At 34.9% G+C, this 288358-nt stretch overlaps 3 protein-coding genes, 1 long non-coding RNA gene and 1 other non-coding gene across 7 annotated transcripts; 3 read left to right on the top strand and 2 right to left on the bottom strand.

The window, feature by feature from the left end:
* Positions 1-30807: 30807 nt before the first annotated feature.
* Positions 30808-30909, top strand: LOC127546006 (U6 spliceosomal RNA). The gene has a single exon (XR_007949879.1). It is a non-coding gene; the product is annotated as a U6 spliceosomal RNA (small nuclear RNA).
* A 49179-nt stretch (positions 30910-80088) lies between these two features.
* SLC1A1 (solute carrier family 1 member 1) lies at positions 80089-180138 on the top strand. 2 transcript variants are annotated; one of them, XM_051987866.1, is made up of 12 exons: positions 80089-80884; positions 125087-125227; positions 153034-153126; positions 155491-155605; positions 156415-156457; positions 158650-158748; positions 160502-160686; positions 165192-165299; positions 166854-166976; positions 167395-167589; positions 172663-172797; positions 178227-180138. In XM_051987866.1, the coding sequence occupies exons 1-12, from the start codon at positions 80794-80796 to the stop codon at positions 178471-178473; spliced, it is 1575 nt and encodes a 524-aa protein (XP_051843826.1). In that variant the 5' UTR covers positions 80089-80793; the 3' UTR covers positions 178474-180138. The 2 variants fall into 2 exon arrangements, with proteins under 2 accessions (XP_051843826.1, XP_051843834.1); XM_051987874.1 differs by lacking the exons at positions 80089-80884; positions 125087-125227 and adding an exon at positions 132845-135444.
* LOC127555530 (uncharacterized) lies at positions 112948-129373 on the bottom strand. Its single transcript, XR_007952233.1, has 3 exons — positions 128979-129373; positions 114307-114408; positions 112948-113543 (listed from the first exon to the last, which is right to left on the bottom strand). It is a non-coding gene; the product is annotated as an uncharacterized LOC127555530 (long non-coding RNA).
* Positions 180139-201842: 21704 nt separating the features above from the next.
* On the bottom strand, positions 201843-283177 carry SPATA6L (spermatogenesis associated 6 like). Of its 2 annotated transcripts, none has more exons than XM_051987834.1 (13): positions 281945-283177; positions 274020-274157; positions 268249-268297; positions 263541-263582; positions 247607-247731; positions 239480-239551; positions 236499-236765; positions 229253-229358; positions 224168-224202; positions 216863-217050; positions 213604-213697; positions 210480-210597; positions 201843-204435 (listed from the first exon to the last, which is right to left on the bottom strand). In XM_051987834.1, exons 1-12 carry the CDS (start codon positions 281981-281983, stop codon positions 210499-210501), a joined length of 1254 nt encoding a protein of 417 aa, XP_051843794.1. In that variant the 5' UTR covers positions 281984-283177; the 3' UTR covers positions 201843-204435; positions 210480-210498. The 2 variants fall into 2 exon arrangements, with proteins under 2 accessions (XP_051843794.1, XP_051843803.1); XM_051987843.1 differs by having other exon boundaries at positions 213652-213697; positions 281945-283176.
* Positions 277161-280798, top strand: PLPP6 (phospholipid phosphatase 6). The gene has a single exon (XM_051987855.1). The coding sequence runs from the start codon at positions 277462-277464 to the stop codon at positions 278386-278388; it is 927 nt and encodes a 308-aa protein (XP_051843815.1). The 5' UTR covers positions 277161-277461; the 3' UTR covers positions 278389-280798.
* Positions 283178-288358: the final 5181 nt, after the last annotated feature.

Raw genomic sequence — 288358 nt, 5'->3', positions numbered from 1 at the left:
GGAATTTTTGCACTGCAGTCAGTGCCACAAATTGTGCCTCATTAGATGAATAAAAAAGTAGTAAGTTTTGGGGGACAAGGGAACCAAGGCAGGGCAGGAGCATACCCTTAGTCATCTTCTTATAGCGTCATACTTGATTATCATTGCTATCTGAGAGTGAAGCTCTGTTGTTTCCAACTAATGACTGATGGAGCAGCGCGATTGTACTGGGCCTGGAATTACTAAGAAAACTCACTTTCCTGAGTTGAAATCCAGCCACTTACTAGCTATGTGACCCTGAGCAAGTCACTTAACCCTCTTTGCCTCAGTTTCCTCACCCATAAAAGGAACTGGAGAAATCAATGGCAACTTACATCAGTATTTTGTTAGAAAACCCCTAATAAAATTACAAAAAACTGGACACAACCAAAACAATGTACAACATATATATGTGTGTATGTATGTATATGCACAATAATTAATTAAATAATATTTGGCTAAAAGACTTTTATGAAGATGTCATACAAGGCAGGTGTCCACATGCTGGTCAGAAGAAGGAATACAAGGCTACTATCAAGGTCTCTCTGAAGAACTTTGGTATAGATTGTGAGACAAGAGAAACACTGGCACAGGATTGTCCAACATGGCATATCTGCATCAAAAAAGGTTCTGTGCTTGTGTTAGGAACAAAGCAGAATTGTGGTAGCGTAAGAGAAATTTAAAGGCATCTCCCTCGCAAATGATCGTATAGATACATATTAGAGCTCAGATTGGTATAGTTGAAATGGTCAGAAGCAGAGATGATTGAAGACTGTAAATTTTTAAGAACAAACCGGGATTGATTGACAGGATCATGCTTCAAAGTGCATTCATTTTTTGTGTGGAGATGTGAGTGCTCTATTGCTTATAATATTTGTATAAAGTACTGTGTGAATAAACTTTTTACCTGCATTTTTGTTTGTCTCATTAGAATATAGAAATAAGCAAAAAAGATAATTACATTAAACGTGCCTTTAACATAAAAAAAAAAGCTCTGACCACTTGAGAGCTCATCTTGTATGATCAGCCACAGCTAGACACATTGTACATTGAACTTGACATCATGGTGTCATTCAGATCCCTTCAAGCATGAAGAACAAACAACAACATTATACAGTTAGTACAAGGTAATTTGGGAGGGAGGGAACTAGTAATTAGGGAGATCAGGAAAGGTTTCAGTTAAAAGGTAATACTTAAGCGGAGATCTTCACCTCCTTCTATATTTATCAGTAATTGCACTCTATTCAATTAGTAATCTCCCTCCTTTTCCTCTATATCCTTCCAAATTTCTCAAAGAACAACAAAGAAATGACTACAATCTACCCTCCACAATTGCCCATTCACTGGTCTATGAGGTCTGACATTCCCATCATATGCTGGTCAAGGTTCTACTTTGTAGCTCCCACTTTATCCTCTTACTAAAAGCTGACATTCCATTAAAACATTAGAAATCCTTGCCTTTATGTCTTTCCAAGAGACAGGTCCCCATGGGTGTCAAATATGAGACCAGCTATACCACATCAAACTATAATCATTTTAGAGAATCTCTACAAAAACAAATAATCTCTTTAGGTGCCAATACGTTTAGAACAGAACTCCTTAAACTTTTTCCATTCACTATGCCTTTTCACCCAAAAAACTTTTAAATAGGGATACAAATCAAACACTGACAATGTCATAAAGAAATTTATTTTAAAACAATTCTTTGGTTTACATATAATATAACCATTCGTTAAAGATGAAAGCAAATTTGCATACTAATGAGATGGATGTGTTTGTTTGCTTTTAAATAAATAATTAAATTTTGGTGGAATATTTGCTATCTTGTTGGATTTTTCTCCACCCCCACATTCAGTTACATGACCTATCAGAGATCACGATCAGCAGTTTAAGAAGCTTTGATTTAAAGGACCTCTAGACTACCCCTCATTTTTAAAATAAAGAAAACTTAAATTGTATAGATAGATACCATCAATTAATAAAACCTCAGTGCAATCCTTTGTAAGGATCCTGTATCAGTTTCATAGGAATAAAAGCTGGAAAGGCCTTTAGTAATTCTTTAACTTAAAATTATGGAATTTTCAGAATCCCAAGGGTTCTTAGAGCAGATCTATTCCATTCCATTCCATACCTGAAAAATAATTTCCTCTTTTGTTGTTGTTGTTGTTCAGTCATGTTTGATTCTTCATGATCTTATTTGAGGTTTTCTTACCAGGGATTCTGAAGTGATTTGCCATTTCCTTCTCCAAATCATTTTACAGGTAAGAAAACAAACAAATAGGATTAAGTGACTTGCTCAGGGTCACACAACTAGTGTCTGAATCTTGATGTGAATTCAAGTCTTCCTGACTTTAAATCCAGTACCCTATCTAACATGTCTCCTAGCTACCCCTCTACAACATACTCAATGAGCAGTCATATTTTGTTTGAATACCTAAAATGATGGGAGCTCACTATCTTTCAGACAGACCGTTGTTCTTTCCTGAAATGATAATAGAAAGATTTTTCCTTATATGATGCTTAAATTTACTTCTTCATTACTGACCTATTGCTCAAGTTTTGCCATTTTGATCTAAGCAAAACCAATATAATCCTTCTTCAAAAATAGAACCTTTCAAATATTTGAAGGCAGCTGCCATGCCCCTGCTAATTCTTTTGTTATTGTTGTTAAACATCCCCACATCCCTCAAAGCAGGATGTTTATTGGAATCAGAATATTCAAGTTCAAATTATAGCTTTGTAATTTTCTCACCTGTGTGACTTTAATTTTGGACAAATCACAAAACTTCTCTGGGACTCAATTTCCTCAACTAGAAAATGAAGGAGGATAATTTCATAAATTTTAAGGTCTCCCTCAGCTCTAAATCTATAAATTTTTAATTCTCTCATTGTATAGATTTGAAAGATAGGATCCAGAAAAAATGAAATATCTTGACTAATATTGCAAAAATTTACAGATTTGAATTTAGGTTCCCCTCCAAATCCAATGTTCTTTCTAAATGAATTATAGCCTCTAAAGCAGCTATATGTATGCCAAAAATGCATCTCTACGATTTCAGTTTGCCCTTCCCTTAAAGTCAACAATAAGCTGAGTTGTAAAGTATTTGAAACCCTCAGTGTTTCATGTCTTAGTTTTCTCCCCCCTAACCCTTCCCTTGTTATCACCAAAAATATTTATCAATTCACTTTATGTGTGCAAGACCTTAGCTTAAAAAGGCCAAGATCTCCCACTATATCCAGAGCCATCTCCAATCATCCTAATCTATATCTGGCCACTAGACCCTGATGGCTCTAGAGGGAAAAGTGAGGCAGGTATCCTTGCACAGATCTTCCTTTACTTAAATGCAATTCACTTGCATGTCATGGTATCATCTCTATGATGTCATGGTCCTCTTCAAGAATAAAGGACAAACAATAACAACCACTAAGCCATTGAAAGAGACAAAGAGGTTAAAGAAGTTAGCTATCTTAATTTATGGACACTAGCCATCTAACCTATCCATACAACCATACAAGAGGAATGAGTTCACTTGTAGGCTAATAAATTCCTCCTAATAAAACAAATAAGGACTAAAAACAGTCATTTATTTTTGTTTACTAATTGGTTAATTAGACTTGAGCATCTCATTTTTTATTATGTATCCCCAGTGTCTAACAGAGGGCCTAGCACACAGAAAGCACATCATAAATGCTTGTTCATTTATTATGTGAATGTGTTTCTATGTACCACCTTCCCCACGCCAATTTCCATTTTAAACCCAATCTCTACATGTAGAGTGAAACACTGCTGTTTACGGAATTTTAGGCATCATAAAGCAAATGGATTAATTTTGAAGGGACAGAGGTATCTCTAAAATTGAATGTGAGAATGTGAGAATTTAAATTATTCATGGAACTAGATTCAGAGTTTAAGCCCGCAGGGTTTAGAAAAGACACTACTGGATTGTATAGATGTGTTGTTTAGTTGTTTCAATTGTGTCCAACTCTTCACGACACATTTAGGGCTTTGTTGGCAAAGATACTGGACTGGTCATTTTATAGATGAGGAACTGAAGTTGTGACTTGCTTTTTAGATTGTAAGTATCTATATATTTTAACTCAGGAAGATGTCTTCCTAAATCCAGATGTGGCACTCTGTCCACTGAGTCCCCTCGGTACTCATCTGGAAGATAGAAGAGTACTTTAAAAAATGTCTATCAATGGCAGTCCCAACTGGGGCCCCAACTGAGCTTCTATAATACTAAATTGAATATGGTGTAGTAAAAAAAAAAATCATTCGATGGCATCTTTATGTTTTCTATATGTTCCTACTTTACTACAAAGAGTTTGCTACTGGTATTCATCTTTTTATGAGAAGTGTTAAAATCACAGGCTATTGGCTAAAAGGAAATAGAACTAATTTATTCTAACCCTTTTATTTCACAGAGAAATAAATTTAAGCTTCAAAAAGTTGTGACTTGTCCAAAGTCTTACAGGTTTAAATATAGATCAGCTAATTTCAAACCCAGTGCTCTTTCTTCTTAGCAGAATGCTTTGTGTTAGATGAGAGAATGCACAACCTAAAGTGTATTTAAATACAGTCCCCATACCAAAAAAAAAAAAAAAATGTACAAGAGAAATATTACCTTTGTTATATAAATGGAGTGCTATAGAGAGAATTTTGCAAATACAACTAGTAGGCTCCAACACAACTTATATCCACATTAGCACGGGCTAGGGATATCAGTCAGGTTATTCAAATCACCTTGTTACATGGAATAACATTTTATAATAATACTCATTAAAACAGACTTTAACCTTATATCATTGTGTCAAGTCTCATTTATTCACCACCCTGACAGGGTACACTTGGATAGATATTAGAAAACCATTGCTCTTCCTTGCCTGCTAGGAGAGAAGTAAGTGTGAATAGATATTTTTTTCCTTACCATATCATCCTCTTCAAAGAGCTATACTGTAGCCTTCACTTAAATTGTACAGCAAGGAAGAGCTTCTGGAACATTCACAGATGAGCCACATATGTGGATGATGGGAGGTTGCCTGGAGAAACATATATAAGTTCGATTCATAAAACAAGGGAACTTTGTATAAACTCGAGATTTTTTGCATATAGTTATCCATCTATTTAGCTTAATTTTATAAATTGCAAAACAAAATCATAAATTAAACATTATATGCCCTTTGACAAAGAGATCAAAGAAAAAGAAAATGTCCTATGCATTTGTAATTGTAACAAGTATTTGTAAGGCCAAAAAATGGAAACTAATGGGAATTTTATTAATTGAAAATTATTGAATAAGCTATGGTATGAGAATTAGAGACAAATTAGAAAATAGATTATTTTTAAAAGACACAGAAAGACAAAAGAGCATTTCATACTTATTTCATCTTATACATACAGTATAATTTTAAAAATGAAAACTTTTGAGGGCTTTTATAAATTGTTGAAGAATGCAATTAATAAAACTGGGACAATGATTTGTATAGCAACAACACCAAAAAGACAAATAACTTTGAAAGCTATAAGAAGTATGATAAATTCAATGACCAATCATGATTCCAAAAGATCAATAATAAAATATGCTTTGCATTACAGAGAAACGATGACTTTAGGGTACAGAATTAGACATGTATATGTATATTATATATGCAAATTGTATATTTGTATTCAGCCTTTGAGGGAATTTGTTTTGCAGGATTATGAATATTTTCTTTTTTCCCAATAGAATAGAAAGGTACAAAAAAAAAGAAAATAGATTTCTATTTGTTTTGTTTGTTTTTAGAAATGGGGAAACTGCAATATATGTTAATGTTTCATGTACTTTCAAATGAGGTGACTATTATTACTTTTACTGTATTACTATACTATAATATATACTCTATTGTTAATATACTATATTATTGTACAATGATATTATATATGCTAAAATTTTACTGTATTATTAATTTTACTTATTTTTAATTTTGTTACAGAACACCTTTTACAAAATATATATATACATATATATGCTTCATATATATATATATCCAACTAAACAAGAGGTTCAGACTTTCTTCTCTCTCCATGCCAAAATTCTATAAGCATTTGTTAAGAACCTATATGACATACTGGGCTTATATCTCAAAGAGATCATAAAGAAGGGAAAGGGACCTGTATGTGCATGAATGTTTGTGGCAGCCTTGTTTGTAGTGGCCAGAAACTGGAAACTGAGTGGATGCCCATCAATTGGAGAATGACTGAATAAATTGTGGTATATGAATATTATGGAATATTATTGTTCAATAAGAAATGACCAACAGGATGATTTCAGAAAGTCCTGGAGAGACACTAACTGATGCTGAGTGAAGCGGGCAGGGCCAGAAGATCATTATATACTTCAATAACAATATTATATGATGATCAATTCTGATGGACCTGACCATCTTCAGCAATGAAATGAACCAAATCAGATCCAATGAAGCAGTAATGAACACCCAGCGAAAGAACTCTGGGAGATGACTAAGATCCATTACATTGAATTCCCAATTCCTAAATTTTTGCCTGCCTGCATTTTGGATTTCCTTCATAGTCTAATTGTACAATATTTCAGAGTCTGATTCTTTTTGTACAGCAAAATAACAATTTGGTCATGTACACTTATTGTGTATCTAATTTATACTTTAATATATTTAACATCTACTGGTCATCCTGCCATTTAGGGGAGGGGGTGGGGGGAAAGAGGGGAAAAATTGGAACAAAAGGTTTGGCAATTGTCAATGCTGTAAAATTACCCATACATATAACTTGTAAATAAAAAGCTATTTTAAAAAAAGAAGAACCTATATGACAATGATAAAAGCCAAAAAAAAAAAAAAAATCCTAGTGGAATGGTCTGGGTTAAATTGGGAGGAGTGAACTTTCAGATTTAATTTGATAGGGGAATGAAGAAGGGCTGGAATTAAGCCTTTCACGCCTATTTATTCTTAAAGGGTGAACCGAATCTTAGGATTTGTTGTTTAATGCAGAGCTTCTTAAACTTTTTTCCACTTTTTTGCCTGATAAATTTTTCTAATATAGGTATATAAGTATACAAATATATAGGTATATAAAATAAGACTACAAATTAAACATTTACTGATAATAAGTCATAAAGACATTTATTTTAAAACAACTCTTTGGTATATGTGTAATTTTACCATTTATTAAAGATAAAAGCAAATGTACATATTAATAAAATGGATATACTTGTTTATTTTTTCAAAAGTATTAAATCTTATGGAATATTTGATAGCTTTTAATGTTGTCAAATTTTTTGAGATTCCTAAATTCAATAATATGACTCCATATGAGATCATAATCCACAATTTAAGAAACTTTTCATACAACATTAAAATCTATGTATATTCCACTTCTGCTAAAGCAGTTCCAAGTTACAGATACTGCAACAATCTGGTGACAAGGGACAGAGAGCCTCCAGAAGTTCCCCCAGAAAAGTCTGACAGCAGACCAGCTTGTAAGCCTCCCCAAAGGAACAAAAAAAAAAAAAATGAATATGCAGGAAATACTGTCAACTCCCAATTATCTTTCAGAATTTTCCCATGACTACCTCCTCTTGACACATCTTGCTCTCAAGATCTTCACAACATTGTCACCTGCTCTAGTTAATTAAGACATTCATTGATACAAACAGCATTTTATAAACAGACACAGCAGGAGCTAGAAAAAAGGTAGTTTTAACAAATAAATTACTTCCCATTGCTGGAAAAGTGTGAAACTAGCATACTTAAAAGAGACAGAGACAGAAAGTATTGAGCTTAGGTTTGTGCATTCATCATATTAATCCAAGAGATGATGTCCCTTCCTAGTTTAGAAAGGAAAGAAAGGTGGGAAAAGTGAGGAATTGATTAAGGGAACATGATGGAAAAAGGTGAATATATTTCCCAGTCAGCATTCTGATGGTTCTTTATAACTGAAATGATTTTGGGATCTAGAAACCAAAACTGGTTTCTTCTCTGATTTGCCTCATTTCCACTGTATTTGATTGGTTTTCAGTGGACCTTGAAATAATCAAGATTGTTTTCTCCACTTCAGCATAGACCGTGACTTTCCATTAGTTATCAAGACTACTATGGGAATAGAGCAGCTTAGCTCACTTAATGGCCATCACTCCAATGGAGTCTTCAATACTTTCCCAAACAGCCATATACTACCACCCTACCACACACCTACCCCCAGAGAGACACAGAGAGAGACAGAGAGACAGATAGAGAGAGACAAAGAGACAGAGACAGAGAGAAACAGAGAGAGACAGAGACAGAAAAAAAAAAGAGAGACAGACACAGAGAGCAAGAGCGAGAGTGAACGAGAATGAGAAAGTGAGAGAGAAAGAGAGAAAGAGAGAAAGAGAGAGAGAGAGAGAGAGAGTGAGAGTGCACCAAATGGCCTGTACCATTAGTGTCAAAGTCAAATAGAAATAGATCCCAATGGGCTGTATATTGACTTAGAAAACCACAAAATAACAACTATGTATTATTGCATTTTTATTTTGTTAAAAATTTCCCAATTATAAATTAATCTGATTAGAGCTGCCCTGGGAGTTTTGCAGGGTGCATGTGGCAGAGAATGCTTAGGAGCTCTAAAACACTTTCAGAAAGTCTACAAATTCAAAATTAGTCTTTATTTCTAATATGTTAAGTATCTATAAATATAGCTCACATAAACAAAGATTCTTTGGGCAGATCCTTAATAATTTTAATACTATAAAGACACTGAAAATAAAAGTTTGAGAACCACTGCTCCATTAAAGCCTCTATTAAAGAGACTCCATCAAAGAGGTTACAGATCTCTATTTTGGACTGAACAACTTAACCCGAGTCCCTGTATCTCACCTTTGTCATTCTTCCCATAGTCACAGGATCCTTCTGGTACCTTAACCCAGTTTGTTAACATTGGAATGGAGTAGATTTCTTTTGCTGCTACAATGTGCTTTGCCAGAGGAAGGGGAAGAAGAGAAGGAGAAAGTCAATGATTACTATGATTATTGTGGCTGGTGCTGCAATTAACACTAACAACTACTTCTAACAATAACAGTAAAACACTTCTATGGTTTGCAAAGTACTTTACAAATGCTATCTCCTTTTTGGAAGCCAGGTAGCACAGTGGATGGAGAGCCAGGCCTGGAGTTCAAAATTGGCCTTGAACGCTAACTGGATGACCTTGGGCAAGTCCATTTGTCTTAGTTCTTCATATGTAAAATGACATGGAGGAGGAAATGGCAAACCACTAGAGTATCTCTGTTAAGAAAACCCCAGATGAGGTCATAAAAAGTTGGACATGAATGAACAACAATGACAATCTGCTTTTTATCTTCACAATAAACCTTGGAAGCAATTGCTAACATTATCCTCAATTTAAAGACCAGGAAACTTAGACAGATAGAGGTTAAGTGTCTTGTTAAGACTCATACAACTAGTAAGGTCAGATTTGTCTTTGAGGTCAAGTTTTAAAATGACATTCCCTCCTATACTGTACAATATTCCTATATTGGACTTCCTCTGTGGTGATCCAGCTCTTCATCCTGAAGCTTCACTCCAAGCGTGAGAATGGCACCCCTTGGAATTATCCTTTAGTACTATCTCCTCTATATCAGATGACAACTGGTGGAAATGCTGTTAGAAGAAAGAGGACTTTCTCATGTGCAAGAATGTTTGTGGCAGCCCTTTTTGTAGTGGCAAGAAACTGGAAACTGAGTGGATGCCCATCAACTGGAGAATGGCTGATAAATTGTGGTATATGAATGTTATGGAATATTATTGTTCGGTAAGAAATGACCAGCAGGATGATTTCAGAAAGGCCTGGAGAGACTTACATGAACTGATGCTGAGTGAAATGAGCAGGACCAGGAGATCATTATACACATCAACAACAAGATTATACGATGATTGATTCTGATGGATGTGGTTCTCTTTAACAAAGAAATGATTCAGACCAGTTCCAATGACCTTGGGATGATGAGAGCTATCTATACCCAGAGAAAGAACTGTGGGAATTGAGTATGAATCACAACAGAGTATTTTCACTCTTTTTTGTTGTTCCCTTGCATTTTGTTTTCTTACTTACTTTTTTTCCTTTTTGACTGGATTTTTCTTTTGCAGCAAGATAATTGTATAAATATGTTTACACATATTGGATTTAACATATATTTTAACATTTATAATATTTTTGGATTACTTGTCATAGGGGGAGGAGTTGGGAGAAGGAGGGAAAAATTTGAAACACAAGGTTTTGCAAGGGTCAATGTTGAAAAAATATCATCCATATGTTTTGAAAATAAAAAGCTTTAATAAAAAATAAATAAAAGAAGGAAGAGGACTGGGATTTATGATTGTAATGATACTAATACTAAATAGTAGCATTTATATAGGACTTACTATATGACAGAAACTGTGTTAAATGTTTTACAAATATTATCTCACTTAATCCTCATGGCAACCCTTGGAGATAGAGACTATTAATATTCCCATTTTGAAGTTGAGGTAGACAGTTATTTGCTCAAGATTACACAGATAGTATCTGAGACCACATTTAATTTCAGAATTTCCTAACTCCAGGACCAATTTTCTGTCCACTGTGCCATCTATTGAGCAATAAAATTAACAGTTTAATAATTTCGTGTTTAATCACTAAAATGACAAAATATGATAACCAAAGGTAAGTTTCAAATTCCACTTGCCAATGTTGAAAGATTGTTTGAAAGGAAGTATGTTAATCAAGAAAAGAGATTTTTAAAAATATAATAAAAGGTGGTGAAGAAAACATTAGAGTGAAATATAAAGATCCAGGACTTTAAAGGAAATTTCAATTCTTTACGAAATTCTGAAGTGTCTCATTAGATAATCAACAGCTATAAAAAGAAAAGATGATTACAAAGGTCCCAGCTAGCATGACTTCATCAAAAACAATTCATGCCAGACTAACCTTCTTTGCATTTTTTTTTAGTGTTGCTAGAATAGGAGATCAAGGGGCTGCAATATATATAAACTAAATCTCAGCAAAGTGTCAGAAAGAGTATGTAATGTTATACTAAAAGAAAAATGTAGATGTTTATAGATTGATTAGATAGCAGTACAAGTAGACAGATTTAGAACTGGTAGAATAGCCAAACTCAAAGTATATTCATTAATGATTGAATGTCACCTTGGAAGCAAGTCTTCATTGAAGTGCCCCAAGGATTTGTGGTTGATCCTATGTTGTTTGACATTCTTACCAGTGATGTGGATGAAGGAATTTGATGGTCTTATCAAATTTTCAGAAGTTGAAGGAATAATTAACATAGAAAATAACAGGGTCAACAGATCCAAAAAGCTCTTGGTGAGGTAGAACACTGAGTTGAACACAAAAAGATGGAATTTAATAGAGATAAATGTAAAATCATACATGGTTCAAAGTATAATTTTCACAAAAATAAAATAGGCAGGAATTAGTTTTAAAGGATCTGGACATTTTAATGGATTGCAATCTCAACATAAGTGAACAAGTTGATAGCAAAAAGAAAAATCTACCAAACAAACAAAAGAAAATGTCTAAGACAATCTTGAGCTGCATTTAGAAAGCCATTTCTTTCAAATAGGCAATAGTCCCTCTGGGACCTGAACTGTTCATACTTCATACATGAAGTACTTTATTGAATTCTGGGTGTCAGTTGTAGGAATGATCATGGTAGTTTGGAAAGATGCCATGTAGTGTGTCCTTTTCATTTTACACAAGGAAACAGAAGCCTAGTGAAGCTAAGTCCCACCCAAGGTCCCACCACTAATAAAGGTTAGATGTAAGATTTGAACTAATCATTTTTTTTCACTTTATCATGTTGCCTTATAGTAATAGCTCCTGCTAATGATGATGATGATAACTAATATTCGTATGTCATTTAGAAGTTGTAAAATACTTTATATATTCATTGTGGACCATCTTATCTCCCTTCTGTCTTCTGTTCAGTGAAAGAACAGGCTCAGATACATTTAACTGATTCTAAGGAAAACATATAGAGGATATCATAACCGTCCTGCAGTTTTAAAATGTTCCCTCTTCCCCCTCCAATGTGTAGATCCAGTCCACTCTACCAATACTTCAACATTCAGTAATAACTTCAACAATTCAATAATAGAAATCTGACCATTTTTTCCTTTCCAGACCTGACCTGTCCCTCCCCACATTTGTTATTGCACTTTCCATCCTAAAATAACTTGGTTTTGACTTCCCTACTAAGTATTAATTTTTGCATGTTAATATCATACTCTTCTTTCCAGTAAGAAGAACACTATTAGAGAACTAAAATTTTTTGATTCTGTCTTTATGCCCACAGTTCCTAGAACAGTACCTTGCACCTAATCGATCCCTAATATAGGAGAAATCTCAAATTATTCTGTGTCAAAATGCCTGCAATTCTCATGTAGCTTCAAGCAATTCATTTATTTCTCTTGTCTGCATTTTTTCTTAATAACAAGGTTATAAGTGACAGAATGGGGACAATCACACACACCCTCCCCCCCCCCCCACTTATCATTGTTCTTGGATTTCTTGTTCCGACAAATATTCTCAAATAGCTCCTAATTGGATTCTTAGATGTGCTTGTTGAACTAATTGGATAAGTAAGATAGATGCTTGAGGAGGCCAGAAGGTGTCACTAGCAAACAATTAATGTCTTTGGTCCAGTTTTAAGATTTGAAGTAGGAAAATCTTATTGCTTTTCCAGTAGTAAATCTTATACTATATACTCTAATTTACATCCCATTTACTTTCTTTCAGTGTTAGCAGGTCCCATAAGAGTAGTTAGGAGATAGAGAGTTATATTCTATATCAGGAAGATCTATGTTTAAATAGTATGATAGTCCCTTACTAGCTATGTGACCTTGGAAAAATTATTTAATGTTGCTGGGCTTCCTCATCAGTGAAATGAGGATGTTGGATTTAATGACTTCCAAGTTTTCTTATAGCTGTAAATCTATGATCTTATTATCTCTGAATGCAAAAAAAATAGAAATCCAGAACTAAAGAAAACTAATTGTTTTCTCAGCAACTTAATTATAGAAGTCACCAAATAATACCCTTTCAAGGGAAAACTTTTTTTTAAGGACAATACTTTTCCTTCTTCCATGTTTTGAGATTCAGTTCTATTCATTGAACATATGTTAGACAATTTACTGTACAGAAAACACTCTATTTGTTTTGAGAAAGGATAAAGAATTATAAAGATTCTAGTCAATCAACAAGCATTTATTAAGGGCCTATTGTATCCTAAAGGGCAGCCAGGCAGTAAAATGGATAGAATACCAGATCTGGAGTCTGAAAGACTCATCTTCCTGGGTTTAAATCTGGCCTCAGACACTTAGTAGTTGTGTGACCCTTGATAAGTCACTTAATCCTATTTGCCAGTTTCCTCATCTGTAACAAGAACTGGTGGAGGAAATGGCAAACCATTCCAGTGTCTTTGCCAAAAAAAAAAAAAAAAAAAATGAGGTCATGAAGAGTCAGACACAATTTTAAAATAACTGAATACCACCAAATTTATGTACTAAGCTATATGATATGTGCTGGAGACATAAAGACAAAAAAAAAATGAATTAATCTCTGTTCCCAAGAAGCTTATATTCTATGGTGAAGATATCAAATATATATATATGTATGTATGTATGTATGAGGGACTGTAACATATACATAATTAAAATACACAATAAATTGGATAAGTGAAGTAGCTTGACTTGAAAGTCATTCAGTCTCTGAGTCAGCAAGATGTACATTCAAGCCTTTTGAGGAAATGAGCCTGTGAAACACTAGACAAGTCCCTTAATCTCTCAATGTCCTCCATAGTACCCCTACCCCAAAATATTCTTAGAGTCTCTAAATTACAGAGAAGCTAATGATCTGCAAGATCTTCAGCAGTCCCTCTGTTGATTATCTCCACTGTAACTTTCATATGAATGTACATTTTATTTATTTATTCATTTATTTTTGTGTGTACATGCGTACATATATACATCTATATATATAAAGAATACATGCATATATGTATATGTCACATATACAAATATCTCATATATAGTCATTAAAATATATGCACATGTATATGTATATCTTGTCTGTAAATAGTTGTTTATGTTGCTTTCCCCATTAGATTGCGAACTCTTAAAGGACAAGGCTCATTTTTTTTTTTATCTTTCTTTAGGTCTCCAATGCTTAGCACAAAGCCTGGCACATAATAGGTGCTAAATAAATGTTTGTTGATTGACTAAACAGATGAAATCCAAGATCCCATTTTTAAAAAGTGAGACCCAAATACCATGAGGTAGGGAGCCTAAAGGGAGAAGTAAAATTAATTTCAGTTACTCAGTCTTGAGGCTGTTAACATGCTAAAGACCAAGCTAATTGTTACCTTAAGGAACAAATGCTTAACTAGATGTGAACTAAGACATTATTAACTAAGGGCTTGCCAACTTTTCCACTGCATTCTCCTAAACACCTTATTCAAAAGCTCTCTATAACATACTTGTCCAAAAAAAAAAAAAAAAAAAAAAAACTGTTTCTTCCTTTCCTCTTATTATTAACCTTTAAAAAAAAAAAAAAAAGAAGAAGTGGTACAGGAGTTACTTACTCCTGATTCTTCTGGGGGATCAACTCTCTCTAGAAAAACATTATCCTTATATTTCCTCCTTCAAGTCCATAGGGCACCTTTATGACCTCCAGAGAAGAATCTGGTTATAAATTACTTGCTGCACCCCCCCCCCCACTTTCTTAATAACAGAACTGCCTCTGGCTTGAGTTCAGCCCATACATGTTCAAAGAGCAATTTGTACAAGTACTGCAACTTCAGGCACAGAGATTAACATTTGCACATTCCATTTCTCCTGATGCCTTTAAAATAAAATAAAAATTTTCCTAACTGGCAGATAAATCATGTAGTAGATAGTCAAATTCAAATTTGACCTCAGAGATGTGCTAGTTGTGTGATCCTGGGAAAGTCACTTAACTAAGAGCTAATTGATTCAATTTCCTCATCTGTAAAATGGGGATAAGAATAATCCTTCCCAAGTTGGCTATGAGGGTAAAATGCAATAATGTTATAAAGTCCCTTAGAAATCTGAATTAAAACATGAGATAAATGCTTTCTGCTGCTACTACTATTGGAAAAATTCTTCAGATGAACTGAGTAACAAGTCTGTAAGTCTTCAACAACCAGAAAGTTCTCTTTTCTATTTAATGTGGTTTTGCAGGGGCTTATGTTTCAATTTTGAAAAGTAAAAAATAAAAATTAAAAGGGCTTTCTTCCAGCTCTGTAAATTGCATGAGAAATAGATCAGAGGCTCATGAATTAAAGGGAATTTAAGATATCATTTTGTCCAACTACTTCATTTTACAGACGAGTAAACTGAGACTGGAGAGATCAAATGACTTGCCCAAAGTCACATAGATAGCAAGTAATAGCCAAATGACCTGCCCAAAGTCACATAGTTAGCAACTGGGATCAAATCCAGATTTAATGATTCCAGATTAATCTAACATGTTCAAAAAACTGGCTTTCTGAAGAGGAAAAAATGCATGTATTCTGTGCTTTTATTTTAAACTACATTATTAATATTTTCCATTGCTGTCTTAAATCCAGACGTTCAACAAAACAATAAGTAAGCCATGATTTGTTTGATAATTTCTTAGGTATAAATGTTCAAGTAAAAAATCAGTTCTAGGTAACCACTAAGAGCAAGCTCTAGCATAACTGTGAAAGTCTTCCAATGTAGGACTTTTTCTATTATATCAGATTACCTTTTCAGGATAGAAAAACTTCCTCCTTTCCTGAGAAGGGAAAATTTCACTTTTTACCTCACTCATGGATTTTCCATATTTTATTTGATATTCCAGTAACTGGTATATCTGCTTTGGCACTCATATATAAAGCTGGCCAGGATTCTACTGACTTTCATTGAGAAATATTAGAATACAGGAAACATTCTTTATTTGTCAGCTTGGGGAATTCCCCATTTAGGAGCTAAGCCTTAAGTCTATGACTAAGTAGTTAAGTCTTAGGGAGCCGTCTAATCTCTAATTACATAGAGATTGCCCAAGTCCTGCAGATACTAGGTATCAGAGGCAAGATTAAATCCAAGGCTTCCTGATGAAGAATGTTCAGCATTCTTTCCACTGTTGTGATGCTTCTATTCTGCTTACTTTTATCTTTTTATTTTAAAATGTTATTTTTTTTGATGAACAGAAATCTCTCTCCTACCTGTCATATCAAACAAATTCCTTGTAAAAAAAAAATATATATATATATATATATATGGTCAAGAATAAAATCCATCATTGACTGTATATATATTTTTTCATGTATTTTGTTCTGTCCCATAAATCCATTCAATTTTTTGTCAATATGTTTTGTTATTGGTCCTCTGATATCATGAATGGTCATTATATTGATCACAGTTACTAAAGCTTTCAAAAATTGTTTGTCTTTATTAAGTTGTCATTGTATAAATTGTTCTACTTCCACTCTTCGATTCTTCATAAATTTATACAAGTCTTCAAAATAGTTCATTTTTATAACATTGATGTCAATACATCGCAATATTATAATTGCTGATTAATTACAAAATTATACCTCATTGTATTCTAGCCATTTGGAATGCTGGCCTTAACAATATATTTCTCTACCATTCAGTATCAGCCAGAGAAAACAGGTCTTGAGAAAGAAGGCAATCATGGGTTATACAACTAGGTCAAGGTAGCAACTTTGACTTGTTAATAAGACAGTTGGCCCTTTTCAATTCAAAACTGTTCCCTCTTTATAAATGGGCAACATTCCCAAAGATTCTTAAAATTGGCAGAGAGCTTGGTAAAATTTTGCATCTAACCTTGAAACTGAACTGAATTTAAATCTCTGCTTGGTAACTAACCTACATGAAACAAGCAAATCACTTCACTTGTCTGAACCTAAGGTTGCTGTAAAATGGGGATTGGAAATAAACTGACTCTTAAGGTCCCTTATATCTCTAGATCTTATGATCATATATGTGATCCTATGAAGAGTAAGCTTTAGGAACTCTAAGAAGAAGAAAGGTATTGAAAGAAGAAACAAAAAATATTCCTGATTTAGAGATGACAAGATGGTTTACTTAGAAAATCTCAGAAAATCAAAAAAACTAGTTAGATGGCAAGGAAAAAAATAAATCCAAACAAATTATCAACATTTCTATAAAGTATTAACCAAAAAGAAAGTATGAAATAATAGAAAGGGAAATTTTACAAAAAAAAAATACAAAATGAATAAATATCTGAGAGTTAGCTTACCCTGACATTATGAAATGCTCTTTACAGAAATTATTTGGAAAGCTATTCACTGTTCATATTTAGGTTGAGCCAATGCTATAACAATGAAAATACTGCTTAAACCACATAAATTTTTTATTTTTATTAGCTGTTTGACTCTGGGCAAGATACTTACTCTCTGTTTGCCTCAGTTTCCTCAACTGCAAAATGTGAAGAATAACAGCATCTGCCTTCCAGGGTTATTGTGAGGACCAAGTGAGATAATTTTTGGAAAACACTTAGCACAGAGCCTTTGCTTTTATTGAAAGCTTGGGAATAGTAAAAATGTTTTGTGATTTCCTGAAAGCAATTCATCCTGTTCTCCTTCCATTCTACTCAAGGCCCAGATATTCATCCACTTGAATTGTTTATCCCAGACATGCATTATGTTGGACAAGCGCTCTAAGTGTCCATTTAGATATATGTTGAAATCTCATGTTGACAATTTTTCAACAATTTCATCTTTCCTATGAATGTGGATAAGCCAGTTTTCTTTGAGGGATCCCAAACCTCCTCTAGAAGCCTTCGAAATATCTTGAAGTTTGATTCATTTGATATAGTGTGGTCCTTGAAGTACTGGAATAGTTACATATTAAATACCTGCTATGTCTAAGATAATAGGGCAGCTAAGTAGCACAGTAGATAGAGTATCAGACCAGGAATCAGGAAGATTCATCTTCCCAAGTTCAAATGTGGCCTCAGACACTTCTAGCTTTGTGACTCCAGGCAGTTATTTAACCCTGTATACCACAGTTTCTTCATCTGTAAAATGAGCTGGATAAAGAAATGGCAACTTATTACAGTATCTTTGTTAAGAAAACCTCAAGAAGGATCCAAAGCCCTGATATAAAACAACTAAACAAAAAACACTGAACTGATCCACAAAACTAGAATATAGACAATATTTCACCATATTACTACAATCCCTATTAGAACTGGGCTTTGCCTTCTCAACCACAGTTATGAATATTTTTGTTGAAAATGTGTCTTGTTATTTAATGCCTCACCTCCTTATGAGAGTCATAGAGTAGAGCTATTTGTATTATTTCATCTTCCATGAAAAGTTGAATGGTTATGATGAAAATATTAGTGACATCTTGATGTTAAAGACCCTCTAAAGTCCTTTTTGTTTGTTTGTTTTGTTTTTTGTCTACAGAGAATAATACTCTTCCTAATCAACAAAAAGTATAAGACCTAATATTCTTTATTCTTCACTTGTCAGATAATAAAGAACCAGTCCATTGCTGAATATTTTTTTTGCAAAAGACTGTTATTCTTACTTATATCTAAGCTGACAATGTTCTCAATTCATATAGAATTGAACATCATAAAGATTTTGATTAGAATAGAGAATAGTTATGAAGGTTAGTAATCATACTCTCTCAGTCACCTTTTTTTTGATATTGATAATGTATGAGATTTTCCCAAACTGTTGGTATTTTTCCTTTCTTGTAAATTGGTTCTTCAATTCCTTAATAATTGTATCACCTCAAATACATAACTCCTCTTTATAAACACACTGCAATTCAGTCAATTTTTCCATTGTGCTCCCTTTATTGTCATTTTTACATTCTCTGTAAGTACCACAGGGACTGAGATATAATCCTTAGGAAAAAAACACTTAATTTTTACAAATATTTCCCAGTTTTCTTATTTTGTGATCTTTTGATTGTTTTCATTCTGGAATGTTCTTAGAATGAATTTGCTCAGTTGGATATCTTTCCAAATTTTCTTTAGACTTATTTTTAACTTTCACTGATGTTCTTTGCTTTATCACACATTACAGCTCATAATTGTCCATCATCTTTCTTGGTAAAATTTTACAGATGAGTATTCTAATTTTTTGTTGCCTTTTCAGTCATCTCTTTTTGCTTGGCAAGTAACTAAAAGGCTTTTTTAGTCCTATTGTTCTTCTTGATGAGTTTTAATATGCATTAGTGCAGTTTCTAGACAAAATTATTATAATTACTCTTTATGTCATTTTGGTTGTCTATTTCCCATTTTTAAATTTTCAATAGTAGGTTTAAATAACTAAGGACTAATTTTGTAGTCTTAATTTAAAAAATAATACAAGGATGTTCCAGAATTCATTAATTCTCCTTCCTTCCTAGTCCTTCCTTTACAGATGAGGAAATCAAAACTCAGTTACATAAAATGACTTGTTATTCTCATCCTCAAAGGCAGCAATTGTATTTCTTCATTTTGTTTTTTTGGTTTCCCCCTCCTCCAATTAAAATGCCTTTTGTCAAAATCTCTGATTGTTTTTAAGTCATTTCCGTTATGTACCATACTTTGTGACCCTTTTTGGGGTTTTCTTATCAAAAATTCTGGAATGGTTTGTCACTTCCTTCTCCACCTCATTTTATAGAGGAAGAAACAGAGGCAAACTGGGTTAAGTGATATGCCTAGAATCACATACCTAATAAAAATCTGAGGCCAGATTTGAACTCAGGATCACTGAGTCTTCCTGACTCCAGGCCCAGTGCTTTATTCCCTGTATCACCCAGCTACCTCTGCATAAAGAATTCTTCAGAAAACTAGTTGGTAAATATTCAAGAAGTTTGACTTTTTTTTAAATCCAAAATTGCCAGAGAAAAGTCTTTTGAAATTCAAATGGGAGCCTGATGCCCTGGATTTCTGGCTTTTTTTCAGACAGCAGACTATAAGGGCTAGTTTGTGTGGCAGCCCACTTAACTAATAGCAGCTCACATTCATTAATTTTTCAGTCTTACTGTGGAGGAGAGTGGAAACCGATGACAGATGCCTCAGATCTTTGATGGTTTTTAAAATGAAAACAGGGTAAAAGTTTTGAACTGTGTTGTACATCTTTAAATAAAGTTGATCTCCCCTTGGATATTGATAAAAAAGTTATAGTGTTCTGTGAGTTATTATCAACTCTTCTATTATCTGTTATAATCTGACTATAGACTATTTTTGAGGTTCTTAAGTTTTGTTATACCATCTATTTCTCTTCACACCTTCACTTTACAAATCTAACATCTCAGATTCTCTTTTTGAAGGTAAAAGTTGATGTTCTCAAACCCATTAGCAGGTTCAGCACCGAGTCAAACTAAATAAGTGTTTGGCTCCTTCCTGGACTGAGGGTTAGGATCAGGAATAATAGCAAATGTTCAGAGCCTTGTTTTCTAGCTCATCTGATAAATAACCACTTCCAACAATCTTCTTCAACTTTTCTAGCTCTAGACGACTTCTCTCCCCTGAATTCTGATAACAATTATCTGGACTTCTTATTAAACACCTTCCTTTATATTTCTTTTTTTAATGTATATATTTTATCTTCTAATTAGACAGTAAGCTCTGTGAGAGAAAGGAATATGTCTTAATTTCCTTGTTTTTCAGGACCTAGTGTACTATCCTAAGCATAGAGATCACTCAATAATATTTTTAAAATGTGGTGATAATATGTATTTTGTAACAGGCATTTAGGGTTAGGGTTAGCAGCAAGAGAATAGAGCAGACAGACTATAACCATGCTTTATTTAATTTCCCTTCTCACCATTCTCCCTAGTCTTCTGGACCACAGACCATGCCCTAAAGGAAAAGATTTAATCTTTTTAGCTCATTCCCATCCCCATCCTGATTGTGAATGCCTCATAAAGCTCACTGTTGCTGGGTGAACTCCAGCTTATCTTCTCTTCCTGGCCTTTCCTTTATTCTTTTCTAGTGCTGAAGCTTAATCAAATCAATACTTTGCTACTACATTGCTACTACAAAGGATTTATCAGTCTTCTTCCCAATCTCTACTCACTAACCCTATACTTTCTAAACTAAAATATCCATCTCAGGTCACCACTCTCCTACATGTGTGTTTCCTTACATTAGAATGTGCACAGAACATTGTCTCTCCATGGTGGTCATTATTGTTCATGTTTCATTTTCAAAAAGGACCAATGACATCACAGAGTAAATGTAAATAACAATCATTTCTGGTTTGGGCCAAAAACTCTGAGGTCTTCCTCTCCCCTCCAAGATTGATTTTTTTTTTTTTAAACTAGGTAAGAAAAGCCATTTTCTCTCTTCTTTCTTACCTAGCCTTAATCATCCATTGGATATTGCCTCAGTCAAACTGAAACCTGCTAAAACAAAACAAAACAAAACAGAACAGAACAAAACAAAACAAAACAAAACAAAACAAAAACCCCACACACATTATCTTAAAAAGGCCAAGGTCTCCCACTGCATCCAGAACCATCTCCAGTCATCCTGATCTATATCTTGTCATTGAACCAAGATGGCTCCAGAGGAGAAATTGAGGAAGGGGACTTTAAACAGCTCACCTTCACTTAAATCCAATTCATTTGTATGTCATGACATTACTTCCCTGAGATCATAGTCCTCTTCAAGAAGGAAGAACAAACAACATCAACAATAACTTCATTGGTACAGATACTTATTACAACAATTACAGACAGTAATCCATGTCTGCCTAAACTACATGACTCATCCATATCTTTCTCAAACCCACTGAACATTTTGAAAGGTTTCTCTGACCTTTCTGACAATGCATGAAGGTTAGTGGGACATGAGGGCTGTTCATTAATTATCCTATGCTCTCTTTGGTGGTCAGATTATTTTCTTTTTTCATCTTTTTAGTAGGGAGGGGGACAAGACCTGGAATTTTATCAATATAGGGTAATCTTGCAGATTTTGTTTATAGCTTAGAGTCTTGGAGAATTGCTAGGGAACAGATGAAAAATTAAATGATTTACCTAAGGTCACATCATCACTATATGTCAGAGACAGGACTTTAACCCAGGTCTTCCTTCCTTACTCCAAATATGGTCCTCTGTCCATTTCTCCATCTTGCCTCTCTTTCCTGATCATACAATCTGTATATTAGATGACATTCTAAACTATTTCATTTGTTCATCAAATTATTCAGTGAGCATCTATGTAGAAGGTCCTATGTGAAGAATATATACATATATATACACACATATTTATGAGAGAATGTATATATAAACATGCACATATACACACATATGAGAGAATGATGAGGGCCCTAAAAATAAGACTTTACAATTTAGTAAGTGAAATCAGGCATGTGCAGAAAACTATGTTATAAAGCTCATGCTATGCTCAATAAGAACAATAAAAATAGTATTTATAGGGGTGCTGAGGCATGGGGGAGGGATGAATTCCTAATAAGGAGTTTTTAAAAGTACCCTGGGAGTGGGCAGGGAGATTATCATGTCAACTGGACCAATATGAGTCAACTTCCATTGAAGAATGGAAAGGATTTCAATGGCAAGAGCATCCATTTATTCAATAAACATTTAATGAATTCCTTTTCTATAATGATCTATACTGAGTAGCCTTCAAGAATGTAGGACCAAGCCAAGGAAACATACATGGAAGAACCTACCTACAGAGAGTTCAAATTCAGACCTACCTATAAAGATCAAGATGCTATAACAACACTCTTCAGAGAGTTGGCCATGAGATGATTATTTCTTTTACAGTAAAAAGAGGGTGATAACAGTGGAGTTAAAAATAGATTTCAAGTCAGAAGTCCTGTGTTCAAATGCTGCCTCTACTAATTACACCTGTGATTTTAAACCAGTGACTAATTGTTATGACCTTGTTGTTCAGTCATTTTGTCTTACTTTTTGAGAACCCATTTGTGATTTTCTTGGCAAAGGTACAAGAGCGGTTTGCCATTTCCTTCTCCAGCTCATTTTACAAATGAGCAAACTGAGGCAAAGTTATGTGACTTGCTCAGAGTCACACAGCTACTAAGTATTGGAAATTAGAGTTGAACTGGTATGCAATCTTGAGTAAGTTATCTGACTTCTATCAGTTTCTTGCAAAAGGAAAGGGCTGGAAAATATAAGTTTGAAGATCTTTATATCTGTATATAATCCTATCAATGAGCCTTTGAGCTAATGGAACAGAATAAATAGATTCATGATCAAAAGATGGCTTAGGTCAAGGTTGGTAAAGGTGGTCAAAAAGCCAAAAATAATAAGGTTTTTCTATATGTAAGATTGGCCAATTAAATTACAAAGAACAAGCTTAGCCCCAGAAAAGATACATAAGATGAGACTTCCCTCTTTTTTGGCAGAATTTGAGGATAAGGAATTCATCTGTATGGAACATTGCATGGATTGTTAGCTTTCTCCCCAATTATTAATTAGTTTCACCAGATTTTTTTTTCTCTCTCTCTCTCCTCCCTTTTTTACTTTATTCATTAAATATATATATATATTGTTATCTAAGTTAGGTCTCTGGAAGAGAGAGGAGATAAAATTCGGGAGGGAATTTAGATGATGCAAAGGCAAAAGATAAGAAAAGAAACTCTTATTTTAAAAAATTCCTATTAAAGGATAAAGAAACCTGGGGCTGACTATAGAAAACAACTTATTTAGCCTTTAGTTCCATTTTTCTCTATATTTTCTCTTCCAAGGCTACCTCTAATATTTATTTTCAATTGCCTTCACTCATTTTTTTTTTTTTTAGCAAACACTCAAGGGCATGTAGTGGACCTCATACAGACAAAGTTTTGCACAGAATAAAAATTTAAGAGGGAGAGTTAACATAGTATAAATAGGTTAGAGCATAATCAAGTCCCAGAAAATAGTTTCTAGAGTTTAGGGGAAGAAGAAACAGCATAGTGTTTGAATCACAGTCCTCAAAGAACTAAAGCAAATTTTCTCTTCTTCCCCACTACTCCCTTTGGCACTTAAGAGATCTTTATTTCTGACAGTCCTCTAAGATCTTGGTCTAATAGAGATATTAGCAGGTCACAGAGAGTCATAAACCTGATAATAGACTAAAGGAGTGTGCCCCCTTCTTGTTATTTTCCTCTTCCCAGGAAAAAGGTTAAGTCCTTTTTTTATAAGGTGTCATTTTCTCTTTAATTATTTCTTATTGCTTCCTAGTCTTGGTCCAATGTTCAAAGTACAATAGTTGCTCCAGTTAAAGACTGCCTCTGTGTCTTCACAAGGTTATTATTGGTCCTGGGACAAAATACCATTTCATTTCCACTGAAGGCAAGAAAACAAGAGAAGAATCAAAATTTAATAGCAGGTTTTTAGGTTAGCTCTTAAGAGTGGTTCTGAAAGAAGTGGAAAATGATTTCCCTGGATGACATTAAAAATACAATAAAATCTCAGTTCCTAGAATCAAAAATTTTCAGTTAAAGAGGTTCCAAGGGTCATCCTTGATCAACACATGAATAATAATCCTTTCTACAACACATTCTATAAGTGGTCATCTGGCCTTTGTAGCTCTCCAAAGAAAGTACATATTATATTGTGAGACATCCCATTCCACTGAGCTGCAGCAATAAATGTTGGGGAATTTTTTATTATATCAAATCTAAATTAGTTTGTTTGCTACTTCCAACCCTTATTCCTAATTCTGTCCTCTGAAGTCAAATAAAATGAGTCTTTTTTCCATATACAAATTTTTTACGACAACTATTATGGCCCTTTGAATCTTTGCTTAATCCCCATATGGCATGAACTCAAAACTCTTCACCATTCTGGGTACCCTACTCTGGACACATTCTACCTTGTCAATGTCTTCTTCAAGTATCATAGGCTTCTTGAGATTTAGGGATTGCTTTTTGCTTCCTTTTGTACTGCTAGAACTTAGCACAGTACCTGGCACATAGTGGGTGCTTAATAAAAGTTTATTGATTGATTGATTGAAATGGGACATAGAACTGAATAGAATTATCCATATTATGTATGATCTTTCCTGGGAGAAGGGAAAGTTGATCATTGAAAGGTCAGGGCTTAATGATAGACAAGAAACCAATAGTAATGAGTGGAAAAATTAACTATAACAAGAATTTAAATAGATTATTTAACCTGACAGCCAGGTGATTTTTTTTCTGAAATGTAGATAGTTCTCTAAATAAACCAGAAAAGGAACTTGATTATTGGCCAAGCAAACAAACTGGCCAGGCCTTTTAAAGATTTATGTACCTAAGCCTTGGAGATAGGGAAGCAGTTGAAGTAGTTAAAGAGAATGCCAGCAATCAAGGAGGAAAAAAGATTTCCACCCTTTGGTGAGAAGGAAATATCTAGCAGCAGATTTACTAACTCAGAAAGAGATACCTTCTGCAAGTTTGAACTGAAATAATCATTTCAAAAGAGACCAAGAATCATTTGGGAGAAGCAGAGACTTCTAGATAGTCATATATTCAAAAAGAGCATCACTGATGATAAGAAACAGTTTCAAGACTGTGACTACTGACAAAAGAGAAAACTGGATGTGAAATCAAGGGAAAACTAGCCCCAATAATTGAAGATTGGGTCATAGAGAGGATGGCACAAGGAGAGTGTAGATTTCTAAGGTTTTACAAGTGTTGCTTTCACCTACATATTCCCTACACATGTATTTTATTACCCTTATACTTGAAAATTGTGTTCATTATTTGCATGGATTCCATAAGAATTTGTGGAAGACTTTAACATGACTTTTTTGTTATTATTGGAAAGGGCAGAGAAATGTTTTCTAACTACTTTTATTTTAACCAAGTCATTTTAATAAATATCTTTACAAAGAGCTATTTTTAACCAATCAACTGATTATCACTGATGGAGGCTCACTGACTACTGTTTTAACAGTAGCAACCCATAACATTACTCATAGAATTTGAGGTAGTAGCTGCTCTGGTGGAGCATAAATAGCAAATAATTCCAATCCTATTTGTACAGAATTTAAATTTAGTCTGAATGACTAAATGTAATATGAAGAAAAAAAATCACTAAATTTAGAGTCAGAAGAACCCTGATCTACTATTCAGTAGCTATGTAACCTAAGATATGTACTCTCTTCCTTCTGAGTCTTCATTTCCATACTTATAAAATAAGAAAGATGCACTAGAAAATCTCTAAATTCTATTCCCAAACTATGGTAGCTGGATTTTTTTAAAAGTTCTTTCTTAAGATAAACCAGATCTAGAATCCAGTCTCCCTCTACAAATGATTATTCACTATCTAATTCACCTGGTCATCCTACAGTTATCCCATACATCAGAAGGGGCAAGAGTCAACATCCAGCATCATGTTTTTTCTTCACTTTGTTTTTGTTTGAGTTGTTACTTCAATTTGCTTATAAATAAGGATTAATTCTCCTCATTCATACCTCAGGAAAGCAGTTTTAGTCACTGATTTTGTTCTTAGCCAAGGTAGATTGGATCATTTGTTCATAAATAAAAACTAATGGATGGCCAACTTTATACAAATCACTCTGTTACCAAGAAAAAATTATAAATGAGCCCTGTCCTTGTGAAGCCTGTAGCTAACAAGGTATATAAGACTGGTGTATGAATAATTGTAGCATACTGTATAATATAACAATAAGAATAATGTAAGCTATAAGACATCTAGAAACAGAATATTTGGAGAACTTTGGATCCTAAGAATCAGAGATCATGGAGACTATTCTAACCCCCTCATTTTGCATATGAGGAAACTGAGGACCAGAGCGAGGAAATGCTTTATTTAAATTCTCAAATCATCACCTTCATTCTGCTTATGAATTACAGGGCTAGGACTTTGTCTTCTGACTCCAAAGACAATGTTTTACACTATATTCTACTGACCCCCTCTAACCTTCCTGCCTTCAAGGGAAAGAGATGGTTATTCTTAGGATGAGTTAAAAATAGCAGCAATTTTAAGCTTGAGTGAAATCCCAGATAACGAGGGTAGCAGTCTGTTCTTGGGCCTGAGTTTTGTTGCTTGCAATAATTCTAAATATCTTTACTGGACCACACTTATTGGACTTTAAAGATTACAAAACTCTTTCATTATGACAATTCCTCCCCAGGCATAGTCGTTGCCTTGTCCAGCTCAATTCCTCCAAGGACTATTGATTTCAATGATACAGAGAACTCTCAGGTGAAGGAACTCTCTCTGATCAATGCAGTTTATCACCTTTTTTGAAATGGTCTTAGAGAGTTGCATAAAGAAGTCAGAGATTAAAAAAATTTTCTTAGGGTAGCATAGCTGATGTGTGTCAGAAACAGGACCTAAATTAAGGTCTACCTATCTTTAAGATCATCTCTCATTTATTTTTCAATGCTGTTACCCATGCAGACCCTTTGAAAGTGGGTCCTACCTCTTTGATAAAGAGAGCCTTAATTGATCAAAGATGGACAGAAGCAGCTACACCCAGAGAAAGAACACTGGAAATGAATATAAACTGCTTGCGTTTATGTTTTTCCTCCCGGGTTATTTATACCTTCTGAATTCAATTCTCCCTGTGCAACAAGAAAACTGTTTGGTTCTGCACACATATATTGTATCTAGGATATACTGCAACCCATTGAGCATGTAAAGGACTCTTGCCATCTGGGGGGAAGGGGTGGAGGGAGGGAGGGGAAAAATCGGAATAGAAATGAATGCAAGGGATAATGCTGTAAAAAATTACCCTGGCATGCGTTCTATCAATAAAAAATTATTTTAAAAAAAAAGTGGGTCCTAAGCTAAGGTCTAACCATTTCTTGGATGGTAGATGGCATTAGCCACAGACTGTCTTATCTGTCACTCACTTCTTGATCTCTTGTAATCTGATTTCCTTCCCACTGCTATACTAAAATTACTCTAAGGTCACCAATGATCTGTTTATTGCTCAATCTAATATTTTTGCTCAGTCCTTATCTTTCTTGATTTCTCTAAATGAAGTGTTGACCAATTCTTCTTTCTAAACACTCTTGCCTTCCTGGGATTTCATGATGTCTTTCTCTTGGTTTTCCTTCTATCTGTTTGGCCTTTCTTCTTTGCAATCTCCTTTGCAAAATCACCATCCATGACCTACTAGTGCTTGGTCCTTTGTTTTCTTTTTTTTCTACACTCTCTCCTGATGATCCTATCCTCTCCCAATTATCACCTCCATGCAGATGATCCCCAGATCTATATATCCCGCACACATTTCTCCACCAATCTTCCATACTACATCTATGATTGCCTGTTTGACATCTTTACCTTGTTATTCCATAGGGATTTCAAATGTAACAAGTACATTAAATTAATCATCTCTTCCACTAAACCTTTTCTTCTTATAATTATTGTCGATTTGTATTGTCAATACAAAGATATTTTACTTTTAACCTAGGCAACAGACTTGAGATCTGTCAACCTACAAAACTCCTCATTGTGGACTGTATCAGATTAAAATGTAATTAGAAAAAAATTTTAATGAATAAAAATACACAATAGAAAATGTTGTTTTGTGTTTTTTAAATCAATATGTTTTCTAAAGGGATCCATTTCTATTTGAGTTTGATATCTAGGTCTAGAGCCTGACCATTCTTTCAATTACCCAGGTTTGTAGCCTAGGGGTCATCCTCAATTCTTCAGTCTCTCTCACCTTTATCCAATTATTCTCCAAGTTTTATTGATTCTGGTTTCATAACATGTCTCACGTCCATTTCCTTCTCTATACTAACAAAATCACTCAGTTCAGGCCCTTATGGCCTCTCACCTATACTATTGTAACAGTCTCTAATTGGCTCTCTGCACCCAGGCTCTCCCTCACTAATCAAAGTATCCTCTCCATAGAGAGCAAATTGTTATGCCCAAAAGACTGAGCTGACCAGTCACTCCTCTTTCAAGAGTAAGTAGCTCTCTAAAGCTGTTAAGATGAAATTAAAGACTCACATATTTGCTATTTAAAGTCCTTCACAAAATATCTCCAACCCTTCCTTCAAAGCTGATTGCCTATTATTCGTCTCATGCATTTTACACTCAAGTTAGACAGGACTACATGCCATTTTCTGTACACAATTGCGAATCTTCCATTTCTACACTTTTGCACTAAACCTGGGATGCTCTTCCCCTTAACCTCTGTCTCTCTTGAAACCCATAGCCCTTTTTTTGTAATCATAGATATCATTCTTTATTTAGTATTTTATTTTCCTCCAGTTACATATAAAACAAATTTGAACATTCATTTTTAAAACTCTGAGTTCCAAATTCTGTCTTTCTTCCTCCCTGTATCTCTTCCTTAGAAGTCAAGCAATTCAATATAGTTTATATGTGTACTCATACAAAATATTTCCACTATAGTCATGTTGTTAAAAAAAATTTTAAAACTCAAGAAAAATAAGGTTTAAAAAAGTATGCCTCAATTTGTATTCATATAGAGTTCTTTTACTGGTAATATGTAGCATTTCCTGTCATAAGTCTTTCAGAGTTGTCTTAGATAATTGTATTACTGAGAATAGCTAAACTGTTCACAGCTAATTATCTTACTATATTGCTGTTACTTTATACACAGTACATTTAACTTTGTATCAGCTCACTTAAGTCTGTACAGGTATTTCTGAGATTATCCTGTAAATCATTTCTTATATCATAATAATATTTTATCATAATCACATACCACAATTTGTTCAGCCATTCCTTAATTGACGGGCATAACATCAATTTCTAATTTTTCCCCAGAAAAGAAATTTCTTGTATTTATATACAAGAAATATATATATATTTTTTTTACATAGAGGTCCTTTTCCTTTTTTTCAATCTCTTTTTGGACCCAAGAGTGCTATTGCTAGGTCAAAGGATATGTATGATTTTATAGCCCATATAGGTCCAAATTGCTTTACATAATGGTTGAATCAGGTCACATCACCAGTAATTCATTAATATCTCATTTTTTCCCCACAGTCCCTCCACCATGTGTCATTTTCCTTTTCTGTCCCACTAGTAAATCTAATAGGTATGAGGTAGTAACCTAAAATTGTTTTAATTTGGATTTATCCAGTAAATAGTGAATTAGAGCATTTTTTAATATGGCTATAAATAGCCTTGATTACTTATTCTGAAAACTGCTCATATTTTTGATCATCTATCAATTGGAGAATACCTTTTATTTTTATAAATTTAACTCCATTTTCTATATGCTTGAGAAATGAGGCTTTTATCAAAGAAATTTGCTTCGTTTTTTTCAGGGGTTTTTTTTTGCTGTTTTTCTCTCAACTATTCCCCCCATTTATTCTATTCTCTCTCCTTTCATCCTGGGATGAAAGCTCTTCAAAAGTGTTTTGCTTTTGACTACCTCCTGCCCCAATCTGATCTCCTTTCTATCACCACCACCACTCCTCTCTTATCCCTTTCCCCTCCCATTTTCCCATAGGATAAGATAGATTCCCAAACCCAATTGAGTGTGGATGTTATTCCCTCTGTGAGTCAATTCTGATGGGAGCCAATTCTGTAAAATGACTAGATCATCCCCAAAATCCTGTACTTCTCTAACCTCACCTTTAAGCTCTTCTTTCTTTCTGGCAAGAAGGGAAACAGAAAATAATATTCTTTGCTGTTTTGTTTTGTTTTTTAACTCTCACTCCCATCTCAAACTCATTAGTTTGTATCTAATAGAATAACTAACTACATCTTATTTGTAAGAACATTATATATCTCTTTCCCTGAGGATTACTGTTAAGAATCATATCTTCAATTGTTAAAAGATATTTCTGGTGTTTACTTCAACAGCAGAAATACTAAAATTGGAACTATATACAGAGATTAGCATGGCCCCTGCACAAGGATGACACTCAAATTCATGAAGCATTCCATATTTTTGAATGTTATAGAATATTATTGTCCTATAAGAAATGATCAGCAGGATGATTTTAGAGAAGCCTGGAGAGACTTATATGAAGTGATGCTAAGTGAAATGAGCAGAACCAGGAAATCATTGTACATGGCAACATTAATATTATACAATGATCAATTCAAATGAACATGACTCTTCCCAATAATGAGATGATTGATGCCAGTTTCAATGATCTTGTGATGAAGAGAGTCATTTACATCCAGAGAGAGGACTGTGAGAATTGAGTGTAGATCATAATATAACATTCTCACTTTTTTTGTTGTTGTTCACTTGCATTTTGTTTTCTTATTCATTTTCTTTCCTTTTTGATCTGATTTTTCTTGTGCAGAAAGATAATTGTATAAATGTTTATATATATTGGATTTAACATATATTTTAACATGTATAACATATATTGGATTGCTTGCCATCTAGGGAAAGGGATGGGGCAAAGGAGGGGAAATTTTGGAACACAAGGCTATGCAAGGATCAATGTTGAAAAATTTTCCACACATATGTTTTGAAAATAAAAAGCTTTAATAAAAAAAAAAAAAAAAAGAATGGTACATAGGCTAAAAAAAAAAAATTTTCCATACAGCTTTATATGCTTCTAGAATTATATAGAATGTTAGTTAGAACTGGACAGGATCAGAAATACTCCAACCTCATTGCTTTCCATATAAGAAAACCAAGGCCCCGGGAGGTTGTGTCCCACAATAGTAATAAAGTCAGAATTTGAATCCAAGTCCTACTACTACAAATTCAGAGTCTATCTTAAGGAGTTATCAGAATATGATTTGGATGTGTTGATTTCTGGGATGGCCAGTAGTGTCTGGTAAATATTTAATAATCAATTGTCTAAAAAAATATACATAGAACAACCTTTATTATCAACAATTTCTCTATCAAGGAAATCAATAAAACAAGTCCTGATGTGTAGAGACTGCTGGCCTGAGCTTGCTCCAGAACACCCCTAGTTATAAACCTAACAATGACTCCGACTCCACTTAAATATCTCTCTTCTCCTCTAGAGTAAAAATAGTTTCCATGAAATGATTTCACCAGCCAGTGGTTCTATTGATCATAGTCAGAGAACCTGAGCATTACTTCCTAAGGGGAATCTGGTGTATTCCCAAATCCTATAGAAGAAAATTTTAAGTATCTAGAAGAAAGGTCTTCCTGGACCACCCAAATCAATTTCAAATTCCTTTGCCAGTCAAATTGCTCTTCATCTTCCCCTGTTCTTTTTAGTTTGTCATTATCTCTTTCAAATTCACTTGATAGCCTTCATTGCTATGCCTGGATGCTCCCTAAGGACATCCTGGACTTTTGCCAGAAGATGTATAATGCACAAAACTTACTAGTTTGATGCTCTAGGCTCTCTCATCCCTTATTCAAAGGAGCATTTTTCTTAATTCAGAGATATGGAATAAATGAGCAATCTGAAAATGCTCAAACCCATCTATTTCTCTGGGAACAAGGAGTACAGGCTGCTAATTAAAGGACATAGCAAGAGATCTCTGAACCTGCAAAGCTTGGCTCAGCTCTGCTAAAGTGTCTTCTGAAAAGAAGCAAAAGAAAGGTCTAACCTTGAAACTTTCATTTAGAGATGGTTTAACTTTGTCTGTGTTGCTGGGAGATGGAAATGAAGCAGAAAAAATACTGATTTGGATGAAATGTCTCAGTAAAATAATTCATCTCAATCCACAAGAAGACCAAAGGTCAGCTGCATGTCTGATGCCAGTTTTGACATCACTTCCTCCATGTGGTTTGCATTAAGAAAGCTTGATGAGGTATTTAGAGGTCTGTTTAATACATTTTTGTTTATTTTATTAAATATTTCCCAATTACATGTCAAAATTTTTTTTTAATTTTGAGTTGCAAATTTTCTTCCCTCCCTTACCTCCTCACCCATTGAAAAGGCAAATATTTCCATATTAGCTATATAGCAAAATAAAACACATTCACAATTTTTTAAAAATAAAGTTTAAAAAGTATGCTTCAATTTGAACCCAGAATTTATCACTTCTCTCACTGGAAATGGCTAGCATTTTTCATGGGTTTCATGGGTTTACTGTCTTGTTCAGAATAACTACATTATTCAAAATGATCATCCTTGAAATACTGCTTTTACTATGTACAGTGTTCTCCTGGCTCTATTCACTTTATTCTGCATCAGTTCATGTAAGTGTTCTCAAGTTTTTCTGAAACCATCCTCCTGTTCATTTCTTGCAGCATTATAGCATTCCATCACAATCATTTATAACAATGTGTCTAGCATTGTAGCCCCCAAATGATGGGCATCCATCCCTACAATTTCCGATTCTTTTCCACCACAAAAGGAGTTGGTATATTTTTGCACAAATAGATTCCTTTCCCTTTCCTTTACTCTCTTTGAGATGTAGACTTAATAATGATATTATGGGGTCAAAAGATATGCAGTTTTGAAGTTTCTTGGGCATAGTTCCCAATTGTTTTCCAGAATGGTTGAATCAAGTCACAGCACTACCAACAGTACATTACTGTCGCTATTTTTCCATATCACTCAAGCATATCTCATTTTCCTTTTATATCATATCAGTCAATCTGATAAGTATGAGGTAGTACCTTAGAATTGTTTTAATTTGCATTTCAACGATCAAAAGTGACAAATAATTTTTCATGCAGTTATCTATAGCTTTAATTACTTTTTCTGAAAATTATCTGTTCATATCCTTTGACCACATATCAGTTGGAAAATGGCTTATATTTTTATAAATTTGACTCCATTCCCTAGAGAGTTTAAAAATAAAACCATCAGAGGAATTTTCTGTTAAAAAAAAATTTTCCCTAGTTTCCTATCTTCCCTCTAATTTTGGCGACACTGATTTTGTTTGTTAAAAAAAAAAAAATAACTCCAGATAATCAAAACTATCTATTTCATTTACTATAGTCTTCTGTATCTCATTTGGTCATAAACTCTTATCTTCACTTTGTTTTTTAAGGATCATAGGCTCTAAATGTTGGGCTGTAAGAAACCTTAGAAACCATTCAGCTTAAAGTTAATTTACAGAATAGAAAAGTAAAGTACCTTGTCCAAGGTCACACCTCTGGTGTCAAAAGTGGGTTTGAACCTGGGTTCTCTAACTCCAGCCCATTGTTTTTGATACCAACCATCCCTTAAAAAGAGAGATTATTTTTCCAACCCCATTATGATTCCTCAAAGTACAAACACAATGACATTTAAGCATGCAGAACAATGGGCCTATGTCTGGTCAGAGAGGGTGAACATCAAAAAGAATCTTGGAGAGCCAAATAGCAACCCAAAGTGGACAACTGGGATGGTGAAATGCCTTTAGGTGATTTCATGTAAGAATAAAATGAAGCAGCTGGAGGTTTTCAGACTGGAGAAGAAAAAACTTTAAGTTGGGCATCCTCACTTCCTTCAATTCTTTAAAAGATTGTCTCATGAAACATAAATTAGACTTGTTCCAATTGATCCTTAAGGGCAGGATTAGGAATAATAGGCAAAAGTTGCAAGGAGGCAGTTTTAGGCTCAGTATAAGAAAAAAAATTCTGGAAAATTGGAGTGATCCAAAAATAGAAGTTGTGTTTCCCTTCACTGGAGTCCTTCAAGCAAAGTCAAGATGGCTGATTGTCAGCTATATTATAGAAGGTGTTCTTTTATATGTGAGTTGAAATCATATGAAAAACTATTGAGTTCTAAAACTGAGATTCTGTGATTCTGTGTTTCATTTGAATAATTTCATTTCTTGTGGAAGACAAAAAAAAAAAAAAAAAAAAAGGCCCAGATAACCACATCACCTAGACATTTGTTTATAAGTAGAAATAGGTTTTTCCCCTACTTATCAGGTCCATTCCATACAAAACCATATTGGGGATGTAAACATGTATAAAGGGAAGAAATTTGACTTTGAGATAGGAGATCTATAGAAAGGCAAAGTTTGGATTAAATGTAGTCCATATACTTCTAGATCTCCTGGAATAATAGAGGAATAAGATACTAGCATAGGTGAAATAATATTACATGGGATATAGTATTAGAGAGGTATTTATTGAATACTCTAGGGGATCTAAGAGTAAAGTGAATAGAACCAGGAGAACATTGAACACAATAAAAGCAGTAAAAGAATGATCATTCTGAACAATGTAGCTACTCTGAACAAGACAATTCCAAAAAAATTCACAGAGAGAACATTAGATCCAAGAGCCCTACTATATTATAACAAGTATAAAAGAGTGTCAATTATGTCATTATAGCTGGCATAGCAAGTTTAATCAGTTGGGTTAGAGCAAAACCACACCTTTCCTCCCATCCCTCTCTGAATATTTAGTAAATGATTAATTATAATTTAAAATTCTAACCCACATCTCTGCAGAATTTTTATAATCCCATCTAAAGTATTTCCTTATTATTCACTTTAAACAAAACAGACGTCATTGCACATAATCAGCATGCTAAAGGTTAATGCCTGGGTTCTCATGAAGACCATGTTCATGATAGAGAAAATTGTATACATTTATTTTAATCCTAAAAAATTGCTTGGATTAACTCCGGCATGAAAAAAAGCAATTTTTTTTTATTTCATTTGAATGTCAAATTTTACCAATCTGTCATTTTGCTGTATTAACTGAAACAAAGGTTTCATTTTCTGTAAGTAGGTAATTAGCTAACTTCCAAATCAAGAAAACTGCACATGTAGACTAATTATTACTTTTTTATTTTTGATTTTGATAAGACCCATAAATTGATGCATGAATCTTCAAAATAATTTTACTATAATTTCTATGAAAAAGCACTTTAAACAAATAATTATAAGTAGATATTATCATTTTACTTAAACTACACATTTCCATCCTACTATTTCTTTTCTTTATGGGCAAAAAAAAAAATGCACTGAGTCATTTGATGCAGCTTGGTCCTTACAGAAATTATGAAATTCTGTTCCTTTAAAGACATGACAGATACTCAACTCTCTGTCTGTCCTGATTCTCCAGCCTACACCCAAACACAAATTTGGTACAATAGGAAAAACTATGATCTCACCACAAACCAAGTTTCACAAGCCAAGTGAGGCTGAACCTGATTAATAAATCCTAACTTGCAGAAAAGACCTCAACAAAGACACAGACATGTTTGAAGGATAGTGAAAAAACATCTGTCCTGTGGGATTTTTAAATACTCCTCTTAGTTGATCCTATGAAAGGTAATAGAATACAGTGGAAAGAGTACTGGATCTGAGAGTTTGAAGATTTGGTTCGCATTCCAATTTTGCTGCTACCTGCATGATCTTAGACAAATTACTTAATCTAGAGATAATTTCACTTCAATTATAAAAAGTTGGAGTTGCTTATGTGATGACTTTTAAATCACATACTACTCTAAATCTGTAATCCAGAGACAGGAAAGGCAATAAGCATTTGTTAAATGCTTACTATGTGCCTGGCAATGTGCTAAGTGCTGAGGATATAAATTCTAGCAAAAAGAAGGATTTTACATTCTAATGAGGGAAAAGCACCCGCAAAAGGCATTTAAAAGTAGAAGAAAATATTCTCCTGGGCATGGTGCTGACATCACAAAGTCAGAATTATACCTGAGAAGGGAATGAAGTTTCTAGGCTTGGGACCCTCCCAAAAAATGTAGGTATTGACAAGGACTCACTGATGAGAGAAGACAGATGGATGTTCCATGGTGAGTAGGTTCAATACCCCTAAAGATACTACAAGGTTATAGTTGAAACATGGCATTGAAATATAGAAAACCAGAAATATAGCAGAGGAGAATGAAATAAAATACAGATAACTAAAATACTGGGTACTGGGTAAAGGAGACATAGAAAAAGACCAGAATTCTAGGAATAGGTAAGGCCAGGTATTGCTGAAGTGTTAGTAAGGATTCCCTGACACTTATCTTAGAGGGGTTAACACTGGTACTTTGGCCAAATTCCAGATCAAGTATTAGCCTTTATATCTATCTAGTTTACTCCCAGAAATTGTGATTAGATAAGAGATCCTAATCCTTCCTATCTCAAAGTACTGCTTAGTTAGAGAAAACAACTGAATTACTGCCAGGTAGGAGGCAGATAGAATGCTGGGTTTGGAATCAGAAGATTCATCTTCCTGAGTTCAAATCTGGGCTCAGAGTCTTATTAGCTGTGTGACTCTAGAAAAGTCACTTTATGCTGTTTGCCTCAGTTCCCTTATTTGTAAAATGAGCTAGAGGAAAAAAATGCTCAACTACCACAGTATCTTTGCCAAAAAAAAAAAAAAAAAAAAAAATGGAGTCACAAAGAATCAAACAAAAGTGAACAACATTCTTCTATTTATCATCATAATATGATAAAAAAAAATCCTCAGGGAAAGTCCTCTGATGGCTCTATACCCCATAGATGTCCTCAGAAACCATCAGATCTGAAGTTCTTGCATGTCCTACCAAGTTAGACTAGGTCTTAAGAACAATCTTTTGGTGTACTGTGTATGTGTGGTAAATCCAAAACCTCTCATCCTCTTCTCTGAAGATAGAGATAAGCCACACCATAGCAGAGAAAGAAACTCATAACAACCATGATTAAAGCATGAAGAAACTATCTTGAGCACAATAATTCATCTACATCCGTGTGGATCATTTATCCATTCAATTAATGTTTAAGTACATATTATTTTAGAGAGCAGAGACAAACTTTAGATAAAATATGGTCCCTGACCTTTAGGAGCTTCTGATCTAGTAGGTCTAAAATTAAAATATGGAATATTATATAAGCACATTAGAGAAATATAAACTGAAATATCTCCTTCAGAGGAAGGTCAATATACCCCTGGCAGAGCAGTATGGGATAATGGACAGGGTGTTAGTCTTAGAGACAGAAAGATTTGGGTTAATATGCAACTCACACATTTCCTATCTATATGACTTGGTAAATCACCTAATTACCCTGAAGTCCATCTGTAAAATGAGGAGTTTGGACTTGGCCTCTATGATCTCTTCCAGCTTTAAATCTGTGATTCTATAATTGGGAGTAAGAAAGGCTTCATGGAAGCAATGATGAATGTGTTAATCTTTAAAGGGCAAGAAATTTGATGCAGCAGTGTTTCTACTGGGTCTATATGCCAAAGAAATCATAAAAAAGGACAAAGGATCCAAAGTGTAGCAGCACTTTTTGTAGTGGCAAGGAAGTGGAAAGTGGATGGATGACCATCAGTTGGAGAATGGCTGAATAAGTTATGGTATATGAAGGTAATGGAATATTATTGTTCTATTAGAAATGAATAGCAGGATGATTTCAGAAAGGCCTGGAGAAACTTACAGGAACTAATGCTAAGTGAAGTGAGTAGAACAAAGAGAACATAGTACATAGCAACAATAAGATTATGTTATACATCACTAACAAAATCCAATAGCAAGAGATACCAAGAGAAATTTTATTTAAAATAACTGTCAATAGTATAAAATATTTGTGAATTTATCTGCCAAGGGAAAGTCAAGAATTATATGAACCAAACTACAAAACACTTTCAACACTAATAAAGTCAGATTTAAACAATTGGAAAAATATTACGTGCTCTTGGATAGGTTGAGTGAATATAATAAAAATGGCAATACTATCTAAACTAATTTATTTATTTAGTATTATAATAATCAAACTCCCAAGAAACTATCTTACTGACCTAGAAAAAATAACAACAAAATTCATCTAGAAGAACAAAAGGTCAAGGATTTCAAGGGAACTAATAAAAAAAAAATCAAATAAAAGTAGCCTAGCTGTTCCAGATTTAAAACTATATTATAAAGCAGCAGTCATCAAAACCACTTAGTACTGGCTAAGAAATCAACTAATTGATCAGTGGAATAGATTAAGTTCACAAGCCAAAATAGTCAATAACTATGCAATCTAATGTTTGACAAACCCAAAGACCCCAGCTTTTGGGATAAGAATTCACTATTTGACAAAAACTACTGGGAAACTTGGAAACTAGTATTGCAGAAACTAGGCATTGACCCACACTTAACATCGTATACCAAGATAAGGTCAAAATCGATTCATGATCTAGGCATAAAGAATAAGATTATAAATAAATTAGAAAAACATAGGATAGTTTACCTCTAAGACTTGTGAAGAAGGAAGGAATTTGTGACCAAAATAAAAATAGAGATCATTATCGATTACAAAATATTAACTTAAAAAGTTTTTGTACAAACAAAACAAATGCAGACAAGAATAGAAGGGAAGCAATAAACTGGGAAAACATTTTTTACATTCCAAGGTTCTGATAAGGGCTTCATTTCCAAAATATAGCGAGAATTGACCCAAATTTATAAGAAATCAAGCCATTCTCCAATTGATAAACGGTCAAAGGATATGAACAGATAATTTTCAGATGAAGAAATTGAAACTATTTCTATTCATACGAAAAAGTGCTCTAGATCATTACTGATCAGAGAAATGCAAAGTAAGACAACTCTGAAATACCAATATACCCCTCTCAGATTGGCTAAGATGACAGGAAAAGATAATGACAAATGTTGGAGGGGATGTGGGAGAACTGGGACACTGATGCATTGTTGGTGGAACTGTGAACGAATCCAACCATTCTGGAGAGCAATCTAGAATTGTGCCCCAAAAGTTATCAAACTGTGCATGCCCTTTGATCCAGTAATGTTACTGCTGGGCTTATATCCCAAAGAGATCTTTTTTTTTTTTTTTTTTCTAGACAAAGATGTGGTTTAAAAAAAAAAAAGTGGTTTTCATGTTATCCTTTATTTTTTTTTCAGTCTTTTTTTAAAATTTATTTTATAATAACTTTTTATTGACAGAACCCATGCCAGGGTAATTTTTTACATTATCCCTTGCACTCACTTCTGTTCTGATTTTTCCCCTTCCTCCCTCCTCCCCCTCCCCTAGATGGCAAGCAGTCCTATATGTGTTAACTATGTTGCAGTATATCCTAGATACAATATATGTATGCAGAACTGAACAGTTCTCTTGTTGCACAGGGAGAATTGGATTCAGAAGGTAGAAGTAATTCAGGAAGAAAAACAAAAATGCAAACAGTTTACTCATTTCTCAGTGTTCTTTCTTTGGGTGTAGCTGCTTCTGTCCATCATTGATCAGTTGAAACTGAGTTAGGTCTTTTTGTCAAAGAAATACACTTCCATCAGAATATATCTTTATACAGTATCATTGTTGAAGTATATAATGATCTCCTGATTCTGCTCATTTCACTTAGCATCAGTTCATGTAAGTCTTTCCAAGCCTCTCTGTATTCATCCTGCTGGTCATTTCTTACAGAACAATAATATTCCATAACATTCATATACCACAATTTACCCAACCATTCTCCAATTGATGGGCATCCATTCAATTTTCAGTTTCTAGCCACTACAAATAGGGCTGCTACAAACATTTTGGCATATACAGGTCCCTTTCCCTTCTTTAGTATTTCTTTGGGATATAAGCCCAGAAGTAACACTGCTGGATCAAAGGGTATGCGCAGTTTGATAACTTTTGGGGCACAATTCCAGATTGCTCTCCAGAATGGTTGGATTCATTCACAACTCCACAAACAATGCATCAGTGTCCCAGTTTTCGCATCCCCTCCAACATTCATCATTATTTTTTCCTGTCATCTTAGCCAATCTGACAGGTGTATAATGGTATCTCAGAGTTGTCTTAATTTGCATTTCTCTGATCAATAGTGATTTAGAACACTCTTTCATATCAGTGTTTCATCATCTGAAAATTGTCTGTTCATATCCTTTGACCATTTATCAATTGGAGAATGGCTTGATTTCTTATAAATTAGAGTCAATTCTCTATATAATTTGGAAATGAGGCCTTTATCAGAACCTTTAACTGTGAAGATGTTTTCCCAGTTTGTTGCTTCCCTTCTAATCTTGTTTGCGTTCGTTTTGTTTGTACAAAGGCTTTTTAATTTTATATAATCAAAATTTTCTATTTTGTGATCAGTAATGGTCTCTAGTTCATCTTTGGCCACAAATTTCTTTCTCCTCCACAAGTCTGAGAGATAAACTATCCTTTGTTCCTCTAATTTATTTATAATCTCATTCTTTATGCCTAAATCATGGACCCATTTTGATCTTATTTTGGTATACGATGTTAAGTGTGGGTCAATGCCTAATTTCTGCCATGCTAATTTCCAGTTATTCCAGCAGTTTTTATCAAATAATGAATTCTTATCCCAAAAGTTAGGATCTTTGGGTTTGTCAAACACTAGATTGCTATAATTGATTATTCTGTCTTATGAACCTAACCTGTTCCACTGATCTAAATATTTAGAAGGGAATAAAAGTCTTCTAAGTTTATAAAGAAATAAGAAGGTGAAAAAAAAGAAGATGGGGGTATAGTAGCCTGTGTAGATTAATAGGAATAGGATAAAGAGAGAATATGTATGTGTGTGTGTATATATATGTGTGTATGTATGTATGTGTGTGTATATATGTAGATAGACAAATTGTTCTAAATTCATATGGAAACAAGAGGGAAAGGGTGAAGGGAGAGGATAAGGGAAGGATCCTTGGGAGAGGAATGGATAGGAAATCAAAGTTTCCTAAAATTCCTAAAAGTTTCCTAAAATAAAGATTAGGAGTAGAATTTATTTAAAAAGAAGGTATAGTAATCATGATCTCAAACAAAGTTAAAACTCAAATAGATTTAATTAAAAGAGCAAAATAGGGAAAATATACTATATATATCAGGCATATTAATCAATTATTGTTTTAGATTATGTAAAATAACTAGATAATACAAAGTCTGTAGATGGGACTTAAAGCAGGACCAAAGGTATGGAGAGAGAAGGGAATAATGATTTCATTCCCAGGGCTATAGGTGGAACTGGTTGGTAATTGTTATTGGTAATAGCAAGGATGGTTACTAAGAGGACCTAAGCGCTAAAAAGATCAAATAAAGGTGAGAACCCTATGAATCTGCAGCATCTTTATGATGGTCATGTTCAACCAATGTTAGTTTCACTGATTTAATTTAAGGTTCCTCATGAAGCTGGAAAGGAGAGCTAATCCAATCCAAACAAAGCTTTTATTAAGGGTTTACAGTGTGCAGGGAACTGTTTAGGTGTCACAAATACAAAAACAAGATTAAAATGTTTCTGCCCTAAATGAATTTATATTCTACTGGGGCAAGGTGAGGAGAAGGCAGGATATAACCATACAAGTAAGTATGTGTTTAGTGATAGGAGAAAAAAGAGAGCATATGATATTTATGTGATCGTCTCACTTAATAGATGAGAAAAAATGAGGTTCAGAGAAGTTAGACGACATGCTCATGGTCCCATGCCATTTCCTCCATTTTGGAACAAGGGTCATCCATGAGATTGCAGAAAAAGAAGTCTAGAAAATTATGAAAATGGCAAACCTGGCAGTCCCTACTTAAAATGAAGATTCCAAGTGGAAACAGTTAATGAGAGAAAAGGCCATAAGGGTGGAAGGAACTTCCAGGGAGGGGAGGAAGCTACAGCAATGAAGGAATCTTTTGAGATAAGAAGATTCTTGGATTATAATGACAAAGGTAGCTTGCAGGGTGAGAAGGAAGCTTGGTCAACAAAGGCTGCTAGGGAGTTGGGGGCAGGATTTCAAGAGGATAAAGACTGCACACCTGTGTACCAGAATTTCTGGAAGCCTTTGATCAATATCCTACCAAGTTACAGCCATAAATACAAAGAATGTGTTGTGCCATAGTTCTCTTTTAATGTCCTGACCCAGTTTTCCTAATTGTCTTACCTCAATTACTCTGCCTCAGGTTATAATCATTATTAATGTTCCATAGGATAAAGGTCTTATATCTTAGACATCATTAAAATATCAGGAGCCTCTCCGATACCTCCCTCCATTATGTCATCCCCATCCAGGTGCCTCCTCCCATTAGGTCATCCCCATCTCAGGTACCTCCCCCATTATGCCATCGTTCTTGTTACCCTATAAAAGAATCTTGTATCTGACATTCGCTGCTGGATTCTTGGAGACTATAGTCTCATTCAGCCCTGGGACCAAACCATGGATCCATTTGGGCCCAGTAAATCTCTCCCTTTCAAATAAATTATTAATAACTCTCTAATCTCTATCTTGCCTCAGTTTCTCTGGCATTACAAATGTATGCCAGAGGAAAATAATGTTAATCTCAGCAGCAGCAGAATTTATATAGCACCTACTATATACCAGACATCATGTGCTTTATAAAGATTAGCTCATTTGAGCTTCACAGCAACCCTGAGAAGTAGAAGTTATTATTATCCCCATTTTATAGCTGATGAAACTACTCCATCCACTGTACTACCAGTAGGCTATCTATTGCTTTTACCTAAGTGCTGATGGTACTGAATTAGCCTGGCACTATTCTAAAATAATGCTAATCTAGACTGATATTCTTCATGTTACTCTGAGTGAAATTAACCCATTTCCCAGCTTTGAACTTGTTATTCCTGGCCTCTGACTATATTTTCTCACTCCTTAGATCTGTCATTTGAAGCACTTGTTTTAGCCTCTAAAACTACTTATTAGTTACTCTTACATCTCTGTCACAAGATCTTTGCCATACATTCTTTTATCCAGTGCTTAGCACAGTACCTGGAACATAGTAGGCATTGAATACAGGCATACCTTAAAGAAATTGTAGGTTCAGTTTCAGACCATCACAGAAAAGTGAATATTGCAATAAAGTGAGTCATATTAACTTTTTGGTTTCCCAATGCATATAAAAGTTATGTTTAAATTCTACTGTAGTCTGTTAAATATGTAGTAATATTATGTTTAAAAAACAATGCTTAGACCTTAATTTAAAAACATGTAATTATTTTTTAAAAATTAATCATCATCTGAGTCATCATGTTTGTTTGTTTTGTTTTGTTTTTACTGGTGGAGAGTCTTTTCCCAGTGTTGATGACTACTGAGTAATTTGTGTGGTGGTTGCTGAAGGTTGAGGTTCCCATGGCAATTTTTCAAAATAAGACAGAAATGAAGTTTGTTATATCCATTGACTTTTCCTTTCACTTGAACACTTAGAGGTCACTGTAGGATTATTAATTGGCCTAATTTCAGTGTTGTTGTGTCTCAGGGAATAGGGAGGCCCAAGGAAAGGGATAGAGAAAGGGAGATACGCTGTCAGTGAAGCAGTCAGAACACACCTATTTATTAGTTATCAATTATCTTAAGTTCACTGCTTATATGTATGCAGCACGTGGCAGATCAAAACAATTACAAAAGTAACATTAAATATCACTGATCATAAGTCATCACCATATGATGATAATGAAAAGGTTTGAAATATTGTGAAAATTTCCAAAATGCAACACAGAGACACAATGTGAATACATGATGTTAGAAAAGTGATACCAATAGGTATGCTTGACACAGGGTTGTCATAAGCCTTTGTTTTGTAAACATAAAAACCAAAACCCCCCACAATATTTGCAGAACAAAATGAAATGAAAGCAATAAAATGAGGTATTCCTGTAAATGTTGACTGATTGATTTTGTCCCAATACACATTGAAGGACTTCATGGAGGTAGAGAATCAACATCCTCCCTTGTCAGTGATACAACCTTAAGTCAGCCAACTTACATAGCAGAACTACAATTTTGAGAAATTTCAACATATTTTAAGAGATACTCATGGGGAATATACATGCCTATAATTCCCTAAGGGCATTGAAGGTGAAAGGAGTAACTCTCTCACTGACATAAGGAATTTAATCTGCTCCCCAAAAAGAAAGTAACATTTGGGGAATCAGGAAGTGTCAGACAAAAGGTGGATTCCCAGCAGATTTTTCCATTTTGACTTCATCTCATAAGGATTTTTTTTGGTTTTTTTTTTTTGCTGAGGCAATTGGAGTTAAGTGACTTGCCCAGGGTCACACAGCTCTTTTGTGTGTCTGAGATCAGATTTGGACTCAAGTCCTCCTGACTTCAGGGCCAGTGCTCTATCCACTATGCCATCTAGCTGCCCCTTCATATGGATTTTCTTGACCCCCTTTCTGCTTGGTATCTGATCTCCCCACTTATTTCAGCTTTGGGGTCTTCATCCTCTGCAATCACCTTGACCCTTTCACTTCACATTCTACCTTGGGATTTCCCCAATCAATGTTTCAGATAGAATGCAAAAGGAAAGTGGAGAGAGGTGAGGAGAGGATATAAAATTCTCTAACAAAAACTTATTTAAGCTTCATAATAATGAAGTTCCTGAATTCACCTTGTTATTTGATCAGTAAAAACAAGAAGTACTTAATATGCTTAGTATAAGGATACATTCCCTGTTAATGATACCAATATAAAATGAAAATGAGATGTGGGGGATGGATAATATAACAACGTTATTTCTAAATCCCAGAGCTTTCGTTTCTGAAATATCCAGCATCATTAACAATCCTTTAAGAACATGGGTTAATTGGGAGATGGCATCATCCATCCTGGTTAGGTTGTTCTTAAATTAGATTTAATATTTTGACTGACTCAGCCTCAGTTTTGCTTCTCTCTTGATCTCTTATCCTTACTCTTCCCCCTTTGTGTAATTGTTACAGAAGCCTGAGGCAGACTGGGCTATTCCATTTAATTTCCCCTCCTTTGAACTCTAATTGCTTTTCAGTTACTAAATTCCCAAGAGCAATCTGATCTCTCATTTTCAAACTCATTGGGGGTTAGAAATCCTGTTCCAGCAAATACTCATTTGAAGGATATCCTGACTCACTGTGAAGTTCTCCAATAGTCCAACAATGAAACTTTGAAGTGAATATAGATTTGGGAATAACTACTGCAGATGAAATCCTATTTTTGTCAGGAATTGATGGGACTAGTTGCCAAGATCTTAGGGTTTTTTTTTTTTTTATGTTAAGCTTCAAGCCAGCTTTTATAGTCTCCTCTTTCATCTTCATCAAGAGGCTTCTTAAGTACTCTTCACTTTCTGCCAACAATGTAATAACATCTGTATATCTGAGATTGTTGATATTTCTCCTGGGAACCTTAATCCTGGCTTTTGATTCTTCCAGCGTAGTGTTTCATATGATGCACTCTGAATATAAACTAAATAAGTAAAATGATAATATACAGCCTTGTTGTACTCCTTTTTTCAATCTTAAACTAATCAGTTGTTCATGATTGGTTATATTGTTGCTTCTTGTCCTACATACACATTCCTAAGGAGACAAGTGAGGTAATCTGGTACTTCCATCGCTGTGAGGATCTGTTACATTTTGTTGTGATCCACACAATCAAAGGGTTTTAGTATAGTCAAAGAAGCAGAAGCAGATGTTTGGGTTTTTTTCCCTAGAATTCCCTTGCTTTCTTCATAATTCAGTAAATGTTGGCAATTTGGTCTCTAGTTCCTTTGCCTCTTTTAAAATTAGCCTGTTTTTCTGCATTTCTATTCAGCTTCAAATGTGGGAGACAAACATTTATTAAGCACTTATTATATGCTAAGCCTGTGCTAAGAATTTTCTGAATATCACATTTGAACTTCACAACAACCCTGGGAGGTAGGTGCTATTATTATTCTCCTTTTACAGTTGAGGAAACTAAGACAGACAGAGAGGTTAAGTGATTTACCCAAGATCACATAGCTACTAAGTGTCTTAGTTCAGATTTGAATTCAAGTCTAGTGTTCTATCCATTGCTCTGCCTAAGTGGTGTGGGATTTTCTTTGTCAGAAGTATTTGGGAATCATAGCATATAGTCCAATATAGTAGGAAAAAAATCTTAGTTTTTTGTCATCCAAATTTTAAGATATTAGATTACAGAGCTTAAAGAAATCGCAAAAGTCATCTAATCATCTATCATTTAAAAATTAAGGAAACAGATTAAGTCACAGAAGAAGAATATAGCATTAGAGGGATACAAATTCAAGAATTCTGACTCCAAACACAATGTTTCAAATACCAGGACAGTGGATCACTGACCTGGTCCTGGCAGCAAGGAGTCTTACAATTTTAAATTGATTTCTCTAAAAGCTCCCAGTCAAACCATTTGGTTTCTCACTTGGATATTTATGCAGATATTTTACTAAACCAGCTTCAGACTAGGGCAGAAGTGACAGAAGAACTTGACAAATCAGAGAGAGCTGGGAACTGAGATTAGACAGATGCATCTGTGTTGAGCTGTTGGACAGAGTATCAAAGGATAAGAGGAAATCCAGATGGGTGGCCAGCTGAGAGATATCAATGGGGAAGTAATAGATAAATGTCTCAGTAGGTAGGTAGTAATATAGCAAGCAAATCTGACTTCAGGAACAAGGCAAAAGTCCAGGTTGACAGTACAGGACCACAGGATTTAGAACTGCAAGGAATCTTGAAAAGACAATCTATGTCAGAATTTTTAACTTTTGTGTATCATAGGCACCTTTGGTATCTGGTAAAGCCTATGGACTTATTCTCAGAATAATCACTTTCACAATTAAAGGAAAGAATAAATTTCAATTAGAGGTTAATAAAAATAAAGAGCTATTTTTTTCTTTTGTCAATTTTGTCATGGACCCCTTGAAATCCATTCACAAATCTCTTGTGGGTCTGTAGACCTCACATTATAGACCTTCTGATTTATTCTATCCCCCTCAATTTATAGATGATGAAACTGAAGCCCATATCATTTGCTATTTTCAATAATTAAAATAATTCACATTTATATCACACTTTCAAATTAGCAGTTGCTTTTACATATCAATCCCATTTGATTTTCACCACAACACTTTAAAATAGTTGTTACCACTATTCCCAATTTACACATATGGAGTCAGTTCAGAGTTGTTGTTAATGTTGTTCAGTTGTGTCCATTCTTCATGACTCCACTTGGAGTTTCCTGGAGGAGATACTAGAGTGATTTGCCTTTTCCTTCTCGAGCTCATTGTACAGATGAGGAAACTGAGGCAAACAGAGTTAAGTGATCTGCCCAGAGTCACCCAGCTAGTATCTGAGGCTAGATTTGAACTCAGGAAGATGAATTGTCCTGAGTCCAGCCATTATATCACCTATAAATGTAGAGGCTCGGAGAGGCTCGCTCAAAATCACACAGAGAGTAAGTCGGTCCAAATTCAAACCCAGATCCTCCCATTCCAATTCCAGATCTCTGACACTAGAGTTCTGGCAGCGGGCAGTGGGAATGGACTTTTGAGGACTAAGGTTCAATGATAGGTTCCAACCACTAAGACAGAAGTAGTTCTTCATTCAACCTCTAACCTGAGTCTACTGGGAACAAAGCATTGTTAGGCACTGGAAGAGGTACAAAGATTAGATAAATTCTCTGTCCTCAAGGTTATTGTAGGCTAGTTGAGAGCATAAAAATCTGTTTGCAGATCCTACTTCAAAGCTAGATCAATTCTTTGTTTTTGGCTTAATTTTCAGTTGCAAATGAGAGCAGTGATTTTACTGGGATTTAAACAACACAAGTGCTGGACCAATAATCTATTCATCTGATTATATGGAAGGCTTAATTTGTGGGCAGCTCAACAGTATTCCTTTAAGAAAAAAGTTTGGCCAATATATATAATCTCAGTTTAAAAGACTCACTAATACTATATCTATGTCCAAACTGTCAATCAGACATCACAATGGTTTTTCCCTAGCTCTTGTAATCCCTGTTCTATTTTTAATTTTGGCTCGTGTTTCTCTTCTCCTCGAGTCCTCCTGGTTTTGTTCTTTCCTTTGATACTCAGATACTCAGGACGGTTGATGTTTCACACAATACCCTGACTACTATACTACTTATTTTTCATTGACAGTTGATGCTCCAAACATTTCTCATCTTGAATAAAAGCAAGGTGCTTGGTTCCCCAGCACCTTGGAGAACTTGGAGAACTTGCCTTGCCAGCCTCCAAAGACCAGAAAGTACCAATAAATTAATTAGTATCTCTTATGATATAGACTTTCATATGGGTTCAATATATTTGGAAAGAGAAAGGAAGTAAACCTCAGGTTTATTTCCCTTGTTCTAGAGTCTCCATGAGTTATTAATTACAAACTAAGCATTAATGGCTTCTAACAGAAACCATTTAGCAGACTCACTGAGAAAGATGAAAAGAGGAGAGCTCCCAGTACCTCTGCTATCTCTGGCATGAAAACAGGCTGATATAATCTAAGCCAACAGATTAACATAACTTGGACAAAACAGAATTTTAGCAATATTGGAAATAGCTAAGTGACACAGGGGGTGGAGTACTGGACACAGAGTCAGGAAAATCTAAATCCAAATCTTGCCTAAGACACTTACTGGGTCAACCTGGAATTTGCTTAATCTTTGCCCTTCCAGTTTCCTTATCTATAAAATGGATGTAATAACCCTGCTTCCAAGACTGTTGTGAGGATAAAATGAATATTTATAAAGCATTTGGCAAAACTTAAGATGTTACATAAATGCCATTGTTGTTGTTGTTGTTGTTATCATTACAGAAAGAGTCAGGCTTTATTCCCCAAAGGTTCTGTTCTTTATTGGGTCTTTTCTTCTAACTTTAGGTGGAATCTACAACTAAGGAACTATCTTTCTTATAACAGGAGAGGGTTGATTCTACTATCTCTTTTGGCTTAGCTCTCCCTAATTCCAAGTTTGAATTGACAATTTGGCCCCAACTTTTCTTTACAGGCAAACTTGACTTTCTTGCTACCCCTCAAGTAGGACTCTCTGAATTCCATCTTCATGCCCAAACTCCATGCCTGGATTGTACTTCTTCCTCCTCTCTGCCTCACAAAATTCTTAATTTCTTTCAACATGGGGCCTAAATATTATCTAAGCAACTAGGTGGAAGAGAGTATATAGAGCCTTAGAGTTAGACTCTAAAAGACCACAATTCTTACTTCCCTTATTTACTTCAACAACCTATGTGAGCCTTAGGTACCTCGTGTAAAATTGGGATGATAATCACACCTGCTTTATAGATTCTCTCATTTGTTATCTGTTTCAAACGAATTAACATCTATAAAGTGCTTTGTATCATTGTATAAAAGCTCTTAGTACCTTTTACACAAAATTTTTCTGATCCCAACTGCCAGGGGCTTCCCTCCCTAAATTGCATTTGATTAACTTATACTAATTTTGTATTTATTCTGCATTCATTTACTTTGTATATACATATGAATGTATCTATGTGTAGGGGAGGGAGAATAACATACACATATATATGATATATATGTGTATATTATTTCCCCTCTCTAGAACAAAAGTTTTTTGAAAGCGGGATCTATTTTTTGTCTTTGTATCCTAGTAGTACATTAACAAATGCTTCCTGATTTTTAGAAAGGCAAGGTCCTCACTATGCTCAAAAAGTTATCAAACTGTGCATATCCTTTGATCCAGCAATATTTCTACTGGGCTTATATTCCAAAGAGATCTTAAAGGAGGGAAAGGGACCCACATATACAAAAATGTAGTGGCTAGAAACTGGAAATTGAATGGATGCCCATAAACTGGAGATGGCTGAATAAGTTAGGGTATATGAATGTTATGGAATATACTATTCTATAAGAAATGATCAGCAGGATGATTTTAGAGAAGACTGGGGAGGCTTACATGAACTGATGCTAAGTGAAATGAAAAGAACCAAGAGATTATTGTACACTGCAAGAAGATTATATTATGATCAATTCTGATGAACGTGGCTCTTTCCAATGATATGATCCAAAACAATTCCAATAATCTTGTGATGAAGAGAGTCATCTAAGCCAGGGAACTGAGTGTGGACCACAACATAGCATTTTCACTCTTTCCATTGTTGTTTACTTGCATTTTTGTTTTCTTCTCCAATTTTTTTCCCTTCTTGATCCGATTTTTCTTGTGCAGCAAGCTAATTGTATAAATACATATACATATACTGGATTTAACATATATTTTAACATATTTAACATGTATTGGATTACCTGCTATCTAGGGGAGGGGCAGGAGGAAAGAGGGGAAAATTTGGAACACAAGATTTTGCAAGGGTCAATGTTGAAAAATTACTCATGCATATGTTTTGCAAATAAAGAGATTTAATTAAAAAAAGAAGACGAAAGAAAGCCAAGGTCCTCATATACCCAGTCATTAAACTAAGAGAAAACCTCAACTGCTTTCTCTCTCTAAGAAGGTTCCCAGGTCTCCATTTCAATGAGCCAAGCTCTTTTGGAACACAGAATGACCAACCAACTAATTAAAATCTAAAAAGCACTTAGTGTGTGTGTTAGCGCTTTACTCTTGCTAGCAAGATCAGTGTTTCTGTCCCAAGCTTCTATTTGACATAGGATTAGAAAATCTCTTAACTCTTGTCAATTTATAATTGAAAAATTGTACCTCCTTCAAACCATTATCTTCTAACAGATTAAAAAAAAAATCTTGTTTGGAACTGGGGCATAAAAGTTTTCCTTGGATGCTCCAAATCTTTGGGTTCTGCCACACAAATAAATCCAAATAGGCAGAAAAACTAAATTAATATGGCAAGGTCATGATGCTCCTCCTGACCTACATTTCTGCTTTTATTATTGTATATGTAACTTACAATAAGCCTTCCAGGCTTCTAGTGGCTCTGAGTGAGAGTTTGTTTCCCTCAACCCAATAAGTATAATTTGCTATGCAAAACACTCTGCTAATGACCAATCCAGACTCTTCTCAGGCACAGCTATATTTTTGTGAGTCAAATCTTTTCCAAAAAAATACAATCACATCATTGGTATGTCGGACATTCCTCATTTGCTTCTGCCAGTATGTCAGACCCTGTTTGGCAGGTTTATGAAATGACATGACAAACTGAAGGAAATGAGAAGCTGTCTCGAAGACACTGTCCACAAATAGTCTCATTGTTGAGCCTGTTTTGCTAGTGAATAACACTGATGGGTTGGGTTAAAAGTGACAGTATTCTTCTTAATAGTTGTCAGCTCCCTAAAAATGTCAACATCCTATTGCCCTGGAATCCTTTGAGGCAGAATTTGAAGAGTGACCCAATTCCTACTCTTTTGAAAATGAAAATTGTTATTTTTCCCAATGCCTTTGAACCATGGCTATTATCCAAAAATCCCCTCCATTTCCAGGGACTTACAAAAAGAGTTCTTTCACCTATCCTAGAGTACACAGTGAGGAGGGGTTATTGTTTTCCTTTTTCACTCCATTTTTTTTTAAGAAATCACTTTATTGATATTTTTTCCATTGCTGTCAGTAGGTCATTTCCAAGTTCACATCCTTCAATTCATGGCAAAGAAAAATGATTAAGCAAAAACAGAAATTCAAAAACCTTGTCTTATAATGTATCTTAGTAGTTTCTCATCCTTTCTGCAATGAAAGAAGAAGCATATTTCATTATCCTTTTCCAGGTTTTTTTTCTATTGTGATGATGGAATTTTTTAAAAAGGTGCTAAAGGATCCATTCCAGAAATTTGCCCAATAGAAGATATTTCTCTCTATCTAAAGAATACCATTAGCTGTGTAAAACAACTGTTAATGATAAATCCAAATTGTTTAGAACCTCAGAAATCCAAGAAGATAAGGAACCAATAGTTCATACAGTCATAGAATAAGTTTAAAGCTACAAAAGGCTACAAAAAGCTACAAAATGAAGGACATTTTTTACAGATGAAGAAACTGATTCTGAGAGCAGTTAAATGACCTATCCAGGATCATTCAACAGATATCTGAGTCAGGATAATAACCACAACAATAACTATCATTTATATAGTATTCTAAGATTTACAGAGTGCTTTACACATTAACTCATCAGAACCTCACAACAACCCCATAAGGCATATGCTATTAAATCATCATTTTATGAAAGGGAAAACTGAGACAGAGAGACAGATAGCTGGTAAATGACTGGAGCAGGATTTGAATTCAGTTCTTCCTGACAAAAAAACCATGGCTCTATGCACATTTCTATCTCAATACTGTCCCCTGGGTTTAAAGAAATCTGAAAGATATGATTGTCTTTCTGTGGAATTACAGAGAAAATTACCCAGAAGTCATATAGTTCAGATCATCAACTTCAAAAAGGCTCCACTAACCAGATTTAAACAGTACAATGGATTTCATTTTTTAAATCCCCCACAACCTCCCTGATTAGTCTACTCCAGTGTTTAGCAACCCCTATTGAAGAGATCACTGAAGAATAGCAGTGGAAAAAAATCTAACCTCCACCCCCAGAAGTCTGTTCCAATGTCTTAAGCACTTCACACAGTATTGCTTTGTTTTATAAGAGAGAGAAGCCCTTTAAAGCATTGTAGAATAGTGACTTTTCCCAAATCATTTTAGTGTCTGGGAACAGTTATTTTAATTTCCTAATGAGAAGTCTCTTACTAGGATAGTGTGCCGAATAGATATGAGATAAACAAGACCAAAATGTTCACATTTTATCTCTGACACTAGCAGTGTGACTTGGAGCACGCTGCTTAACCTTTCTGAGCTTTGGTTTCTTTATCTGTAAAAAATAAGGATATTAATAATCACCTCATAGGATTGTTGTAATAATAAAAGGATGTTGGATTGAGGGGGAGAGAGGATTTGTATTTTTCTTTATATTCAAAAACCAGTGACATCATGATGTTGGGGTCAGGATACAGTGTGTATGACTGAGCAGTCCAATACAAGTTCCGAGGGCTCTACCACAAGTCAGTAATAAGTAGTCTGTTAAAACATTTGGGATGTAGATAGTACTAGATTTGTGCAGTTCACATTTCCTTTGTGCTTCTACGATTCTGCTTTGCTCATAAAACATAGCACCATGCTGGTGATCCTGTATTAGCATCTCTCATGTCTCAGAATCAAAAATACTCGAGTTCCCCAGAGAGACCTTGAAAGTGTCCTTGTACCATTTCTGCTGACTGCTGCGTGAACACTTGTCTAGAGCAAATTCTTGGTGAAATGGTAAGTGTGCATTTGGCATTCAGGCTATGAGCTAAGCTCCCTGCAATAGAATTTGAATGATCTCAGCTTGAGAGAAGACCTCAGTTTCTAGTACCTTATTTTGCCAGGTAATCTTCAGACTCTTTTTAAGACAATTTAAACGAAGTGGTTCAGTTTCCTAGCACAGCACTGGTATGCTGTCCAGTTTTACACCAATAAGATCAGTATAATGGTTCTGTAGACCTTCAGTTTAGTAGGCAGTCTGATACCTCTTTCCTCCCATACTTCCTTTTGGATCCTCCCAAATGCTGAGCTAGCTCTAGCAAGGTGTACATCCATCTTATCATCTATATGATCTTCCTGACTCTAAATCCATGGCTCTGTCCACATTTCTGTCTCAATACTGTCTCTTGGGTCTAAAGAACTCTAATAGAACTCCACAGTTCTGTGGAACTGTAGAGAAAATTACTAAGAAATCATCAAACTTTTACCTTCAAAAAGGCTCACTACTAAGGCAGACCCAGACAATGGATTCTATTTTTTAAGTCCCCCACAATCTCCAAAGTGAATTTATACATAGAATTTAAAATTTTGCCATGTACTATGACTCATGCTTTCATGTATGAATGGTGCAGCTGATGTTGATTGTCAAATTGGCATAAGTGGGGAAATGATCCATACTCTATCTCACTAATGGTAAACTATGTAACTATTAAAGACTATAAGCCAAGACCAAAGTGGAAGGGTAGTTAGTGCTCCACTTTTTGTTCATATATTACTGTGCCCTCAGTGCAATCTCTGAGACTGAAATACAAAGATAAAAGGACATAAGGTATTTAAAGCAATTTGTAAACTGCTTCAAAGTGCTACAATGAATGTCGGCTATTATTATGTCTCTATGTTTCTCCCATGTTTTTATTTTATTCTATGCAGTGTTTCCTGCATTTTAATCCTATTTTAATCTTCACCAAATTCTATATTCTCTATCCATTTTCTTCTTGGAGGCCAACACAGTAAACAGTCAGGCAACTTGAGTATAGACAAATGCAAATGATTTTTCTCTTTGCCCCATCTATTAAAATATGTCTAAACCCCATCAGAAATTGAATCAAAATAATCCTTCCCTACATGATTTGGAATATAACATCATATATATAAGGTCTTAGTTGATTTTCAGTCTATAGTTTCTATTTTATAGTAGATTCGACAGCAGAAGTGATGGTGTTGGATTCAGAATGTCAACCAAATCTCTGAATTTCCTCTCATATAAAAAGTGGGAAATAGTGGTGGAGCAGAAAGCCCACTGGACCAGGAAAAAGTCAGGGGACCTTGTTTTGAGTTATGATCATTTAATCATATCACAAAGGGAAACAAAAATCTAATATAACTACTAAGCAGCTAAGTCAAAACCTCTCTTTTTCCCCCTGTGTAAAATGGAGTAACAATATATCATTAAATCATGGTTTTGTGAGGAGCATTGTAAGCCAATAATAATGATTCACCTGTCTCACAAAAGTATTATTGTAGGAGAGAAATGCTTTGTAAACATTTTTACAAATGTAAAGCTTTGCATGAATACATTATTACTGTGCCTACAGATAATTTAGGAAAAAACATATGCCAGCTTAGTTATATGAAATGGATCATCTTTCTTTCCAAAACATATGTAGCTTTTGCAACTTCAAGAGTTTGGCACAAACTTGATATTCCACTGAAGTCTACTTGTCTACTTCTGATGTCCCATTAAGGGGTGGGAGGTGTGGGTTCTCAAAATGGTGAGGAAACATAATCCCAAATAGGTCTCAATTCTTATGCCTTGCTCCTTATCTTCTCATTTCAGGGCTAAACATCTAAAGTTATTTTGACTGATTCTTCAAAGGAGAGAGTGCAGTATCTTTACCATGCTGGTTTCTTTCCTATAGACTAGCTTCAGTTTATCAATGTCTTTCCCAAAATGTGCCCCCCCCCCAAAAAAAAAAAAAAAAAAAAAAAAAACACAGATATCAAGGCTCCAAGCAGGGTCTGAGTAATACAGATAATAGAATGGCAGTCTTGCTTTTCTATTCACAATATAGTCTCTTGGGGCAGCCCAAGGTTATATCTCCTTTTTTTGTTTGCCATATCACCTTGTTGACATTGTATTCTGTTGACCCTTGTCAGCTTCTGTGAATGAGGCTATACTATATTCAATATCCATGGCAGATAGTCATGTGGAAAGAGGACAGATATGGTCTCTGTTCTCATAAATGCTTTTAACTGGAATTGCTTAACCTTAACTATGACAATAAAGTCAGAGTATCGATTAATCTACCACATGTTTTATGGTCCCTAACTGAAAATGGAATGAGTGTCTCTTTTCCAAGATCTCTGAAGGTAGAGAGGGAAAGGGGGAAGAAAAGAATTCTCTATTACTTCCAGGTGAAGAAGGCATAGGCTTATTCATCAGAATTTTTTTACAAAGAAAAAATTTCCAAAGATTAGCAAATAACAGTTATTGATGTCATTCGAGATCAAACCAGGGTTCTTAACTGATTTAGCTATGTCAATAATCATGAAAAAGTTAAGATTTGAAATTCTTCTCATGACTGCTGCTCATTAATTAAAGCAAAAGATACAGCAACCTGCTCTACCATTAAGGGAGCTAAGATAGGACTAAATAGTTGCTTTTCTATTTCAGGGTGTCCAAAGACTTTTTTCTTCCAATAACAGTCCAGGCAATCAAAAATCCTTCGAGGTGATAACTGGATGAATTTCCACTTCAGCAGTTTCATGAGAGGATGTTTCACAAAGCCAAAAGAACCCAAATATTGGCCAGAATTAGGACACAAAGCCAGCAATTTCAAAGCAGTAGACTCTACTGGTCTACTAATTAATATGTTTTAGCAAATTAGGGAAAACATTTTTTTTTGCTCAACAATCCTAATCCCCAGGAATGTGGCATGGTATAAAGAACACGTAATTTGGGAATACATAATTTGAGTTCAAATCCCAGCTTTGCTGTGTAAATTTGAGCAAATGTAAATCACAACCACTCTGGGTCTTAGTTTTCTGGTCTATAAAATGAGAGGGCTAGACTAGATAATTTCTAAGATTCCATTTAGCTTTTACTACAGGGGATTTCAAACTGTGGCCCGCGGCCAGATGCAGCAGCTGAGGACGTTTATCCCTCTCATCCAGGGCTATGAAGTTTCTTTATTTAAAGGCCCACAAAACAAAGTTTTTGTTTTTACTATAGTCCGGCCCTCCAACAGTCTGAGGGACAGTGAACTGGCCTGCTATTTAACAGCATCCCTGTTAATTTACTACAAAAACTAGGGATCTAGCTAGCTATCTTTTATCATTAATAGAAATAACAATAACATACATTTACATAGTGCTTTAAGGATTGACAAGATATTTGTCTGACAATGATCTTGTGAGATAGATAGTATATTACTGTCACCATTTTACAAAGGAGGAAACGGACTTGGGATATGTGTGCAGGTCCCCTGATTCCAGGTTTAGCACTCTAGTCCTCTTTCCACTTAAGTCCAACCCCCTCACTTTATAGATAAGGAAGCTGAGAACCTGAGAAGTCACATAACTAATAAGTGCCTGAAGCAGATATTTTTTTATTTCACATGCAATACTCTTTCCTCTTCACCATCCTTGCCCTTCTGAAGGATACTCACAAAAGGCCTTCCATGTAGAAGAGCTTTATAATTCTGATTAATCCAAGCTTTCCCATCCCACCTCCATCTTGGGGTCCTAATACATCATGAATAACATTTTCCAAGCAGTTCTCCTTCATTTAAGTTATATGAGGTTTCTAGCTCTCTGCAATCCATAAAGAACACCATTACATTTGAGATTCAGTAATCATGATCTCATGAAAAGAATATTAGGATGCATATCTGGGAACACATCTCTCAGAATATTTTCTTCATATATTGTTAATAAATGGAGTGATATAAGCCAAAGGCAGGAAAGAGAACTCAACAGCAACTAAAATACAAGTTCATTTATCACCAAGAACAGAATTACTTGAGAGAAATCCTCAATTCAGGGCATAGCCTTCTGTATCATAAAAGCTCATAATAATGATTTACTGACTCGCTTTTGAAGTATTATCATATGGAATGGAAAAAAACATTTATAATACAATTATCATGTGCCAAGCACTATATTAAGAGTGTAGAATACAAATAAGAAAGTGAAGCAATCACTGCTGTCAAAAATTTCACATTGGGGCAACTAGGTGCAATGCATAGAATACCTGTCCTGGGGTTAGGAGGACCTGAATTCAAATCCATTCTTAGACACTTTCTAGCTGGATGAACCTGGACAGGTCATTTAAAGAAAACGAAAAATCCAAAGAGCTCACATTCAACTGGGGACACAACACATTTAAGAGATTCATCTGCAGGGTAAGTGGAAGGTCTTTAAAGAGCAGCTCAAGGCCAGATGGCAAGGCGCTGGACTAGTTTGTACAGGAGCCAACTCAAACAGTCTAGAGAAAGCTGAATATTAAATTATCAGTGAGAGCAATTACACTTTGAAAACTGGCAAATGCCACAAATCAGTGCTTCATTAATTGCTTTGTTGATTGTGTAGATTTAGGAAAGTGATGGGGGCAATATTAATAATGTGAATTAAAATTTAAAAGTATGTTATGAAAACTTTTCCAGAGGGCTGATTTTTAAATTTTTACCAGCATATCCTTGCTTAGAAGCCACTTAATGTGTTATTTTACAAAGGCTGTAATTGACACCACCAAGGGTCAGGATTTGGACCCAGTCCTCCATCTCCAGATCCAGTTTCCATTTGCACAGCACCAGAGTAGGCACATTGGGAGGTAATGAGTACCTTGTCACTGAAGATCATAGAGCCTGGATGGCACAAATCTGTGGATCTCTCTCCTGAGTACTAGTCTCCCATCATCAGCTGCCTATTGGGCATTTCAAAATAAAAGTCTCAAACATATTTAAAACAGAATTCCTTATCTTTCCCTCTAAACATTTCCCTCTGATGAATTTCCCTATTTCTGCCCCAGGTTTCTAACCTTATTCTTATACTTAATTCCTAATCACTTATCTAATCCTGTTGCTTCTATTTCTACAACATTTCTTGAATTTAACCCTTTCTCATATTTGTTTCACCCCTTTAGTTCAAGCCTTTATCAGTAGTTGCAGTGACCTCCTAATTGGTCTTCCTGCCTCAAGCCTCTCCCCACTTTAATCCAGTCTTCATATAACTGACAAAAGACTTTTTCTTAAGCAGATAGGACTATGGGACTCTCCTACTTAGTCAACTGGGATATGATACAAACTTTCCTGTTTGGCTTTTACAGTGTTTCACAACTTAGCCCCAAACTTTCTTCCCAACCTCATTATACAATATTACTCTTCATAGCTTATTGCCTCCTCCTCACACATATTTGACTATTTTCAATGGGTGTTTCCCTCATTCCTGGAATATATTCCTTGTTCCATTTCCACCTCATAGAATTACTAATTTTCTCCAAGATTCAACTTCATGCAAGACCTAACTTCACCAGTGCTTTTCCTGATTCTCCCAATAATGACTGCCTTCTTTCACTGTGTTAAGGTTTAACTAATTTCTGCTCATTTTGCTTTTATTCTACATAGGCTTAAATATGTACAAGATATATCCCCTGATGTAATGGAAGCTCCTTAAGAGCAATCACTATTTTATTTTATCTTTGTATGACAGCATCTAGCTTAGTAGGGACTTAATAAATGTTTGATCCCAATCAATGCTGATCAATGCTTGATCAGAATGCTCAAAACACTGGGAAACAAGGTGCTAGTAAATGTTTAACAAACTTTCTAGGAGGAAAAGTATTCATGACATACATTTATGTTTAATCTGCATTAACATTTTCTTCATCAGGTTCTAAAATCTAGACAATCACCAAGCAATAAATTAAGCCTTGATTTGTAGATTTGCCAATTTGCATGATGTAAAGGCTTACATTGAAAATTCAACAATCTGCCTTTGGGAGTTGGTCCAAGTTTGACCCAACATACCTGAATAAGGACAACCATGCGATATTGAAGGAAGTGAAGTTATTCAGTCCAGAGAAGAGAATACCTAGAACATTTATAACAACCCTCAAATGTTTAAAACAATTTGCCAGGTATATAAGGGACAAAGCATTTTCTGAATGGCCAGACAGTAAAGATGATAGTAATGGATACAGGGAGACAAATTTCCACTTGATTTAAGGCCAACTTTCCCAATAACTAGAGCTATTCCAAAGCAGAATGAGCTGTCATCTGTTAGTAACACCAATCTCACTGAATATTGAAAGGATTAAATGATATTATCTACATAGACTTTGTAAACTTCAAATATATGAATAGCTTCCACAACCACCTCCTGTCTCTACCACCCTGATCTTCAAGCAGAGACCAAATCATTCCGTCTTGACTAAAGTCCTTGAGAGGAGGGATCTTTTTTTAAACATATTTTTGTATCCCCAGTTCTCAGCATAATATCTGGCACGTATCAGATGTTTAATAATTTGAGAAATGATTTAGAAAGGAAGTTTCAAATATGTATTAGGTAGCAAGCCCCGATGACTCTTCCAAATCAGATTCCATGATATCATCAACACAATGAAAAACTTATGTCCACAGCACTAAACTAGAAAAAAGGTAGGGGTGACTCCCAAAGTTGAAACTCCCATCAACAAAAGAATAATTGGTGAGGAGGTTAGGGTAGAGAGGAGTAACAGCAAATATCATGGCAGAGAACTAAGACAGTATGGGATCTTACAGCAAGACTTTAATCAACAAACGTAAACTCATCTACAAGCTATGATTCAAGTATGGCTCTGCCTGAAGGACCTCAGGTTGCTTTCACATCATAATTCTGCCTTTTGCATATTTTTCTAGGGAAGGAAAAGAGCATCAGTGTAATTTCAATAAACAACCTATTGACTCAGCTGAGAATATGTTTAGCCTCTTGTGTACCTGCTTGTTACTGCTGGAGCATAGCAAGAAGAGTTTGGGGTTCAGATTCAGCAGATTTGAATTCTAACCTTGGTTCTACTGCTCATTAGTCTCAGAATTTTGAGTAAGTCATATTTCTTCTTTGAGGTTCAGTTTTCTCTTTCTGTAAAAAAGGAGATAATAAAATAAATAAATAAATAATGTTGGTATTTACTACTTTAAGGGTTACTGTGAAGAAAGGGACTTATAAATTGCAAAGAATCACATAAGTGAGTAATTATACTACCATTTCATTTAATTTTATGACTAAATTCAACAAATGTCTATTAAGAGCCTATTATTTGTAACATCAAGTATTAGAAATGTTGGGGAATACAAAAATGAAATAAAAATAATTTTATATGTATTCATGTGATTTGATTTCACAGGTTCCTTTTTGACCTGTGCATAGTACTCTTTAAAATGTTAACTGTCTCCCTTAATCTAAAAAGAGTGAAATCCCAACTATGCCATTTATATCATGTAACTTTTTGTGGGAGTTAGGGACATTTGGAGTAATCTAGCCATGAATAGCGTCTAACTTTGATTTTGGAATTGATCAGAATTAATTTCAGGTAGGAACAATGGATCAAAAAGAAATAATGATCCCTTTGGGATTTAGGCCCTAGGATTGAACCTATTCTACATGAACCCAAAGTTCGTAGAGAAAGATGGACTTAGAGACTGAGTCAAATCAAGATGAATGAACTGAAGCCTAGAAAGACTAAGTGGACCTGCCTAAAGTTACATGATATAAATGGCATATATATAATTGAGATAGAATTTGGGTTCTTGTGGTTCATACAAGATAAACCTTATATTGAATTAAGGTCAGATAATTGAAGCTCTCTTAAGCAAGGACTGCCTGGGCAGGCTCAGGAGCAAAGCCATAAGACAATTTTGCATGGAACAGGCATTAATTAAGGTGAAACTCTAAAGGGTGGGAAGAGGAGGAGATCACAATTCATACTTTGGTCCTCTAAAAACATCATGAGATTTCTAGACTTAAGTAATGATGCTGCTTTGGTTGTAGTAGGGAGACTAGCAAGGGTGAAAGGAGAGTATGAAAAAGAAATTTGGGACAGTACTACCCATGTCATCTAAATTCCCTAGTCGCTAGGATGAAAATACATATGTCCCAAATCAAACTCACCATCAGAGGTGATTTTTGCCATTGGAGGTAAAAATGGGCAGACAATGGACGAAATAGGAAATAATAGAGTACTATTGGCACTCTTAGTATCTAAAACTTGTACCTTGAGTACAAATACCTGTACAGCATACTTGGACCTAGGATTATCATTTGTTATCTCAAATGATTGAGATGGATTTTGATTCAGTGGAAAGTGTATGGGATTAGGAGTCCGAAGAATTGGATTCAATATCCAACTCTGCTACTTACTCAATTACTTTAGCTCTCAATTATTTATCTATAAAATGATGGGACTGGACTAGATGGCCTCTAAGGTTTCTTCCAAGCCTAAATCTATGATCCTATATATGCTTTTATATTTATATATAACATATTATAAGTTGTATTTTAGATTTATGTGCCCTATATATGATTATATTTCTATATGTTTATATATCTGTATATTTATGTGTTCTAATCCTATAAAAGATCATATATCATATATACTTTGCATAGCTTAAAGTATTTTATAGACATGTTATATGTATTATATATTTTATGTAGCCTATAGATTATCATATCTTCAAAAAAACAGAATGGATCAGTGGTTTTACTTGGATGTTACTAAGGGCACCTAACCGCAAATAGCTTCCTTGGCCAACTTTCTTTACATCTTGGAATGTGACCATCAGAAACACCAGTGCCATGGACCCAAAGGACTTGTTGGTTTGAGTAGCGTATCACACTGAGTTCCATGTGTGTGCAACATTTGTCAAACCACCTTAGCTCTGACTTTTTAGAAGCCTGATTTTTTCAGACCTTCATAAATATTGCATCCTAACCCTTTATGCTTTAATTAGAAAGTATATGTTTCATGTCACATTTATATTTGTCTTTCTGTGTTATCTTAGACTGCAAAAGGTCACAATTCAGAGACCCTACAAGTTCTTCATAAAATATGCAAGCGACAAAAATTACTGTACTGATGAATGGGAGATTTTGAAAATGTTTTCCATAGTTTGAACCATTTTCCTCTTCTACAAAATGGAGAGAGGTATTTGACTAGATGATCTCTGAGGTGCCTTAGAACTGAATTTTATTGAACTAGTACCCATAATAATAATGGAAATTTTGGCCTCCAAGTGCTTTGTATATGCCTCTTTTTAAGATTACAGTCATATGATAGCAGCAAATATACTTTTCTTACCCACACTCTCAATCATTTTAATAAACATTTCTCAATCAAGAAATCACATATCTGACATTCATGAGAATTAGACTAAACTAAGGGATTTTGCTAAGAAGCCAGAAGTGAACTTGAATGTGAAGAGGAGTGATTTTACTTATCAAAGATAAGCAGATTTTAAGTAAAAAGGTAGAAATTTGGATTAAATTCAAAGATGAGTATCTCCAATTGCTGAAACCTCAGTGGGAAGTTAGCTTCTCAAACTAACTTAAAAGAACAAGTATGAGAGATTCTGAAGAGGGAAAACAACTCTTTCTCTCTCTCTCTCTAACAACTACATCAGCTTTTATCAAAGAAGGCAACTGTAAATTCCCACTCAGTCAAGCTATAACTAAGCAACTAAAGATACTATTAATCAATGGAGGATATGTACCTAAATTGGAGTATATATACCTAAACTTAAAAAAAAAAAAAAAAAAAAAACAGGCCCTGAATATGTGAATTGGTTCTTGAGAGTACATGCTAGGTAGAATATAAGTGTGAGAACACAAGTGAGAAAAAGTAAACAAATGATTTAGTGTGACTCTACTCCAAATGAGAAATGGAAAAAGTTACATGTTTATGTGTTAGTTATGAGTTAGTAGTATAAGGATATGTCTCCATGTGAAAATCAGGGAGGGAAGAGTTTGGGTTTGTCCTATGTTCAGTTTGATAAAGGAAACATGGGAAGAGGAGGATTAGGGTGACTTATTGGGAGATGTAGCTCTCGCTGAAGCTGTCCAGTGAGATTGGATGTGATCTGGGTCCTAGTACCTTCACCCCAGAACAATCCCAGCATTTAAGGAGCAAAGAGGAGGGAATCCTAACAGATGCTGTATCTGAGTGGTGAGGTTCTGAGCATCTCTTACCACACAGATGAGTAGCATTCACAGGATGCTTCTACAAAGAAAGATTGAATCTGACAAGTTCTAGAGATGTGTTTCTCAGACACCATTAGTTTTTAGATACCTTAATCTCTTCAGAAGAGAGAATGTTCAGGGGAGAGTAAGTGAATACAGAACTGAGAGATCACTGAGCATATGCCAATGGGATGATAACAATCATTCTGAAACTTCTGCAGTTACTGAAAATGGTCAACACAAACAGGCACTTGAATAAATGGATGAAATAAATATAAAGGCATTAATTAAATAATGATGTATCTGTCATTGACATAAATGCGTGGTATATGCAAGCAAGATGATTCTGTCCTAGGAGTTTATATCCCAAATAGAAGGAGATAACATATATATGGGAGCATAGAAGAGTATTTTGGTTTGAGAACTGACATACTCCTTCGTGAAACAAGGATAGTGGTAGGACTCTGATAACTACTTTCAGAGCAAGATGGCTTTTGGGGAACTGAGAGGTCAGAGTGGGCGGTCATGATTGGCCATCAGTGGTAATTAGAGAGCAGGAAGATAGCCAAGGGGAGAGCATGGTCAGAGATGTGAGCTCTCACTAATCAGGACAGCAAGGCCCAGGTCAAGCCTTCCAAAACTTTGAGTGGACTAGCTCCTCCAGAACGTGTTCTCTGAGGTCTGTTTGGAAGGGGCAGCAAAGTCAATATGGAAGGAGACAAGGGAGCTGGAATGAAGCATGGAAATATCTGGGACCACCTAGAAATTAGTGATACATTTAATAGACTTTTATGTTGTGAAAAGTAAGGAAAGAATATAACTCTCCCACACACAGGCAAGTAGTTTATTAACAAATCTGTATCTATGAATAGTTTCATATGCATAATTTCAAGTAAGAACCCATTCCTACAGATTTGAATATGGAAGTTGGGCATAGTCATAAGAAACCTAGTCCTTCCAGAAGATTTTTCCAAGTGAATTTCTCAATGATTCCAGGTCAGAGTAGACACAAAAATTTGTTTCTTCCCAAAGATTGGGCTGGCCCAATATACTTAAGCCCATTTCATTCTGGGCAGGTAGGGAGTATAAAGATAGAACACTGGGCCTAGAGTCAGGAAGACGATATCAAATCCAGTCTCAGACCCTCATTATCTGTGTAATCCTGAGCAAGTCACTTAATCCACTTTGCCTCAGTTTCCTCTTCTGTAAAATGATATGGAGAAGGAAATGACCAATGACTCTAATATCTCTGCCAAGATCCCCAAATGGGATCAAGAAAAGTCAGACATAGCTGAAGCAACTAAACAACAATTTAATTCTGCTTTTGGCAACTTAGGACTTAGAAATGACATTAGAGATCATCTTGTCTAATACCTTATTTCACAGATTAGGAAATTGAGGCCCAAAAAGGACAAATGAATTTTGTATAGTCACTCAAGTACTACATGGAAGAGCTGGAATTCAGACACAGATTCTTTAACTCATAGGACATAGGGAAAGTACAATGTTTTATATATATTATATCTATACTTGTTTTATATATACTTATATATATTTCCCAACATAATATAAGCTCCCAAGTTCAGGGATAATTTTGACTTTTGTCTTTTTTTTAAATAAGTCTCCCTATTTCATCAGACTAGAAATATAATCCAGTTCACCTTTCCTTAGGTAACCTGGTAGTTTCCCTGCTCTTGGGGAATTCAATCATTTGAAGTTGGATTTAATTTAGATGTCTGATCAGCTTTGCTTTTCATCCTTCATTTCAAAGAAGACTGATGACATTAGGAAGGTGATGTCTTGACTTGCAAGTGAATTAAATTAGAGGTAGAAATGTGCAAAGTCATCAACTTTACTTTCTTCTCCAGCATCATCAGAGTATAGTAGCAAGATATAGGTCAGGACTACTGATTATGGCCCTGGAGGCTTTGATCTTTTTAAGCTAGGTTTAAGATTGTTTGAGCCTACCACAGAGCCTGGTACATCAGAGGAATTTATGAAATGTTTATTGATTTACAGTTTGATAGTGGTTTGGTACATAATCACAGTGTTAGAGCTAGAAAAACAATCTCTAGTCAGTCCTGTTTCTGGACTTCATAGATAGGAAAACTTCCTAAAGCCAAGGAAGTGACTTTCTTTAGATCCCGTAATTAGTTACTTAACAAAACCTGAACCACACACTAAGATTGTTGATATCTAGTCCAGTAAGCTTCCTATTAGCCAATGATGCTACTAATCAATGACTTCAGTCTCTTACTTCCTAATCTATTCATTTTAGTTGGGATTTTTCATCTGAAGAAAAGGTTTTAATGTTGGAATAAAAAAAATTAATTTTAAATCAATAGATCCATGGAAAGGACTTTATCATGGGTGTTTTAGCATTTCAGACCCGAAATGTACTTTAAAAATATCTAATCCAAAAGTTCCTTACCTTTTTTGTGTGTCCTAGACTCCTTTGGCTGTTTACTGAACCATAAGGACCCCTTCTCAGAATAATGTTTTAAGTGCATAAAACAAAACACACAGGATTACAAAAGAAACTCATTATATTGAGATAGTTACTATATATAAATACATACATTTATATATAGTTCTTAGACCTCAGGCTAAGAACTCTTTATCTAATTCAACATCTTTGTGTGTGTGTATGTGTGTGTGCACATGCACTTACGCATGCGGCAGCTTATGTTGAGATAACTGAGACTGGGGAGCATCAATTAATCTTCTAAGATTATGAAAAGACAAGGCTAAAATTTGATGTCAGGCTCCTAAAAGAAAGAAATATAAATATAAAGGAGAAAACACTAAATTTGTTGTCAGAATCAATCGTTGAATAGAGATTAAGTAACTATTTATTACATTACAGATATTATTTTAAATATTGAAAGATTGAAAGAAAAAATAAAATTGTCCCTCTGCTTAAGGAACCTGCATTCTATCAGGAGAGGCAATATGTGTCCCTTCTAAATCTAGATGAATGATCTGTATCCTAAATTTTCACATATAGATATATACAAAAAAAAAAAAAAAATAGATACCTAGGGAAGCAGGGAAGGGAGGAGGGAAGACACCAGCAGCTGGAGAGATCAGGAAAGAACTAATATAAAAGATGGTACTTGAACTCAGTCTTAAAGGAAAATAGAAATTCTAAAAGGCTTAAGTGTTTAGGGAATGCATTCTAGGCATGGACAAAGAGAGAGAAGATTGAATATCATGGATAAGGATTGTGACTAGACTAATATGTGTTAAGAGGAGTCATATGTAATAAGGCTGGAAAGTTAAGTCAGAGTCAGGTTATTAATGTGAAAACAGAAAGGTTTCTGATTTTTTCTAAAAGTAATAGATGTGTAATGAGTAAGGAGTAACATGATCAGATCTGTGCTTCAGGAAAGTTATCTGGGCTTCTGTGTAGAGGATGAATTGGTAGAGGGGAAGAGACTTGAAACAGGGAAAGCAGTTAGGAGACTATTCCAGGTGAGAGATCATGGGATCCTGAATTAGGTAGTTAAATATGTGAATAAAAAGAAGGAAATATATGTATGAGAGATGTTATAGAGTTAGAAATGACAGTAATTGGTAATTGATTGAATGTATGGGATGAACAAGAGTAAGGAGTTGAGGAGAACACTGAAATTGTAAACCAGAGCAATTGGAAGAATGGTGTTGCCCTTCATTGTAGTAAAAGAAAGTTCATGAGAAGGCTGTGCTGGTGGGAAAGAAAATGAGTTCTCTTTTGGCCATGTCTGAGAAGCATACCAGATAATCAGCTCAAATTAGTCAATATCTAAAGAAATTAATTCAAGATGACAATGGATAAAATGATGGATGAACTGGGACAGACTTCAAGAGATAGTGGAGGATAGAAAGGCATGCAAAGCTATGGTCCATGGGATCATAAAGAACTGGACACAACTGAATGACTGAACACTACCACCAGATATCCAGTTCAAATTATCTAGTAGGCAGCTGGTGATGTAGGATTAGAATTCATAAAAAATAAAAAAAAAAAATTAAAAAAAAAAAAAACCAGGGCAAGAGATAGATTTGTTGGATATAATCTTCACAGAGAGGATAAACAGGTAAGAGTCGAGATGAAGTCACCAAGAGAGAAGACTTAGAAGGCCTAATTCTCCCAATAATCCTAAGCAACTGACCATTTGTATCTGTTTTCTCATCTATAAAATGAAGAGATTCAACTAAATGATTTCTATGGTTCCTTCTACTTCTTTGTTCTGCCTCAGAACATTATAAGGGGAAGAATAAGGGCTAGTTCCTGTCTAGATAAAGAAAATTATTTAGGAATCATTTAGAAATTTCCAAATTTAAGTAGATATTTTAATTTGACATGTAACATTTTCCCCCTTAATGTACCTATTTCTCATTTCTCTTTACTTTAGTTTCCTCAACTGTTTATTATGATTGTTCTCCTATCTTATCCAAGTAACAACCCAAAAGCAATCCAAGAGATTAGTCCATGTTTAGTTGTTGAGGTTTTTTTCCTCCCATTTAACTCAGATATTTATATTATAAGGTCCTTTTTAAATCCTGAACTGATCCTGTCAGGATTATAGCCTGAATGAAAAAAACAAAACAAAACTATTCATCATAAAATATTTCTTTTGGAGAATATTAAAAGTTATCATTCTGTCACCTGAGTTACACATAAAAATAAGAAGTTAGGGCCAATTTAGGGTCAAGTTTACATGTAATACATGGCCTCTTTAATTGCATCTGGTTTTTTCCACGTGAGATTGTAGTTCTCCATCAGAAGGTCTTAAAATAGGAAATGTGGCTTTTTTCTGCTTTGATTTACAAACTGATTTTCACCCAATGATCTTCAATTACATTAAGTTAATTTAAAATTTTTTCCTATAGATATTAAGTATTATTATCCTCATCACTTAAGTGGGAGACTATAAAAGTGTTTCAATGATTTCCAGCCTCAGGGTGGAGATTAGAGGTCAAAAGTAAAAAAGACAGGGAGACTAGTTATTTCTAAAAACTACCTATGCAACCATGTATAGAAACCTCTGTAGTGGTAAGTAATGGAGTGTATGGAAATAGTCCTATATTTCCACAGATGATATTCAAACCTAGTTCTTTTTGACTCTGAATCAGTGATCTGTCTACTGCCTTTTTTTTCCCTAATCCAACAGTCACCTTCTAGTGGAATTATAAAGCTCTCTATCTTTGTTGTAGTCTGGACATTACACAGGCCTGCATTCCAATTTTGCCATTTACCATCTTAATTATCTTACTAGAAGCATCTAAGTCGTTAGAATGGCTAATTACTGAATGTGGAGTCAGGAATAAGTGAATTCAAATCTTGCCTTAATCATCAATTTACTTAACTTTGTGATCCTGAGTTGGTTATTTAATCACTTTTAGCCTCAATCTCCATATCTGTAAAAAGAGGATAATAACAGCACAAGATTGTTGTGAAAAGCAAATGAGATACCATATAACAGTAAGGTATTCTAATTATTATTACATAGATGGGACTGAGCAAACCATTTAACTTCTAGAACTAAGTTTCCATAATTGTAAAATAAATTACTTCAAAGACCCCTTTTAACTCATGGTTAAAATTGGTTCTGAGTATTCCTTTATTCTTTCCCCATTCTCATTCCAAATTTATTCCCATTTATAACTATGACTGTTCCTTTCAACATTAAATCCTACAAAAATCTCTTTTAGTGATTGATTTAAAGTTGTCTAGTTCCATTCTTGGTCAATGCACGACTTCAGACATCATGTTTTCTCATTCACTTCAAAAAATTAAAACAAAAAAAAAAAATACACAGAAAAAAGTCATGTGCTATGGGAAATCTGTGATGCAAATTCTCAAGTGTATTCAGTCAATGGCTCATTTCAGTGGAACCAAATAGCCTCTATTCTTCATATAAACACTTCAGGTATTAATAGGAAGAACAGTGATATGTTTGAAAAGGCAATACAAAAAGAGGTCATGAGTAATTATTCAAACATGCCAGAATCAAAAGTATAGATGATGTCATCTTGCAAGAGAAACAATTCACAGATAATATAGAAGATTCATACATTGGAGTTGAAACTAGAAATATGGCACACTATGGTAGCTAACAAAAATTTGCAAAGGCATAAGTATATTCCCCTCAGATTATTCATTCTCTTGGGAAAATTTGGGTCCATCTTTAGCTTTTCAATTCCACCAAAGATTTGTAATCGCTGATAGATTCAGTCATATTTGCAAATTACCCATTGTGTATGGAATTTCCAAACTAAAATCATTTCTAAATTGGTTATTTGAAATTTGGAACACGTTTTTCATAGAAACACATTATAAATGGTGATTAATGTTTTGGTCATTCCACAAAAACCTATTTAATTTATAATGTTTCTGGACTACTTCATAATAACATTAACCTAAGTTCTGCATCATGGAGAAAAAGGTCATGTTTTTGCATAAAAATGGAGGATGGAGGTCTCTGCACTTCTCTGAAGACATTTATAGTCCTCTTTAGGCAGCCTTGAAATAGTTGAAACTTATCTTTAACAACTACTCATTTCCTTTTCTACATCTCTCTCCTATCTTATACTGGCTTTCTTCCAAAGTTCCCAGAATATTCAGATTGCTCTATTCAATTTCCCCCTTTCAAAAAAAACAAGTACACCTGGAAGAATTACTTCTGCTCTCCAGACCGTTCCTAATCAAAGCTTCCATTCCTTCAGTGAAGCTAGTTTAGCTAGACATTAGAAGGAAATAATTCTTAATGAAATGTGAACTTAATATCTTCTTGGCCTTCCTTGAGTTCTTTGAATTTTCCAAAAAAAAAAAAAAAAAAGTCACTTTTTAACTGGTGGAATTTCAAGTAGTGTAAATTAAAAGCTAAATAAAAAATTTACAATATTAAAGAATAAAATTTTGGACAGGGGTCAGTAAGTCAATAAATAACTTATTAAGCACCTACTATTGGCCAGGCATTATGCTAAGTATGGGTAAATTCTAAATGGATTAGTTCTGACTTGGTGTTTAATTCTATAGTTCAGCTCTTCAAAAATGTTTTTGCTTTTCAAAGTATTTCCCTTACCTCCTTTAAAATACACAGATTCCCTCATTTTTTTTGACAGTGTCTCTCTCAGAACAAGATTTAAATGGATCAATTGTACATAAGGAATTATATTCCTAAGTACCTAATATGATTGTATAGAAAGAAAAATAGAAAAAGTATGACAAATACAACCCTTGGAACATAAGCTGTTAGAGTTAGAAACATAAGATAAAAGGCACACATCAAAGAAATATAGGAACTATATTTTGGTTGGTAGATATGAATCGTCCACAAAAAAATAGTAATAGAAACAGGAAGAACATAGTTCAATAAAACAATTTACCTATCAATTCAAGGATATTTCTACAAAGAGAGGTAGAATATGACAAGTCTTAAAGATGTATTTCTTAGACAATTTTAAATACATGCAATTCAACTAAATTATGTCAAGAATTGGGGAAAACATTCAAACTCCAGCTACCTCCCATAAAAAAGAACAGAAGCATTAGGAAATCCTCACCATTTCTAGCACATTTGACCACCAGCATATATGTCCAAGGATAAAATAATCATGGAGAGGCTGCATGTGTACATATGTAATATACACATATGATATGCTTGTGTGTTATGCCATAATGGACATATGATGTATATGTGTACTATACAAATACATATGCACTATATAAATTACTGTAATAAATAACAATTTAATAAAGTTTAGAGAAGATTGTTGGAAAAAATGCTTAAAATAATTTAAATGCTGCCAAGAATAATGGGTAAAATAATAAAAATATAGAAAATGAAAGGCTATATCATTTGTTTAATTTTTTAAATTGAGAAAAAATATTCAATGAAAAGTGGCAATAGTCTAGAATGAGGTTGGGAAAATGATTATAACAATAGGGCTATGTCCTCCATTAGAATTCTACTAGAGATCCATACAATGTGCTAGAGAATCTTCCTCTAGATTACTTAGTATTGCATGTTAATATAATGAAACATTTGAACTATCAGTTAATCCTCATTTTGTAAAATGAGGATCATAATATCCCATATCTCTCAGGGTTTTATGAATCTCAAATGAGATAATATTATAAATTTCCTGGCACAAGTAGGCCTTATATAAATGTTAATCATTAATATCATTGTCTTTATTAGTAAAATTCTTGGAACCATGTTAAATTTTGTTAGATTATTAAAGTTTTGAAAATTTCAGTGAGATGTGGCAGAGTTTCTCTTATTTCCTGGCTTAATCTGCCTTGATGACTAAGTCTTGATTACTTAGGGACAAACCTGATGTAATTTCTAACAGTAATGTCCTGATCCTGAAATGCCTTGTTTCCTTAACAAATTTCATGACTCAGTCATTTGTTCCATGCTTCCTGATTGAACATATGGCTATCTGAATTCATTCATTAAAAACCTTTTGATTTCTCTTTTGGTTTTTAGTTATTTCAGGGATTCCATCCAGAGATCCAACCCAGAGATAAACAATTGACAAATCCACTGGAAAAAGCTGTTGTCAGCCTTTATTGTTGCTCAGTGAAGCAATGTCTTCTTTGTTTGAGAAGAATTTCTATAGATTGTTGACATGTTTATCCTGTGCTTTAAGAATGCTTATGTATCTTCCTTCTACTCTTGAGAAAATATTAAATCTCTCTAAATTCCTTAGGATATTGGGTCTTGTATTTCATTAATATTGTTCAGATTTCTGTTAGGATGATTTCCAAATCAATTATAATTCATTTTATAGTTCTGAAAGTATCTAATGAGATGCTACATAGATGTTAATTTTTTAAATGTTTTCCCTTTGAAATTTGACATAAGGATACTAGTAAATCTCTTTAGACATAGATGTCTCTTTAATATGCGTCTTGTGCTTGATTTGTCTCACCTAAAAAATACCAAAGTATATTTGTAGACATTACCTTCATCCAGTGATTTTGCCGTTTGGTTTTAAACTTGAAGCCTTCAAGTTCTATCTTTCCTCCTGTACACTAGGAATTTTACACTTACCAAGATTCAGACTTTTTTTATTATTGGGGAAAGATAAGATTAAAAGAAGATGTAAAAGATAAAGGAGTTATTTAATGTAAAGCTTGATATAACCCAAGTATGTTAAACAAAAATAAGATGTTTTGATTAAATTCTCTCTTTAACTTGGAAGCCATATTTAGTTCTTTGTGGTAGCAATACTAACACTGATGAAAAAACACTGTATTACAGACATCTTTTTAAAAATTTAATTTTTCATCTATTCATTGTCTTCCACTTTCATCCTTAAATGCCCTTGGGATGATTTTGTTTATTTGCTTCGCTAACAAAGCTTTCTGAAAACTTGTTTTCCCCTTCACTGCTTCTCACTGATTTATGTGATGCTGTTCATTATCTTCCACTATCCTCAGTAAGATTTTATAATGAACTTGTATTTTAACCATATGCTATCCTTCACTGCTTTCTATCTTACCTGGCAAAGAGAGCAAGGTTTGTAGAGTAAAGAAATAGATAGATAGATAGATAGATAGATAGATAGATAGATAGATAGATAGATAGATAGAATCATTTAAGAAAAATATGCAGAAATGAAAAAATAATAAAACAAAAAATTGAAGAGGAGGAAAGGAAGGAGGATTTTACTTAACTAAGAGTTGAGAGAAGGGAAATAAAGAATTAGAAAACTAGATAAAAGGAAGAATTAAAAACAAATTAAAGTTAAGAAAAATTCCCAAACTAGAAAGGACAGAGAAAGCAAAAGGAAAAAGATTTGAGGATAAGAAGAATAGAGCTAGTAGGACTAGGGTTGCCTCAAAGCAGATTAAGCAAAAAATAACTGAAGAGAAAATATATTCTCTTTATAGAGACAAAGATATATTCTGTCTTTATAGAGATAAAGGAACAAAAAAATCCTGATTCAGAAAAAATAATAGTATAGACATAGGGAGGAAAATATGGGCCTATCTCTCATATCTTCAAATGTGAATGAATTAAATTAAGAAAATGAGAGTGAAAAATTGAATTAAAAAATAAAACCTCATATTCTGTTGTTTACCAAAAACACACCTAAAAAGCAAAATATACCAACAAATAATGGAATAAAAATTTGCCATGAATTGCTGGATTAAATTAATGGAATAAAAATTGCTATCTATCAGGCAGATTCATAAAAGAAAGCATTTCAATCCTACTAATAAAGCAAAAACTGACATTCACAATATAAAACAGATAAGGAAATTATATTGTGTCAAAAGAAACCATTTTTGTCAAACTCATATCAGTACTAAAATTAAGTGTTCCAATTGTATTAGCGTCTAAATCCATATAGGAAAAATTAACTGAATTACAAGAAGGCAAGACAGCAATACAATTAAGAGACTTTAATCCTCCTCTCTCTGATAACAAGATAAATAAAAAAGAAACTAGAGCTATGTTGTCTTCTAAATTTTCTTTGAAATGGAAATAATCTATGCTTATCTCTACATTTTTACTGGTTTTGTTTCTTGCTATCAACAGTTTATTTGAATAGGTTAGATTGGAATTGTCTTTATTAGATAGTATTTTCATTTTGGATATCTTTAGATATTCATTTTGGATTTCATTGAATATCTTCTCATTTTCATTCTTTTTTCTAATTTTCTATTAATCCTAAACTTCATTCTAACAAATCTAGCCAGGTAGTGGTAAAGTGGATAGGGTGCTGGGCAGGAGGTCAAAAAGACCTTCCTTCAAATCTGGCTTCAGAATTTACTAGCATGATCATCACTTACCCTTTGTTTGCCTCAATTTTCTCATCTGTAAATTGGGATAATAATATCACCTATCTTCCAGGGTTGTTGTAAGGATCAACTGAAATATCTGTAAAGCACTTAGCACAGTGCCTGGTATATGATAAGTTCTCTTTAAATGTTAACTATTGTTATTTAGGTTTGTCCTCTGAATGAACATAGTTTACTGCTAAGACTATAGCTGATAACGGTCCAGCATGGCAGATAACTTGTACTTAACCAAAATAGTATTTGAGAACTTGGTGGCAATCCCCTCCGTGCCACATGAGGAACCAAAGTGGAGACTAACAGTATGTATTTTTAACATTTTAACATTGAACATTTCATGTTGTACTGCATTATAGTGGAATAACTGCTAGTTTAATAGGCAGAAGATCTGGATTCAAATGTTCCCTCTGCTACTTATTACTTATTTGACCAATCACTTCCTTTCTGGGTCTCAGTTTTCTTTCTAAAATGGAGAAAGAAAATTATCTCTAATGTCCCTTTCTGTTCCATAGTTTATGAAAAATCATATACTATGATTCTGTTATCCAGTGTAATTTTTTTTTACTATTGGTATCACACTTTGCATAAATTATTTCTTTTTATGAGTATTTATTTTTAAAGTAGTTTTCCAGAACTTCAAAATTTGCTTCTGTAGCAATATGTTTGCATACAAACAGTGAACTGTTTATAAATTAATCTCATCTCTTCAGTAAAATAGATCCAGCTAGAGCTCTTAGCAACCTTTGTTAATCCTTAATTTTTGCTACAACATTTACATGAAAACAATCAGAACTTTCTTTAAAGATAATCATCAATTTATACTTCTCTCTAATTTAAATGGGAATCATTCCCTGCTCTCCTTGCTAGTTAATTGTTTTGATATTTTACAATGAGATGATTCAGACTAGTTCCAATGATCTTGTGATAAAGAGAGCCCAGAGAGAGGATGTGAGAACTGAGTGTGGTTCACAACATACCATTTTCACTTTGTTGCTGTTTCCTTGCATTTTATTTTCTTTCCCATTTTTTCTTGTTTGATTTGATTTTTCTTGTGCAGAAAGATAATTGTATAAATATGTATGCATATATTGGATTTAACATATATTGGATTACTTGCCATCTAGGGAAGGGGATAGGGGAAGGAAGGGAAAAATTAGAACACAAGGTTTTGCAAGGATTAATGTTGAAAAATTATCCATGCATATGTTTTGAAAATAAAAGGTTGTAATAAAAAAGTTTTTTTGATATTTTCAAAGACTTTTGATTGTTGAAGTGTGAGTATTCGCTCCATAGCACAGTTAACAGTCCTCCTATTCTTTTATTACTTAACAGGGCTAAAAAATTCAGCTCCTGGTAGCCAACATTCTAATGTTAAGACTGAAATACAAGTAGGTTGGTCCTTGAATGAGGAAAGTTGCTCTGGAGCCAACTATACTTGTCTTCTTGTTTTATGTAATTTTTTATTAATTTATAGAATAAAACAATCATTTCCATAACATAGCATAATTTTTTTTAAATGATGGTACATAAAAGTGTAAAACTATCATGTACAACTTGCTATTCCTTTTTAAATATATAATAAGGTTATCATGTAATTTCTTTTTTTTTTTTCTTTTTTCCATTCCTTTCCCCTCCTCAGCACTAGGGATAGCTACTCTTAGACACAAATAAGTATGTGTGTATACATAAATTATTCTATACATCTTTCTACTTATCAGTTCTTATCAGTTATGCAGATAGCAGCCTTCTTCATTTGTCCTTTGTGGTTCATTGTAGTATTTATAACAGTCAAAATGACTTTGTCACTCCAAGTCATTCTTAAAACTACATTGCTGTTACTGTAGGGGACGTTTTCTTGATTCTGTTAATTTTCCTCTTTATTATTTCAGGCAACTCTTTCCATGTTTTTCATTGAGCTTATCAATTCTTATAATGCAATAATATTCCATCACAATTATTTACTATAACTTTTTCAGCCCTCCCCCAATTGATGGGCATCTTTGCAATTTCCAATCTTTTGCCACCACAAAGACAACTCTATAACTATTTTACAACATATAGGTTCTTTTCTTTTATCCCTAATCATCTTTGGAAAGACTTAGTAATGGCATTGCTGGGTCAAAGGGTATAGGCAGTTTAATAGCTGGGCATAACTTCAGAATTGCTCTCCAAAATGTTTAGATCACTTCCCAATTCCATCAACAATGAATATGTCCCAATTTTTCCACATTTTCTCCAACATTATTGATTTCCCTTTTAATCATTTAAACAAATCAATTGGGTGTAAAATGCTATCTCAAGATTGTTTTTTAAATGCATTTCTTTTTAAGTGATTGGTTTCTCTTAGCAACATAAGCCTTATTACATAAATCTATTAAAAGAAGTTAATTTTATCAACAAATAAGAATTTGCCTTTTCTTCCTTCCCTTCCCTCCTTCCTTTTCTTCCTTTACTGTTTCCTTCCCTTTTTTCTCTTTTCTTTCTTCCTCTATTTTTTCCTTTCCCTTCATTTGCTTTCTTTTTTCTTCATTTCCTCCCTTTTAACTTTCCCTTCCTTTCTTCCTTCTTCTGTTCCTTCTTTCTTTCCTTTTCTTTTTTCATTTATATGTCCTTTGCTTCCTTTTTTCTTTTTCCATTCCTTCCTTCCTTTCTTTCTTCTTTCCTCTTACTCAAGATTTTATCACTCCACAGTATCTTGAGGATTCTACTTATTATCCTACTATACCTCTAGAATTAAAATATGTATTATATTTTACCTGAAAGATGAAACTAGAGGTTGCGTTTAAAATAAACAAATTTCTACATATGTATATTCATAGGAGTCTTCTTGCTAAGAATCACAAAATGCTTTCAGGGAATCAATGCCTGACTGCTGCAGCTCAGGACTGCCAGACCTATGACTACCCTTTCCTTGTAACTATAGCACGAGGACAAAGCTAATCAACTGCATGTGTTTTCTTGCTCAACCAGCAAACCTTTGCTCTAGTTAGAAGCTAACTTTCCATTCTTTTCTATTCACATATCTAAACTTATATGCAGCTTCAAACAAAGTATAAGCTTTTTTCTCTATAGAGTGACAAACAGATAAGGTTTTGAATCTAACATCAGAGAGATATTTTGTGATGTGAAAAATTTGAATTTAGAAAACTGTTGCTCAGAAATACATAAAAGATTAAAGAAAGCAACAAAAATATGATGAAAGGGAATGCTCTGAAGGCTGGCCAAAATCAGTACTATGGATTTTGGAATACTCTGTTGGAATACATGGAAGAGCTGTTGGAAATACACTGGAGCTACCTGACAGTGGCTGCTGGAGGTCCAACCCAGAATGGATCCCCTTTTGTGAGAGGATGATACAAGGAGATTGAGAGACAGTTTCTGTTCTCTGATCTCTGATCTCTGATCTCTGTGACTGAGAGGCAGTTGCTTTGTCTGGCCTCTCTCCTCTTCTCTCTGACTTCAATTTATTTCATTCCCAGTTCATGACACCTGTGTCAGCAAAAGCTGCCCTGCAACTCCTTCAGATGTTATAATCCACAGCTGTGGAGGCTCTAGAAGAATTGACCTATTCCTTAACAGTACTCTAGGATAGAAGATATCTTTTTATAAGGAAAACAATCACATTTGTACTGTCCTTTTCCATTAGCACCTTTTTCCTTCATTGCCTAGATGCCTACAATGAGACCATCTTGGCAATAAGGGCAAGCCAGCAGATGTTCACATCTCTGACTTATCTAAGAGGACTTGACTGTGCTCTTTAGGTAAGTTACAGCTTTCCCTTCCAAACTTCACAAAGATTTTGTTTGGAATCCTGTCATTATATGGAATATGTAAAATCACATTGTATTTACTTCAACTTTTTCCACATTAGTGGAACTCCCCTTAACCTATGCATATAGTCTGGACCCCTCAGACAATGGATTGAAATCTTATTTCAATTTTAAATGCATAAGATAAGATTACAATATCATCACATTAGAATACAGTTAGCAAAATGTCTTTTAAACGGTCCTAGTAGACCTTTTTGAGATATCCACCACCCATCCAGTCTTCTCTACCTTTCATCCTCCACTCCCCTTCTCTGCCCACCCGCAGGGGAGAACAACAACTTGGTCTTCTCAAAGAATGAAGTTATTTTTTCACACTAAGATACAAGTTCTTAATAAGATTCTCTGGGAAGGTTCATTTATATTTCAAGAAGGACAAAATCTCAAGCCAGAACTTTGAATTTAAACAAACAAACAAACAAACAAACCTCAGATAAAAGCAAGTCATGTGGGAAAGTATGTGTATGTGGGTTTTATCCCCAAGTAATAGAGCCTTCATTGAAACAGTGACTTGTGGATAAGTAAATTTAAAAGTTGACAAAAACTGACCAATTTTAGGAATGATGGTCAGGCAAAACGGCTGTCAAGGTCAGTTGAAATAGAAAAAATGGGTGAAGGTGAGAACTGGTTGTTATGAAACCAACAATGAGAAACTTGCATAGTTATTAAAACGAAGTAAAGCTTGGGAATCTATCCAAAAGCCAGGACTATGGGAATGAAAAAGAATGAGGACTACTAATTTAGACTAACTAAATCCCCTTATGATTATTTAGATGCATCTAGTCTCAAGGCATAGTTCCAAGACCTCAAGTAAGGACAGTCTCCCCAGGGAAAGCTAGACACATTGCAGTGATTGCACCAGACATTAATCAGAGTTTACAATGCACATGCCCAATTAATCTCCAAGATGATCTGACCTTGCTGTGGTCTCTGAGACTTGGACTGAAGTTTGACGCTTTAGGTATGACCTTGAACAAAATCACTTTATCTTTGTGATCCTTAGCTCTTCCTCTACAATAAAAAGGACTGATATTTATACTACTTTATTATTTTATTTATTTTTTTATTTATACTACTTTAAAGGATTGTCCTAAGAAAAGCTCTGTATAAATCTTAAAGCACTCCTAGAAGTGGTCATAATGAATGAACAGAGCTGTAACAATGAGAATATGCTTTAGGTAAGCCGACTGCAGAAGCAGAAGAATATATAAAATATGTATCTATTATCCCCAGCATTTTATCTCATTAGGAAAGGAAGTGCAGTTTTATATCTTGGGCACAAGAGTAGGTATTTAAGTGCAATTGAGTTCTGTGGGTGAACGTTATGGAAGCCTGCATAGTACTAATGATTAATGAGTAGGGTATTCAGAACGGGCTCTAAAAAAAAAAAGCGATTTAGAAGTTGTATGTACGCAAAGAGCAAAATTTGGGAAAGTGAATGAGTTGAGGAACAAATCATAGTGGAGGGGAGGGACTTTAGAGAAAATTTAGACTAAGCCCCTGCCCTCTTTCGGCAGCTGTAGGAAACTGAGAGCCAGAAAGAGGAAGTGGCTTGCCTCTTAGGTTACACAGGTAATAAGCAGCAAAACCTGGGTTCGTAACGTATCACGATTTAAAACTACAAGCATTCTCGTCTCTGAAAAAAGCAAAAAGAACAGAAGAGACTAAATAACTTTGGAGGCAGGGGAGACGCTAAGGAAAAGAGATCCGAGTTTCTATCGCCGCCACTTGGCTGGGGACTGTAGTGCGGGCGGTGCGGAGCTCTCCCCGCAAGCCGCAAGCCCTCCGAGGACTTACTCAGCCTCCCACCCAACTGACTCCGGCTCGCGGCTGGCCCGCTCCTCCCTCTCCAGGCCCTGGTTGGCCCGGGCGCTGCCTAGCGCAGAGGCAGCAGGAGGAGCCGAGCCTGCCCAACCTCGAACGACTCCCCCCCTCCCTTCCCGTCCCCCCACCCCTGAGGCTGGCACTCGGGTGGCAGAAGCAGCGCGCACAGTTGCGGGCTTCCGGCCTCAGAGAGGCAAGCACAGGAGCGGCAGCAGCCTCCGGAGCAACAGCCGGCCTTGCGGGCGGCACATCCAGTGGACTCATCCTCCGCTGCCCCAGCTCGTCACCGCCTGCTCTGTCCTAGGTGGCCGGAGGCTTCCGACCTCTTGGGACCCCCACCGCCAACATCAAAAGCCCCTCAGCAAAGGATCAGAGGCTGCTGGCGCCAGCAGCTTCAGCATCCACCATGGGAAAGCCAGCGAAGAGGAGATGGGACTGCAAACGATTCCTCAAGAACAACTGGCTTCTGCTATCCACAGTGGTAGCTGTGGTCCTAGGTTAGAGAGGCGGGGATGGGGTTGGGGATGGGGATGGGGATGGGGATGGGGATGGGGATGGGGACTGGGATGGAGACAGGGCAGATGCGAGGGCGGATGAGAGAGTCTCTAGGGAGAGGTATTTGAGGGGTTAGTTTCTTGACGATGCGACTACATAACTCCGAACATAGTGTGCACCCCAAGACTCGAGGTTTTGTGCAGCATGTGTAGCGTATGTATGACTGTACGTGTGGGTGGCACAGCTGTGCCTGCCCACGGGCAGCCTTGGAGCATGTGTCCCTGGTTGGGGATAAGGAGGTTGGGGGGAGGGGGCAGAAAAAAATCTTTAACCTATGCACAAAATCCAAAGTCTTAGAGGTGAAACGAATCCCCAGCGATCATGTAGGATAACCCCCTGGTTTTTTTCAGACAGAGAGATGCTTCCCCGAGCCATCTCCTGGCCACGTTTATCTTTTCATGCAGAAGGAAAAAGGGCTTTTTCTGTGGCTCCCTATTTGATTGTTCGCTGCCGGTTTTTACCAAGAACTAGCAGTGGATTGGGGGGGAAGGAGGGGTTAGAGCAGGGAGGAAAGGAAGGGAAAAGGAAAAGGAAATAACCCTTCCGTCTGGCAGCAAAAATAATTATGGTTTAAAAAATAAAAGAAAAAATTCTGAATCACCATCTTCTGGAAGGGGCTTGAAGGTGAATGAATGGACTATTCGACTAAGAGGCTTATTTAGATGCTGAATGTCATAGCCTCCTGATGGGGAACTGGTTCATGGGTATATGGGGACGTGTGTGTATGTCTGTGTATAATTGGTTTATGGGTGGGTGTGTGGGGAAGTGTGTGTGTGTGTGTGTGTGTAAAATTGGTTTGTGGGAATATGTGTTGCCGACACTAAAGGGAGGGGGTGGCTGCCACAGCGATAGCAGCAAGTGCATTCATTTTCACAATGTCTGAAAATCTGCCAGTTGGATTTCTATATGAAAGAAAGAAATAGAGAAGGAAGACCTGGGGGAGGGGGGTCTTATGGAGAAAAGAGGTAGCAGAAAAAACCAAGATTCCCTCCTCCTCATTACCATCTGAGCATTATCTTTCATTGTCATTCGCTCAGATGACACTCCTCCCCTTCTAATCCAATCTTTCTTTCATTCTACATTTCTTCTCTGGTTTTTCTCCCCCTACTAGGCTGTATTTAAGTAACATAATTCAGGCAACTTACTTGGCTAGGTGAGCTTTCAGTAACTGATCAAAGAAGTAAATCAATCTCCTTCAGCTGTTTAATTTCTGTTAATGTAAACAGGTCCCGACCCTCCTTCCCCAAATCAATAATAATTTGATTTAACAATATGTTAATGTGTTAAGGATCTGTGATTTCTTCCATGTATTCCTTTTATCTATATAGATCTTAATCTATTTACAACTTTTGATTTTAGAGCCCAAATAAATAATACATATCTATTGAATGTTGCTATATATAAAGATTTATAACTTATAGAATTTAGAGTCTTTAATAATTGACATTTACAAAGTGTTATACTTTATCTCATTTGAGTTTTGTAGTAACCCAGACAGGTGCATATTGTTGATATTATTATCCCCATTTTTCAGTGAGGAAAATCAGAGACTCAAGGAGAATAAAGTGACTTCTTGTTCATTCGAGTCAGACTTTTCATGATCCCATCCGGGGTTTTCTTGTCAAAGATACTGGAGTGGTTTGTTATTGCCTTCTCCGGGCCATTTTACAGATAAGGAAACAAAGGCAAATCAGATTAAGTGACTTGCCTAGGACACAGTGTCTGAGATCAAATTTGAACTCAGGAGGATGAGTCTTCCTAACTCCAGGCTGAGCACTCTAACATTGTGCCACTTAGCTGCCCACGATCTAATTGTTGGAGATATGAGAATCCAAGTCTTCTTGACTTCAAGCCATTTATTTATTCTAGCCTTTTATTCTATAAAAGATAAACTTGAGGTTACTTTTTTCTCTTCTTAATACTTCTCCTCTGTGTCTTCTCCCCTATGACAAACTTCTATAGAGTTGGCCACCCCTGCTGAATCCCAATATTCTATATATTAATAATACTGTTACAGCCCATGGGCCCTCCAGAAGGCCCAAGATTTAAATACCCCTCTGACTTCTGTCCACTTTTGGAACCTGGAAGAGCAAAGTTTGTAAAAGTAACAGAGACAAATATAGGTGTATTTCCCTTTATTTATTTGATACAGTTACTTCAAATACTATTTTAGCATTTCTGCTGATTTCCATGGAAAGATATGAGACAGAACTATACCCTTTTATAATTGATAACTTAAATTTACTTAAGACCTTGCAGTTCTCAAAAGGCTTTGCAAACATTTTCTCATTGAATCCTTAGAATAAGCCTGGAAAATAGGCAGCAGTAATAATAGTTCATGTTGATATAGGGAGTCAAATGCTTTCCTCAGAACAATCCTGTAAGTTTGATAATGCAAGGGTTATTAATCTCTTCATAGATAAAGAAATAGAGGTTCAGAGGGGTTGTATAGCCCAAAGACAAGGTATTTTAGAAATGGGACCACAAATCAAGTAGTTTGATTTCTCAATGTTCAGAGGACCTTCTGGAGTCCTTTACCATACCAGTGCCAAAATTATATGCACCATAAAGCGGAGAAAGTGGAGTTAAGAGAAGTCATTATAGAATGACAGGATTAGAGCTACAAAGGACTTCTGGGGCCATTTAGTCCAACTCCTCCTCTTACAGGTGAGGAAACTGAGGCTCAGAGAAAGTAAGGTACTTGCCTACACAGGAAGTAAGAAGCAGATCTCTATTGTCCCACACTGCTCAGGATCTTGTGGCTAGTAAATGGCAGAGCCAAGGCAGGAATTCAGGTTTTTCTAATATCAAATTTAGTGTTCTTTTCAATATGACTACAATTGCCAACTTGCATTCATACTGAGACTGAAAGTTTTCAAACATCCTCACAACAAATCTGTGTGATAATTTAGATGGTGCAAACAATGATAAGAGATGTCTATATAACTCTTTAGAACGATAGATATATACATATACACACTTAATTTTCACAATAATCCTTTGAGGTAGGTGATATGGTTAGCCCCATTTTACAGATGAGGGACCAAGGCTTAGAGAAGTAAATGACTTCAAGGCACACAGTTCATAAGTATTTGAGATAGAGTTGGAACCCAGATCTTTTTTGACTCCAGGTTCAGAATGCTAGCTATCATTCTAGACTGTCACAGTGATATTATTAGCTCTAATTTACAAATGAGAAAACTGGGGCTTTGGAAGCTTCTTTGGCTAATTAAATGTCAACACCAATATTCAAATGCAGTTTGTCTATCCAAGCTCCAACTTCAATGTTCTTCCTGCTATACTGTACTGCCAAATAGATGTGGAACTTGATAGAAGCTTTTAGAGAATCTCAGGGTTTAAACCATATTTATGTTGTACTATCTGAGAACACAGGGATTCTGCCAATTTTCCCCCAACCCAACCTACCCCACCAGCATGCATCCCATACCCTTATAATTTTACATGCATTTTAGTGTCTCTACCAAGAAACAAGTCAGTTCAAATATACAAATATTTATTAGGAACTTAAATGCATTTTAAAATTTACTTATGACATTCATTTATTTTAAAAATCTTAATAACAAATTCCCTTCTTCCTCCACCAATTAAGAAGGCAATAAATGTATATCAATTATACAAATGAAGTCAAACAAAATATATTTTCATATTAATTAATTGCCAAAAAATAAGATAAAAAAAGTATGCTTCAATCCAGGATTCTTTCCATTCTTATATGTTTTCTCCATGTTCAAAAAGAGGGAAAAATAAAATTTTTAGGTTTTTTGTGTTTTTGCAGCAAACTGAGTGAAAAGAAAGGAAAAAAAAACTTGACAAATCATTTTTTTCCTACTAAGTGGCTTTAAGTTGATTTTAGCCTTTCTAGAGAAAACTAATCTTTCTCATGCCCTTATTGTTCATTAATAGACCCAAGAAAAGAAAGTTTTAACCTCCAAGCAAATCTTAAACAGCCAGATCAGAGCATGGTGAAAAGAGTACTAACACAGGAGTCAGAAGGCTGGATTCTCCTATATATACAATTTAGACTTGGAAGAAACCTCAGAGATCTTGCTGTCCATGTGGTTCTGAACTGTCTTTGTACCATGAACCGCTTTGGTACTCTAATGAAGCCTAGAGACTCCTTCTCAGAATAATGATATTAAATGCATTAAAATACATATAATTATGAAGCAAACTTACATACATCCCAAATACTTTCCCCAGGAAGCCTTCCTCAAACCTTCTTTATTTCAGCCCATATATCTAGTAGAGCCCTGTCATTATTCCTGGTTGGCATCTTAATCATGAGTGACAAACAAGTAGATTTTTTTCTTCAGGATGTTCTTGAATCTCCAAATTCTAGACTGGTCCTTTGTTGTATGGACTGCCATCTGGAAGCCAGATCCCCTTATCCTCATTCTGCCCTGTCCAAATGACTTGAAACAGATGATCTTTGCTTCAAGCTGTCTAGAGATGTCAGAGAAGGTTTTTACTTAAGTACAGTCTCAACTAAATCACTTCAGAGGTCCCTTTTAACCCTGAGATCATATGATGCTAAGATAGGTTAAGTCATTTGCCCCAAATTCTCCAGTAAACAATTATCAAGGCTGGGATCTGAAGCTAGATTCAGTGACTCTCAGCTCAGCTTCTTCCTGGCTTGTGACCATGTCTAAAGTATGTAACTTCCTTGAATTGTAGTGATTTCATCCATAAAATGGGTAAAATCATAACTTCATTGTCTACCTCACAAGGTTGTTGTAATAAGTAAAAGGAAAAGTGAATATGAAGCGTCTTTTAAACTAGAGTACAATGTTATCATTATTATTGTTGTTGTTTTTTCATTAATTCAATAAAGATTTTGTAGAGGGGCCAGATAATGGGGAGCTCTGGGTGAGGTATAAGACACTTTAGTCCAGTGACACTCTGCTGACATGTCTGGCTTGGCTGCCCATCCCTCCTAGGGGTATCTTCTGAGAAGTCAGGGGGCATGACAACCTGTGTTGTAATTAAAGCAGAGCTATACTAAAGTGGCAAGGAGACATCTGCACACAATGGCAAGTCGTTCATGTGGTCCCGCATGTGAAGTATCCTATAGCTAGCACATGCACAGTGTGCTATAGTTGTATAAGTGTATTAGGGTATATAAGACTGAAAAAATTTTGAATAAATGGACCTCTGTTTGACCATCTTTGTGACTTCCATCCTTCACTTTCACCCATGATCAGGATTTAGGATGGTACCAAAATCCTCTAATGAGCAGGTCTGGACAGGATTTCATAAGCATCTACTACATACAGAGAACCATGGTAGATATTGGGAGGAGAAAATGATTCTGAGAAGATCTGACCCTTCTTTGTCATGACATTGTAGTTGTGTCCTAAGAGGATAAGATTCACATGCATATAATCATGTGTAAAATAAAATGTTGTGCATGGTCCAATGGGCACAAGCATTTGCCCTGACTTTATTTGTTGTTATTCCCTGTGAACCATTTTGTTTTATGCTTCCAAAGGCTTTTGCAGGTTGGTTGGATATTAATTTGTTAACTCAGCTATTCATTCTGGCCTTTTAGCTATCTGATGAATTAATTTGGGAAGGATTTTAAATTATTATTTAGTGTACTACTTTCTCTGTTTTTATGAATAAATCTGATATCACAAAGGCAATATGCTTGTAGACATATATGTGTGTGTGTGTGTGTGTGTGTGTGTGTGTGTGTGTAATATGGTGGATTGTTTTTTGGTTTTTTGTTTGTTTTATTAGAGATGTGCTTTATGAACTTGTTTCTTTTCTCTTTTTCTGAAAGCTCATAAAGTATATTGATGCTTTTAGCTTCTCTAGAAAAAAAAGCCATTACTTCCTCCTCAGATGGAGAACTGAAAGGGACCTTAGAGATAACCACCTTCCCATAACTTTCCTAGCCTAGAAAACTGATATAGTGGATAGAGCACTGGACCTGGAGTCAGGAAGAACTTAACTCAAATTTGGTCTCAACATTTGCTAGCTGTGTAATCTTAAGAAGTCCCTTTACCTCTGTTTTGCCTCAAAATGGAGATACTAATAATAGCATTTATCTGACAGGGTTGTTATAAAGATCAACTAAGATAATATTTGTCAAGCAATTAATGCAGAACCTGGGATCATATAAATGTTAACTATTGTTTTTATTAGTCTTTTTTGACCATTTCTGTTTAGCTGTTTGCCTGTGCATCACACACACACACACACACACACACACACACACACACAAGACAGTTAACTTTAATTTCAATACTATATAATGACAAGAACTCACCTTTACAATGTATGTTAAATTTTAAAAAGTACTTTTTTTCCACAAGAATGATGTGAGGGAGACTCAACCAAATATTATGCTGCCCATTATACAGATGAGGACATGAAAGTTTAGAGCAGCGAAGTGATTTGTCTCAGCTTCCCTAAGCTAGTAAGTCAGCGACAGGATTTCACCATATGTCCCGCTAGTGGAATATGGGTGTTCAGGGAGGATTAACACCTCCAGTGAGAAGGCTTACTGAGCCTTTTTTAGGGCTATCACCTAACACTCACCTGTGGCTCCAAGAAATTGTAGCACACCCAGTAGTCACATCCCTGTTAGACCATCTCAAGACCATAGATGGGCTCTGCCATGTTGAGGATTACAAAAGGGTCTCAACCCCTGGATGAGTTAGGGGGGTGTCTACATTAAGCATGTGACTTTCCTCAGAGGAATAATAGATGAGAGCAATTTGCTTCAATGGCCATGAAAGTACCTGAAGCAGGGACTTAAGAGTGCTTAGAGCTTGGTCAAACATTAAAAACACCAAGGTTATCCACTTTAGCCAGGGCTTTCTGACTTAAGTCTTGCCCCTAGACTTCAATTACTCTGGAGGAAAGGGGTGAGACTGACAACTTTGTACAATTCTGACTCATTTAAATCCATTCACTTGCAAGTCAAAATATCACCCTTGTGATGTCATTGACCCTCTTCAAAAACAAAGGATGAATAACAACAGTTTAGTGGTTTGCATGTATGATCTACATTAGCCTGTTTATTTTGCTAATGGAGAAAAAATTTTTACAGTATCCTATATACAATCCTTTAATAGACCATATTAACTTCTTGTAGTTTCAGTCTCTTCTGCAAAAATGGACAAAAAATAGTCTCTCACAAAATTGTTGTAAAAAAAATGTTTTGTAAATCTTAAAAGTGTTAGAGAAATGTGAGCTACTATATGTTCATATTTATACAATCTCCTTCAAATAGCTATATAAATATGAGTTTTTCTCATTCAAAATTATAAAGTGTTGGTTCAATAAGAGGTAATATTTCCCATAGCACTTTAGAGCTTACAAAAATATTTTACCCATTACCTCATTTGGTGAATCCTCAACTCAAAAAAATAATAACTAATATTTGTATGGATGTAAATTTAAGGTTTGCAAAGCAATTTACAAATATTATCTCATTTTTATTCACAAATCTGAGAAGATGCTGTTATTTTCCCCTTTTTACAGATGAGGAAACTGAGGTAGGCAGTTGGTAAAGTGGCTTGCCAAGGGACACACAGCTAATAAGTGTCTGAAGATCAGGTCTTCCTGATTCAAGGATGCTCTCCTCCTGTGCCACCTAAGTGGATTAATTTTATGAAGTGACATTGTACATATTATTATCACCATTATATAGAAGAAGCAAAAAAATCAGAAAGTTCCTGAGGTTCAGGTAATATAAGTAGCCAGTTTTGAGCCCATGTCTCTCCTGACTCCAAGTATACCTGTTAAACAACTTTATGAATCAAGATCACAGCTAGATATATGTTATTTCTTTTGGCAAATCTTTAGAAGAGAATAAATATTTATGTATTGCCTAATACTTTGTGCCAGGCACTATGTAAGCAGTTTTCAACAGCTATTATTTCGACTGATTCTCAAAACCACCTGTGAGGTATCTGTTGTCACTGCCATTTTACAGATATGGAAACTGAGGGCGAAAAAAAAAGTTAAATCATTTTCCTAGAGTCACACAATTAGTAGTGTCTGAAGCCATATTTGAACCCAGATACTTTTCACTGTTGCCTTTGTTTTTTAAGAACAGTAATGACTTAGTTGTATTAGTCAATTGGAAAAGAAAATGTCATCTCCCATTTACACTCATTGAGGTGCTTATCTGTATTATTATTTATTTTCACTAAGTCTAGGATTTGAAAATATTTTGTTATTAATTATAGCTTGGAAATGAAGATAAATAGCATTTATCCAATCTACCTTTTCACCCTTATTATATATTACTCTCCTTCAAGCACTCTGAGGTCCATTCAAACTGAACTTTGTGTTTTTCGTAAACAAAACCTCATTTCCTTCTATAACCTTTGCCCAGGCTATCCTCTGTGCCTGGAATAGAACTCCCTTCCCATCTCTACCTCTTAATATCCTTTAGAGTTCTGCTCAAATGTCATCATATATATAAGGCCTTTTCTGATCTCAAACCTACTAATATCTTTAACCATTCTCCCCTATTATTTTCTATTTATTTTTAAGATATTTATTTATATATAACATATGTGTGTGTTGTTTCCTGATATATGTGTTCTTCCTTCTTAAGGGCAGCAGCTATTTAACTTTTTTTCTGTGTATGAAATGAAATAACATGGGTAAACATATAAATTTTACAAACCTTAAAGTTCCATATAAATGCTAGCTGTTGTTATTATAATTGTTGTTGCTGTATTTAGTGCTTTAACAAATACTTGAAGATTGATTCATGTATTGCCAAGCACCTTGATATTTTTCTGTTCTTTTCTCCAAAATAATCTTTTTTCTCTAGATTTTCATGACACTTCTTTCTCCTATTCTCATCTTCCATAGTTTTTTCTAGATCCCTTTGAATCTTCATCCTTAGATTAACTGTAGGTAATTTCAAGTCTCTGCCCAGAGTCCCTTTATCTTCTATTCCAATATTCACTTTGTGATATCATGATCATCTCTTGATAGATTATAAGCTCCTTGAGACCAGAAACTGGTATATTTTTTGTCTTTTTGTCCCTAGTACCTGACATATGGTGGGTGCTGTTGTGAAATTAAGCCAGTTTTCTTCAGGCAAGTTTTCTTTTTATTAAAAGTTCAAAGTTTTTATTAAAAAGATGATTTTACAGTAATTAGGAAAGATAAAATATTAAATATATTTAAAGATTATATACATTTTAAATATCTTTTAGGGTATGCTTTTTTTAAAAAGGCAATTTTTAATTGCCTTTTGAAGTCTTTAGAAAATGATTCCTAAGCCTTGAAGGTTTGAAGTGTACACATATATAACATATATGAATGTATATGTTGCAGATCAATAAATATGTAACCATTATATAAAGTCATAGGGTCAGGGACCTGGCTGTATTTGCTGGCAGATCATTCCTCATCTGACCACATAACATACAGCCCACCTAATTTTACAGTTATCTTTCTAAGTTCTAAAGAAATATAAGGGTATGTTATAAGTTATTAATAAACTTGCTATCTTTCACCTTAATAATTAGCTCAAGTCCCTATTCCAGTTAATTAAACATTAATCATTTAATAAACTGAAGAAATGTCCTTTTCCTTTTAGTAACTTTATACTTTTCTATTAATTAAACATTAAAATCCCTAAATTTATGCAATTTATTATAAATTAAAGTAATAGTGTAGTGAAGATATATTTATGTATTTTGATTAGGGCAGATATCATTGCCAGAGTCGCTTCTAACCTTCAATACTATGTATTGGTAGATGGCACTTTTCTTGCCTGAAAACATAGGCTTACACAATTCAGTTTACTCCAAATACTTATTAAAGGGTCATCTTCACATTTCTTCTCAAAATAATAGTTAAATTTAGTCTCTCAATTAATAAGCTAGATTAGGATGTTTTTCAATAATCACAAATCATTTCAAAATACACTGTACTTATCAGCTCCTCATGCACTTTCATAAAATTCTCTTGATAAGGTTCCTTTGAAACATATCACTTATGGGAATGGGAATAGATCTACTATAGTATTAAAAAAAAAAAAAAAGAAAGAAAGAAGCATTGAAAATATTTCTTTGGTGACTCTCAAGAACGAAGAAATTCTATTGTAAGCAGATGACCAATTACCCCTGGTTAGAGCTTTTCACCATAGATGAGCTACAGGAACAACTCATGCCCTTCACTCTCTTCTGCATTTTCCACACCCATCCCTACCTCTGCATATTTGTCCCAGCTGTTTCCTTGTACACATTTGGGTTATTCTCTTTCCTTTTCCTCTGCTGAGATTTTATCCATTCTTTTCTTATTCCTTTCTTATAACTACAGACCCCTCCCCCGACTTGAGCTGTACTTAGTCTGAGACAGTCAATATTTAGTTGTTCTTTAGCAACTAATGGGTTTTCTCTACAAATTAATCAATATTAAACCCCTCCTGTAGAGAGAACTCTGTACTAGGCTGAGGGATATACAAAGTTAGTTAATATTTGGATTTGGAGAAAGTTAACTAAATTATAAACTCCTTGAAGGTAAGGGACTTTGATTTGTGGACTTCAGTAACCTACAGAACTTAGAAGAATTAGACACACAGGAAAATTTCTGTAAATATGAGATGTTGTCTAAAGTAATGATATTGACACTGAAGGCCAAGTTTTACTGTTTGCTTCATTAATCACACCTGATTATGATCTCACTGATTGTAACTATATTGTATTATGCTATATCATATATTATTCTATGGTATACTATTCTTATGTTCATATTACATTGTTTTATGTCATATATTAACATGATATACCTTGTTTGCATGTTGTCTTACTCAGCAAATTATGAGCTTTGTAAGAGCAGGGAGTGGGTTGCTTTTTCATTTGTTATTGACTTTATGTTTTAAGTTTTTTCTGTGTATCTCCATTATTTAGCAAAGTGTCTGGCACAGTAGATGTTTAATAAATGCTGGTTGATATGACTTAAGTAACAAAAGATCCCTACCCTAAAGAAATTTCCATTCTACTGGCCTGCCAATCAATCTTTACTCTATGCTGGGCTATCATTCTTTCAGAGATTACCTTGCCTACTCTGTATATATCTTTTGTATACCTAGTTATTTATATGTTGTCTTTCCCATTAGAATAGAAGCTTCTTGAGAACAGGAACATTTTGCCTTTCTTTGTATAACCAGGACTTGTAGCACCTGGCTCATCACAAGCACTTACTAAATATTTATTAATTATAAGAATAGCTCCACTTCTTTTTAACTCCTTCAGATAGAAGGCATTTGCCTCACAGCAATCCTATAAGGGAAGAATTACAAGTGTTATTATATAATAATAATAATAATTATTATTATTATTATTATTTAGATTAGAAATAGAGACTTAGAGAATTAAAATGACTTGCCCATATTTACACAGACAGAAAATATAAGAGTAGGAACTTGAATTCAGGGTTTCTAACACCAGGTATGATCCTTTTTTCTCTTTCCACACAGTATTTATGTTTCTAAAATTTAATCAGTTTCAAATGCTGGGTTCCTGTAGCATTCCTTCCCAATTTTGCCTTTTATTTCTTGTGAGTGAGAAGGAAGTCGCTCAGAAGGTTTATAGCTATCCAGCGATCTTTGTTGTAGTTATTCACTAGTTTTCAGTCAAATCTGAATCTGTGTGACCCCATTTGAGATTTTCTTGGCAGAGATACTGGAGTGATTTGTTAATCTCATTCTCCAGTTAATTTTACAGATGAGAAACAGGGTTAAGTGACTAATCCAAGCTAATAAGTGTATGAGACCAGATTTGAACTCAGGAAAATGTCTTCCTGATTCCAGGACCAGCACTCTATCTACTATGCCACATAGGGGCCCATCTGAAAATCTATTAGAGTAAAATGCCTTCTTTACTTGAGCCACTTAAGTATTTCAGAGGATGGCCCACAGATTTCCCCCTAAGCCAGGAGCCTGGATAATCACGTGCCTTCACTAAGATTTATTAATACCTTCACTAGAGTGTTCCTGAACTGAAAGTTTCTGACTCCGCATTGTGTCTCAGAGACTGGGAGTGGGGTAGATCAATAAGATTTGGCTGGGGGTGGGACCAGGTTGACATAACATGGAATTATAAGTGTATTGTTTCATCACTGCAGGGATTGGAAGAAGCCTAATTAATTTATGTTTTTAGCTTTAAGCATCTCAGATTAAAGAAGCTTTCAAAGCATAGAAACGTTGTTGCTTTGAAAAACTCATTGAAAACAACAGGAATGACCTACTTCTCGTATTAATAGAATGAAAGACGAAACAGACCTCTTGCACCACATCCAGTACTTAATCAACTTAACACAGCAGAAACATAAATGGCATAATTGTGAACCTTTTGTGCTTAGAGCAAAAGTGGCTCTTTGTATACAAATGCATTTCTGGACAGTTGTTGAAATACTCAAGTGGACACTTGTATTTATTTGATCTACAGTTTTTCTTCTATAGCATGCTGTAACTACAATGTTTTTGTTTTAAAAAAAAATCAACCATTACCATTTAAATAGGGTTGTAAACTAATGAGTTTCCTATATTGCTAGCAAAAAAATTCAGAGGTTTATTGGTACGTGTATATTTTTGCAGGTCATTCATATCTTTTTCCATTAAATCTACCAATGACTCATCATGAGATGGAAAGCCATCCTAATAGCTCAGCCACAGAAGTTCATTAAGTGACAGCTCAAGGCATTGAGAGTTATGATTGTCCTAGTGACAGGAATATACATACTAAGCAATCAACCAGAATTTATTAAACATCAGTTCTGTGCCAGACACTCTTACCAGGGACTGGAGATACAAATTAAATAACAGACATTTATTAAGCTCCTACTTGCTGTGAGATACTTTTTTAAGATGCTAGAAATACAAAGATATTCTTGTTTATTAAAGGGAGAAAGAAGAGAAAAGGGAGATGAGGGAAAAAGAAAAAGAGAGGAAGGAGAGGAAAATGAGAGGGAAGGAAGGGAGGGAGGAAAAAAGGGAAAAAGAAGGAAAGGGAAAATAAAGAAGGGAAGGGAAGGAAAGGAACAAGGCAGGTAGGAAGGGATTGGAGACAGAATCATATTTTAAATATAAATATTCTGTAATACACTGTATTAAATACTTCTAGAAGGCTCCTAGTAATCATTTTGATGTACACAGCTCCATATAGTAAAAGATTCAGACAATAAGCTATGTTTTTATTTGTGTAGATAGATTAATATGTGAGAGGTTGGATGGGTCGCATTAATGCCAAAGGAAAGTATCCATTCAACATTTTTCTGTTAGTTGCTACATATGAAACACTGATCTATACTAGAAAGAAAGTTCTTTCTTTCAAGGAATCAACAGGCAAACAAGGGGATTCCATACTCAAAAATCAGGTGGCTTTCAAATGTCTATGGAATCAAGTTCAAACACTTTTGCTAAGTATTCAAGATCCTCCACAATATAACTCCAACCTAATCTCACTTATTCCTTTCTCCATACTTTAGATTGGAGCCAGAATGATTTATTGTCCATTCCACAAACATACCAAGTACCTCCCTATACCTGTTTTTGCTCATTTTATTCCATAAGTCTATAATTTCCTCCTTTCTCATGCTTCTCCTAAATTCCTATCCATTCTTTAAAACCCCACTCATGTGACACTTTTACAAGATCTTGTTTGATTGGCTTCACATTGCCAGAGATTAGTCAGACTTTCAGTCAGACATTTCATAACACTGTTATATATCTATTTATGTATATGTTATATATATATATATATATATAGTTTATATACAATATATGTACTCTAATGCTATGTTAGTTATTTGTTTTATTCTCTCCTGTTAGATTATAAGCTCTATGAGAAGAGGGACTGTGTTACATTTAAGCTTTAATAACAACAAAGTTTTAGCATAGTTTGTCATGGTGATTGTGGTAGTAGGAGGAGGAAAGTAATAATAGTAGTAGTAGTAGTAGTAGTAGTAGTAGTAGTAGTAGCAGCAGCAGCAGCAGTAACAGCAGCAGCAGCAGCTACTAGTAGTAGTAGCCAACATAAAAAATAATGATTTGTTTTGTAAAGTGCTTTTGATATATTATCTCATTTAATTCTCTCAATAACCCTATATTTAATGAATGGGATAGTCTGTGCTGCCTAAGAAGGATCAGAATCTCTAGAGGGCACCAGCTGCTTATATGTTTTTATACTAACAGTTAAAGTAATCTTGCTTTTCACAAAATGTCTCACATCTTATTAAATGATGTCTGATTTAATGCATAGTAGTCTTAAATGACACTGTGAAACCAATGATAATAGTTGGAGATGTTTCGAGAGGGGACCTCCTTTTTGATAGAAGGCAGTCCCCACTAGGAACTCCCTACTCAGATGGAATGACGGGTCTAGTTACAGTGAGTCTCTTATTGAATGTTTGTGATGGTGCTTTAATTAAGAAGGATGCTTTAAGCAACATGCTATGGTGGAAAGAGCATAGTATCCTTGACTTCATACATCTACTTTCCCTGAACTTCATTTTTCTCATCTATAAAAGGACAGCATTAGAATCCTGAGGTCTCTTTCAGCTCAAAATCTATGATCCTTTGACCCTAAAATGATATATATTAATTCTGGTTAAGCCCTAATGACTGAAGTCCAGTGGTACTGGGCTTTGGATCTCCAAATTGGATAATAGACCATGGAGACTGGTCAGGAATAATCAATAATTGTTCAGGATTAGCTGTAGAAACATCTTTGCATATGTATGTGTCTATGTGTGCAAGTCTCATTTCCACATTAATTACTTGTTAGGAAATGTGATTACATTTAGTAGAAGCAGGGACTGAAAATAATTGTCTTAAGGAGGCAAAGCTCATTGGCCTCATGCCAGGAAAATGCCAGTAGCCTGAGAAACTGAAAGTCTATGGTAGTCCCAGATTTGCTGCTGTCACATAAATAGTTAGGACTTCAAGATCCCTAAAATAAAATTAGCAGGTTACAAATGCTAGCAGGCAGCCCATTTAAAATACACTGTCCCTACAGAGTAGATTCCTACTGAAATTGTTTAAATTGGGCTTTTCTACTTTTTAATATTAAAGATTAATCTCTTAACTGTGAGAGAACTCACAACCCAGCTGTGTTGGACCAGTAATTCAGGCCCCCATCTGATTCTGTGCATAGATTTCAAGAGAGCTCTTCATTAATCTTTAGGACAAATATCTAAAAAACAGCAAAGTGAATATGGGAAGGATCTAGCCCCTCTTAACCTCAATTTCTTAATTTGCAAAATGAATACTTTGACTTTGATAGTCTGTCAGTCACTTCCAATTCTAAATCTGTGAACTAATAAATCCATGTCTTCAGATTCCAATCACTCAATCAATCTACTAGGCTTTTCCTTCTCACCAACTTTTTTGTAACTAGACCTGTCATTCCATCTGAGTAGGGAGTTCCTAGTAGGGACTTCCTTCTACCAACTCATGAACTCTGCTCCACAATTTATAGTCTAGAGAATTACTTGTGGACATGGACATTGAGAGGCTAAACTGTGATCTCAGAGTAAAAGGCAAGACTTGAACCAAGAACTTGAAGGAACTCTATCCCATACAATAGGCTGCCTCTCCTAAAATTTGTGCTCTACATCTCAATAAAATTGGTGCAATTTCCAAGTGACAGAGGTGAAATTTGGAATTCAAGAAGGTAAAGTCCTTCCTTTTCCCCTGCCCTCCAGTGCCCCTACCCACTTCTGCCTTCCTCAAATAAATTTGCACATTGGTATATACATACATACATATATATAGATGTATATATATATATCCAGGTAAGCTTTGGAATCAAAGAAATGTTTGAGTAAAACAAAACAAAACAAAAGATGAGCCAGCTCTGTGGAGAACTAAGGGAAGTATTCAGGGCATGTTGGACAGCTCCTCCTATGACGAAATTATATAGGACAATGTCTCAGAGAATGAGCAGATATAGATGGGGTGCATCTTTTGAGAGAAGTAATGCAACTTAATTCTCTGTATGAAGCCTTTCCTGCTCTTTTCCTACACTCTCTGTTAGTACCAGTAGCACTGAGTTTGGATTCCCATACTACTTTGTATTCATTTCATACTTATTTACACATACATATTTGTGTACATCTTGTGTCCCCCCCCCCCCAATAGAATATAATATCTTTGAAGTTAGGGACATTCTACTTTGGCTTTCTGGATATTCCCAAAGGACACAGGAGATGCTTAATAGATTCTTGTTGATAATTGTACATTTAACTATTGCTGGTAATATTTTTTGACCTATGTGTATGTGTACATATGGATATGTAAATCAAAGGTATTGACCCTTAAAGGAACACAGAAATTGAGGTATACCCTGTGGAGGAAAGATACGGAATATAGTATTGTGTTTAGAAAGATATACAATCTTTGAAAGGAAATATTTCCATTTCAGTGTGGTCTATGATGTTATCAGTAGTGCTATACACAGTTTTATTAAAAAATGAATCCTGGTGACATATTTCATTGTCATAAGCTTTAAAAACAGAGGCAGAAATAAAAGAACAAATAGAAGGCTATATCTTGAAGCTCTCCCTTGCTGCTGGTTCCTTCCTATAAACTTGATCAGATTTCTCCAATCACCCCAAATCAGTTACTTCTTCCATTCTATTTCCCTTCTCATTTCCACCATTTTTGTCCTCTTTTGCAGGATAGATAGAACTCTGGACCTGGAATCAGAAAAACTTAAATTAAAATCTGATCTTAGATAACTTACTAGCTTTATGATTTGGGGCTAGTCATTTTCCTTCTGAGTTTCCTCATCTGTAAAATGGGGGTGATAATAATACCTACCTCCCAGTGGACTTAAGCAAAAAATGAGACAATGTTTATAAAATGCATTGGGAACTCTAAGGCATAATATAAATGCTAGCTGTTGTTATCATCATTATCTTCATCTTCATCATCATTATCACCATGCCTAGATCATCAAAACAGTCTGTTAACAGATCATCCTACTCTGCTTTCTACTTTGCTCCATTTCATCCGTAATACTACTGTAGAAATAATTGTTCTTATATATAAATCTAACATGTCCCTCCTCTGTTCAGAGGCACTTAGTAGATGAATAAAGTCTAGAAGTCATAGGGCCTCTTGGTTCACAAGGAGACGGTCTATTTCCATGGAACTTATGTTCTAATAAAGGAAGATAAAACATTAAAGAGAGTTGAAAAGTGAGGTAGGGAGACAGAGGAGAAGTTCAGTTGACCTAATAATAAAGTGAGAGATATGACAGGTGTTTCTCAAGAAATATTCATCCCAGTAAGGGACACAACAATCAATGAATATGCTTAGGGTAATCATTGTTAAGTGGTCATAACAGCTGATGGACCCATGGAATGATCTACCAAGTGATTTGAGCTGGGAGTACAGAGATAAGGGACCATGTTTTATTTTAATTCTGTGAACATGTGAAAAATAGATTGGCGAAACAGATCAGTTTAGGAAGGAGTAATATCCATTATAATTTAAACTCTTCTTTCTGCTCAACTGCATTCTAGGGAATTTTTGCTGTCAGTAAAATAAATAATAAGGGTTTTAATCTGGCAATTGAGAATTGCTTCTTCAAACCTGGATATCCAGTTACTTTGTCTTTTAAGAGGACAGAAAGAAATTTTTCAAGTGGGTTTATAAAAAGGTTGGAATACCCACTATTGACTATGTCTTAGATACTGATGCTAATGCTTTGTGATCACATATCATCTTCTATAAAGGAAGTTGACCGCATACACGTACATATATGTGCAAATGTAGATTTACATGAGTCGCGCATGTTATACATGCGCACACACATGTACAACAAAACACATATGTATTCCTCCTTTTTAATACACCGCATATACAATATATGTACATGTAGGCTGTGTGTGTTGCATATATATGTATATATTTAAATACACAAAGAAAATGTCACAAAGGTTTTAGTATAGTTCCAAGTTTTTAGGGCTGGCCTGTACGTATATATGTGTGTGTGTGTGTATGTGTATGTGTGTATTTGTGTGTATATGTGTGTATATATATATAGAGAGAGAGAGAGAATGCATAAATCTATAAAGAGTCATTCTCTGAGTCAGTGGGATATGAGCTCTTGTTTCACCTCTGACACATGCTATTTTTGTGATCCCATGCAAAACAATCAAATAGATCTCCAGATAAATTTATCAGTAGAGGGAGTTTCCATACTCTGAGGGAAACACAGATCCAGACATATGGTTTCATACCATACTATATGTATGTATATAAGGCTGTGCTTATTCTGAAACACAGCTTAGGAAGAAGAAAATCTTCATCTATTTACCAACGTATTTCTAGAGAGTTTCTAACTCCTGACTTGATTGAGCATCTGGTATTTTGTCTACCATTGGTAAATAACAGTAAGTAATGTTCAGTGAGATGCAATGTTGTTATGGTGACCAAAACATTGGTTCAGCATCTATTAGCTGTGGGGCCTTGAAAAACCTCTTTGAATCTGATCTGGACTCTCTTTTATATATTGTCATCCCCAATAGTGTGTGAAGATTTTCTTTTTTCCCACATTTATTTAATTTTAATTTATGAAATAAAACAAGCATAGCATAGAATAATAAAAATATGATTGCACATGAAACTTCCAATCTTTTTCATATAATTTGCTATTCCTTTTAAACATATAATAAAGTTATCATGTACTTTCTTTTCCACCCCTTTTTTTCTTTCCCTTTCCCCACCCTGCTCCCACCCTATAGATAGCTACCATTAGACACAAATGTGGGAGTTTTCTACCCATATCCCTAGCATTAACCAAGTGCTAGGTATATATTATGCATTTAGATGCTTTTTCATTCATTCATTCATCCATAAAAATAGAAAAAAATAATGCTGGTTATAACATTCTTCAGGGTTACTCTAAAGAAAGTACTTTGAAAACCTTAAAGTTTTGCAAGAACATATTATTACTATTGTTTTATTAATGATAATTATAGACCCAACAATTATTATTATTGTAAGTAATAATAATTGACACAGCTGCAAACACAGGCTTGTTCAGGGAGGGCCTTAAAATCCCGAGGACTTCTTGATTACTAAAACAACTCTTGTCCTCTCCACATTCTGCTATCCTTCTGCAACTTAGCTGGTTTATTAACTTTTGAAAAGAGAATATGAAAGGGAAGAAGAGAAAAGTAATTTATTAAATCATTAATATGAGCCAAATACTATGCTAAATATCTTACAAACATCATCTCATTTGATCCTCAGAAAAAACCTCAGAGGTAAGTAATGTTCTTATCCTCATTTTAGAATTGAAAAAACTGAGACAGAAGGAAGTAAAAATAATTTTCCCATCATCACCTAGCTAATAAGTGTCTGAAGCCAAATTTGAGCTCAGATTTTCCTAACTCAAAGCCCAACACTCTATCCATTTTACCACCTAACTGTTCTGCTTTAGATTTAAGGTGACTTATTTAGAGAGGCAAGGGGGTAGCAAAACTTTTTTTTGAAGGAGGAAAAGTGGCAATAGCCAGGGCAAGCCAACAAGTATTTTCTTTTTTCATGTCCTCCAATAATCTCAGAGGAGAAATTTTCCTACAGTTTCATTTTGCTTTCTGAGGTGGGAGCTCATGTTCCTAATAATTTAAGTATAGTGTTTCCCTTAGCAACCTCCTTGGTCTATCTTTTCTACTTCATTTTCTTCTTTTATCTTCTTTTCAGAATCCTTTGGACTTCTCTAAAAAGGCTGGCCAGCACTTTTCTCAAATGAAACATTTAAAAATTGGAAATGGAAAAAGGATTCTGAACAGAAATTTTTAAATAACTTATCTGACCAACTCCTCTGCAATAAGCATTCCCCTCTCTGTCCTTACCTGGAGGTATGGATTGTGCCCTGCTCCACAGAAAATTTTCTCCCTAACTGCCAAAACCTGGTCAGTCATATTTTGCCTTTGTTCTTCTGAGTCAATGCTGGCAGCAACATCTATGCAATGCATAAAGCAATGATTCTCCCACCTAGCCTTGAAATACTCTAGTGTTTCTCCAGTTTTTTCAAGGAAATTCTTGAAATTCAGAATTCTTTTAATTAATTTAAATTATGATAGCTTATAGCTTCTATTTACAATCCTATAGGCAGAACTCTCTAACTTACCCCTATCATTGAAGACAAATATGTTAAGAACAGAAAATAAAAATCTAAGGAATGGTGAATGATGATAATAAACCTATTTACATAGACCTTGAAGCTAACTATGAAAGCCCATGAGTACACATGCAGATACTCTCTTTCTTCCTCTCTTTCTCTGTCTGTCTGTGTCAGTCTGTCTGTCTGTCTTTTCTGTCTGTCTCTCTCTCATCTATAGCATAGAATAATTCTAGATTTAGAGGGAAGAGATACTGCCACAACTCCTAAGAAATTGAGGAAAACTGTATGTAAGAAATGAATTCCTGGTGAGCAGGAAATTAGCTAGGGCCAGCAGGAAAGAAAGAAATGTGACACAAGCTTGTGAGTTGAACAAGTCACAAACGGGTTGAAAGAAACTTCCTTCCCTGCTAAATTTTTACTCCACTTACAAATCTTAGCACCCAGACAGCCCAAGTCCACAATTCAGGGAAGCAAAGACAAAAATGATGGAAGCCTTCCCCACAAAAGGGCAGTGATTACATATGGAGAAAACCACATGTCGGGGAGTTGGTTGGATTTCCTCTACTGGAGATTTATTCTGAAGGGAAACTGCTTTATTGAAATTATGTAATGAGCCCAGAAAGTGTTTGTAGAATAACTAGTTTGAAACTAGTTATTAGTAAGAATAGCTCTGAGCTGAACTTAAGGAAGAGGTGTGGCATCTAAAGCCCAAAATTCCACAGTCTTCTACAAACACTGAAAGCTTGCTTGAAAGCTGGGCTGTCACCCCATGTGACATCAGGGATTAAAGGAAATGCAGCTTATATTTGTCTCTAAGATAGCCTTTGAAGAATGAAAGGGGCTCTTAATAGAACCAGGACAGTGGACAGGAATTGACAATGATATGCAGAGCAAAAAATAATAATAATTATAATTATAAGTATATGCTAGTATTCTACTTCCAAGGGAAAAGAGGTTTGAAGTATGAAGATTCAATTCCACAAGCATTTATTGAGCACTTACTCCACACAAGGTAGTAGCTAGGTGTTGAAGTGGCTAAAGATCTAGAGTTTAAAAGTTCTAAATTCAAACCCTATGCACTTAATAGCTTTGTGACCCTGGGAAAGACATTTAACTTCTGTTTCAGTTTTTTCTTCTGTAAAATAGAGATAAGATAGCATCTGCTTCCCAGAGCTTTAATAAGGATAAAATGAAATAATATTTATAAAGTACTTTGTAGATTTTAAGGTATCATATAAGTGCTAACTTTTATTATTATCATCATTATTAAAAAGGCAAAGCAAAAAGCTGTCCCTTGAGGAAGTTTCAATCCACTGTACACCATTTAACAAATAAGTAAATATATTATAATTTGGAGAGGGAGAAAACTAACAATTACTGGGTATATGGAAAGGTTTTAGTTAAAAGATAGGATCTAAGTTGATCCTTGAAAGAAGCCAACAATTCTGTTGGGTAGAATATTTTTTTGTTGTTCAATCGTTCAATTATGTCTGAGTCTATATGATCCCATCAGCTATAGCACACGAGGCCCTTCAGACCTTTCACTATTTATCAAAGTCTGTGTAAGCTCATAATCATTGTTTCTATAACACTATGTAACCACCTCATCCTTTGCCATTCCCTTCTCTTTTTGCCTTCAATTCTTCTCAACCTCACGATCTTTTCCAGTGACTCCCATCTTCTTACCATATAGCTAAAGTATTTAATCTTCAATTTCAGTAGTTGTCTCCAAATAAATAGTATGAATTAATTTTTGTAGTACTGTTTGATTTGATCTCCTTGCTATCCAAGAGACTTCTCCAGTGCAACAATTTGAAAGCATAGATTCTGTGCTATGTTGTCTAAATCTCACAGCATAAATTACTACTGGAAAACCATAGCTTTGACTAAACTGATCTTCGATGACAAAGTGACATTTCTGCTTTCTCATACGCTGTCCAGATTTGTCATAACTTTCCTTCCAAGGAGCAAGCGTCTTTTAGTTTCATGGCTACAGTTACCATCTGCAGTAAAATTTGAACCCAAGAATATAAAAAAGCTAACACACTGCTTCCGTCTTTTTTTCACCTCTGTTTTCCAGGAAATGATGTGATCAGCTACCATGATTTTTTTTTTTTTTATGTTAAGTTTCAAATTAGGTTTTACACTTTCTTCTTTCACTCTCATCACAAGGCTTCTTAATTTTTGTCTTCTTTCTGCTGACAAAGTGATATAATCTGCATATCTGAAACTATAGACATTTCTCCTGGGAACCTTAATTCTGGATTTTGATTCATCTAACCTGCATTTCCCATAATGTGCTCTGTATTTAAGTTAAATAAATAAGGTGACAATATACAGTTTCGTCATACTCCTTTCCCAATTTCAAACCAATCAGTTGTACTATGTTTTGTTCTAACTGTTGTTTCTTGACCTATATATACATTTTCTCAGGGCACAAGTAAGGTGATCTTGTACTCCCGTCTCTAAGGACTTGCCACATTTGTGATCCACACAAAAGCTTTGGTGTAGTCAATGAAGTAATAGATGTTTTTCTGAAACTCTTGCATAATCCAGCAAATGTTGGCAGTTTGATTCCTAGTTCCTCTGCCTTTTCAAAAACTAGCCTGTACTTCTGGTAATTCCCAGTTACACATTGCTAAAGCCTAGTTTTCAGAATCATAAACACAACAGGCAATTATTTGGTGACTTGAATATTCTTTGGAATTGCCCTTCTTTAGGATTGTAATACTGATATTTTCCAATTCAGTTGCCCACTATTGACTTTCCCAAATTTGCTGGCATGTTGAGTGCAGCACTTTAATAGCATCATTTTTTAGGATATAAATAGCTCAGCTAAAATTCTGTCACCTCCATTAGTCTTATTTCTTCATCTGTATAATAAAGTTGATAATATCTACTTCAAAGATTTCTTTTGAGAATCATTTGAGATATATGTAAAACACTTTGTAAATCTTAAAAGTTATAGGTGTGCATATGTGTATATAATAAACATTATTATATGTTTTATATATATGCAGTGTATATATATATATATGACATATAATAATGTTTATTATTTTCCTGCCCTCATGAATCTCGAAGTCTAGTAGAACATACATATATAATTATAATGCACATTACTAAAAAGTTCACCATCAAGTATAAAAGAGTATCCCTTGAGGCACAAGGAGAAAGTTTAGATTGGATTGGAGAAGGTTTCATCATCAGATGAAACTTTATGAAGCTAAATTCAAAACATGAAAAGGGAGATGGGAGATATTCTGGAAATAAGACACAGCATGGAAACAAAGGCCTGGGGCCAAAAAGCATGGCATGTAATCAGGGGACAGAAGGTAGTCCAGTTGGCTGGTGCCTAAAGTGTGTGAAAGTAATTCATATGAAATAAGAATAGGAAAGTTCAGTGTCACCAGATTGTGGGCTGCCCTTGCATGCCAGGCAAAGGTTTGAACTTAACTCAAGAGGAAATATGGAACCACTGAAAATTTTTGAGTAGTAACCAAATACATGTACAATGAAGATTATTCTGGAAGCAGGATAAAGTTTGGATTAAAGGGGGATCTATCTAGGAATGCAATAATGAAAGTCTATATTAAAGTTTGGGCACTTATAACAAAGAGCAAAGGATAGATATTGGTGGCCCAAAGCAATTTAGCCTTCTATTCTCTATCTACTGATTTTCAGTAGGGGGTGTGGGGTAGAGGGAATAAGCATTTATATAGCACCTACTATGTGCCAGGTAGTGTGTCATGTGTAAGGTTTTCCCCCACAAATATCGTCTTGATCATTTTGAATAAAGCATGAACAAAGTCTCTTAAATTGTTTTCATGAACAGGATGGAGAGAAATGAGCTAGATGACAGTATCATTAGATAGATTTGGAACTGATTGAGTGATCAGACCCCACCAATTCCATCTTGTCAAAGAAGCCTTTGCCAGATAAATTCTTTCTGAGATTATATCCAATTACTTTGTCTATATCTTATATGTATACAATTGTTTACATGTTGTCTCCCTGTTGGAATGTGGGTCTGTTGAAGGAAGGACTATCATTGCCTTTCTTTGTATCTCTAGAATCTAGCATAAAATGAACACTTAGTAAATGCTTATTGCTTGCTTATTTAATATGAATTTGGAAGGACAAGTATAATGGATTATTTCATTGAGTTGTCCTTGGTGTCAGACTGTTTAAAATTTTTATCAACATCCTTTTTACCTTAGTCACAAATTTGAGGGTTTTAGTGACATTTTAAAATCTAGTTACATTATTTAAACTTTATACCTGGCACCATAATTTAAATTTTTTTTTTACCCATGTTGTAATTATTTTGAGTGTTTGAGTCAACATGGACACCAACTAATGGTCTTATCCTATAGTATCTATTTAAGAAGCAAAGGTCCTTAAGCTGTGGATCACCATCCCATATGGGGTCATGTAACTGAATGTGGGGTTGTGAAAAATTTGGCATCAGTAAAATGTATCAAATATTCCATCAAGATTTAATTTTTTATGTAAAATAAACGAGCACATCCAACTTATTAACATGCAAATTTGTTTTCATCTTTAACAAATGGTAAAATTATAATATAACAAAGAATTGTTTTAAAATAAATTTCTTTATAATTTATTATCAGGAAATTTTTGATTTGTATATTTATTTTATATACCTATCTATCCAGGGTCACAAAAAAATATCTTGGGTGAAAAGGGGTTTCAAATGGAAAAAGTTTAAGAAGCCCTGTTTTAAAGGATCATGCATCTATCTGCAACTGTGTCTTTAATTCAATCCAAATTCAAACTTTATTTAAACAAATAAGAGACTTAGAAAATCTGATTTTAATCATGTCATTCTAAAAACAGTACAAGAAGTTATTACATTTGTCCTGTTTCATTCTGAAACAGGAACAAAGGAAAACGCTCAAAATGAAAAAGTTCTAATAACTAGTGCCACACAAAAACAGAATGGCAGCCTCAAGAAATGTTGCCAGTCACTGGAAATTATGTATAGATAGGTCTTCCCTATTCAGAAAAAGGTATCACACCACTTCCCTCCACTTAAATAAGTGTCTTGTATCTTTCACCTATTTTTCTGCCAAGTTCCTAAAAGAGTTGTCTACTTTAACTCTACTTTGGATTTTTTGCCCACTTCTCAGCTCTTGCAACCAAGCTATCAATTCCATCACCTTATCAAAACTGTAGTAGTAACCATCTCTTTACTACTAAATCCAATGATTTTTTCTTGGGTTTCATCTGTGATGACTGCATTTAGCACTCAGAGTATATTAAAATCAGCCAAAGTCAGAACAAGGGAAAGTCCTTGATCTTTATTCTCTGTGGAGGTGATGGGGAATGGCGATACGAAGTGAGAGCAATCTCAACACGAATCCGGCCAGCAGTCTCTCTGGCTCTCACATTTCACCAGCCAAATCGTCTACTCAATCTCCTATACAACATATCAAACTTGCACTGAGAGTGGGCAGGGCCATTCTTTCCCCAAGCATATAGTAAAAGTATTGTCCAATTGCTAATTAGCCTCAAGTGCTTAGGCCCTCAATGTGACTCAAGAGCTTTAGCCCATTACACTCATCATTCTTGAAATCTCTTCAGGTTCTGATACTGATGGCCAATCCCTCCTCTTGGATAGTCTTTCCTCCTTCAGGTCTTGTGACACTGCTCTCCTAATCTCTTCCACTGCTATTGATTGTTGTATATTGTTTTGCTTGTTCATCATCCATCTCTGTCCCTTTAATCATAGATATCCCTCAACTCTCTGCCCCAGTCCCACTTCAATACAACAAATTTGTATTATCTATAATAGTCGAGGCACTCTTCTTTTATCTACATATTTTCTCCCTTAGAGGTTTTACTGGATTTCTTAGGTTCAATTATCATCTCTATGCGGATGATTCAACACTATATATCAATAGACTTAATATCTCTCCTTAACTACAGTCTATAATTACCAACTGCCTACTGAGTCACACATCAGCATCTCAAACTCAACAAATCCAAAACAGAAATCATCATTTCCCTCCCAAATTCACTCCACTTTACCATACTTTTCTATTGATATCCAATGCACCACTGTACTGTCAGGTTCATGACCTCAAAATCATCCTTTACTCTTTCATCTCCCATGTACCCCTCTCCTATCACTTTCCAAGCCACATTGAGTCTACCTCCATAACATCTTAAATCCATCCCTTTCTTTTCACTCATATGGCTTCACCTTACTGCCTTGTAAATAACTAGTTTTGTTTATTCTTTATGAATGTGTGTGTGTGTGTGTGTGTGTGTGTGTGTGTGTGTGTTTTGCCTGCTCAATCAGAATGTAAGTTCTTTAAGGGCAGGATCTATTTTATTTTTTCACAGTATTCCCAGAACCTACCTTGAGATCCCCTCCAGGGGAAGATATTTCAAATTATTTTGAAATAATAGAAGGCTCCTCATCCCTGACTGTAGTGAAAAAGAGGACTCTTTATCTGTTGGATTTTCATCTATTATACTTTTCTTCTATCCACTGTATTTCCCCTCTGTCTATTATGTCTTCAGACTAAGAGCTTCTTTCCTGGGATGTTATAGGCACTTAATAAATACTAATTGACTGCTAATTCCCTTTATGGATCCCTAAAGGCAGAAACTGGATCACAGACTTCCTAGTAATACTCATAATACCTTGCACATAGCAGAGATCTAATAAATTCCTGTCTTAGGTCATCAGTTCTGTTGTTCTTTATGAAAATGCTTTGTCTTTATATTGATGGGGCTCCTTTTGTATTTCTTTTTGGATGACTCTAATTTAGATGTGAGACATTTGATGTTATCCTTGATTTACTGAGGACCATAAATCAAGAATCACAGCTTCTTAAAAAATTGATCATCTCCTTTGAGCTGTTAATAAACAAGTCTAGCTTTCCTTGAGTTGTCAAATCTTCACCTACAGATGGTGAGAAATTAAAAATGAATCAGTCCAGACTTAAATAATCAATTGGAAATTTGAACATAGAGCTATTTCTTTGGTAGTTTGCCATGCTACTAGCATAGAGATTTTTTTCTCCCCTCTCCTTACCACTTCATCAAATTGGCAAATAACCAAAATGTAGGACAAAAAAAACCTATTCACTCAACAATGATGTATTTTATACCTTTTCTGTATATAGTCTATCACACTAGGTGCAGGAGGAAATACAAAATTAAATAAGATACAATCCCTACCCCCAAAGAGCATTTAGAAAAGGTATATGACATATATACAATATATACCATTACATAATACATGCATTAAAGTCATTTTAAAAAATACTTGAGATCCAAGTTGGGAATATGTCAGGAAAGTCTTCATGGAAAAAGTAATCTTTGAATTGGGCTTTAAAAGATAGGCAAGAAGAGAAGTATTTCTGTCTCAGAATCTCTGGTATTATCACACCTTTTTAATCTCCACATCCTTTGATCATATCTTTAGTTGCCAAACTTTAAGTTTGGCCTTCTCTTTCTCTCTCCCCTCCACTCTAGAAACACAAAGGGATTGATAAGTCTCACACTTCACCATTTCCCAAAACTTTTCTACCTCCATCGTCTTGAAATCTGAAATTTTCTTCTTTCATCATAGTTTCCTATCCTGTCCATGTTACTGTATTTCTCCAAAACTTGATCTCTATACTCAGTATAACCTCAGATCCCAATATCTCTGTGTTCCCAAGGCATCATTAATATTCTGGCCTACTTTCCTTTCTTTCACAATCCTGATCCTGATTACCAATTCAACAAAGACATTCTTTTTGATCTTTTAATTCTCTGCTCTCTTTCCCTACCAGTATTTATGCCCTGCTATTCTTCATCCCTGGATCACTCCAATCTATGCTCATTTTCAATTCCTACTCCTGAATTACTAGATACTACAGGAAGATGTCACAATACCATGGAGACTGAGTCAATACAAATTCATGTTTTCTGTCAACTAGACCCTCATCACTGTTTAAAAATCTTTTTTTTTTTTCTTGCTCTGATTACCTCCTTATCATATTCCTCACAGTGTCTGATTTTGCTTTACTTGAAAGATTGAGGACAACTATGAGGAGCTCTCTCATTTCCATTTATTGTCAACTCAAAACCTAACTACATCTTAACCATCTTTCTTCAGTTCATTTTTAATTGAATTTTTAAAAATTCTGTCAACAGTCACAAACAACTCAAAACACAAAGAAGAACATAATTATGTGAGAAACTGTGAAGCAACTAATTTGCTCCATTTTCAAAGAAGAAATCCTTGATAAGGCTAAGCTCTCAACTTGTGCCCTTGATCTCATACCCTCTCATCTCCTTCAAGGGCTTATCCTATTGATATTCATTCATTCATTCATATTTCTCTTTCTCTTCCTTTTCCTATCCCTCTCCCTTTCTCTATTTCTTTCCCATTTCTTCCCCTCCCCCTCTCACTCACTTCTTTCTCTCATTCTTTCTCACTTTCTTACTCTTTTTCTCACCTTTTCCTTCTTTCTTTCTCTCTCTCATCCTCTTCTGTCTATATATATATATATATATGTATATATATATATATATATATATATATATAAATTTCTCTCTCCCTCTCTCTTTGCTCTCCTCCTTCTTTCCTCCTTTCCTATCTCTTTTCTTCTCTCAATTTCTCTTTCTCTTTCCCTCCTCTCTCTTTCCAAGGACAGAGCCTTTTCCACTACCTCAGCCCTGTTGCTTCTATTAAGCTCCTTGAGGGAAGATATTTCTGTTCCATTGTCATTATTGCCTAAAATCTAACCAGGTACCTTGCATGTAATAAGCATATAATAAAAATTTGTTCAACTTAATTCCAATGTTGATTGTATTAGCTTGTGTTATATCAGGCTCTTATAATATGTAATTATGTCCCAGAATTGATTCATCAAACCATATATTTCAACTGATTCATAATCTCACTAATATGAACACTTCCTCCAGTGATGTAAAACATTAATTCATAACAGTTTTTTTCTTTCTATGCAATTTTGATTTATATCTACCCACAAATTTTGCAGAAATGATCTACTTTTCTATCTACTATCCCTGAGACTTTGGACAAATCACTTAATTTTGGGGAGACCTTAGTTCCTTTTCAGAGAATGATAATTATAATAACTAACATTTGTATAGTACCAGGCACTGTGTTAAGCACTTTACAATTATAAGTTCATTTGATCCTAACAACCCTGGAAGATACTATCTCCACGTTGCACATGAGAAAACTATGGCACACAGAGGTTAAGTGATTTGCCTAGGGGTGACAAAGCTGGCAGATCTTCCTAAATCCAAGTTGAGTGCTCTATTCACTATATATAGAGTGCTCTATTCACCTTGCCAACTGATTACTAAAGGAGCAGGCTGGACTAAATAACTTCTGAGATCCATTTTATTTCAAAATGTTTGACTTCATGAATCTGTCCACCATCTAGAGACCTTCTCTTGACCTTTAACACTGAATGATTACCAGTAAAGAGCTGAAGCTATCTATTCATTTTGTCTCTTTTTCACTTTGTGACCAACTCGGTTTATTTTTCATTTACACATTTAATTGATTATTTATTTTCTACCAATTCTTCTATACAAGTTACCATTGCTGACCAGAACAAAGTCTATTTTCACTCACTGTCTGTCCATTGTCCTTGGAGTTTAAGACTAAACTTGGAAATTGTGATATTTCATGATTACTGCATTTTCAGAAGAACATTTTTGTTAAAAGATGGAATTATTTTTTATCAGGACATAGCTTCTAATCATTAAAAATACTATATAAGTTCCTAAATATACTATAACCTGCTTTCTAACTCTTATTTGGGTTCAGCTAGGCAGTTCAGGAATCAGGCTTGGAGTCAGGAAGGCTCATCTTCCTGAATTCAAATCTGGCCTCAGACATTTACTAACTTGGGCAAATCACTTAATTATGTTTGCTCCAACTTCCTCATCTGTAAAATAACCTGGAGAAAGAAATGGCTAACAACTCTAGTATTTTTGCTAAGAAAATCCCAAATGGAGGCACAAAGACTCAGACAACATTGAACAACAAAAATAATATTCACTTCTGGACTCAGCCTGGCCAAGACACATGTATTGATGGATTAACTCCATAGATAGCCTACCTAATTCTATGTTATAGTCTAGACCAGAGATTTTTAATAATGGATCCACATTAAAATAGAAAGATTTCAGGGTAGAGTAGAGAAGAATGAGGAGAGGGAAGAACAACTATATAAGTGAATAGAAAAAAAAAAAGGTGTCTTTATTCCAATATAATCAAGCAACTAGATTATGTGACAATCCACAGTGATAGAGTTGGCTCTTTTCAAAAATGAGATGATTCAAAGCAATTCCAATAGATTTGTGATAGAGAAAGCCATCCACATCCATAGAGCTATGAAGAGATAGTATTTTCACCTTTTTTATTGTTGTTTTTTGCTTGCTTTTTTTCTATTTTTCTTTTTTGCGTTTTTCCCTTTTGATTTGATTTCTCTTGCACAATATGACAAATATGGAAATATGTTTAGAAAAATTGTACATGACTGCTGTCTGGGGAGGAAGCAGGGAGAAAAATTTACACAAGGCTTTTGCAAAAGGTGAATGTTGAAAACGATCTTTGCATGTGTTTGAAAAAATAAAATACTTTTTAAAAAAAGAATTACAGAGGTGTAAGAACTTTCAAGATAATTAGTAAAGTCCCCTTAATTTTTAGGAGGAAACTTGAAAACCAAAAAAGCTTATTAACTTGTTAAAGATGGCACAGCTAATTAGTAAAAGACAGGCCTAAGAAAGCTGGCTCTAGAATCAGAAGACCTAGGTTCAAATCTTACCTATAATACTTATCACCTGTATGATTTGGGGCAAATGACTAACTTCCCTTGGTCTCAGTTTCCTTAATTGTAAAATGAAGGAATTAGACTAAATAGCTTTTAAGGTCTCTTCTTGCTCTAAATCTGTGATCCTTTGAACATGATATAAAATATATGCAAAATGAATTCAAAGCAATTTAAATAAGAAAGCCATTAACAACTGAGGGTATCAGGAAAGACTAGGGGAATCATTCTAGGCAGGTATCCAGGGGTAGGAAGTAGAATATCTAGGAGCAATAAGTTAACCAGTTTAGTTGCAAACCATGTGAGGAGACAAAATATAAAATCAGTCTGTGAAGAACAGAAGTCTATAGAACTATTTCAAGACCACAATTAACTGGAAAAAAAAAAAGTTGAGTTTAATGATTTTCATTGAGTTCTAAACCATCCTAGAAGTCTATGAGGAATCCTGTATAAATCTGGGATAGTCATGGCACAAGATGACAAAAGGAAGAAAAAACTCAGAGGTGAAAGGTTCTTTTCACCTGAATATTTGTTTAAGGAGAATACGTCATCCCTGATCCGGCCAGATAAAATTCTATTGTACTGAGGACAAAGCTTATTGTTGCATTTAAAAAAAAAAAAGAAAGAAAAGAAAAAAGAGTGATTTGGAGTCAGAAGATGAGTTCAAGCCAGCCCTTATTTATTTCATCTCTCTGAAAGCCTTAGTTTCCTCATCTGAACAGTTATATCTAATTCACAGACTTGTTAAGTAGGAAACCCCTTTAAATACCAAATAAATATGAGATATTCATTTGACCCTTGTCCTGTCCTGACATCATCTCCCCAGCCTACAACCCTCATGAAACTTGGAAGTTACCCAAAGATTCTGGCTTTGAAATGTCATTCATTGCAAAATTTATCAGCAAACTAAATACAGATAGCCATTTTACCAATAGTTGACATTGATGAAGTGAGATAACAATGAGTGAGGTTCTTTCTCTTGGAGAGACCAGTTTGGGAGTGAAAAAATTTGCTAAACTCAGAGGCTATGGCAAAGAGGCTTTATTGTTAAAGAAACACCAAGAGGGATTCTCTCAGCCACTATATCTTTCTCAAGGGAGAGATCTGCAAAGAATCATTTTTGAAGACCCATTTTATGTGTAAGTTTAGGGGAAGTTTGAGAAGTCTCAATTGAATGTGAAATCTTGCCTAGGGGTGTGACTTCTGGACAAGATCAATACGACTTTGATTTGCTTTTGATTGATTTGATTATCTCACTTTCTCACTCTTGAGAGGATGGGAGACCATTTGGGTTGTGAATCAAAGGGGACATGTTTTTTGTGATTTTACATAATTTTACTGAGCTCACTTAAGTCATACAGAGTTCACTTGCATCATCTCCCCCCTCAAACAATTAACCCCAAATTCTTTTGGAAAAGGGATGAGGGTCTCTGTTCTTCTGAAGGTTCTTCATGCTGGGAGGGGTTGTAGAGCTGTCCCTAAGTTAATGAGGAGTTATGCTTGAAGGAGAGAAATGAGATCTGAAGAGAGCAGCTGCAGCATCCAGCAGATGTTGAGCTTGCCCATCAGTTGTGCCATGATCCCCAGGTTGCAAGAGAAGTTGGAAGTTTGTAGTTTTAAGCCTAGAGAAAACAAATCTCATGAGTGATCTGAAAATGCAGGGGCCAAATATGATCAAAAAGATAATCATTAGAAGTAGAGTGAGTATATATGGGCCAGTAGGGATCATATCCAGAAATTCCACCCAGAGGAAGACTGGGGAGGCGTGAGAAATTGCTCATGGATGTCTTGCATCCAGACAGCTTTCTGTAAGATTCTCTCAGTGCATAGCTCGACTTTCCTTGAGTTGTTAATGTACATGCAGTAAGAGGGGTTGACCAGAGCACAGACACCTCCACTAGAGGCAGGGAGATAATCTAAGGCCATTTGGTTATCTAAGACCATGTTAGCAAGAGAGCCCAGGGACTCTCCTATTTCCCTGAGAGAATGTGCAGTTTGGTTGGCAAGCTGGTTGATTGTGGCTGTCAGGTTGGAGAGGACGCTTTCATGCTCTAAGCATCTAACCCAGGGAATTAGCGTTATGAGAAGTGAGATCCTTCCCAGCCAGAAAGCAGGGGACAGTGGGGCCAGAGGAATTCCCCGGGGGGTTGGCTAGTATAAAAGAGTGGCATCCGGGGAGGAGATGGTGACCTGTGGGAATGGGACCTTTGCAAAGAATGCATTAGGCCGCCTCTGTGGGTGGAGATGGCCCACCCAGCAATCCTGGACACCCCCATTCCCCACAGAGTTCCCTAGCTTGACCAGAAAGTTGTCACCCCTGGCGAGGGCCCACAGAGGAAGACCAGGAAAGCTGGAGAGAGAGCAACAGGAGTAGAGTGCTCCTACTGAGGAGGAAAGATCACCCTTCCTTCTCCAGAGATTTCTCAGGATTCTTGTGGAAGAGAAACTTCAGGTCCTCTGTGGGCTCCCAGGAGTACTCTGTGGTATCTGAAAGAGAGGTAACAGAAGCAGCATTTTTAATTCTAGAGATGTGAGTCCAGCTGGGGACCCTTCCGGCTTAACTGCCATTGGAGTGGTCAGAATGACATTGTATGGACCTTTCCACTTTACATCCAGAGGGTTGGATCCCTGGGGCTTCCAGGTTTTTAGGGACACCATGTCCCCGGGATTTACAGGGGAGTAATCTGATCCTGGGCCTCTACGGGCCTAGGGAGATGCTCCTACTCCTGGGTAAAAGAATCAGGGAGCGGGAATTAAAGGTGTTCAGTGGTGAAAGGGCAGCAGCTTTAGCAGTTTCCTTAGCCTGAAGCAAATCTCCCTTCTGGTGGCCTTTACAGAATATGACTGAGACCTCTCCGGGTTCATGGACAGCTTGCAATAGGGGCAGAATTTCTCCTGCATGTTTAATGGGAGAGTTTGTTGACAAATCTCTTTCCTTCCAAATAGCTCCATGAGCATGTAAAATAGGAAAAGCCCATTTGGAGTCAGTGTAGATGTTGACTCTCATCCCCTTCCCCAGTTCTAAAGCCCTGGTTAAGGCTACGAGCTCAGCCTTCCGAGCAGAAGTCCCAGGAGGCAGTGGCTTAGCGTTCCCCCTCCCCCTTCCCCCCAGTATTATAAAGGGTCACCACAGAAAAGCCTGTCTTTCTCTCCCCATTCTCAAGAAAGCTCGATCCATCTGTGAACCATTCCCGCTTTGGTTCTCAAGGGGAATTTCCCTTAAGTCAGATCTGCTGGAGTAGGCAGAATCTATAACTTCCTCACAATTATGGACAATCTCTCCTGGTTGAGAGACTTCAGGGAGAAGGGTGGCAGGATTTAAAGTGTGATAGACTCAGAGAGTCAGGTCGGGGGTATCTAGCAGGAGGGCCTGGTAGCTGGTAAGTCTCCCACTCCAAGCCACTGTTGCCCTTTAGCTTCTAAAATGCTCTGGACTCTGTGGGGGGTTAGAACCTCTAATGGCTGTCCCAAGGTTAGTTTTGTGGCTTCCTCAGTTAAAAGGGCTGTGGCGGCCACTGCTCTGAGACAGGAAGGCCATCCTAGGGAGACAGAGTCCAGCTTCTTTGAGAAATAAGCAACAGGCCTGGGGGGAGATTCCAGAGCCTGAGTAAGGACTCCCAAAGCCTGCCCATGCCTCTCATCCACACACAGAGTGAAAGGTTTCTGTAAGTCGGGGAGGGCAAGGGCAGGTGCAGAGGTCAGTTGGCTTTCAGGGTTTTAAAAGCCTTGGCCTGATCAGGTTCCCATACAAGAGGTTATCAGGACCTTGAATAGTGTAATAAAGGGATCTGACAATAATCCCAAAACTAAAAATCTAGATTCTGCAGAAGCTGGTCATGCCTAAAAAGGTACATAGCTCAACATAGAGCCTGTTGAGCCAGGGTTTGGGAGGCTTAGGATAGCCCATTTTCTCTCCACAGTTAGAGAACAGGAAGAGGGGGTGAGATTATGGCCCAAATATTTGATCAATGGACAGGCTATGTGGGCCTTTGGTAAGGAAACCCTGTAGCCTCTCGAGGCTAGAAAATTTAGGGTCTTTGTGGCTGCTTTTAGGGACTCTTCTCTGGTGGGGCTGCAGAGCAAAATATAATCCACATATTGGATAAGGCTGCTGCCGGGCAGCTCTAGTTCCCTTAAGTCTTTAGCTAATTTTTGCCCAAACAGATGTGGACACTCTCAAAAGTCTTGAGGTAGAACAGTTTGGCCTGGCTGAACTCTGGGCCCCTCATTCCTGGTCCTGAGAATCCTGGAGGGCTAGGCTGGAGGTGGCTCTACCCCTCTCGGGGCAGTCCCTCTTGCAGTGTCCTTCCTGGTTGCATCCAGAGCAAGGGACTGGAGGCCTTTTCAGAGGGCAGTTTCTTGCCCAGTGGCCGGGCCCTTTGCACTTAAAGCACAAACCCCTGTGTTCCTTGGAAATAGTGGGGCCAAAAGTTGGGCCTGCTCTTTGTTCCTCACCATGTTCCTGCAGTCTTCCTCCTCTGCTGCAGCTCAATCTCTATTATTAAACACCCCCAAAGCGACTTCCAATAACGAAGTCATGGGAGTCTGGGAACCCAGAGCTAATTTCTATAACCTCCATCTTATGTCTGGGGAAGACTGATTGATAAAATGCATGCTGAGGACAGTGGTCCCCTCTGGAGAAGTACAGATTATTGTATTTCCTCAGAGCCTCTACAGGCGGCCCTGAAAAAGGGTGGGATTCTCCTCAGCTGCTTGGGCAATCTTCCTAACTTTGTCATAATTAACCTGCTTCTTAATCCCCTTCTTCATGCCCTCAATGAGGCAGGTGAGGAGGTGATCCCTTCTCTCCTGTCTCTGCTTCCCTCCTGGTAGTTCCACCTTGAGGTCTGAGACGGGCACAGCTATGGCCCTTGGTTGGTATCCAGCAGGGGAGGAGGCAGACATGTCATCCCCAAACTGCTGGACCAGGTCCCAGAGCCTCCTTTTCTCCTCTATGGTACAACAAGAGGAGATAATGATATTAATGTCTCCCCAGGACTGACCGTATTAGAGGGTAATGGCTTTAAATCCCTCAGTATACGTGGTAGAGTCCTCAGTTTCTCTTTAGTATGGGAAAGATGCAACATGGAGAAGGGCATCTGCACTCTGAGTCCACCCCCCAAGGTTGGTCACTTCCCTCAAGGGGCAGAATTTAGAAGTAGCCAAATCAGGGTCCTGAGCAGCAGCCCTCTGCTATAGAAAGAGAGTGGGGGGCTTTTCTCAGCCAGAAAACACCGTAAATGAGCCACCAGATGATGAGGTGAGGCAACGAATGAGTGAGGTTCCTTCTCTCGGAGACAGGAGTTCAAACACCAAGAGGGATTCTCCAAGTGGCCATATCTTTCTCAAGAGAGAGAGAGATCTGCAAAGAATCATTTTTTGAAGACCCATTTGATGTGTAAGTCTAGGGGAAGTTTGATCATTCTCAATTGAATGTGAAATCTTGCCTAGGGTTGTAATCTCCCGACAAGATCAATAGGACTTTAATTTGCTTTTGAATGATACAGCTTATCTCATTCTGAGAGGATGGGAGACCATTTGGGTTGTATATCAAATGGGACATGGTTTTTGTGATTTTACATAATTTTACAGAGCTCACTCAGGTCATACAGAGTTCACTGGCATCAACCCCTCCCAGAATTCTGTCTCAAGCAGAATTTGGCTTTTGATACTTTAATATACATTGTCCTATGTTACATTGGAATAACAATTTTAATTGTGGTCCTTCGAACATAGCACGTTTGTACAATTTTGTTATTGAGTTGTTTTTCAGTCATGTCTAATTCTTTCTGATCCATATATGAGATTTTTCTTGACAAAGATACTGGAGTGTTTTGCCATTTCCTTCTCCAGCTCATTTTATAGATGAGGAAACTAAGACAAATGGGGTTATTCAGTTATGTCTGACTCTTTGTGACCCTCTGGGCCATAGAATTCCAGTACTGTTCATGGGATTTTCTTGACACATAGTGGAGTGGTTTACCATTTCCTTCTCCAGTGGATTGAAGCAAAGAGAGGTTAAGTGGCTTGCCCAGTATCACACAGCTAGTAAGTGTCTGAGAGGGTCTTCCTGCTTCTTGCTGTATCTTCTGAAGCACCTACCTTCTCCAAAGACTTTTTTATGGTTAAGTTGACTTAGGTCCACACCTAAGAAGACAAGGTTATGCATCAAAAAACACATTCTTGGTTATGTATTAAGTGGTCTTGGACTGAAAGGTTAACTTGGATGTAATTTCTGCTGGGCACACAATTAGAAAATGGAGGCAAGTGAATAATAGATCTTGGTTTGTTTTGTCACTATTTACATTTGGAATGAGATAGAAAAATAAGATCCTCCTATGTACCTAACGTGACAATAACTACTCTTGTTCTGTAGGACATAAATACATAAAAGTATCATTAATGCTATTCTATAACATTAGAACATTCTGTGTTCTATTGAAGTTTTATTTATTTTGTTATATATTTCCCAGTTACATTTCAATGTGGTCTACTACTGCTTTGGGTAATGCCTTAAATACTTGTTGATTGATTTTTTTTTTTAAAGGCCTGTTTATAAATTGACAAATATGTGTCATTGCTTTGGTAGATTTTCCTTGTTTACAAATTCTGTACCAATGAATTCATAGGCCCAGTCCCTGTCTCCTATCAATATAATATCATTTGATCCCCATAACAACATCATGAGGTACAATGAATATTATTACTTCTGATTCAAGGAGAATACATTGATGTTCAGAAAAATGATTTAATTTACCTGTCATCACACAATTAAGAAGCAGAACTAGTACCTGAAGCCAGGTCTTCTGTTTCCACAATGTTGACTTTTGCTAACCATTCCAATGTCTTTCCAGAATAGTCATTGTTAATGTAGCTGGGTCAAGAAGTAAATGTTATGGTTAATCAAGTATACTGGTTGATAGCTACTATTACACATTCAAGACAGAGTAGTAATTTTCAAAGAGCAAAAATCCATTAAAATGCACTTGATAAAAAGTTCCGTCTGATTCAGAATGTTCTTGGAGTACATCAGCCATAATTATGAATGTCAATTATTACATGGAAATAACAAATTCTGATTGAAAGCATGCCAGAGAAGCCAGTTCTTCCTTTATACATTTATAGAAGTACAATCTCTCTTACGGTGTCATTCCTCTCCCTCACGTAGGGATTGGAAACCACAGGAAAGAGCTCAGGAATCTTAACTACCTATTTCATCTTTTTTAAAAAAATCATTTCAATGACCTAACCCCTCAATTTCCTCTGAGTAAAATTTGTACTATCTATCTCACCAGAGGTATGGAAATATTCAAGATCTTTACAAAGTTCTTTGTATACATCAGAGATTACAATAAGAACCATTTAAACTTGTTTTTTATCTTAGCTCTTTATTCTAGGATAACTGATTGAACTAACTCTTTAAGGTACTGATCAAAAAGGTAGTTGGCTCAGAGTAGCTTATCGGCACTCTTAATCTAGATTTGGGAATTTACACTGTGGGGAAATCCGGCTGGTCTGCAACTGGTCTGCAATTTTATATTCTTAGAAAGTTGCCTGGAAGCTCTGAATATTTAAGTGACTGACTTACAGTTATTTGTGCAGAGGCCCTCCATCCACTATTTCATGGTGCCTTACTATGTCATGTCCTGATAAATATCTTTATATACAGAAATCAGTGCCTTATATTATTATCATTACTTTTGTTACCACTTTGTAGTAATGTGGATCACATGAAGACTGTAGTTCTTCCTAACTTTGAAACCAGAAAAGGCAAATTAGTTCCTCTTTTTAATTGTGGTATTCAATTTTTAAAAAGTGGCAGCAATAAAATATCAGTATATAGTTAATAAAAATAGTTAATCCATAAAAGGAAGCAACCTAGTCAGTAGCGAAATAAATCAAGACAGTGGATGATATATTAACATACTTGAGATATTGAAGGAACCATTCAAGTTGGACAGATATTCAATGAAGCATTCATGAAAATTCACATGAATCACATGAAATAGGAACATATGGAGGAGTAACAATCTGTAAGCATAATAATAATAGCATGGATTTGTATAAGTTTATATGGTATTATAAGATTTTTAAAATATTGGTCTTACAGTCACACACTTTGACACATATTATCCCAAAGTTATGGATGAGCAAATTAAGGATCAGAGAGTTAACATGACTTAATAATGGTCACACAGCAAAAAAAAAAGTCTTGGAGCCAGAATTCACAGCTCCTCTGCTTCTAAATCCAGAGATCTTTTTTACCATAATACATAGTCTATCCTAATAGAAAAAAAAAATTATGCATTTAACTATTCAAATACTATGTGAGTTTTCTGTATAAAAAGTGTGTGTCTTCTTTGTAAAAAGTAATAATATTACTAGAGAAATAGAGCAGCGAAGTGGGGTGGTAAATAGATCACTAGGCATAGAATCAAGACAACCTGAGTCCAAATCCAGCTTCAGACACTTAATAACTATGTGAAGCTGGGCAGGTCATTTAACCCTGTTTGCCTCAATTTCCTCATCTGTAAAATGAGCTGGAGAAGGAAATCACCCCATACCTTTGCCAAAAAAAAAAAAAAAAAAAAAAAAAAAAACTCTAAATGTAGTCACAGAGGCAGATAAGTCCAAGGATACTGAATAATAAAAATATTATTAGTTACTTGTTAATATTTAGCAAATATTAATAAAATATATTATCTCAGAGGATTGTGATTAAATGCTTTGTAGGCAGCCTTTAGCTTCTTCCAGCTAGCATCTATTTTCTGAACTAAAGTGAGCATGTTGAACTGCAGCATCTCCTTTTAAATTAATAATACCTATATCTCTTCCTCAAAGAACAGAGAAATTGCTCTGCTAAATGAGAGCTCAATTTTCAATCTCCTAGTTTGTTTCATACCTGTTTTGACTGAGCTCTTATAGATTTAACAGCTTCCTCATGGCAAGACTGCACTTTGGCTGTCCTGGAACCGAGAGCTGCTTAGCCCAGAAAAGGTGGCTGAGTCTCACTTGACATAGATTTATAGAGCCAGAGAGATGCCTGCATCTTTGCATAAAAGAGAATAGAGAGGTATGTTCCTTTTGAATCCAGTGACCAAAGAATAGTTCACAAAAGAAATTTTAAAATTTAGTACATGGATGAAACATGGAATATTGCAAAAGAACCTGTATTTGGAGTCAAAGAACCCAAAATCAAATCCCAGTTTTGCCATTCTTCCTATATGATTTAGGGTATATCACTTTTTTCACTGAGACACTTAATGAGCTGTTTGACCCTGGGCAAATCGCTTTACCCTAGTTGTCTCAATTTCCTTACCATAAAATAAGATGTAGAAGAAAATGGCAAATGACTCCAGTATCTTTGCTAATAAGATCTCAAATGGGGACTGAAATGACTGAACAACTTTTCCATTTCAGATCTCATCTGTTAAAATGTCCAAGGTCATCTTCAATGATCTTTATGATATCTTTATGATATTCTTGATTAAGTAAGACTCACAGACTGAAGAAAATATTTTAAGTACTTCTGAAAACAGTATTTACTCAGGAATATTTTCAGCTAGTATTTGAATAATTTTCCCTCTACAAACATTCTTAGAATCATAGGCACTTTAAGGGTCTTAATCATCATCTGGTTCACAGCAGTTCTCAAAGTGTGATCTGGAGCCCACTCAGGGGACACTGAAACTGCTTCAGGCCGTCTCTAGAGTCAAAACATTTTCATAATAATACCAAGATATTTTTATTTCTAACATTATAAATATAAGAGGGGCAAATGAGAGATTTAGACTCAGTATTCTAGAAAAATTTGAGATTATTTTCAGCCTACCAAAACAAACAATACAGACCAGAAAAAGATATAAAGAAAATAGTCATTTTTTAAAAAATCTGTATATTAGATGAGTTTATCTGTTGGTTGATGGCTACTTATTTTCAACATGTTGGGCCCAGTCCTGTGTCTTCTAAATGCCTTCCATTCCATTTTCTCCTATCCTATGCTAAAGCTTCTTAAACTGTGGGTCACCACCCCATATTGGATCATGTAACTGAATGCAGGGCTCATGCAATTATCATTTATTATCAGTAAATGATAATTTTGGTTTTTATACATATTTGATATGCCTATATACCTGAGGTTGTGTAAAAATTTCTTGGGGGAAAAGGATCATGAGTGAAAAAAAGTTTAAGAAGCCCTGACCTAGGTTCCCAAATCCCCAAGTTGTGATTTTTGAGACTGAAAAGAACTGAACATTATAAACATGATTTTTCCAGGTTTATTACCTCTGTTTCCTTGCTTCTTTGGGGGTATTACCAGAAAATCAGATGCTAGTCATCACTGAGGCTACAGTAGTCTTAGGAGACTGCTATGATCTTTACTGTTCTTGATGCACTGGGAAGCCCAGCAGAAAGCTGACAAGTCTTTATTAAGCTCTTTGTATGTGCCAGACACTATGCAAAACATTAAGGATACAAAAAGGCAAAAACAGCATTATGGGAATTCTTAAACCTTTTACATTTCCTGTGACTGAAGGTAACACTCAGAGGACTGTTGGTTTTGTTACCCACAAACAGCATGTTTGAACTTGAACTTCCTGCTAGATTTGATTTTATTCTCAATTACCTTGTCTCTTCCATAAACCTGACCTGAGGTAGTCTTTTGGGAGCTTGTATTTCCTGTATGAAATACACTTAATAAAGAAGGAACGTGGTCTATCAAATGCAGAGAATCATAGCATTTCGGAGTTGAAAAGGACCTTAGAGACCATTTAATCTAACCCATATCCCCCAAAAGAATCTTACATAATTAATAAACTAGTCTTATATAACAGGAGTTAACTGTTTTGGCCTCATAGACCCCTTTGTCAGTCTGTTGAATGTTTTTAAAGGCATTAAATAAAACATACAGAATTACAAATGAAACCAATTATATTGAAATAATGCTATCAACTTTTTTTAAAAAATCTTGATCCTCATGTTAAAACCTCTGCTGTTTACAACCCTCTATAATTTATATTTTATATTTCTATATTATATTTATAATTTATCTGATGAGTCATATCCATCTTTTGCCTAAAGACCTTAAAAAAAATGGGATTTACCACTTCCCAAGGCTTTCATTCTACTCATGGATAGCTCGAATTGTTAGGAAATTTGTTTTTTGTTGTTGTTGTTTTTCCAAAATCACATCTAAATTTGTCTCTTTTTACTTTCAATATATTGCTCCAAGTTCTATTCTCCTAAATCCACAAAGAACAAATCCAAATGGTGGTACATTGAACAAAGCAGGGGGACCTGCAGGATTTGGCTCTTGACCTTCTTGACTGCAACAGATACTTACTAGCTGTGTGTTCTTAGGCAAGTCACTTAACTTCTTAGTTTTACTTTCCACATCTGTAAAATGAGCATGATAATAGCACCTACCTCCAGGAGTTGTTTTAAGGATCACATTACTTAACAAATGTATTTGGTATGTTATATAGTATTATCCCTTTTCAAGGAGATAGCCTTCAAACACTCAGGCTGCTAAACTTCTCACTTAAAATTTTTTCAACTACTTCTTGTCCTGTGTCTAGTTTTTCAAATTCAATTGTTGGCCCAGAAATCCAAGTTCAAACCTACATCTTTCCCTTACAGCTTTGTTACCTTAGTCCAGTAACCATTCGAAACTTCTATTTCCCCATCTATAAAATGAAGATATTGGACTACATATGTATCTAAAGTCGCTTTTAGCTATGAATTTTCAAGATTTTTATTCTTCATTCTGCTGAAATGTAGTCATGTTGACTTGAAAATTCAATAATTACATCTTTGACTTTTCTTATTATACTCTTTCTTTCAATAACTATATTCTCATGGGGAAGGGGGTGGAGGGAGAAAAGTCATGTTAAAGAAAACAAATGACAAAACATATATCAAGGACATGGTTAATAAAAGTCTTCTATTGACAAACAATCTATAACCTACCAGACTGGACCCTGACTACCATGATTACATCTGACCTCCTGGATCTCTTATCTCTTTTATCTGCCCCATGTTAAGGTCACTGAACTCAAATGACATTCTCCCTCTAATTACCCTGCTTTCGTGTGCTTTTTCAATGACACAGTCAATTATCAAAAGTACAAGTAATAAAACTGGAGGCAGATGACGCAGTTGAGCTTTTTGACTGCTTAGTTGGGACTTTTAGGATTTATCTCTATCCCCCTTCTTCTTATAGAGCCATCTGCTATCAGCCTCCCCCGAGGCTTCCAGAGGAATCTGTATAATCACAGGAGCACAGATATGGAGCTGAAAGGGACCTTACAGAGCATCTTTCCTAACCTTTTTATTTCACAGAAAAAATCAAACATTTACTGATAACAAATCACAAAGAAATTTCTTTTAAAACAATTCTTTGGTGTGTATATACTTATACCATTTGTTAAAGACAAAAGCAAATTTACATACTAATGACATGGATAGACTTGTTTTTTACTTAAAGAGTTAAATCTTGGCTGAAATATGTGATACCTTTTACTACTGTCAAATTTTTCACAACTTCCACATTGTTATATGACCCCCTTATGGGATGATCTACAGTTCAAAAACCTTTGTTCTAGATAACTTTCTTAAACTCAGGTGAAGGAATTTCCTCAATAACAAAAAAGGTCCAGCTCCTCCTATCTCTTACTTAAAAAAAAAAAAAAAATGCATACAGCCTAAACACATTCATTCATAGATTTATTTAGTTCATTAAGCTAGAAGTGGCATTAGCTTTTTCAGTAAAAATTTGATGGCTGATTGCCCCTAATTATTAACTAGTATTATCTAGTCTAGAGAATGTCAAAAAGAAATGCAGCTGGTTATGAGGAGAAAATCTGATTTTGGAGTTGGAGGTTCTGGATTCAAACTCAAGCTGTGTGCTGTTTGGAGAAATTACTTCTTAACCTTTGGGGTTCTTAGTGAATTAATCTGTAAAATAAGGGGATTGGACTAGGTGTCCTCCTAGGTTCTTTCCACCTCTGAATCTGTGATCCTGGGTTTTTGGTTTTTTGTTTTGTTTTGTTTTTTTATAGACCCCCTTGAATGGTTCTATTCACTTGTCTTTGTCTTTAATTTGTGGATAAAATGCTAAGGAGGTTTAAACAATCTTGAGTCCAACTTTATTTTCTCTCTCCTTTAGGGATTGGAGTAGGCGTACTGGTCCGAGAATATAGCAAGCTCTCAAACCTGGACAAGTTCTACTTTGCCTTTCCTGGAGAGATTTTAATGCGAATGTTGAAGCTCGTCATCTTGCCTCTCATTATATCCAGCATGATAACAGGTACTCTCAAAAAAACTGATATCTATTAGTTCTTTGCTGGGTTTCACCAGTTAAGAGACATATTCAGTCATACCAAGAGCTTTTGCATTTGGAGAGTGGTTTTGTCCTTTGGGGGAATTGTTTGTGAGAGACTTACAAATGAACTTAGGTGATATTAATGCTCTTAATTCTTGCCTCTCTGTCTCTCTCTGTGTGGCTGTTTTTTGTTCTGTGTCTTTGTTTCTCTGTGCCTGTGTCTCTGTTTCTCTGTGTTTTTGTCTCTTTCTCTCTGTCTGTCCCCCCTTTCTCTCTGTATTTTTATCTCTATGCTACTTATCTGTCTGTGTCTATCTGTCTGTCTCTCCTTAGATCTTCATTGGTTAATTCAGATAATAGTTCTTCTAAGGAAGACACTGTTATTCAGAGTTGCTATAAATAAACACAACTCAGTTGATAGGAGGCAAGAGAAAGAACATTTGGTTACCTTAGTACCAGCCAGTGTCCTCTGGCAAAACAAGGATGTCAGTTTTAATAGCATTTCATATAACTCCCCTTCTAGGTTTCTGTAGCTTGAAGAATGTAGCGCCCCCCCCCCAAAAAAAAAGATTTCCCAGGTAGCTGTAGGTTAACTCTATATCTATTTAACTAGAGATAGCATCACAGACTTAGGGCTGAAAGGATCTCAGAGACCATAACGTCCAACCCTCATTTTTTAGATGAGGAAGCTGAGATTTATCCCAGCTCACCAAGATCACACAGGTAGTAAGCATCAGAGGACAAATGTTCTTCCTGCTGCATTACTTCTATAATATAACAGAAAGAATTTTAGACTCCAGTCATTGGGTCTAACTGGGGTAAAGGCAGAAGCTGGAAGGAACCTGAGAACATCTAATCCAAATCCTTCATTTTGCAAATAAGAAAGTTGAGACCTAGTGAGAAAACTGATTATTTCTCTCTTAATATTAATAATGAATCATTGAATTAGAAGCAGGATTTTTTTTCAGAAGCTCATAGATTATTCAGTCTTTAAAGGGCATTGTTGATGGATGAGATTACAGAATCTCCAGGGTACATGCCTTTCAATCCTGGGTGAAACATGCTTTCTATAGAACTTTACAAAGCATTTAATATGAGGTGAATTCCAGCCCATTGTGTTGGGTTTGGATAGGGGAGGTAGATCCTTTTGTCTAGATTACCCTAGATGGGGTGATATAGATATAGAAAAGCCTCTTTGACCAAGACTGTGTGATCAGAGTCACTTCCCCCAGTCCCTCATTAAGATAAATCCATCTTTCATTATAATATTAATTCATCTCATTAATTATTAGCCAATTAGAATCTTTTGCCATCCTCAAGAACACCCATTCTTCCAAGAGCATATAAGGGTTGAATAGGTTCCATGAGGGGGGTTTTCAGCATTCAAGAGTGTCATTAACCTCTTTTATTAATTATTGCTTTCATTATTAATAAAAATGATTAGTTACCCAGAAACTCAAAACTTTTTTTTTTTTCTCTCAAACTTTTTATACATCACTGTAGAGAAGGAATTTCCCCAAGACCACAGTTAAGTGTCAGAGCTGAGACTGAAGCCTAGGACCAGTGATTCCAAAAATGACATTTTATACTGTAATATGTGATACTGCCCACAGCAAAGATACAAAGAGTTTTCTGGTGCCATCACAGTGGAGCAATTACTGAATAGCCAAGAGAGCTGATTTATAGCTTACCTCTAGCAAAGTATTAGCTCTATCACCCTTAGCAAGTCATTCGGGATCTGAGTTTTGTTCCTTCATCTGTTAAAATTGGGATAATAATACTTTAACTGTCCACCTTACAGGTTTATTGTGAAGGAAACCCTTTGTACAATAAAAAGAATTATAGAAAAAGCTCCTACTTGTGCAAAGAAGAGAAGAAGATGAACTTTCTTAAGTCTTCTGGTACAAGTTTGGTTGGGGTTCTAGGTGGCTAGAGCACCAGGCCTACAGTCAGGAAGATTTGAATTCCTGAGTTCAAATCTAGCCTCAGACACTTACTATCTATTTGACTAGGTAAGTCACTTCACTTCGTTTGCCTCCATTTCCTCATCTGTAAAATGATCTGAAAAAAGGAAATGGCAGACCAGTCCAATATCTTTTCCAAGAAAACCCCAAATGGGGTCACAAAGAGTCAGGCACAACTGAAAAATGGCTAAACAACAATAAATTTAGTTATTATAATTACACGGTATTCAATTTTGTCTACAAGTCTCTTTCCCATTTACATTGTTGTATTCATTGCATACAGTTTTTTCCCTGGCTCTACTTACTTCACTCTACATCAATTCATATAAGCCTTGCCATATTCATGAGTTTTCTATTTGTCATTTATTATAATGTAGTTAAATATTTCATTACATACAAATACCACAATTTGTTTAGCCATTCTACAATTGATGGCACCTACTTTGTTTTTATCCTATCTTCATTCAAGAATATGACAATGAAAAAATGCTTAGGCTTATAGGCTTTAGGATTAAAAGCAACCATAAAAATCATCTAATCTCCTGCTCCTTAAACTGTGGTTCATGATCCTACATGAAGACTCATGACTGAAAGTGGAAGGGTCTGACATTATGATTTATTGTCAATAAATATTTGGTGTGTATACCTATTTTATATATCTATGTAACCAGAGTTATGTAAAATTATTCAGCCAAAAACAGATTGTGAATAGAAAAGTTTTTAGAGGTCCTGATCTAATAATCTACCTCCCTCAGTTTATGCATGAAGACTATTGGGACTTGTCCGGAGTCTCACAGATACTAAGTGTCTGAGATCCTAAAATCAGATTTTTCTGGCTTCAGGCCATGTACTCTATCTTCGTTGTTTCTAGCTTCCACCAGGTAGATAAGGTAGGATTTGTGTAAGGGAAGTGGGAAACTGTAAAAGCGATACCTGCTGTCAAAGACTTGTTTCCTTCAATTTTCAGTATAATGGCTATTTAGGACCATTTGGAGCTCAAAGAGATCTCTGAGATCATTTAACCCAACTCCTTCATTTAACAAATGAAGAAATTGAGGTTTCAAGTGCTTAAATTTTTTGCCCATGGTAGCAATGACACTGCTAGACTTGAACCAAGACCAACAGTTAACCTAAGATCCACTAACTCCAAATCCAGCATCCTTTTTATTTATACCTTCTGCCTCATCAGTGTGTTTCAATTATAGTCTTAAGACAATTCAATACACAAAAATTTTAACTTCTAGCACAACTGTATTAGGGAACATTTACTTTAAAAATAAATTCACTGCTGAATTCCTTTAAATAAAAAGCTACTATGAAAATCAATAAATAATAAACAATAATAAAATGATACACATACTGTGTATCAAACCAGGATACAAACTAAAAAATGAAACTCCCTATCCACTTAGGAGTTTATATTAGGTGGGAAAATACTTTAAAATGGTATTGCACACTAAAAACTCATCAGTTTTACATATGTATTATTTATAAGCAACTTTTTGGGAAGGTATCCATTGAATGAAGTAAGAAATACTTGGAATAATCCTATGAGATGTGAAGGTTTCTGTAAAGTTTTAGAAACCATTTGTCCAATCTATATCCTAGTAGAATGGCCTCCCCAACAATCCCAAGTTGTCATCCAACCAGTCAGTCAATTTTTACTTGTTGACCTCCATAGAAGGGAAATCTAACATTCCTTTAGGAGAGCTCAAATTCTTAGAAAGGGTTTCCTTTAGGCAGAAATGTCTAGCTCTACAATCTTTACTTACTGGCTCTGAATTCTTCTCCCTTGGGCCAGGCAGAACAGACCTAATTCTTCTTGCACAGGATGATCTTGTGTAAGGCAGCTATTATAGCAACCTTACCCCCATCCTCAGCCTCTTCTTCTTCAGACTGAAGGCAAGAAAACAGATAAGGGAGCATCCAATAGAGGAATCTTTGACCTTGCCTTCATTTGGGCAATAAAACGTGCAGTAATGTGACCCTTCTGTTAATGGGAAATGAGTTTCACTCTCAAATTAGCAGGCCACAAGAAAGCTAAAAATGTTCTCTTCTAGGCAATATGCCTGTTCATTCCCAACCTTTCCTCCTCCCTCCTCCCCAAAACACTGAAATTAATCAGGGTGGAGCAGAAAGCTATGGATGAGACAGGATGTTCAAAGGTAATATTGTTTGCAGAGGTGCTATATTTAAGATTTTTCCTTGCCTAAACTAGATCTCAAGTTAGACTCATCATGAACATACATGTATGTGTCTGTTTATATGTATGTATATTCATCAAGTTATTTAATTCCCTTTTCTTCCATGAAAATAAAATTAATACTGTCAGATAAAGTTAATAGTGTCACTCATGAGTAACCATATAAAGTTTTCAGGATTAGAATAGACAAACTATTAAAGATTCATAAATAAATATTCTATTCAGTTTTGTAAGGTACTATGCCTATTTATAATGGATGCTCTAGAACTACAGTACAGTAAATATTAACTGTATTTCTCACATCACACAATGGATGTTTTCCTGAAAAATTGCTTATAAATTATGTTTATACAAAACAAATGAATTTTCAAGGTACCTGATTTTCTATTCTTTTTTTACTATCTATATGACATAGCACCATTTACAAAGAGGAATAATGTCTTATTTTCTTAGAAGACTGATAGGAACATTTATGTTATTGTTATAATTGGTTTTTTAATGAATATTTAATTTCTAATCCTCAAAACTTTCTTCATATTATTATTCATGAGGGTCATAATGATTTTATTTGTCCAAAGAGATGACATGGAAGGATGGTCAAGATTAAGCAGAGAGAAAAAATGAATAGACAATCAGGTTTTAATAAAGATCACTTCAATAATAATATATACACACCTTAGTACAATTGTAATGTGCAGAGACTATTTGGAAATGACCAATATTCATGATCTGAGACATTTATATGGTTAAACTTCTGAAGTATATTTTACACTTAACTCAAGTTTGCAAATAATCTATGGAAATCATTGATAAGCCCTAAATATTCCAGATGGGATTTTCTCCCAGTCTTTCCCAGTTGCAAGTCAATTCAACAGAAAGCAAAGTAGTACAATGCAAAGGTGTAAAGGCAGAGAACATGAGTTCCTATCTTGGCTCTTAATACTTCTGTGGCCTTTGCATTGTGGCAAGACAGGTCTCTAGGCCTTAGTTTCCTTCTTTGTTCAAAGGGTATGATAATAAATATACAACTTGGCTCATGGAGCTGCTTTGTAAACCATAAAATGCTGTGTAAATTGCTTCCATGCAATTCTCTCAGCTCCTACTTTATTCATATGTAAAAAAAGCATTTGTACAATATGCAAATAAAGATCCCTTCCATATAGGAAATTTCATGGTCCAAGAATGGCCTTTCCTGTAGTGCTTCATTGGCTATCTATATCATGTGATTATTTTAATGTTTTTTCCCATTTTATTTATCTATTTCCTATGCAATTTTATTAAATATAAGCTCAGAATTCTAGGAATATACAGACTAAACAGCATTATTGGCATGAAAATATGGAATTTTTGAGTCAAAACAACCTATAAGAATCATCTAGAATATACTGAATCAGGCCTATAACTTCCATCATCTTAGGGAATGTTGATACCACAAAATGTTCAAAGTACAATGTTATCCATTAGTTCCAGATAGTCATTTGTATACAATAATGTGCTGGAAAAATGTTTAAAAGGCAGTTCTATTAAAAGGCAGTTCTATGGTAGTAAAAATATCACAAAATATTTTAAGTTTAATTCAAATTATTAACATTTCTCTATCACTTTACTAAGTCTGTCAAATGAACAATAAAGTAAATCAAGCCCTAATATGTAGTAAATGCTGATTTCAAGGGTGTAATTGTTCACACTGAAAATTTAATTATTAGCTCTTTCAAACTTATGTAGACTGGGTCCAACACACTCCCTGCATTTCCTTAAGTCTCTGATTGACTTGCAGTCCTAGGAAGTAACCGGCAAAATTGGCCTGGAAAATTTTTGAGCAGAGTGTTTCTTGAAAAGCCCAGGGGCAAAAATTTTTTTCTTCTGCTTCTTCTTCCTATGCTTAAATCAAACTTTGTTGGGCTGTTCTTTGTCAAATATCTGACTCTTTTTTTTTTTTCTCAGAACTTTCCAGGAATAAACTTTAGGAAAATTCTTGGTGGCTTATTTGTAAATGTTAAGTATTTTTGAGTACCCATTATATGCAAAGCTTTCTATGAAGTGGAAGGAATAGAGGGTGTGAGGGGAAAAGAGAGAGGGAGTAAGTGGAGGAGTAAGGAGAAGAAAGAAGGAAGAAAGGAAGGGAAGAAGGGAGGAAAAGAGGGAGGGAAGGAAGGAGGGAGGGAAAGAAAGAGAAAAGGAGAGATGAAAAGGAAGGGAAGAAGGGAGGGAAGAAGGGAGGGAAGAAAAGAAGAGGGAAGAGAGGGAAGGAGGGAGGAATAGAGGAAGGGAGAGAGAGAGAAAGGAAGAGAGGAGGGAAGGGAGGGAGAGAGAGAGGAAGAAAAGGAGGGAGGGAGGGATCCAGGGCGGGAGGAGGCAGGAAAACACACATTTATTCAGTGTGTTCCAGGTTCTGTGCTAAGAAAAAGAAGACGGGATCTCTTCTCTCAAGATGTCTACTATTTAATAGGGAAAGCAGAATACATTGAACTCTATTGTAAACAATAAACTGTCATTATAAAGAAAATGAAAGAATGAAGAATAGAGAAATAACTAGTATTTTATAGAATTAAAGGGGCAATAAAACATGGGTAAGAGCAACGAATTTGGAGTCTGAAGTAATATGAATTTGAAATATACCTCTATTACTTCTCTGCATCATTGATTAACTTATATAATCACAATGTCAGAGTTGGAAAATACCTCATAAGTCATCTAATCTACCTTGCAAGATATTAAAAAGTAGAATGTTTCTAATTGTTAGAAAAATTTTCCTTACTTGAGCCTGAAGCTGCCTCTTTGAAATTTTGATGTGATCTGTCTAGCTCTTTCCTCCAGAGCTAAACAAAACAAAGCTAATCCCTCTTCCATATGGCAGCCTTCAAATGTTAAAGATAACTCTCATACCTCCCCTAAGTCTTTTTAAGCCAAATTTCTAGATAATGGCATAACTCATGGCTCCTCAACAACCTCAGGATGTTCTCCGGTTTAACAACATCCTGCTTTAAATGTGACATCCACAACTGAACATGAGAGACTTGGTCAGAGAAGAGTCCAGAGGAATTGTCATCTCCTCTTTTGGGAATGTTACTCTTCTTACCACAGACAAAGCTTTTTGACTGTCATATCACAATGTCGACTACATGTTGCTACGAGGTCTCCAAATGATTACTTAACCTCTATACACCTTTTCCTTCAGTTATGAAAGGGAAATAATTATAATTGCACTATCTACCTAAGTGGTTATAAGGAAAGTGCTTTATAAATTATCTCTTTGTCTCTCCCTCCCTCCCCCTTCTCTTTCTCCTCTCTCCCTCCTTCCATATATGTGTTTATATATATACACACACTAGTGGTAGCAGCAGCAATAGTAGTAATAATAGTGGTGGTAGTACTGGTGGTAGTAGTAGTAGTAGTAATAGCAGTGGTATTCCTAGTGGCAGTAGTAGTAGTAGTGGTAGTAGTAGTAATAGTAATAGTGGTGGTAGTAGTAGTAATAGTAGTAGGAGTAGTATTGGTGGTGGTGGTAGTAATGGTGGTAGTAATAGTAGTAATAGTGGCAGTAGTAGTTATAGTAGTAGTAGCAGTGGTGGTAGCAGTAGTAGTACTAGAAGTAGTAATAGTATAATGGTAGTAGTAGCAATAGTACCAGTAGTGGTAGCAGTGGTGACAGTAGAAGTAGCATTTACCAAAAAAAGCAATAATAGAGAAAACAGAGTACCAGTCTTGAGTGCTAAGAAGACCTGGGTTCAAATCCCACCATAGGCTGGGACCCTAAATAAGCAACTCTAAGTTGCTCTAGGTAAGTCTGTAAAACTATTGTACAGAAGTTGCTGACTTACATTGACAGAAGTAATTTCATTTTTAGTTTCCTAGACCAGTGAAATGATAGGTCCTGGCTTTGTCTCTGCTATTTACCAGGGCAGGTTGTTGTTATTCAGTTGTTTTAGTTGTGTCCAACTGTTTGTGGCCCAATTTAGGATTGTCTTGGCAAAGATACCAGAGTAATTTGTCATTTCCTTCTCATTTTATAGATGAGGGAATTGAGGCAAATAGGATTAAGTAACTCGTCATGGGTCACGTAGCTAGTACATGTCAGAGGCTAGATCTGGAAGATTGAGGTCTTTATGACTCCAAGTCCAGTGCTTTTATCTATTGTACCACCTAGCTTCCTGGAAGGAGTAATGTTGAAAGTCAGATTCAGATGGAGTTGAGGAACATATTTAAAAAAAAAAAAAAAAAAAAGGAAAGGCATTTTATTTAGGAAGAATGGTCAAGACAGAGCCAAGATATCAGGAAGAAATCAAAAAGTTGCCTGAGCCCTCCCCAGTTTCCCTCAAGTCTCTAAACAGATCCTGGAGCAACAGAACCCATAAAAAGACAGAGTAAAACAATTTTCCAGTTTAAGATAACTTAGAAAGACATTAGCAAAGATCTGGGGTCCTCAAAATACGGCCTGCTGGCCAGATGCAGCAGCTGAGGACAATTATCCCCCTCACCAGGGCTATGAAGTTTCTTTATTTAAAGGCCCACAAAAGAAAGTTTTTGTTTTTACTATAATCCGGCCCTCCAACAGTTTGAGGGACAGTGAACTGGCCCCCTATTTAAAAAGTTTGAAGACCCCTGAATTCTATCTCATTTGATTAAAAAGAGGAGAACAGCTCAACTCAGGCTTGTCCAAGCAAGCCAGATGGAGACTTTTAAGCCACAGCGCAGATCCGCAACTGAGACTCTTCAATTCTAGCTCAGCAGGCTAGTGGCACAGCAGACGGGCTGTAAAAACCCCAACTCCAAAACAAAAGGCAAATTGCTGATCTCAGAACGCCAGTACAAAAAGTGTGACTAGGCTGAGCCACCCCAGGGCAGTGGGCAAGTGGCAAGCATCTCAGGCCCCAGCATGGAAAGCCAGTGACCAGGCTTCTGGCCCATAGCACAAGAAGCTTGGGACAGTACCTCCAGCAGTAGTCCTCTATTTAAAAAAAAAGAGTCCTAACCATAGAAAGCTACTATAGCAACAGGGAAAATCAAATTTAAAACTTAGAAGAGCACAACAATGTCAAAATGACTACATGTGAAACCTCAAAGGGGAATACAAATTGCTCTCAAGTCTAAAAAGTATTTTTTGAAGAAATCAGAAAAGCTTTTAGAATTGGATAATAAGAAAGAAGAAAAATTGGGAAAGGACATAAGAGTTATGCAGGAGAATTATGGGAAAAAAAAAGAATTAACAACTTGGAAAAGGAAGCATAAAAATTGACTGAAGAAAACACCTCCTAAAAAATAGAATTGACCAAGTAGGGAAAATATCCATTGGCTAAATGGGAAAGACAATTCCTTTAAAAGTAGAATTAACCAAATGGAAAGAAGGTTCAAAAATAACTGAAGGAAAAAATTCCTTAAAACTTAAAATTTGATGAGTGGAAACTAATGACTCAATGATAACATCAGGAATCAGTTAAACAAAATCAAAAGAATAAAAAGATAAAATAAAATGTAAAATATTTCATTGGAATAACAATTATCTGGAAAATAGATTCAGGAGAGAACATTTTTAAATTACTGGAAAATATTGAAAAAACCTGAAAGCCATGATCCAAAAAAAAAAGTCTGGGAAACATCTTTTAAGAAATTATCAAGTATAATTGCCCTGATATCCTAGAAGCAGAGGGTAAAATAGTCATTGAAAGAATTCTCCCATCACCTCCTGAAAAAGACCACAAAATGAAAACTCCAAGGAATATTACAGCCAAACTCCAGAATTATTAGGTGAAAAAGAAAATATTGCAAACAACCAGAAGGAAACTAAGCAAATATCGAGGAGTCATAGTCAGGATTACACAGAATTTAGCATCTTCTACCTTAAAGGATCAGAGGGATATTCCAAAAGGCAAAGGAGCTGAAATTGCAAACAAGAATCAACCCCAGCAAAATTGAGCACAACTTTCAGGGAAAAATAGACATTCAATAAAGTGGGAGTCTAACTTTTCTGATGAAAAGACCAGAGCTGAACAGAAAATTCAATCTTCAAATGCAAGACTCAAGAGAAGCACAAAAAGGTAAACAGAAAAAAAAATTGTTATTCAATATGATTAAGCTGTTTACATCCCTATTTGGAAAGATGATACTTATAATTCTTGAAAATCATAACTTTATTATAACAGGTATAGATCTGTTATAATGCATAGACAAAGAATGACTTTGATGTGATGATATTAAAAAAAAGTAAGAGGGTTAAAAAAAAAAAAAGAATTGTACTGAGAGAAGAGGAAAAGGAAAGGCAGAATAGGATAAAATACATCACATAAAGAGGTACAAAAGACCTATTACAGTAGAGGGAAAGAAAGGAGATGGGATGAGCATTTTTTGAACCTAACTCATCAGATTTGGCTCCAAGAGTGAATAATGCACACATTCAGTTGGGTATAGAAATGAATCTTATGAAATAGGAAGTAGAAGGAAACGAGGGAAAGAAAAGGGAAAGGGGGTTGCTAAGAGGGAGGGCAGAAATGGGAGGGGAAGGAAAGGAGGAAGAGCAGATTAAGGAATGTGAGAGTTATAAGCAAAATACTGGTAAGGAGAAATAGGGTAAAAACAGAGAGAAAAGTATAAAAGAGGGAATGGATGAAGGGAAATACATAATAATCATAACTGTGAATGTGAATGGATAAACTATCCCATAAAATAGAAGTGGATTGCACAGTGGGTTAAAAATCAGAAGTCTATAATAAAATGCATAAAAGAAACATTTTTGAAGCAGAAAGATACACATAGATAAAGGTAAAATATTGGGGTATAATATATTATGTTTCAGCAAAAGTTAAAAAAAAAAGTAGGGATAGCAATCCTTATCAAAAACAAAATACTAAAATAAAATAAGGAAGGAGCATATAGCTTACTAAAAGATACCATAGACAATGATGTAACATTAATACTAACCAGTGTTATACATTCAAATCCTTAGAGGAAAAGTTAAATGAATTACAGGAAGAAATAGCATAAGTGTAATAGTGAGGGACCTCAATTTCCCTCTCTCACAATGAGATAAATCTAAGCACAAAATAAACAAGATAAAAGCTAATGAAGTAAATAGAATCTTAGAAAACTTAAGATATGATAGACCTCTGGAGAAAATTTAATGGGGATATAAAGAAATCACTGGGGCAGGTAGATGGCACAGTTGGTAGAGTATCACCCCTGAAGTCAGGGGAATCTGAGTTCAAATCTGGCCTAAGACACTTACCGTTTCCTAGTTGTGTGACCCTAGACAAATCACTTGACCCCAATTGCCTCAGCAAAAAAACAAATAAACAAACAAACAAACAAAGAAATACACCTTTTTCCTCAGTGGTATATGGCACCTACACAAATACTGACTATGTATTAGAGCATAAAAACCTCACAATCAAATGTAAAAAGGAAGAAATGTTAAATGCACCCTTTTCAGATGATGCAGTAAACATTATATGTAATAAAGGGCCATGAAAAAAATAAACTAAAAATTAATTGGAAATTAAGTAATAGAATCCTAAAGAATCTAAAGAATGAGTAGATCAAAGAACAAATCATTGAATCAATCAATTTTTCAAAGAGAATGACAACAGAGACAACATATTTAAATGTGTGGGATGCAGTCAAAGCAGTTCTAGGGAATATTGGATTTCTCTAAATGCTCATGTGAATAAAATAAAGAGATCAATGAACTGGGCATGCAACTAAGGAACTAGAAAAAGAACAAATTAAAAATCCCCAACTAAATGTCAAATTAAAAATTCTGAAAATAAAAACGAGATTAATAAAATTTAAAATAAGAAAATTATTTAACATAAAACTAAGAGCTAGTTTTAAGGGGGAAAAAATAAAATAAATTAACCTTTGGTTAATTTTGATTTTAACAAGAAGAAAAGCACATTACCAGTATGAAAAACGAAAAGGGTAAATTCACTACCAATAAAGAAGAAATTAAAGCAATAATTAGGAGCTATTTTAACTAATTCTGTGCCGATAAATATGACAATCTAAGTGAAATGGACAAACACTTACAAAATATGAATTGCCCACATTAAGAAAAGAAGAAATAAAATATTTAAATAACCTCATTTTAGAAAAGGAAATTGAACAAAATGTCAATGAATTTCCTAGGGAAAATTTTCTAAACCAGATATATTACAAGTGAATTCTACCAAACATTTAAAGAACTATTAATTGCAATACTATATAAACTATTTGGGAAAATAAGTGGAGTCTTATAAATTTATTTTGTGACATAAATATGGTACAGAAACTAAGAAGAGCCAAATAAAGAAAAGTATAAACCAATTTTCCTAATGAATATTGATGCAAAATTTTTCAATAAAATATTAGCAAAGAGATTACAATTTATAATGATGATATTGTACTATGATCAAGTGGGATTTATACCCGGAATGTAAAGTTGGTTCAATATTAATGAAAATATTAGCATAAATAGCCATAATAATAACAAAACCTATGAATTCATATGATTATCTCAATAGATACATTAGATAGATTTTCAAAAAATACAGCACCCATTCCTATTAAAACCGTTAAAGAGCATTGGAATAAACGAAGTTTTCCTTAAAATAATAGACCAATGATAGATTAGCAGCATTATGTGTAATGTAATTAAGCTAGAAATTTCTCAGTAAGATCAGGGCAGAAACAGGGATGTCCATTATCAAAACTATTATTCAATATTATACTATAAATGCTAACTTCAGCAATAAGAGAAGAAAAAGGAATTGTAGAAATTAGAATTGGCAATGAGAATACAAAACTTGTACTTTACAGATAATATGTTATAATATATTTAATCCTAGAGAATCAACTAAAAAATTACTTGAAAAAACAACTTTAACAGTTGCAGGCTATGAAATAAACCCATATAAGTCATCAGCATTTCTATATGCTATCAATAAAGTCCAGAAGCAAGAGACAGAAAGAAAAGTTCTATTTAAAGTAACTATAGACAATATAAAATATTTGGGAGTTTACATGCCAAGACAATTCCAGGAACTATATGAACACAATTACAAAACACTTTTCCACAAATTAAGTTAGACCTAACCAACTGAGAAAATATCAATTGCTCATGGGCCTACCAATCTAATATAATTAAAATGACAATTCTACCTAAATTAATTTATTTCTTCAGTGCCATACCAACCAAATTACAAAAAAAGTATTTCATAGAGCTAGAAAAAAATAACAAAATTCATCTGAAAGAACAAAATGTCAATAATATAAAGGGAATTGATGGAAAAAAATACAAAGGAAGTTTACCAAAACTGAATTATAGAGCTACAACCATCAAAACTATTTGGAACTGACAGAGGAATAGAGTGCAGAATCACTGGAATAAGTTAGGTACACAAGACATAGTAGTAAATGACTATAATAATCTACTGTTTGATACTGTTTGACAAAAATGATAAATGTTGAAGAAGATGTGGGATAATTAGGACTGATCCAACCATTTTGGAAAAACAATTTGGAACTATGCCCAAAGGGTTATAAAACTGTGTATACCCTTTGATCCAACAGTACCAATATTAGGTTTGTATCCCAAAGAAATCATAGAAAAAGGAAAAGAACCTACATGTGCAAAAATATTTATAACACCTCTTTTTATGGTGGCAAAGAATTGGAAATTGAGGGGATGCCCATCAACTGAGGAACAAGCTACAGTGTATGAATGTAATGGAATGCTGTGTAAGAAATTATGAGCAGGTAGATTTCAGAAAAACCAGAACCAGTAGAACATTGCACACAGTAATAGCAACATTGTACAATGATCAACTATAATAAACTTAGCTTTTCTCAGACTTTTTTTCTCTCTCTCCTGTTTTTCCCTTTTGTTCTGATTCTTCTTTCATGACTTAACTAATGTAGAGATACATTTAAAATAATAATACATGTATAACCTATATGAGATTAATTGCTGTCAGCGGGAGGAGGAAGGGAAAGGAGGAAGAAAAATTTGAAACTCAAAATCTTATTTAAAAAAAAAAAAAGAATCTTTGGGGCAGCTAAATGGTATAGTGGATAGAGCACTGGCCCTGAAGACAGGAGTACCTGAGTTCAAATTTGACTTCAGACATTTAATACCTCCTAGCTCTGTGAACCTGGAAAAGTCACTTAATTATGATTGCCTCAGGAAAAAAAAAAAAAAAAAAAGATAGAAGAAAGAAAAAAAAGAAAGAAAAGAAAAATCTTTATATGTAATCAGAAAAAATTCTACCAAGTACAAAAGAAGGAACAGGAAAGGCATTTACGTAGGAAGAATGGTCTTTTGAAGTAGAGGGCATATTTATCCACTCACATATAGCTATCTTCCCCCTATATAGTTATGTGAACTATCCTATCCTAACTAAAGTGAGAAGCTAGAATCCCATTTGCAATGTCTAGAAATCAGATTATCCATAGTTTTCTATTATTCATGCTAATGAGTGCCTCCATTATTGTGAATAATTAATAGTTAATATATACATTTGTCTAAGTGTAAATTTAAATGTTTTTTCTTCTTATAGTTATGAACATGCTTATAAGCTGATATAACATCTATCATTTGTAATTAACTTCCAACGATAAGAATATTAAATGCTTGCTTTAGAAATACTGGTAGCATGCCACATACTTAATATTGTGTGGAAGTTTGTGTAAAATGTGAGAATTGAACTAGTGGTCCCAGAAGGCTTGAATTTTAATTCCAGTTCTGAAACTTACTCTTTTATAACCCTAAGCAACTCATCCTCCCCCCTCTGTTTCCTTATCTCTAAAATCAATGAATTGAGCTCAATTACCTGTGAATTTCCTTTTTAGCTCTAATTCCTATGATCTCATTATATTGTAATCTGTATGATATACAAAAAAGATGCTATTTCACATTTAAGACAGTTCCAAAGAAAAGGCTTAGCTGCTAGCATTCCCTTCTTTTGTCCTCTCTACTCCAGAACTAAAATAACTTGCCATAAATTATTCCTTAGTGTTGAAAGTGAGGTGGGCTAAGCAGTTTTGCACCAATGATTTAAGCCTTTCCCTGAGTTCATCATAAAATAAGTGTTAGTCCCAGAACAACTATTGAATCAAGAGGAATTATGATATTAATTTGCCTTTCCTCCATAGAACCAGCAAAGGAGCTATATAAAGAGCTTCAATCTTTCAACAGGGAACATACTCTTACATCACAATAATATCATGAAAAAAAGATAGTCCTAGTGACAAGGACAAAAGAAAACCATGCCCTAAGGGAAATTTGCTTAGCTAAATTCCATTTTCCCCTTTCTTGAAAAGTAGCATTATATATAGTAGAACCGCCCTAAAGCTTCAATTCAAGGAACTGGGTTTAAGTCTTCATACTGCTTTTTTAGGCTTAGGACAGGCACTTATCTCTCTCTGCTTCAGTTTTCTTATTTGTAAAACAGAGGGGATCAACTTATTGATCTCTAATACATATAGGTAGATAGATAGATGTTATATATTGGGCCATGTGTGCATACACATACATGTGTCTGTAAACTTGCGTACATGGGAAGGTAGATAGTGCAGCAGATAAAGCACTGGGCTTGGGATCAGGACGATTCATCTTCCTAAACCCCAATCCAGCCTTAGTTACGTCCTAGTTGTGTGACCTTGGATAAGTCACTAAATCCTATCTGCCTTAATTCCCTCTTGAGTAAAATGAGCTGGAAAAGGAAATGATAAACTACACTAGTATCTTTGCTAAGAAAACCCTAAGTAGGGTCGTGAAGAGTCAGAAGTATCTGAAATGAAGGAACGACACATCCATGTATGTACATACTAAAAACTTAAGTGATTTGCTCAGATCACACAGCCAGCATGTGGCAAAGGCAGGGTTTGAATCCAAAGTCAGCCTTCTACCCAGTTGGACACACTCTCCTTATTTTATTTCTTTATATTGGCTGCAGCCACAGCAACATCCATTTATCTACATGAGAAATGAGCCTGCCTTCTTTTCTTCTGCCTCCATGATGACTGATGTCTTTTATTCCCCCTTGTTGTGTATGAGTGTTAGCTATGTGCTATAAACTTACTGATGTCCAGTGCACCTTTTCCTTTTGCCCTTTGGCTCACCCATCATCTTGATTCTCCTGAGATCATGGTGTTCTGTGACTCATATGAAGCACCACCAAGAGAATGCTGGCCTTGGCAAGATGGGTTATTATCATCATTATTAAAACAAGAATAGTCACATCTCCCATTCTGTCTCACCAGGTTGTTGTGAGAACCTGATGAGATAATGTATGTAACTATACTTGGCTAACCCTGAAGAGCTGTGTGAAGGGAAGGTGTTATTATCCCCATTGTTGGTTATTAGAGAGAGCTATAGAGATGGATGCTAGAGTAATCACTGGGTTGTGGGGCATGTAATCAGTAGGCATAAGCTAAGTCTCACTAGGTCTGGAACTTGACTACTGGTGCCAGAGCTTTATATGGACTTTGGAGCTAAAAATGCAAAGTTCTCCAAATCTCTGTGGTGCTTCTGATGGTTTCCATGGGCTTTGGTTTAGCAGTAAGCTGCTTAAACATTCCTCTAAAGTTGAAAAGGAAAACAAAAAATTATCTCATATATTCTTAGACAATTGGACTGAAATTACCAATGCTGCCATCAGGCACAGTTACAGAAATGCTCAGCCCTTTTGAAATCCAGCTAGAGAGCCTCAACAAAAGCAAAAAACTTCCAAGACTTATTTTGGTTTTGTATTTGACTCCCCTGATGGAACATAAATTACTTGAAATCATGAATTATTTCATTTCTTCATCCTTTTATGTCCAGTGCCTACCTAACTGATAATTCCTTAATAAATGTTTGTGATTGATGGATTGATGTCAATCCATCATCACACTGACTCTTCAATTCATTGACATTTCATATGCAAATTTCATTTACAAAACATAAGGGATTGATTATTGATCTCTAATATATATGTGTATGCATGTGTACATGGGAAGGTAGATGGTACAATGTCAAAAACATCAACAATTCATAGCTATGAGAACAATCATGCAAATATCAACAAATATTTATTAAATGCCTACCACAGACATTATATTAGGTGCTAGGGACATAAAGAGACGTATATAACACATGCCTAACATAGAATGTTAGTCGATTGACTGTTAGGTAACTGACTTACTGATAAGTAATAGTTCCTGTCTTCAAGAAGCTTACAATCTATCAGAGGAAACAACATACATGTGTATGTATGTGTGTGTGTATAATTATTATTAATAATGTTTATTATATATTATATATAAATAATAATAATATAATGTATATTAATACATACATAGGTATATATGCACATGTGATAGACTTTTGTGCATGCAATATAGAAAGTAAATATATAAATGAAAGATAACTTAAGAGGAGACATCAGCATCTGGAAAATTTTCATGTAGAAGGTTTTCTCTGAACTGAACTTCAAAGGATATTAGGGATTCTAAGATAGTAAGACTAGAAGAATAATAGAAAAACCTAAGGCATTGATTTTTAAAATTATAAAGAAATAAAACTGTAAATAAAAAGTTATAATTATTAAAAAAATAAAGAAATAAAACATGAAAGTTTTCTACACAGGACTCATTTTCTTTTACACCTTTTCTTCTAAAATCACATCAACTCTTTGATCTAGTTTCTTCATCTATGAAATGGGATAATAATACCTCTAACTCAGAGGATTGTTGTGAGCATCAAATGGGATATTATTTGTAAACTTCTTTGCAAATCTTAAAGCTAACTGCTATTATTGTTAATAAAATTATAATAATCTGAATAATCTAGATATATTAGAAAGAAACCAGACAAGGACATCCAGGATGAGGGTTTCAAATATTTCATAGGAGGAATGTTTGAATTGGAAATGTTTAGTCTGGAGAAGAAAAGATTTGTCATTAGTGGGAACGTGGTTATAATTTTTAAATATTTGGAGGGTTGTCACATGAAAGAGAGATTAGACGTGTTCTGCTTGGCTCTAAAGGGCAGAGTATGATATAAAGTGCATTCTTCAGGGTGGAAAAGTGATGTTGTCCCCTACTTCTTGTGAAGACGCCCTAACAATTAGAAGGCTGCAAAAGCAGAGTGGATGCTTCTCATCATGGAGTGAGTTTCCTACTGGATCTTTGCATAGAGCCTGTAAGTGGCAAGTTGGGCAGAGACTCCTGCCCAAGTTTGTCTGGCAAAATCACCTTGGCCCCTGTAAGGCCTAGATTCTGAGAATACTGCCTTCATTCTGAACTAATAGGTCAGGAGCTCTAGTGACCTCTATATTTCTGGAGAATGTGAAAATGTAATTGAGTTTCTCATTTTAGTAAAAGAAGAATCTGAAATTTTAGAGAAGGAAAAAAAGATGATTTGAGTTATTTGAATGTTTTCATAGTTTAACTTTCCTGAGGTAGAGATGCACAATTCAGCAAAATCATACCCAACGACTCCCTGGCTGCAAAAGACATTCTGGTTCTACTGATGTGAATTGTTTTTAATTTCTGTTTTGTGTTTTAAACAGTTATTAATGACCTTAATTCATTGGTGTCTGGCCTGATTTCATTCTTTTAATCAAGTCAAGAAGACCTGAGTTCCAATTCTGCTTCAGATACTTATTACTTATGTGACCCTGAATAAGTTACTTAATCTGTTTGTCTTATTCCACTAGAGAGGAAAATGACACGTCACTCCAGTATTTAAAAAAAAAAAAACCATAGAGGATATGGTTCACAGAGTCACCAAGAGTCGAATACAACTAAACAATAGCATCAACAACAATAATAATATCTACTTCCCAGAGTTGTGAGAATCAAATGAGGTACTTATGAGGCATTTTGTAAACCTCAAAACATTTGAATGCTAGTTATAATTCTCAGAAATAAGCATTTCATAAATCTTAAAGCACTATAATAATATGTTAAAGTTATTATTATGACTTCCTATATGAACCTGGGCAAGTCACAAAATCTCTGATGCTCAATTTCCCCATCTTTAAATACTGATATAATAATATCTTCCTCAGAGGGTAGTTTTGAGGACCAAATCATATATTAGGTAAAACATTCTGCAATCCTTAAAACCTTATCATATTATTTTTATTCCATACATACTAGCTGTATGATCCTGGAAAGTCATTTAAACTCTCTGAGCTTCAGTTTCCCCATCTTTAAATAAGGATAATAATAGCACTTACCTCAGAGGGTTGTTTTGAGGAGTGAATAAAATAATATTAGATAAAACATTTTGCATACCTTAAAACCTATAATGTTATCTTTTATTATCATTTTATTATTGCTAGCTGTATGGTGCTAAGAAGTCACTTAAACTCTCTGAGTCTCAATTTCCTTATCTATAAAATGGAACTGAGAATAGCATCTACCTATAAGGTAAAGATCAAATGAGGATCTCTGGTCATCCTATCAAATTTAGTCAACAAGCATTTATTAAGCCTGTAATACGTGCCAACATGAATCTATAAATATATAGTGAGGTCCTAATATGAAACTGGAAGTAGAGTGGAAGGTATAGAAGGTATCACTTTGAGTCAAGAAAGCCTTAGTTCAGCTATACACCTTAGAGTATGTATGTGTATATATAGATGGATATTGGTTTAAAAATGTAACACAAATACACATTAAGGTATGTAGTTAACATTGGCCAGAAACCCTGATTTATTTCCCAGATTTATTTATTTAGTTACTTTTATTTAACTAAGCAAAAGAGGAGATTCTTTGCTCCATTTGATATCTAACCTTAATCACTGAATGGATCTGACTTCAATCAAACTGTTGAAGACCTTAGCTTAAAAAAGCCAAGATCTCCTACTGCATCCAGGGCCACCTCCAGTCTGGCTATGGGACCCAGTTGACCCTGAAGGGGAAAGTGAGACTGGTGACTTTGCACAGCCTCCCTCACGTAAATTCATTTGCATGTCATCACTTCTCTAATGATATTTTCCTCTTTCAGAAAGAAGGAAAAACAACAACATGTGTGTGTGTATGTGTATACACACACACACACATATACATACATATATTATCATATTATCAAAGTCACCATGGGCAAGTCACTCAATCTGTCAGTCTCAGTTTCTGCATCTGAAATGTATAGAAAATAATAGAATCCCTCCCATTTCTTGATGGGGTTGTTTTGGCCATCACCTTAGATAATATACGCAAAGAATTTTGCTATCCTTAAAGGCTCCACATAATTGCTCATGATTATGATCCCGTATTAGGCACTAGGCTATATTTTGGAAAAGACAGAAAGAAGCATAACAGACAGGATCACAAATTTAGAACTGGAAGAGGTTATTTAGCCCAGTAACAGAGAGGAAAGATATCTTATTACAATTAATTTGGTCCAATCTCTCACAGATAATAGAACTGAGGACCAAAAGGCTTAATTGATAGTCCCAAGACAACATTGCTACTAATTAAGAGAATTATGTTTTGAAATTGATCTTCTGACCAAGGCCAGGACTTTTTCCCATTACACCATGTGGAATGACTTATTCAAATCATCACAACAAGAACAGGGATTGTCTCACTTTTGTATTTGTATCCCTCACAACATAGTGCTCATAGCACATAGTAAACATTTAGTAAATGCTATTTCTCAGAAAGATGGAAAACAATTTTTATAGTAATTATTTCTGAGAAAGGTCCCATTTCTCAAAAATATATAAAACTGAGCAAATATATAATATTACAAATCATTCCCCAGTTAACAAATGATCAATGGATATGAACAAGAATTTTTGAGATGCAGAAATTAAAATTATCTATAGATATATAAAAATGCTTTAAATCATTATTGATTAGAAAAATGAAAATTAAAGTAACTCTGAAATACTACCTCATACCTATCATATTGGCTAATATGACAGAAAAGGAAAGTGATAAATGATACAGTAAAATTGGGATACTAATGCATTGTCATGAACTGATCTAACCATTCCAGAGAACAATTTGGAACTATGCCCAAAGGACTATAAAACTATGCATATTGTTTGATCCATAAATACCACTACTAGATCTATATCACAAAGAGATCTTGAAAAAAGGAAAAGGACATGTGCAAAAAATATTTACAGTAGCTCTTTTTGTGATGGCAACAAATTAGAAATTGTAAGAGTACCCATCAAGGGGAAATGGCTGAACAAGTTGTGGTATATGAATGTAATGGAATATTAAGAAATGATGAACAGAAAGATTTTGGAAAAATCTGTGAAGACTTGAATATATGAATTGATGCTGAGTGAAGTGAGCAGCACCAGGAGAACATTATACATAGTAACAATTGTACAACGATCAACTATGATTGACTTAGATCTGCTCACAATACAATGATCCAAGACAATTCCAAAAGACTCATGATGGAAAAGGCTGTCCACATCCAGAGAAAGAATTATGGAGTCTGAATGCAGATTGAAGCATATTATTTTCACTTGGTTTTTTGTTTTTATTTTTTATAGCTTTTCTCTTTTGTTCTGTTTCCCCTTTTACAACATGACTAATGTGGAAATGTTTACATGATTTTATACATATATATATGTGCATATGCATAACTTATATCAGATTGCTTTCTCTCTTGGGGAATAAGAGGAGGAAGAAAAGAAATCAGAAATTCAAAAATCTTTTTTTTAATGAATGTTAAAAACTCTCTTTACATGTAACTGAAAAAAACTGTTTACTAAAAGAATGCTGCTTTTTTTCACTCATTCAAGATGTTTTAGTGACCCAAATGGGACTCTAACTCAAAGTACCTGACTCCCCAGTCCATTATTCTCTTCAAAAAATGTCTTTAAATAAATGAAGCTTATGAAAGAGGATAGGATGGGCAAGGCAGATTTGGAAATAGCCTATATTTAAATAACAATAATAATTAATTCTTTAGTACCAGGACATATCCATTCATAATTCCAGAATCGGTGGCCTTCAGAGCCAAATACCAGAACTGAAAGCGATTGATGTAATGATTAATTCCAGGACTTGAGCATTAAGACTGTTAATGCTGCTGCTTTGAGCGGAGGAGATGTGATTGAAAAATAACTTTTTGGAAAAATCAGTGGGTGGTAGTTTAAGTCAGAGAGCTCTAGGAAGACCCATGTGCCTTAAGATGTTTATTTTTAAAACTTGCTATTGTTTAGCTCTCAGCATCTGCTTCCTTTGTAGCAGTCTTGTTCAAAGTTCAGGCTGTACACTTCCGGCCAGCAGCCGGAGCTTCAATCTGTCAGATCTAGCTCTGTCAGTTCTAATCAGGAAATCAGAGGTATACAGGTTTCTAAGGTAAAAAAGGGTTCTTGTATCCCATAATCTGAGGCACACTCTTTAGGTTTTATTCTTCCCCTCTGTCTCATTTTGTGTTCTGACTTCAAATTCTCTCATTTACTGGGTCTGTGAACCAGAACAAGTCACATAATCTCTACATGTCTCAGGCAGCTATATTCTAAGACAGGATCGTGATTCTTCACTAGGAATTCTCTTCACCAACTTCAATCACATCTCCTATGCTTAGAAGGAATAATGCTGTTGCTATTTACTCTTACAGTCCTCCTCATTACCCACTTCCATATATTTATTCTTATTCTTCAAGTATTCATTCTGATCAAATCCCATGAAACTTGGGAAAGACCTTAGCTTAAAAAGATCAAGATCTCCCACTGCATCCTAATCCATCATGGGTTCTCCCGACCTATCTTGTCACTGGACTCTGATGACTTTGGAGGAGAGAGTGAGATTGATGACTTTGCACAGCTTAGCTTCACTTAAATCCAATTCATTTGCACATCAAGACATCATCCTGCTGATGTCATTGGTTCTCTTGGAGAACAAAGGGCAAACAACAATGGCTCTAAATCATAGAATAGTGTGTTAAAAATAAATAAATAAAGGTCACCAATAAGGCAATAGAAAGACATATGGTGGAACTAAAAAGACTATAGCATATTATCAACAATGAAGTATATACAAGAAGCACTGTCTAAGATAATAAAAACTCCTTATTAAGTAATGAGAATCTCCATCATTAAAGATCTTCCAACAAAGGTTGGATGACAACTTATCAAGGATATTGTAGAAGAAATTCATAATAACACAACAACAGAAGTCTTGGTCTACTAATTCAGTCTTGACCATTTGTCATCCAGCTTCATGAACAATGTCCTTTACTTAATCCAAATAGAAGAATTCCTTCCAGATGTGGAATGTCTCCAGATGTTTCTGTTTGAGGGCAAAATGATATTAACTGCCCCACAATACTAAAGGGCTTCTTTGATGAGTTCCATGGCTTTTCAAAAGATATTTGCCTGGCAATCTAAATAATGATGATGATAATATAATAAACAATAATATATGGTGTTTACTATGTACAAAATACTATATTAAACACCTTGCAAATATTTTATTTGATCCTTGTAATAATTGTAGAATGTAAATGCTATTATTACTCCCATTTTACAGATGAGAAAACTGAGGCAAATGAAGGTGAAGTGATTTGCCCAAGGTGAAACAGCTATTAAATGGCTGAGACTAAATTTGAATTCAGGTCTTCCTGACTATCCGCTGTATCACCTACCTGCCTTCACATATAGGAAAAACTTGGTTAATGATGATTATATATAAGCCAGATGTTACATGTAGTCAACTTGGATAGGAATAGCAAAGGGAGACTTTTGAGGGCCTAGAAAAGGAAGAGAAAGCCTACTAGGAGATTATGTCAAGATAGCAAACTGTCCTGAAAAAAATCTGTCCATATCATATGTCACCAAGAAATACCTATGCAGAATTATGATAGACTTAGTTCTTATCAGCAATCCAGTAATCCAGGATACTTCCAATGGATTTGGGTTAGGAAATTCCATCTGCATCCAGATAGAGAAACATGGAGACTGAATGTCAATGCAAACATATTATTTTCACCATTTTTTTTTTTGCTTTTTCTTTCTCATGACTTTTCCCTTTTCTTTTAATTTTTCTTTCACAATATGACTAATATGGAAATATGTTTTTAAAATATTGCACATGTATAACCTATATCAAATTGCTTCCTGTCTTGGGGAAGGGGGAACTAAGAGAGGGAGGGTGAAAAAAATTGGAACTCAAAATCTTACAAAAAATGAATGTTGAAATTTATCTTTACACGTAACTGAAAAAATTACTTTTGAAATTTCTTTAAAAAGAAATAGATGTACACTATTTGAAAAAGTTAAAAACAGGCTTTAGTAGTTTAAATAATAGTGGACCTTTCCCCCTTCAAAAAAATACAAAAGAGCTTTTGTTCAACAGAATTCCAAGCTTGTACAGGGACAATAGTTGAATATTTAATCTCCAGTCCTTTAATTCTTTTGATGCAGTGTTTCATATTAAACAATTCAATATCATCTAAGATGCTCACAGTAGGTAGGATCATAGATGAATCAGAGAATTGTGCCTCTTGTACTTTTTAATTCTTTCTCAAGATTTATTTCTAGCGGTATTAGATTTCACATGTTCCTGTCAGAGTGAATTAAATCCATATGCATGATTGTTTTCAGCATATGATAATATTTTATAATTTGTTTTAGTGATTTGGCAAGAGACCAATGCCTGTACTTCTGCTCTAGGCCATGACTGGCAATAGAGTTCTTTGATTCATCTTAATAAGATTTGGAGGTGGAAATGACTTAAATAGTTACTTCCTAGGGGCAGCAGCCAGAATGGATTTTCTTTGCTGCTGGAGTTCAATAAATGTCATGTTGTCCTGTGCTTTGGAAATTAGCATGAGGTTTTTGGTAGAAAGATTCCATACCTCCTGTCCAGTCACAATTTGGCAAGGACATGAACTTCAAAGTAATTTTTTCCAAATAAAATAAATGTGAGACTGGTATGAAACAAACATATCCAGTAATATATCTCATCAGTATTAGCCCTTTATAACTGCATTTAATTCCCAGGGCATGAATCAGGAGCATTAGAGAAACACCCTAACTACCTAAGGGTTACCCTTAGAATCCTGAGAGACACAGCCACCCTCACAGGCCCAGAGTGGGTTCTGAGCTAATCACTAATACAGCAAGAGCCAAGTTATCAAAGTTCTTAATGCTTTTGGTAAAATTAAATTAAATTAAAAAGCACATACAATTCTTAGGCACCTATTATGCCTAGACACTGTGCTAAGTACCTTAAAAATTATCTCATTTGTAAATGGTAAGAAGATATACATAAAGATAAGATCTTGGATGCTTCATTGTGACAAAGGGATCATCTCAAGTTTTTGAAGGCTATGACAAAGGACTACAAATTCTGGTTCTCTCAAGATAGAAAGGCTTCAAATTCAAGCCTAATTTCACATCGTGTGCCTGTTGTCCAAGCATCAACCTAGCTAAATTTAGAGGGCTGGCCATCAGGTTGGCTGTAAAGTAGTCATTTGGGAAAAGAAGGGTTAAAGTAGAAGGGTAAACATAACAAAACTGGAAGATTATCTACTAAGTCCTTAAAGGGGTGCCATCTATATAGTTTCTCACATTGGTGAAATCAGGAACTCTGAAGGGTAGAAATAGAGTTAAAGGTTAATTGCATTATTGATAAAGATAGCTACTCTTTAAAAGTAAAGATATTTACTAAATATTGTCTTTGGTACTATTTACTAATTACTATTTAGTAAATAGTAATTACTATATATACTTACTTATATATAGTACTTACTTATATAAGTAAATAGTAAATACTATTTAGTATTTACTAAAGATATTGTCTAATCATTTTCAATCATGTTCAACCCTTCATTATCCCATCTGAGATTTTCTTGGCAAAAATACTAGAGTAGTTTGTCATTTTCCTCTCCAGTTCATTTTACAGATGAAAAAACTGAGACAAACAAGGTTAAGTGACTTGCCCAAAATCTCATAAATTGTAGGAGTCTGCAGCTGGATTTGAATTCCTAGATTTGATTCCAAGCCTGGTATTCTAGCCACTCCACCACCTAGCTGCCCCGTTAAAGCATAACTCTTTCCTTTTTGTTTTGGTTCCTAACATTTAATTGTAGAATAATTTGAGAAAATATTTTTAAATTATTTTAAGAAGAGATTTATAAATAGATCATAACAGATCAAATCATATTCTTGCTAGTTTCCTTTTTAATTAAAAAAGTAATTTTTTCAGAAACTTGAAACTTCAATATAAAAAGATTTTACTTGCTAAGTAATAGTCTATATTTAAATCAATTACTTTCATTGTTTAAAATATACTAACTTTTTTTTCAGTCCATTCTTCTAATCCTCAGTAGGATACTTTGTCCACTCATTCTCATTTCCTCATATGATCCTTATTCTAACATATTCTTTCCCATCTTTTTTCATTTTGCATTATTTCATTATTCCAGATTTCTTTGTATATCTCAAAAACATTCATATTAGTAGCTTCAAAGTATGTAAGCAATCAACCAATAAAAAAAGGATTTGTTAAGCATTCACTGGGTGCCAAATCTCATACTAAACAGAGAAAATCCACAGGATACACCACTTCCCTATTTGAAAGTGGATCTTTTTCATTTTAAGGAATCTAGTCCCAGGTACTTCATAAATGTCATTTGCAGATGAAATGCTGGGGATTAGTTAGTATGATCCCTCAATTTGACAGATGAGAAATTTGAGACTTAATAAGAATATAGTGACTTATCTGTTTATTATAAAGCAATTAATAGAAGTAGGATTCAAACCCAATTCCTCTGACCTTTGCTCTTTCCATCAGAACATGCTACTATGTCCTAATTCCATCCCTTGGAGGGAAAGGGAAGAGAGGCAATTGGCATTAAATGACTTGTTCAAGTTCATACAGCTATTAAGGGTCTGAGGTCAGATTTTAACTTGGGTCTTTCTGATTCCAGAATTGGTACTCTATCCACTATGTCACCTAGCTGCCCTCTAATTCCATCTTTAAAGGATTCTAAACCATTAGGAATATGAGAGCAAAAAGAGAATTAAGCTCAAAAACTCCTCATTTCCCTAGGGTCCATTTATTTCTCATTTTGTCCTTGTAGAAAATGAGTACCTATTTGATTCCAAAAAAAGATATCTTCTCATACCAAAAAAGGCAGTATTATGTCTACCCCAGTCTCACCCTAATGAAACTGTATTTGGCATTCTAGGCTAGACTTTGAGGAGTAAAAATCTATCATATTTCCTCAATAGCCAAAAACCCCAATTTAAGCTACTAAGACTTCATCAAAGAGAAACCTCTATAATTACAATATGATGATGAAAACAATAATAATAGCTAATATTTATATAACACTTATTATGTACTAGGCAATGGGCTAAGTGCCTTTAGTTATTATCTAAATAGCCCTGGAAGGTAGGTATTATTATTTCCATTTTACAGATGAGAAAACTGGGGCAAATAAAGGTTAAGTGATTTAAGTTTGTTAAGCCATACAGCTAGTAGGCACCTGATTCTTTGGAGTATTTTTTACTATTGTTTTTGCCCACAATATCATCACATCTCAGACTTTAAGATTAGGTTCACTCCCCAACAGTTGAACAAAGCCTCTCATCCTTTGTTCTCAATACCTCAAAGGTTATGTTAGCAGTAGGTGTTCAATACAGAACTTCTAAAATTATAAAACTTTTTTTTAATATTTCCAGGTGTTGCTGCTCTGGATTCCAATGTCTCTGGAAAAATCGGTTTACGAGCTGTTGTATATTATTTCTGCACTACGGTCATTGCTGTCATTCTTGGTAAATTCTGGGCCTTTTACATAGAGCATGTGGTTTTGTTACTTTGTGAAACTATGATTTTATAATACCTTGAAAATAGATGGGCTTATTTTTATTATCAAGCATAAAATTTGAGACTGCATTTCTATGGGAAATCTTTTGGCTGAAAGAATTGAATTGTTGTCTGACCTTCGGCTATTGCTCTGTTCAATAGGACCTCTCTAAGCAGGAACAAAAATAAGGTGATCATTTTGTGCTCCATTAACCAATTCAGGGAGGAGGAAGAAAAGCCAAGAGCTCAGATAATCTATTCCTGAATGTACAACTGAGAGTAATCATGAAATAACTTCAGGGAAATACATTTTAATACCTAGTGTGTAGATACAGCAGTAGGAGCTGGCAATTAATAAAGTGTTGCCAAGGAGGCATCCAGCTGGACCTGCTTTAATGAAAGGGATGTTTCAGCATAACTCTTCCTGTGATTCAGTACTTCAGAGGTCTGTGATTTCATCTGTGTGGGAGGACTTTCTCCACCAGCATAAACCTTCCCTTCTCCCATACTTCAAAAGGCACTTCCTTAAGTTGCTGTTGTCTAATCCTAGTGATGAGATTCTCTGAAAGCAGCTATGTTTGTACTTGAATGAAGATCCTAGTTCATCACTTGTCCCATATTTAACACCTTTCCACTTTGATAAATACCTTCAAGAACCCAAGACTATCTTAATGACACAGTAAGGAAAAAGACTCTTATTCACAGGGTCATAGATCTTGAGCTAAGGATCTCCTCATCTAGTTCAGATCTTTCATTTTGCAAAATAGGAAACTAAGAAACTAAGCAGTGACTTGCAAACTTTTCCACACAAATAATAAATATTAGGAGTGGAAAGAATCAGGTGCTCTCATTCTTGCCTTTTTGAGTCACAGTTTCCATGGTAATCTAATGAAATCTGTGCACCCCTTCACAGAATGAAATGCTAAATTTTATTTAAGAAGTTAGTGACAATGAAGATGAATTTTTTCCTATCTAAGTTCAGAGAAATCTATGCACAGATCCTTTGGAGTTCTGTAGTATCATACAACCTCCTCATTTTCAACTTTTAGAATTTCTAGTTTCCTTCAAATCTTAGCTCAAGCTAAGATACATAAGGCCTTTCCTATTCCCTAGCCTATCCAAACCACTAGGTTCATCCTCTACCAATTACCTGGTATCCTTGTGTTTATTTTATATATAGATATGAATATAGATATAGATCCCTGATATCATATAAACTGAAGGGAAGTAATGGGTTTCTTCTTTATATCCTTAGTACCAAGAATGCTTAGCTTAATCCTTAGCTGATTGTCATATCTTCAAGAAGAAGAATACATGATATTAAAAGAAGGTTTGAACTTTAGTAGGTAGTTTAATATACTGAGTCTCTCCATTGATATTTTTGCATTTTTCAAAACATGAAAATATATGGTTATATAATTTATATGTTCATGCTATTCTAAGCTATTAACCATAAATATTATCTATACAGATTAATAAATGTTGCAATAATATGGATTTTTCAATGTGAGGAGAGAAAAGAATAGGATCAGCCCAAGGAAATAGGTGGAACAAGGTGGTAGATATGATTAAATCTCTAAGACAGTTCTGTTTTAATGAATAGATAAAAACCATTGGTAATTAATATATTAAATTCATGCCAGTGGTTCTTCTAAAGTATATACATATCTCTTAAATTGTCCATCTTTTCTCTTCTGCAAACATATTTATGCTTTTACTTTACTTAGTAAAAGTACAGTATCTTTTTTTAGATCATAAGGAAAATGAAAATCAAAGGGTTATGGCAAACTTGAGTCCATTCTGCATTTGAATACCCTAAAGACAAAATTAGTACAATCTGAATTAATGAGATTTCACATAGCACTTGGTATATATATTTTTTTTTCCCTTTCTGCTGCCAACTTCACACAATTCAAGCCACCTTCTTGAAAGAGCTTCCTGGAAAGGAAAATGATTCATACTCCCACCTGCTAAATCTAGCTTCATTGGCCAAGGAAGAGAAAAGGAATTGTCTTGTCAGCAGGTGCTTCCAGAAGCATTTGGGAGATACAAGCCAAGTCACTCCAGCTTTTTTCAAATATAGAATTAATGCCATCTGGTTACTCCTTTAAACAGGACCAAAAGTTTAAGCAGCAACTGTTTTATTATACAGGAGTATAAGTTCTTGACACTCAAATCAAAAAGCCACATTTTTTGCAAGGTTCATAATTTAATCATTCCTAGAGCTCTAGTATAGGGTACAAGGTCATCCTTTGAGTTTCAGAATGACCCATCAAAGTTACAAACATTCTAAAAGGTTCTGGCTCTGATGTGGGATTTATCGTTGGTCACAGGTATCGTGCTGGTGGTAAGCATCAAGCCTGGTGTGTCCCAGAAAGCTGAAGAGTTTGATAGGACAGGCAGCACCCCTGAAGTCAGTACAGTAGATGCCATGTTAGACCTGATCAGGTAAGTGGTTGTCATGCTTCAAGAAAGAATGATGGAGAGATCATAATATCAATTTCATTTTAGGAGATGATCTAACAAAAGCATGCCTCCTATTAAAGATTTATGATGCAGAATGAAACTATTCCATTGAGAGCAATAGATAAAAATACTGATAATTGATACATTAAATTACATGCCAACAGTGCTTTTAAAGCACATAAATTTCTCTCAAGTTGTGCATCCTTTCTCTTCTGCAGACATCTCTTCCTCTCCCAGCAGGTCTAAGAAGATCATATCTGTACCTTCTAAATGTTTTTAAGAGAATATCAATTTATTATATGCCTGTTAGGTGTCAGACATTCATGTTAAGAACTAGGAATAAAAAGAAAAATAAGCAACAGTTCCTGGTCTCAAAGACCTTGTTTTGTTTCTGGAGATGTACATATACATACAATTAAACAATATGTACATTTAATAGATCCAGTAGAATGTAAGCTCTTGAGGACAAGACCTGTTTCATGTTTGTCTTTGTAATCCCAGCATCTGACACATAGTAGGTACCTAATTAATGCTTGTTGAACTAAATTAAATGAAATAGAGAACTGAAGTCTTTAGATAAAACACAGGGGAGATATCAGAAAGTATGCCATGGGGATAAGGGGCCAAGGGACGCCGTATGATCCAAACGTATATCTAAGAATTAAAAATGCTACTTAGATTAAATTTCATCAGCTTATTAGAGAGAAACAAAATTTTTCTTGCGTATGTAATAAATAATTCTACTAGTTCTTGTTATTTTAACCTAGTTCTGTGTTCCATGTCTCCAACAGGAATATGTTCCCAGAGAATCTCGTCCAAGCCTGTTTTCAGCAGGTAATATCAATGACTACTTTAGATTTTAGTTTCCTCCTCTTGCCTTCAATTAAATTTAATTTTGTGCTGGTCTGGTCCAGGAAATAGTTCTTTCAAAATTCCAGTCCAAAATGTAGCCATGGATGAAAACTCTTGGGATGTTCTCAAACTTGCAGGGGAACTCCCATGCTCTGGATTTATGTGTCTGCCAGCCCACAATTCCAGGAATGGAGTTCTTTTCTACCTTGTGAGTCACATTGCTAAGAAAATGGGATAGAAGGTCTAACATGTATTATACTGCTCCTCCTTCCCCTTTCTCACCCAGCAGACCTAAGGAGGAAGAAGTTGAACATCTAGCCCGTGGTCTTGGAGGACTGTGACTTAGCACTGAATGGCTTTAGGCTTTCCTTCTTTGAAAAAAAAAAATTCAATGAAATAAAAAACATATATAGTAATGTTTAGACACATACTTTACATATGTAATAATAACAAAATTCAGGAAAATAATAAACAAATTAGGTCTTCCTTCCCATCTTCCTTTCCCCCTAGTATTGGGAAATCTTGTGCCATAGAGCATATACTAAGCATTTCCAGTGATTCAGTCTCCTTAACAGTGTCTTACTCAGTACAAGCCCTCTGCTCTCTCATTTAGCAGAGCTAAGCTTTTCTTTGGGAAATTGTTTGAACAGTCCATTCACCCCATATATTTCGAGCCTTGTTCTCTTGTTTATTTTTATATTATACAGCTGGGTCCATCACATACTGCTGCATTCATTTGAATAGATTGAGTGAACAGAACATTCTATGTTCACCAACAAAATTACACTGCTTCATGCTGACCTCTGGAGCAGGGAACCATGCCTTTTCCAAAGGTGTCTTTGCAGACACGGCACAGTGATTATTTGTGAATGTTCTTATACGCTTCATTCAGTAACAGTGAAGCTTTATGCCTAATGTAATTACTCCTTGGTTCCTTTCACCTACATGCAATGTGCCACAGACTTGCTGAAACACAAGGTCTTTCAAATGAAGGGTGACAAGGATAGCAAAAAAATTGGAAATCATACCATTAGAGTATCAGTAATAGGAACTGAAGGTGTTTAGCCTGGAGAAGAGAAGAACTGCGGAGATGAGAAAAGAGACACATCAAATATGATGAAGTATTTGAAGAATTTTCCCAGGGAAAGGGAATGTTATGTCACTGAGGACAAAACTGAAAACCATGAAGGGAAGTTAGAGACAAAATTTGGATTAATATTTTTTTAAATCTTTCTAATAATTAGGATTATTCAGTAGAATGGGTTACCTCACAAAGTGTTGGGTTCCCTTCAGATGAAGGTTATGTAATTACTTAAAGAGATATTGTAAAAAAGAAAAAAAAAAGGCTTTACTGCTGAGATCATTTTCAATTTTGCATTTGTTTGATTCTATGAAGTTTAACTCAGAACAGACATATTGAACTGACTAGAGAAATTTTACACAATTGTGCCATTTATTTATCTCCACTGACAATATACATGTTGATAGCTTAGGCTATAGTAGAAGTATAAATCATATGACCACATTGTTTTTATTTTTTAAAATAGTTAACAAAAATGTAAATGATTAGGATTTAGTCTATTAAACAAAATATCTACAATTAGGATGTCTACTTTAATATTTTGCCACATTTTTGTTCCTAGTTTTATCTTTGAAAATTTGAAAAGGAAGACATTTTTTGAATGGAGGTTGTGATATTTAGTGGTTTAATCTCATTATTTAAATTTTGACCCTTTAAACTACTCTTTTCTACAATTGTCAAAATACCCACTAAAGAAGTCTTCAAAACAAATAAGAATCAGAATTGGCTTCAGAGAGTGTCTCAGTTTTAAATCTTTTGTGCTTCTGTACTTTCCATTTTACTCTACAAGCTGTGTCTTTGATCTTCAGTTTCCTCTTTTGTAAAATGTGATAGTATTAAGTGTATTACCTATTTCATAATGTTATTGTGAAGAAAATGCTTTGTAAATCTCAAAAGAATATAGAAATCTAAGTAGTTATTATCATGATCACTTATTGGCTCAGGTAAGATTTTTTTGGGGGGAGGGGGGAGGAATTATGATCCTGTCACTTGTTTGCTCAATGACAGCTGCCATTTTTATTCATTCTTATGGCCAGCATTTCATTTGTTCTTGTTTAGCCAAGTTTAAAATCTTTTTTTTTCCAATTCACAGTACAAAACCAAACGTGAGGAGTTGAAGCTTTCAGATGAACCAGAGATGAATACCACAAGAGAATCTGTGACAGCTGTCATGACGACTGCCCTATCCAAAGTACTATTTTTTCATAATTAGTTTTTCTCTCCTTGACAGTAAAGAACCACTGAGAAATTAGAGGGAGTAGAAGATAAAAATGTTATTTATTCATTAATGCTCTTGGGTTAAGAAGTCTTGGATTCCAGCGCTAGCTCCATATCAGTGACCCTTACCTTCAAGTATTTGTACATCCTGTACAAATTCTACAATAAATTATTAAGAAAGCTCTTTGTAAATGTGCATTATTAATTTGAGCCAGTATTGTTCCAGTATCTTGGCTACTCTTTTTTTAATATATTTTTTTCTTTTACAAGGAAATTGGGGTTAATGATTTGCTCAGGGTTATATAGTTAAGAGGTATTATGTGTCTGAGGTCAGATTTGAGCTCAGGTTCTCCTCCTGAATCCAGGACCACTACTTTATCTACTGCATCATCTAGCTGCCCCCAGCTTGGCTACAATTTGACTCTCAAGTCAGATATCTAGAAACTGCTTTCCTTCCTTCAAACATCCAGAGTAACATATGTATAGGTTACATAATATCAGTCATTTCAAGTACTGGCCTTGAAAGAAGCTCTCTAAAATGAGCAGGTTCGACTAACTGACCTCTGAAGTCTCTAAAACTCTAGGGTTGTAATTAATGCATCTTTTATTCCCCAATCATTTCCTAATAATCGCTCAGTGTTAACCCCCTTATTCTCCCTTTCATAATAAAAACTAAATCAAAGTTAAGCCAACAGAGATAAAAGCATTTGATATAGCAACACCTGACTATGTGTATAATACTCCACAACCACAAGACACCTGTTGATGTAGAGAATGGAAGTATGTTCCAACACCAATCAAATGAGACATTTAGAAAGTGCTTAGCACAGCGACTGGCCCAGAAGAGGCATTCTATAAATGATTATTTCCCTTCCTTGCCCACTTCCTACAGTCATCTAAAACTAATATATCTCATTACATTTAACCTGAGATCCACTATCTTTTTGGATGAGGTTCCACTACAGCATTGTAGTCTTGTATATTTTCCTCCTGACTCCTCTTGTTTCATGAAAACATAGTCTATATATTATATATTATAATATATATACCTATATGTAATAAATTTTAGAATTTTGTTGCTTTTTATTTATTATTTATTGCACTAAATATAAAATAAGAAAAATTAAGAAAAGGCAGATAGAAAATGAAAATTTTTAAAAAGACAAAACAGGACATTGTCATGTGCCCAGCAGAACACTGAGAGGACTCAAAATGTATAACAACAAATTTCTATTTCAAGAAAGCCTAAATAATAATAGAAGAAATTACATTCATGAGCATCCATCTTTTCTTTGCTTCCTTGTAGGTTAACTAATAGTTTTTAACAGTTGAAATTTGTGATGTAATTCAAGGCACCTTACCCTACACAGAGCTTTGAACTTCAAAGTCAAAGAGATCCAAGTTCAAATCCTGCCTCAGACACTTATTGTGACCCTGAGTTACTTAACTTCTCTCAGTCTTAGTTTCCTCATCTGTTAAATGAGGATAGCATCTGCCTACCAAGGTTATTGTGAAGTCCAAATGAAGTAATGTATGTTTCCAAGCCTTAAAGTCCTATGTAAATACTATTCTTGTTCTTATTATTAATATCATCTACACTGAGTGGATAGGTGAGCCAATTCACAGTGAGACTTTTCTTAAGAAAGGCAATATCATTTCATGTCAGAGATTATGCAACCAGCTATATCGTTATCGTTCATTGATATTTTCTTGACTTTATTCCACAGAACAAAACAAAAGATTACAAAATAGTGGGCATGTATTCAGATGGCATAAATGTCCTGGGCTTGATTGTCTTTTGCCTTGTATTTGGAATCGTGATTGGGAAAATGGGAGAAAAGGGCCAAGTTCTGGTGGATTTCTTCAACGCACTCAATGATGCTACCATGCAAATCGTTCAGATCATCATGTGGTGAGAGGGCTCATTTTTGTCTGATTTTTGTTTTTCTTCCACCCCCAAAAAAATCTTTGAAGAAAGAAGTTTGTTTTTCTCTCCAATAGGAGAGCTATCTATATATCTGAGCAATCTACATGCTTTTACACTCCAAGAAGCCATGTTTCTGCAGTATGAAATCATTCTGACCCTTTTCATGTCTCCCTTAAACTATAGTTCCATCATTTGGATTAAATTTTAAAAATTCCTATCCTGGTGGCCATCCCTCTAGTAATGGGATCCTGTTAGGCCAATCTTCAGACATATCATCCATTTCTGGACCTATTCTTGAACCTTTTTGGCTTTGTGCTTTGCTGATACTTTTTTTTAAGAATCTGGATATGAATCACCTCTATACTATGATGAAGCATTGAGGAAGGGATTATATATAGGGGAGGACATGGGCAACCCAATTTTTTATCCTAGACAATCCAACTATTAATATTTTATGACAAGGCCAAAGGAGTAGGACCTGCCCTCCTATTGTATTTTAAGGTTCTGCCATGGAAATCTAGCATTTTATTTGAAGAATGACTTTCATAAACAAAACATGAAGTTGTTTTCAGGATTTATGCATAAGACAAATTTATAGAAATGGTTTAAAAGGATGATGATAGGAAAATGCATTATATGACCCTGACCCATCAGGAACGAGTTGTCAACTTGGCTTACTCCAAAATGACTACCTCTTCCATGTGTCTGCCATGTATTCATCCCACAGTTAAATCACAGAATTTTAGGATTTCAAAGTTCTTATAGCTCTTAGCAGCCATCTGGCCCCCACCTTCTTAAACTATGGTTCATGACCTCATATGGTGTCTTGTAACTGACATCCAGTGTGAAATTATGAATTACTATGACTAAATGGTTTGATTTCTATACTATTTTATATACCTTTTTCCCTGGGGTCATGTAAAAACTTCTCTGGTGAAAAAGGATTGCAAGTGGAAAAAATTTTAAGAAGCCTTGGTCTAGTCCAATCTATACCTGAAAAGGAATCTCTTCTATCACATATCCCACCAGGTATCATTCAACCTTTAATTGAAGATCTCCAAACAAGGGGCACTTTTTGCCCTCAAAGATCACCCATTACACTTCTGGAATAATTGGGAGAGTTACACAAGCTAATATCTGGACAATGACATGGAAGTGACAAAGCCAGCCATCTAGTTTTTTTCCCCCCTACAGAAAAATCACAAAATTATCTGTCAAAGAAAAAAGTGGTGGAGAAAAAAGCCCTTTTTCCATTGACAAAAGAAATTAAAATGGGACAAAAGAAATTAAAATGGGGGGAGGGGGTAAGAGAAGAGTGAGTATTATTTGGTAGTTAGACAAATTAGAAACCAGAGCAAGGTTAATTACTAATGATAGAGATGAGAATGAATGACTCAAAAACCTTTTGTTTCAAATCATTCATACACAATAATTCTTAAGGGTTTACTGTCTTTGACTTACTTTCCTGAGCTCCATGAATGTCAAGTATTTTTGCTGGTAGGTAGAGATTAGAAGAACTACAGTTCTTCCTGAGGTCCTGGGCCCCAAAGGACTGAAAAAGGATCCCTTGAGTTCTCACTTTTCCTTCGCAGAACTTTCTTCCTATCAGATGACTGAAACTATTTTTGGCCTGTTAACCTGACAGCATGTAAATGTTACATGCAACATAAATATTATTTGCAAGAAATACTTAAATCTTCCTTCAGTTGTGACCTGTTTTTCTTTATTTTTTTAAGAAAGGATCCAGCCTCTGCTGAAACAAACTGTGTCCTTATTTGGAAAGAGACAAGCCCTTACTAACAGTGAGCATCAGCTGTCTTGTATTAGTTTTTAGCCAAGTAATGCAACAACAGCTTTCCTGTCTTAAGGAATTGACTGCCTCAATCCTCCACTTTCTTTTATTTGCCCAGATGTCTCTCACCATTATCATTATCTCCTGGCCAAAGATCTGCTGCCTCGCCATGTAGAATGTAGTTTCAGTCCACAGTCTCCTTATCTGTCAAATAAGGGAGGCTAGACAAGATGATCCCTAAACTCCCCTCTGAACCTGACTTCTGTGAGCATCTTGCCAAGGTCACACATTCCATTAGTGTTCACACTACATTGTAGAATTGATTTACATGTTGCACAGGAAGAAAAATGTCAGTGAAAAAGCAAATGAGAACTTATATATGGCCCTCCAAAGTGCATCCTTTTTCTCTATTAATGAAAATCATATTAGGAGTGTTAGACTGTGGTCCCTTCTCCTTTCCCTCTCACACCTCCAGCTCCTCCCTCCCTCTCTCTCCCTCTCCCTTTCTTTTCCTCTCTCTTCCTCTCCCTTTATTTCTCCGCTTCTTTTTCCCTCCCCCTCTCTCTCCTTCTTTCTCTCTCCCTCCCTCCCTGTCTCTTCTTCCCTCTCCTTCCCTGTGTCTCCTTCCCTCTGCCTACCTCTTTCCCTCCCTCTCTCCCATTCCCCTTTCCCTTTTGTCTCACCCTTACCCTCTCCCCCTCCACATGTGCCCAGTGCTCTTTTGCCCCTGTTGGTAGATTAGCTAACAAGCATATTTTGTCCTTTCTCTGCATCAGACCCAGTATTAAGCACTGAAACACAAAGGAAGGCAACCTTAGTCACTGTCTACAGGACATTCTAATGGGGGATAGAGCATGCAAATAACTGGGTACAATATAAATGAAGTGCATTTACTTATTTTACTTCTTCCCAAACACTCTCTGAAGGCAGAGCCTCTAACATTTCTCATCTATATATCCTTAGCATTTAACACATCCATGAACACAGAAGGTGCTTAATAAAGGTATATCCAATATTTGGGGCCATCATCCTGAATTAGAGGCAGCTAGGTAAGCAATGGATAGAGTGTTATTTCTAGAGCCAGGAAGATCTGAGTTCAAATTCACTATTAGACACATGATCCTGGGCAAATCAATTAAAATCTCTGCTTCAGTTTTCTCATCCATAAAATGGATAATAGCACTTATCTCCCAGACTTGCTCTAAGGATCAAGTGAGATAATATTTTGTAAAGTGCCTGGCACATAGCAGCCACTTGAAAAATCCTTATTTCTTTCCTGCCTTCCTTGCCCAGTTCCCCTTGTTATCAAGAGTATTCGTTCATGAGGTGACTGTTTAGGTATAGTCTGTGAACATGAAAAAGAAGCAGTGATATCATCCTAACCTCATTAGGGGAAAGAGTTGTTTGTCCTTCATTCTCAAAGAGGACCATGACATCAGGGAGGTGATGCCATGACATGCAAATGAATTGGATTTAAGGGAGGGAGGGCTGTGCAAGATCACCTGCCTCACCTTTCCCTCCAGAGCCATCTGGGTCCAGTGGCCAAATATAGATTAAAAGGACTGGGGATGGCCTTGGATGAAATGGGCTTTTTTAAGCTAAGGTCTTCAACAGGTCACAGTTTGCCTGAGGCTGCACTCATTTAGTGATAAAGACTAAGTAGCAACTGAGGCAAAGAATCTCCTGTTTCACCTAGTCCAAAAAATCTAAATGAGTGAATGAATGGATAGATGGATGGATAAATGAATGAATGAATCTGAGAGGGGAAGATCCTCAGTATTTGTAGTCAAAGCAGAAATTACTGCTGTTTACATTCAGTCTGAGTTGATCAGAACTTAACTATGACCAAATGGGGCTTGGCCTAAGAACTATTGGAGGGCAATTAGAATCAGATTGGTTTTGTTTTAAGACCTGGTCCTTAAGAAAGAACTCTAGCCTGTAGGAAATCATCCAGCTTAGGATGACTCAGAGCTGCAAAAGAGAAAAAAAAAAAGTGCTTTTAAGAGCATATAAAGATATGATACCCTATATGAACAGAGGGAAGAAAGGAAGAGGAACAGAGGAAAGGAAAGGAGAGAGGGATGGAAGGAAAAAAGGAAAGGAGGAAAAAAGAAAGAAAGAAAGAAAGAAAGAAAGAAAGAAAGAAAGAAAGGGAGAGAGGAAAGGAGGGAAGAATGGAATGAGGGAAGAAGGAAAGTAGAAAGGAAGAGAGAGAAAGAAAGAAGGAAGAAAGAAAATAATAAGAAAGGAAGGAAGGAAGGAAGAAGAAAAGAAGGAGAGAGAAAGGGAGGGAGGGAGGGAGGAGTCTTCCAACTGACCAATTCCAGGCCAGTTTATTGTTTGTCCTTAATCCTTGAAGAGAACCGTGGCATCAGGAAGATAATGCAAATGAATTAGATTCAAGGGGGGAGGTAGGATTTGGGGTCAGAGGACCTCAGTTCAAATCCTGAATTTGTTACTCAATCTCCATTTCCTCCTTTATAAAATAAAGGTTTTTTGGATCAGGTGTTCTTTAAAGGCCCTTTTCAGATACAAATGGATGACCTGGTGATGGTGAGCACTCTGTTCTTTGAAATAGGAAGGAAACTCTAGAAGTCAGCCAGTCTTCTCTCTACCAATAGCCTGATTGTTACCACTGATTCTGTTACCACAAAATGTGATCATTTCTTTTCCTCTCTCTGTGGTGCTCACATTCTAGGTATATGCCACTGGGCATTATATTTCTGATTGCTGGGAAGATCATTGAAGTTGAAGACTGGGAAATATTTCGCAAACTGGGGCTGTATATGGCCACGGTGCTTAGTGGGTACGTCTGTTTTTATGTCCATTTTTGGATGGAGGGTGGGATGGATTGGGGAAAGAATGCTGTTGGGTTGCTGCTGACAAATGGTACCATGGGAAGAGACTCCTTCATCTGGAGCTGGAGCACTTGACTTGAATTTTCCCACCACTATCTACTGCCTGCATGATCTCAGGCAAGCCCAAATAATATATAGCAAGAGAGAATATTCTGGATTTAGAGTCAGAAGTCCCATATTCAGGAAGAACCTTAGGTGATCTTGATGAACTCATTTCATATTTCCATCCTCAGTTTCTTCATCTGTAAAATATAGAAGACCCCTAAAGTCTCTTCCTATTCAAAAATCTATAATGCCAAGAAACCTCTATGCTCCAGTTTCCTCCTCTGCCAAATGAGAGTCTTGGACAATATGATCTCAGCTCTAGATCCTATTAACTCCTTTTATTTTGTTTAAATCAGACTTTCTGGCTATTTATTTTAAAAAAAGAGTTCTAAGACAAGTAGATATGAGATTTGCTCTTTAATTGTTAAATTAGAAATAGATTACACTGTGATGATTGCTGGCTTTTAGGACAATGAGCTGACTTTATTGCTCCAGGCCTTCCAGTTGCTCAGAAATCATTCTCTGAGAACATCTTGTAGGGTTTTAGGAACATTTTAAGGAAATATTCATCTCACTGCTGGCATCTCTTGGCTATCCAAATGCCTTCCAGGGTTTAGTTCTGTTTTGAAGCCTGTGATACCCTCTGGGCTATTATATCTGCCATTGCTCAAATTCTATATAGTTTTTGAAGTTGACAAAAGCATTATTTTCATAATAACCCAATGAGGTTTATATCTCTATTTTAGAGATAAGGTAACTGAGGCTTAGAGTGGTTAAATGATATACCCAAAGTCACACATCAAGAGAACCAGCATGTAAAGGACCCAGCTTCTTAAACTTTATGACCCCATATGGGGCCTTGTAACTGAATGTGGGGATTGCAAAAATATGATTTATCAGTAAATGTTGATTTGTATATATACTTTATACACCTGTATACATGATAGTTCAGTGTGTAGAGCACTAGCCCTGGAGTCAGGAGGATCTGAGTTCAAATCCAGTCTCAGACACTTAATACTTCCTAGCTAAGTGACCCTGAGCAAGTCGCTTAATCCCAATTGAACTTAACAATCAGAAAAAACAAAATTCTCAGGTGAAAAGAGGTCGCAAGTGGAAAAAACTTAAGAGCCCTCCTCTATGGGATAAAAAACTGATCCCAGATTGAGGAAGACCTGAATTTGTATCCCTCTGTTGACACATGCAGGATTCTGGGATCAGTCATTTAAACATTTGAGTGTTCTAAGCAATTTCTAAGATTATAATTACAAAGAAGATGCCAACTTACATTGATAGATGAATTATACACATATACAAATATAGATACATATATACATATATATACATACATACACATATTCAAAACACTTTAATGCTTTGATGGATCTATTATCCCAGTAAAAATGGGCATTCCTCCTACTAAAATTATTATCTATAAAATTGTCTCTCTTTGTTTGCAGGCTTGCCATACATTCCATTGTAATCCTCCCACTTATATACTTGTTAATTGTAAGAAAGAACCCTTTCCGGTTTGCCATGGGGATGGCTCAAGCTCTGCTCACAGCCCTCATGATCTCTTCCAGGTAAATGAAGATATTTTGTTTTCCTGGTAACAAATAAGGTCAAAGGGAGTCTCTGAATCTCGTCTTTATTCCTTCCTCTATTTTGTAAGGGCAGATGCAAAAACTCTATGGTTTTAGAGATAATCTTTAGATGGAAAAATAATATTCTTAGTGTCTTTTGGTAGTAATCATGGTGTCTCTACCTGGATTCCTCTTCCACTAAATGTTTTTCATTTTTCCTAGTGTCAAACAATTTTTAAGGATTTTGTTGTAAGAGATACTATTAGCCCTCAGAATTTTTGTAGATGTACTGAGTGATAAATTTAATGCTTTATGCTCTTTAAGATTAACCTTCTAGAAGGGAAAAAAACCTCAATATTCAAGAAGTATGGGGCTGGCATTCTGTAACCATGAGCTGTTTTCCATTTTTGTTGTTCAGCTCAGCAACACTACCTATTACCTTTCGCTGTGCAGAAGAAAAAAACCAAGTAGACAGGAGAATCACCAGATTTGTTCTGCCCGTTGGTGCAACAATCAACATGGATGGAACTGCCCTCTATGAAGCAGTCGCTGCTGTGTTCATTGCACAACTCAACAATTTGGATCTGGACATTGGACAAATAATCACCATTAGGTGGGGTGAGGGTGTCATATAAATGTTCATCACTATAAAGCACTCCTATATAGACCTTCCTATAAAGCACCTGTGAACATAGCTCAAGGCTATTAACTTTTCTCCAGTTAAAGATTATGTTCCTTTGGTTTCTACTCTGTCTGCATAGTCTTATCCCCAAGAATAACCAAAGCTACATATAATGAAACTCTTAAATTCAAGATCTTAGACATTATGGTTTCTTCTATAGGCATGTCTGTTCATTGAAATCAGCCTCAGAGTAGGACTGACCTAAAAGTTTCATTACAATCCACCATATTGTACCAATATTGGACCAAACAATCCCCCCAAGCCTGCTCTGTAGTAGACTTGAACTTCTGGATCAAAAACTAAGTCAAACATTTCCTTCACCTTCTTGACCATCTTGGTTTGTTGTTCAGTCATTTTTCAATGGTATCTGACTCTTCATGACCCCATTTGAGGTTTCCTTGGCAAAGATATTGGAGTGTTTTGTTATTTCCTTCTCTAGCTCATTTTATAAAAGATGAGGAAACTGATGCAAACCAAGTAAAGTAACTTGTGCAGAGTCACACAGCTATAAAGTTTCTGAGGTCAAATTGGAACTCAGGTCCTGAATCCAGGCTCACCTCTCTTTGAATTGTATTCCAAGATGGCTTTCAGATGAGAAAAGTGAAGTACATAACTTATGTGGCAAGACTTAGAACTAAGTACTGATTCCAATCTAGTTTTCTGAACATTTGTCACTTTCACTCAAAATGTTCCTTCTTCATCTTTCTAGATTCTTCTAATTTTTTACCCTGACTACTAGAGTAGTCTTTGGACCTACATTTAAAATAGCCAAGATAAACACACATTTATTCATTATCCTTTAACCATACACTTAAGTCATCCTCAGCCACTGGCCCTAGCCCAATAATAATATGTGAGACCCATAAAAATTGTTTTTAAAAAAACCTTTGCTGATTCTACCTGGGAGTTTCTTTACCTTTCTAAAATTTTGTATTCCTTGTATATTTTGTACTCCTTGTATAGTGTAGATGTTTAATAAATGTTTCCTGAATTAAATTTGTTCACCTCACCTTCTGATTACTCTGTCATCCCTTAAGACAGCCAATGGTGTGGTAGAGTACTAGACTTGGAATCAATAATCAACTGTGTCACTTTGGAGGATTCATTTAACTCCTCTGGATCTCGACATTCTCCTCTATAAAGAGAGGGGTTTTGACTAGATGATCCCTATGATCATGATGCACAGTAGATAGTGCCTCAGGGATAGAGTCAGGAAGATCTGGATTAAAATCTGGACTGAGGCATTTATCTACTATGTGACCCTCCCTCAGTTTCTTCAAATGTAAAATTACAGACCATAATGGCACCCACTTCCCAAAGTTATCATAAGGATCTATTGAGAAAATATTTGTAAAGTGCTAGCACTGTGTCTAGTCACATAGTAGAATATAATGAATGCTGATTTTTTTTTCTTTTTTCTTTCGTTACTTCCTTACTTTCTTCTTTTTTCTTTTTCTCCTTTCTTCCTCCCTCTCTTAGTTTTAACACTACAATATAAAGATTGCTATGAGATCCCTGGGTAATTAAGACCCTCACAGTGGCACTAAATCATATTTTAACATCATAAAATTTGAACTTCTTGAAAATCACTCTGTGTACCATAAAGTTGTGAAATAACTAAATTCTGTTCAAGTACAATTTTATCTAGGATTGAATCTAGACTAGTGATAAGATCTCTGATCTTCGTATCTCCTCCAGTGCACAGTGCTCTTCAAATGCCTAAGGGCTCTTTTTCCATTAATGTTTATTAACTAGAATTAAACTCTAAATCCCTGAACACCTCAATTCTTAAAACTGAGACCTGAGAATGTGAAAAGAGCCCTCTGAAAAGTTCTGTTTTCTTCTACTTAAAAAAAAAAAAAAAACCTTTGAATCAAAGGTAAATTTCACTGAAGCCTCACAGATTGCTTAAAGTTGAGTTTCAGGCATGAGGAAGTGGTATGTCTGGACTTTGTGGGGCAAGAACTGAGGTCAAAGTCAGAATCGTTCTTGACTACATGTACTCTCCCAGTTCAGTCTACAGAAAATTGTTGGTTATTCTTGATATGCTATGGGTTCCTGTTTGGTAAACCAAAGTGGTCTAAAATGCAGTTGTGGTCATGAAACCATTCCTTTTGGCAACATGGGCTCAGCCTAAGTCACCTACTTACCAGGAAGAGGGAAGCTCTGTTGAAACTGAGGCAAACCAGAGCCCAGACTTTGGGTTGGGCTGCAGACACGTAACCAAATTAAGCAGTGTTGGCAGGATGCTTGAAATTTTGTAACTCGTGGTAGACATTTGTATGTGGAAAGTACTTCAGTAATACAATAACAGTAACATATTTATAAAACTTTATAAGGCTTATATTTTTCCTATAAGAACTATGTGGAGATAGGTAGTTTAAAAATTATTTATCTTACTCATTTTAGAAAAGAAATGGAACTCAAGAGGTTAAATGATTGGTCCATAGTTACTACATAGCTTAGTATAAGAGTCAAACTTAGGGTGCCTTTCCATCAAACAATACTACTGAAACTTGAGAAGTATAGAGGATTTCACCTGAGAGTAATTTGGTAGAAAGAAGTATCAATTTGATCTATGTGAAGTCTATGGTTCAAAGGGAAAGATAAACTGGAAAACACAATTCTCTGCCTCAGACTTAGGAATTCCTGGGTCCAACAGAAAACAAGTTCCCACAATAACATTCATTCTTTCTCACTGACCAAAGCTTTAGGAAGTGTATTGATAAGGCAATGGATTCCCCAATTAGAGAGTGAGCAGAGACTTTTTGTCTTTCTGTGGATCGTCCTCCTTCTTAATAATAGTGCCTGGCAAATGCTAATACATTTGTCATTCATTTGTTGTTCATTGTCGATCAATCATCCTTGACTGACTGATAAGAATGTTGAGGGGTCTCTGAAACATGCTGTAGGAGGATCTATTGGAAAAAAAAAAAAGAAAGAAATGGTCATATGGAACACTTAGGGGAAACCTGCTAGATATTTTCAAAACAGATGCAAGAGAAATCTAACTCGTCCTGCCTTATCCCAGAATTGATGAGTGGAAATTGTACTGAGGTCTATTTTTGCTAAATAAAAAAGGAAAAAAACTCCTTAGAAAATCAGGCAAAAATGGAATGGATTGCCTTGGTAAATAATGGGTTTTCTTTAGTAAACGACCTTAAGTAAAGACTAGATGGGATTGGTTGTAGGATATGTTATAGAGCAAAGCTTCCTAAACTATGGGTCATAACCCCACATGCGTAACTGAATGTGGGGATCATGGAATTATGATTTATTATCAATAAATGTTTGATATACATACCTATTTTATATACTTAGGGCTATGTAAAAACATTCTCTGGGCAAAAGGCAAAAAAAGGGTTATTTAAATATTCTCCAGGCTTTCCTTTTCACTCTGAAATTCTCTATGGATAGAGCACAGATATGGAGTCAATAAGATCTGAATTCTAACCTGGATTCAGATAGTTATTAGCTGTGTCATCCCAGGCTAGTAACTTGGTCCATATGTTTCAGTTTCCTTTTCTGTAAAATATAGATAATAATAGTATCTACCTTCCAGAATTATGATGATCAAATGAGACAATAGTAAAGCTCTTTGTAAATTTTAAGTGCTATATAAGTATTATTGTTGCTATTTTTTATTATTATAACTGTGTCAGCTTTTGCTTACATTTTGCATTCTGTTTTCTAATTTGCTAAAAGTTCACTCTCCAAGAGTACTAATGATTTTCTCATAATCAAATCCAATTTACTTTTCTCCATCCTCATTTGCTTGAAGCATTTTACATGAGGTTGCTCCTGCTTTCTAGACACTTTCTCATCTATGCAATCTGCATCATTGTGCTTTAGGGGTTCCCCTCCTATTTCTCTTACCAAGCCTTTCCCTTTCTGTCTGTTTTCCATTCTTTTCCTTTCCTCCTGATGTGACTATATCCCAATGATCTGTCTTTGACACTTTATTCATTCTATACTATCTCTTGTAGTCACTTTCATTATTTACCACTAAGTAAACACTTCTGTATTCCAGATAGAATTTACAGCTATTTAACAATGTAGGGACTCAAAGGTCACCTTATAATAGACAGATTAAGATACCAAAGATATAAACTATAAAACCTGATATTCTCTTTCTTGCGATATTCTCAGACCATTCTTCCTGTCTACTAACTGCATGAAAAGATAAAACAATTCCCCTTTCAGTCTCAGTCTGTACATCTATTTTTAAAAAGGAGGGGAAGAATAATACTTTCAAATTACTATTTAATGGAGTTGTTAGGAATGTATTTTGTGAACCTTACCAAATGAACAAATGAATGAAAGAAAATGTATTTATTAAACATTTCTTATGTGTTAAGTTCTGGGGATACAAATTCTTTTTTTTTTTTTTTTTTTTGGAGCAGTTGGGGCAGAGTACTAATTACTAAATTCCATTAAGGTCAAACCATAAATCTTTCAGAGCATCTAGGTGGTGCAGTATGGATAGAGTGTTGGGCCTGAAATCTGGAAGAGTTCAAATCTGACCTCAGACACTTCCTAGCTATGTGACCCAGAATAAATCATTTTACTCTCTTTGTCTCAGTTTCCTTCTTTGTAAAATGAGCTCGAAAAGGAAATAGAAAATTACTCTAGTACCTTTGCCCAAAAAAATACCCTAAATGGGGTCATAAAGAGTCAGAAATGACTAAAAAAAATGACTACAATATGAACCTTCCTCTGACCACATCAGCAAGACGTAATTCCCCTCTCCTCTAAAACTCTTCTTCATTTGATATCTGTAAATATTCATGCCATTTGCCTTATTTCCCTACTAGGTCATAAGCTTCTTGAGGGCAGAGGTAAGATATAATCCTCCTTCCTTTGCCCCCACAGAGTTACAGAGTTATGAACTTTTCTTGGTTTGATTTGGGAAAGAAGTGGCAACTTATCAGGTATAAGATAGAGGACCTTAAAAGGAAGATTACATTTCCAACTCCTTTTCTTGTGTATATGTTTTGGCCATAGTGTCACAGCAACGGCTGCCAGTATTGGAGCTGCGGGAGTGCCCCAAGCGGGCTTAGTCACCATGGTCATCGTACTGAGTGCTGTTGGCCTGCCAGCTGAAGACGTCACCCTCATCATTGCTGTTGACTGGCTTTTGTGAGTTGTACTTTTCTGACTTGAAAACAACTATAACAACCTCATTGTCCTTAACAGAGTGGGTGGACAAGTTCTTTCAAGATGGGCCAAGGAGCCATGTGCTGCTATCTAGATTTCTTTCCAATGAGGCCATCTGATAAGGTGCTTAAAAATTAACTCATCATAATAAAGATGAGTGCTGATTTTAAAATACCAATAAAGAGAATCACCATCATCTCATCTGATTAGGCCCAAGGTTAGATATTGGGCAGGGAACAAAAAGACAGATAGATAGTAGTGAGATTAATGACTATCCATTGCCAAGGTATCTCCTACCTAGTCCCAGACCTCAACAATCTATTGATCATAACATTTTAAAGCTTGAAAGATCATAGGATTTATTACACAAAAGGGGACTTAGAGAACATTTCGTCCAGCTCCTTTGGTTTATTGGTGAGAAAACTGAGGCATAGAAAATGCAAGTCACTTACCAAGAAGTCACACAGGTGGCTGTAACAGTGCAGGGATCCAAACTCAGATTTTATGGTTACAAATGCAATGTTCTATCTGCTTCATGACAGATTCTAGTCCAATTCCTTAATTTTATGGAAAAGAAAACTGAGTCCTGAAAAAGGGAAAGGCCTTTCACATGATCACATATGGCAAGAGGACTCAAATCCAGGGTTTCTGCCTCCAAATCTAACTCTCTTTCCTTGACTTCAGCCTCTTCTACAAACACATCTTCCCAAGAGTCCCCAAGACACTGAATAATTCAGGAGGAAGCTGACTCTCTTATGGGGATGCTACAGTACAAAGCTTCATACCAGTCCAGTTTCTATGTCTTTGGGGACTTCAGAGATTGATTTGGAATTAGCCAGGTCACCACAGAGAAGGGAGGTACTTTGCAGTATTCTATAAGAAATATGAGCTGCTGCAGGGTGGCACCATAATGCATGAAGCACCAGGTCTGGAGTCAGAAAGACTCCTCTTTCTCCAGCTTTATACTTATTAGCTGTGTCACCCTGGGCAAATACTTAATCCTGATTGCCTCAGTTTCCTCATCTGTAAAATGAGCTGGAGGTAGTTTTCTTTCCCAAGAAAACCCCTAATGAGGTCACAAAGAGTTGACCATGACTGAGAAATAACTGAACAACAATATAAAGACTATAGAATCAGAACTCCAAAACTAGAAGAGCCATTAATTTTTATGTGTTGTCTTCTCTCATCAGAATGTAATCTCTCTGAGGCTAAGGACTGTTTTTCTTTCTATTTGCTACTTGTATTCTTGATACTTAGCATAATATCTGACACACATCAAGGTTTAATAAATGCTTTTTGACAAGACTTGACATTAATTGCAGGTTGATTGTATTACAGAAAAGAAAACTTGAACCTAGTGAATTTTGAACCAAGTAAATGACTAGCCCAAAGCAACATGAATAGTAAAGGTCAGAAGCAGGATTTTAATCCACATCTTCTAATTCCAGAACCAAGTCAATCTCTCTCTTGCTTGTCCCACTCATTACCATGGCATTCACTTCTGAGCTCACTGAAAACAGAAAGCAGCCAATTGATCCAAAAGAGGATCAATCAGTCATCGACTATGTCCCATGTTGGCACAAGCTAATTTAATCTCTCTGCATTTTTCACCAGAATGAGGCTTTGTCCAACTCTTGGCAGTAAAGGTCACTCTTTTCTGAAGCTCAAAATTTGTCTTTCTCAGAGGATTATACTTCAGTTGAACTGGGTGTGTTTAATTTAGAGGGGAAAAAAATCTAGAAAGGGTGTAAAAGCTGTCTTCAAGGTTTTAAAGGACTAGTATGTCTCTCTCATCCTCTACCCCTCTTCTCAGAGAGCAGAGCTAGGAATGAGGAGTAGAAGTGGCAAAAAGGTGAATATAGGCTTGATGTCAGGCAATATATCCTAATAGAATCATACAAAAATAGAATGCAATGGGTTCCCCTTCACTGTAGGTTTTCCTCTCATCAGGACAACAATCATGTTGTCCATGAGTCTTGTTCAGGTACAAATAGACCCAGATCTTCTTTTCTGATCTTCTTTCCTACTGTACACTCTGATTCTGTTAAAGTCCTACTACCTCCTGTTTCTTCTAAGAAATAAATGCCAAATCTTATCTATTCTGCTTTGACAGAATTACTCACATCCATCCCTTGTCTCCACTCACATGTAATTCAGCCTTTGTCATCTCTTCCTGGACTGTGCCCATAGGTACCTAATTAGTCTCCCTTTGTCAAGTCTCTCTGTACTCTAAACTACTCTCACACAGCTGCCAAACTGATATTCTTACTGTATAGTTCTGACCTTGTCACTTTTCTACTTGAAAAGCTCCAGTGTCTCTCTTTTGCCTTTCCAATTAACTTTTATTTGGCTTTGAAAGCTCTTCACCATCCAGTTCTGGCCGACCTTTCCAAGCTTATTATGTATTCTCCAACCAAAATGGTCTATTTGCTATTCCTTGTGCATGATTTTTCATCTTCTATGTTTGTGCCTTTGTACAAACTGTGCTCCATTCCTGGAATACACAACTTCCTTACCTGCACTCCTTAAAATTTCTTTCAAAGTTCAATCCAGGAGATACTTCTAACAAGAAGCCTTTCATCATTCTAATTTCCAGTACTTTCCCTCTTTTACCTCCCCTAAAAAAATTTCTTTTATTTATTTTTACTGTATTTTGTAATTATTTAATTTGTATGGTTGTTATCCCTAGTAGAATGTAATTCCTTGAGGTCTTAGATATTTGTATTTATATCTTCAAGCCTTAGCATATAGCAGGCTCATAATATATGTTTATTGATCAGTGGATCAAGTTCCAACCTATATATGCCTGCTTTGGTATTGGCCACTATAATGGGTAATTAATAATCCAAACAAATAATCCAAGCATAGATGAATTATCAGCAAGGCATCCAACAGAATAGGTCAATGTACTTCCCCAGTTAGTGAAAAAAAATATATATATATATAGAATAAATTAGATTTTTATATCCTTCTCCAAAATTAAGTCCAAAAAGTCTGCTTTATTATGATAAAAATAATTATTTTGATAAAAATAATAATAATCTAATTTCTAACGGAAGAAAACTTTAGGGATTTTCTAAGTTGGGAGGGGGGAAAATAAGTTTTGGCCCAGTTGAGATGGAAATGAGAGTTCTATTTAACATGAAAAAATATTGATTATATTCATCTGCATGAAACATAATCTATGATCTACCATAAAAAGCAAAAAATAAAGGAGAATACATGTGGTAGCACAAGATTGAGTCAGTATTCAAAGATAAAATCTGATTGGTCCTTCAGATTGCATTTTATACATGATCTTCATTTTATTTTAACACTCTGGACAGTAGAAAGAACATTGGAGTTAGCATTTGGGATGCCTGGATTCAAGTGTGGGAAAGTTGGTAATGGCCTACTAAATGTTTTTATTTCATTTTTTGAATGGGTGGGGATTAGGGAGCAGAGTCAAAACAAGGTGTTTGCATAGCTCAAGCAAGGTTTGGGAACTGTCTTTTTGCTACCGCTATTAGATATGAGCACAGGCAGGTAATTTATCTCTGGGAGCCTTGATTTTCTCATCTATAGAATACTGACTATATGAGCACAGGCAGGTAATTTATCTCTGGGAGCCTTGATTTTTCTCATCTATAGAATACTGACTATATAAAAATAAATATCATAAAGTATAGTTTCTAACAAAATTTTATGTATTAAAAGGTATCCTTCTTGCATATTGTAGAATAGGCATTTACCTATCTTTAGTCACAGTTTTGTTGAAAAGCCATGGCTTCAGTGTGTTTCAGTAATTAAATCTACTGATCTAATTCCAAACTTCCATATGTACCATTATACTTCAGTTCCAAGAGAGACAGGAGGTAGGGAGGGAGGGAAGGAAGAAGGGAAGGAAGGAAGAAAGGGAGAAAAGGAGGGAGAGACAAAGAAAGGAAGAGAGAGAGAGAAAGAAAGAGAGGGACAGAGGTGCAAACAAGGTAGGGGCAACTAGGTGGCACAGAGGATAGTGTTCTGAGCCTGGAGTCAGAAAGACTCATCTTCCTGAATTCAAATCTGGCCTCAGACACTTACTAGCCTCTGTGACTTTAGCAAGTCACTTAATCCTGATTACCTCAGTTTCCTCATCTGTATAATGAGCTAGAGCAAGAAATGGCTGACCACTCCAGTATCTTTACCAAGGAAACCCCAAATGGGGTCATGAAGAGCAATATATAATTGAAATGACTGAACAATAGGTATAGTATGGATATGAGTAAAGAAATATGAAACAGGGAGACCAATTTAAAAGTTATAGCAATAGTCCAGGAGAGTGATGATGAGGGTCCAAATGAAAATTGTGGCTATATGAGTGAAGAGAAGGGCACATATGAGAGAAATATGGAAATCAAATAGACAAGATTTGGCATTTGATTAGATATGTGGAATTAGGATAAGTAGGAGTTAAAGTTGACAGAGATCACAAATGATTATTTGAAAGTATCATAGTACTAGAGGGTTAGAGCTAGAAGTGTCTTTAGAGGCCATTAAGATTTATCCCCTCATCTTATAGATGAGGAATCTGAGGCACAGGGAGGCTTATTAAAGATCATGCAGATCTAGTAAATGGTGGACAGCAAGTCCATCACTCTATCCAGTATGCCATAGAAGTGGTGCTATAAACAAAAATATAAACGTTTGGAAGGTTATATTTAGAGAAAAATGAGTTATGTTTTAGAACATGTTGGTGTTTGAGATTCTTATGGCACATTAAACTCAAAAAATCTGATATTTGATGATATGAAACTAAAATCTCAGGAGAAAGACTAGAGTTGTATATACATTTGGGAGGCAACCTAAAGATGAAATTTAAACCCCTGGAGCTAATGAAGTTCCCCAGTGAGGATATATAGAGAGAAGTGGGGGCCCCATAGATTGTCTTGGGATATACCTAGAGTTAGGGGCACCAGGAAGTGATCAGAAAGGGGGAGAACCTAGACAGCAGTATTATGAAATCTAGAGAGGAAAGAGTAGCTAGGAGGTAATGAGCAGTTTCAAATGCTTCAGAGAAATCAAGAACAATGAAGATAGAGAAAAGGTCATTAGATTTGACTATTAAGAGATTATTAGTAACTTTGGAGAAAATAGTTTCAATTGAACAGTAAGAGATTGCCCCAAAGTGAATTGGTTTGCTTCAGGAGATATTATGCTCCTTCTTTAATGGTCTTTATACAAAGTTTAGATAACTTCTTATCAAGTACTTTGTAAAAGGAATTCATTTTCAGGTATGAATTGAATAAAATGGCCATTGAGATCTGTTCCATTTCTGAAATGCTCTGATTTGCTATCCTGATTAGAAACCAAATAGCTTCTATTTCATATCCTTCAAACTGAGATTAAAACAAAATTCAAATTCTGTCTAACCCAAGGACTCTCTCTTCTAGGGACCGGTTCAGGACCATGGTGAATGTCCTTGGTGATGCATATGGAACAGGAATTGTAGAGAAGCTTTCTAAAAAAGAACTGGAGCAAATGGATGTCACATCTGAAGTCAACATTGTGAACCCCTTTGCCTTGGAATCCACAATACTTGATAATGAAGATGCAGAGACCAAGAAATCTTATGTCAATGGAGGCTTTGCCATAGACAAATCTGACACTATCTCATTTACTCAAACATCACAGTTCTAGAGCCCCTTTCATACCCAGGGCTGGGAACATTTCAGGACATCACCACAAGAGGGATCTCTCAGCAAATTAAAACATAATTAAGAGGGGAGGGAAGCAATTAGCCAACCTGAGTGCTTTTGATTTGATAACAAGACTTCCAGATTATTTTCTATATTGGATGTTCAACTCTTGCTCAGAAAGCAGAAGAAGGAGAGGGAGAGAAAGGGGTAAAAGGAATGATTAAGAGAGAAGTTGAATTATCTGCATTTTTTTAAAAAAATTATCACTAATGGAATTTGAAAGTATGTAAACCAGTGACTGTTGGAATCACAATCATAAAATGAAGCAAAGATTGTTCAATTTTCTCGGGCATAGTTCAATTCTTCGCTTTTTTTTTTTTTTACTCTTCTGCCATTCTGAGCCCAGGACTTCATTTGAACTCTATTTTGATATGTGTTTCCTTTTGCTTAACACATTCTTTTTTTTTTTTTCCTTTTTTGGCAGATTATACTGTATCCAAATGGTCCACTGGATAATGTGCCAAACTATCCATTTTGCACTTTTGTCTGAAGCAAAATACTTTGGAAAGAAAACAGACTGTCACAGTACTGCAATAAACACTTTAAGATGGGGGAGAGGGTAGTGGTGGTCTTGTTTTGTGTTTTAAAAGTACTGTATTGGAAATCTAGGAACAATTAATACCACCACCACCACCACCACCACCATGTTCATTATCTATTATATACAATTTTTTTCATAGAGTTGCCAGAGGACAGAATTGAACTGTCAATGTGAAATCAATATTTTCCTTGTTCTTCAAAAGCAACAACAAAGCCACTGTTAATAAGCTTGGGTAGCTTGTGAGAACTTCTTCATCAGGGGCACAGAAGAAAAAAGTGAGTCTGGCTCTTACAGTACCATCTTATGTACCAGCCCCAGGACAGATGGAGGGAATAAAGCCAATGCTTTAGGACTTCCAGAACTTAGCTGCTAGAGAGAAAAATCCCCTCATCTCTGCTCTGTAGAAGATAATAAGACAGTATACCACCAAGCCACTCACAGACTAGATAAATTCCACCATCTTTGTCTTTTTGCTTCCATCCAGGCCTGAATGAAAGGGTTTCAAACTGCATCAGCCAAGCTGTATTTTATTAAATGTCCTGGACTGAACAAATCTCAAGGACCAAAAAAGGACTTGTGCCTATGATGGACTTCCACAGAGAAGGAGCTCCATAGTGTTCAACGTTTGTATGCAATACCCCAAGGGAGTCTCTTCCATTCTTTGATCCTCATTATTCTCCCATGGGGAGCTGTCCAGCTCTAGTGGTCATCATTCTTCTGAAGCATAAGGAAGCTCATGCTTTGACTGTTCTCCATTTGTAAATAATGCTTAGCATAAACTGCACTTACACTGTTGTCCAAGATAATCAAGTTTCTGCAGTATTAGTCCATTTCAACCTACACTTTTGTATTTAAGAAAATCAGGAAATGTGCCAAAGAAACAATGACAAGAAAAATAAATGTGGGTATAGACTGACTGCACCTTAAATTAAGTTTGTAAGATTAAAAAAATGCTGTATGTAATCCCAGCCCCAGAAAATCTCCAGTGTGATGCTCTGTGAATTTTAGAATCTCAGTATCGGTGTTGTTTATATGAAATAAAACTCTCTCTCTAAACAAAGAAAAGTTGACCTTAGAATGACTCCCCCTATCTTGACCATGAACTCACTGATTAGTAACACTAAAGTTTCCAGGGTTGTTTATTAACTGGGGATCTTCTTTGTTTTGGAATCAGTTTGCTATCTGCTGCCTAACTGCACTGTGCTACTGTTAAGTCATAAAGGAGAATAAGGTTGCCATTTCAATCTAAAAAAATTATTTCCTTCAACCTTTCCCCCCACCTCTTCCTTCCTTCTCGAGTATAGATAAATATAAAGGTAAATCATTTCTGTTTTATATAGTATCATAATCTAAATCCAGAAGGGACCTTAGAGTTCACTTAGTCTAATAGCCTCATTTTATAAAAGAGGAAACAGTCCTAGAGATAGTAAAAGATTTGCCCAAAATCACAAGTAGGAAGTATCCAAGTTGGAGTCAGAACTCGGGCCTCTTACTCCAAAGCTAGTATTCTTTCCAAACCATTCTATCCTATTCTTTCTATGTACCACCACTGTCTTTACTCACCTACCATATAATCTCATGCAATCAAAAAAGATGTTGACAAATTGTAGATTAAAAATCCTGATAACTACCATGTTGCACTTAGCCATGCGTTACCATATGCATAGCACCCAAAAATGCATAGCAGTATAAAATACATAGCACTCTCTCTCCCAAAGCTTTTAAATTTATCTCTTTTGATGCTCACGATAGTCTTATAAAATAAGTAATACAGAGATTATCATCCATATGTTACAGATAGTCTGCTCAAAGGGAGTATGTGTCTATGAGAGCAGAGGTAGGAAATGGATGAGCTGGGATTTGAATCCAGGTCTTCTGACTCCTAAGTCAAGCTCTCTTCCCACTACATGCTACAAATAGAACACAAGTTTACATTCTCTGGAAGCTGAGTGCACAGAGTGCCAAGAATCTGAAAAGAACTCTCTTCTAACGATCTATATTTTGGAATCAAAGAATCTAAGTTTGAATGCCAACTCTAGTATTTATCAGCTCTATGGGATCTTTGGAAAAATTACTTCATCTCTCTGAATCACAATGTGCTCCTCAAGTTGGTCATTTCTAAGGTCTCTTTTAGCTTGCAATCCTATGGTTCTTTGCACAAGCTTACTTCCAAACAATCATGAGATCTCCATTCAAGAGTGTTGATGGAGCACCACATTCCAATTCCAACTCTTTCACAACCTACATGACTTTGGGCAAGTCACGACGTTCTCTAAGCCTCAGTTTCCCCATCTAAGGGACTGGATTAGATGACCTCTAAGACATCTTTCAACTCAATTTATGATCCTATGATCTTTTCTCCTTGCTATACTTTGCAGTTGCAGGAAGAAAAGAAAAGCTTGAGAAAATTGGTCATATAATTCTCATTTTTATCTAATGGCAATCACAGGGCCAAAATCTAGTGCTATTCTGACAGTGCTTAATCAGATTTTACAGTCTTAATCATAGGAAAAGATGAGATTACAGGAAGAGCTTTTATGATGTCACAATAATACTGGTTTTAACTATTCTTATTTAAGTTATGAAACAAGGCAAATAGGATCAGAGAATTTTAGATTTGGAACAGGACTTAGAACTCACTTCCTTCTTGTTATAGATGAAGGAATTGAGGTCCAGAGAGGGGAAACTACTTTGTCACATTACTATTAAATGAGAGGATTCAAATCCAGATTCCCAGACTTTAGTTCCAAATGTTTGTTCTATGATATCACAGCTTCTGTCTCCTGACTCTGTACAATCCCACAACCCATTGTACAATAACTATCCCATGACGTGTGCCTAAATCTTAACCTGCTATAGTGTCTCAGAATCGTGCATAGTTGTTCATTGCTTCTGGTGAATTAACTAGACCTTGAACTGCTGTTTCATGGATTCCCATCTTGGCCCTCCTGTTATGACAGTTCAGAATTGGTGGGCTGCTGAACTTTCACTCAAAATGCATTCCCATTGAGGGCCATTGCCCTATTGTGGCACAAAATCACTGGTGACCATTCCACAGCACCACAATTGTCAATAACAAAGCAGAAATATCATTCGGTAGAATCTTCTTCATAGGTCTAGAGTTAGAATGGACCTCAGAGGCCAGTGAACCCCACTTTCTCCTTTCAGAAATGAACAGACTGAAACTTAAGGAGATGGTTCAACCACTTACCTAAGGTTTCACTAATTATGCCAGAAGTAGAATTTGAAATTGCCTGAATTGCAGTTCATATCACTACATTGATCTTTGACTAAAGTAAATCTAAAACTTGGGAAGAACTAATAAAGGATGGCATTGTAATGAATCAGATGGGTGAGTTTTAAAATGACATAGATAAATATAAATATAGCATAGTGAACACTGGCCATTGGATCAAAAGAGAGTTTTAAAAATTTGTTAAGTATTTTACACTTCCTGTTTCCCTCAATCTTTACAATTCCCCCTATGATATTGGTAATTGCTAAATATCCTTATTAGAGGCCATTCACTATAGTGGGAAGAATGGTAGATCTAGATATAAAAAATCTGGGTTCAAAATCACACCTCCATCACTATGCATGTGACTTTGAGCAGCTTTCCAAGTCCATGAACCTATAATGAAAACATTTCAGTTCACAAAGTACTGTAACTATTCCAAGACTACAAGACCAGCTTATAAATGGCAGAGGAGAAACTAGAACTCAGCTCTTCCAATTCCCCTCCTAACACTCTTTCTACTGGACTCTACTTAGTTGAGCTTTGTGTTAAAATACAAACTCATGGGAAGCTTCAATATTTCAATGAATTTGTGATCTTAATGTTATGGGCATTCTTTCCAATGATGCATGAACATGTTAATTTCTCATTGTGGAGTCTGTTCTCTTAGGTTTGCAGAGCAAGATTGGATCTGTATTTTTAGAAACATACAGTACTGTACACATATGTGTATATGTGTATGTATACATGTTTGCATATACAAATATATATCCATATATACATATACTGTATTTTGTCAATGTGTGTGTATTTGTATGTGTAACTAGGTGGAAAGATATATGTATACTTGTGTGTGTAAATGTAAGGATAGATACATGGAAAGATTTGTAGGTATACATGTATGTTTGTATATATAGATAGAACGATAAGTATATGTACTTGTATGTATGCATGTAAAGAGAGATACAGGGAAACATTTGTATGTGTACATAAAGATAGCCGAAAAGATGTATATCTACTTATGTAAATGTATATATAGATAGAGGAAAGATGCATGTGTACTTGTATGTATGTATGTGTAAGTAGATGGAAAGATAGCTCCTCCTTCAGCCACTTCTATGTAATTCTGTGTTAGTAGAATTGACCTGTAACCTTCATACATCTACCATGTGCCTTTTGATTGCCCATTGGATAACCAATGAAAACATCTATATTTGTCTTTAAAATCAAATGCATTTCTTCTAAATGAGTTTGGGGTATTTTGGAATCAGAGGACCCAGATTTGAATTCCCTGTAGGTCCCTATCTAGAGATAGTTTCTCTCTCTGAAAAATGAGGCCCTCCCCAATGTCTGAATCCTATGATCTTATGAATAAGCACTGAATCAAGCAATTATGAAATCTTGAAACAAATGTATTGATTTTTGCATCTTGTCTCCTACTTTTCTTTGAAGCTACAATGGGAAGGAGAATATTCTAATGATAAGGCAGGGAGAACCTGAAGCACAGAAATAAAAATAAAGCTTAATGGCTCTATCTCTACAGAAAACATTTGGCTGCAAATTCTCCCCTTTGAAGTCATAAGGCATACCAGTGGCATTGTTATTAGATTATTTAAGGCTGAAATCCCTTCATATGGTTGGTATAAACAAGTCCTCTGAATCAATCCTTATCTAAGAGGAACTTGGGGACCAGCTTTTCCTGTTTTTTTGGCCTCCCTCTAAATGCTCTCCTCCTTGTCCATATCTTTCCTCAAACACAACTTCCAAAATTTAAGATAGTACTCCACTTGTCCAAGGGAGAATATATACTTCAATATGGCTACAGTGATATTTCTGTAAGAAAATGAAGTGCATTTATTTGAATAAAACTCTTGTTTCTGTGACATTTGGACAAGATGGTTCAAGTTGAAAGTAATTTTTTTGAGAATTGAACATGTAATTTGGAAAAGTACAGAATTTAATCATTTATGTTTTCTCTGAAGAAAGTGTGGGAAGCTGAAATATCTTTATTCATAATCTTTCTACAGTTGGCAATGCCTAAGTACTATGGTAATAGGAAAATTATGACATGAACACAGCTCCAGATTTATGTATTTTAAAGCCTTTTACTGATTTCTAGCCATGAAGACATATCAGATAGCTATATGTATAAACTGAGAGGGTAGTTGGCTTAGAAGATAAAATACCAACCCTAGAAACCAGAAGATTTGAATTCAAACCTTACTTCTGACACGTAGTTGTGTGATCACAAGCAAGTTATTTAAATTCTGTAAAGCAACTCTCAGATTTATCTACAATAGGTTGCTTCTAATCTGTGGATGGGGCCCAGTTTTCATGTTTATGAAATCACAGATCCTATATACTTACATATATACACATATGCATAAGTATATATGTGTATATACTTTGCCTAATGTTGCCCCAAGTAATATGATTTCACAATTTTGTGGCTGTGTTGATAGCATCAATACATTATAAGCAGTCACAAAATCTCTCTGTGGTATCATTTGGGCAATTATTAGAAGAATAAATCTGATGATTGGCTAAACTTCAAGCTAATGCTTGAACTCTACCAGTGTATACCGGACAGAGGACATAAGTTTGCATCCTAGATGTACTAACAATTATGTGACATTGGGCAAGTCATTACATTTCATTTGGGATTCAGTTTCTCCATCTATTAAGTGAAGCAGCTAAATATCCTCCTCTAAGGTCACCGACTCTAAATCTTGTGAGTGCATGAATAGTTTTTAAATCTATAAAACAAATATCAAACTTTTCGATTGTGTGACCTTGTACACATGACCTCCACAGTGTAGATCCCAATTTCTTCCTATATAAAAATAATAGAACTCAGCAGGAAAATCTCTAAGGTCCATCCTAGCACCATTCTGTGGTGCTCTGATTTGATTCTATATCTTGTGCCTCATTTGATAAATAAAATTTTTGACAAATAAAATGCTTCTAGGGGAGGAAAGCATGTCATAGTAGATGGAGTTAAGAAGTTAGTCAAACTTAAGAAGACCTAGAGAGAGCTTGGTAAATGTTTAATAATAGCCTCTCTAAGTAATAACTAAGTAGCATCATAGAGTACCAAGAATAAACTCAGAAGAACCTGAGTTCAAATCTCAACTCAGAATGATCCAGGGCAGATTGCTTAAACCTGATTGCCTTCCAAAAAAAAAATTAAAAATAGCCTCTCTGAAACACATGACATACATTTAAGTTTAATCCTTACTAATGTTTTCTCTGTCACTTTCTTAGGTTTAGGCAATCAACAAAAAAAATAAATCAAGTCCCAATTCATAGCATTTGCGGATTTTTGAGATAAAAATGCTCATAATGAAATTTTAACTGGCTCACACAGGCCAGTATAAACTGGCTCCAGCACATTCTTGTGGAGACCTAAGGTCAAATCTCATCTCTTGCATATTTTGTGATAAAGAACAAGCTATTTAAATTTTTCTCTCATCCTATAAATTGTTGACAAGTTCTAGTCTTTATCTGTAGAAAAAGTTTCAACATCAGAAATTCCCTTAACAATGCAATCACAGTGGAGAGAGGCATCTCCATCCAGAAAGATTATGGGGACTGAATGTGGATCACAACTTAGTATTTATATCTTTTGTTTTATTTTTTTATTTCTTTTTTTCCTTTTTGATTTAATTTTTCTTCTGCAGCATGATAAATGTGGAAATATGTTTACAAGAACTGCACATGTTTAACCTGTATTGGATTACTTGTCTAGAGGAGGAGCAGGGAGAGAGGGAGAAAATTTTGAACACAAGGTTTTGCAAGAGTGAATGTTGAAAACTATCTTTGCATGTATTTTGAAAATTTAAAGCTTTTATTAAAAATTTTTAAGATTCATGATGGAAAATGCTATTGTTATGCCACAGTTCTCTTTAACTGTCCTGACTCAGTTTCCCTGTCTCAGTTTCCTTAACTGTTCTGTCTCAATCTCTTATAAATTAGCAAGATAAAAGAGTAGATCTCCTGACTCTTTTACAATATCCCTTAAAATATTCCAAGATAACCCACGATATCTTTACTTTGTCTCTGGATTTTTTAGGGTTTTATGGCTTCCCCTCCCTGATAAAAACTTTCCCTCCCTTTCTCTTCTTTGTCTACAAAAAGGTACTTAAAGGTTAGAGATTCTCCATTCATTGCTGGAGTATGGCGGCTGGCAGTTGTATGCTGGACTCCTCCAATATGGATTCCTTGGTCCCAGTATACTTATCTCTGTCTGACTGGATAATCTGAGACGAGAGTCCTGTCCAGTCAATCTTACTCTCCCATTAATAAAATATTAAAACTCTCTAATCTCTCTCCTGCCTCAGTTTCTCCGGCATTACACTATGCATATGCAGAAAAAGAACTATGGAGTCCAAATAAATATCGAAACATACTTTTTAAAAAATGCAATCACATTGCAAGGGATAATGCTGTGTAAAAATTATCCTGGCATGGATTCTGTCAATACAAAGTTATTATTAAATAAAATTAAATTTAAAAAAATAAAAAGATTAACCTTTTAAAAAAATAAAATAAAAAAAACAAAAAAATAAAAAATGCAATCACAGTTTTAGACACCAAAAGCAAAACAAAACAAAAGAAAAAAACCATAGCCAGAAACTATCCCTTTCCTTGCTTTATATATATGCCCAAGGCAATGAACAATATTCTCCTCAAATTTCAGGCAAAATTCCTGTCATATAAGCACTTTGAAGCTAAATGTAGCAGTGGACAGATTATCAGTCCTAGAATCAGAAGGCCCTGAATTCAAATCTGACCTCATAGACAATATTTTCTGTGTAACCCTGAGCAAGCCACTTAACCCCAATTCCCTCACCAGGAAAAAAAAATTGATTAAGCCCAAACAATGTTGAGACCAGAGGTTGAATCTATTATCTCAACCTAAGGAAATTACCAACTATACTTATAACTTTCTTGCATATTGACACAGATTAATGTTAAGATGTGTGTTAATCAAAATGACTGTGATGGAATTCCTAAATAGTATAATAAAAGTCGTGATCATTCAATTTAAGGACATATCTTCATATCTTCACTTGCTTGTAGATCACTGATAAATGTATTGTTATGCCACAGTTTTCTTTAACTGTCCTGACTCAGTTTCCCTGTCTCAGTTACCTTAACTGTTCTGTCTCTGACCCAGTAAAACTAAGGATTATTCGCTCTCGGGTTATAAATTAGCAAGATAAAGAGTAGATCTCCTGATTCTTTTAGGGATTTACAATATTCCTTTGGAATATTCCAGGATCAACCCATGATATCTTTACTTCTTTGTCTCTGGAATTTTTAGGTTTTATGGCTTCCCCTTCCTGATAAAAAAACCTTCCCTCCCTTTCTCTTCTTTGTCTCCAAAAAGGTATTTAAGAAGTTGGGGTTCTTCCATTCATTGCTGGAGAATGGCAGCTGGCAGCTGTATGCTGGACGCTGGATTCTTTGGGTCCTCCAGCCCTGGGACCAATATGGATTCCTTGGTCCCAGTATACTTATCTCTGTCTGACTGGATAATCTGAGACATGAGTCCTGTCCAGTCAATCTTACTCTCCCATTAATAAAATATTAAAACCTCTCTAATCTCTCTCCTGCCTCAGTTTCTCCGGCATTACAGTATAATTCTGTAGAATTGTGAAGTTTATAAAGTGCTTTCCCCAAAACAAACCTGTGAAGCAGCTAATAAAAGAAGTATCACTTACAATTTACAGATGATAAAACTGAGGCTCAATATGTAGAGAGACTCAGCCATGATCATGCAATTAAGTAATGAAATCACAATTTGAACCCAGGACTAATGATTCCTAACCTAACATACTTCATACTAAGAGTGATTTAGGAGATAGCTAAATTATTTTTTTTTCATACCCAATTATTATTAAGCTGTTTATTTTAATCCTAAATTACCTCTCAGTTTGTTGACACTTCAGAGAATTATTGTTTCTAATAAAAAAGACTTTCAAATCATCTGATCCATTCCCATTTTCTATGATAAGAAAAATGTTAATGTCTCAAGGAACCTCTGATGATAAGCAAGAGGTATAGAAAGATTCTTAAACATATCAAAAACTTATTTCAACCTAATTTACTGGCCAAAAGCTTTCTGTAATTTCAGTCATTGGAGGGACCAAGAAGGTATCCATTTTGCTGATAGAACCTGGATGTGTAACTTTTAGGAAAACTTAACTTTACTATTAAAGCTTAGTATTACTGATGCAGTTTCATCGCAGAAAAAACACAGTTTTTAAAAAAATTTCTATTGAAATGGACCATATTTGAAATTCAAGCTGCAATTATTCTCCACGAAATTTCTAGTTTACACAAGGTTGAATCTACTTGTACCTAAAATAATGTTGAGATTAAACCTATCAAGAAGTGTTTATAGGTATCTTCTACATCCTCTTTCCCTGAGCAGGACATTCAAGCAAAGGCAAAGCAGTTATTCATTAGACTAGAATCATATGACCTTTCCAAAGAGAAGTTTCCAGGCATAAAAAGAACTTTCCTTCTCCATGGTTTATGGGTCTAAGAAAAGTATCTTTTCAAAAGCTTTATTACAAGGTTGATTGAAACAAATGGAAAGGTCTAATGACTAATGGTGAGTATCCAAGCCTATAAAAGTACATTAGAATCATCATTTCTCTAAATCAGCAATCTCCAAAAATGTTTTTTTTCAAAGCTCTCAGTCATTTTTCGCCCTTGTTAGGTATGCTAGAAGAACAGGAGGGAGGCAAAGAATTTCCCAATGGCATCAATAAAACTGTTTTTGTGGGTACCTGAGTCAGATTAGAGATTATCATTTCCCTGAGGGGTCAATGTTAAATTTAAAACAAAGGCTCTTAACCTAGGGTTCAGGAAGTTCTTTTTTTAATTTTATAACAATTTAAATGTAATTTATTTCCTTTGCAATCCTGTAGACTTCATTTTATGCATTTAAAAATGTTAATCTGAGAAGAGATCCTTAGGTGTCACCAGACTGCCAGAGAAATCTATGTCTTACAAAAAAGGTTTAGAACCCTAAATTTAGAAGGAAGGTGGTTGGAGAAAAAGGAGAATAAGAGAATGTTGAGCATAGATATAATTGTGGTGGAGACACACACTGGTTGTTAAGAGAATGGTATATAACTCATATTCCCACTGACTGATTAGTTGATCACACAGAACTGGAGGTCATACAAAGGTCTCCACTTTTGAGACCACTGCTCTGAAAATGGTCTCACAGAGTGCCAATGATGGGCCACTTTTTAAAAAAGTTACTTTGGTCCACAACCATTCAAATTTCATTTATATTTAAGGCTCTTTAGGGCTTTCTCCCCAAAATGAGCCAATTTTACCATTGCAAAAGCAAGAAAGGTCAGGAAAAAAGTTCATCTGAGGTCTGCCAAAAATAGCTTCCCTTCAATAAATCCCCAGAAAAATATTGAGATGGGCTCTTAAGAGCTGATATGTCTACCAGACTTCAGAAAAGTTCATATCCTTAGCCAGGTCTAGAGTATTCATTCCTAAGGAGAACCTATTAAAATATATTTGTTTTTAACCACAATTGCAAAAAAAAAAAAAAAAAAAAGCCAAAGATGAAGTATTCTATCTATCCTCTTGCAAAGATGATAAACTCAAAATGCTAAATAAGCCACACATTTTTGGTGTAGTTTGCTTGACTATGCATATTTATTCCTAGATTTGTTGTTCAGTTAAGGGGGAAGAATGGGAAGGAAAAAAAAATGTTTGTATTCAAAACAGAAATAAATTTGAAATATAAACACATATTTGTAATTCTAATTTGATCTAGGGAGTTTCAAATTAAAAAGACAAAGAGAAGAAAGAAGACTATATATGGTGGACAGCAAGATACCAGAAAACAATAGATACAACATAGAAAGAATAATATTGTAGAGAAGAACAGTAATTAAAAAGTGATGATATCTGAGAGTCAACAATAAAATCCATAGCCTAAGATGTCTATCTACAAATACACAAATTATGGGTAATGAACAAGAGAGTCAACAATAAAATCCATAGCCTAAGATGTCTATCTACAAATACACAAATTATGGGTAATGAACAAAGAGAACTAGATCTGCTAAGAGTCCAAGGAAGTAGATTCAAACTCTTAGCTTTGGTGGGATAGGGAACTCATTAGAATATCTAAGATTATACTTTATTCAAAAGACATGTACTATAGATATATAAATAAAATTACAGAATTTGTGAGGGCAAGAAATGGATAGAGCAATGGTTTTGAAATCAAAAGGACCTGAATTCAAATCTGTCTTCAGATATTTAACACTTAGCTGTGTGACCCTGGGCCGGTCACCTAAACCTAATTGCCTTGAAAGAAAGAAGGGAAGGAAGTTAGAGTATCTGTATATGGATAAATGACAAAAGAAACAGAAGTGATTAGTCCAATGATTCCTAACCAAGTAAACATCATAAATATAGAACAGAGTCAAAATCTAATGGTATTGGGAGTGGGTGGTGTTAGCTACCTGACATAGATCATAGAATTGCATTAGAACTACCCCCTCATTTTATTATAGATGAAGAACTGAGGTTTCAGGGAGGTTAAATGATTGCTAAGGTCACATAGTGACAGAGCCAGAATTTAAATTCAGGTTCTTGCTTATATCAGCACACAGACTAAAATCTTTTTTTTTTTTTTTTTTTTAACAATCTTATCTTCCAAAAAGTTAAGAGCAACTTCTTCTGGTCCTGATTTTGACTAAGAAGAAGAATCATACTATGATACTAATAATACCAGTAATACCATTGCTAAGTCTCTCTTCATAGATGATTAGGGAAAAAGGAAAAGAATCAATATGTTCTAAAATATCTTAGCAGCTCTCTTTGTAGTGGCAAAAAAAAATGGAAATCTCAGGGATAACCATCAATTGGGGAATGGCTGAACAAGTTGTATATAATTATGATAGAATACTACTATGCTATGAAATGAGCTCAATGATCTTAGAAAAACAATAAACTTGCATGAAATAATGAATGAAATGAGTAGAACTAAGAAAACATTGTATATGGTAATATTTTTATTAGAACTTTTAAGCAAATAAGTCATTTTGATTATTATAAATATCCAAATTAACTGCAAAGGATATGTGATGGAAGATGCTATCTGCAACTAAATAAAGAGCTTTTAGATGTATAGAATGACTTTACATAAAAACATATTTGTCTTATCGTAGCCATTTCAGGGGGAAGAGGAAGATTTTAAAAATGAGATTTCCATTATAACTATCATATAATTAAAAGAATAGCAAGTTTTACATAATAGATTCACAGTTTCACTGCAATCATTTTTTTATGATACTTTTATCAAAATACTTGTTTTATTCCATAAGTTTAAAATTAAATTAAAAAAATAAAGGCAACTAGAAATATGAAAAAGGTAAAAAAGAGAGGAAATGAAAGCAATGCATTAGGGGCACCCAGTTTTCCTATTTGTTGTATTAAAATTTGATGACATTTAAGAGTAGAGATTTCCCTTTTAATTTTGTCAAATATTTATTAAATTGTTTTAACAGAAATAAAAGATTAAATTGCTTTGAAATATCAAAAAATTCATAGAATCCCAGGGTTAAAATAGACTGCAAGTTGTCTAATACTTTTTTGCTATTTACTATTTCATAAAAATAAATTTGAATAGAGATTCTAATATTTTCTTTTCCTCCATTGTTTTAGTTTATTCAACCTCTGGAGTAAACACAGTCCACATTGAAGTATGCTGCATTCATGTATCAATGAATTCCAACCTCCTAGACTGACACAGCACAAATGACCAACATGAGGAACAATGTCTAAGTTTGGTTTTGCTCATCAGGACTCTGTGCCTCTTTTTCAATAGATACTTCCTCTTTCTTTGGCTTTCCCAGGCATTATTTTTTCTTTGTTTTCAGGGAGTCAGAGTCCAATGCTGAACTGTTGTGCTACCGAGAGCCACCTGACAGTGGCTGCTGGAGATCCAACGCAGAACTGCAGAATGGATCTCCTCTTGTGAAAGGATAATACAAGGAGACTGAGAGGCAGTTGCTGTTTTCTGAGCAGAGAGGCCGTTGCATTGTCTGACTTCTCTTCTCTTCCGTCTGCCTCCAATTTATCTCATTCCCAGTCCTCAACACCTGTGTTAGCAAAGGCTGCCCTGCAACTCCTTCAGATGCTATGATCCACAGCTATGGAGGCTCTCAGAGAATTGACCTGTCCCAAAAAGATGACAAATGTTGATGTGGGAAAACTGGGACACTAATACATTGTTGGTGGAATTGTGAACGAATCCAACCATTCTGAAGAGTAGTTTGGAACTATGCTCAAAAAGTTATCAAACTGTGTCAAACTTTGACCCAGCAATGTTACTACTGTGCTTATATCCCAAAGAGATCTTAAAGGAGGGAAAGGGATCCACGTGTGCAAAAATATTTGTGGCAGCCCTCTTTGGAGTGGCTAGAAAATGGAAATTGAATGGATGCCCATCAGTTGGAGAATGGTTGAGTAAACTGTGGTATATGAATGTTATGGAATATTATTGTTCTGTAAGAAATGACCAGCAGGATGATTTCATAGAGGCCTGGAGAGACTTACATGAACTGATGTTGAGTGAAATGAGCAGAACCAGGACATCATTATACATGGCAACAAGTAAACTACTCAATGATCAATTCTGATGGATGTGCCTTTCCAACAATGAGATCATCCAAATCAATTCCAATTGTTCAGTAATGAAGAGAACCATCTACACCCAGCAAAAGAACTATGGGAAATGAGTATGGACCACAACATGGCATTTCCACTCCTTCTGTTATTGTCCGTTTATATTTTTGTTTTCCTTCCCAGGTTATTTTTACCTTATTTCTAAATCAGATTTTCCTTGTGCAGCAAAATAACTCTATAATCATGTATACATAGATTGTATTTAACATATACTTTAACAGATTTAACATGTATTTGAACTGCCTGACATCTAGGGAAGGAGGTAGGGGGAAGGAGGGGAAAAGTTGGAACAGGAGGTTTTGCAAGGGTCAATGTTGAAAAATTACCCATGTAATGTTTTGTTTTTTTGTTTTGTTTTGTTTTGGTTTTTGGTTTTTTTTTTAATTTTATTTTATTTAATAACTTTGTATTGACAGAATCCATGCCAGGATAATTTTTATACAACATTATCCCTTGCAATCGCTTATGTTTCGTTTTTTCCCCTCCTTCCCTTCACCCTCCCTCCCCCCAAGATGGCAAGCAGTCCTATATATGTTAAATATGTTGCAGTATATCCTAGATACAATACATATTTGCAGAACCGAACAGTTCTCCCGCTGCACAGGGAGAATTGGATTCAGAAGGTAAAAATAACTCGGGAAGAAAATCAAAAATCAAATAGTTCACATTCATTTCCCAGTATTCCTTCTTTGGGTGTAGCTGTTTCTGTCCATCATTTATCCATTGAAACTCAGTTAAGTCTCTGTCATAGAAATCCACTTCCATCAGAATACATCCTCATACAATATCGTTGTCGAAGTGTATAATGATCTCCTGGTTCTGCTCATCTCACTTAGCATCAGTCCATGTAGGTCTCTCCAAGCCTCTCTGTATTCATCCTGTTGGTCATTTCTTACAGAACAATAATATTTCATAACATTCATATACCACAACTTACCCAGCCATTCTCCAATTGATGGGCATCCATTCATTTTCCAGTTTCTAGCCACTACAAACAGGGCTGCCACAAACATTTTGGCACATACAGGTCCCTTTCCCTTTTTTAGTATCTCTTTGGGGTATAAGCCCAATAGAAACACTGCTGGATCAAAGGGTATGCAGAGTTTGATAACTTTTTGGGCATAATTCCAGATTGCTCTCCAGAATGGCTGGATTCGTTCACAACTCCACCAACAATGTATCAGTGTCCCCGTTTTCCCGCATCCCCTCCAACATTCATCATTATTTTTTCCTGTCATCTTAGCCAATCTGACAAGTGTGTAGTGATATCTCAGAGTTGTCTTAATTTGCATTTCTCTGATCAATAGTGATTTGGAACACTCTTTCATGTGAGTGGTAATAGTTTCAATTTCTTCATCTGAAAATTGTCTGTTCATATCCTTTGACCATTTATCAATTGGAGAATGGCTTGATTTCTTATAAATTTGAGTCAGTTCTCTATATATTTTGCCATGTAATGTTTTGTAAATAAAAAGCTATTAAAAAAAATAGTAATTGCCTTGTCCCTTAACACTGAACTGCTGCTATCTACTCTTGCCAAACATTTTATTTTGCTCTCCCCGTGAAGAGACTACTCCATCTTCTGTCTTCATGGCAGCCATATCCATTATCTGTTCGTGCCATCCATTTCTCTGTAATACTAGTCTTGCCTTGCCATTATACACTCTGTTTGCTCTCTTCCACAAGTACAACCTCTTTAGAGATAGAGCACACATCCTTCTAGTTTATCTGAAATGTTTCTGCTTTTTTCACTCAGATCTCACAGCCCTGGCATCTAATGAAAAATGGGGTCTTACATTAACTGACGCTAAGTGAGCATTAAGAGAACATTGTACATAGTAACAAAATTATGTGATGCACGTCTTTTCAACAATGCAGTGATTCAAGGCAGTTCCAATGGACTTGGGATGGAAAACACCATCCAAATCTAGAGAGAGAACTATGGAGCCTGAATGTGGATCAAAGCATAGAATTTTCACTTTCTTGATGTGTTTTTTTTTTCTTTTCTCATGATTTTTCTCTTTTGATCTGATTATTCTTGCACAGCACGATGAATATGAAATGTGTTAGAAGAATTGCAAAGAGGTGTTTAACCTCTATCAGATTGCTTGCTCTCTTGAGGAGTATGGGAGAGGGAGCAAAATTTGGAATACAAAGTCTTGCAAAGATGAATGTTGAAGACTTTTTGCATGTATTTGGGAAAATAAATTATTAAAAGAAAAAAAATGAAAAAGCTGTCTCATGGGACGGCCATTAAGTGTTCTCAACATGTCTGATTCCATTAAAAGTTCCCAGATCCATTACAATTTAAATTAAAGTGATTTGGTTGCATACATCATTCACGGGTCTCATCCTCAGGCCTCAATCAATGTGGTCTCCACCCAAACAACACTTAGGGCTGATAAGAGCAATCTTATCCAAATGATAAGAACTCCTAAGGTTATATTTTTAAGGACTATTCCTATTACCTGCCATCTCTCTCTCTTTTAAAATTTTCAGGGATAACTGTGTACATACAAACCAGTTTCTTAAACTGTGGGTCTCTTAACTGAATGTAGGAGTCACAAAGTTATGATTATTAGTGATTGATTTGTTTACTTTTTTAATACCTACATATCCAGGATCACATAAAAATTTTTCAGACAAAAAGGGATTGGGAATGGGAAAAGTTTGAGAACCCCTAGTCTGTAGAACTCTAAATTCTGGGATTTTCTACAGTCTACCTCCCACCATACCATTTTACCTTTATTGCATCCTGTAGACTTCATGTTCTCAAATATTTTTTCTGTTATGTCCCAATACTCTCATTGATCAGTTCTTGCTGTATTTTGCCTTGATCAGAAGTCCCTTAGGCACTTCTAGACCCTAATTGTACCTACACATTACAACCCTGACACTTACCCTAATTGTACCTACACATTACAACCCTGACACTTACCTGTCTGTTTCCAACAACCAGTCCAACCTTACCTCTTACCCATCCCACAATGTTGCCTTGGAGTGTAGTCCATCTGAGATTTAGAGTGCAGAAATCTTGGCTAGAATCCATGGCCTAACACTTACTAGCTAAGGTCAAGATACTTCACCTCTCTTCCTCAGTTTCTTCATCTGAAGAATGAGATAAATAATACTTGCATTAACAACTTCACAGGATTATTGTAAGGAGAACAATCTGTAAACCATAAAGCAATGTAAGTTAGGATTGCTATTATATTTTATGTAATTTATTTCCACAAGCCATGTGAGAAACCTATCTCATTATCTTATTTTTATTCCTTGAATAATTTTTTCTCCTTAGCTAATATGATAGTTTCTTAAAAGATTAAATCTTAACTTTATTTTTGCATCCCTCACACTGTCTAGTATAGGACTATGCATGTGGTGAGCACTCAATATCAATCTTTTTATTGAATGAATGGCAAATTTCAGAATCTACACATACACACACACACACATTACACACACCATATACTTGTCTTATGTATTTAAGATTTTTACTTGCAAATCTTGGCTCTATCGTTTACTCCCTTGGTCTCTCTGAACAAAAGCATTTTCTCTCACTGAGTCTCAGTGTTGTTAATCTATAAAATGTGTGGGTAGCACTAAACAACCTCTAACAGGCCTTCCAGTTTCCACATCCCATCATTTCTTCAAATTTTCTCAGATCTATGCCACAATTCTGTTGACATTTAACTCTAGCTGACCTTGCTGTACTTTGTCCTCCCTTTTCCTCATATACTGGCTCTGTTAAATGTGTATATCATTTTCTTGACTCTGCTTACTTTGTTTTGACTCAATTCACATAAGTCTTTCTATGATTCTCTATATTCATCATTTCTTATAGCACATAAAATTCCATTACTTTCTCTACATTTTACTTAAGCACCTGATCCTGGTTGACACTAAATAAATGTCAAATAACCATAGACTCTCAAACTGAGTCTTTTTAGAAAGGCTATAACTAGAGTAGCACAGTAGATGTAGCACCAGACTTGGAATCAGAAAGACTCATCTTAAGGAGTTCAAATTTGACCTCAGATACTTACTTTGTAACACTGGGCAAGTCATTTAACCCTGTTTGCCTCAGTTTCCTCATTGTAAAATGAATTAGAGAAGGAAACAGCAAACTACTCCAGTATCTTTGGAAAAAAAAAAAAAAACTAAATGGAGTTATAGGAAGTGGATAATAACTGAAAATGACTGAACTCATTGCTAGGAAGATTTGATGCAACCACTTAACATTAGCCACAGATTTTGCAAGAAATTTGAAGCCGAAAGAGAGTCTATGAATTTGGTACTCTGTACATACAGCAAGTAACACAAGCATATCATAGATTGAAGCAAGCTTAATAACATTTAGTACATCGTTGCTGTATTGTTCAACTATTTCTGACTCTTTGCAATCCCATTTGGGATTTTCTTAGTAAAGATACCAAAGTAGTTTGCCATTTCTTTCGGGAACTTATTTTACAGATGAGGATAGGATTAAGTAGCTTTCTCAGGATCACACAACTAGTATCTAAGATCAGATTTGAACTCAAGTTTTCCTCATTCCCATTCCTGGCATGCACTTCATCCACTGAGCAAAGAGATTGATCCAGGCCCAAAGAACAGATTTAAATCCCAGTTCTGTGGCTTGCTATGACTTCAGTGACTTCAGAAAAAGTCATTTACTATGACCTCTCTGGGTCTCAGTTTCCTCATCTGTAGAAAAAGCTGAATGGACTAGATGCTCTCTGAAATTTCTTCTAGCTCTAAAGCCTAATGTACAATTTTTAATACTTCAATAGTTCTAAGATCCATAAATGTAGGATCTCCCTCCAGGCTGTAAGTCTCAATCTAAATACATCTTCTCATTCTATGAAAGGGACTGAATGTAGGTCTCCTGACTCCACAGCTAGCCAAGGGGGTTAAAGTAGATCCAATTTTGCATATTTCATTTACTAAAACCACTCTAAAAAAGTCAAGTCACTATATCTAGCTACTTTTCTCATAAAGCATCACAAAAAATACTGATAAAGTGTTTTTTATTTTGTTTGGTTTTTTTTTTTTTTTTTGGTGGGGAGAAGAGTTAACTTTGGAAATGCAAACCAAAACAACTCTGAAATTTTACCTCACTCCCAATAAACTCTCCAAAAAAGAGAGGAAAAAAATGGAAAAAATATTGAGAGGTAGAGGAAAGATAAACATTTAATTATACTGTTGGTGGAATTGTTAATTGGTCCAATCATACTGGGAAACAATTTAAGTGACCAAAATTTCTATACTCCTTACCAGAGACACCCCTAAGGCATATATCCCTAAGCAGATCATGGTTAAGAATAACGTCTCCAACTGTTCGGTTCTGCAAACATATATTGTATCTAGGATATACTGCAACATATCCAACATATAAAGGACTGCTTGCCATCTAGGGGAGGGGGTGGAGGGAGGGAGGGGAAAAAAATCGGAACAGAAACGAGTGCAAGGGATAATGTTGTAAAAAAAAATTACCCTGGCATGGATTCTGTCAATATAAAGTAATTATTAAATAAAAATTAAAAAAAAAAAAAAAGAATAACGTCTCCATAAAGACCAGAATATTGATAGCAGAAGTTTTGTGGTAACAAAATACTAAAAACAAAATAGATGCCCTTATTTAGGGAATAGATAAAGAAATTGTGCGAAAGGAAAGTAATAGCATTTTATGTACTATAAGAAATGATGAATAAACTTATGTAAACTGATATAAAGCAATGTAAACAGAGTCAAGAAATCAATATATTCAGTGACAACAACAATGTAAATGGAAAGTACAACAACAAAATAATCAAAACATTCTGTTGTGAAAATATGAAGAATAAACTTGTCCCCAGAAATGATGACCAGAAGAAACTTCCCTCTCACTCTTCTCATTTTCAAATACCCATGGGTATGGAGCATCAGATAAAAGATTTTTTTTTTGATGTGTTGATCAGTTTGGCTGATTTTTTTTCCTCTTCTTTTTACAAAATTTTGTTATAAGGGATGACTCTCTGTGAGGAGGAAAAAAGGAATAGAGGGGGAAATCTGGGTAATATAAAGTCAAAAGATATCAATGAAAATTTATTTTTCTTTGTTTAAAGTGACTATATGTCCAAATCCTTCAACATACAGATTCCATTGCTGGACAAATATTCTAAATAAAAAAAAAAAAAGACTCATAAATGCCAAATTATTCATTATAACATTTTTTTGGTAAATTCTTTTATTTTAAACTTAAATATGCAAAAATGAGAAAAGAAAGAAAAAATGCCATGGAAACACAGACCATAAGAGAGGATTCGTAGCAACATTTTTATAAGAACAAAGAACAGGAAACAAAGTATCTGTTGATTAGACAGTATGCTACATGGATGCATATTTACCATTAATGCAAGAAACAATAATTATGACATATTCAAGAAACAGGAGAGTGAAATAAATCTAAGCAGGAAAACAATATGAAGAATGACTGCAACAATGTAAATGAGAAAAAAAAAAAAAAAAAAACAGCATCCAAACTCTGAATACTATACAATTACATTGATCGAGAGTAGTTCCTAAGAAGAGGGGGAAAATTATTCCCATCTTCCCTCTATGCAAAGGTGATGAGGGACTGTGGATTTTCAGTCTAAGGATTGTTTTGCTGAACTGATTTTTCTCCCTCTTTCTCTTTTTATTATTACAAGGGACAAGGCAGGGAGTAGGTAAAGAAGAGAGGAGTATTCAGATATGAAGATGGCTATGTGTGTGTGTGTGTGTGTGTGTGTGTGTGTGTGTTAAAAAAAATTTAACTCTGGCCTAAAACAAAAATACCATGATTATTACTATCAATGCTACTTCTAGAAGTTTACTGTGCTAGAAAATATATCCAGTGATTTTATTGAATGATTCAATAATTAGGAAGGAAATAGCATTTATAATGTGCCAAGCATTGTACTAAAAATTTTACAAATATCATCTCATTTTATCCTCACAGCAACCTTATCACGTACAAGATTGAATTTATTAATTTTACAGTTGAAGAAATTAAAGCAGAGATGAAGTGGTTTGTTCTGGGTCATACAGCTATTAAGTGCCTGAGGCCACATTTGGATTCAAGTCTTCCTAAGTTCATTAATGTTTCCACTCTACCTCCTAGATGCAAGATGCAATTTATTATAGTAAATAATATATATGAGAGAGAGGAGGGAGGAATAAAAAGGAAGGAAGGAAGGAAGGAAGGAAGGAAGGAAGGAAGGAAGGAAGGAAGGAAGGAAGGAAGGAAGGAAGGAAGGAAGGAAGGAAGGAAGGAAGGAAGGAAGGAAGGAAGGGGAAGGAATGGAGGAAGGGGAAGGAATGGAGGAAGGGAGGAAAGAAGGAAGGAAGGAAGGGAGGGAGGAAGGAAGGGAGGAAGGGAGGAAGAAAGGGAGAAGGGAGGGGAGGGAGGAGAGGAAGGAAAGAGACAGAGAGAAAGAGAGACAAAGAGATGGGGGAGGGAAATAAGGGGGAATTCCCTTAATAGTGAGGTATGTATGTATGTGTGTTTAGGAATATAAATATATAAATGGGAATCTAAAATGAACCAGAAACCCATAACCATTTATTTGATTGAATAGGCCTAGATAAATGCCACACTTACTTTAGCAGGGTGGCATTCATGTAGGAAATACATTTAATTGGTTCTAAGAATTGGACTTGTCTAGAGCAGGGCAGTGGTGCAGTGGTAGAGTGCCATATCAAGAAGATCTAACTTCAAACCCTCATTTATTAGTTGTGTGACTCTGGGCAAGTCACTTGACCCTGTTTGCCTCAGTTTTCTTATCTGAAAAATGAACTGAAGAAGGAATGGCAAATCAGTCTTTGTCAAGGTGAACTCCAAATGGGGTCATGAAGAGTTAGACACAACTGGAAAATGACTGAACCAAAACAAAGATTTGTAAAGCCTTTTACATGCATTGTCTTATTTGATCTCTTCTGTAACCCCTGAAACTGGTACTATCATCTCCATTTTACAGATGAGGAAGCTGGGGCTTAGGAAAATGAAGTAACTTACTAAAGTCATACAGAGATTAAGTTTCTGTGGTAGTAAATTCAGGTGTTGCTTAACTCCAATCCAAAATACTAACCATTCACTGTATTACCTAGCTGCCCCATGCTTACCATTTCATGTCTCACACCTTTGTAAATTTCTGAAGACTGACCCAGCCACCATGCCTGAAATTTGTTTCATTTTCATCTCCACTTCAAATACTATATAATAATACCTCTTAAAAGATAGAACCTGACATTTATATGGCAATGTGTAAGCTTCACAGCAATATGTAAATGATGGCTATTAAGTAGGGTTAAAAAGTATTATTTTGAGTATATAATTCACTTATTTACTCATTAATTATTTGTTAAATCCTATTTCAAAGCACTATATCTAAAGCCCGGGGAGAAGCAAACAACAAAAAAAGGAGTTTAGACATGTATCCGCCCTCATGGAGGTCACAATCTAGCACAGGTGGAATTCATTCCATCTAAGACTAAATTGATGGCTCCTTATTCTGCTGAGAAGAAATAAAATTTCAGAAAGAAAAAAGGACCCAGTTACACCAGTGAAAAACTTCTATCTTTAATAAGATCCCAAAATATTTCTGCTTCTAATAGATAGCATGGACATTAAGCATAAACATACTTATGTATATATTTACTTAGAAATATAACCACCTGACAAGTAGGCATGCAATAAGCAATTATTAACCACTTAAAATGTCATAGCAATGGCAATGATGAAAATTAAGGAAAGAATGAATAAATCGAAGCAAGAAGATGAGCTTTTTTTTCTTTCCATTTATTAATCACCAGCTTTCACAAAACAACCGAAAGCCCACCACTTCATAAAATAGTTCAGTTACTACATGCACAAAAAGAAACAACTAAAACAAATACTGCTCCCCAAAAAGAAAACATGATCAGAAAAACTGAATATAAAATATTTTAAGAAAACATTTAAAAGAATTAGTTAAATGTGCAAGTTACAATAGTGCTTTAAAAATTAATGGCAATTGTTAACAATGTGGACAGTAAATGTTCCTACATGGAACTTAGGCATTAGGTTTAAACAATGAAAAAAATTAAATGTTACAATTACTTGGTGTAAATATGCTTATAGGTGAAATGAGATGCCCATTACTTTCACCTGATTCTCTATAATTAATTTTAAAAAGTCCCAATGCTAGGCAATTTGGGCCTTTGTTAGGATTATTCTGTCACTCTTAATTGAGTCATATATTATGTTCCCTTTTGAAAAATATTTAGAGGATGATTACAAAATAATAAATTGAAACCCAAAGGAAATAGAAGATTTTTAAAGAAGACAAAAATAAATTTTATTCCAGTAATTTAATCTAGGAATGGTAAAGAACATGATATTGTGGAAAATATATATTCTTGGATTCAGAGAAGATATGAGTGCTAGTAGGATGATCTTGGGCAAATTTCACTCAGTTTCCTCATTTGTAAATATGGGGCTGGGCTAGATGGTCTCTAGAGTCCTTTTTAGCTTTGGATCTATAATCTTGTGATTGATTCTATGAGCTTAATTTCTCTGAAATTCAGTTCTCATCTACAAAACAAGGTATTATAATACCAACTGTTCCTCTCGATTCCATAATTCACAGTGTGACTATAAGGATCAAATAGGATCATGGATGGAAAGCATGTTGCAAATCTTAAAATCTTAATTACCCAAATAAATGTAAGCTAATTATGACACCAGATTTCAGGGAGAAGATAAATGGATCTGAAGATAGAGATTGGAAGAGGAATATCTTTCTAATTTTCCTCAGAAAAAATAGATCCATTTAGAGTAGAAAAGGGGATTTTTTTATTTGCTCAATCAATAAAAGTTATAGGAGGGATCTCCATATTATGATAGAAGGTGAAGAACATGGTTTCACTTTACAAGTGGTAATGTCATGCAGATAAACTCTGATGCATGGCACTCTCTGAAAACTCTGCTCTGAGGGACTGATCTGAAGAAGTCCACTGATTTGCAATTGCTCATATGGAGAAAAGCCTGAGCTTCTGATGTTTAAGAGTAATCCAACCTTCTGTCTCAGCTTAGACTATCGTATAGTGTAGGTAATTATTTTTTCTCATTTTATAAACATGTCAAGAGAGATCTCTGACTTCAAAGGAAGAACTAGGATCTATGAATACCATGAACTTTTATAAGTTCAATGATTGTACATACAGGTGTACCTCACTTCAAGCATATCAGATAAATGGAAGTCCAAATTTCTGTTACTGTTGTTCATTCATATTTACATAGTGTTTTAAAGTTCACGAAGTGCCTTACTCACAAGAACCCTGTAAGATAGGCGGTACAGAGTCAACAGCATAGCAGAAAGAGCCTACGCTTAGAATCAAGAGATACAGCTTCCCTCTTACTCTGATACTAGCCATATAACCATGGATAAATGATTTCTCCAGCCTTAGCTTCCTAATGGGGATAATAATATCTATACTACTGAGAAGGCATTTGGTTCACCCAAATTACTACATGCATATCTTTCATGTATTCTCCCCCTCAAGAAAAATCCTTCCCCAATATATTCTTAGCTAAGGAGTTTGTCAATATCCTTATGCTCATTTTACAGACCAAGGAACTGAGGCTTAAGTGAAACAATTCACTCATGGTCATGGAATTCACAAATATTGGAGTTGAGATTTTAATCTAGTCTAGACTTCAAGACAGAAGGGAATTTAGGGATCAAGTAGTTTGAGGCCCACATTTGACAGAGAACTAAACTGGGGTAAAATAAAAGGATTTGTTCAGTCCCCCAGGTATCAGGGAAAGGCCGTAGAAGTTATGTGTTCTGATTTCTAACATAATGTTCTTTCCACTCTACTACACATACTGCCTCAGCATTAAAGATAGGATTCAATACATGATGATTGCTCTGGAGGAACAAACAGTTCTTTTATGCTTAAAATATAATTCAACTTGTAAAAATTTGATTGACATTTGAAAGGTACAATCTGTTACCTAAAGAGAGGTACATCTATACAGAAGTCTTAACTATTCTGACAAAGTTACTCAGAAAACTTGCTTTTTTATCAATGTCAAGATCTGCCCTATCACTTATTTCACTTCTCTTCACACTAAAAAAAATTCTAAATTGACACTGAAAATGTAAGCCCCAAACTCCATTTTAATTAATAACTCTTACCTGGTAAAAATACACAGTACAGGATATCATTCAAAGGAAAACAGATAGAACAAGATGTTAGAGATAACATGAAAGGCTGTTCAGCTCTAAATGACTGCATGTACTGTTACTTTAAATGAGTTCTTCAAATCCCCCTATTGCTCTTATTCATTTTGCACTGTGCAATTAGGAACACCATAATACAGAGTCCTGTGAGAGAGAGAAAAAACATAAAAATCACTGAGAGCACAGCATATTTACTTTCTTACTTCAAAGCTTCAGAGATCCATAAGGTCAAAGTTATGAGCAATCCCTTTACAGCTGTCAAACATGCTACCTACCCATGCTGAAGATATAGTCGTGTTTCCCCCCTTAAAAAAAATCCTTCCCCAATGTCCTCTTTTTCACTTAGCTAGGTTAGTCCTTAATTGATAAGCACACAATCACTAGCTTTTTTAGCATGATAGGATCTCAGAGATTTAGCACTCTGTCGGCATATCCTTCTAGAACCCAGGTTCACTTCCATGTTACAATGGGACATCAGAGGAAGACTTTAGGATTTTTTTTAGGGGAAAATTTAATTAAAATGAATTCATTATGTTACATGTAAGAGATACCTTCTGGTCCCCTTTTCCCAAATTATCTCCCTTAATCTAAAACAATTTGCCCGAGAAATGCTATGTCTTAGCAAAGACTTTCCTGTCTGTATATGTATAGCAGCCATGTATCAGCAGTAAGAAAAGGAATATTTGCAGGGTCCTGTGTAGTCCTTTCCCAAGCCTTGTATTTTTTTTAGAAGCAAAACAAGCAATGGATCTATATACTCTCATCTCACCTTCTCATGGAATGCTCACTTCTACTTCCCTACCAATACCTCCTCAATTTGGCTGAAGACTCCAACTCAATTTGATTCACCAAATACTTATTAAGCACTTGATATGTTTATGGGACTGTTTATTAATTATTGGAAGACCAATTATTTTAGAGATGGGATTTTAAGGTAACCTTATTTTATCTAACTTTCTCTAAAAATGCAACAAAGTGCCATGTGGCAAACCCTTTCTCTCCAACCACCCCTTCCCCCCACCATATACACCAAGAACAGAGCATTATGTGCCAACTTTATGAGTTGTAACAGCAGGCTATGGTGTAATTTGACAAGTCCCAGTTACTTAACTTGGTAATTATAAGCTATGTTCTATATAACTACCCAATAAATCCCTGGATGGTTATTTTTGAAACCAAAGACTTAGTGACCCAGCATTTGTCCTTTAATCTTTCAAGTGGAACATTCTAATCCGGAAAACTGCAGAACATGGAACTCTCTTACTGTCTCTGTATACCAAACTGATGGATGCCATGTGCCATCTTTGGCAACTGAGGAAATTATCTGTGCTTTGAAGCATAAATGACAGTAGGGCTAGAGATTCAGGGTTAGATTAGAATTAAACATGAGGTAATACATTATCTATTTCACATTCCCAACAGATAACAGTTAACAGAACAACATCAAATTCTATGCTTTGATTAACAGATAACCTTATTAGCTATTTATTTAATTTCTTTGGCCTCTGTTTCTTCATTTGTGAAAAAATGGATTGATTAAATTATTTTTAAGATCTCTCTACTTAGAATGTTCTATGATTCTAACAATCTGGCATAATGTTTTCAAAGGTATGATCTATGATGGCTGCTAGAAGTCCTCATCTTTCTATGTATATTGTTTTAATTTTTCTGGTTATACATGTATATTCATTTTTATACACATTTCTTTATAAATTATGTTGGGAGAGAAAATTGAGACAAAAGGAAAAAATTATGAGAAAAAAAAAAAAAACAGAAGAAAAAGGGGGGAAAAGTGAATGAAGCATGTGTTGATTTAAATTCAGTCTCCAGCCCTCATCTTTCTCGGCCCTAATCTGCAATGGTTTATTGTGGCCTTTATAGGTCATAGATTGACACTGGCTGTTCCCCATACCTGGAATGCTGTCACTCATCCCTACCTTCTGGCTTCCCTGGACTCCTTCAAGTCTCACCTGAAACCCCACCTTTTGAAGGAATGCCTTCTAGTTTCCCTTTAATGCTAATGCTTTTCCTTCAAGATTATCTCCAATGTATCTTATAAATTTCTTGATTGTACTTAGTCATTTGCATGTTGTCTCCCTTATTCAAATGGGAACTTGTGAATGAGAGCAGAGATTACTTTTGCTTTTCTTTGTATCCCCAGGATAGAGGGTGCTTATTAACATTTGTTGACTTTACTTGATCGTAGGGCTCATCTCATCATTTTACAGATGAGGAAATTGAAGACTAGAGATGTTGATGGATATGACCAAGGTCACACTAAGAATAAATGTTAGAGCTGGATAGGAGTGATCTTTGAACTCTAGATTCAGCAGTTTTTTAGCATGACTTTCTAGTTGTAAAGGAGAGTGATTTACTGTGACCTTCACCTTTCTGAGTTACAAATTGTGATGTTTTTTAGTGGCCTTGCTTTCCCTATTTCTCTGTCAAATGTTTCAGGTAGTTATCTGAGTCAAACATAGGAGGTGGAAGATAAGGATAGTAAAGGGAAAACTGAAAAAAATTACAGAATCAGCTGGGTCAAGGATAATTTTAGCTTGAAAATTGCTTCGGCATAGAAAATTGTATTGTAAAACAATCCCTGCCCTTCAGGAACCTATTTTCCAGTTGAAGAAATTGAAGCAGACAGAAATTAAGTGAGTCATCCAAGCTTCTAAAGCTAGAGCTAAACCGAGGTCTTCCTGACTCTAGACCAAGCTCTCTATCCTCTGTGCCACCTACTGGTTCTAGTACTTTCTTACCTCTTTCTTTGGAGTATTAGTGAATTTTTTTCTAATTGGCGGTCTTCTTTTCTTGTCTCCCATCGTCCTTCTCCAATACAACCTTTGTATCATTGTCAAATTAATATTCCTAAAATTCTTATCTGATGACATCTACCCTCTGCTCAAAACCTTCAGGAGCTATTCATTGTTCACCAAAAAACAAAAAAATCCACTATAAACTCAGGACTCAGGTCCTGAAAACCTTTAAAGATATGACTACAGCCTTCTTTTCCAATATTATTCCTTTTGCATCTTGTACTCCAAAAAAAAAATTTAGACCACTTCCCCAAGTCCTGTATTTTTCTACTTTTGTGCCTTTGGACTTCCTACCTTTATGCATGGAATAGTCTCCCCATGCCATAAGAAGCTGTCCCTTGCTATCTCTGATATTACTCTGGACCCCTTCTATGGACCTATCAAATTGTAACTTGTAGTTAAAGTTATCTATGAATTTGCCTACTTGATCATAAACTCCTAGAATGGGGTATTGTACTTCTGAATTCCCAATGCTCACAGAAAGCATATGAATAGATATTCAATGAAATGAGTAAAATTTCTAATGTGATGAATTTCTCATTGTCAATTTGAAACTGAGAAAATGAAGTATGCTAAGAACCAGATTTGTTACAAGAACCCAAATAAAATACAATGATGATAAGGCCACTATTGCCATAAGCAAGCAAACCACATGGATCTTTAGTTGGTTCTAGAGAAATAATGCATTAAAGGGAAATACTATTGAGGACATTGTTCTATTTTGACTCTATTATAAATAGAAGATGCATTGCTAGGAGACCAGAATTCAGACTATAAAAGATTAAAATTGCTCTTTATAGAGATTTGAGATAATAATGGGAAACCTGTTAGGGTAAGTAAAGCTGCCTGACCATGCTAAATGAGACAAGTAGTTGAAACCTGACATTCTAATTCATAAAAAGAACCCCTGAGCTTTGTGGTTGACTTGCTGTCTGATAATTACAGATTTTAGTGGAAGATAAAGAAGAGAAATCAAGCCAATCTTGAGTACATGAGGAATTAGTTAGTTGAGAATTACTGGCTCAAAAATGAAATAAAGATGGAAATGGGACCCTCATCTTGTTTAAAAGACTACAAGAGTAGAACAACCAATGGAAAAGTAACTTTGACCTTGTAGAATTTGAAGTATCATTAGCAATGATTTAGAAGCAATCAGCACCAAGGCCAGCTGCTGTGGCAGCTAATTAGTAGTAGTTAGTTGGTTCAACATGGAAGGTAGCAATATAATTGCTGAAATTGGGCTGCATTTGTATCACTATTGTGAACTCACAATTAATATAATCACAAAAATTGATCATTGAAAGGCATCTCAAATCACCAAAAGGAAATCTCATTTTAACATCTTGGGAGGGTGAACTCACCATCCCTATGGCAATGTATGCAATTTTTAGACAACTCTAATAGAAAGTTTTCCTAAATTTCCTATCTACATTTGTCTTTTTGAAGCTTCCACCCATTGTTCCTGGTTTTGCTCTCTGACTAAACAGAGTATGTCTAATCCCTCCATCAGATGACAGTCCTTCAAACACTTGACAGTTTTCCTGGCTCCCTGAGTCTTTTATTCAAGATAATCTTGCCTAATTCCTTCAACTGATTATTATATGACATGAACTGGAGGCTTTTCACCATTTTGGTTGCTCTTCATGTTCTCAAGTTTATCAACATCTTTCTTAAGCTGTGGCATCTAGAACTGAATGCATTACTTCATACAAAATTTGAAAATGACAGAGTGCAATGGAACTCTCAATTCCCTGTGTATGTCTCTATTAATACAGTTCAAGTTCATTAGATTTTTTTGGCTATCACATCATATTTCAGACTCATAATGAACTTGCAATCCACAACCCGCTCAAAAAATATTTTTCAAAATAACTGCTTTCTAATCCATCTATACTTTTAAAATTCAACTTCTGTGCACAAATTTAAATTTTTGAGGTGTGGAAAGCCAGTCAATAAGCATTTGTTAAGAGAATGCTAAGTCCCAGGCACTGTATTAAGAGCCCAGACAAACAATTTTATTTTTAGACAATTCTAATTTTTAGAAAGTTTTACTTACAAAAAGTCTAACGCTACCTCTCTGTAATTTCTATCCATTGTTTCCTATTTCTGCCCTCTGGGATCAAAAACATGCCAAATCCCTCTTGTGTATAACAGCCTTTCAAATACTTGAAGATAGCCATGGAGTTCTTGAGAAGTCTTTTCTTTTCCTTGTAAAAATCTCCAATTAGTTCAACAGATTATTTTGTAGCATATTTCTCATGTGGTATGGTCTCTAGTCCTTTCATGATCTGAGTGCATTTCTTCTTTAGTTCATCTTAAAATGTAGCACCTAAAGCATCACCATAGTGTATAGCAAGACTAGCATGTGATTTATTCTGGCTACTACACCCTAACGCTACCTAAGATCTCACCAGGGTGTTAAAAGTTTGGGACTACCAAACTATATTACTGACTCATATGAATCTAATAATCTATTAATCACAAGCTAGGGTTTAGCTTCATTTCCCTATCCTATACATTTGCAGTTGATTCCTTAAATCAAAGTAGACTACTTTACATTTATTCCAATTAAGGTTCAGTAATTAGATTTGCTCCATATTTTGAGCCTTTTCTTTTGGACCCTGACCTTTCAATGGGTTAGCTTTCTCTCCTAGTTTTGGGTCATCTACAAATCTGAATGCTATCTCTGTCTTCATTCAAGTTTTTGATAAATTTGAAAAAGCACAGAGTCATAGCCTAGCTTCACATCTACTAGAATGCCTTTCCTTATTCCTTTGTCTTACTCCCAAGTAAAAGAAATCCCTTATTCCTTGAATGTCTCAGGCCACTGTCTTATCTCTACTGAGCCTTTAATCATATTGTAATCTATATTATTATAATGTATATATTTATCTCAATTCTCTTACTAGACAGAAAGCTCCTTGAGGATAGAGATTGTCCTTTAGACATCCTTGTATCTCCCCCCCCAAAAAAAAAAAAATGTAACATATTACTTTGTGCATTATAGGTACTTAATATTTGTTCTGTCATTGAACCAAATGAAATTGAATTGAATCTCTTTGCAATGACATTTCATTAACTTAAAACCCTGGTTTCTGTTAAATAGCAAAGTAAAGATCAAAAAGACATTGACCCAAAGTTGAAAGAATAAATACTTTTAAAATGTCAAGGTTGAAAGACAAAGAAGAAAGCTTGTTGGGCTAACTGTGAATTATAAGAATCATACCACAGGAAAAAAGGTCATCATCCTATTTCCCCTCTAGTTTCTCCCTACAAATAGGTTTTATAAATTTATGAATTTTTCTTTGATAAAAGGCAACCAACATTACATCAGTAAATTGAAATATAAAAATAATTACTTAAGCTACTTACCTATACAAGTGGCAATTGCTTAGAAATATTTGCTCCCCAGAGATTCATGTAGTTGAGAGCTCCTCAAATAGGGGGTCCTCCTTCCAAGGATTTCATCAACTTCAGAGTCAGTTACTCCCTACAAAAGAATACAGGAGCTACCTAGCATCATCAATCCTTCACACAAACATTATCAACAAAACTGGCTAAAAGAAAACAAAATAAAACAAACAAAAAATCAAACTGTAAGAAATTAAATAATGCACTGTCATGGGTATGGGATAAGACGTCTCTTGTCATCTGTTCTATGTGGATTACTGAGCGTCAGTTTACTTATCTATAAAACTAGATGGTTTTAAGGTCCCTTCCACAGCAATATAGTGGTCAATATTAGAGTCAGTAAAGATCTGGGTTCAAATCTTCTCTCTCACCCTAATTAACTTTGGTCAGGTCTTCTAACTTATCTAAGCCCCAGTTTCCTCAACTATAGGAATAAATTGGGAGTAAAAATATTTACACTGACTACTTCACAGAGATGTTAAGAGAGAAAGGATTTATGAACTTTAAAGCATTTGCACAGATGCAAGTTGTTATTATTCCAGGCCATACAATCATCTAATTCTAGGATCCAGTAATCAGTCACTAAGAAGTTGAAACATTTGTGAAAGAAAGGAAGCTACCAACTGGACATCCAGCCCATACCTGCCTAATGGCATATTGCTTCAACACCAAAGAGACAAGTAATGGAAACCTATAACTAAGAAGGAAGAAAGGACCATGATACACAGTGAGCAGATTAGAGAAAGTAGGCATGAAACTGAGTGCTTTCTCTTGGATGAAGCTCAAGATAATATGAATATAATAAAGTCTTGCAAGTAGCTTTCTTCTGAGCAAAGAGATGAGAAAAATGAAAATTATGATATGAAATAATAGAATACAAGTACTTAAATAAAAATATTAATATTGGAGGAATCAGAATTCTAATATCCCTAATGATAAGAATAGATTTTTTCCATTTTGTATATAGTGCTTTAAAATACTATTTCATTAACTATATGTAATATATATATGATATGTGTAAATAAATACAAAACCATTGTTTGCTGCTAATTGGATTTTTAATATATTTCTCTCAGTAGAACAATATATAGCTTTAATGTCTCCTCATGTACATATAATCATAAATTACATGTCAGATTCAATTATAAAAATAACTAATGATTTGCTTGGTATTGACATTAAGAAACAGGAAGATGCATGTTCATGTCAGGTATTTGCCTATGTCACAGAAGATGTGCTGCCCAAAGTCAAAACAAAATAAAAACCTTACATATTGTAAAGTTCTCCAAATGTTCTCTACCATAAATAACATTATAATAATTACAACTGAACTCCAGAACATGAGAAAACTTCCTTAGTGAAATGACCAGTATAGCAAACCAGATTGGTCCAAATATCCACATTAGAAAAACAAAATAGATATGAAATGCATATTTTTCAGACTATGACAGGCAGCCCATTAAATTTGTCCATCGATATGAAATAGGTTGCATTGCACTTGGAAAACTACATTGTGCTTCAATTATTCCAAATTGTGCACTATCACAAACCTACTTTTTTCAAATCAGTATTCTCTCAATGATACCATATAACTATGAATCAGAGAACACCATGATTTGAGAAAAATCACAATGACAAACAATCTAAAAAGCAATGGGAAAGACACATTGGGCTTAAGAAGCCCCATTACCAGCAATGAATTGTACATAGAAAAATAAAATGAGGTATCAAGAACATGCCTAACCAGAAAAGACAGCAGCCAAGTCATGAAGCAAAATAAAAAATAATAGCTAAACAACCTGAGTGATGCATTGACTCAATCTACCCCTAAGATAGTGAAAAGAAAAACAGAGATAGAATTCCACTGAATCAAAATCATTGTGAGGAATTTTTAGGAAAAATATGGAAAACAATTGCACAAGATGAGAAGATAGGAAGTAATGCATCCTATATAAATGTAAGGAGTACCTGCACTGTGGATATTATGGATCCAGCAAAAGACCAAATTCATTTAAAAGGTACATTTGAGTCACTCTCAGAGTGGCATTATGAAAGAAAAGTCATAACAAGAAAAGACTGATTTTTTTAAAAGCAATAAAAAAGGCAAAAATAAAATAGGTCATTATGTTTATGTTGAGGCATTATTAATTGCCATCATAACTCATTTGCTTGCATTTGAGATTGTGAAAGTTCACTTGAATACTTACTGTCTCAGCAAAAGACAGAGTATCAGGAGTTTCTGTCCATGTGTTATAAATGTCACCTTATTAATAAGTCAAGTGGCAAAAGGTGTCTCTATGAATCCAACTCTGAGAATTCTATCTTTCTTCCATTGCTTCTTTCCCTAGTTTTATCTCTTTGTGAATGGCAAACAGAAATTTGTTCTACCTCACACTGTGGTCTTTCATTTTTAAGTGAAGGTCGAATGAGCTATGACCAGATCGGCAAATTACAATCTTAAATTAATCTTTAAGAAAAAGACTTTGAGGTAATGGAACATAATTTAGATTTAACAGACACAAAAATATAAGAACAGGTAAGACTCAATAACTGATAGATAATTGGTCAAAGGATATTAACAGAGTTTCACAAGATATAGACTTAGCACTAGAGAAAACTTCAGAATCCACTGAGTCCAACCCTCTCATTTTATGAATGAATATGCCAAATTGATTTATTCACAGTCACACACAATGAGTAATTTTCAGGAGAAAAAAATGCACAGGACCAACAACCACATGAAAAATGTCCAAACAACTAAGAATAAGAAAAATACAAATTAAATCAATTTTGAAGTTTTATTTTATATGCATCAAATGGGCAAAGAATAAAAGACAGAAATGATCACTAGTGTAAAGAAAGATACGCAGTAGAAACTTTAAGTGAAACTATGAATTAATCCAACTGCTCTAGAAAATGATTTGGCTTATGAAAGAAGAGTCATAACAAGAAAAGACTGATTTTTTTTTAAAAAGCAATAAAAAAGGCAAAAATAAAACACAGGGACCTGTGATCACAGAAGAGAGTCAGTTAACTCAGAAAAGCCCATTGTTCTTTTGCCAACAACTATCTAGTTTTAACTGACCAGGTAGAGTCGTTGTCGGGCTTTTCGAGAGGTCAGAAGATCCCGTACCCTTTCATGAATCTTCTCCCAAGTTAGATGAGGGCTGCAGCACAACCTGTCAAAAAGATTAAATTGTCAAATTCCAGATCTCTTATATTTATATCCTCTAGCAAAGACATTTGGCAAACTTAATCTAGCCATAACTAGAATTGTAGACATTTTAATTCAGTCAATAAATAGAGGAAGAAGAGAGGAACCCAAAATTCTAAAGCATGACCATGTATATACAGCACATTTTTAAAAATAAAATTATTTTCTATGTAATGAAAATCACAGTTCATATTCTTTTAGAATACCTAAAGGATTTAAACACTGAAAATATTTAAGTAACTTATTAAGTTCCTACATTAATGTTAAGTCATTAAGTTAGGATATGACTCTGATAAAACCAAAATTGCAGGTTTGATCCCTTGGAGCTTTGTTCACAGACTGCATCTTTAAGTACACCTGCTCCTTCACAAGATATTCTCTCCTCTCTTGACTCCTGTGACACATTCTGTTTTCCTCCTATTCTTTACTATTACCTCTCTATTTCCATTGTTATATATCATCATCTATCTCCTATCCTCTGAAGATATCCACCAATTCCTGGGTTCCTTTTATTTCTCTCTTATAGAAGGCAGAACTCTGAAAAAGTGTACTTAAATTTGGATCAGCAAGGTACTTATAGTTAAGTATATACTTAGTACTTAGTATGGTGATGTAATAGTTGTGCATGCTCAGTGTGCTATAATGATGTAATGTTCTACAGCTGGCACATGCTCAGCACAGTACAGTGATATAGTAGTACTGAGGTATTTAAGGGAGCATCAGAGACAGAACGCTCTCTCAGCCACAGCTCTCAGACACAGATGCAAGGGAAGATGCCAGATTCCAGACTCCATCTTTGACCAGCCATGTAACCCTCCTGCCTCCTTCATTCCTCCACTAAGACCAAGGACTCAGGCTGATTCCCAAGGTCCTCCTGAGAGCTAGTCTAGACATTACACTCTCTCTGTACTTTATCCCTGATGATCTTATTTGCTCCATCGGGGTCAATTATCCATTCTACGAAACTGAGTCTCAAATTTATATATCCATTCCTAATCTCACTCCTGAACTTCAGTACCATATCTCAAACTACAAAACAGTTTCTTATGAAACTCCTACTGGTACCTCAAATTCAACCTACTCAAAACTGAACTCATCATTTTCCCCACTTAAACTAAAAATATTTAAACTAAACCCACCTCCATCACCATTCTCCCAGACATATACAGTTTGAAACCTCTCTCTAATTAATAGCAATGAGTAGCCAAGTTTTAATCAGTTTTAGCTTCGTACCATGATTTGTATCCATACCCTTTTCTCTGTTCCATAGAAGGCAAAAAACACTAAAATTTTAAATAATTCATTTGTGAAAAGCACATTTTTGTTATCACACCCCTTTCTCAAACAATAGCCTCTTATCTAGTCTCCCTTCTATTTGATCATATTCATCCACTACATGGCTGCCAAATGAATCTTACCAAGGCATAAAACCTTTAACAGCTCGCTATTTTCTGCCAAATGAAATTTGGATTCAATTAAAAATAAGAAAAATACAAATTAAATCAATAATGACACTCATCAAATTTGGCTGAAACCCACATATCCAGTATTAACTCTATTTACTGATATTAACCATAGATTCTGACATCTATTTGCTGTTTCCTATACACCCACTTTCTGCAACTTTGTCCATATCATTGTCTTTTGGCTTTCTGTTCCTTTCTATTTATCCCTACATCCTGAAATGCCTAACACCATTAAGCTTTTCCTCATTACTCTGGTCAGAAGTAATCTCTCCCTTCTCTAAATACTTATAGCAATTTTTTTATTATAGCTTTTTATATACAAAACATTACTTATAGCAATTTTGATATAATTTAATATAATTATAGGATCTAGACCTGAGTCCCTGCTTAGTCACTACATAGCTACAAGCAAGACATTTTACTTTGTCATTATTTGTTGTTAGACAGCATACTTTGTTGTCATTTTTCTTACACATATTCTAAAACTAAACATGAATAACCATTAGATGGTATTATTTATGATGAGTTTTCTCTAAATTAAGAGTGAATAATCAAAAGTTTTGTCACTGTACATTTTATGTTTAAATGAATCATTTCTATAAAACTATTTTAATCCAATATCAATAGATTTATTATTTCTGAAAAATTTCCTGCATTTTTCTTCAATAGTAGTATATATTTTTTCTTATCTGTCCCAGACTTAATACATATTTTTAGAACGTGTGTCATTTAGGTTCTGATAATATCTACTTAATAGATCTTTTGTGAATATCATATTCTTTTGAACATGTGGAATTTTTCCTCCCTTCTTTATCAATGGTAGTGCCCAGAAAAGAAAATTAAGAATCCTATGACAAAACATTAGTCTTTCTTTAAAAAAAAAAAAAAAAAAAAACCTACTTATCTTTCTATGTCTATTTATTACATGGCAGTATCCCTTGAAAAGGGAGTTCAAATATTACTAATTTCAAGGCAGCTAGGTGGCAAAGTGGATAGAGCACCAGCCCTGAAAAGGACCTGAGTTCAAATCTGATCTCAGACACTTAACACTTCCTACCTGTGTGACCCTGGGCAAGTCACTTAATCCCAGTTGCCTCAAGGGAAAAAAATATTACCAATTTTCAGCCCTCTATAACATATTCAAAATTTTTAAATGTTTGTAACAGATGAAAACCATTACATAAAAGGTATATTTTTAAAATACATAAAATTACCATATAAAGGCAATGCATGATAGCTATGAAGATCTGGATTCCATCCACATGTGATACATCTACCTATGGAACCCTATACAAATCAGTTACCCTCAGTGATTGCTAGATAATTCTTTAATACTAGGCACCCAACTGTTTTGAGAGAGAAAACTCCTCCATCCAGGAGTGACATATACAAATAAAATCACAAACCTCATCTCTATATCTAATCCTAATTTCATACTGGCACCTCAAATTCATATATCAAAATGATATATCCTATCATAAACAATATAAACAATAAAAAATACTATACAGTATTAAGTTAAAAGGTCCAAAGGAGCAATTATCTCACCCTCCCAAATAGTTACAAGCAAAACATTTTGAAGAACTGTCTGATCTCCTCCTGATCATCTCCTACTGATATACTACTCTCAAGCAGTAGTACTATAATTATCCTACAGTGCAAACCTGTGTTGAAGATAGTAATTCAGATGTGGACTAGGTGGTCGATGGTGATAGTGAACATATGGATTTTTCTTCTCAAAATTGGAATCCCCTTGATTACTATGACCAGACAAGATATTTCCAGACCTATCTGAATATGGAGATAACAATTCACGCCTCCTAGCATTCCATTCTTCTTGATCCCTTAAAATCTGGAAGACAATATGTTATTACTTAATTCTTTTTTTTTTTAATTAAGTGAAGAAAAGAAAATCAGGAAAAAGAAAAAAACTGAGTATACAATCATCTCCTGAAAATAAAAAGAGGGTAAGGAGAGCTAAAAATATAATATTAAGCTCTCTCAATATCAAAATGCAAATCTGTATCTATGATCATAGAGCAAAATCTTGGGTGAAAGGAAAGATCCCATTTCCTTTCAATACTTCCAGAAGTCTGTGAATTCATCAGTGTTGGAGTTCCCTCTGACAATGCGAATCTCCACGCTTATATGACTAAGATCTTCATAGGTGTCTCTGGTCAAAATTATCCATTAACTGGTAGTCAGTTTTCCCTTGTTGAAAACTCTTCACATTTGGTTAGAAGTAACATCCGATCCATATCTAGGAACAAACTTCAAGCATCTAGGATTTTTCAGTTGTATAAATATACACAGATTGTGTTGCTATAATATATTGGAATCTGAGTTCCTTAAGGGCAGGAACCATGTTTTTGCCTTGTCTCCCCAGCACTTCATCTAGTTCAAGGGGTACACTGGGCAATTGGAGATAAAAGGATGAAGAGATGAAATAATTTAGCTGGATAAATAGATCTGAGAATCTGATCATTCCAAATCTGAGAATCACCTACATGGAGATGGTAACTGAATCTATGACAGCTGATGGGATATTCAAGTATAAAAATCTAGAGGGAAAAGAGAAGGACCCAGAATAGAGTTGTGAAGGACACCCATGATTATTAGGCATAACCAGGATGAAAATCCAGCAAAAGTGACTATGGAGAAGCAATCAGACAAGGAGGAGGAGAAAAACACCAGGACAAAGAAGAATTATGGAAACCTAGAGGGGAAAAAAAATCTCAAGAAAAGGATGGTCAATAGTATCAAAGGCTACAGAGAGATCCCGAAAGATGAGGACAGAAAAGGTCATTGAATTTGGCAACTAAAGGATCATTAGTAAGTACTTAATAAATAACTGTTGCCTGGTTGTTAACTAAAGTGATGGTTTGACAAGGCAAGATAAGTAATAGCATAATGTAGAAAAGAACTAGAGAGAAGAGGACAGTGTAAGGTTGAACTAATTCGCTAAGAAGTTAATATCCAGAAGGAAAAGAGAGCCAAGAACTAGAAAGAAGAGGACAGTGTAAAGTTGAATTAATTCATTAAGAGGTCAATATCCAGAAGGGAAAGAATATAATCAGTATGGGGTGAGAGCCTCGGGAGAAGAGGTAGGGATTGGAAATACCAATGAAGATGAAGAATTGAGTTAGAGGTTGCAAAGCAAAAAGAAATGTAGAATGACAATAGATGATGATCAGATAGAGGAATTTCATAGTTCACAAGAGTGAAAATAGAATAATTGTGGGGGATGACCAAACTAAATGTGTAGTTGAGAAGGAATGGTGAAAAGGTATGGTATTTCAAAGAGTGTCAGTATGTTACAGTCCCCACAGATGAGGAAAGGAATTGGGAAAAAAGAAAGAGACTATAAGCAAGCCTCTAAATCCACTGAGAAAAGGAGAATGTCCTCTAGATTGGTAGATAACTACCAGAATATTGACTGGGTGACAAATGTGGATCACCTGAACTTCAAAGGAAGCAAGATTATTGAATGCTGGTAGTTGAAAGGAAGTCCAGACATAACAATGCAGAGCAAACAGTATTCTCAATTCTCCTCTGAGTGTGAGTGAAAATGCAACCAGTGCTAAAGAGGGTTGCCATACAAACTGTGTCATCAGGAGGGAGCCAGGTCTGAGTGAGTATAAAATAAAAAGAGTTAAAGAGGAAAGTGTTTAAAACGAAATTGTTTCTTATCTATAGAGCAGGCATTTATTCCAGGGAGTACAGTAGTAGTTGTAGTCGGATATTGTAGAAAGGTGGAGATATGGGATTAAGAACCAAGCATAGGATTAGGAACCTACCTGCCTGGTAGGTGCAGAATGGGGCTTGTACAATGACAGCTGACAGTTCAAAATCTCTGCTATAGATATAGTATGAGACAGAGTATGGTAAGGGGAAAATTGTGAGAAGATGCAGAATAAGGCAGAAAACTACCTAATTCTCTCAAATTCTCCCACAAATATCTTAAAATAATGCCTCAAAATAAATTTTAGAATGGCAAAAATGACTAAAAGTCAGGCTAAAATAATCATCCAACCTAAGAAAACTTGGAATGACAGTAGGAAAAATCTGACCTCCTGGGGTGATGGTTTGGTCAACTGAAGTTAAGATACCTCCAAACAGATATAGCTAAGTCAACAAACAAACCCTGGGGACAACAATGAAAGCAGATTCCTGACTTTGGTTCTAGTATAGAAGGTTGGGATCTGAGGGACTATAGGCAGCAAGAGAATTTTCTAGGCTGCAGTGGTGAAGACCTGGTTGAGGCTCGGACAAAAAGAATACCTAAAGTCCCTGTACATGAAAGGAGCAGTGACCACACCTGTCTTTGGATTATAGAACATTGGAAGAACCAAAAGATCAAAGGCCCCTAGATAAGAGTTCAGAAAACAATGGTATGAAAAACCTGATGCCTGAGACATTCTCCCCCACATCCCAAGATCAGAGTCTGACTTTAACATAAAGGTAACAGGCAAAAAATAGGCCATTAAAAATCAATAAAAATGGAGAAAGAACCCGACCATAGATAGTTACATGATGATAGAAAAGATCAGGATTCAAACTCTTTTGAAGAAAACAAAACAGCTTTGGTAGCACTTCAAAGAAAAATACCAAATGACCACAAGCCCAAAAATAGTTCTTGGGAGATCTTTAAAAAAATTATAAACAGTACTAGCTAGATGGCACAGTAGATAAAGCACCAGTCCTGAATTCAGGAAGAACTGAATTCAAATCTGGTCTCAGACACTTAACACTCCCTAAGTGTGTGACCCTGGGAGAAATCACTTAACCCCAATTGCCTCAGCAAAAAAAAAAAATATATATATATATATATATACACAAATACATATAAACAAATAAGATAGATTGAGGGAAAATTGTAAATAGAAATAATTACTATTCTTATATTACTTATTTCTATTTATAAATAGAATTTTATTTACAAATAGAATTACAAATTTCTATTTACAAATATTCTTATATTACTTATTTCTATTTACAAATATTCTTATATTACTTATTTCTATTTACAATTTCCCCTCAATCTCTTTCCCTCAATCTAAAATTATTAAAAGAGGTCAACCTTCAAAAAATAAGAATTCTGGGAAGATGATAGAGTAAATCAGAAAATTCCAAGCTTTCTACATTTCCCCAAAACAAAACAAAATAGCACCTCAGGGCCAATGTGGAGCACCATAACTTGGAACAGAAAAGTGGTCCTTGTAGAGGGTTGGAACTCTGAAAAGATGTATTTGAATTTAAGACAGCAGAGCACTTGAGACTAATTACCTACTAAATTTGAAATAATGGTTCTAGAAGAATATATTTAGATCATATGGTGATGTGATGGCTCTCCTCACGATTGGCACTTGCTGAATGTGTTGTGGTGAGGGTAATCAGAGGCAAGGATTGGAGAACTGAGGGAGAGGATCAGACTCTCTCTGCTGCAGTACAGTGAGGAGAGAAGACTCCATTCAGGCTCTAGACTCCAGAGTCCAGGATTCATATTTGGTAAGCTGCATGGCAGCTTTCCTGCCTCCTTCACTTCTCCTAAAGACCAAGGACTTTGACTGAACTTGATTCTGACTGACCTGAGAGCTAGAGAGTTAGCCTGGACATTACAGGTCCTCCTGTAACATCTACAGAAGAGCTGAAGAAAAATAACAGGAAGAAAGTTCGGCTAGTATGAAGTGTAAACACTCCAGGCTAGTTCGGCTGAAACACCAATCATTGAGCCATGGAGCTAGATGAGTTAAGGTATCCTGGATCCAGTCACTGGAATTTTCACAACAGTGTGAGGAGTTACGCATGGAGTCAGACATCTGAGTCCGGGAAGAGTGAGGGAATCTCTGGTGATAAGGGATATCCCCCAACTGTGCTGCTGAGACTTGTCCCTGGGTGACAAGATACCAGCACAACCCCAGTGAGTACAGAAGCAGTGAGACAGGGATGCTTTTGCCTGTGGGAACTTACAGGAGAATGGAGTTATTGGTTCAGTTCCAAGCCAGTAGGGAGAACAATAAAGGACCTGAGGTTAAAGACACCATCGTCCTAACCCAAACACACTAGAGGTGATTACCCTAATAAGCTACTATAATTTTTTTTTAAATAAGAAGGCAAAGGAGAAAAACCCATCCATAGAAAGTTATTATGAGAATATAGAAGACCAGGGTTTGTTTATCTTCAGAAAATGATAATAAAGCAAAAAAAAAAAAAAAAAAAAAGTTTAAAAAAAAAATCCTCTCTTGTCCTAAAAGAGTAAAATTACAGATCACTTACCCAAAAATAATCCATAGAAGATCTGAAAAATAGACTTTAAAAATCAAATGAGATTGAGAAAAAAATTTAAATAAGAACAATTCAAGGAAAACAAGATTATAAAAATGTCAACCAATTAGAAAATATCCATAACCTTAAACAAGTAAATGACTCCTTGAAAACTAGAATTGGGTAAAGTGAAAGCATTGAAATCATAAGAGACCAAGTATTAATAAAACAAAATATAGAAAATAAAAAACAGAAGAGAATATGAATCATTTCCTAAGAAAAACAATTAAGGGGGCAGCTAGTTGTGCAGTGGATATACAAACAAGCAAAGTACATGGAGATATTATGTATAGGCATGTATAATTATGGATATTTCTGTGTATATGTGTATGTATATATGCATATATGTATGTGTGTATATGGATATGTGTATATCCTGCTTAATTATAGCCTTTTGGGGATAATATGGGGAGAGAAAAGGGGAAAAAAAAATAAAGTAAAAAGTGTATAGCAGAGAACAAAAGAAAATCTTTAAGGAAGCAAAGAAACAGTTTCTGAACATAATGTGTAGTATTTGTTATATAAGCTTTCTCAAAATGGAAATTTATTGCTTTATATTTTGAATCCCCAGTTAGATTATGCTGTGTACATGACAATTTTTTTCTTTTCCTATTTTTTATTTAAGTTTAAAATTTTTTAAATCACACTAAAAAAAGTTAACCAATTGGAAAAAGAGATCCAAAAACTTACTCTTTAAAATTTGGAATTAGTTAAAAGGAAACTAATGATTTCATAAGACATCAAGAAACAATAAAAATATTTTTTAAAATGAAAAAGTAGAAGAGAATATGTAACATCTCATTAGAAAAACAATTGACTTTGAAAATATATCAAGGTAATTTAAAAATTGTCAAGCTACCTGAAAGTTGAGTCTAGACATCAGAATTATTGAGAAAAAATGCCCTGAATTTCTAGAACTGGAGAGTGACACAGACATTTTCAAAATACACTGATGATTCCCTGAAATAGATCCCAAAATGAAAATTCACAGGAACATTATGGCTGTTTCAAAGCTCCCAGGTTAAGAAAAAAATATTATAAGCAACTAGAAAGAAACAATGTAAACATGGCAAAACTATAGTCAGGATAACACAAGATTTGACAGCATTTGCATTAACAGTGAAGGGTATGAAATATGATATTTTGAAAAGCAAAGGAGCTGTTTTACAACCAAGAATAAGCTATCCAGCAAAGCTGAGTATAATCCTGCAAAATAAAAAAATATATATTATTTAATGAACTAAAACACTTTCTGGTATTTTTGAGAAAAAAGACCATAACTGAACCCCAACAAAATTACAAGAATCAGGAGAAACTTAAAGTAAATGTGAAAGACTAATCCCTATGAAAGATTTATTAAGGTTAAACTGCTTCTTATGTAGGAATATGATTATTTGTAACTCTTAATGTTATTTATTCTTATTAGTGTGGTTCAAAATAGTATATATGGGTAAATGGCTTGGGGTTGAGTTTATTATGATGGGATGATCCTTAAAAAATAAAATTAGGTGGGAAAAGGTAAAATGGAGCAAATTATCTCATGCAAAAGAGATATGAAGGGAAAAAATGTTAGAATACTGGGGAGAATAGTATAGAGTGCAGGTAGTATAGGAACATTATTCTCATTGGTTTAAAGAAGATACAATACATGCATTTAGTAGGACATGAATGTCTTCTTAATTTACAAAGAAATATGAGAACAAGAGGATAGGATAAGGAAGAGACTCTTAGAATAGGAATTCTTAAATATAGGAATATAGAATAGGGAGAAAAGGGCCAGAAAATTAAGACTTCTGAGGAGGGATGGGATAAAAAGAGAGAAAAGGGTAAGGTGTTAGGGAAAATAGAACTGCTATATGGAACTATATCATAATAGTTTTTTTTTTTGTGTGTGTGTGTGTGTGTGTGTGTGTGTGTGTGTGTGTGTGATATTGGCCTTTTCTATTTCAAGATTGAGAGGGAAGGAGGGAAATAGTTTGGAACTTACATGGAACAAAAACAATTTTTTTTTTAATTATTAAAAAGAGTTCGGGTTAGTATCATCCCCATGGGGCTAGAGCTAGAGGTGGGCTAAGATGTTAGGTGGAACATAAACAGTAAGGCTAGATCTTAGAATAACACAGAGGTTTTAGACAAAGACTCACCAATCAATGAATCAGCCTCAAGTGTAATCAAAGACATTAGCATGAGCTGGAGGAGGAGTGAAGGAAGGAGATTGGTGATAACAGGTATAGAGTTGTAGGTAAGGGAGAGAATTCCAGGAGGGCAATGGAAGAGCTGGCTCATGCAAGGACCCTCCTTTCCTTCTGGAATAGGTGAAGCAAACAGTGTGGAGTTGTAGAAAAACTGAGAGAGAGATCTCCCCACTATTGCCTAGAGAAATATAATTATTGCCAGAAGATTAGAGTTGGAAATATGTTATGTTAAACATATTACTTTTAAAATCATCTTCATGGTCATGCAATGTTGCATATGCTGTCAAATGTGATCGATGTGTTGGTTTTCCTGATTTTTTTAATCCTTATTACAAGGTAAAGTTCACTGGGAAATGGAAATTATGAGAGAGGAAATAAGCAGAAGTATTCCAGTATTTGGAAGTCAATATGATGTAAAAACAAAAGGCATCCACAAAGTTTTTTATTTACCTTCATGTCAGCTGCAATACTGTCAAGAGAAGAAGCTGGAAAAAGAAAAATAGAATTTCAATGACTTATTGTTTCCAATTACTTTTAAATCTGCTGCTAAGTTCCTAAATGGAGCATGGAGGAAAAAAATATTCAATACAACCAATTATCATTTTTTGCTCACTTATGATTTCACTTATCATTTTTAAAGCCTACCACCTTCCTTAGGACACAGATATTTAAATGCTAAGCAGTAACTATCATCCTTAGGACAACATGTAGTGGTTACAATGAAGGTAAAACCCCTCAAAAGATCTAATTTAGTCCAGACAAGGGGGAAAAATAATTATACTGTTACTAGAAGACAGAAGGATGAAACAAACTTGTGGGCATTTCCCAAACACTATTTATCTTGTCTTACCTGGTACATAATTCCTGGTAAATTATAATTCCTGGTACATAATAAATACTTATTGTTGATTGTTCCTTCAAACCTGTCACTTCCTAGAAAGATATTCATAGATAGATATAGATATATAGATATATATGTAGATAGATAGATATAGATGGATATGTAGTATCCTACTTATGATATTATGTTGCTTGATTAGAGCCTAATGATAGGATGAAAATGCTTTGAAAAATGTAGAGTACTGTTTGAAATTCCCTTTATCAACACAAATTTCAATCCATCTATGATGTTTTAAGTCCTAGGGAGTTTTCTGAGATATATTGAGAAGTATATAAGTGATCTGTCCAGATCTACAAAGCCAGAGAAATTATCACATTGCTTCTCAGCCTCTTCAGAATAAGATTAAACAATTGATCAACTACCGACCGTGGGCACATGGAAATAAGAGACCTAAAAATGGTGGTGTTACTGCCACCTATAGGACAGGCAAGTCTAACTAGCTAAAAAAGCAAGGTATTCTGAGGAAGAGAGAAATGGTGCCAGACAAGTCAGGTCCTAACTATCTTGACCACCATCTTCCCTCAGACCCCAGTGGAAACATCTCAGGTCCCTGAATCCAAAAGCTATGGGAAAAGCAATATTTTCAGCCCTGCTGGAATGCTATCTGTGGCCCTCATCCTGAGAAACTACTCCCATAGAGGGGCAACCTTGCAAGTGCTCCTACAAGATGCTATACTCATATTTATTAAAGACCCAGAAAAGAAACTTACCACCAAAGCCTTGGTGATGTCAAATAGTTCAACACCCAAAATGGAAGTGATTTTTAATCAGTGGAAATGACACAAAAGAGTAGGAATACTATTTGCTTTGTTGCTGTCCCTTAAGGACCATGGGACCTTTCCATCTTACAACTAAAACCTTCATGGGTATTATCTCCCCTATTAGAATGTGACCTCCCAGAAAGTAAAGACTTGTTTACATTTTCAGTGTTTACATTTCAGTGTTTAGCACATGGCTTTGCACATAGTAAATGCTAAATAAATGCCTTGTTTGTTCATTCATAATCTTCCATATCTCTTTACATATATACAACAATAACATTTGGAGGAAGGGAACAGAAATGATGGGTTATCCAAGCCTGTGATTTCATTAGTGTAGGGAACTTCTAGTGAGAAAGCTCCCTCTACCAAAGAAGATTATCCATTAGTCTATAATACACAGTCTTAAAGAGTTTCCTGGAATGATGAGAAGTTAAGTGACCCAGAGTCACCCAGTCAGTGTGTAACAAAAGCCAAATTTGAACATAAATCTTCCCGACTTAATGACAGCAGCAGTAAAACTTACATTTATGTGAGATAACTCAACCATGAGACAAATCAATACTGCCAAAAAATCACTTGTATCCAACTCCTTGTCACCATTCATATAACCTTAATTCAGTCTCTTATCTAGACTATTAAAGCATCCACAGTGTTACCAAAATGATTTTCCTTAAATGAGGGTCTGGCTATGCCATTCCAGTACTCAATAAACTCCACAGACACCCCCATTACCTCTCATCCAAAACAGCAATTTCTCTGGTATATTACATTCTGGCCCCAATCTATTTTTCCTTATCATTATGCACTTTCTGCACTCTACGGACAATCAAACTGATCTTCTTGCTGTTCTTCACACAAAACTCTCCATCTTCTGGCCTTTTCCCATGCTGGAAATGGACTCTCTCTTTACCTGCACCCCTAAGAATCCCTAACTGAATCTTGCATAACCTTCTGCTTGAAGCCTGTAATGATTCAAGTCTCTACCTCATCCAGCTGCTAGTATCCTCCCCAAACTAGTTTATCATGTGTCTCTATGTGTGTATGTGTGTGTGTGTGTCTGTATTGTGTGTAAAATAAAAACTTCTTGTTTTATATAACATTTTAAAGTTTGCATGGTGACTTATCATTTCATCCTCACAATAACCAGGGAGACAGGTGCTATTATCCCCATTTTACAGATAAGAAAACTGACTCAAGGATTATCATCTGCTGCAAACCTAGTCATAATAAGCCTCTTTTAGCCTACTGCTAGGGCCATTACAAAAACTTGTAATACAACAAGTTTGCTTTCTTTGTTTTTACTTTTCAATAATAGGTAACATTCATAAAGCATTCTAAGATATGCAAAGCATAAATTCACAATGGCCCTGGAAGTAGGTACTATTATTTTCCTGATTTTACAGATGAAGAAACTGAGGCAAATAGAGATTAAATGATTTGCATAAAGCCAAGTGTCTGTGGTTGAATTTGAACTCAGATATTCCTGACTCCAAGCCATAGGCTTCTTGTATGGTTTTCACATAATACTCAATTTCTCTGGATTTTTGATTCTGCATGTGTTATACATCTTAACCAAAAGATCTTCAGAGACATTTTATCCTACCAAGGATAAATGAGGACTCATCTCTTTGCACCCTTCCCTGGAAAGTAACCTTGCAAACTAAGATTTCCCAGTAATAGAGAAAACTGAGTAACTATTAGAGACAAATCTTGTGAAAATCAGTTAAGAGGAGCTCAATTAAATGTCCAAAATGATTAATCACTTTCTGCTCAAATCCCTTTGGATATATCTTGGTTGACAATTCTCATTCATTGGAACCCCAAAACGACTGGCAATTTGTTACCAAAGGAAGTTGTAGCTTCCTTTTTCATCTGGAAAGAATGGTAACTGGAGACGGCTGTCACTGATGGGATGTCAGTGACTGTTCACTTTTTGAAGGGAAGAAAATGGACCTGTAAAAGATCAACAACTTTGGCTTAATGGGAAGAGCAAAAAAACCTGAATTCAAGACCTGGATCTGTCATTAAGAAGCTATGGAACTTAGAGCAAATCACCTCCTCACTAGTTCTGTTTTCTTGTCTAAAAGATGAGAAGAATGTGCATTAAATGGTTCCTTCCAAATTCAACATTTTATGCATTCCCTTTCAAATTAAGCTTATTTAATTCAATGAAACAAATGTTGTGGTTTAAGTCATAAGGGAAACATATCCAGTCAAACCTTAATATACCTTCCCTTTTGCTCATTCAGAATTTTGGGGGAAAGCAGATAAGTTTTCCTTCTCCCCACCAGTCACCTGTTCAAAGAAATTTGTAATCTACTGATTTGTTAGATTTAGAAAGTCAATGCTTTATCAAAGACAACAGTGTAAAACTGATTTTTTTATTTTATTCATATTTTTTTCGTTAGTCCAGATAGGATGTAAATGTAATTACAAGTCCACAGAATTCCTCTGTATCTACTCCTTCCCCAGCTGGGAAAGCTCTCAAAATGGTCGTGTCTCATTTGATTTCACTAAAGTTCTGATCCTGGAATCAGAATATCTTGCTTCTGAAATATATTGTGTGAACATAGAAGAGTGACTTAATCTTCTTTTGTCATGTTTCTTTATTTCTAAATTTAAAAGAACAATGTTGTACCTTATCAAGTTACTACTGGGGCACAAATTAGAAGCAATAAGGGACATTGGAGATAATCTAATACAACCTCAACATTTTATATATGAGTAAACTGAGGCTCAAAGGGGGAAAGTGAATCACACAGGTAAAAATTAGCAGTCTTTGTATAATTTAAAGTGCCAAAGGAATGTAGTTTGACCCCCCCAACCTGGATGAGTAAAGGGGGAGCTATATTAGAAATCATGCGGGCTACAGACTATTACTACACCACAAATTGGTGGAGAAAAGAAGATTCAATGTGTCTGCATGAGAGGAAGAATTAGTGCAAGAATTTAAGAAAAGGGAGAAATGCATTCCTTCTTTAAAAGGAAATATGGATGGTTGCAGACTTCCTTGGGGACCATCTCCAAACATATACAGAAAAATAAACAGATTTTGGAATCTGTAGTTATGTTGGGGAGACTGATCACTCTAAATATCCTGGATTTCCAGGTTGTCTCAATAGAAACTTCTGGGAATTTCCTTTTGTGTGAGATCAGGGCCTCTTGTTTGGGTGAACTGAGATACATTGGTCCCATTTTAAAAGCTCATATTTTATGCAGGTTTTCTGGAATATCTGCATTATTTTTCCAATTTCTGTTTGCTATCTTCTTGGATAAATAAATTTACTTGTTATTCACCATTTGTGATAGGTTTTTGTGTAATTAGAGTTTGGTGAGAAGCCAAACCTACAGGTGCAAAGTTGAACTCTTTCCCATTGAGAGCAACCAGTAAAGTTTCTTATTGAATCTCTTGTATTTTACTCCTAGACTAACAGTATTTAGTGAGCAGAATGATATAATTCTATTTTGGCAGACTAGATAAAAGTACACCCAGAGCTGTGGTACTCTGGGGCTTGCCTGTTCCTTTTTTCTTCCTTTCCTTGTCCCCAACTGTCCACTTTCCTTTCCTCAGGAACAGTCCCAGATTTTAGATAAACTATTAATGCCTTCTACAAGCCCTATTTAAACAACTCATGGGGATATACTTATCTTATATGGAATCATACATAAACCTTATAGAAATATGAATTATTATTTGTCATTTATCTAGGGCAATCCTTTGTCCCATGAACTCCATAAAGCCCCCTGAGTGATAATTGAGCCTGTAATTTATAAAGTAACATGGGCCACCACAGTATGAAAGACTATATAGCAGCATGAAATATAAATTCCATTAGACAAATTATAGGAGGAAAAGAGAAGAAACTGAAGTACCTCTTTTAAGTGGATAATCATAGCCTGTAAAGTTGACTTTTTTCCTGGACTTTTGAGTGTGTTGTTTTAAAGGGGTTTGCTCACCAAATGGTTTTGAGCTGTCTACCTAAAAGTAAAGGAATAACATAAAACATTTAGTTTTCCATGAATATTTGATGATGTCAGTAGTAGAGAATAGACTAAAAAAATCTTGTTCTTCAAAGATAAGGCTGACATATTTTTCCCAACTTGAAAATTAAGGCTTTCTCTTTTCCCCTGTTCATTTATATGAAAATGCACATGAGAAAAGAAATAAATTAAGTAAAAAAGACATTTTGGAAACTTTGGAAACAATTTCCCAAGCAACTTTTTCTTGTACTTACAAATGTTATCTTCACAATAATAACTGGTTAGATTCCTAGGAAAGATCTACAGCATTCTTCAAGGAATAGTGGAAGGACTATATACAAGGGAGTGGGAAGCAAGGCATAGATAAGCAATTATCAATACTGTTCTAATAATTATTTTTCTTCCAAAGGATGAAAAGTCCTAATCTCCATCCAGGAAGTCAAACTGGATCCTTTTTAGGCCCATGTTCTTTTCATACACAACTTTCTTTTACCTTCTACACAAAGCTAAACCTTAAGCTTTTCAATTTACTTTTCAGCCCAGAAAGGCAGAAATATTGCCACAGTATCTGTGCAGTTAATTAGCCCCAACCCCTTACACCACTAGAACTTGTTTAAACTTTTTGCCTGTTTCCTTTCTCTCAACCTGGAGTCCTGTCAGCTGAAGAGGGAAAGGTTGCAAAGCAATTTAAATATTTTTAGTGTATTAAGGATATATAATGTATTCCTACAATGATAACTTACAACAGAAAGGAGATAACCCTGGATTAACAAAAGTTATGCCAGAGGAGTAAAAACTATGAAAGTTTAATCCACACAAGGAACACTTCAAGTATATTCCTAGTGAAAGGTAGAGTGTCTTGTTCAAAGATAAACTTAGATAAGTATGAAAGGGTCACTACCAATAGGTTGGGTATTAGGTAATGACCACAGTAGCCCGTGAGACAAATACAAAATAGTCCTTAGTCCTGTACTGCTGCTTTCTATTTTTGTAATCTTGATGATGATATGGCAGAAAGGGGGTCACAGGGTACTAAAAGTCATATTGCTTTTATACATCTATAAGTAATTACATTATTCTAACGAATGAAAGCTTTATATCATGAATGACAGATCTGAAAAACTATTAGAACTAAACTACAGTTATAGTGATGTTATGATAATAGAAAAAAGCAAAAAGAAGTTGTACCTAAATAGAAAGATGACTCAAGTTCTTAGAGAAGCAAACAAAAATTTCATCTTTTTCAACTACCCAAAGGCAATTTTAAAAAATCAAATTTTATGAGATGCTTCAATCAGGAAGATAAGAATTTATCAAATATCTATCATGTTCTGAGCTCTGTGCTAAACAATGAGAATATAAAGAGAGGCAAAAGACAATTCCTGCATTCAAAGAGTTTACAATCTAAGAGAGACAAAGAGAAATACATATGTACAATCAAACAATATACAATGTAAGTAGGAAATAGGAGAGTGAAGGTACTAGAATTAAGAGAGTGGGAAAGGCTCCCTGCACAAAGACAAAAATGAGGAAGGAGAGCATTTTAGATATGGGAGCAATCAAAGCAAATGCCTGGACCTACCTAAGAGATGGAATGCTTTGTTTGAGGAGTAGCAAAGGGACCTATATCACTGGATTGAACAGTATGTGATGATTAAGTTGTAAAAATATTAGCAAAGTAGGCTATGACTGCTATAAAAGGCTTTGAACAGAGAATGTTGTCTTTGATAGTAGAGGCAAGAGAAAAATCAAGGGAAGATTACTGCATTTGTATTATCTGCATTATATTTACTGGATTGTCTTACTTGGTCATCTTCTCTCACAATGTTTATGATAAATATAAACAAAAAAGATCATCTTGGGAAAAAAATGCAATTTCAATGCCCAGCAAACATTTAATGTTTGTGGATCAGATGATCAATCTATGCCAACACATATTGCCAAGGATGAAGAGGAAGGAAAATTATATGAATAAATCAAACTACATGTAATCTTAAGTACTTATTATGTGCCAGGTACTGGGAGTGCAAGTTCAAAGAATGAAAGAATCCCTACCCTCAATGAATGTAAAGAAGATAAAGAAGAGTGCATATATAAAAATAAATAGCATAAATATAAAGTGAATATATCTTGACAAGATGCTCTAAAACAAGTAAGCACATACCTGGAAAATTTATAACTTCAAAATAGAGGGCATAAAGAAAAATCCATAAAAATATTTTAGAAAATATGGCTCAGTTTTAGAGAAATAAAAGCAGCAGAGGTTTGTACAAGCTATACTAAATACTGCTTAATATTATGAATATTTTCTTCTAGACTCAAGATAGAAAGTGCTGGACATGATACAGAACAATATATCCAGGAATGAAATTGACCCTGTATCAGCAGATTAGGGAATGGATACTAGTACAAAAATCAACTGGAGCTTTATCCCCCCAAAAATGGGAGAACACAGGTGGCATTATCATTGTAAAAAAGCAATCAAGAAGGAAATTAATTACTACTGATTCCTATGGGTACTTTTTATATGAATCATCTACACACATGGAAATATATGATCTTGGAGAAATTATAAGAGGTAAGCAGATAGATTTTTGTGAAACAATTTTTAGTAGGTCACACTTTTATAATCATACAAATGCCTGAAAGGCATAAAAAAATGTAAAATTCCATTGTGTTTACTGTTTGCTGAGTGAAATTTTTTAAAAATTAACTCAATAGGACAAAATGTGATTTTAAGGGTTCTGGTCCAAGAAGTCACTCATGTGTATGTCAAAAATCAGAAATGATTTCTTCTTAAAAGCAATTATAGAAATAACTTTATTCAACAACCCACTTATTATTAATATCAAGCAAGCCATAAAACAAGAGAGATATATGCTTGCCAAAGGTTTTTGACATTTTCTGGGAGGATATCCTCTTCTAAGATCCAAATGGAAAAGATATTTTCTACAGATTTGGAGACAGGCATTTCTTTCTCCAACTCATTTTACAGATAAGGAAATTGAAACAAATAGGATTGACTTGTCCAGGGTCACATATGCCTAATAAACATCTGAGATCAAACAGACTCTATCCACTGTCTATATGTATATAGTCTATAGTCACCTGTCTATATGTATATAGTATACATACACATATTTATACATACCCACATATACATAAATGGTCCTTTATATATGTGTATATATGTATGTATGTGTATATGCATATATCTACATATATGTATATTCATATGTATATATCTAAAACATTATCATTTGCATTATACTGACTTGGCCTGACCTTAAGTAATTATTTCTTTATTTCTATCTTTATTATAATAAATTTTGTAATTGCATTCATATAATTTCTATATATTTTGGTAGGTATAATCCCAAATATAATATTTATTCTATAGTTGGGAATTTCAGTGTCCTTTTCAAATCAAGACAAATCTAACAAAAATATATAAAAGAAAGGAGTTAAGGACTTGAAAAGAATTTTAGAAAAGTTAGATAGAAAGAATCTCTGGTGATCAATGCATAGGAATGAAAAGGAATAAATACAATCATATATAAATATTATATATATGTGTGTGTATTATTCATATATATGTTTATTTTATTTTCATATATAACATATGTTCATATATAAATGTTATATGTAATATTGCAAATGTACATATATATACATATATTTATCAGAGGCAGAAAGCATCTTACCAAAAATTGATCATATACTATGGCATAAAAATTTCATAAAACAAATCTTAAAAGCAGAAATACTAAACACATCTTTTATTGATCGTGAGGTTATAATCAATAAAGGACATTTAAAGAAAAAAATACTTGAATCCTAGTGTGTCGATAAACAAATCATAAAAATAACTGAGAATATTTTAAAATGAAAACAATGAAACAACATACCAAAATTTTTGGAATATGGTCAAAGAAGTATTGTGATATCATTATGCTTTAAGAAAGACAAATATGATATTATAGAGAAACCTGGAAAGATCTACATGAAGCGGTGTAGAATGAAATAAGCAGAGCCAAGAATACAAGGATTACAAGATAACAACGTCAGTGTAAAGAACACACACATTAAAAAAAATCAAAAATGAATGTTGAAAAATTACAAAGAACAAGTATAATAACTTCAAAAAAAGTATATAAGACGACCTCTTGTCTTCCCCCTCCACAGAAGTAGGAGCTTCACATATGTGGCACATTGCACATATTTTCAGACACTTTAAATGTCTTGCTCAACATTTTGCTGATTTTTTCTTTTTCCTTTTTTTGTTTTTTTTTGCCTTTTAAAAAAATACTGTTATTTGGAATGGCTTTCTGGGAGGAATAGAGGAAGAAATATTAGGGACAATTATAATGATGTAAAAAAAATTAAAGTTCTCAGTTTCTTTTGTTAAAAAAAAAAATCTCTAAAACTATCTGAAAGAATTTGAGTAATTAAATTAGTCCAGTATTTTTTTTGCAAACTGAAATTCTGTAGCCAAGAAGAAATGGATTCAAGGTGTTATGATTATGCTAAATTTATTTTTTCCTCACTTTCAGGGTTCAGTTTAGCAATTGCCCCTGAGCAATTTGAAGGGAGTTCCCTTCAAAACCAGCAAAGTTTCAACTTCAAATTAAAACATTCCCTTCTAGTCCATGAACAGTCTATTTCTGCCTACTTATTTCAAGGTTGCTTGTGAGCCTCCTGAATACTCTGGATAACACAGATTACCACATATAAACTCAATCAGTACAAAATAAGATGCACATAATAATAAAAATTCACACTTACATGACATTTAAATTTTTAAAAATGATTTTTCTTAAGCAATATGGCATAGCAGAAAAAGTACTAGATTTTAAATTGGAAGACCTGAACTCATGTTCTACCTCTGATAGTTGGTAGCTGTTTGACCATGGGCTAAGATTCAGTTTCCTAATCTATAAATGGCATAATAGAGTTATTAACAGTTCAGATGAAGAATTGGTTACTACTAAAAATAACCAAACAACAAAAAACAACAAGATTTTAAATGAGATCATGTATTTAACTTGGCTTGAAAATCTGAATTATACCATATAAATGTCATTTATTAATAGTAGTCTTACTATATAGTCTTTTATAATCCATTTTACAGATAAGAAAACTGAGATTCAGAGTTTTTACAAAACTTGGCCATGATTACTTAACTAAGGAAGTAAGAGCCACACTTAATGCCAACTATATTTAACATAATATAATAATACACTATTAAATCATAAGGTATTTCAGCACTTTGCAGGGCCTCAGGATCATTATGGTAGATTGCTATCACTGAGGTTTTCCTTGTTTGTTGCTATTTTTCATTCATGGCCCACAGAATGAAAACTCCCATCAATCTGGTGTATATAGGAGTCTAAAAGTGTGACCTATGAGCTCTGTGATTTGATAATTGAAGAGATTGTCCATCCTCTAAAGAGGTAGTGGGGTCTAGGAGTGTGGAAAGAGGGAGAGAAATCAGCTGTGAGAACTATAGCTGAGTGATGTGGTTTCACCTATTTTTATTTATTAGAAGGAAGGAAGTATTCTGTGCAGAGTGATTATGTGAAGTTATTATGTTTTAAAAGCAACAGGCAACAATAAAACTTTTAAAACAAAGTATATTATCTCCTTAGGGGAAGAAATGATGTCATTGTTTGAATCCTCAAAGTCTAACAGTCTCGTATGTTGTTTTAACTTATTGACTTCATTGATATGGGAAATTCTTGGGAAGAAATTGCTGCTACAGATACAGATCAGTAACCCATATAAAATTTGCTGGATATGTATACATATATTATATTTAACAAATACTTTAACATATTTAACATATATTGGTCTACCTGCCATCTTGGGGAGGGGGAGGAGAAAGGAGGGGGGAAATTGGAACAAAAAGTTTGGCAATTGTCAATGCTGAAAAAATTACCCATGCATATATCTTGTAAATAAAAAGCTATATTAAAAAGAGAAAAAAAGAAAGAAAGAACATTGAGCAGAGAAAAAAATATCTGAATTTTGGTTCCTTGCTATGCCCTTACTTTCTGTCCTTAGGTATGTCATTTTCCCTTTCAAAGATTCAATTTTCTTATCAATAACAAAAAAAGTTTGGACTAAATAATCAATAAAATCACTTTTTAATCCTCAGTTACTTAAGGTGGACAAAAGCAGGAATCATATCTAAACTTTCTTCTTATATCATGTCTTAACTAAACTTTCTTATGTAATTTTCTCTGATGCCTAGTATTGTTTTCTTCATGAAATGAAGATGAGACACTAGATAAATGTGTTGAATTATAATAAATTAGTATAAAAATGTAACATTTCAAAAAATAAAAATTAAATAAAATGTGCAGTTTTAGAATGTTAAGGTTAAGGGACCTGTCTGGGGTCCCACAAACAGGAAATATTAGATCTCTGACTTGACCAAGTCTTCCTAATTTAAAAGCTGGCTATCTATCATCTCATGAAGCCTCTTATATTAACATAGTTTTCCTTAATAAATGCTTCTTTAATCAAATTGGAAATATATAGCTGAGGACATTGAATGCTTTATAGGATTGACCTTATTGTTTTCCAGACAAGGTATCAAGAGATCATAAAGACTCCACTACTTACAACCTGTATAACCTCCAACAGATTACTCTGCCCATCAGGGTTTCCTGATCTATAAAAAAAATAAATGTCAGATCCCTCTCAGCATTAAAGGCTATGCCTGCTGCTCCTGAGTAGCAGAAGAGACACAGAAATAACCCCGTTCAGCTTACAGATCCCCTCCACCATGGCAGACTACAACCACTTTTGTGACTTCCAACTGAAAAAAGTAAGAGCCTTTCTGCCAGACAAATTACAATATCAGACCTGTCCCCATTCTATAAATAGGAATAAACCCCTCAGTGGAAGTCCATTGTATTTACTATGTGATAGAAAAGTAAAAACTTCAAGGACATCTCTAAACACTTACCTCCATAGTTCCAAACATTCAGATGTTTGCATAAAGACATGGATAGATATACTATACATTCCCCATTTATCTATCTATTTCTGTCAGTTTCTCTTTCTCTCACCTACCTCCCTCACGGTTCCCACTCTATTCCAAAAGTGTGTGAAGAGTGATATTAAGCCTTACATGTCTCACTACAAATGGAGGCTTGGTTTCTACTGAGGACCTGAAACCCCGACATGCAGCCTGAGATGTAGGGTTTGGGTGCCCCGAACGCTCCTCCTGGCAAAGGCGCCGGATCGTGTGTGGTGATGGAGAACGAGACCTCAAGCTTTTGCTAAGCTTCTCACAGGTATTCTCCTTCATCATGGCTCTTAAATCCTGATATTGAGGACTATACACTCGTTGACAATAAGAAGCAGATGCAGGCCTTAATAGTCGCAATCTTTCTTCCTGTAAAAAAAAATAATAATAATACAATAATGTAAAAGAAGAAAAAGAGAAAATAAGAGTGAAACCCACAATCTAAATACAAGTTAAGGAGTTGAGAGTAGCCTCACCTTTTCTGCCTAATTCATTCATTTGAAGTCAAGTTTGAATTCTGGTTATTTCCTCTTACTACCTATATGACCTCACTCTAATCTTTAATTTATTCATTTATAAACAATTTCATATTTGTAAAAGGTTTTATTTTTTCTTGCTTTCTCAATGCACAAAGTAATGGTTAGGTGTTAGGAAAGTATCTGGAATTGAAAATAATATAAAATTGAATTTTTTGATAATAAAAAATAAAATGGGTAAAGGGAAAGGGTTGGATTAGATGACCCTTAAAATCTCATAAGGCACTAAATCTATTATTCTAAGAATTCTAAGAGTATTTTTGAACCCAATTCTTGTTTTCTAGGACAATTTGGTTCAAATCTTAATGTTGATGCTATTTGTAATATAATAGTTATAATTCACACTTACAAGGTGTCCCAAAAGTCTTGTTGAAATTTTATCATATTAAAGCTTAAAACTGCAACAAAACATTTAGGGCACTTTGTATATATAATTTCTTCACAATGAACTGAACCCTCCTGCAACTCAAAATTTCCAAACTCGAGATCCACTACCTTCAGCCTACTTCATAGCAGGAATTTCAACCATATGCCAACAAGGTCAATTTCAGAGGGACAGATAAAATATGACCAATAAAAGGTTTTTACTCTTGAATAAAGAAACCCCTTCTACCAATATATGCCGGCCCCTTCTCTGCAATATATAGTTTTAAGATGGTGTTTAGAATGTGTTTGGGGGAAAAATACTATTTTTTTAAACATTGCTTTGAGCACTGGATGGTTAGATGACTTGCCCTGGATCAGAGAATCAGCAAGTGTATGTCACATTTGAACTCAGGTCTCTCTGGCCAGTTCTCTAGTCATCTAGTCACTGGCTTTAGAAAAGAGGTACTACAATGAACAAATACTTGGTGGGGGAGGATATTGAATCAAAACCTCTAAGAAAGGTGAAAATATCATAATATATTATATGAAGACCCATAAAGGAATAAGAGTAGTCCCAAGAATATAAGAATGTTATAGTTCAACAATAAAAGAATCAAACATCAAAAAGGGACAGAAGTTAGAACTTTCAAGGAAGAAATCAGTACATCTAACAAAATAGTAAAGAATTTAGAACAACAGAGACATTATCTAAAACAAGATTGTAATGCAAAAATGCATATGCAAAAGGAAAATTAAATAAGATTTCAAAAGGTGGTATTGTTGTTGTCAAATTACTAAATATTCTGTTTTTTTCTTATTTCATCATTAAATCAAACATGGCTTAATAAATTATTTTTCAGGTTTCATTTGATTTTGAAATATCTATGATTCTAATTCTATTTCATTATGGTCTGACAAGTTAGCCTGTATACTTTTTTTTTTAATTCATGGAGGAAGTTTCTGTAACCTATTATGTCACCAGTTTTTGTGTTTATTACCCACTTCTTCCATTTAGTTCTCACCTAGTATTTTTAATTTTATTTTACTAAATTAGCAAATTAGACCTGTGAGTCCTTTATTTTTAACCTTTTTTATTTATCATAGTTTGTCATAATCTAAATATGAACCAATGAAGTCTCTTATACTATTAAATTTTTGTCAATTTCTTCTTTTATTTATTTAGCTTTTATTAACTTAATTGTCAAATTGTTTGGTACATTCAAAGTGACATCTGCAGATATATACTCATTTTCCTTTCATAATTATGTGATACCCTTGCCTCTCTCTTAATGTTTTATGATTTGAATACTATTTGATCATATATTATTTCTGCCACTATTCCATCTTTCAATTTTAGGTAAATAATATGGTTTAGAACCACCTCTTCTTCACTTTTTAACAATATATTTTTGCATTAAACATGTTTCCCATGACCAAGATATAGATGAGTTTTGCTTCTTGATCTATTTTTGGCACTTTTTATTTTAATGGTATTGCCTGAATAAAGTAAAATCTATCTTAATTTTCTATATCTTTTTGACCAATAAAACTAGTTAATGAAACAAAGTCATTTACACTTTCAAGTTATTATTTGAAATTCAAATTAATATTTAGATATAATTACATGTATATTTTCCCCTGAGGTTTATAATAATTTTATAATTATAATTCCCCAAGGTTTAATTAATACCTCAAAGATATTAATTAACTGTCTTGTACATGCATGGATGATCAGTTCCAACTAATAGAACCACTTGGATGATCAGCTGGTGTAAACTATTTTACTTGTCCAGAAATTTAATAAATCTGTGTTCCTCCACCCACTCTTCATACAGTTTGTCTTCTAAACAGTGGTAAAGATTTACAAGCCATCTTATCAGCACTTATGGACAGAAATGAAACACAAGTAACTATATATTCAAGGATCAAATAACTTTGACCTCATTGACATCTTGTTCCAGCCAAGCAAGCTAAACTAAAATACAAAATGCTTCTAAAGGAAGCTTCACTATTGTTTTGATATTCAAGTTGGACAAACAGTTTGAATAAATATCTAAACTTCATAGGAACATTTTGTCAATTCAAAATTGAAACTTGACTAAAATGCCCTAAAATTAAACAAAATTAAGTTAAACAAAAATTCAGCATTTTCATTGTGCTGATTTTCTTAATGATACTTACAAAAAATCTTTTTAATGGAGTAAGCTCTTTGATGGCTGTCCTCGTAGAAAATTCTATTTTTGGAGAGATGCCCTAAAATATATATAAAAGGAGCAAATGAAACCACTAGAAAGATGTGTTCTATATCCACTTTCTCTTATCCTAAAATGGTAAAATTCTGTCTCATTGTCATAATCCATGAATTCCATTATAATTATCTAAAATCAAACATATAGACTCAAAATATATTTTCCGCACTCTAACTGGAACATCAATCTAACTCTATTCTCTGAATATGGCTTGCACTTTGCTCATGTTGTCCCTTTGCCTGAAATTTCTCCCTTAGTGAATTCCTACTCATCCTTTAAACTATAACTCAAATGTCACTACCCCCACAAAATCTTCCCTTATTTCCCCCCTCTTCTCTGTTAGTAATAACCTTTATCTTCAAACCTCACAAAGAATCTTGGGGGAGGGATGGGTAGTGCGTGTGTGTGTGTCTGTGTATATGGGTGTGTATGTGTATGTTTACTCTCTAATGTGTCATCCTGTAATATTGTGTACCATAGCTATTTGCTGCGCGAATGTCTTCCTTTTATTGGCTTATAAATTCCTTTTAGTTAGAAAATGCAACTTATCTCAGCTTTGAATCTCTTCCTGTTCCTTTCAATGTTGTACATGCAGGACATGCTAAATATAATAAATGTATCTAATATTATATTTTATCATACTTCAACAGTTCTTTACTGATCTCCCGGGGCAATGTAAATGAAGTAACATATTTTCCTTCTCTAATGCTAATATGCTTTTGCTTCTCTACAGAACAGCCAACAACTTGCCAGTTATTATAGTGATTCAAAGATTATGTCTGAGAGAATAGGCTGGATTTGTATATCAATACTAAGAGCAACTCTTCTACCATGTGGAAATACCTGTGAGTTCAAGCAGAAAGATTTACTCATGCTCACTATCTTTTAAAGAAAATGTCTGCCTACCTATCTGTACATATATGCATATACATATAAATATATCTGTATAATATTTACAGGGGTTTCTTAACAATATAGGGCTAGAGGAAATGACATCAAATTATTTAATGGATTGGCCAATATGCTTGCCAAAAAACCCTGTTGCAGTCTAACTAAAAGAGATTTGTCTCCTTTAAAAAAAATGGAAGGAAATGAAGAAGGGAAGGAAGGAAGGAAGGAAGGAAGGAAGGAAGGAAGGAAGGAAGGAAGGAAGGAAGGAAGGAAGGAAGGAAGGAAGGAAGGGAAAGGAAAGGAGAGAAGGAAAGAAAAGGAAAGGAAAGGAGAGAAGGAAGGAAGGAAGCAAGGAAGGAAAGAGTGAAGGAGGGAGGGAAGGAAATGAGGGAGGGAAAGAAACGAGGGAGGGAAGGAGGGAAAGGAGGGAAGAAAAGAGGGAAAAGAAGGAGGGAAAGAAAGAAAGAAGGAAGGAGGTAAAGGAGGGAAGAAAGAAAAGGAAAGAAGGAAGGGAGAGAAGGAAGGAAGGAAGGAAAGAAGGAAGGAAGAAAGGAAAGAAGGAAGGAAAGAAGGAAGGAAGGAAAGAAGGAAGGAAGGAAGAAGGAAGGAAGGAAGGAAGGAAGGAAGGAAGGAAGGGAAAGAGAGAAGGAAGGAAGGAAGGAAGGAAGGAAAGAAGGAAGGAAGGAAGGAAGGAAGGAGGGAAGAAGGAAGAGAAGGAGTGAAGGAGGGAGGGAAAGAAATGAGGGAGGGAAGGAAGGAGGGAAAAGAAGGAAGAAGGGAGGAAAAGGAGGGAAGGAGAGGAGAGGAGAGAAGAGAAGAGGAGAGGAGAGGAAAGGAAGGAAGGGAAGGAAGGAAGGAAGGGAAGGAGGGAAGGAAGGGAAGGAGGGAGAAAGAGGAAGAAAGAAAGAAGAAAGAAAAACTCAGCCTAACAAAAAAGCATATCTCCTGAATACTGAATAATGCCTTATACATATATGTTGATCCATATCAACATATATGATCTATATCAACATATATGCTGTTTATGGCATTACAGTAGGTATTTCTTCCAGGTACACCTTGCCATCATTTCGCTCTATCTTAAGGCCTCTCCATTACTTTCATGGGGTTACAGTACCAGCTAATCTTTCCTGTTTTCATCTTCCAAAGCTAGATCCAGTTATCACCTTTAGCCCCTCTTTATGGCGTCTGCCTCAGGGCCGCAAATTTATTGCTACCACCAACAAGGAAATGCCCTGGAACCCTGGAAGAAGAAATAAACAAAAACATGCACATTTTGCTACAGCCATACCTTCCATGAAAATATAGTCAAGAGAGCCAGCCATCATGATAAAGAGACACAAAGGAACCAGAAACATAAGCATGCACCAAGAGAAAATCATTCAGGTGATATAGCTAGAGTCGTATTTTCATCAACCACTGCTTCCTGCTATAGGCATATAAAGGCCATATAAACTAGCACCATGAACTCCACTGATGCTGGTATCTGATTCACCACCATTCTTAGATTACTACAAGAATTTATTGCAAAGTAGAAACTTGAAGCTATTTCTTAACCAGTACATTATCAAACAAGACCATGTATCAAAAGAAATTCTGTATTTTCAGTGTCCTCAAGACCTTGCTTTTTTCCCTTTAGGTTGACTCCTGTGGTATTGTCACAAGGAGGATTTTTACTCTTGTAGCTGAGTGATCATAAGTTATACAGAGTACCTTAAATTATATCTACCTATGAGTAGGAAGAAAAAAATCATTTCCCAAATCTTGCCAGTTCTACCTCCACAACTACTATACATTAGAACTCAACAAAGCTTGCTCTTATTATTTTAAATAGTAATGAGAAAAGGCCACAAACTAAAGTGATGTGTCCTTATATCAAAATAATTCTAAAAATCAAGACCAGGGTAACAAATACCATCACAATTGGAATGTATTCTATTGTACTATAAATTTTCAGAAGAGGAAAGAACTCTGGGAAGGTAAATAAAATGGGAAAATTTTACATAATGGAGTTGGCAATTTGACTAACAAGTCAGCCAAAACAATTAGATAAGCCAAAGTATTTCAAGATGATCACTGAGGCCTCTTTCAGTTCTAAATTCTATGATCATAACAGCTGAAACCAACTGTGATGATATATCACTGAAATAATAGTGTCTTTCTCATAGCAAAGTCCTAATAGATATTTAATTCAATAGAATAAACAGATCACATTTATATATGCATTAAGGTTTATAAGGGGCTTTCCTAACATCAACAGCAAGGACACAGATCTGTGTATTATCATGAGTCTCTTTATCCTCATTGTAAAGTAATGAAGATTAAAATAATGAGGGACTTGAACCTTATAGAGTTCTGACTTATCCAAGGTACATAGCTATTAAGTGTTAAAAGTAAGAAACTTATGTCATTCTGTCATTTTGAGGTTTACAAAAAACACTTTCTTCACAACCTCCCTGTCAAGTAACTTCTAAAGATACTATTAAAATCATTTTACAGATGAAGAAATTAAGACTTGGAAAGGTTAGATGATGACCTAGGTCATAGAGCTAGCAAGTATAAAAGCCAGGATTCAAATTCACATCTCTTCTGACTTCTCATGCATCATTCTCCCCCTCTACTATGCAAGTTACTCAATGCAAAAGACAAAATGTGCAATGAAAAAAGCTAAAGAATTAAATCAGTAATTAAAAACTTTGAAAAAACAGTCCTTAAAACTCATTTGAAAATTAAATATGTAATAAACCAAAGGATTTTTGCTGATTGAGTGCAGCCTGGCTTAGGAAATATAAAACATAGTCTGAGATCTAGAACTATTTTTTTAATCCATTATGTATACATCTGCAATGTTTCTGACAAACTCTAGGGAATTCCTTTTCAACTGTATGTTACAACTTGGGAAATACCCATTCTTTATCTATTAGGTTTTTCCTATGTGAATTGTTAGATTAATTTCTTTTGAGTGGATATATATACCTCAGTGAGTGGTCTCACTGAAGAAGTCCTGTGATACTGTAGATTCAATCAGCACCATATTGTTGACAAATGAAACCATCTGGAAGACATCATTCTCTAAAAGAAGTCCCTCTTCCATTTGAACTTTGCACAGATATCTTTTAAGATGGTGATGAGCACTTCTGGGGGAACCTTCATATTTCTGTATTAATGTCTCATTTGACACAGATAATAAGAGGATCACTAACCAATGTTATCTCTTCAGTGATATCAAACAATCTTTTAAGAACTTCACTTAATAATAGGAGACATTTTTGGAGAAGAGTCTTTTAAGTAAGAGTTTTACTCTATCAAGTCAAATGTTTTATTTTATTGTTGTTTTGTGATTATCAGACAAAAAAACACAGTAGAATCTTGTGAACTCTGTACCTTTCAATTATTTGTGTAACTATGAAAATGTCATTTGCTGATGAGCAGGAAGATTTCAGAAAAACTTGGAAAGACTTACATGAATTGATGCTGAGTGAACAGAGAAGCAGGAGAACATTGTAATAGCAACATTGTGTGATAATCAGCAATACAATGATCCAAGAACAATACCAAAATATCACAATGTAAAAATTCAATCCACATCCAGAGAAAGAACAATGGAGTTTGAATGCATATTGAAGCATTTCACTTTTCTTTTTTTTCACTTTTTTTTACTTTTTTTTTTTTTTTTTTTGCTTTTTGTCTCTCATGGTTTTCCCTTTTAGTTCTGAATCTTCTTTCACAACATGACAAATGTGGAAATATGTTTATCATGATTTTATGTGTAAAATCTGTATCAGATTGCTTGAAGAAGAAAGAAGACAGGTAAGATGATTCAATAGTTGCTGATAATATTTTCTCTGATGCTTTTGGGGAGAGATTTTTTGGGTTCTGATTTATTTTTTTCTATCTTTCTCTAAGATATCTTCAAAATAGATGCCTGATTATGTTCAAAATTGTGTTCCTTCCAACACAAATTTCTTCCACATATTTGGTTAAACTCAACAACTTTCATCTATAGCAGTGTCATTTTTCTTTTTTGTCATATTGCTTTTTAGGTAACGTGGCATCCCTTTTATAATAAACGACAGTAAGAGATTGTTTCAGAAATCCTGGAAAACCTGCTTTATGTTGTGCTTATTTGTTGTCATACTTCCATTTCTTTCTATACATGTTCCTGGAATCATCTGAATTATTTAAACCTCTCACAAAACTTTCTTCAAGTTCATTTCTCCACTATTTTGTAAGATTATCTTTTACCATCCTCCTTCATAATATTTTGCAAATGAGCTTGTATTCCTAAATAATGTTTCCCTAGGCTACTATGTTTATTTGCTTGACAAAGTACTCAAATGTTAGCTACATCTAATGATTTCTGGGTCATTTGTGCCTCTTTTTGTGCCAATTACTTTACATCTGTCAAATTTCTCTAAGTAGTAGTGATATAAGAAGGATTTTGCTGTTGCTGTTCATTCACTTTTTCAATCTTAAACAATTCTTCGTGATTCCATTTGGGGTTTTTCTTGACAAATATACTGGTGTGGTTTGCCAACTCATTTTATAGATGAGGAAAATGTAGCAAATAAGGTTAAGTGACTTGCCTAGAGTCACACAACTAATAAGTGTCAGAGAACAGATTTGAACTGAGGAAGAAGAGTCTTCCTGACTCAAAACTGAGTACTCTATTTAATGTGCTACCATAAATGGTTATTGACATAGTTTCTGACTTTCATCCTTTTCCAACTTCTCAAAATTAGTAGCTTGCTCAAATAGACCAAATTAAATTGCTACAATTGAATACTGTTTTTTTCTGAGACATTTCATCTTCTAATTTGATTTTGCCTTTGAAGTTTATCTTTAAAATTAATTGGTCCAGTTGCACCTACATAATTAATTTAGAAATGACTATCAGAAGCTAATCATTTTCTATTAAAAGAGAATCAATTTCACTTATTACAACGTTTGGTGCTCATACTATCTGGTATTTTCCAACTCCTCTGAAAGTCTTTATGATATGTTAACAGTTTCCAAGTATTCTAGATGCTTTTTCTCTTTATTTTTTAAATTCTAAACTCTATTTCCCAACATAGTTTTTGTTATTCTTTCCTTTCTCTGCCTTTACAATGAAATCAACATGATATGTGCCAACTTGTTTTGTAAAATCTTGCCAACTTCTTTGTAAAATTTCTCTTCTTTATCTTCTGTCATAGATATCAGAATGAAAAATTGCAATCAATTTTATGGTGGGTTTTTTATTTATATTTATCAGGATAATTGCAAGGAGAAATAACTTGGTTTTTTCATATGCAAGGAAACAAATTCTGCCAACTCTTTACCAATTTTTTGAGAATAAACTTTAATCCATTCTTTTTATTTTGCTGTGCCTTTTTATATCCTCTTGTTTAATTTATAGTGAAAAGTGAAAATCAAAAATGATTTAATTCAGTTTTTCCCTTATGATACCAACTTGCTTGTATCATTAAACAAAGATGAAACACTTAAAGCATCAATGCTTAAATTAACATATATTGTATGGTCCTCTACCTACTTTCCTACCACTTAAGACCCATTATTATGGATTTCATATTTTTGTTTTCATGATTGAAATGATCAAAGAAATTATCATCTAGACAAGGGAAAACCTATTGGTAATGAGCCTCCTCTCCATATTTAATTGGTGTGGTTCTAGAATAGTGGGGCATGATCTATTACTGGAATGACACTCGCGGCTTTTCCAAATTGGTACAATCTGCCAAAACTTGTTTTTCACTGATTGTCTTTGGCTTAGGTCCCTACCACACTAGTATGAGGCAATGGAGAAGTCCTTTAATAGAGCAACTAGCGCAAAATACATTAACTATAAGAAATTGAAAAAGGCATGACAATGATTATAGAACCATCACAAGAATAGATAAAAATCATATTCTAGATTGGTTCATATAATATCCAAATCTTTATATTTTGCCTGAAGATCTGATGTGCCACCCAGAGAGAGGACTGTGGGGACTGAGTGTGGATCAAAACATAGTATTTTCACTTTTTTTAATTGTTTGCTTGCATTTTGTTTTCTTATTTTTTTCCTTTTTGATCTGATTTTTCTTGTACAGCATGATAATTGTGGAAATATAAAGAGAAGAAATGCACATATTTAACATATACTGAATTACTTTCCATCTAAGGGAGGGGGTGGGAGGAAGGGAAGGAAAAAAATTTGGAACACAAGGTTTTACAAGAGTAAATATTAAAGACTGTGCATAGGTTTTGAAAATAAAAAGCTTTAAATATAATATATTATATTATATAAAATATAAACTTTTAAAAAAATCTGATGTGCCAAGCTAAGGTAATAAAATATTTCTTGAATTTTCAATACCATTCAATTCAACAAATATTTATGAAGCACTTTCCATATAAAAGGTCCAGTTCAAAATATTAGAGACACAAAGATGAAAAATTATACGGTCCTTGCCCTCAATAAGCTTACAAGGCCTCACATATCATATATAAACTGTGATTTTAAAAAGTAAAATACAAGCACAATAAAAAGTTGAGTAAGGTAAGGGCAAAAGATATCTAAATAAAAGTTTTTAAGAAAAATCTAAGATTATTTTTAGCTGGATAAATCAGGGAAAGCTTCTGAAGAAGGAAATTCTTCTTAATTTTTCCTGCCTACAAAATGGGCTATTATTAAATATCTCCCCTTCCTACATCAGAAAGTTACTATGAGGTTGAAATGAGATCCTAGACATGAAAAGCACTTTGAAAAGCTAAAAATACAACCAAATAGGAAGTAATCTTTGTTTGTGCTAAATCAATTGCTTTCTGCTGATGGCTTTAGGCTCCTCCCATGCTCTTTTTTAAATCCACAGAGGGAAATTTTTAAAGTAGCAATATTAAAAAAAAAAAAAAAAAACCTTTACACCCATATTCTAAGGGAAATGTGGCTCAGCCTAGATAAAGAAGAGTTTCAAGTCTCACTTCAGCAGCAGTGAGTGTGGGTGCTGTTAATATTCACTGCATTAACCAGGTACTTAGTTATACCACTTAAAAGAAATGGGTTCTGCTCCACAAGAGCAGTGGCCTGCTAAGGTCCTGCAGTCAAGTGCTCTCAGAACTGAGATGAAAACGGACAGATCCTGAGTTTTACTTGCACAATGAGAGGGGCCAGGCACAGATAACTTACTGGAAAGCCTAGGGGTGTCTTCATGAGCACTTCTCTGTCGACCCCAGGATAGAGAGGAGTCAGCCTGCGTTCAGGGAACAAAAAGTCTCGCGTATTTTCTTCATAGTAGGCCAATAATGTCCCCTCTAAAAATAAAGAAAAAATGCACAAAGTAATGGATTCATGGACTGAAAAAACCTCTAAATCATTTCTTGACTCTAAAATCATAGTCAAGTGTCTCATTTTACAAATTTCAAGTGTTGGATTTGGACTTCAGCACCTTCTATAATGTCATATTTAAAATAAAGGAAATTCCCAAATCTGATTATTTTGAGTAAATTAGCTTATTTAATTCTATTATTAAGCCCTCCCTGATATCAGCCCCTACTCCAGGGGAAGAATGTGTGTATGTGTGGGTGTGGGTGTATGTATATACAATCAGTTATTGCCCTTTATTCTTGAAGAGGCATTAATATGTCCATACATACATACATAATATATATACATATATGTATATAACACTTAATATATAATTTTATATATTTATGTCATGATGATTTGGTGTAGAACATACAATAGATAGATCCCTGGTTTCAAAATTCCAACTGCATTTGCCTAGGCAAGTCATTTAACCATTCTGTGACTTAGTTTCTATATCTGTAAATTGGGGATAATTATACTTGTAGAATATACCTCCAATCTAGTCCAACCCAATAAGCAATAACTATGCAGATTACAATGTGCAAGAACTGTACTAGGCACTGGGCACGTACTAAGACAAAACCAAATACAGTCCCTTCTTTCAAGGAAATAACATTCAATAATGGGAACTAATAATATGCACATGATAATTTGAGGAGGGAAAAATCATTACATTAATGAGGGAGATTAGGAGAAGCTTCTTGAAGGAAATGGTATGTGAAGTATGCCTTGAATCAAGCTAAGGATTCTAAGAGGCAAAGTATTTTGAGAAACAACAGTCTGTACATCAATAAGGAGGCAAGAGGAATTGAAATGTAGAGATTAGGGAACAGTGATTAGGCTACTTGGGCTCAAGAACAGAGTTCACAAGAAATAATGAGCTAGCTAATTCCAAAAAAGCCTGGAAAGACTTACAGGAATTGATGCTAAGTAAATTAAGTAGAACCAAGAGAACATTTTACACAGCAACAACAGGATTATGTAATGATCAACTGTGATGAATTTGGCTCTTTTCAACAATGAGGTGATTTAAGGAAATTCCAATTAGACTTGTGATGGAGAGCTATTCACCTCCAGAGAGAGAACTATGGAGCCTGAATGTAGATCAAAGTATAGTTTTTTCACCTTTTTTATTGTTTGCTTGCTTGAGTTTTTTCTCATGTTTTTCTTCTTTCACTTTTTGATCTGATTTTTCTTGTACAACGTGACAAATGTAGAAATATGATTAGAAGAATTGCACCATTTAATCTATATTAGTTTGGTAGGAGAGAAACATTTGGAATGCAAGGTTTTGCAAAGGTAAATTCTGAAAATTATTTTTGCATGTATTTGGGAAAAAATAAAAAAACTATTAAGAAAAAAATAAGTTAATGATCCTACAAAAAAGAACAAAATTCATAAAGAAAAATTACAGGAATTACTGTGATAAAAGTGCTTCAAACATTATATAGATAAGTTATTATTATAAACTCCTTTGAATAAGTAATCAATCTACACTGGGAAGAATGCCTGTCAAAAGACCTTCCAGATCAAAGATGAGCAAAAGAATCACAAAATCATAGAATTTTTAAGATGAAAAATACCTGAGCATATCTCAGGATATGAGAACCAGAGTCTTTAGATTTTTTTCCAAGAGTGAAATAAGCAAAGTAGCAGAGAGGGGAGAGACCACAATGATGTATTCATAATTTAAGCTTTCCATCTTTGTTTCACATAATCTCTCATATCCCATTTCTGTACAGTATTAAGTCCTATTGCCCAAGAATGAGAAACACTCCCTCCTCATTTCTGTCTCTTGAAATCCTCTCCTTTTAATTCCCAGCTTCAAACGCTGCCTCCTTCACTTTGTAGTCTCCTCTAATTTTCCCTTCTCACATTTTCCTAGATATTGGAAATTGGATCTCTTTAATATAGTCTGGATTTCTCCTTTGCCCCATTATTTTAATTGTATCTTACTTGTGTGTATTATTTCATAACTTACATTTATATAGAGCTTTTTAGCTTTGTGGAATACAATCTTCATAACAGTAGATATAAAAATACAAATATTAATAATCTTTATTTTATAAATGAAAAAGCTAAAATTCAGAAAAAGATAAATTGCTCTGAATGATGCAACTATCATGCAGTAAAGCTTTAATTCAAATTCAGATCTTCTGAATGTAAGACCTGTATTTACACTATATGCCACTGGTTTCAACGGCAAATTCCTCGAGATCAGAGAATGTGTTGTTTTTCACTGTGGCATCATTGGACAGAGCTCTGGACTTGGAATCAGGGAGACTAGGGTTCAAATTTTATCTTAAGACTCTTACTATCTATGTGATCCCTGCACAAGTCATTCAATTTTACTGTGTCTCAATTTCCTCATGTATAAAATAGACTGGATCAATTCTTCTAATCCAAGTCTACAATTTTATGATTTTTTTTTATCCTGATCATCCGATACAGGGCTTTTACACATGAAATACTTAAAAACAGCTGTTGAATTTAATTAAATTGTCAAATAATGTGTCATTAACAGCTTGGTTTAACACAACACTAAAATTAAATGTAATTTTATCACTCAAATAATATTTCAAGAGCATCATAAATCATTAGATTAAGAAAAAAATCACTTTGCTCTTTTTCCAAAAACTTTCAAATCCAAGATCTTAATGTGCTTTTCCAACATTAGCCCATTTTTTTTGATAACATCCTTGAGATGAGGTCTTCAAGATACTATAGAAAGAACATGGCAGCAAACAGAATTGAATTCCTTTGCAGTGATTTTGTTGTGGGAAGAGGTATAAAGAGCCAAAACTGATGTTGCCACAAAAGAAAGTCCAAAAAGGGAGGGCTGGATACAGTGGCAAAGAGTCATAACCCCATATAGACTCTCTCTACTAAGAACCCATTTATCCACTATCAGGTACCACAGGGACATCAGCATTCATCACACAGAAAGGGAGGGTGTATATGGTTGGCTCTGGGGAACAGATGTAGACAAAGGACTGCAGAAGTCTGCATTCCTGGGAAGGAACTGTACCCTCAATATTGGCATCCTTCAGCCAAGCTATTCACCCCATACTATTTACAGCCCAAATCAGAATCAAATGATAAATAATGAAGAGCTGGTCTTTAAATCTTCTCTCAGTCACTTACTGCCTAAAAATCTTGAGCAGACAAGTCAATGGAACTCCCTGGATCTCAGTTTCCTCTTTAGTAAGATGAGTCTAATGACTAAATGATCTCGAAGGTGCCCTGGTATAATAATCTTAGATAGAACTGACTATATTAAACCATGTTTCTTAAAGAGAGTATTATTTTTTAAATATTGGTAATTGAATCTTGCACATATTGTCAGATATAGCCAGAGAATTAGATGTTTTCATTCAATTGCTTTTCTTTAATACAAGAGAGAATTTGATTTGAGGAAAGCAACAGGGAAGTGGTGTTTCTACAAAAATATTGTGATGTAGCTGTGTGATCCTGGGCAAGTCACTTAACCCCAATTGCCTCAGCATAAAAAAATTATTGTGATGTGAAAATTAAGTCAACAACAATATCAATAAAGTTCATATATGTACAGCCATATGTAAAATAAATATATACAGGCATATTTTTGAGTAAATAAGATGTCGAATTTCTTAGCTGTAGCCATTTTAGAAAATGTTGTGATATCCTTATTATATTTTAATTCAATAAAAACTACTTTATCTGGAATTCTATCAACTAAATATAACTTTTTCAAGCTGAGATTATATAAGTAAATGATAATAGATATTCCTAACTTCCCTCTGATATTGCAATATCTTGAAGTGCCTTATGAATCAACAAAAGAAAAAGATTAAATGATGTTCAATAAGAAATTTAATGCTTTAAGAATTAGTCATAAAAACACACTAAGTCTATTAAAAGATACAGTTTGTTTAAAGTGCTTTAAGGTTCCCAAAGAGTTTTCCTCACAACAACTCTATGATAGATAGTATAGGTATCATTAACCCTATTCTACAGATGAACAACCTGAAATGCAAGGGTATTAATTGACTTACTGAGTCATACAACTATATAACAGTACAGTTTCCACCATACCATTCAACCTCTGTTAACTAAACTACTGCTTTTGTCCCATTAAATCCTTCACTCCTGAATACTGACAGATAATAAGAGTAGATAAGACTGGGTAAAAGAACCTGCTATATTAAAAGGCAACAAATCATAGCAAGAACACTGAAGTCAACAGATCTCAATTTGAATCCTAACTTACTGTGTGATTGTGGGCAAGTCCCTTCCCTTGTTTCAAGGAGAGTTTTTAATCCTCAAAAAAACCTATGTGAATATAAGTCATCAATATTGTAGGCCCCAAGAAAATATCCAGGGATTAAAATAATTTCGTCCTAACCCCAAACACATAAAAATATAAATACAAAGTAATAAACATCATTTTAATATATAAAGTATATATCTTGTTGGCATTCAATTTATGCAGATCATACCTAGCTACATCTTCTTATCCTATCCATTTCTTTCCCATTTTTTCCATAAATTCTTCACTTAAGAGCCATCAAATGTACCAAAGGCCTACCTCAGATTTCTAAGCATTTTGTGTACATAACCCTGTTTGTCCTTGTTCTTAGTCTGGAAATCAAGCTATCAAGAATGTTCTTAGAGGCTTTCAATTCTCACACACAAGTCTTAATGCTGGAAGACTGTCTTACATTTATTGTATTTTCTAATGTATACTATAAGACCCTATCTTTCTCTTTAATTCTTAAATTTCAAGTTCACAGTATGCTCTTTCAAAAATTATATTTAACTCTATCCAATTCTATTTTTTAAATCCTGTCTTGGATTTTTTCCATTTCATTTTTCTAATTATATATAACACATAATAACTCAAACTGAAAATTAATTTTGATTTAGTAACTCACTCTCTCGTTGGGTCTACTTCTAAAACTTTTATTTCATTTTTATTTTCATCCTTCAAGTCATAATCATAAGGGCTTTTTTTGAGGCAATTAAGGTTCAATGACTTTCTTGGGTCACATAAGCTAGGAAATGTTACATGTCTAAGATTGTATTTGAACTCAGGTTGTCTCCAAGTCCAGTACTCTATCTACTGTGTCACCTACCTGCCCCCTATATTTTTTAATTGTGTTGTTAGATACAGCCTCTTCAACTTTATTGGAATAGCCTCCCATAGTTTAATCTAATAGCTGTGCTATTGTTTCCTTTTCTTTTTTCATTCTCTCAGTATTTCTAACACATAAAGGGGTACATTCTTCCTTGTAATGAGTTAACAATCCTTTCCTACCAACACATGCTTCTCATAAAGTCCAAGTATCATAGCCCTTCCATTTGGTTTCATGCTGTTTAATGGTGTTTACAAATTTTTTTTATTTGGATACGAAACTGTCAGAGGGGTAAGCACAATTTCCCTTATCCTTAATCAATTTCCCCAATTTTTTTCCAGTTTAATCTCCTTCCTAATGTTGGCTTAATCTTTTTCTCTGTTTTGAATACTAATAATGGTTGTTCATTGTCCCAATTTGTTTCTAATAAATTAGCTGTTGAAGGACAGATCTATTTCAAAACTATATCTGTGTATGTGTATTTCACTCAGCTTTATATGTGTGTGTGTGTGTGTGTGTGTGTGTGTGTGTGTATGTATTTTGTAGCTCAACTTTTCCCTCATTTGATTAATGCTATAAGCCTCAGATTATGCAATCACACAGCTGTGAAAGTCTTTGCTTAAAATCAGTATCCCCTTTGGTTGTCACATCTCTCCAAGAAGATCAAGTGTTTCCTATCTAAGAGTTTCTAGAAAATTTTGGCTTTCCTTCTGTTAGTGGTTAAATCTAAATAGGAATTGGTGATAGTCACCATCTTCCTATATCAAATTAAAATCTGCCTCTTTAGAACCTCCACCCATACTGCCTAGTTTTGTCTCACAAAACCAACCAGAGTATTTCCTCTTTTGCATAAGAGTCCTTCAAATGCTTGAAGATAGCCACCCTTTCCTTCCACCTCTGTCTTGTCTTCTCCAGGCTTATCATCTTTTAACTGATTCTTATATGGCATGGCTTTGAATCCCTTCACTATTTTGGCTACTATTACTACATTTGGTGTCTTTCTTAAAATACAATACCCAGAACTGAAAACAATAATCTAGATGGGGTCAGACAAGGATAAAGGACAACAGAGTAAATGCCTGCCTCATTCTGCCTTTATTAATAACACAACACAAGATCCCAATAGCATTTAGGGCTATCCTATCATATTGTTGGCCACCATATTTTAATGTTTCCTGGCATAGTGATAGAAATAATTTTAAAAGATCTTGGACAAAGCACCAATTTAGAACATAGCTTGAAAATTATCCATGCTATCTCAATTTTCTCATCTATAAAAAATAAAAATATTTGTATTACCTATTTCATAAGATTATTGTAAGGAAAAGATTGTATGTAGTCATTGCTATTATTGCTTAAACATTAAGACATTAAAAATATCAACTATTAACATTAGTGGAAGAGCCAGGGCAAGACCCCAGGTTTCTTCATGCCATAGTATGGCATATTATGTCTACAATGATATAACATTTTTAAAAGTTGTCATAATGAGATCCAGGTGAGAGTTAAATTATGCAATCCCTAATTTATAAAATAATGATTCTAATTGTATTTGCAACATACCTTGCAAATGTTTTCATTGCATAACTGAGATTGTACTATCATTTTAGTTAATGAGCAGCAATGGAAAGAGTTGGCTAGTCAAAGCCAAGTCAACCACTTACTTTGTGTACCATGAGCAAATCCCTCAAACTTTCTGAACCTTAAATTTCTTCACCTTGAAAATGAAGGGCATTGGACTAGATGATTTCTAATGTCCTTCTCAGCTCCAAATCAATGGTCAATTTGGATTTATTTATATGCTACCTTTTGGAGGATAAAATAAAAATTGTGCTTGAAGTTTATTGTTGACATGCAAAATTTTCTGATTCAAGTGTAGTATTCACTTTACAATGTTTAAGAGGTAAACTATACTGGTATAGCTTGAGAGCATCTGATGATTGTGAGAAAGTAATTGTTCACATAAGGACTTTATCAAAGGTACTGAATTTTTTAAAGGAGAGTGGGGAGGGATGTAAGTGGGAAGAGAAAATAGAATTTCAAGAAAAATAATATACTCTGTGCAATAGCAATTGGGCAGGATGGTTCCAAGTTATGTTAGCAAAGGTTCCTACTTAATATGTTTAACTCACAGCACTGCTGGACAGTTTCATTTATTATTATTATTACTCCTACCTTCATATCTTCTATCTAGGCAAAAACCAGGCTCTCAATTCTTCAGATTCATTTCTGTGCCTTTACACTGTCTGTCCCCCAAGCCTGGAATTCATTCCCTACTTACTGAAATCATAGAGAATCCTTCCCTTCCTTCAAGATATAGTTCACCCAGCACCTTTTGCAAAAGCCTTCCCTATTTCCCCACAACTCCCCCCCCAACTATCTTGAATTTAACTATTCTGTATATATATATGTATACTATCACATATTAGGAACCTAATAAATATTTGTTGGTTAGATACTTAAGTGTATTTGATGAAGACTATAGTTAAAAAAAAAAAAAAAACCTAACATCCAGAGAAATGGAACTGGGGCTTTTTTTTTTTCAGTATCTTATAATCACATTGACTAAAGCAACATTGACTGAAACAGAATCAAAAAATTCAGAGCATTCTGTAACTTCTCGGTACTTTCGTAAGAGTTAGATTGGGAAAAAGCCTAAGAAATCATTTAATCCAAATCCTTCATTTTACAAACAAGGAAACTGAGGCACAGAGATCAGAAATTATTTTTGCAAGGTCACAGAGTCAACCAGTGGCACAGCCAGCATGTAAACTCAAATCCTCAACCTCCAAGTCCATTGCGCTCTTCCTACTAGACCCCCAATTTTCACCATGTCAAGATTAAATTCTTATATTCACATTATTTAAAATATTTAAATTAAAATATTTACAATATTACAATATTAAAGACTAAATTGCCTGTACATTAAGAGTTTCTGGTAATTATAAGAAAGAAAATTGTACAAGTAGGAACTTTATCAAGGGCACCGAATGCCTTTTTAAAAAGCAGTTGAGGAAGAGTGTGAGGTGGTAAAGGGAGACAGACTTTCAAGAGAAATAACAAATAACTCAATATATAATGGCAAGTCCTTATTAATTTATAAGTACCTTCTAAAACATCTTATAGTCAGAATTTTTTGCATATTTTCTTCCAAAATAAAGGAAATTCATCCAAGGATTGTCAAATATCATGAGCTGAAATCACATGATTACTGACTTCAATAATAGGCTTATTCTGCCACCCAGTGTCCATTTATTTTTCTCTTCCCTTTGAAAATATGAAAATTCTGTACATCAATTATGAACTTAAGCATAATTTTGACTTTCACCCTCAAAAAGATATGTTAATCCAAATTGTGGTTACTCATTAAATCATCAATTTGGAGCTAAGAAGGACATTAGAAGTCATTTAGTCTAATCCCCTTCATTTTAAAGGTAAGGAAATTAATTTATTCCAAAAGGACAAGTATGGGGGAAAAGTGGTTCACAGAAACAAACAACAATAACAACAACAACAACAAAAAATAGGATATTTAATAAAATAGATTCAAATTACTGTAAGGACTTTAAATTAACAAAGTTAACATAAATACCACAATGGAAGATGGATATGCTATTTAATAAAAACATTAGAAACAACTAGACAATGATAGAGAAATAATTGAATCATACCTCATATAAAATAAAGCAAATCAAAAAGAAACAGAAAAATTCCAGATAAATGAAAAAATTAAATCTTTTCAATCAATCAAAAATAAAATAGTTATCACAACTGAAAAGAAAGATAAAAAATTTTAAAAATCACAGTTTTCCCAAACCATGGAAGGATTTTAAGTAGACTTTGAGCTCAATATAAATTGATGGAATAGGGCAGCAAAAAAAAAAAATTCCAAAATACTCTTAAATAACTTGAGATAGAATACCCAGGACTAGAGTTTGATCATTCTAATACACTAAACTCATACACAGTGTACTGTGTCCACTGCTGTATGCCACATGTTAAGTCTTAATAGGTGAAGAGTCTTAAGAGAAAGGGAAACATAGTGGAAAGGGGACTTAAGATTATGTCATACACATAATGAAGACATTAGTACTATTTTTCCTGAAAGAGATAAGATAGTAGGGAGAAGACTAGAGAAAAAGACAAGATAGGTGTCATCTATATCTGAAGAGAGAGGGATATGTATGTATGTATATATACACACACATAGAACAGAAATGGGGGGTTTCTACTTGGCTCCAGATGGCAGAATTAGGAACTATATGTGGAAGCTTCAGAGAGGTACAAATTAATGTTCAATGTATAAATCTAACCATTCTGGAAAACAATGTGGAACTATACCCAAAGGGCTATAAAACTATGCATACTTTCTGACAAAGCAGTACCATCGCTGGGTCTGTATCCCAAAGAAATCATAAAAGAGGGGAAAGGGTCCATATATGCAAAAATATTTGTAGCAGCTCTTTTTGTGGTAGCAAAGAATTGGAAAAGGAATGGGTACCCATCAATTGAGAATAGCTGAACAAGTTATGGTATATGAAGATAATGGAATATTATTGTTCTATAACAAAATTTAGGAACAAGCTGATTATAGAAAGGCCTAGAAAGATTTACATGAACTGATGCTAAGTGAAACAAGAACCAGAAATATATTGTACACAATAACAGCAAAAATGTTCAATTGTGAAAGTCTTGCTCTTTTCAGTAGTTCAGTGATTCAAAACAATCCCAATAGACTTTGGACAGGAAATGCCATCTGCATCCAGAAAAAGAACTAAGAGACTGAATGTAAATCAACACATACTATGTTCACTTCTTTTTTCTGCTTTTTAAAAATTTCTCCCATGTTTTTTTTTCATTTTCCTCTGATTTTTCTCTCCCAACATGATTCATAAAGCTATATGTATTAAAAATAAACTTACCACAATTTAAAAAATAATGTTCATTGTAGAGAAAAGCTTTCTAATGAAAGCATCCAAAGATGCAATGGGGACTGTTTCCCCTTATTAAGGGTCCTTGTTCTTGCTCATGTGTAAGTTAAATTAGTTGTTCCTTAAGTTCCTAAATAAGTTGTTCCTTCTAATTCTGAGATTTGGTGGTTCTATGAAGATTTTACTAAAGACATAGAGCTATTTCATCATTTCCTAAGAGATGAAATTAATGCACATTTGAATTGGCAAAAATAAAAACTTTTGCAAAGTGAAATATGATATATTTAATATCAAGAGAAATGCAACAGAATAGTGCTCAGAGTTTACGTGTGTGTGTGTGTGTGTGTGAGAGAGAGAGAGAGAGAGAGAGAGAGAGAGAGAAAGAGAGAGAGAGGGAGGGAAAGAATGAGGGACTGAGGGAAAGAAGGAAAGATCTATATATGTGGAGAGATGGTATGGGTATATATTTTTATTTTTAATAACACGTGTCAAAAACCAGATTCCCATATTCATATTCAACTATTCTACCACTAAATTTACAAAGTAAGGAGGTTTTAGACAAGAAGAAAAACCTATCTACACAAAAATATTCATGGCAATACCATTTATAATAATCAAGAATTGGAAACAAACTACATGCTCAAAAATTAAATAAATTATGATATGATATTTACATATCATAATTATAGCCAAATAAATAATATTGCATCCAAAGGAATTAAATAATATGGAAACTAGTTGGCATTACTTTAGGATAAAATACTGAATCTGAAGTCCAAAAAAATCTGAATTCAAATTTTGCCTCAAAAACTTGCTATAAGATCCTGGGCAAGTCACTGACCTTGTAGATGCCTCTCAGGGTCATTGTGAAAACAAAATAATATTTGTAAATGCTTTGCAAGATGTAAAGTTCTATATAAATATGGAAAAGCATATGAAATGACAGAGTAAGCAGATCCAAAAGAGCAATGCATGCACTAAACCAACTATATATTCTAAATGAAGACAACAACAACAACAACAAAATATATAAATATATATACATATATATGCATATATATATGTTAAATACAATAGACTGCATAGATAATATCATATTAAAATACACAGCATGAATCTTTTATAATAAGGCTAGGAACAGAAATATACCATAGTATGTGTAATCATTTATAATCATTTTTTCCCATTATTTTGCTTTATTGTTTTAAGGTCTTACATTTAAGTTTGGAAGGTGAGGAGTAGAGTGGTGCTTATCTATATAAGAGAACCAGGAACTTTCCTTTAGTGGCAGATATAGAAAGCAAAGTTAGCTAGTTCTTTCATGCTTCCATCAATTGATACTGTGTCAGGGAAGCTAATAAAAGTTTCAAGGGGATTTGTATAACCTCTGTATGGATTCTTTTAGCAGAATTTAGCTGCCTGAGGCAAGACAAGAATTGAAAAGAATTCATTCCTCTTAAGTCAGCTAAAAGTAAGGAAAGGAATACCTACCAAAGTTTTTAAAAAGAAGGGGAAAAAAGGGCTTAATAGTTGCTTCATTGACACTTTTGAGCTCACATCTTTAAGATTGATCTCAAATATAAATATGTAATATTTATACAGTACTTACTATGTGCCAGACATGCTAAATGCTTTACAATAGTTATTTCATTTGATCCTCACAACTCTGGGAAGTTGATACTATCATTATCCCCATCTTACAGATGAGGAAACTAAGTAAAGAAACTGAAGTTTCAGAGGTAAGTGATTTGTCAAGGGTCACACAACTAGAAAATATCTGAAGGAGGATTTGAACTCAGATCTTTCTGAGTCTGGGCCTGAAGCTCTATCTACTTTGTCACTTTTCTGCCAGACAGATAAAGACAGATAGATATACATTTATATAACATTGCGTGACTTGTGTGTGTGTATATATGCATAGATATAGATATGTTCATAAGAATATATGATTCTCCAGATAATAGTATCTCCATCTCTGCTAAGAAATAAAAAAATAAATTTCCTTAAATTTATTTTGTATATATTCTGCTTGGATATCTCCAATAGAATGTCAACTACATAAAGAGTAAACTAGCAGTATTTAGGGAAAATCTTATATCTCTAAATGTTTACAAAAATAAAAGAGAGAAAATAGAAGATCAATAAACTGTGCATACAATTAAAGAAAAAATTAGAAAAATAACAAAAAATTCCCAGTTTAACAACAAAATGTAAATCCTGAAAAATCAAGGAAGAAATTAATAAAAATTAAAAGTTTAAAATACTGAATTAACAAATAGTAACCAAAAATTTGAACTAACAAAACTAGGTGCTCATTTTGTGAAAACAACAATAAAATAGATAAATTTTTGGTTAATTCAATTTTTTTAAAAGAAAGAAGAAAGAATTTTAAAAACAAAAAGGTATTTTTAAAATGTACCACCAAAGATGATGAAATTAAAGTAATAATAATATTATTATTAAAAATAATAATAAATAAAATGAAGTAATTAATAGGAGCTATTTTGTGCAATTGTATGCAAAAAATTATATTCTACAATAGATGAGATAAATATTTATTTAAAAAATTAATTGCCTAGATTAACATAAGAAATAGAATATTTATCTTAGAATCTATCTTAGAAAAAAATGAAAAAGCCATAAATGAACTCCCTAGATAAAAATTCTTAGAACCAGATGGATTCACAAATTCTATCAAACAATTAAAGAACAATTAATCATGGTACTATAAAAACTATTTGAAAAACCAGATAAAGGAGTCCTACCAAATTCCTTCTATAATACAAATATGGTCTTAATACTTAAATCAGGAAGATCAAATACAAAGAAAGAAAACTATAGACTAATTTCCCTAATTGAAACAAAAAATAAATTAATAGCAAGGAAATTACAGTAATATATCACAAATATAATTATATTATCACCAGGTGGGATTTATACCAAGAATGCAAGAATATTTCAATATTAGGAACAAAATAAATGTAACTGACCATATCAATAACAAAAATAATTTTAAAAATCATTGGATTATATCAATAAATGCAGGGAAAGCTTTTGATAAAAATACACATTACCCTAAGCAAAGATAGTTTCAAAGGGCTTATGATGAAAAATATCTGCCTCCAAAGAAATGAAATCTGGGTGCAGACTGAAATATACTTTTTTTACTTTATTTTTGCCTTTTTTTTCACAGCATAGCTAATTTTTACTAAATACACTAGGAAGCATAAGAATAAATGCAGCCTTTCTTCCAATGTTAAATAGTACCTATCTAAAACCAATCTAAAACCAACTGAAGTGGGATAAAGTAAAAGCTTTCTTGTAAGATTAGGGGTGAAACAAGAATGTTCATTATCACAACTAGTATTCAATATTGTTTTAGAAATGCTAGCTATTGGCAATAAGACAAGAAAAAGAAATTGAAAGAATCAAATTAGGAAACGAGAGAACAAAGTGGATCAAGACAATATGATGGTATACTTAGAGAACCCTAGAGAATCAACTAAAAACTAGTCAAAACAACAACTCTAGCAAAGTTGCAGGATATAAAATATGTGTGTATGTGTGCTTGAAAGTCAAATCCAAAAGAGATATAAAAATAATTACAAAATACTTTTCACAAAAAGATATATCTAAACAGAAGAAATTACTTTTTGCTTACAAGACTGAGTCAATATAATAAAAATGACAATTCTATATAAAATAATTCACTTATTTGGTAGTAGGCCAATCAAACTACAAAAGAATTATTTTGTGGAACTAGAAAAAAATAACAAAATTCATCTGGAAGAAGAAAGGGTTGAGAATATCAAGAAAACCAATAGGAGAGTAGAATTGAAATAATACAAATGAGTAGTACTACCAGATTTTAAACTAGATAATTTTAATTTCATTTGATATCATTAGATTTAAAAGGTTCTACATAAATGAAACCAATACATCCAAGATTAGAAGGAAAACAGGAAACTAGGGAAATTTTTCACAAATTTTTCTGATAAAGGCTTCATTTTTCAAATATATAGGGAACTGAGTAAAATTTTTAAAAATTAAAGTCATTCCCCAATTGACAAATAGTACAAAGGATATGAACAAGCAGTTTTCAGAAGAAGAAATAATATTCATGCAAAAAATAATCTAAAGAACTATAGATTAGAGAGATGCAAGTTAAAATAACTCTGAGGTGCCATATCACACCTATCAAAATGGCTAAAACAGAAAAATAAAATAGCAAATGCTGGAAGGGATTTAGAAAAATAAGTAGGTACATTAACATTAGCACTATTGGTGGAGTTGTAAACTGGGCCTACTATTCTAGAGAAAAATTTGGAACTATATCCATATAAAACTCCATATTTAACTCAGAAATACTATGACGATTATGCTATAAAAATAATAAGTAAAACATTTTCAGAAGACTTTTATGAACTAATGCAAAGTAAAGTAAGCAAAACCAAGAAAATATTGCACATAGTAACACCAGTTTTGTATGGTGATCAACTGTATTTGACTTGGCTATTTTGTTCAATGAATTGAGCTAAGATAGTTTCAAAGAACTCATGATGAAAAATATCTACCTCCAAAGAAATGAAATCTGGCTGCAAACTGAAATATATATTTTTTATTATTTTTTACTTTATTTCACAGCACTGCTAATATGGAAATAACTTTTGCATGACTTCACATGTGTAACTGATATATTCTTGCTTTTTCAATGGGTGGGAAAGAGGGAGAGAATTTGAAACTCAAAGTTTTTAAAAATGAATGTTACAATAACTATAATTGTTATTTAAGGAAAAAAAGAAGGGCAGAAGTTGTCTTTGTGCAACCATCACCTGGTTCACTGCCTGACAAACAATAGATACTTAATAATAGATAATAAATATAATGTAATATAATAATAGATACTTAATAAATGTAAATAAATATTGACTGATTGACTAATTGAACTTTATTACTTCTCAATGAAGAGAACTCTAAGTGAATAGGCATGGTGGTTGTGGACTCCAATCTAGAATCCAGAAATCATTCTCTCATCCTGGTTCTGCCACTTTCTTTGTTGTGACACCTTGGACCAGTCACTTCACCAATTTTGGCTTCAATTTACTCATCTGTAAAATCAGAGAGTTGGAAAAGGTGACTTCTAGGTCCTTTCTAATTCAAAAAGTCTATCATTCTTAGTGTCTGAACAAAAAGGTAAGGTTTGGTTATTGAATTCTTTGTTTCTTTTCAAGGCAAGCACAGGCAGGCAAATCCATGCATTGGAATACAAATAAGATATGATTACAGCTTGGGAATTCAATAACACAAGCTTTAATTGAGTACTTTCTGTGTGCAGGTCATCAAAAATACAAAAATCAAACAATATTCAAGCATACAATCTGAGGAGGACCAGCAAGACATTAAGCCAGGCTAATAAGAATAATAATAATGATGATGATAATAATAATAATAACTGGAAAGTAGGCAGATAAAAATTTGATTAAAAATACAAATAACCAAACATTATAACTAAACATTAAATCAGTTCCATAATTATAAGACTAAGAAGGATTGGAATAATTTGGCAGAGTTGTTAAAAAATATGAATACGGATGTACATACATATATCTGTATACCTAATTTTAAAACAATGATTCAAAACTGTATCAAGTAAAATCTTTCTTAAAGATAAAATAAGCATATTTAGAAAAATATTTGTTATCACATTACCTGGTGGTATTAGTTGTATCAGTTCAAACCTGATTAAATAAGCTGTAAAAAAAAAAAAATAGCATCACAATAATTTAGAAAGTTACAATCAGAGATAGAACTGGGACTCTTCAATAACTAATAAGTTCAAACTGACATAATTTATCATACTTTAAATGCTTAAAATTATAACAAAAACAAAAAAGATTCCTTCTCCCTTCCTCCCTCTCAAAAAACACCCCACCTCATTGCACCAAATACTGTTTTGAAATACTGGCACCCTTTGTAAATTCAGGGACTTGCAGAACCCAATAAATCAAGGGACAAAAATCAACAAAATTAGAGTATGCTGGTCTAGTCATTCAAGGATAAAAGTACTAATTGATATAATATAAGAAAACGTCACTTCTTAAAACTGTAATTATATGGCATTTAAATATTCTTTTCCTTCACATCTCTCTCATTTGTAGCTCAACACTATACCTCCCTATCTTCCCTCAGCCCCCATTGCCACCAACAGATTTCATCTCCCTTTAAATGATTAAAATATCCTATGAGTTTCCTTGTTTGTAATGTCTCTCTTCTCCCCAATCCATCCTTCATAAAAACACCAAAATAATCACTCTAAGGTAAAAATATCTAACCACCCCTGCTTGAAAAACAAACTCCTTTACCTTTGGGTTAACTACAAACTTAGCCTAGCATTTAGGGCACTTAATGATCTGCCTATTTTATTTCATATCACTTACAGGATTTTCATAGAATTACTTTAAAATGGCCCTTAGAAAGAATTTCAACCCAATTATGTGTCAGAAACAAAATTACAGATTTTCCTGAAATCAAGTTCTCTGTTGGCCTTTCACAGAGCAGATATTTAATTAAATGTTTGTTAAACTGAATTCTTCTCAAAATTTTAATACACATTAAATACACAGTAATGAGAAAAAACAAAACAAAACAAAACTGTTAATACACAACAGTTTTGGTTTGTTTTGTTTTTTCTCATTACTACAGGATGATTCTGGCTCTCTAAAAGTATTGTAATTTATCCAACTATATCAACTAAATATAAAATTAGAATTATATTTGCAAACAATGGACTTTTGGTGAAGACTTAGAAAAGTACTTCTAAAAATGAACATATAAAGAAAAACTGTCCCATTATAAGTGAATAAAAGCATTTGTATAAATACACATTTTAAATCATTTGTTCATATATTTAGTCTTAGAAAGGAATACAGAGATCTAATCTAAAAATTCTTAGATGTTTTTGTATCGTGGACCCCTTTGACATTGTAGTAAAGACACTTCTCAGAATAAATTTTGCAAATACCATAGGATTAAAAGGAAATCAAGTGTAATGAAATGTACTTTTCAAAATATTTTTAAAATAAAGTTCACAGACATCAAGTTAAGAACTCATGGTCTAGTCCAATATTCTTGTTTTACAGATGAGGAAACTGACGCCCACAAAGTTTAAGTAGCTTGTCCAAGAGCTCACAAGTAATTAGTAGTAGAACCACAGTTTAAAGTTAAGCTCTGAATTCAAGCTCTAGATTCTACCATACTCTTGCAATAATGTTCAATATTGACAAAAGATGAGAAAAACAGTTGAAGGGCAAGCTTAAGCTACTTTTCCCTCAAGGCTCAAAACCTCCTTTACCATGAGGCCCTGTCTCTATGCAAGGGAAGCAAGCTCTTTATCAAAACTCAGACATTTCTGTCCAGATGCCCCATTTGGCACTTATGCTACAAGAGGTAGCCAGATGAAATGGTTAAGTGCACTGCATTTATAGCCACAGAACCTTGGTTTGAATCTAGGCTTTGTTCCTCATACTTAAACCAACTGGCAGCCTCAGACAAGTCCTCATCTCTCTGGGTCTCAGTTTCCTTATATATAAAATGATGGGATTGGAGGGGATGAGTTGTACAGTGGAGAGTGTTAGACTTGGAAGGATTTGAATTCAAATTTTGCCTTATTCACTTACTAGCTGTATGACCCTGACAAAGTCATTCAACCATTCAGGGCCTCCTTTTCCTCATCTGTAAGATGAAGATATTAATAGCATTTGGCTCAGAGGGTTATTGTGAGGATCAAGTGAGATAACATGTGTAAAGTTTTAGCTACTATTATTATTACTAGCATGAAGAGTTTATCTATTTTTGCATGTCATGGCCCCCTTTGGAAGTCTTCTAAAGATTATGGATCCCTTCTCAAAATAACAAAAAATAAAATAAAATTGATATTATCTACAGTAAACCATTTATATTAAAATGCAGGGTTGTTTGTTTGGTTGGTTAGTTTTTAGGTTCAAGCAATCTAGGTTAAAATCTGTGGTTCACAAAGTAATCTCCAAGGTCTCTTGAACTCTAAATCCTATGAGTTTAAGAGCATAACTATTGTCAAAATATTTTGGAGACATCCTGTTTTCAGAGTGCTTGAGGTAAGGTCCAGTAAGCAGACTATGTCCCGAGCTTGGAATAACAACAATCTTTTGCACTCTGGATAAGCTCACTCTCTAGCAAATTGTATTGTTTTGACTAGCATCAAAAGTCCAGTAGTAAGACAAGATCAAGATGACTAGTGATGGGCTAGGATGAGTGGATGGCCTTGGAATCTTCCACATCTGACTAAGCTCTAAGAGGTCCACAACATATGCTTAAGCCACCTTCATGGCCATTGGAACAAATTATTCTCATCCATTCATTCCTCCAGAGGAAATCTTCATATCTTAGGGGAGACATCCCCCTAATTCATCAAGCAGCTTGAGGCCTGTCCATTATCCTCAGCTTGGTTTAGCCCAGTTACCAAGACAATTTTACTAGGGTATAACCAATGCACAGCTAGTGGTTTGGAACCACAGTTAAGAGTTGGGTGGATAAGATGGACACCAAAGGTAGAGGAGCAGCCCTGAAAAGGGCAAGCCCTCACACCAGAGATGCTATTCCTCTTTGAATATTCCATGTACCCTGGGAGTTGGGTAAAGAGATTTTTTTCTGGTGAGGCAATTGGGGTTAAATTACTTGCCTAGGGTCACACAGCTCGTATTACGTGTCTGAGGTCAGGTTTGAACTCAGGTCCTCCTGACTTCAGGACCAGTACTCTATCCACTATACCACCTATCTATCCCTTAAAAAAGATCTTTAAAGACTTTTCCAACCTTGAATAGACTATAAGGTTTCCATTACAGAAAATCTTCATTTGTAGTTGGACAAAAACTTGTCAGGTACATAATTAGGCATCAATTGAGGTCTCTTCTATCTCTCAGATTTTAAGATTCTGAAATCCTTAACTATGTTGAGACTATTTGGTCTCTTTAATTCAACTCAAGGAAAAAATATTAAGCACTTACTTAGCTGTCATTGATCCAATTTATACCTCAGAGGTGAGCCCAACATAAATCCAGGCAGTTTCATATGTACAATCTTTGGGAAATGGAGAGAAGAGGAAGAACCCAATTGCAGTGTTTGGTTTTTCCCAATCTTCCCTTAACTACTGCTTCCAGGAACAAACTTAACCTCTTTCTTTCTCACTTTAATCCAGAGTAGCACTAGGGCCATGCCTTTTGATGACTAGACTTTATGGGCAAAAGAAAATCTTATTTTTCAAAACATATAACTACAAAAGACTTAATGAATACTGGCCTTAAGTTTAAAGACTTCCAAAAAACCACAAAAAAGAACAATAATTGGGGGAAAGGGAGGGGACTGGAGCAGAATATATACTTGGTTTTTTAGGCAATGTTTAGAAGACAAACAATATGTGAATATTGGTCCATTATTTTCAATTGCATTTATAATGTATATCAGAATCAGCTCACATTTCCCTCTAATCAAATGCAACTTTTTCCCTAGCAGCTCTTATCTTGGCTAAGCCCTATAAATGCTTTCTGAGCCTTCAGGAAATTCAAAAGTAACTTCTGACTGAAAAAGAGTTTGTCTCAGAATCAGTCTCCTTGGTCTTGCTGTCTTTTGCCTACCCTTTGGATTCTGGTACTGTTGCTTGGACTGTGTAGCTGAGTATCTGAATCTTATTTGTTCTCCTGACATTTCTCTGAACTTCCTGATACTTGTCTGATTGGCTGGCATTGGTATGATGTCTTGCCTTACCCATTATCATTTGAATTTCTGTTTCTTAAGCACCTTTATGATTCCATTCCATAGTCTATTTCTAGCCCATATCATCTGTGTATGTCCCTCCTCCATACTTCTCATCTGATTCCAGACTCCAACTCCACCTTATTCACAAATACTTCTAAAATACTTCTAAGGGCTTAGGCTATTCAATTGGTGTTTATTATTTTACTTTACTTCTCCCTGGTCAGGTTTTAGTCCTCCTTGTGCTGTTTCCCACCCTATATCTATATTCTCCTGCTACCCCCTGCCCAAAAAGAGAAAGCATCTATCAAGAGGGTCACCTGCAAATTCCAAACTGCTTCCCTAGACATAGGAGAAGGAAAGGGAACAATTAGTAACTCTCCCTCCAAAGAATTAAGAAAAAAAGACTAAGAATGTGATAAACAATCTTCTTATTCCAATAAATTAATATTTTATCTTTTACAAAATGTTCTGTAAAAGAAACCCAAGAATGAGACAGATTTTACACCCACGGATTTGAATATAAATATGAGACAAATCTCCTTTTAGATAGTAATTACTTATACATTGGCAAAACTTCACATTCATAAATTTACACACATTTTCTTGATCATTTTTTAATAGTACCTACTTTCTAGAAGCTCCGCCACAGCAGCTGGATCAAGTGCATTTATAAATACCTAGAGAGAAAAGCAAAATGTGTTCATAGTTAAGTACTCATAAAAATTAGATTGCAGTCTTTTAAATAAGTAAAAGCTGTAATTACATAACTGTAGATTTTATTATCCAAAAAGCACTGTGAATACAACTAGATTTTGAAGTTGTCTCTATTTTTTAAATCTTCACTTTATTATAAGACTTTACAGTATTGGTAAAGAAAGGCTGAACTAAACAATTGAGTCTAGTATATACTTTTAAAAATTCTATTTGGCCTCATCATACTTTTTGATGGACAAAACTAACCAGTCAAGACTATACAAATATACAGCTGCATCAATAAGGAATTTCATTAGAATATTTTAAAAAATAATTCAATTTACAGTAAATATTCAATAAATATTCTTGATTCATCTCACTGGTTTTTCCCCCCATACAACTCAGAAAACTCAAAAACAAAAGAAAAGAAACCTTTTTAAAAGTCTTACTCATATGTACTGCTAGCATCCCTATTGCCACAAAATCAGGTTAACAATGACAATAACAAAAATTACTGACATTTAAAAGTTACAGAGTACTGTACAGACATTATTTCATTTGATTCTCATAGTAATCCTCTGAAGTTGATCCCATATAATACAATATCTACTTCCAGGGAAGAAAAGATACATATTAATATCAGGAAATATTTGGAAAATTATTGAGGAATAACCTGGTTACATTGTCCAGTCTATCCAATGAAAAGGGTGTGGCATTTGGTAAAGATTAACTTTATCATTTAGGAAAGAGAATCTAGTCAAATAGTGTTATTTAATGCTACCATTGTAACATTGCTGCAAATCAGAGTGAGGTACAGATTAAAGTAATAACTTATTATTCAAACCCTCAAATTCACTTCAGCTCTAATGATTTAAATAGTTTAAGAAAATATAAGTACGAGGTTTTTCTCAGTACTTGAGAAATTGCATGCTATTTCTTTATAAATATGAATGTAGTCCATTTTTCTCAATGAATGTTCCTAAGATCACATTTTTACTATGTTTTTTTGAACACAGAAATTTACTTTCTCACAAAGTAGAAAAGATGAAAGAAATGTTGCTTAAAAAAATACAATTCTACAGAAGAGTTCCTTCTGTCTTATTTAGGGAAAAAAATGAATTAGGAAAAAAATGTATGAAATAGTTGATCAAAAATAATTGAACTGTGAAAAGCAAACTGAAGGCACTGAAAGTTATCTCCTAAAATATTATTGTGTTTCAAAGAGAAATTTTTCAGAATTTCTAAATAAAATCACCAACATATTTTTGATTAAAATTTAAAAGGCATTTCTCATTCACTATAGAGTAAATTCACCTGCTAACTGATTGTTCATGTCTTAAGAATTCTTATAAAAGAACTCTAAAATTTTCTGCTAAAAACTATCAGAAGTTTATCAAATTGGCTTTTGTGGAGTGAAAGGGTTAACTTGAAAAGTAATTATATACATATATCATCTACATTTCATTCTTCCTGGTTAAATGTTTGAGAAAATTTCTTTCATAACTGGAATAGCAATTACTATTAACAAATTAATCCAAAACTAGGAAGAATTTCAAAACCCACTACTTGGCTTTAAAGTGCAGTATTGTCCTGTGCTTAAATGAAAAGTTATTATTCACTATAATCCATCACAGCTTTAGCCCTTCCCACCACTCCTTATTCTTTATTCATCATTTTGCTCTTTAAATCCATCTCACAGAAGCTTGACAGCACAAGCAAAAGGATTAGCATCCAAATAAATAAAAAGAAATGTGTCTAAGGGTCCAACATAACACTTCATAAGGCTTCCCATAGCTGTTGTGTAAGAGAATTTATTTTCACAATAATTATTATTTTGAATAACTCTGTTAAAAACAGATGAATAAGTTGATTATTATTATGTCCCCATTCTTTTATTAGATAAATTCTTTTACTGTAGTTAGAAAAAATTTAATTTATCCAATGGCAACTGAACATTTAAAAAATATCTATTTAAATGCCTTTAACTCAGAAAATTATTGGTATAAATAGCTTATCACTAAATATTGACTAAATTCATGAAACAAAATAGCTCAGAAAAGAAAAATATTGACATATGCTCACAAATAATAATTCTAGGTTACATTCAAGTTTTACATAAGCCAGTGTTAGTGGGGGGAATTAGCATGTACAAACACCAAAATGGCATATTGTGAATACATTTTTGCCAGTCTGCACATTTTTAGGGCCATCAAAGTCCAATCTTCCTTCAGAAATTAGAGTTTATTTCTGATTATTTCAATATAAAAGCAATCATATACCCAACAGAGAAGGAGATATAAAAGATTGTGAGATAGGTAAACCAAAAAAAAAAAAAAAATCATTATGAGAAATAAGAGTAGTATCTGGTATTTAAATGTTTTAAGTTTTAAAAGCTACTTTAAATATATTATTATTTTCTAAACCTCATAACACTATGCAATGCAAGGGATGTCATTCCCATTTTACAGATGAGAAGACAGGCTCTGGGAATAAAGTAACTCGTCCAAGGTTACATGAACATAATCAGTAAAAAGTAGAGACAGGAATTGAACTCTTCTCTCTCTCTCTCTCTCTCTCTCTCTCTTCTCTCTCTCTCTCTCTCTCTCTCTCTCTTCTCTCTCTCTCTCTCTCTCTCTCTCTCTCTGCTTATCTCTGTCTGTCTCTGTCTCTGTCTCTCTGTCTCTCTCTTTCTCTGTCTCTGTCTCTGTCTCTCTCTGTCTGTCTGTCTCTCTCTCTCTGTCTCTGTCTCTGTCTCTCTCTGTCTGTCTCTCTCTCTCTCTCTGTCTCTGTCTCTGTCTCTCTTTCTGTCTCTGTCTGTGTGTGTGTATATGTGTGTGTCTCTGTCTCTGTCTGTCTGTGTCTCTCTGTCTCTCTCTCTCTCTTCCTCTCTCTGTCTCTCTCTCTTTTCCTCTGTCTGTCTGTCTCCCCTGCACCACTGCCACCTAGCTGCCCCACCTTTTTAATGCAATCAATTTTTCCCTCCAAATGTAGTACTTAAAACAATGGAAAAAGAATGATCAAAATAAGAGATGGAATATAAAGATACTAAAACTTACATGCAAATAAGGAAAAAAAAGACAAAAAGGGAATACAAAGCAGTAAGAAGACAAAGAGAAATACAAAGAGCTTTAAAAAGAATGAAACAAAGGACAAAAAGCCATAAGCAAAATGAAATATATACAAATATAGAGTCTAAGAGAAAATTCAGTAGTCCAAAAATCCCACAAAATAGAATTTGATCTGACAGAGAAGCCCAAGAATTATTCCTCCCACAATAAGTTCTTGCTCATGGAACAGCTTTCACACAATATATATTAATTTTAACATCAATACTTTCCAAAGACACATAATTTCCAGTCATTTAAATTGATTTCCTGTTTGAGTCTATCATTTCCTACTTATGCTTGTATAAACAAATCCTTCCCCTTTCTCTCACATGGACTATACTTGCCCTTTCATTCTGCTTGTTTATGGCCATTTCTTCAATTTTCCAAAGTCACTGTGAAAATATCATGACCGGTGTGCAGAAAATTGTATTTTTTTTCTCAAAGCAAAAAAGCTCCATTGATTATCACTTGCAATAATATTGAGTAGGTACCCATTTAAGAATTATAGATTCTTCCTCCCCCCCCCCAAAAAAAAAAAAGACAGCTTAGGTGGTGAAGTGGATAAAGCACCAGCCCTGAAGTAAAGAAGACCTGAGTTCAAATCTGATCCTAGCTATGTGATCCTGGGCAAATCACTTAATCCCAATTGCCTCACTTAATCCCAATTGCCTCATCAAAAAAAAAAAAAAAAAAAAGCACATTGTTAGAAACAAAAATAAAGACTTTACCAAAGTCATGATTCAGTACATATTTAAATCCATTAAAACTAATTCCAGGAGACTATGCATTCTTTGCTATTGTATCAAATGATGTATTTTGTGAAATAACATTTCAATACCTCAAAGGTTGGTGATTTCAGCATCCTTTCTATGGATCACAAACCTTTAATAATTACTATAGCCACAAAGGTATCTGCCTGATGACCAGATGCCTATTCAAAATGAACCTGTCTGAGCTAGTCCTGGTGCAAGGAGGCCCACAATTCAAACCACTCAAACCAGAGCTTGCTCTTAAAACTAGTCTAGTCTTTGAAAAGTCAGGATCACAGCAGTGTTTCTATTGGGCTTATATCCCAAAGAAATACTAAAGAAGGGAAAGGGACCTGTATGTGCCAAAATGTTTGTAGCAGCCCTGTTTGTAGTGGCTAGAAACTGGAAAATGAATGGATGCCCATCAATTGGAGAATGGCTGGGTAAATTGTGGTATATGAATGTTATGGAATATTATTGTTCTGTAAGAAATGACCAGCAGGATGAATACAGAGAGGACTGGCGAGACTTACATGTACTGATGCTAAGTGAAATGAGCAGAACCAGGAGATCATTATACACTTCGACAACGATATTGTATGAGGACATATTTTGATGGAAGTGGATTTCTTTGACAAAAAGACCTGAGTTTCAATTGATAAATGACGGACAAAAGCAGCTATACCCAAAGAAAGAACACTGGGAAACGAATGTGAACTATCTGCATTTTTGTTTTTCTTCCCGGGTTATTTATACCTTCTGAATCCAATTCTCCCTATGCAACAAGAGAACTGTTCGGTTCTGCAAACATATATTGTATCTAGGATATACTGCAACATATCCGACATATAAAGGACTGCTTGCCATCTAGGGGAGGGGGTGGAGGGAGGGAGAGGGAAAAAAATCGGAACAGAAATGAGTGTCAATATAAAGTAATTATTAAATAAAAATTTAAAAAAGAAAAAAAAAAAAGAAAGAAAAGTCAGGATCACCTCCACACTACGATGAACCAGTGGAATAGAATTTTATTGGAAAAGCCTGCCAACTCCTGTTAGAATTCAGTAGGTTATTAGTTAAAATTCAGTAACGCTTTACATAGTGTTTGATAGCATGAGATTTGCCTACTTTAATTTTGCATAAATGAAAACATGGACTCTAAATGATAAGTCTTGTCTTTCACAGATCAGGTTCTCTATTTTCACCAAGATGATTGCTAACTGATTTCTTGGTGTCCTTACGATGATATTCATGTGAAATTTTTTCTAGATTTAAAAAAAGGTCATTTAGAGTGGCACAGTGGATAGAGCACCAGCCCTGAAGTCAGGAGGACTTGAATTCAAATCTGACCTCAGACACTTAACACTTCCTAACTGTGTGACCCTGGGCAAGTCACTTAACCCCAAATGCCTCAGGAAAAAAAGTCATTTAAAGATAATTGTTTTTATAAAATCCATTTAAATACTAGTAACACTTCAATGTACATTCAGAAAAACAAAGTATGTTCTAATTAGAAAACATAATAGAAATTTCAGAAAAAGAAAATAGTAACTTATGGCAATAACTTAATAAGATTACTTGGGATTCAAAACCAGATTCTCTCCCTTTCCCCCATCATGGGATAGTAATTATCTTTTTTCTTTTATAATACTTTATTTTCCCCAATTAGATGTCAAAACAGTTTTAACATTTTTTAAAAAGTTCTATCCAAATTCTGTTCTCTCCTCTCCCTTCCTTGAAATGATAAGCAAATCAATGTAGTTTATACAGGTATAATCAAAAGAACTGATTTATGTGAACTATGGTCCATTAGAATATTTCAAAGAGATACCACTCTGAGAAAAGAGTTTTACCTTGTCAAACTTCATAATCTCGTGAATCATAATGGGGAACAGAGCAGGAAAGCATTTTGTCTCCCTATATTGATCAAGGATGCAGACACTGAGTACAAGTCCTTTCTTCTCTGGAAGAAACACACCTGGACAGGTGATCTTAAAAGGAAAGAAAACAAGCATAAAAATCAACGGAGTTCCTCTTTCTCTGCTGAGCTATATTACCAATGTAATGCATTTTTCCAATATCTTGCTCAAAAAGGACTACCAAATGACTATCTATCTATCTATCTATATGTATGTATGTGTGTATGTGTATATATATATATACACATATATATACATACACACACACACAGAAAGTTTGTATTAGAGAGAAAAATTGTTATAGTATTGAAAACTAGAAGGAACTTTAAAAAATTATTTATCAAGTGAGGGGATTGATCCAAGGGCTTCTAAAGTCATTCCAGCTCTTAGTCTATCATCCTATTCTCTAGTTTACAGATGAAGAAAATGATGCTAAAATAAGGTAAGTAGTTTTCACAGTGTGCTAAGGTGAGAATATTATATCAGAGCAAGGGTTTAAATCAAAATCTTTTGACATCCACTATATCTATTGATACAAATATTCAATTGAAAAATTATCAACTTCAATAATGATTAACATATTCAATTCAACCAATATATACTAAATGCCTATTTGCAAGGTTCAGTTCTGGATGCTAGAGAGAAATTAAAATAGTTCCTGTTCCCCAGATGATCTTAAGTTCTTTGTGTTTTTCAAGAAATGCAAATAAAATACACCAGACCCATTAAAATGGGAGAAAAAATAAAATAAAACTTAAAATGAGAAAATAATGCTAGCGAAGTCATGAAAACTGGAAATATACAATACTGATAGAATTGCAATATGATACAAAATTTTGGGGGCAGAATCTATAAACACAAGGCAAATATTTTTAATTATCCTATGCTAGCTACTCAATAATCCTATTACTTAGAAATATAGTCTTAGAATATCATCAAAAAGGGTGGGAGAAAATAATTGTTTTAAATATATCTATGGCAGCATTGTTTAGTTGGTGGGGGGGAAGTAAAATCCATATAAAAGTCCAACAGTTGAGGAATGGCTTCCTAAATTATGTTATCATCATGATATGATTGTGACTGTGGGTCACAACCCGACATTGTAATGCTAGAGAAACTGAGACAAGACAGAGATTAGGTTTTTAATATTTTAATAGTGGAGAATTTAGCCAGTCAGAGAGAACTCTTGTCCTAAACATGTCTGACCACTAGCAATTAAACACAGACTTTTTATAGGGCTTCAGCTACAAGGGAAACAAAGCCAAGGGGGAGAACACTGGATAAATCATAATTTCAGGAAGGACCATAATTGAATTAATTCTGACAGGTTGGGGTTAAGAAAGTCTAGAGCAAGAGACTGAGAATCTGGGGCAAGAGATAGTAAGCACTCCCATCTGGAGTTTTATGACTCACTGGAATGTGAGAGTGACCAGTGCTTAATGGGATAAGGAAAAGGGAGACGTGGCCATATTTTATTTGGGATATAGCATAATAAATCAGAGAAAGTGAGATGTTACAATTCAAGGAAACTGAGGCATTACAATCTGAGGTCACAATCGAATGTGAAGGTAAATGTTTGATTTGTATACGTATTTTATGTACATATTTATCTGGGTCACATAAAAACTTCCTAGGCAAAAAAGGGTCAAGAGTAGAAGTCTGAAGCCCTGGTGGGGGAATCTGAGAAAGATTAGGTGAGTGACTTAGTCATCCATGCTTATACAGGCAGCTTAGAAGTGAGAAGTGAGACTTAAGACCAAGTCATCCTGCCTAAAGTCAAATTGCTATTGACTATGACAGATTTGCCTTTAAACTAAAAACAAAAACAAAAAAAGGAAAAACAGAGAGAAAAGTAATGAGGTAAACAGATAAAAAGGAAGTTAAAGAGTGATTCAAGGGAAGTTGTAGTGTTTTGGTTGGTTTTCTGGAGGTCTTGGAGCAGCCTTCGTTTCAGCAGAATAATCACCACAAAAATAGCCAGATGATAAAGTCCAAATTCCTTATTATCTCCTTCACAGTCTAGTTTCCTTGCCTCGGCTGGGGCTAGCTTTCTTGAGGTTCTCCAGAATATGTCTTGATTTCTGTGGGGGAGGCAGGAGGACCACCACAATGGTTTCTGTCTTGAAGTCTGTCTCAGTCCGACAGCTTGTGCTCCAGCCTCCAGACACCACAAAGGTGGGAGATGAAATGAATCTCTCTGGCTGAGTTTGTCCCAGCTTATATTCAGTATACTGAGTATAAACCAATCATTATATCACTAGGAAACCATTATTTGTTGTAAGATTAAATCAATCATATTGAACTAGAGAACTATTAATCACCAGGCTAAACTAGATAACCATTGTCTTATCAATTCCACTGACTTAATACCTTGTAAGAATCCTTGTTTCAAATACAGTGTTCTGGCCCATAACAGGAAGTAATTGAAAAACTAGTTCAGACATTTTCTAAATGTAAATTTGGTGTCCAGCCCTATCCCACTCTCCAGTGACCTCATTTGGGGTTTTCTTAGCAAAGAAACTGGAATGGTTTGCCATTTCCTTCAGGGGTTCATTTTTACAGAGTCAGGATTAAGAGACTTATGCAGTATCTGAGGCCAAATTTCAGGCCAGAACTCTAACCTTGATGCCACCTATTCACCCAAGTAAGTGCAAATACATTAAATCAAGTGTAAATAGAATAATCCATTCTTTGTTTAATAAACTACGGGCCTCCTGGATACTGATTGCAATGAAAAAATATAAATAGATGTTTGGATAGTTTATGTATCCTAATTACTTGGTTTTGCTGGTGTTTAAACCTGTTTATATGAATGTTATCTCTTTTTTTTTTCTTTTTTCCAGGATTAATCTGTCTTCCTAACAGGTGAAGCTAGGCGGCGCAGTTGACAGAGCACCAGACATGGAATCAGAAAAAAACTGAGTTCAATGTCTTAAATTTACTAGCTGTGTGATCCTGGGCAAATCACTTAACCGTGTTTGCCTTAGTTTGCTCACGAGCTCGAGAAGGAAATTGTAAACTATCTATTATCTTTGCCATCAACAACAACAACAACAAACAAAACAAACAAAACAAACAAAAAAAAAAAAACAGCACCATCAACAACAAACTCGAATGGGACCACGAAGAATCGAACACTACTGAAGCCACTGAACAGGTTCCTGAAACTGCGCTATTTTCCCTTCCTTCTGCCCTGCAGCATCTCCAGCGGCAGCATCACTTCGGGCTCCTCCCCTCCCTCTCCGCGCGCTCCGCTCCGCCCTGTCCTCGGCTCCTCCCACGCGGAAGCGGAAGAGGTCTAAGGCTCCGGCGAGCCGCCGTCCCCGCGGTAGCTGTCCGGCGTCCGCTGCCGAGGTCTCGGTGTCCGGCTATAGTCATGTCCAGCCCCCGAAGAAGCATCGATGGCCGCCCAGCGGGCTCGGCAGCGGGCGCCGGTGGCAGCGGCAGCCACCCCGGCAGCCCAGCTCATGGGAACCCCAGCGGCGGCGGCGGTAGCGGCGGCGGTAGCGGTGGCGGTGGTGGCAGGTTCGAGTTCCAGTCCCTGCTGAGCAGCCGCAGCCCAGGCCCCGAGTCGAGCGCGGCGCGGCTCCGGGCCTCCGAGAGCCCAGTGCACCGGCGCGGCTCTTTCCCATTGGCCGCGGCGGCCACGCCGCAGCCGCCCCCGCCCCCTTTGCCCGAGGAGGACTGCATGAAACTGAACCCTTCCTTCGTGGGCATCGCTCTCTGCTCCTTGTTGGCCATTGACTTATGGATGTCCAAGAGGCTGGGCGTGTGCGCCGGGGAGAAGTCGTCCTGGGGCAGCGCTAGGCCCCTCATGAAGCTGCTCGAGATCTCGGGCCACGGCGTCCTGTGGCTGGCCGGCACCGCTTACTGTCTGTACCGGAGTGACAGCTGGGCTGGCCGAGAGGTCCTGGTCAACCTGATGTTCGCCCTGCTCTTGGATTTGGGCATTGTGGCGCTGCTCAAAGGGCTCGTCCGGCGGCGGCGTCCCTCGCACAACCAGATGGACATGTTGTTCACGTTCTCGGTGGACAAGTATTCCTTCCCCTCGGGCCACGCCACTAGGGCTGCCCTGGTGTCCCGGTTCATCTTGCACCACCTAGTGCTGGCCATTCCGCTGAGAGTGTTGATAGTGCTGTGGGCCTTTATCTTGGGCCTTTCCAGGGTCATGCTGGGAAGGCACAATGTCACAGACGTAGCTTTTGGATTTTTCTTAGGTTACATACAGTACAGCATAGTGGACTATTTTTGGCTATCTCCCTTTAATGCCCCTGCGGTTTTTGCTCTGTGGAGTCACCAGTAAATAATTTGATTGTATGTGAGACCAGAAGACAATGAAGGCTTTCCGGATAAAAACGATCAAAGATACACCAGCACCCATCTTGTTTAGCTCTTGTAAACGTTTTGGACATCCTTTGGAATTCTGAGTCTAAATGGAAAGATATAATCCCTACCATCTTGATAATTGCTAGACTGGGAGCATGTGCCAGCCATAAAGTGAGCACAGCCATATCAAGTAAATAAAATATATAGGGAGAATTAGACATATCTATATCTTTATATCTTTATTAACAGCTAGCTATCTGCAAGACAATAGCAAAGGGACCAAGCAATTTAGTTTCTCTTGCTGTTGACTACCAGTTTTTTTTAAAAGTTTACATCAGTGGATGATATACTTCCACATATCACCCATACTCTGTAGCATTTCTTTTTAAATGGGGAAAAGGGAGGAAATAAGTTAACTACAATCACATTTTGCATCATTAACATGCATTAAAGTGAACAACTCAGTAGTTTGCTGTGTTGTCCCACAGTAGATTTCAAACACTATTTTAAAAATATAGAACACATTCGATTACTTTTATCTCTAAAAGTCTGGTGCTACAGATATGTAGTTGTCTTTTTTTAATTTCAATTTACTCTTAAGAGAACCCACACTTTTTTTTTTTTTTTTTGGTAGATTGGAGAACACTATGCTGATGCAGGAAATTAGGACATAGGGAAGAAAGGACTCTCCCATTAAAAATACATATATATATATATACTTTTCCATTCCTATCTGATATTACCTGTTAGCATATGGAAGGGAGTTCAGTGGCTGAAACTCCAAAAGTAGAATATACATTAATACTTAAGGGATCTATTCAGAGTGAATGCACCTTCTACCAGTAAAGATTGCAAACTCTCCCTACCTTATTATATGGTTTCATGATTTGCTGTAGATGAAAAATAAAAATTCATCTCTTGGTAGCTAGTCCTATTGGTTATAACTTGTTCCAATTCAGCCAGATTGGCCCTTGGACCAGAGATATCACCTGATCTTTATGTGAAGCCTTTCCAGCTTAGTGGGATTTATCTTGCAGAGCTTGCATTTCATTGACATATCCTTCAAAAACTCAAGGTTCCATCCACTCCATGATGAAGTACAGAAAGATTTAAATGGAGAAGCACACAATTTAAACAGAAAAGGGAAAAACAACACACCAAAAAACCCTGAGAGATGTGAATTAGGTGCAATGAGACTGTCTTTCAGAAGATCTGTGAATTTTGCTGTATATTTATGGTGATTGTTGAATGAGTCACATTCCCCAACTATGACAAAAAAAAAAACAGTAAAAATAAATCTCTTTCAAAAGAGTTCATTTTTTAAAAAACCACTAGTTGAGAAAGATCAATTACAAAGTGGCCTATGAGGAAACATTTTAACTAATAGAGAATAACTGTGAAGCCACTTGATAAAATGCTTTGTTGCTTATCATTTCTACTCAATAAAAGTAGAAAAAAAAAAAAATTTCTACTCTGCTGAAGGGTGAGGAATGGGACCAATCTCTTAAAGGTGACAGTGCAAACTTTCCCATGTATAACAAAGGAACTGTATATTTTGTCATTTCTCATGTTGTATTTGGATGATGTTTTTTCCTGTAATGATTTTGAGGGTGATGGAAGTTAAAACAATCAGATTCTCAAACATCAGCATTCATTACTGTGAACTTGCTGTTGTATCAGGCACAATATATAATCAGCCAGAGAGGGGTGAAAAGAAAGGATTGGTTATATTTAAATGATGCTCTAGCCACCAAAAAACCCTTAAGTTAAACAAGAAGCCAGTCAATATAAAATTCAATTTAAGAATGTTATCAGTATTTATAAATAGGAAAGACTGTAATTGACAGTAAACTTTTGAAGATGTGGTATTGGGTATCCTGAATCAACTCTGGCAAATATAACTGATTCTATGTGGGCAGAAGAGTAAAATTCTTAAGGATAGGTGACCCTCAGAAATTATAACTACTTATTGGGGATAAATGGAATAATTTTCATTTCATTGACTACCTCTTCATTCCCAGAGTCAATACAACTGCCTTCAGTCTGTGAAGTTCTAAATTATTTTGTTACATTTTACCTTTAAAGGTTTCATTACAACAGTGTTATGCCAGATGTTTAAAGTTATGAGATCTTATTCATAGCCTCCAAATTAACTACTAAGGCTTTGTCAGGGCAATTTTGTTGAATGTTTATATCACTGAGATTCACTTAATTAAATGGTACCTGAGTTTACTGGTTCTTAGGCCTATTTTTCTCCAGATTGGGATTCTGTGAAGAACAAGTACTTTAAAATGGACCATAAGTGGGTTTTTTTTTTTTTTTTTGATTTGGATAAAGGAAGGAATTCCATTTCAGAATCACAATAAAATCTAACCAGCACTATTAAATGTTGATGTATCATGTACTTTTTATTTAGTTGGGGGAGACTGATTTATTTTTTATCTATTTATAAAACGAATGCCTTCATTCTTTGATTGAGACCTCAGTTAGTAGATGAAGTATATATATACTTCTACTGAACCTATATACCAATAGCAAACTGGGTCAAATCTTTCTATCACTCCCTCAGATAGTGTTGTACTCTGTAAAACTACTGGATCTGGAATCAAAGGACCTAGGTTCATATCTTGGCTCTTTCCTGCCTCTGTGACCTTTAACAAATCCTTTAAACTTTCAGTAAAATCAGAGGGTTGGATTAGAGCTTTAAGAGCCCCTTCAGATCTACATCAATAAACCTAAGCCTACAATTGCCAATTCTGCTGTGTGTGATCATTGGCATTGTGGCATTCCTCTAAGTCTCTGCCCTTCTGGAGGAGCTGCAGCAGGTTGCCACTAAATGAGGGTACATACCAGCGCTAAAGTTGTTTAGCGCTAACATTTTAAGTATTTGAGTCTTTTAAGATGGAAGAGGAGTCAATGGGTGCCTAGAGGGAAAAAAGCACAGCAATGTTGAGTATCCAATGCAATTCCTTCTAAATACTTGATTGATTTTCACAAGATGGGGCAAGCCCGAACTGACCCTAGGGGGAGTTAGGTCAAAAGAAAATAAATTGATCTATATTGCAATGGTAATTTTTCAATTTGTGATTATGCTAATTATGCAAGTCTTCTAGTGTTTATATAAAGAATGCAAACACTATCGGAATATTAGTTTCTCCTTTAAGGTAGTGAAATTGTACGCAATCTAGGGTTATTTAAAATGGGCGAATAGAAGAGGTCGGGGGCGTAGACACGGCGGAAGAAACAAGTCATCTCGGAAGACTAAGATAGAGGAAGAACAGAATCCAAGCAAGAGATGGGATCTTTGAGAAGAGGGGGGAAAGGTTTTAATATCAATGAAGAATTAACTGTATAAGGGATAAGCTTGGGACCAAGGGTTTGTTAAATCAGGAATTAATTCTAGACAATGAGGATCGCAAATCTTGTCTGAAGCTAGATGAAAATCAGGGTTTAAGAAGAATGGGAGCAGCGACTAAATCGTGAAAATAAGGGTTGTGAACCGAACGAGGCAAAAATGGGTTGGTCTCCCTTACCGCTCGAATGTGCAGCTCCACTACCACTTCCAGGGGCATCTTTCCCAGCTGGGGCGGGAAGGGTTGGAAAGGGACCCTGCTTCGCTGGGCAGAGGAGCGGGTTTCTTCCCCGACCCTCCCGCCCCGACCCCTCTCCGGTGGTGAGAGCTGGAGCTTCTGCTACCGCTGTTTCCCACAAGGGAAAAGCGTCTCGTTACCACGGCGACCGAAGCTTCCAAACTTCCACCTCTGGAACACCGGAGGCTGGAGACGCCAAGTGCGTGCGCATGCCCTTTGGCCCGCGCTACTCTGAAAGGATGGGGCCTAGGTTCAGTTCGGGTTCGAGTTCGGAGTACTAGCCTCCTTCTTGCTTAGGGATGCTCAATGTACGCTCTGTTCCTATCCCGCTGATTTGTCTTTATGTCCTTTCTGCCGCAGTTCTTCACTACTCTCCTCTTTTCAAGAACTGTATAATGACCCTGGAACTATTATAATGGAAGTTTGAAGATCATAGGATTCAGAGAGAAATGAAATTTTGGAGAACATATAATCCGATTTTATATATGGGGAAACGGAAGCCCAGGAAAGGGAAGTGATCTGTTCAAGCCGATACTAGTAGTAGTGGTCATGATGTGATGAATAGTTGTAGCCATGGCAGTGACAACTAACCTGACTACGTTTTCATTTGAGTTTCACAACAGTGAAACTTTAATTTTTTTTTTTTCTGGTGGCAAAGAATTGGAAACTGAGGAGATACCCATCAGGTGGGGAATGGCTGAACAAGTTGTGGTTTATGAATGTGATAGAATTTCCATCTGGTGGAGATGGCTTCAGTATAACCTGGGAAGACCTGTATGAATTTAAGCAAAGTGAAATGGCTAAATGAGCTTAACCAGAACAATCTACATGATAACAATATTGTAAAGATAATCTTCAAAGAACTACTAACTCTAATCAACATTCCAACATAGTCCCACCAAGGACAGAAGATGAAATATGATACCTATCTCCAGGTTGAGAACTGATGGATTCAAATTACAAACTGAAGAATTTTCTCTCTTTAAAAAAAAAAATTGGAACATGTCTAATGCTTCTGCATTTGTTTTGTGTAACCATAGATACTTGTAATAGGTTTTGGGTTTTTTTTTTGCCTTTTCATTGAATAGGGGAGGGAGAAAAGAATTTGGAAATAAAAAAAATAATAATAAATTGTAAAACCTTAAAAAAAAAAAAAAGGCCCAGATCTTAATATTCCAGATCCTTTCTGTGCTCTGTCCACTTTGCCTGAGACCCTGATGGAAGCCTAGGTTTTCTGTAAATTCCTTAAGAGCAGCAACTTTTTTTTTCTTTATATCCCTAGACTTAACAAATGCTTGTTGACTTAAAACTGACTGGCTCCAAATCCTGTGTTCTTTTACTGTTCCAAGGAACCAAGAAAGAGTGTTTATGTGAATGATATAAATAATGTTGGGGTGATTGCAAAAACAGTTAAATATTAGGTACATAAGTCATAGGCAAAAGCATTAAAAGTATGTCCTAATTTTTCCCCCCAAGGCATTTCAAGGAGAGCCTGCTAGACTAGTTTTCACTGTCCAAAATAGACAAAATTGGCTTGTAAGATTTCTCTTTATCTCAAAGTAGTTAATATATGCTCCAATGCCAGGATTACACTTTTAAAATAGGCAATCCTGAGATTCCAGCCTGAGGGAAGCCAGGGACTAGTTTTTAAAGGTGGGTAAATAACTTTTTTCCATTCACTGCAGTTGATGAGTATAGTAAAAAGAGAGATGGAAGAACAGCAAGTAATAGTGCCTGGAAAGGGTCACTGACATTAAATAAATCCCACAATATTATAAGTAATAAGCACATAGATTGGAAACATGAATAATCACAAATGCTGGTATTAATCGTCCATTTGGAGAGTCATTGGGAATGTAAGAACGTAGAACCAATGAAGTTTTTTTTAAAAAAGGAAGGGGAAACATCATGAATCATCTAGCCCAGCTTATTCTACAGAAAAGGAAATTTAGGCCTACCAAGGTAAAATAACTTGGTCATGGTCATCCCACTACTAATAACAGAGCCAGGATTAGAAGCTAGACCTCCTGATTCCCAGACCATTGCTTTTGTAGATAAGCATTGTAGATATTGCTATGTAGATAGCTGTCGGTCTGATAGTTACTGTTTGCCAAATGAGAGAGTAAGAGGCAGAGTACCTGAATTCATAAAAGTGACATAAGAATAGTTTCACAACAGAGAGAAGCAAATGGAAGTAAACTTAGTGGCAAAGATCTTTTGTCCCAAAGATGTAATAGTATTCTTTCTCATCTTTTTATCCACTTTAATAGAAACACTATAAAATCAAACCCTCTATAATATAGTTTTAAGCTTCTAAAAGCTTAAAAAGAAATCTATCAATATAGATCAGCTACTAAAAATTTTTAAAACTACACTAAGATTGCTGCTACACTGACTATTACTTGCTTAAACAGAGCCATTCTGCTTTCTGCCCACTTTTACGAAGCAATCAAGGCACCACGGTAACTGCCACCATCATGTGAGTGAAGGCAGAAGCAGCCCAAGTATTTGGCTTCTTACCACATCTGGGATGGCTCAATATCCTGGGTTTCTTTTTGCAACTCTGAACAAACTCCCTCCTTATAGACAATAACAATAAGCAATACATGTTTCCTGCTCACATATCCTGACTCTCCACTTAAAAGAATGAAGCTTACTTATTAATTCTACTTTTAAGAAATTAATAAAAGAGAATTAACTTTAAAAGAGGGAAAATTTTTAACTGCTGTTCAGTAAATTGTGAATATTATAGGAATAGGGACCAGATCTCTAATTTCATTCTAATTTCATTAGGTTAAGGAACTCTCAGGTGAGGAAACATCTTCTGTCAGTGTAGACCAGCACCTTCTCTACAAATTATAGTCTCAGAAAGTCACTTTAGCACACTGACAAAATGACTTGCTCATGGTTGCATGATCAGTACATATCAAAGACAGAATTTGAACCTTGGCTTTCATGGGAATCATCATTTTTAAGTTAATATAGCTACCTTTCCTAGAATAATTCATATAACTTTTTTCAAATAGTACTAGAAAGAAATATTGAGATGAAAACAACAACAAAAACAAACAAAAAAAGACAAGTCATAGTAAAAAAAAAAAAAAAAAAAAAAAAGACAAATTCATCCCAGCTTCACTGTCAAATGTATGATGTTTTGGGGGTGTGTGTGTGTGTGTGTGTGTGTGTGTGTGTGTGCTTCCTAATGGCTTAGTGGATAAAAAGTTGTAGGATCCTGGTCTAATCATTTAACCTTCATGGCTCTCCTTGCCAGACTATATTGGTATACAGAATTTCCTTATGCAGAAGTAACTTATAACAATGTTATCATAGCCTCTCCCTATCTTTCAACATACTATCTACAATATTATAATAAATTCATGAAAATATGCCAGCTACTTCTAGTGAATACTAACAATACTACAAGAATTGTAGAAACTATAAAGCCCTACTCTATCATTTGGTGAGCCATACAAAAAAGGATCCTCTCTTTTTCACTTACTCCACTGGTTTCACTTGTAAGATCTTGATTTCTTTACAAAGTTAATTCTATATGATAGTGATGGTTAAAATAGCATCAAAATTCTGTTCTAGACTAGTATAGCAGAAGTGCAGTATTGAACAGAAACTCAGAAAGTATCTAATCTAGTCTTAAGCTGAAAAAGAATCATATTTAACATATGGTCTAGCTTTTTATGAAAGATCTCACTGAAAAGAAACCTTCTACCTCTTGAGGTAAACTACTCTAAAAACTATCCTTTTGGAGAACTCTAATTGTTAGAAAGTTTTCATTACATTAAGCCCATATTTACCACTAGGCCATCACCAGTCATCATAACCTATGTCTTGCCACTGGCTTCCAATGACTCTGGAGAAGAGAATAAGACTAATAACTTTTTGTAAAAAAAAAAAAATCAAAATATGTATATTTAGAGCAACCTAGTTTCTACTCATTATGAAATAATAAATCTAAAAAGGAAATTCTTGGCAGATTACCTTAATATGAAAACTCAAAAAAAAAAAAAAAGCATTGAGTATGAAAAAGTAGTTACAGAATGTCTGCTAAGCCCAAGAAGAAATGAAAAGAGAAAACAGTTACATAGTATCTTAACAGTCATTCAGAGTATGAAGGGAAAGAGGAGCCTACTGTTAGGACAAGGAGGAAGAGGAGGAGGAGGAAGAGGAGGAGGAGGGAAAGAGGAATGGTAGAAGAGGAAAGGAGGAGGAGACTTCTACTGTTTTTCTTAGAATATACTGAAAGGGAGAAATAATCTGAATATTTATTTAGCAAGGCCAAACTTCTAAAGTATTCTTAATAAGTATTAGGACTTATTCCCAAGACAAGAATTAAGTTTTAGGTGAATACTTATTATTTTTCAGTCATTTCAGTCACATCTGACTCTTTGTAACCTCATTTGGAGTTTCTTTGACAAAGATACTGAAGTGGCTTGCCATTTCCTCTTCCAGCTCATTTTACAGATGAGGAAACTGAGGCTAACAGGATTGAATGATTTGTCCAAGGTCACAAAAATAGTGTTTCAGGGTGGATTTAAACTCAGGTTCTCTTGATTCCAGCATCTTTGCTCTATCCACTGTACTACTAACTGCCCCTGAATACTTTTTAGCTATCTCCAAACTATTTGGAATCTGAATTCACAAATATAACATAATTTATAGTTCTTTACTCTCATTGAATTATACTTATACATCTTATACAATTATCTCACATGACACTTTTTACTGTTATTTGACTCACAATAAAGCACACTGACATATGAGCATATCAATAACTTTCTGAATTTATTAAACATTATTCAAAATTTGAATGCTTCACTTTCTCCTATTTTCAACTCATCTGTCACCATATTTTTTTCTAATGGATTTCTAAACTAATTTCATCATCAATATAATGAGCCCTATGATTATCACATCAAAACTTCCATGCTTATTGGCAAGAATAGGGATCCAGGAGTGGCTGCTATATTTTTAGCTTGGGCAAGAGAGAAAGAGAGAAAAACAAATAAATGAATGAATAAACCACTAACTTCCCCCCAAAAAATATAAATCAACAATTTGTCTATGAGAAAAAGGATTTATTTTGGTCTTTTGGTTGTGGAACTACTTACATACATATGAAATATGTATAAAACTACATCCTCATGGTGAGTTAATTATGTATTACCTTACTAGTTTGTTAAGAAAGTGTTTTGCAATTTGTAAAGTGCTATATAAATATCAGATATAATTACTCTAATATGTGATATAGTAAGTAAAGTGCCTATTTCCATAAAAACATGAAGATCACCCTGAAGACCAGCTCAAAAAGACTTAGCTGCTCAATTAATAAGCATTTATTGAATGCCTGCTATGTATCAAGCACTGAGCTAGGCCGCAGGGATATATAGAAAGGCAAAAGACAGTCCCTATCCTCAAGGAGATCACAATCTAATGAGGGTCTCAAGAAACAAACAAGATACAAGCAGAATACATAGGAAATAAACAAAGAGAAGGCACTAGAATTAAGAGGGATTGGAAAATCCTCTCTGTAGAAGTTGGACTTTAGTGGAAACGTTGAAGGTAGCCAGTAGGTGGACCTTAGGAAGGAGAGTATTTCAAGAAAAAGGTCCTTCAAGAAAAATGCCACGACCTGAGAAATGAAGTATCTTTTTCATGCAGCAAGAGAGCGAGTGACACTAGATTGAAGACTGTGTTGTGAGCTATAAAAAGTAAGAAAATTGGAAAAGGGAAAGAGGGCATAGGTTTTGAAGGACCTTGAACAACAGAAAATCCTGTAGGTGATAGGGAATCATTGGAATGTGAAAATAGAGATGACATAAACAAAATTTTAAAAATTTAGGGATGACATGGTCAGACTTGTGCTTTAGGAAAATCACCTTAATGGCTAAATGGAGAATGGACTAGAGTAGTGATTCTCAAAGTATAGTCACAGGGTCCTGGGGGGGGGGGGGGAGGGAGAGGGGAGAGAGAGGGTGAAACCTGTTCAGGGGTTCTACAAATTAAAATTTACTTTTTATTTCTAATGTGGTAAATGCCTACAAATATAATCCACATAAACAAAAACTCTTTAGACTGATCTTCAATAATCTTAATAGTATAAAAACACTGAAAACAAAAATTTAAGAACCACTAGACTAGAGTGGGGAAAGAGGAGAGAGGAATGACCAACTAACTGGCTATTTTAATAGTACTAGGCTTAGGATGATCAGGATCTGCACCAGGGTTATGACCATATGAGAGGAGAGAAGGTAGTAAATTCCTGAAATGTTGCAAAGGTGAAATTGACAATCCTTGGCAACAGAATGGATATAAAAAGGTTAACTACAGTGTGTGTGTGTGTGT

Source organism: Antechinus flavipes, chromosome 1, assembly GCF_016432865.1.
Source record: "Antechinus flavipes isolate AdamAnt ecotype Samford, QLD, Australia chromosome 1, AdamAnt_v2, whole genome shotgun sequence".
Taxonomy (NCBI): Eukaryota; Metazoa; Chordata; class Mammalia; order Dasyuromorphia; family Dasyuridae; genus Antechinus; species Antechinus flavipes.
Note: the sequence above shows the minus strand (reverse complement) of the source record. Positions and strands in the feature narration are given on the sequence as shown.

Coding starts and splice junctions, on each gene's coding strand:
- SPATA6L (XM_051987834.1), bottom strand. CDS start 281,983: ATGCCCCTGGAAGTGGTAGTGGAGCTGCACATTCGAGCG. Junction 263,583..268,248: donor TGTGGCGGAGCTTCTAGAAA/GTAGGTACTATT, acceptor TTTTTTTTACAG/CTTATTTAATCAGGTTTGAA. Junction 210,598..213,603: donor CCCGACAACGACTCTACCTG/GTCAGTTAAAAC, acceptor ATTCTTTTGTAG/GGAGTAACTGACTCTGAAGT.
- SLC1A1 (XM_051987866.1), top strand. CDS start 80,794: ATGGGAAAGCCAGCGAAGAGGAGATGGGACTGCAAACGATTCCTCAAG. Junction 153,127..155,490: donor GGTCATTGCTGTCATTCTTG/GTAAATTCTGGG, acceptor CGTTGGTCACAG/GTATCGTGCTGGTGGTAAGC. Junction 156,458..158,649: donor TCCAAGCCTGTTTTCAGCAG/GTAATATCAATG, acceptor TCCAATTCACAG/TACAAAACCAAACGTGAGGA.
- PLPP6 (XM_051987855.1), top strand. CDS start 277,462: ATGTCCAGCCCCCGAAGAAGCATCGATGGCCGCCCAGCGGGCTCGGCA.